Raw genomic sequence first — 288,358 nt, 5'->3', positions numbered from 1 at the left:
ATTTGGTCGTCTTATGATTCCCTTACCCCACCCCTCCAACAACATGTATCTCTGTACATTTTACAATCGGTTTAAAATTTTCAAAATGCCTTTAAATTGCCCCTGTAAATATAATATGTAGGAATGTATTTTTACCCTGCCACATCCGAGACAGTTAAATTTTCAAATTTTAAACGCGAGGCTGACCGAGCATTTTAAATATTTAAAATTTAACTGTCGAGAGTGGATAAAAATCACATTACACTCGATGCAGTGGTAGAATCTATATTTATTTCAAACAATACGCAGGCAAACTTATTCCTTCTTTGCGAATGATCTGCAAAAAGATGTGTTCTTTCTATTTGACTACATCACACATGGTCGCATTTTTTCATGCCGTCACAATAGAAAATTCAGAGAAAAGCAAGAAAATTCGACGTCATAATCGGATTTTAACCAATGAAGTACTGAGATCAAACAGGCCACACGTTGATTATTTTTTTTTATACAATGGGTGCAGAAAGGGATAAATTGACGGAGATTTAAAGAAACAATGTTTCAGGTGGGAACAATCAATCAATTTATAAACCTGTTGTTGTAAGGCATGATGCCAGTGAATAAATCATAATAGACAAATCTGTTTTATAAAAATAAAGGTTAAAACTAGTTTATTTACAAACGGGCATGCCTCATTCGAATACATGGACATGATGGAGACATTATTAAAGTCAGTAAGAAAAATGAACGTGTTAAATGTTATTTTAATCAAAACGAAAGCAAATATTACAGAAAGACTCATCTCTAAAACAGACAAAGAGAATGACAGGTAAACCATATAATTTTATTTCATATAAAAAAAACATTTCATTTTATCTTTAAGTTTTCTTTTCTTGCAGAGAACAAAACCACGAAAATGATAAACACATCATACATATGGAATACATTATACATCATTATTTCAACCAGTCATCTCTCTTTGATTGTGATATCAGCTAATAAGACTATACCCTCTAAACTTATACCCAAACTTGTATTAAAAAAATATCAACATAACGATTGGCACACGTGTAATATGTTCTACTTAGGCCGTGTGCACTCCAAACATCGTGTACAGTAAACATGTTTAAAATTAGTTTAATGTAATGTACACTAGTTCCACATTAAAGTTGTTCACATTTATACACCTTCTTGAATTACCTGTACATAAGATTTGTTCACACTTGTCAACTATATTTCCTTTAAATGCTCATTAAGTTGAACCGAATGCATATTTTTTTTAGCAGTTAGGTAATGACCATTTGAACTAAAAAAAAAGGTGTGTGTGGATTTTTCCATCGAATAAAAATGAATGAAAACGTTCGCCCCTTTTTTTGTTTTTGCTTCTTTATAAAGGCAATTTTGATGATTTACACTAGTTTCAAGATACCAAAGATGTCTCGATTACACATTAAAAAACGTAAGCTGTATCAGCGTGCTCACAGGAAGAAAAAGAATTGAAATGTTAAGGATCACTTTATTTCGATCTTTTGTATTTGTTTCAAATGGTATTTTTTTCTTTTCCAAGGAGTATTTGGCAAAGGAAGGGGTAATGCTGTTTTATTATTATTTCTAAGTGTATTTTAACGGATCTGAGATACAAGACAAACATGCATTTATGAGTGAATTGTTGTTTCATAAAAGACCAATGGCAAATATTTCTGTGTACATCCAGTCGATGATCATTCATTTCTAGCTTGTGCATGTGTTTGAAATAGGTTTTGTATTTTTTCAAATGTAGGTTTTTTTGCCGGGGAGTATTAGGCAAAGAGAGGGGGTAATGCTTTTTTTTTTTAATTATTTCTAAGTGTATTTTTAGGGATTTGAGATACTAGACACACAAAACAATTGTAGACAAAACATGATTTACACTGTAATGTATAGTAATGCATATATCAGTGAATCGTTGTTTGAGTAAAGACCAGTGGCAAATATTTCTGTCTAGTCCAGTTGATTCGGGAAAACCTTTTAAAATAAATTTTGTGTTCGGCAATGATGATGTTTATGTCTTGATAAGGGCCTAATAAAGCTACGTACATGTTAAGTGTTCTTAAAATAAATAAATATATCAAGTTTAGCCAAATATCATTGTAAAGAACTTTATCAATATGTGTTATAAATATCAATTTTAATTAAAAATCGTTTTTTTTTATCAATATACATGGTGAAATAAGTATTTCTAATGCCTAGTTTTGTGTACACTTAACCTACACAAGGGCTACATTGAGTATCGACTGCATGTAGACAAAACATGATTTACACTACATGTAAACATTGAGTTTTATCAATGGGAACGTAATTGTGTTTTGGAAGGGTTCGTGTCGATTTTCCAGTTTTGTCATTGCATTGTTGGTTCTTTCAAATTCATGAGTTTTGAACATGTTGAATGTATGGAATAATACACGATGGTTTCGAATTATACATTCTAGATACTGACATTGTTATCACCTCTTATTTGCCTTTGTGCATATCACTTTAACTGTTTAGTTATGTTTAGAAATATCCATGTAAGGTGGTTTGGTACTTATATATCCCGTCATTGTGTTATTCGATGTCGTTGTGCTACGGTAAATTTTTGTATTCTTGTTTTTCATTGTTGCTGATGTGCTTTATCTATATGGTTTTTTTTTTGTGTTTCTTTGATGACATGTTTGTTTGTTCTTAAAGTAATACAGATTATAATATAATGTTGATCGATGTACCCCTATTTCTGACATTTTCAGCTTATATATCTCTTTGTTTTGTTCACATTGTCATTTTGTGCAACTTTCATAAAAGTGACAAGTTTAGGTAGTTATAAAACTAGTTTTAATCCACCATTTTCTTCATAAGAAAATATCTGTACTAAGTCAGCAATATGCCTATTAATATCCATATGGTTGATTTTGCATTTTGATTATGGACTTTCCGTTTTTAATTTTCCTCGGAGTTCTAGATGGGTCTGTGAATGTATTATATGTACATGTAAGCATATTTTAACTATTTTTTTATTCACTTTCGAATGGTTTTGTATACAGAAAGCGTTGCGAACGGCTGCTTACGTTCAGATATTGTATATGGTACTTTAGATTTCATATAAAAGAGAACTCGTTTTTATATCCACAACTTTTCATGTTGAAGAATCATGTATTTAAACACAATAATTATTTAAATCTTGAGGTAGTTTGAAAAATACTCCATTTGCAATGTTTCTTGCCATTTATAACCAAAGTACAAAGTTAAAGTATATTGCGTATTTGGAATTATTAGTACGTCTGTTTAAAATAGGAACGAACATAAATTTTACAGAAAAAAAAGATATTGCACCTAATAAAAACAGGCTTCTGTGATTGTAATTAAGCAACAACTTTAATTTGTATATTCTTTCAAATGAGAATGAGCAACATTTTATTTTATACTATTCTGTGTTCACATAGAAAATATAATTTAAAGGAAATTACGTCACCATAGCTAACAAATGACTTATTTATAATGTAAACCAAAAACAAACAGGTTAGGCTATTTTGAGATATCTTAACTATAAATCACGATATTTGGTTGTATAATAGCATTACATAATAAGGTTTAGTTCTTTGCTTAAATCTGTAAATATTTTGACAGATTGGCAAACAATGTTTGACAAAGTTTTTTAAACAAGGAAACACAAGTGTTTTATGCAATATTTAAACTATACTAATCAACAAAAGAAACGATACACGACTTTGGAATAAATGTATTCTCTTGAACTGAATTTTATATGTGCGTATTGGTATGCGTTTATTTTTCTTCATTGGCTAGAGGTATAGGGGAGGGTTGAGATCTCATAAACATGCTTGATCCCGCCGCGTTTTTGCGCCTGTCCCAAGTCAGGAGCCTCTGGCCTTTGTTAGTTTTGTATTATTTTAATTTTAGTTTCTTGTGTACAATTTGGAAATTAATATGGCGTTCATTATCACTGAACTAGTATATATTTGTTTAGGGGCCAGCTGAAGGACGCCTCCGGGTGTGGGAATTTCTCGCTACATTGAAGACCTGTTGGTGACCGTCTGCTGCTGTTTTTTCTATGGTCGGGTTGTTGTCTCTTTGACACATTCCCCATTTCCATTCTCAATTTTAAATAAACGAAGAAACTGTATGTTTTAAAAAAAAAGAATAGATGGAAACATTGTCTTCACCTTTTAATGAGAGAATGGCATCATTAGTTGGAATTTCTGTTTTTAAAATTGTCGTTTTATGAAAATTTGTTAAAAAATTTAAAATATCCAAGTGACGTCATGAAAGCAAAAAAAAAGTTTTAAACAGATTTGTATTGCCATAGTCATTAAATATTTCTACCTTCAATATTGGTCCAATAAAAGGTAAAGTTAATCTTTGATTTGAAAAAATATTTCGTGTGCCGTTACTTTTTTTGACTAGTATATTTAAAAAAAAACAAGATATTTGTTTTTGTAAAAAAAAAAACTTTCCAACTTAGCCATTCAGAGAGAGATTATTTTAAAACAAAATATTATAAAAAAAAATTCAATCAAAGTAGGTAAATGTTGCTCGACTTAAAATAAAACCTTATTCCAAATATTAAAAACCTTATTCCAAATATTAATTCAACCGCCGTCAATCGAATTTCCCCTTCTAAATTTAGCAGTTTTTTATAATTGTGTTTTAAAGGTGGCAATGCTGCTGCAGCCAGATTTTTCAATAAAAATGCACGTGGATATCCACAAATATTTCCGTGCAATGCCAGAAAATGACAAACCTGTTCTAGATTATCTTCTGATAATACTATAAGGTCAACAGTGAACAGGAGAGCTTTTTCGCTTTCCCTTTTCTGTGACATAACATGAAAAATCCAAAACCTCATGTATCTGGTTACATGAACAAAGCCAAATTGTGGTATACAATATGTAGGACAAACAGGACGGGAGTTTTTTTTAACGAAAACCTAAGAAATTTAAAAGTATTATTTATCAACATTTAGGTAAACACAACCACAATATTAAATTTATTAGATTTCAACCGCTCGAAACGGTCCAGAAACAACAAGAGCAGTCGCATAAACAATTTGAAGATTCCCGTAAAATTATCGAACTTCAAACTTAAACGACTTCAAACAGCTAATCCCCTGGGTCTAAATGACAATATACTTGGACAAGGAAACATATATACTTCTTCTTCTATTGATATCATGAATATTATTGATAAAAAAACAACAAAATAAAAGGTCTCATGGGAAAAGTATCAATCGAAATCAACGAGTTGAAAATCGTATAAATTATATACTTGGTAATCTCCTATCTATATCTAAAAACAATGGTAGGCATCAATTATTATGTAAACTGGGTTAACTACCAATTAGTAAATTATACGATATTTTCAAAGAGTGTGCCACCATCTCATTCTTCAGCCCAATGTATGATTATTCTTGTATAATTACAGCTTGTTGCCACCATATGCTGTTCCCACGTATCGACAAACCTGAAGATCATAAACGTCATTTTCTGAAAATTAAATATATAAGCAGAGGCATTGATTTTATCAACTTATCTAGTATATTTAATGACTTTACCGTTCAAAACTTTATACCTTCCTATTTTGATAATATAGAACCACCTGTAATTGCATACATAAAAAAGAACCAGCAGAAGTTTAATTTTAAATTATACTTCGGTTACATCAGACGTCAATATAGATATTAATACTCCCTTAACTTGAAACTGTGAATCGTCGAAGTTTAGATATGTTCCCTATGGACATGTTATAAAAGGGGACCTCAATATCGTCCAGGACAGAGAGATTAAAAACATTTGGTAAAAAGGACGAAAATATCGTCCTCCATCTAAAATAGATTGAAAAGAGTGTCGTCAAGTCACCGAAGATGCTTTTTACTCGTTTTGTAAAAAATGGTGTAAACAGGAAAAATTTGCTTAAGAATCTCTTGATTCTTATTTAAATAAATGTATGAATGTGGAAGATGAGAGAATATCACATTTTGAAAATAATTTAAAAGTAAATAATAGAGTACATAATACACCTATTTCCAGAATAAGAAATAAACTTTAAGAACTTTCAACGCGGTTTGTGTTTGTACCGGCCGACAAAGCAGCCAACAATGGGGTGGTGTTATGCCGTAAATAGTACACGGACGTTTTTAAGAATGAAATTTTAAATACATCTACATTCAAGTCCATCCGCTCCACAGAGAGTCATATAGTAAACAAACATATCACAACAACATCAAAGCTTAAGGCTTCTTCTGAACATTTGAAGGATCCTACTATGTATTGGATACCTAAACTAAATAAAAAAAAACATTTAGATATCGTTTCATCTCGGCCTCTAGTAAGTGTTCTACAACTAATATTTCAGTGCTCTTTACTAGTTCATTAACTACTATTAAAGAGCTTATCATAAACTATTGTAATAAAATATATGAACATAGTGGTATTAACCATTTTTGGAGTGTAAAAAATTCATTGGAATGTTTTAGATAAATTACGTGATTTTGATTGTCTTTTTGATTCTGTGGACGGTTTGATTTTTCTACTCTTTACACTAAACTTCCACACTATCTTATAAAACAAAAGTTTTCCTATTTCATTAAGTGGTCGTTTGGTAAAGCTGAATGCAAATATATTTGCTGCAACTCATTTAAAGCCTTCTTTTCTAATGAGAAAGGTAAATACGCTAGATATACTTACTGAAAGTGTGATGAGATGATTAAAGCTGTTAATGTTCTTCTTGATAATATTTATGTACGTTTCAGCAACACAGTTTATCGACAGGTTGTAGGTATCCCCATGGGCACTTATTGTGGCCCTTTAATAGCAGACTTGTTATTGTACTGTTACGAATCACAGTTTATGACTAAACTCAGTAAAGACCCGTCGAAATTGCATTCAATTTATAAATTCAACAACACCGTTATCTTGATAATATTTTTTCGTTAAATAATCAAGAATTTTCTCAATATACTGCTGAAATTTACCCAAAGGAACTTACTTTAAACAAATCAACTTATTCGGTAATAACTGTCCTTTCCTTGATTTAGATATTTCGGTTTTAAACGGAAAACTCCACACTACAATTTACGACTATTGTTAATTTTTTCTGGCTGTTTATGACGTCTTTACATTAAATCAATTGGATGTCAGATGTGTACGGATTGATAGTTTAGTCTTAGATGCATGATTTTTTTATTAGTTGTTAGCGGCTTTGAACTAGCTGTAAGATAACTGCAAGTACTCTCAGATCTGTTCATTTTGTCTTTTTGTGTCGGGATGTATAAGTACTCGGTCACGTCCACTTGTATTTTTGTCCATCTGCTGAGTTAAGCCTTTTTCAACTGATTTTTATAGTTCGTTCTTATATTGTACTGTTATACCACTGTCAAAGATTAACTTTTTTTTCAAGTAGTCACTGAACTATTGAAATGAGGTCAAGGACATTGGTCATGTGACTGACAGAAACTTCGTAACATGAGGCATCTATATACAAAGTACCAAGGTTAGGGGAGGGTTGGGATATCGCTAACATGTTTAATCCCACCACATTATTTATATATGTGCCTGTCCCCAATTCAGGGGCCTGTAATTCAGTGGTTTTTGTTTGTTTATGTGTTACATATTTGCTTTTCGTTCATTTTTTTTATATAAATAAGGCCGTTAGTTTTCTCGTTTGAGTTGTTTTACATTGTCTTATCGGGGCCTTTTATAGCTGACTATGTGGTATGGGCTTTGCTCATTGTTGAAGGCTGTACGGTGACCTATAGTTGTTATTGTCTGTGTCATTTTGGTCTCTTGTGGACAGTTGTCTCATTGGCAATCATACCACATCTTCTTTTTTATATTTAAGTATGAAAAATAAAAGGGTCATAACTACTTTTAAAGGAGTTTTGAAAAAAAGAATGGTAAAATCAATATAAGAGAAAAGCATGAATCAAAAACGTTTTTTACTGTACGAAAGAATAAATACATTTTCAAACATTCCGTTTTATTCATGGCTCTAATTAATTCATGTCAATTAATTAGCCCTGTTATGTATTTAAGAGCTTTTCCTTGATCAATTTCAATTATTTTGAATTTTACTTTACTAATAAGTGTAATATAACACATCATCTGAATATTCAAAATTCGTTTGATTTAAGTTTAATGTTCAAAACAAATATACTGTGGAGAACATAACTGTCAGCAAAATTAGTGAAGACATCATAAATATAAAATTTTTGATGATATATACCTTGAACAATGTTCTTACCATGTTTGTTTTAATTTTCTAATTACAGATGTTAACACAATCAGATTAATGAACACGATGAGAAATAATTCCTCAAGTGACAAGTCACTTTCACGTATAACAAGTGGAAGCTATGGAGAAGGACTTGAAATGCGAGGAAGTGATTTAGATATAATGATAGTAATGAAATTTATTAAGGTGAATGCGGATAAACAACTCGACTTTGATACAGGTATAACTTATCTGTCTATGGATACAGACGATGTAAAACCTGGTTTTACTCAATTAAGGCTAGAATGTAGCAAAGATCAATTGATTTGGGAATGTTGTGAAGAACATAATGGTAAACATTATTTTTCGAGTGCATTACATAAGGAAAATATTTTATTGCTTGGGGATACAGTCAAACAAATTCATGGACCATGTATAACTGACAAAACAGGAGTTGTAGATTACGTCTTTTCTTTGCATTGTAAAACGTGGGTATCTTCTGCATTTAATTGGATAACAAGATCAGGTGGCTCATGGCCTAGTCATAATGTCAAACAAAGTATTATAAAACACGGGGTACTGTTTGTACCGATCGGAGTTCACGGATCATCAAAGGAGGATATAGAATGGCGAATATCTTTTTCAGTGGCTGAAAAACTTCTTATTAATACATTTACTCACACCCAATTAATGTGCTATGCTCTTATGAAAATAATTTTGAAAGATGTTATAGCAAATGATTCTGAATGTAAAGATTTACTCTGTTCGTATTTCCTTAAAACAATTATTTTCTGGATATCTGAAGAACTACCATCATCTGTATGGAAGCCTGATAATATGATAAATTGTTTTATGCGATGTTTCGGCAGGTTAGTCTATTGCGTCGAGTACTCAGTTTGTTTACATTACTTCATTCCAGAAAACAACATGTTCGAGAACAAAATCGAGGGACGGGCTCGTGATGTTCTTTTACAAACATTATATACGTTACACAGCTATCGTTGGCGATGCATTTTATTTTCAGATCAAATATCTAACTTTGATGTATCAATGTGGAATTTTCCAATCAAACCATTTACATTATATGTAAATGACGTTGAGAAAATATTGCAATCTAAGATTTTGTTTGCAAATAGTTCCTTAGAATCGTTCTCTAAGATAGATATATTTAATACAGGAATAATTCAAAACATATCGTGTCACCAATTTTCACTAAAACACTTGCATGCATACTTCATATCACTGACGTCCAGTAAACAAGCTCAGCGTGTACCATATACTGGTGCAACTGTCAAAAATAAGTACCAATACAAACAGTACAAATCCTGTTTAAGTACTCTGCTAACAAATGTCTATCATGACGCTGTATCTGGATGGCTTATGATAGCTTCACTTTTTTACAAAATAAAGCAATACAGGAAAGCTTTACACATCATAAGGTATTCTATATCGAAATGTACTTCCGACAAACTGTTCTTTGGATTGACTCTGTCAGATATCCATTACCAGTCATTTAAACTACTGTCATTCAACAAGAAAAGTGTTGCTTATCTTCTGAAAATACTATTCGTGGATTTTATTCGATTTAAAGTGAATTCAACGTTAACACCAGACGAACTTGTAATAGAGGGATGGAAACAACAATATTCCATTCCATCCACAGCGTATGCTTATTTCCTTAGTGTTCTTTGTCATTATCACCTCAATAATGTTAAACAGTGTCAGGATTCTATTCAAGGTTTAAAACCCGTTATAGGAGAAAGATATTTGATGCCATATTTGAAGTGTATAGCGGAGGCCTACACTTTATTGGGAATTGCTTTACAATTATTTGCCGACAAGGAATCCGCAACACAAGCTTTCTTACGGTCTTTGGCAATCTTCCCGGATGAAACGTACAATTCTGCCGCAAGGAGACTTTTGTAATACTGTGCAGATGATAATGGTGAACACTATTTTTCGAGTGCATTATGTAAAAATATATATATTCCTGGTTGGAAATGATATGCGAATGACAACTCATAGACCGGGTATAACTGACAAAATAACTTTTGATTTTGCTTGCTCTTTACGTTGTAAAATGTGGATATCGTCTGCAATACAGTGGATAAAACGATCATGTAACTCATGGCCAAGTCAAAATGTCAATCAAAGTACTATAAACAATTGGGTACTTTTTATACCGATCGGAGTTCACAGATCGTCTAAAGAATGTCTAGAATGGCGAGTATCTTTTTTCAGTGGCGGAGATGTTTCTTATTAATACATTTACTCACATCCAAAAACGGTACTATGAGGTCTTACAAATTATTTTGAAAGATGTTATAGCAAAGTTCTCTGAATGTTATTTACTATGTTCTTATTTCCTGAAAACAATAATTTTCTGGATATCTGAAGAACTACTGCTATCTGCATAAAGGTCTGCTAATATTATATCTGGTATTATGCGATGTTTCAACAGGCTAGGCTATTGTGTCGAGTACTTTATTTACATTATTCTATTCCAGAAAACAACATGTTACAGAATTAAACTAAAAACTAAAAACAAATATATATATATACCTTGCTTTGCTATGGTTTGCGATGCATCTTATTAAAACCAAAATATCTTACTTTGATGACCTACAGTGGAACTTTTCTACCGGACAATTTACTTCATATGTCAATGACGTTAAGAAAATAATGGTATCCGACAAGTTGTATAATGCAAATCTTTCTTAATATACTTATCCTCAGTTAGAAATATATATTAACTGGATTAATACACAAAGTATCTTGTCAGCAATCTCCATTAAAACACTTATGTGCATACTACATATCACAATGGTGCAGTAAACATGCTGAACTGTTTCCATTTGATAATTCAATTATCAATAACAAATACCAATACAAACAGTACAAATCTTGTCTATGTATTCTGCTTACAAATGTCTATCATAACGCTGTTTCCGGATGACATATGGTTGCTTCATTTTACATTGTTTTCTCATCACTTGGTGTCGCCTGGCGTTCGTCGGTCGTCGTCCGTCGTCGTTAACTTTTACAAAAATCTTCTCCTTTGAAACAACTTGGCCAAATTTAACAAAACTTGGCCACAATTATCAGTGACTCGGCCAACCAACCAAGATGTCCACCATGGCTAACATAGAGCATAGGGGTAAAATGTAGATTTTGTTTTATATCTCAGAAACCAAAGCATTTAGAGCAAATCTGACTCGGGTAAAGTTGACGTTGTTGTTAAGGTCAAGATCTATCTGCCATGAAATTTTAAGATGAATCGGACAACCCGTTATTGGGTTGTTGCCCCTAAATTGGTAATTGTAAGGAAATTTTGCCGTTTTTGGTTATTATCTTGAATATATTTATAGACATGATAGATAGAGATAAAATGTAAACAGCAATATGTTAAAAAAAAGTAAGATCTACAAACAATTCAACCTGACCAAAATAGTCAGTTGACCCCTTAAGAAGTTATTGCCCTTTATAGTCAATTTTTAACAATTTTCCGTACATTTGTGTAATCTTAATCTTTTACAAAAGTCTTCTCATCTGAAACTACTAGGAATATATTTGATCAAACTTGTCCACAATAATCATAAGGGTATATAGTTTTAAAAATGTTTCTGATGATCCAGCCTGCGAACCAAGATTGCCAACACGGCTAAAAATAGTACATAGTGTAAAATGCATTTGTCGCTCATATTTCAGAAACCAAAGCATTTAAAGCAAATCTGACGAGGAACATTTGTTTGGTAGGTCAAGGTCTGTTTGCCATGAAACCTGTTGTTGGGTTGCTGCTCCTTCATTAGTAATTTTCAGAAAAGTTTGCAGCTTTTGATTATTATCTTGAATATCATTATAGATAGAGATAAACTGTAAACAGCAATAATGTACAGCAAAGAGAGTCAACATGATCAAAATGATCAATTGACCCCTTAAGGTAAAGAAGTTATTACCCTTCATAGTCAATTTTTAACAATTTTCATAAATTTTGTATATTTTTCAAATTGTTAGAAAATAGTTTAACTACTGTTCCATGTTCATTATAGATAGAGATAATTGTAGGCAGCAAGAATGTTCAGTAAAGTAAGATCTACAAACACATCACCATGAAAAAAATGATTTCTTAATATTAAAATATGTTTTTCTAATATTAAAAAATCATTTATTAATATTAGAAATTCCTTTTTCAATATTAGAAATTCCTTTCTTAATATTAGAAATTCGAAATTAATTTCTTATATTATAAAATTCATTTTTAAATATTAATAAATGTTTTTTTAATATTAGAAATTCATTTTTCAATATTAAGAAATCATTTTTTAATATTACAAAATCATTTTTTAATATTAAGAAATCATTTTAAGAAATCATTTTTAATATTAAGAAATCATTTTAAGAAATCATTTTCTAATATTAGAAAATAATCTTTTAATATTGAGAATTAAAATCTTCATCATCAAAAAGTTTTGACTTGATGTTTCATATGCAATAACCACTCACTGTTTACAAACGGAATAAAACAAAAAATGTCCGAATGAGCTGAAACAGATTTTGCTAAATGATACAAATGACAATAATTTTAAATGTCAAATACCATTGATCTAACATAAGCTGTTCATCTTAAACGGATCTAATCACAAACTAATATGTAGATGTTAACTTATACAACAGCAAAACAAATACCATTGAACTTCAGATGTATCACTAATGATGTCGGACGCAGGACATTTTAGCGAAATTTTTTAAACTACTATGCGACATTTTATTGCCGACATTAAAGCCCATTTTAGCACTGGATTAATTCCTTCACCTGTTTTATTAGCCCATTTTAGCGAAAACTTACCTGGTTGAATATTACTCTATACCCATGAACAGCAATTTTTATCTGACCGAATACTATGCAACTGAAGATTCTATGTTCCCACTTAAGCTTTGGGCAGAAATTTCGTGTAATTCTTAGCGAACAATTAAGGGAAGATCATCGTTCCATGTCCATTATAATAATCAATTTTATAGTTGTCACCTAGCTATTCGCGTTTTCTTGATAATTATCAAATTCCAAACAATAGCATATATAAAGATACGAAGCATAATAAACGAATTTGCACCACAATCTAGACAAGATACGAAGAAAGAACCGTTCCTAATGCAATTATATGCACAGTATTATACAGGAGGTATATCCAGAGCCCATAAACCATACGTTCTCTAAGATACAAATTCTAGACTAGAACTTACTTTTAACATTTGATCCAACCTTTTAGACTTTTAGTGCTGTATTTTATCTGGTATATTAATTCGACTAGAGTGGACTTCTAACATTTGATTTAAGTTTTAAGTGCTCTATTTTTTAATGAACATGATGTGTTTTATATTGAGCTGTCTTGAAATAAACCTTTTTTTATGTTTACGCGTAAAGTTTTTAATGAAGTTGAAGTCCAATTGACTTGAAAATTAGTAAACATGTTCCCTATGATATGATCTTTCTACTTTAATGCCAAATTAAAGATTTTATCCCATTTTCACGGTTCATTTAACATAGACAATGATAGTGCGGATGGGACATCCATGTACTGGTCACACTCTGTTTTATATATTATTTGTTAGAATGGGTTAAAAAAAGTTTTTGACCAACGTGTTTGACCAAACAACCAACCAACTAATCAATCAATCAATCAATCAATCATTCATGATCATGATCAATCAATCAATCATGTATCCGTCTCATGTGTTTATTATACGGTCCAAGATCTTCTTTGTTTCTTTTTCGCTGTTTCAACTGACCCTATCCAACGTGTTTAACCAACCAACCAACCAATTAACCAACCAACCAACCAACCAACCAAATAATCAATCAATCAATCAAGCAATCAATCAATCAATCAATCATGATCATGATCAATCAATCATGTATCCGTCTCATGTGTTTAATATACGGTCCAAGATCTTCTTTGTTTCCTTTTCGCTGTTTCAATTGACCCTATCCAACGTGTTTAATCAACCAACCAACCAACCAACCAACTAATCAATCAATCAATCAATCAATAAATCAAGTAATCAATCAATCATGATCATGATCAATCAATCATGTTTCATGAAAAATTGAAATTTAATATTGTTCTTGCGTCACTTCTGAAAAAAAATCAACATGTACTCTGAAACTACAAGTACAATCGACCTCAAAATTTGCAGTCAGCAGGGCATACATGTACTTAAAGTTTATAAAAAAACTTGGTGCAGATATCTCTCAAAGCTTTTCCTAGAGAAAAGAAATGGCAATGCCGTAAAAATCGCTTGCAAGGTCCGTAAATCTCAGTAAAAACCTACAATAAAATATCCGCTCCGAGATTGAAATACTAATCTGTGTTACAAACAGGTGCTGAAAAATGTACAATATCAGAAAATAATCAATAAATGTGTTTTAAAGTTACACCGGATCAATTAAATCCAAAACATGCACTGCCCGTGAACTGTGATCCAAATGTCAATTTCCTACAATGACAAAAGAAATTACATTGTGTTTATTCCGTCTCTATACATGTTGTCTGTTCAAAGTCCCCACCTAAAAAGAAATAAAAAGACTAACTTTTCGTTATTATAAACCGTGTCACGTGATGTGGCGCGCGCGCTGTACCTAAAATAAAAGAAAAACTTTCCAAACTAAACATGAAACTTCTCCGGTAACAATAATATAGACCCCATACAGAAACAAACAAACAAACAAATCCCCCCCCCAAATTCAATTAATTTTAAAGGGGGAAAGACCGCCTACAATTGCTTTTTTAAAGCAATTGATTTATATTGTAAAAACCTTTTTTAACCATTCTGTTCCGTTAATGAAAAAAAAAATCTCCCCGAGACCCCCTTTTGCCCCCCCTTTTTTTAACCCTCCACTTACAACTGAATGTACGTTGTGTGCTATCTATCCTATCAACGTAAAACGAAAGACAACTCCAGTTTTTTTTCCATATTATTAGGTCTTTCCACTTTTCTGTGGAAAGCCTATTGTATTTGTTCTGATTATTAGGTCTTTCCACCTTTCCGTGGAAAGACCTATTGAATTTGTTCTGATTATTAGGTGTTTCAACCTTTCAGGTGAAAGACCTATTGTATTTGTTCTGATTATTATTAGGTCTTTCCACTTTTCTGTGGAAAGACCTATTGTTTTTCTTCTGATTATTTTTTTTTTTTTTCCGCCTAATTTTGTTCTTGCGATAAACATTTGTTTCGCAATATGTCGCTTAGATATTTTGTATATGATATCCAACCAACCAACCAACCAATCAATCAATCATGATCATGATCAATCAACCAATAATTATCATGATCAATCAATCAATCACGTTTCCGTCTCGTGTGTTTATCATAGGGTTCAAGATCTTCTTTGTTTCTTTTTCGCTGTTTCAACTGACCCTATCCAACGTGTTTGACCAAACAACCAACCAACTAATCAATCAATCAATCAATCAATCAATCAATCAATCATTCATGATCATGATCAATCAATCAATCATGTATCCGTCTCATGTGTTTATTATACGGTCCAAGATCTTCTTTGTTTCTTTTTCGCTGTTTCAACTGACCCTATCCAACGTGTTTAACCAACCAACCAACCAACCAACCAACCAACCAACCAACCAACCAACCAACTAATCAATCAATCAATCAATCAATCATGATCATGATCAATCAATCATGTATCCGTCTCATGTGTTTAATATACGGTCCAAGATCTTCTTTGTTTCCTTTTCGCTGTTTCAATTGACCCTATCCAACGTGTTTAATCAACCAACCAACTAATCAATCAATCAATCAATCAATAAATCAAGTAATCAATCAATCATGATCATGATCAATCAATCATGTTTCATGAAAAAAATTGAAATTTAATATTGTTCTTGCGTCACTTCTGAAAAAAAATCAACATGTACTCTGAAACTACAAGTACAATCGACCTCAAAATTTGCAGTCAGCAGGGATACATGTACTTAAAGTTTATAAAAAAACTTGGTGCAGATATCTCTCAAAGCTTTTCCTAGAGAAAAGAAATGGCAATGCCGTAAAAATCGCTTGCAAGGTTCGTAAATCTCAGTAAAAACCTACAATAAAATATCCGCTCCGAGATTGAAATACTAATCTGTGTTACAAACAGGTGCTGAAAAATGTACAATATCAGAAAATAATCAATAAATGTGTTTTAAAGTTACACCGGATCAATTAAATCCAAAACATGCACTGCCCGTGAACTGTGATCCAAATGTCAATTTCCTACAATGACAAAAGAAATTACATTGTGTTTATTCCGTCTCTATACATGTTGTCTGTTCAAAGTCCCCACCTAAAAAGAAATAAAAAGACTAACTTTTCGTTATTATAAACCCGTGTCACGTGATGTGGCGCGCGCGCTGTACCTAAAATAAAAGAAAAACTTTCCAAACTAAACATGAAACTTCTCCGGTAACAATAATATAGACCCCATACAGAAACAAACAAACAAACAAACAAACAAACAAACAAACAAACAACAAACAAACAAACAAATCCCCCCCCCCCAAATTCAATTAATTTTAAAGGGGGAAAGACCGCCTACAATTGCTTTTTTAAAGCAATTGATTTATATTTATATGTTTGAATTTGATGTTAAGTTGATATATGCATTCGTATGCTGATAGCTTTATACGAAAATTAATGAAATTGTTTCACTGACGTACTAAACCAAACATTTATTTACTTTAATACTTTAAAATTCATCTGCAATAAAACTTAAAAAAGAGATGGAATATTTTAAGGAAATATTCAAACTTTTCAGTGAAAAACAAACTGACAATGCCATAACAAAACATGTTAGTTTACTATCATGACAAACAATTGAACAGCAGTACAATGACTAACCGAAATCCAATGATGATCTTTGGTGCTCCAAAAGGTTAACAGAACCTGCTCCTTACGTGACATCTTTTACTCAGAAACGGTACCGAAGAATCGACCCTCCCCCACCCCTTTTCCATCTCCCGACCTGTTTTATTCCAAAAAGTAATAATAATTAAAGAGTAGCAGGGACTTTGATAGTCAGACGACAACATTACACTCAAGTATTTCACAGAAATTACTCAAATTAAAAAAAAGAGGAATGAAAGATACCAGAGGGATAGTCAAACTAATAGATTGAAAATAAACTGACAACGCCATGGTTAAAAATAAAAAGACAAACAGGCAAATAAAATTACAGAAGAATGATACAATATCGAAAACTAAATTATAAAAACTAAGCAACACGAACCTAACCAAAAACTGGAGGTGATCTCTGGTGCTCCGGAAGAATAGGCAGATTCTGCTTCACATGTGGTACCCGTCGTGTTGCTTATGTTATTACAAATCTGGTAAATAGTCTAGTCTGGTAGGTCACGTTCCTGAAAAGGTACGGGTAATGTAGTTGCAACGTAAGGAACATATCCGATATCATTTGTGAAACGGTTATTCCATAACTGTCAACCAACTCGTGATGGCGTACGTAAAACTTACGAAGTGATAATTTCAACTTCACCATTTGGAAGTTTATTTTATAGCTTCCTTGTGAGCAACCTCTATCAAGGAAATCATGATAACAGATAATATGTAAGAACTAACAACAATATCTTCGAAGCTCATTTTAAAACATTTGGTACTGCAACCCAAAACTTTCTGAACCACAATTACTTCTACGAATCAATCGTTCCTTTTCATTTTATTTGAGGAGACATATTACAGTAGATATAGGAAGATGTGGTGCGAGTGCCAATGAGACAACTCTCCATTCAAATAACAATTTAAAAAAAACTTAAACCATTATAGGTCAATGTACGGCCTTCAACACGGAGCCTTGGCTCATACCGAACAACAAACTATAAAGGGCCCCAAAATTACTAGTGTAAAACCATTCAAACAGGAAAACCAACGGTATAATCTATATAAAATAAAAAAAACGAGAAACGAGAAACACGTATACATAACATAAACAAGTTTGTTTTACATTGATATAAAGTATCAAATACATATAGAGCAACTCGGTAAACATTGTGTAAATCTTCACCCTGAAATGTAGGTGAATATCACACTGAACAGATTTTTTTTTAAGATGGATTCATTCAAAATGTCCTACATTTAAATGAAGTAATTGTATTTAGAACAGAAAATAAATGTCTTTTCTATATCGTATTTAAATTGTGTCTCTCAATCGTGTATTTTGATAACAGAGAGTTTTACGCTTGAGTAACGTTCATGCAAATTTAAAATCATTTTACTGAAGTGACCATTCATGATTAAGAAATGTTCACTTAATTTTACATTATGATTGGAATTATAGTTTTCGAACTGTTTTCGTTACAGTTTAAGAACACAAACAATGTTTAAACGGGATATTTTTCTTGTAACCAACGGAAATAATGAAGTGGCATCTATATAGAGAAATATATAGAGAAATTACAAATGAAATCAATCGTATTACTTTACTCAATACGTTAAACAATTTATTTGGTATGCAATAGTTAAAATAACTTCCATTTTACATGTGTCATGTTTATTAAAACAACAATGCCTTGAATTTAGCGCAATTGAATGAACTTGCACGTATACCATTTGGCATGCCTGTTTGGCAGCATAGTGTGATTTTGTCAAAATTACAAGTAGATAAACTCATCATAGATACCAGGACTTAATTTAGTATATACGCCAGACGCGCGTTTCATCTACAAAAAGACTCATCAGTGACGCTCGAATCCCAAAAAGTTAAAAATGCCAAATAAAGTTCGAAGTTGAAGAGCATTGAGGACTAAAATTCCTAAAAGTTTTGCCAAATACACCTAAGGTAATCTATGCCTGAGGTAGAAGAGCCTTAGTATTTCAAAAAATTCAAAAATGTGTAAACAGTAAATTTATAAATATAACTATATCAATGACAATTCATGTCAGCACAAAAAGTGCTGACTACTGGGCTTGTGATACCCTCGGGGAAATAAATCTCCACCAGCAGTGGCATCGACCCAATGGTTGTAAATAAACTCATCATAAGTAGGTGATGTTTGTTCCTGATATGTTTTACTTGCACATTTTCTTTCGCTGCAAAGCCTAGTGTTGGTTGTTGTGCGATCAATTTTACTATCCAAATTTACAGAAATTCACTACACGAAATCCCGGATTTAAAGAGGTATGCAAATGTTATGTAAATGTATTCAGAGACCGACATTTACATATATTTATAAACCGCTGCATTTAGTTTATCTTGTCTTTACATGTTGTAAATATTAATATTTCTTGTGCTATACCCTCCTATGGGCGGTTATGAGAGACCGCGGTTTATAAAATATATTAACACCTAATCAAACCATTTTGCAGTTAAGAATTTATATATATTTATGACCGCCGCAAAACTTTTGCAAACTTAGGTATTTGTATACCTCTGCAAATGGAAACCTTTGTCATGTATTTTTCTATGATTTAAATTTATCCGCAAATGTGTTTCTTTGTCTAGGTAGTAAAGCATCATCATTCAAATGATTTTATATGGGTTATAAAGTGTAAGGGGCATCTACATTTTCCTGGTATGTAAACCAATTCAAAACGAGAACTTTATAGGGGGTGTAAAGCAGCATTTCCTTTAATCTACAGAGACCTGTCAAATGTATTGTAAAGGAATAATTTTGTTAGTCTTTATTGTCGGCTGAAATGTATGTCAAATCAGAACATATCAAAAGCCTTTTAACATATTTCGAAATGTATGGTAAATACATGGATTTGCAGACAATTTGTTTAACTGAGAAATGTGGTCAAATGATAATTTCAATGACATGTGTAAATATATTGGGCATATGTAACTTTAAATACATATGCAAAGAAATGATAAAGAAAGATATTTCAGACAGCTAGAAATGTATGTGTAAATATATTGGGCATATGTAACTTTGAATACATATGCAAAGAAATGATAAAGAAAGATATTTCAGACAGCTAGAAATGTATGGTAAATAGATATATTTGCTTTTAATTTGCTACTATATTTGAAAGGTGCAGAATATATTGACAAATATTTCCATAGCTTTAGTGGTCAAGCTATGATATGACAAATATAGCTGCTTTGGGATTGGTTTTGGCATATTGGTAATATCATTTATTATACATGTATTTTAATAATTTCGTTTTATTAAAAAAAAAAAAAAGTCGGTTCTACATAATCGGTTATTGATCTCTTCTCGAGCTCTGTTTGGTGTACTGCGTAAATTTCTTTATCCATCAAAATCTTGTTTCTCGGTAAGTTATGATGGCTCATTCGCATAAAACGATCGTTTCCTTCGAGTATCGCTTTGAAACTTCTGGAATTGCACGAGTCATAATTCACTCTGTTTATAAAACATATAATTTTTTTGAAAGAGACATATACTACAATATGTATTATATATGTTACTGCAGAGACATATATACTATATATATATATATAAGTACGTCTGAAATTGCGAAAGCAAATTTACAGATCTAACATTGTTGAGTTGATGTTTAAGACGAGTTGTACTATATGTATATATATATATATATATATGTCTCTGGTTACTGGTAGTTATAATACATATATACAAATTAAGCCTGAACAATTTTAGATATGCGGCCTCATTTTAAATTTAAATCGGTACCATTCGGAAGGTTATCGATCGATTTATCAAGTTTTTATAAAAAGTCCAAGTTTCTGAAATAGAAATATTCCTTCATCAGTAGATTAGTTGTCACATAATATTTGACACAAAACACATCTTGAGAGAATGTTTTTTTAAGAATCAGCTAGTTTGCACACATACTTAAACGTTAAATCTATTGACGAATATTTCAGTTTTGTAATATGAGTTTTCCTTATCCGTTAAGTCCAGTCACGAGATGTTGAACTCCGTGTGCTTCATGAAGCTCTCTCTGCAAAAACTTTCTTGTGTGTGAGAATGAAAGTTAAACACTACAAACAAAGAACCAGTGAGTCACGTGTCATAATTGACACACAATTTACCAATGAAATCAAACAAAATCGATAGATAATATCATTCCATCGACGATATGTCACCCTTCCCCCGATCAACGGGGTTTATCAGCAGTTAAATGTGACAATTATCACCTTTTACAGAAAGATCTGGTCCGAAAAGATCAATAGAAGACCACCGCTAGTATCAATATCCATCAATATAAGGCACAAACAATTATCATTTCTTTATGATTAATAACATCATACATTGTCTTAAAACAATGCTCCCGTTGTCATTTGATTATGTTGTTTTTAAATACGCAAAACTAAAATAAGTTATCGAACTATCAGTCATTCGATATCTCATTTATCGCCTATTCCATCCTAAAATTTTACAGCTCCCATATGTACTTTGACAGGAATCGTATTTTTTCTGTCATGATCAAATAAGTTTTCATTTATTTTATTTTTTATTTTTTCTGCAATAATTACATTTAACATACTTTGCATACTTTTTAATTGAAATAACATTGAAACAAGAATCGATGTGACAAAGTCATTTTGTTTTACGACAAATACATATTACAATTACTCTTCAATCTTTTGAATCTCTCTCTGGCAAATTTCAAACAAAAGAAAAGTATATAAAACATCTTTTAGGCTTGGATCAGCATCTCAAAAACTTACAGGTCTACAGAACATAAACTGTACACACAACACAAAAAACAAATGACAGTCATAATACAAGTACATGTAACTTACTCAAACAGAAGGTACAAAAACCTATCTTACAAAAAAAAACATGGAAAACATATCTTTAAAAGATATAAGGCAATTGTACCCTGTACAACAAGACGAAGTCTAGACTTATAGTTTTAGCGGAAATGTATATGATTCGTGTTTGAACAAAGCAACATCTTGCACTTCTTTCTTAGACATATTTTACGCAAAGTCTTAAAATAACTACATGTCTTATTTGTCCTTTAACAGTGGAAACATATATCATTGTACTTGCTTTCCATACAGGCGGGAAAAAAGGAAAGAGGGGCAAAATACATAAACTATCGTTATAGTTAAATCGCATTGATAAATGTTTAAAACTTTAAATAAATTGATATATTAAAGAATATTTTCCAATAAAAAGATAAAACAAAAAAAGTGACAAGCCTCTGTGTCTATGAATATATCAAGGCACATTTCTGATTTTCAATCTTTAACTTGCATCATGCTTTGGTACCTGGCGGATATAAGTATTCGTCCCATTGGCTATCATACAACATCTTTTTTTTTTTTACGTACAACTCTTCCGTTCACGATGTTGTAATACCTAGTATGCAGGTTGAACTTCAATTTAGAGGTTTATCTATTGAAGCTGTAGTTCTTTGGGTACCAAGCGTGACCTTTAGAATTTAATTACTATAATTTTTAATAAGTTAATTATGCAAGTTGTAAATCTGGCAGAATCTATCGATGCCAATGCCTATATATATTCAAATAACTATTCAAAGTGTTCATAAATTAAAAGTCACTGTAAAGAATGCTACCAAAATATAGTATGTTCAATTGTAAAAAGAAATGTTAAAGTGAATTGCTTTTGGCAAAAGACGCACACTCATTTCACGATTGTAACTACTTATAATCAATGCACATAAGTTATGGACTAGTACTGCACCCGTGTTAACTAGCATTGGGGGTCGCATGTCATTGTCCAGATACATTTGTACTAGCAACAGTGTTTTTTTATTGTAATTTTGTGTGTGTGTGTTTTTTGTTTTTCTTTGAGGGGGGGGGGCTGTAAAATACTGCTTTCCTGTGATGCATCAGCTTGTTAAGTTTGGTGAACTTATGGTCTAGTTTGTTAGGACAACAGTTGTGCGCTCGAAAAAAAAAATGCAGTTGCTATTTTCATCAACTAAGATAAATATTGGGATGCCCCTGACCACTATTACAATTTTTCAGTAAAAAAAAGAATGTTGACACACATCATATGCTATGAGAATTCAAAGACGATTCAAGTAGATCAAATAAAAATTAACCGAGCGTTCCGAGAAGGATAAAGAGTACTCTAAGGGTTGCAAGCGCAACATGAGTTTAAGGGCTGTCAATCCTTCTAAGATTGCTACTAGATACACTCTTAGCAGATAAGAATAATCTTTAGCACTAAGATTGTGCCAAAACTAATTTATGACAGACTGAGTGCTTCGTTTTTATCAACCAAGTTTCATTAACCATTTACACAAATAAATAAGTTTGAATGTTAACAACACAAAGACAAAAGTACAGAAATGAAAAATGCTAGAGAAAATAATATATTCCCAATTTATTTGTTCCTATGAATTACGGCGCTTCTTTCTTTAAAGAGTCATAGGATAAAAGAGGGTTTAGAAAAGGAGCGAGGTGGGTGTTCTTTAATTCTTAATATTATTTACGCCATGTTTTCTTTATTCTATACAAATTTTGCACGTTATTCTCTATTCTTTATATTCTAGAAGCCCACTATTCTTTATTCTTAAATTGTTTACCTATCTTTTCTTTTCTATTCTTTATTTTTTTCATTTTCAATGCAGTTTCGTGTTCCCCTGCAAGTGGTCAATTTTTCTTTATATTCCACAGCTGTGTAGTAATATCAAGATAACACGATACTGAATGGCATATCTCCCGATTTCTAATTGTTTTTAACACACTTTTACTTTGAATCGAGTTACATCGGAATGAAACAGATATTTTGTCTAGTGCTGTAGACTACATGTATATATTTATAGTTAGGATCCCGCTAACATTTTAACCCCGCCACATTATTTATGTATGTGCCTGTCCCAAGTTAGGAGCCCGTAATTCAGTGGTTGTCTTTTGTTGATGTGTTACATATTTGTTTTTCATTCATTTTAAAATAAATACAGCTCTTAGTTTTCCCGTTTATTTTAAATTGTCTTTGCGGGGCCTTTTATAGCTGACTATGCGGTATGGGCTTTACTCATTGTTGAAGGCCGTACGGTGACCTATATAGTTGTTAATTTCTGTGTTATGTTGGTCTCTTGTGGAAAGTTAATTGTCTCATCGGCAATCATACCACATCTACTGCGGGACCCCAATTGCGGCTTCAGTTTTTCCCGACAACTGTGGGTATGGTTGCCTTATACTACAAAATGAATTATTTATGCAGTCTTTGTAAGAACCAACCAAATAGTTTTCACAAGAATAACATGACAGGTACCTAATTGTCAATTAAGCATCGTCCAAAGATGAAAATAACATGATACTAGAGACTTTTAATATTAGGAACGATTTTAAAGATATTGTGTCACGATCTATACTCTCATCATATCTAAATATTTGGCGCTTACAATACAGTAACTTAGTGTCGTTCAAATGTTTCCCGCAATATTTAAAAAGATCTGCCGCAGATTGTATTATTTCGTTCCCCCGAAAAAAAAATCTATGTCTACTTGATTCTTTAAAAAGCCCCCGGCTGCGTTCTAAGGTTCCATTCACGAAAATTTCATATCCGCGTTTGAAACAAATGTCGGTTTACTAATAACATTCAAAAACAATTTCGTGATAATACATGAAATATCCGGCAAACTTTCTACTCCGTCTACCTCTATGTCGAAAAATAACGGACACAAAAATACCTCGTTGCGCTGAAAATAAGTTTGTTGAAGTTCAAACTTTTCTTTACAAGTCTTTTTTGTAGTTTTCACTGTAATATATTCGTTCATTAATGAATTGGCAGCATCATCCGAAACATATTTTGTCCGTAAATTTTAAAGAAGCCTCTTCAGTGCTATAAGATGGAAAAGCAAAAGAAATGCTGGTACAATTACGCTCCGAAGTTTTACTCGTTTTAAAACCTTTGCAAGTTCTGCACTTAATTTAAAATTTGCGAATAGAAATAAAACATGCAATCTATATATATATAGATAAATCAAATCGTAGTTTAAAAAGTCTCTCTATATATATGTAGTTGAATAATACATGCACCGACAATCGACTATAGTTGTGCGCTTGTTCTGTGTGTTTTTATGGCACTGTGTTTCTGGTTGTTTTGGCTATTCGAAACAACGTCAGGTTGCCGCCGTAAGAAATTTGATGCGTGCGACATCTTTTTCACCAAGTTTCAAACATTTTTTTCTCGGAAAGTACGAATGCTATGGAGATCAATATAGATATTTTGAAAAGATTAGAAAAATAACATGTCTATATAAGAATTTCATTGTCGACAATCTAGTGCAAAACTAAACATAGTTTACTTTGATAACGACGGTTCACAACGTTTTTGCCAAAATTGAACGTGTGACATTTTATTCACCAAATTTTTAAAAAAATAGGATCTTTTTTGTTTTTGTGTTTGACCGATTTTGCGTTTGAAATTAATAGATTAATTAAAACAACATTATAATAGCTATATCATTTTCTCACCTGATGATATCATTTATCTGTATTTTTTAACTTTTTTTCTTTAAAGTAGTTTCGAAAATGGAAATGGGACACAATGAAACTTTGCAGATTTACCTGGCGTAACAAAATAGGACGCCATTAGCCGTCAAACAAATATATCATAATGGGTTGTTATTTCATGGCCATTCGCGGCCAAAACAAAATTATGAAAATCGGCAAAATAAAAGTCGATAAGAAGGCTTATACTTCAGTTTTCGTTGTGAAATGTTACCCGGGACAGCCCATTATTTTTCTAAAATCCATAATCAAATGCATAACAACTCGAACAGATGCGTTTTATAATGTTTTATTGAAGATAAATGAACAAGGAAATTTATATCCAGCACAATGATATCTTTGTTTTAATTGAAATACGTTTTTTTCTGCACCTGCAGCGCAGTTTTACCCACAAAACATACAAAAAACGTAAACGGTACGAACATCCCGCGTAACGTCAAAGCAATCTATGGAATTGCGAAAATAAGGTCCACATTGGTCAATTATATACTTATAATATAGAATAGAATAGGATAGAATAGAATAGAATATTTTTATTAATCAAATAAGGGCCCCAGGAGGGCATATAGCATACAGACAATATTATTATAAACAATAACATATGAAATACACAGACAATACAATATATATATAACAAGTGTTAACAAAATAATAAAGTAAAAGTAGCAATGTATTATTATTCAATGAATACTATGTTGAATTCAGTGACTCAAGTGCACCCGGTAAGTGTATTTTCACTTTGAAAAGACCAACAAGAGGCATTAGTAGTTTTTGGGGAGAAAATAAAAAAAAACAAAAAAAAAACAATTTAAGCACACACAGATTTGACCATGAGGTATACTGCAAATAACAAGTATTATTTGATAAAGGATATTTAGTATGACTTATCTGCAGAAAGCACCAAGAGTCGGTGCTTAAAGGGAAGTCCCTACTTGTACGTAATGCAGATGAGTCAAACTCCTAAATGTTTTTAAAAATATTTTAAAAACATATATTTAGGATTATAGATTCTGGTTCCACCCAGCAAGGATCATCAAGGAACGGTACCAGAGAATTTGAAATTCTTCTTATGATCTGTGCAGGCTTAACAGGGTATCCAAATTCATATTAAAGAGTTATATTAAAATTAGTTATTGTAGATTATGTTTTCCTTCAATTATTAGTATATATCTTCTATATATTTATAAAATGCAAATAGTACATTGGGATCCTCATTATTCATTATACAAATGAATTTGTTATTAATATTTAAATTTTGAAAGTTTGGACATGATTTTAATATATTTTGCATCAATTCCTCTCTTTTTAATAAATGCGTGTCACATTTAAATAAAAAATGAACTTCATCCTCAACCTCGCCTGAGGTGCACCTGAGACAAATTCGGTTTTGTTGAAGAGTACCCTGGTATCTACCAGATTCAATTTGCAATTTGTGAGCAGATATTATTAATCTAGTTATACATTTCCTTTGCTCAAAATGTCGCATTATTGACAAATAATTTTCAAAACCGACGTTGCACTTGAATGTTACATAAGTTCGTAGTTTACCATGTTTATGTATATCTAGCTGTTTTTTCCACAATGCAGTATAGTATCCCTTAACAATCTGACCACAGTGTAGTTTAAATGTTGAATATTTTTCAGGAATATGCTTTTCTATGCCTGACATTTTTTCCCTTAAAATATTAATTGATCCATACCAGGAGTTTTTTTTATATTTTTCAATAGATGGTTTTGTTCTTTTATACGGAGAAAGACTAAAAACTAACGTAATATCCAGGATTGTATACTGAATCCATGCATCTAAGAGGCATGCTTTTTGTATTAGTTGTTATTACTTTCAACTAATTGTCAGTAACTACGAGTAGTCCAATATCTGTACTTAAAGTCTTTTGGTTGTTTGGATGTATAAGTATCCTTCCATGTCCACTCTGTTTTTCTTAGATGTATTCAATGTGTATTCATCTGATGAGATAAGTGAACACAAAAGGGATCCAGTTTATGCCCAAGGTTAGGGTAGGATTGGCTAACGAGTTTTAACCTCGCCACATTGTGTATGTTCCGGTCCCGAGTCAAGTAGCCTGTAATTCAGTTTGTTGTTATGTAACATATTTGTTTTTCGTTCATTATTTTGGACATAAATTAGTTCGTAAGTTTTCTCGTTTGAATTGTTTTACATAAATATTATGTCATTTCGGGGCCTTTTATAGCTGACTTTATGCGATACGAGCTTTGCTCATTGATGAAGGCAGTTCAGTGACCTATTGATGTAAATTTCATTGTCATTTGGTCTCTTGTGGAGAGTTGGCGATCAAACCACATCCCCTTATTTTTATATATATATATAGAAACACATGTGTCATCGTCCTTGTTTTTTTTTATATACATTGCTTCAAAGTTGACCGATACGCTTAGAATTTGGCAGAAAACGTGTGACGTTACGGAATAACGTAATTTGGTAAACATTGATATTGAGGTACAATTTGAATTGATTGATAGATGGTTGCTCAAAGTCCGGTGGCAAATATTTCATGCATTTACAGGACGATACAGGGCAATTTGAATTGTTGTGTCTGACAAAAAATTGTGTGCAGCAGTCAAGAAAGATAAAACATTGTTAGTTGTGAAAATTAAAAAGAAAATCAACATCCGAATACAAAATACAGGATACTCTGTATGATGTAAACGTGTGGGTTGTGTGCGTAGTTAGTCGGAAAAACCTTGCAAACTGTATGCAAAATTTTACTCAAATACACCAGTTCAACATTCTGTCGTCCGTGAAATGTCATTAAAGAAAAAATGGTCCTGAGAATATACATATTATATGTATGTGCACCCTCAATATAGGTTTAACAAGAATGTGTCCAAAGTACACTATCATTTTCCATGTTCAATGGACCGTGAAATTGGGTAAAAAATCTAATTTGTCATTAAAATAAAAAAAATACCATACCATAGGGAACATGTGTACTAAGTTTCAAGTTGATTGGACTTCAACTTCATCAAAAACTACCTTAACCAAAAACTTTCACCTGAAACTCGCACTTTCATTTTATATGTTCAGTGGACCGTAAAATTGACGACAAAAGTTTAATTTGGCTTTGAAATTAAAAAGATCATATCATAAGGAACATGTGTACTAAGTTTCAAGTTGATTGGACTTCAGCTTCATCAAAAACTACCTTGATCAAAAACTTTAATCTGGAGCGGGACAGACGGACGAATGAACGGGCGGACGGACGGACGGACGGACGGACAGACGAACGAACGCACAGACCAGAACACAGAATGCCCCTCTACTATCGTAGGTGGGGCATAAAAATAAACCGGCGCAATATATTTCAAAATGTCAAATTTATCAATATGTCGAAAAAGAGAAAAAAATGACAAGATGCGAATTTTTTAGTGTATGTACTAACACCAGGTACATTGTTTAAAAGTTAAAGCTTAAAAACTGTACATAATCCGACGAAATAATCCGTATATTAACCTATGCTAGTGTACCAAGTGCGGGACGAACTGTCGAAGGACACCGGTAAAACAATATTATCCCAGTATTTAGAAATTTCAGAATCTTTACTAAAAATATACTGTAACAGATTAGCAGTAAAATATACTCTATGTTGTTGTCCATCCTGCATTAGTCACGTGTTATCTATATGTCTTTGGTTTTGATTGTCGTTAATTGGCCGGTTGCTGTGTATATCCCACATTTCTATTTATGTAAATAAAGAAATAGCAACCCTTTTGATTTACATAAACACTTGTATACTTGTAAGAAAACTCCTTATAAGAGATTGTGAATACTCTCTTGCTTTTTCTGACACCTATGTGACCAAAATGCCCCCCACAAAAAGGCAACTTTGCTAATCGTCCGTGACTCGTTTTGCCTCCCCACTTTGTGAAAAGGTGCGTTTTTAACCAGCTGTGCCAGGCCTGTTCATTATGTCTAACTCAAAACACCAAAAACACACACATCCCCGAAGACCAAAGTATAAATTAATATGAATCTAAATTCAAAATGATTTTAAGATGTCGTTGGATTTTTGTCACCCACGCGACGCGTCGATGGGAACATAGAAATACAGGGTGTCCGTCCTTCCGTCTAGTCTTGTTATATAAGCAGGCGCGGATCCAGCCATTTATCAGTGCCGACACACTTCTGATGACATTGAGTAAAAACAAAAAGAGACTCAAAGACAAACACCAGTTTTAAAACAAGTATACTACATATACATGAGGATGACAGTAAACCGGATGTATTTTACCTTTATTTATGACTTGCTATTTTTTTTCTTCGGGATTTCCAGTCCTGTTATTGATTTATTGATGTACTGCGGACGAGCGGGCGGGCTGCTCCAATCGTTCGATAATCTACGAACCTTTCATCCAAAGGTTTTCAAATTTTAATATGTTGTTACTTATGACAAAATGGAGGTAGATTTCGATATTGGCGATTAACATTTACATCATTCAGCAACAACATTATATAAGTTTGAAATAATTAAATGTTAATCTTGATAAGAAAATGTTTTAAAAATTTGGAGCCTTCGATTGGAACAAATACATGTACTGCATGGGAATATTTCTTTAGATCATTATATCTTTGAATAGGATAAAGTCAAGATTGGAAAACAAAAAGGACAAATATTTTCTATATCTATTCTGAATTGAATAAATATTTTCATATATAACTGTATAATCCGATTAATATAATAGAAGGAAGTTTATGGAAATTGATGTATTTTTTTCCATTAATGTTGGTCATTTTTATTCTTGTTGAAACACGAAATACAGAGATTATATTCAATTCAAAGGTTAAATTATTTGCTTTGCATTGAATTTATTAAATCTGCTATATATGAGAAGCGAGGAAACGAGAATGCTTGTTTTTATATACAAAAGATAATTGTTTTAAAATACTTTTACTGTATATAATTTCAACATATTTCTATATAATAAGTTTGTAAACGTGTACATTCTACTTTTAAATATGAAATGGTGTTTATCCTCAACAGCATTCAGATACAATGCTACTGTTCTAATTTCTTCTTTAATTTTTTAGCATGTAAACTTTTAAATTATTTGCCTTTTTCAAAGTATTAACACATTTTCATGAATACAAACTGCATGTTTAATTATAAAAATAATCCCGATGTCTTTATCTGCCATATTCTTGGCTTGCGTATAATTGGCATGATTTGTACATGTTTATATTATTCATCTCTTTAGAACGTCTGGATTTTATTATACCCAATTAGCGTTATTAGATCAATTTTGGTAATTAACACATACGGTTTTCCTTTTAAGGAACCCTGTAGTGCTAAAAGATGAACCATTTCACAGTCGGGAAAATCCATTCATTTACGTACAAGTGACATATTTACCACCTATTGAGGGATACTTGATTAATGCTCTTTCTTTTTTTATTGTATTATTAGGCATTTTCAATTGTTATCATTATCATTCTGATAAAATACATGTACATGTATGTGCATACTCGTGTATTTTCAAATTATACGATCATGCAAAACATTGAAAACACACGCCTTGGCTTAAGTTATATTGAAGAAAAAAAATATTCAATTATTCTCTTGATTAAAATGAGAAAAGATCACAAATAAGCAGAAACTAAACTAACTTTTTCCACACCAATATTGGTACTTTACCTTGGGTTGAGAAAACGTACCGCTTGTATCGATTTGATCATTATTTATTCTGGTTTAGAGTTTATTCTAATAATTATAATGTCATTGAATTACGTCGTCTTTTTTTCATATTTGAAGTACAAAAAGTAATAAAGTAATGCTGCTTATAATTTAATACAGTGTTATTATATTAGTGCATTTCTCCCTACACCTGAGATTCGTGTAGCATTTGCAGCTGGACGTTTACACAAATCAATCCATCAACCCATTCATTATGTGTCTTTAAGCTATAAAAAAAGTATCAATTTACTATTACAATTCGTCGTATGAGTTAAAGTTTCCGTTCTGATACAACAAGCATATCGAATTGTAAACCCTGATGTAAGGAAAGATAAATACATTTTAAAGCATTTGTGTTTTTATACCAGCAAGATCTTAAAAAATCCTCACTCAAGTTTTAAATAGTTTCCTTGGTTCTGGATAAAAGCTTTGAAGATTTTCTTAACCATCCAAATAGAAAAAAATATCATCGGTCCGACATTTAAAAAGCACCTTGCCATTTTTAATATCATAACTTCAAAAAGTTCTGGTTTGGATTGGGGAAGAACAATATCTACTTAATCAATTCAAATATTTTCACGGTCTCTGAAACCATCAATACGTAAAATTTCTTATAATATATAAGACACTTTCTAATTTTTTGGGAGTTGATAAAATACATTTCTTTACATATATGAACGATATCAACAAACGTTTGCAAATATTACACAAATAAAATCAACGGTACCAATTTTGTTGCACCAGATGCGCATTTCGACAATACATGTCTCTTCAGTGATGCTCGTGGCCAAAATATTTGAAATCCAAAGCTTATATAAAAGATGAAGAGCTATAATCCAAAAGGTCAAAAAAGTATAGCCAAATTCGTGAAAGGAATCAGAGCTTTGCATGACATTTGACAGCATTTACATTGGTTGTAAATGTTTTATAAACCATGGTCTCTCAAAACTTTGCATACGTCTGTAAAGATGTGTTGCAAATATCAATATTTATCAAAATAACTATAATGCTGGAAAGTATTAGTAAATAAAATACATTTCTTTACATACGTGAACGATATCGACAAACGTTTGCAAATATTACACAAACATTTGACAGCATTTACATTGGTTGTAAATGTTTTATAAACCGCGGTCTCTCAAAACTTTGCGTACGTCTGTAAAGATATGTTGCAAATATCAATATTTATCAAAATAACTATAATACTGGAAAGTATTAGTAAATAAAATACATTTCTTTACATACGTGAACGATATCGACAAACGTTTGCAAATATTACACAAACATTTGACAGCATTTACATTGGTTGTAAATGTTTTATAAACCGCGGTCTCTCAAAACTTTGCGTACGTCTGTAAAGATATGTTGCAAATATCAATATTTTTCAAAATAACTATAATACTGGAAAGTATTAGTAAATAAAATACATTTCTTTACATACGTGAACGATATCGACAAACGTTTGCAAATATTACACAAACATTTGACAGCATTTACATTGGTTGTAAATGTTTTATAAACCGCTGTCTCTCAAAACTTTGCGTACGTCTGTAAAAATATGTTGCAAATATCAATATTTATCAAAATAACTATAATACTGGAAAGTATTAGTAAATAAAATACATTTCTTTACATACGTGAACGATATCGACAAACGTTTGCAAATATTACACAAACATTTGACAGCATTTACATTGATTGTAAATGTTTTATAAACCGCGGTCTCTCAAAACTTTGCGTACGTCTGTAAAGATATGTTGCAAATATCAATATTTATCAAAATAACTATAATACTGGAAAGTATTAGTAAATAAAATACATTTCTTTACATACGTGAACGATATCAACAAACGATTGCAAATATTACACAAACATTTGACAGCATTTACATTGGTTGTAAATGTTTTATAAACCGCGGTCTCTCAAAACTTTGCATACGTCTGTAAAGATATGTTGCAAATAACAATATTTATCCAAATAACTATAATACTGGAAAGTATTAGTAAATAAAATACATTTCTTTACATACGTGAACGATATCGACAAACGTTTGCAAATATTACACAAACATTTGACAGCATTTACATTGATTGTAAATGTTTTATAAACCGCGGTCTCTCAAAACTTTGCGTACGTCTGTAAAGATATGTTGCAAATATCAATATTTATCAAAATAACTATAATACTGGAAAGTATTAGTAAATAAAATACATTTCTTTACATACGTGAACGATATCGACAAACGTTTACAAATATAACACAAACATGTGTCAGCATTTACATTGGTCGTAAATGTTTTATAAACCGCGGTCTCTCAAAACTGCCCACACCTCTGTAAATCAGTTATGCAAATTTTAAACTTTGCATATATCTCCTATCTTGGAAAGTGCATGCAAATCTATGGCATTTCTTTACATATCTTTGAAGAATGACTAAAGCTATGGAAATAAAATAATTATCTTTAGCATATCTTTGACGACCTCCTAAATAATGTCAAAGGAATAATTCATTTACATACACATTAGCAGGTCTGCAAATTTATCTTGCAGAAAAGTAGTTACATTTGTCAAACATTTACATGACTGTCCAAATTGTTGTAAATCTGCCTTTTCGTGTAGTGATTCTTTTCATACATTACACGTATTATCAAAAAACAAATAACCAAACAAATAATCACTTAAATGTAAAACCACCTTCGGCATTCGCATTGTTTCAACTTTTTTAAAACTGTCGTTACAAAGAGGAGAACGAAACTAAATCAGAAATAAAAACATTGTTGCTATATACCATACAAAAGGATAAGAAAAACAACTGAGGTGCTCAAGAATGTTTGCAGATCCTACTCTGCATGTGGAATATGTTGCTACATAGTACCACGGTACCTACATAATCATCAAGGGTGATCAGTCGTGCTCCAGAAGTGTGTGAATACTCTACTCAACATATGCCATTTGACATAGGTTGTGTTACTGCTAAGTACCATGTAACCTACAAAAAATCGAGGGCAATCACATGTCATCCAGAAGTGTGCTGCTCTATATGTGGCATGGATTGTGTTGCTCATGAAATTTCGAATTCAGTCATTTTACAGTCGAAGAAATAAAAAGGAGATTGTGGCTGTGATCTTTTAAATATGTCCTTTGTTATCCTTCATAGAGATACTTAGGGTGGGTAACCAACGCATGCTGGTATTCGTAAGTTTTTCGAGGTAATGACGAATTCTTTATTATTAAAAAATTATTTGTACCAATAGCTTCTATATCCTGTAGGTATTTTCCTCCTTGATAATAGTGTCGTCACAAATGTTTTAAAAGAAAGGTTTTTGGTATACGTCAATACGAGATTTTGGGTGGATTCAAGATATTTGAAAAGTGTCGTGATTCAGGTCAATGGGATATATATATATATATATCACGGAACATATTTTGAAGATTTCAGGCTAAACAATCAAATAACACATGAAATTGATGTTTTCGCCGATCAAATAATCTTCAGGCGAGAGAACATTTTGCAAAATATTAACGGATACAACTTATAAAAAATATGAAAATCATTTTAATTGAGAGAAAGATAACCACTCACCAATAAATAAAAGAATATATTACTGAAGGTAAAACATTTATAAATAAATTGTGTCCAAAGCAGTTTACCTGAGTTACAAATAAACTCATCATAGAAACCAGGATTAACATGTTATATTTACGCCACCGCACAAAAGACTCATCAGTGACGCTCGAATCAAAAGTAAAATAACAAAAATACTGAACTTAGAAGAAAATCAATTAGGAAAGTCCATAATCACATGGCAAAATCATATAACAATACGCATCAAAAACGTATAACAATACGCATCAAAAACGTATAACAAAATCATATAACAATGTTTAAAAGGCAATATAAAGTACGAAGTTGAAGAGCACTAAAAAAAAAATTTCCTAAGAGTTTTGCCAAATACAGCTAAAATAATCTATTCCTGAGGTAGAAAGCCTTAGTATTTAAAAAAATTAAAGTACAAATTCAAAATGTACCTTTATCAAGAATATTTATATGAAAAAAGGTAAAATGAGAGCATTATATTAGTCTCTGTTATAATAATAGTAAGGTTAATCAAGGCATTCAACATTATCACGGTAGTTATAGTGTTCGGCTAGGATCGTGGTTTTTTCGAGTGTCGTTAGTGTTTTTGGAATTAAAAAAAAACAATACGATAAGGCCAATTAACTGTTAATAAGTAACTATAACAGTTTTTTTTTATGATTACCCAACCTATTTTTGATACTTTTGATATTTTGATCAATAAAGAAGGACAATGTTCTTGTATCGAACAAGGATATCTATAGGATCCTTTACTATAGATAATTTATTTGATCTGTAAAAATAACATCTCTATGCCTTATATATCATTTACTGGAGTACGACGCTAGATTAAAACTGACGTAAAAAGGTAACACGAGGCGACCAAAAGCTTCATTTTTATGAAGCCCAGGTGGTCGTGTGGTCTAGCGGGACGGCTACAGTGCAACCGATTTGGTGTCACAATATCACAGTAGCATGGGTTCAAATCCCTGCGAGGGAAGAACAATAAAAAACTGCGAAAGCAAATTTACAGATCTTACATTGTGGGGTTGATGTTTAGACGAGGTATATATATATTTAATATATACAACTTGAAACATTAAAGTGAGTTAGTAAGTACGATAAAGTCTCCATCACCACTCGGGTCTAGGACATATAAACTGTAAACTATCATGAACATTCTCAGTTGATGTTTTAATTTATTTTTGTGTCATGTTTCATCATCTCCGAATGAAGGCCGTTGTAGTAAAATTTATCATATACCATGAAAAAGACATGCAGACACGGAGAGAAATAGGTAGAAAGAAGAAATCAATGACACCTAACCTGCCTCTAAAACTTAATTTGTCGAGGTGTAATTTAACGTTGGAATTCCTATAGTAGGCAGAGAAGTGATGCGAGAAAGAGTTTTTTTTATGATACATGTTACAGATTACAGGTGTTTTAGTGTTAAAGGAAGTTGTTGTTGTTTACTTGACGTGTACGTTTGTTTTAATTTGATTGGGGACTTTCCTTTCTTGAATTTTACTCGGAGTTCAACACTCTGTATTCTATACAAGTATCAAGCTAATTGTCATTTGTGTTATCTCTTTCACAAATTTCATAGATCAAGATTGAGATATTATATACACAGTTTTAAAGCAGAAAAGTAACCCAAAGTTTATTCTTTAACACAATGACACAAACAATCAAATATCTTCTTCTGGTTTGTACTGCAGATGCACGGATATGTTGTAAGTGTTATTACTACATTCTCGTCCTCATGTCCTGCAACGTGACGTACCGAATAAGAATGATCACCAGATTTGTACTAATGTGATAAATACAATAGATGCAACTTATGATGCAATTTGCAAACCCTTTAGGAGCCTCTTAGATAAGCACCAGATACCTATGAGGTTCGTGTTCTCAGTCTTTGGTTATCTTTGTTGTGTTTTGTGTACTTTTGTTGTTTATTTTTTTTTTTTTTTTTAATCATGTCGTTGTCAGTTTATTTTCGACTTATGATATAAAAAAAAGAAGTGGGATAAATTTCTCGCTGTGACAGATGTAAACAATTTAAAATAGAAATTTAACGGCCTGATTTACGTATACAGTTATAAACGAAAAGCAAATATGATATGCAGCAAATGATTAACATTTAATTACCTACACCTGACTTGTGACAAATATATAAGTTTGAAGGCAAAAACATTCCCTCTAACCTTGGACAATAGTGTCATAGTACAACATAAGAACAAATTATCAAAAAATCATTTAAAAAGATCATCAGATCGACGTAACAGAGCAGAAATACATCTTACGAAAACAAGGACAAGACGTTTCAGGATACTTATACATATAATAAATTAAAAAAAAACATTTCGTACAGAATATAGTTTTAATATCCTCTGCCTCTATTTTATAAGTATAAATTGACAAAAAATCTTTTAAATTATATTTGGTAGATCCCGGTACTTTTTGACTTTTTGCTATACATCATTTTGAAAAACATCATTCATTTGTTATAGTCAGAGGTTTTAACGGATACGTGGTTTAAGACTTAACCTGATTTCAAAATACCCACCTAAATCTTGTTGACTTAATTTTTTCTCAAATGTGACATCTTTGAATGAAATTTAAAACGAGATTGTCATCAGGAGAATGTAAGGTTTACATTTCCGAAGCATCTGCTATAATTGGAGTTCATTTTATTCTGCCTAAAGTTGTCCTTTTCGGGGATTTGTTCATGATATTGTCAGTTTTTATTGATGATTATGAATACATTTTCTGAAAACGACAATCATAACTTAGAATGTAAACTTTATTGCTTCCAATTTTGTATCATGAATAATCATCAAATGAAGCTTGAAAAAGGAAAAACGTCGCATTCTTATACATGAAGAAAGTTTGAACCATAATTCCTTGAACACGTGTTATGATTAATTGAATTGATTTCAGTTTATTTCTGAGATAACAGATCTGTGATCAAGAAAGTAGAGAAGAAATAGTTTTTTTAGGGTATTTTTTATAAAAAAGAATGATAATTTCTTTAAATAAACATTTTGAAGACTGATAGAGGCAGATAATGCATCCTATTACAATGATCATGTTGCTTCGTCAGCCTCTTTCTGTCGTAAGATTCCTCATCAAAAACCGAATTCTTACTTTTCTTGATAGTTAGGCTTACACACATATACATATATAAATTCATTGTTGAATGCACCATGTGAGATAATTTTTTTTGAATTCCGGTTGATTATATGTGAAATTACTTTTAAATATGTTAAAGAAACAGACGTTATAATAAGAATAGTTTGGTCAGGTAGAGGGGTGTTGCACTGTGTGAGTGATTTCTTTTAAATTTTGTTTAATGATTCTGTAATTACTTTTAAATATGTCAAAGAAACCGATGTTATAATAAGAATAATTGTGTCAGGTAGTAGGGTATTGCACTGTGTCACGTGACATGTTAAATTAACCGACTAAAGATGTATCAGGTAGTGGGAATTTCTATTTCATGTTATCACACGCACTTCCTGTTTACCTTCGTCAAACAATTATAATATAGTAATATAGCAACAATAAACTTTAGATATATATTTAATTATTCTGTTAATTGCTTGACTGGCCCCATTTTAAAATGCTTTATATAAATTTAGATATTTAAAAGTTGACGAAAGGAGAATATTGCTTAATACTGTGGTCACGTACTCGAAAATAGGGATATAAAAAGTTAAAGATTTACAATTGATTTGAAAAATGCTGTTAACACAACGTTTATTCTTTCTTTGTGTTAAATATATTCTTTCGTTTGCTTATTCTAGACATTGTGATATTACAATACGTGTGAATGACATAAGATGTGACTGTAGTTCAAGGAATGTAACATTCATACCGGCAGAATGTCCAAGAAATACAACAGATTTACTTCTGATGGAAAATAACTTAAACAGTCTAGTTAAGGAAACGTTTACTAGATATACACAGCTTAGATCTCTGGATATGAGCAGCTGTAACATAAGTGCAATAGATAAATCAGCTTTTGAACAATTGACACATTTAACCGAACTCAATTTATTCGATAATCCAATGAAAACCTTTCAAGGGAATATATTTGCACCACTAGTTGACCTACAAGTACTTCATATATCACATAACTTGTTGTCAACGTATCCAAGAGAGGCGTGGTCGGATGTTTTAAATTTAACAAAGGTGTTTACTTATGGTGGACCGTCAAATGGATCATTCGCGGAGATATTTTCTGTCATGAAAAATCTTCATTATTTCCATTGCGATTATGAAGGTTATGTTATACATAACTATACATTTGATTCATTTAAAAGGACGCCATTAAAGTATTTATGTATCAATGGCGGTATACGAGAAATAGAAATCGATACTTTTGCACCGTTAGAAGTACTTTCTAGTCTAAGTACGCTAGGTCAAAGATTCTCGAAATTATCAAATACTTTACAAGCTTTACGTGTGTTTGAAAATCGACAGATGGATGAATTGGATTTGAGCGATAATTTCAAAAGTTACGGCGAATACGTTATTTCTGCTGATCTATTTGCATATATCGGTAACATATGCGTAAAAAGATTATCTTTAAGAGACAACGATATCAGGCTTATAGATGCATCCGCCTTCCAGAAAATGAAATACAGAAACTAGACGATCGAGAGACCATAGTCTTAAAATTGATAAGCAAAAAGATTACTCAATAAGACTTCCTTCTTCTCTCGAATTCTTAAACGCCTCCTTTATAATTGGCCATTATTTTGGCATGATCAACAGTATAACATTCAAGGGTATCACACGATTGAAAATCATTGATTTTACATACACATCACTTGCGGACTGCAACTACACATTTAATGGACTTCAGAACGTGGTAATACTTAATGTTTCACATTTCAAATGCGGACATTTAAATCACAACCTTCTGCAATTTGCCGTTAACTTGGAGCAGTTAATAATGCAAAGTTCTTCAATGAGTGTTGGTCTTAAAGAGGATCACCAAGGTAAATTCCTTGACGGACTGAAACATTTGCAGTATATAGACTTTTCAAGAAATGCATTCGAAGACCAATTCAGAACTTCAACATTTAAAAGTCAATTAGACAGTTTACAATGTTTGATACTTGAAGGAATTTTTTTCACAAGTATTCCATTAGAATACTTGAACATTCTTTGTTTCCTTAACATTAAAAACAACAAAATAGCGTACTTAACAACTAAAGAAACTGACGCGATTGAAGTGCTATTTGAAAAATCAAATAGAACAATGACAGTCTTATTAGAGGGCAACCCTCTTGTTTGTACTTGTGCTTCATTAGATTTTGTAGACTGGTCATTTACTACGAAAGTGAAACTTTACAGCAATGGTAGTTATTCGTGTGTCGGAAGTGATGGAAATATTACAACAAATGTTGTCTACAATCAATTGCAAATTATGAGAATAAGATGTATTACGACAGTATGGTTAATTTTTTCTGCAACCTTATTCGGTGTACTTCTATTATTTATCCTACTTGGATATCGCTACAAATTGCACCTACAATACTTTTGCTTATTTATCGGAATGGCCGATCCACTTTTCCAGAAGTCAAAAGAAGAAACACTTGAATATGATGCATATATAGCTTATTGCGAAGGCAACTATAAATAGGTGTATGGACCGCTGCGTTCATTTCTTGAAGAGAGACGCAATTATAAACTTCTTTTGTCAGACACAGGAGATGGGGATGTACGACCTGGTCAAAATAGACTTGCCAAAAGTAATTCCATTTCAAAATGTAAAAAGATGATCTTAATTATTTCAATTGAGTTTGTGAACAATGAATGGGCAAGCTATGAAGCTACTGTGGGAATTGATCATTTTATTGGGTTACAAGCAAAAATAATTGTTATAAGCTTGGAGAGTATTACCAAATCAGAAATACCGCAATGTGTAATGCAAATGGTGTCACTGGACGCCAATGACCACATTCGTAAAACAGACACATTAAATGAAAATAATATTTTCTGGAAAACTTTGGATCTAGCCATGAAACGTTAGTGAAGACAACTTTGTCATTTATAAATGATAGATGATTAAATTACGATATTAAATAATTTTTGAATTCATACTTTTTTAATTTATACATGCTGAGATATCTAAATTAGTGGGCTTTGTATTAGTATAAAAAAAGAGAAAGACATCAATATATTACATTTATCATACTTTTTTTGTTAAATCGGGAACACTGCCCCTTAAGAAAAATAATTGTCGAATATTTTTTAAATCATGTAGAGTTAAAATTTTACATCTATTTGGAACGATAACTGTATTTATCAAAGTCTTCACACGAAAAAGGAAAGAGGAAGTACCAATATTCAACGTATCAATCACCAACATCCAAGTACCGAACGAAAAAGGAAAAGAGGAAGTACCAAATCTCAGCGCATCAATCACCAATATTGAAGTACCCAACGAAAAAAATAAACAAAGATCACGTGACTGTCATTGAAAAATGTGAAATTATTTTGTACAATATGTGTTTGATATAAGTTCCTTGTACCGTGACGCATACAAACCATGTGTATTTTGTTCAATGAAAATTAAATATTCTAAGGATGTGACAACGTTGCATGCAATAGTAAAGTTTAATGTTTTTAAACGATAACGTTTTTCTTTCATTTTAAATACCACTTCCTTATACCCAAACCTATTTCGTATAAAATTACATATCATTTGGATTATTTGAAGCAATATTCTAAATAGCCATTACTATTTTTACACTTATATTTGTAATGATACTGTATTGTTCTGTTTAAAGGGATGGGAAGGCAAATATTTGGCTCTGAGCGTTCCTGATAAAGGTAAATCAAGAAAAGCGCTTCGGACGCATTAAATTATTAAACGTGGTTTTTTTTTCATTTTGTAAAAAGTAAACATGCCAAGACGCGCTTTTCTATACTTTTAATGTAAAAAAGGGACGAAAGATACCAAGGGTACAGTCAAACTCATAAATCTAAAACAAACTATCAATGCCATGGCATAAAATGAAAAAGACAAACAGACAAACAATAGTACACATGACACAACATAGAAAACTAAAGAATAAACAACACGATACCACCAAAAAAACTAGGGGTGATTTCAGGTGCTCCGGAAGGGTAAGCAGATCCTGCTCCACATGTGGTACCCGTCGTGTTTATGAGTTTTGAACAGCGGTATACTACTGTTGCCTTTATGTATGTGATAACGTAATATATAACATGTATATTTAGATTTTTTTAATCAGTTTGCTTATACAAGATTAAGTAATTGTAGTTTAAAGAGTATACATTTGTACATCAATGAGACAATTTTCAATAAGAAATGAAATACACATTTTTGGTTTTTTTTCTGATATATAATGACTATCTGTTTAGTTGCATTTTAAAATTGAATGTTCAAAAATTAAGCTACCCTATACATCAACAGATGGCATTACATTAACACATATTATATATGAAGGACTTAGGTGCGATGGAAATATAAAGTGCGATTGTCACGCTAAAGTGCAATGGTCTACGCTAAAGTATGGTGTTGTCTCACGCTAAAGTACGATGGTTGTTTGGTTGCTAAAGTACGGTACTAAATCACGCGTAAGTGCGATGGACTTATAGGGTAAGGTTCGAGAGCTTTGAAAAAAGATAACGAACATTCAACATGTTCAATGTTAAAAAATGTATTTTTGCAAAATCACGTATTATAAGGTATACCATATGTGATAGGCATTACATTTTAACAGTAGTCTGATGTGAATGATACTAAATGACCAAGTAATAATTGCTTAAAAGGTAGTTTAGATGTCACAAAATATGATATTTCTTGTAAACGAAAAACAATTCAGGTGTGTTAAATATTGAGATATTGGGGTAGCTTGCCGATAACACGTTGTACATGTAGTCTATAACTTGTGGGAACATCTCTCTTATAATCGTCTTTGTAAACCACAAATACAAAATTCAATCATTGTCGGAATATGTAACATTAATTTGTTTACGCTTTAATTTAAATGAGAGAGAAAGGCGATGTTCGCAGAGCTTCATTTTCTCCTTTTGTAGCGACTTCACATCCATATTTACATGCAATGTACAAACTAATGTTTTAGCCGACAGTTTATAATTTACATATGAACACATGTACCTTTATTTGTTTTGCCGACGTTACTTTAAAATCAAATCGGCAATAATATAACGGGGACCGCAAAGAAAACAAAAAAACTGCTACAAAAAAAAAATGATTCAAATGTATTGTATGGTTCCAATAAAATCAGGATATAGGATATTAATGTGAATACCACTTGTATCTATAGAACCTTAAGTAAAACGATCGACTGCAGGATCTTAGTCCTTCTTCCAACTACCAAAATAATCCACCTTTGTTTTAGGCATCAAAGCAGGTAAGAGTTAATGTAATTAAGTCATTGACATTTGGTTTAAAAGTTCTTAAACAAATATTTGTAATTTGTCTTCCGGTGTATTCATGTTTAGTTTGTATAAACGACTGTTAAAGTCATAATTCAACTACGTTTTCACGCCTATACTTTCGCAGACCATCGGACTTTAGCGTATGGAGGAATCGCACTTTAGCGTGAACATCGCACTTTAGCGTCCGCATCGCACTTTAGAATCCTACATATACATGGATACATTTATGAAATACTTGAGTGTATAAAAAAGAAGATGTGGTATGATTGCCAATGAGACAACTATCCACAAAAGACCAAAATGACACAGACATTATCAACTATAGGTCACCGTACGGCCTTCAACAATGAGCAAAGCCCATACCGTATAGTCAGCTATAAAAGGCCCCGATAAGACAATGTAAAACAATCCAAACGAGAAAACTAACGGCCTTATTTATATAAAAAAAATGAACGAAAAACAAATATTTAACACATAAACAAACGACAACCACTGAATTACAGGCTCCTGACACGTGACAAACACATACATAAAGAATGTGGCGGGATTAAACATGTATGCGGGATCCCAACCCTCCCCCTAAGTAGTTTTGTTGTCCTACTGTTTCAACGCTATCAATTATTCGTGAAGTCAATTTTCCAACTTTAATTGAATGAGAAAAATTATACAATACAAACAGATAGCTATGCAACTCAGTATGAATTTCGTTTGCTCTTATATCACCTCTTTTATGAGTAAAACCCATATATTGAAATCAATTTGATTTTATCTATGAGGTACACAAATATTTCGGTAGTTCAACTGAATTAAAATATCTCGTCTTCAATCCAGTAACAACAGTCTCCTTGTGGCAGAATTGTACGCTTTATCCGGGATTCATTATACAGACTGTTGCCACAGTTGGAATACTTCTAGTGAGGAGTCCTTGCCGCCCAATAATTCAAAGCAATTCCAAATAAAGTGCACTGTATATCAAAATCTTTCTTCTGTAACCAGTTGTAGACCTTCACAAGAATCCTGATATTGTCTAACATTATTGACATGATAATGAGAAATACAAACAAGGAAATAAACATGCACGGTGTTAGGAAAGAAATCCGATTTATTCTATCCCTCCAAAGTTCGTCTTGTATTAACCGTATAAAATCTACGAACATTATTTTAGCAGATCAACAATTCTTCTCGTGGTAAGATGCAATTTAAGTGGTTAATAATGGAATTTTTGACATAGACATGTACCGGTACACTTTAACGGGAGTACATTTCGATATGATATAGAATAGCAGATGATGTGTAAAGCGTTATTGTAATGTTTTGACTTTTAAAAAAGAAGCTACTTTTTGTCTTAGATGCGTATTTTGATTTTACTTCATGTTATTGTAGCGTTTTAGAGTTCTGATTGATCTGTACTTAGTGTCAGTTTGTTCCATTCTCAATTTTATATTCATTTGTACTTTTGCTTAGGAGTGTACGTGCATCTTTACTTACTAACATGAACTTAGTCTATGGTAGTATTAAGAAGTTTTACTGTTAGTCATACCGCTTGTTTGTTAAAATAATAAAGTTAGCTCCACTTTATTATGTTTGTCATGTATATTATACATAGACCATCCCATGCACAAACTTGTTCTTTTGACTATTTTGTTTATTATTTGAAAAGAATAAGCAAAATCGAATTAAAACATTTTTCAGGAATTAATATATTGAAAAGCAATAACCAAAAGGGTGAGATGAAGTTTATTTGTGAATTTTCCTCTTCGAATCTGTGATTCGGGATACGACCGAGGACATTCATAATGTGAAGTAGTTGACTCATTTTAAATGCAGCAATAATTCAGTTAGTTTTCAATTACGAGACTATTTGTTAAGGTTTCCAACATTTTTCAGCGAGCGAGTCTGCAGAACTTAGAGTGCCTGTATGAACAGAATGTTCTACAAACGATTGTCATGTTTTTTTTTTATTCTCCTAGAGCATATGATATAATGATAGACTGTATAAACAAGTATAATATAACAGCCTTTAGTTATGGAAGAATATCAATTTAAATATACAAAATGATATTCAGGTTGTACATTAGAGATTTTGTATCTATCACACTGATCAAAAACAATCATACTGTTAAACTAATACAATTCAGATTCATTTTTGTAATACAAAAGAAGAAAAGAGGAGCTCTTATATCGGAAGGATTTCCGTTAATGCGTGTATCAAAATAGTGTCATTCATTTTACCCTATACTTCAAATTGTTCGTACTTGTTTACATGATATATAAGGTAATGTTCAACAACTAAGATCTAGATCTAAATATTGATATAAGGAAGTGGTATTTAAACGGGAAGGAAAACAAAGAACATCGCTTAACTTCACATACCTTCCTGACCTTGTATTGTTGCTACGTCCTGTTAAAATACAAAAATATTCAATCTTTAAATGACAAGCACATAATTAGCGTACAATCAAGCAAGTCTGTTTGACAAACTGATGTGCCTTTTTTTTATAATTACAAACAGTTGTAACCAGTTGTTCATACCTGTAAGCACATCTAGTCGGATTTTGATATTGATTTCTTGCCTATTTTCGTGAATATAGTGCTCATCAAATCTATATTATCACCGTGCAGGTTTTTAATGTTTACTTTATTTGCATACGCTTTAAATATGCTTTACATATGCGTTACATATGCTTTACATATGCATTATTCTGACAAAGCATGTGCGCAATGACAAAAAAAAATTTAAGAATAGTATCCATTGAAAAAAGCCATAACGACACTGTCCTCTATTAACGTTTCATTGCTTGATCTAAACATTTCCAGAAAATGTTATTTTCATTTAATGTGTCTGTTTTGCGAATGTGGTCATTGGCTTCCAGTGACATCATTTGAAGAACACATTGCGGTATTTCTGTTTTGGTTATATTTTCCAGGTTTAAAACAATTATTCTTGCTTGTAATCCCAGAAAATGTTCAATTCCAACAGTAGCTTCATAGTAAGCCCAATCATTGTTAACAAACTCTTTTGAAATCACTAAGATTATCTTTTTGCATTTAGAAATTGAATTGCTTAAAGCAAACAGTCTATGTTCTCCAGCAAGGACATCCCCTCTATCTAACAAAAGAAGTTTATAATTTCGTCTCTCTTCAAGAAATAGGCGCAAAGGTCCATACACCCATTTATAGTCTCCGTCGCAATAAGCTACATATGCATCATATTCAAGTTCTTCTACTTTTGACTTCCGGAAAAGAGGATTGGCCATTCCGATAAATAAACAAAAGTATTGTAAGTGCATTTTGTAACGATATCCAACTAGAATAAAGAAAAGAAGAACACCAAATAAAGTTGCAGAAAAAATTAACCATACTGTAGTAATACATCTTATTCTCCTAATTCGCAAGTGATTGTAAATTTCATTTGTTGTTGTAATATTTCCATCGTTTCCGGCACACGAATAACTACCATTGCTGTCAAGTTTCACTTTTGTAGTAAATAACCATTCTACAAAATCTAGTGAAGCACATGTACAAACAAGAGGGTTGCCATCTAATAAGATTGTCATTGTTCTATTTGATCTTCTAAATAGCACTTCAATGGCGTCAGTTTCATTTTTTGTCAAGTAGGCTATCTTGTTATTTTTTATGTTAAGGAAACTTAGACGGTTGAATTCTTCTAAATCTAAGGGAACACTTGATAGTAAATTTCCTTCAAGTATCAAAGATTGCATACTGCCCAATTGACTTTTAAATGTTGAACTTCTGAATCGGTCTTCAAATGCATTTCTTGAAAAGTCTACATACTGTAAACGTTTGAGTCTAGAAAGGAATTGACTGTGGTGGTCATATTTAAGGCCAATACTTAGTGATGAACTTTGCATTATCAACTGTTCCAAATTGACGGCAGATTGCAGAAAGTATGGATTTAAAAGACCACATTTGAAATGTGAAACATTAAGTATTATAACGTTCTGAAATCCCCTCACGGTGTAATTGCAGTCTGCAAGTGATGAGTATGACAGGTCAACGATTTCCAATCGTTTTATACCCTTGAAAGTTATACTGTTTATCGGATCATTTCGTCCGATTATAAATGATGCATTTAGAAATTCGAGTGAAGAAGGTAGTCTGATAGACCAATTTGATCGAGTATCGAATATAGCTCTGTGATCCAGCGTTCTTGTTCCATTGCTGTTTTGTTCTGGAATGTTTTCAATAGATCGACTTGTTATCGCAGAAATGTCTATTCTTTTAATATTAATAAAGAAATTAATATATAAGACAATAAGATCCTGGTGATAATCAAAGTCATTGTTATTTAAGTTTAAAGTCTCAAGACAATGTTTGTATTTCATTTTCTGAAAGGCTACAGCATCTATCCTTCTTATACCGTTCCAACCCAAAGATAGTTTTTTTATGCAAATGTTACCAATATATGCAAATAGATCAGCCGAAATCACATATTCACCATAATTTTTAAAATTATTTCTTAAATCCAATTCTTCCATTTGTCGATTTTCAAACACGTGCAAAGCTGGTAATGTTTTTGATAGTTTCAGAAAATTTTGATTTGGAATAATAAGACTAGAAAGTAATTCTAAAGGTGCAAAAGCATCGATTTCTATTTCTCGTAAATGACTATTGATATTTAAATGCTTTAATGGCGTCCTTTTAAATGAATGAAATGTAAAGTTATAAATAACATCACTCTGATAATCAACTTCAAAGACATTTAGACTTTTCATGGTAGAAAATATCTCAGAAAATGTTCCATTCGATGGGCCATCATCACAAATCAGTGTTGTAATTCTGAAAAAATCAGACCACGATTCTCTTCGATACGTTGACAGTAGAGTATGCGATATTGAAAGAACTCGGAGCTCAGTTAATGTTGCAAATACATTACTTTGAAATGTGTTCAGTGGATTATTGAAAAATTTCAGTTCTTTTAATTGGGTCAAAAAATCGAAAGCTGATTGGTCGATTGACGTTATATTACAGTTACTTATATCCAGATAGCTGAGTTGTTTGTATCTAGAAAATGTTTCCTTACCTAAAATGCCAAGGTCATTGTTAGCCAGATATAACTCTGATGTATTTTGTGGACATTCTGTAGGTATGTATGTGAAATTCCGCGAACTACAGTCACATCTTATTTCCTTTATACTTAATGAAATCTCACAATATCCTGAATAAACCAATGAAAAAGTACAATTTACACAAAGAAAGAAAACACATTGAGTTGTCAACATTGTGCTAAAGCTATTATGCATATCTTTACAATTCTAATCTGATTTCTGAATGTATCACCACGAAATGATATCTTTTGATCGGTTCACCATTCCCAATAAAGCCAGTCAGGCATTACGTTAACATTTAAATATATATATAGAAAACACATACCTTAAGTTCATTGTGCTTAATATCTTGTGTTACCGATGTTAAACTGTTTAACAAAAGGTTTACAATCAAAACAGGAAGTTTCACGCTGTTTTGTCCAATGTAAATCCCCACTACATATAACAATACATCCCTATAGTATCATCAATTGATTTATTAATATCTAATACATCATGAAATAGATAATAAAAAATCACTTACACAACTCAACAATACTAAGTCCAAATCAAAATGTCAAATTTTTCAACTGTAAGACTTAACATCGCAAAACGACGGCAGCACCTAAGATTAATCCCGTTGTTTGTAAGAATGTTGTTATGGTTTTTTTATGTTTTACTTGAAATGTATCTTTTTTTTTCATGATATTATTTTGGAATTATGAGTTCGAAAGTTTGGTAATTTTTGCCTCTCTGTTACAGACAGAGATATATGTTACAATAATTCTGATGAAATGAATGAATTATTTTTGACATGCGGGAAACGAACTGAAAAAAATCATCATTACCGACTACAATAGTAGAGCTTAAATCAATCGTTAGAGACTCCGGAGTTACAAGTATAACCAGCATCTAAATCAGTCTGATCTATAACAATAGTTGTCAAATAGAACACAATCAAAAGCCTCGCTCATCTTTTCATTATCACATCTTGTTGAATTATGTCTTTGTGTTTCTTTGATGTCGTTCACAATTTGGCAATACACATGAGTAGATTGCATGCATGTTTCATTTTAATACGTCATTTTGATTGGCTAACAGTCATTCGAAAATTAACCTTCATTTTAAAATCAATCTAATATCCATGACGACACGAGCAGGTAAATAAAGATGATGTACAACAAGAAGCGTTTGCTTCTTAAATATAGGGATGATTGTTAAGAAATTTGAAAGACAAACTCGCAAATGCTACTAAAATGTGAGCAATACCTGGCTCCCGTTGTGTTGTTTTACGTCAGAACAAATTAGGTTATTAATTTCATTTGATGATGCCACAGTCGACACTTTGGCAGGAAAGAGCATTGTTGATGTTGGGCCAGTCATAAATATAAAAAATGTGGATCATTCATTGTCTGGTCAGAAGACATTACATTACTCAAAATTTGTAAATAAGCGTGATTTACTTCATATAGTAAAAAAGATTGAAAGATTTACTCTAGTTGATCGTTATGAAATATCTCTGTCATAGATAACTTCAGATATATTAATTTTGAGTTGATCACCTACTTTTATGGAAAAAAACGTCTGGAAACACCAGAGGAGCAGAAACCTCTTATCTTGTGTAGTAAACACACGTAGTTACCCGGCTTTTCATCATATTCGTGTCGGTCAATCTTTAATGTTCAGTCTTATGTTGTGTTACTGTTGTCTGTCTTTTGTTGGTCATGGTTTTGTCTCTTGATGTGGTGAGCTTTTACTTATCTTATCTTTTCTTTTTTTATAGCACCAAAGAAAATTATAATTTCCTGATTAAAAAAATAGAAAAAATATTTTACGCATAAGATATTACAGTAACTGAAGTTTTGTTTGAGTGGCTCACATTATTTTCCCTTTGTTTTGAATGTTTTTTTTTCTTTATCATGTAGGTGTACACATTTTAATATTGCTTTATCAAACCTATATTAGTTCTACCCTACTTCTATACACACGTGTTGTTTAGATAGTAAATAGACATGAAAACTCTATATATTGCCCCCTAGATGTCATTTGGTTATATTTATTTTTGGAATTTTGTTCCGTTCTAACTTCCATATAATCCATTCCTCCTTTTATTCATATCAATCTGTAGAATGAAATTGAAAGCAAGAAAGTGCACAGTTCAGTGACGAAAGTGTCTAAACATGAAATGAGCATCCATTCATGGTACCGATCAAGACATTCAATAACAGAATTATTCCTTTTGTTCACGTATTAAAACAACTGTAAAAATACTCTTCAATGGTGTTTACTTATGGTGGACCGTCAAATGGATCATTCGCGATTTGGATATTTTCTGTTATGCAAAATCTAAAGTACTTCTACATTGATTATGAACATAATATTTTACATAACTCTTCTTTTAGCGCATTCAAAAGTACACCGTTGGAATATTTAAGTATAGTGGGCAGATTACGGGCGATAGAAATACATGCTTTTTCACCTTTAAAAGTGTTTTCTAGTTTTATTATTCCAAATCAAGATTATCTAATATTATCAAAAACATTACCAGCCTTGCGAGTGTTTGAGAATCAAAAAATGGATGAATTGGATTTGAGCAATAATTTTAGACATAACGGGGAATATGTTATAACAATAGAACTACTTGCATATATAGGTAGCATTTGCGTAAAGAAAATAGCATCAAAAACAAATGTTGTCTACAATGACTTGCGAATTATGAGAATTAGATGTATAACGACAATATGGTCAATAAAATTAAAAAGGTTCTAACAGGGACCGCAAAGACAACTGCAGTATAAAAAATGATTCTAATGTATCTGTTTGTTTCCAATAAAATCAGGATACAGGATATTAATGTGAATACTACTTGTATCAATAGAGCCTAAAGTAAAACGTCTGACTGCAAGATTCAAGCTCTTCTTTCAACTACCAACATAAATCACCTTTGTTTTAGCCATCAAAGCACGGTTAGGATTAATGTAATTTAGTCATAATTGACATCTGGTTTAAAAGTTCTTAATGCAATATTTGTGATTTTTCATCCGGTGTGTTAATTTTTAGTTTGTATAAACGACTGTTAACGTCAAAATCCAACTACGTTTCTTACGCCTATACTTTCGCAAACCATCGGACTTTAGCGTAAGGAGGAATCGCATTTAAGCGTATACCATCGCATTTTAGCGTGACCATCGTACTTTAGCGTCCCCATCGCACTTTAGAGTCCCACATATACATGGATCCATTTGTTAAATACTTGAGTGTAGTTTTGTTGTCCTACTGTTTAAACATTATTTGTTATTCGCAAAGTCAATTTTTCGACTTAAATTGATTTCACGTGTGTAACAGTATCGTTGGGGTTCGTTTTGTTGTATAGTTCTTTGTCTTTTGTTGATTTGTTGTTTTTCTATGCCACCATTGGATTATCAGTTTGTTTTCGACTTATTAGCCTTAATATGTTCTTGTTGTCTTGTTGACACATGGGAGTTTCAATGTGGAACACTTCTACATCAGAAAAATGGATATGTTCATAAGTGGAATCGTTGAATACACAAGCAATGTGTGTTGTTCTTTGGTTAATGTACAACTGATTTTGATATAATTTGACACATATAGTTACTCAAAATAAAATTATAAATTGGCGTTACGGTAACACCATTTTTATGTTGTAATGTTTTAATTAAGGGCATACGATACAGTTTTGAACCTGTATTTACAAGTTGATGAAAATTTGCATATAGGCTATTTTTTACCTGATTAAATCAAAAATGTAAGAAAAAATATACCTTCCTGTACTACTTTTTGAGTAAAATGAGGGCGAAATTTTGTATATTTGCTCAAAATTCAGATTTGTGTCCCTATTTTCTGTTTCGAAAGAAAGACATAACTTTTTTGTTTTAAAAGATAAACACAGATTGTTTTTTGTTAAATAATCGTTAATTTATGTATTTTATAAGTATCATTAAAAATTATGCAATTTTCATTCCGAAATAACTCTATATTTATAAAATGTTCATGAATAGAGGAAAAAACGTCATTTTTTGCTGCATGTTTATCAAAATTAAAAAAATTGCGCTATTTACAGTTTTATAAAATTTGGGTCACATAATCTCCTTGCAAAATGAAACAAATTGCTGTTTTCAAAAATAGGGGTCCGTGCACTCGTTTTCAAATTAAATCAGTTTGAATGATAAAAATCAGTCGAAAAATGCATCTTTTCCCGATATGTCATAGTTTGACGTCGCGAAAATAACATTTTACGTTAGCAACGTCATTCCCTTCCCTGTATTTGTATCGTATGCCCTTAAGGTAAGGTTTAGGTACACAGGGAGATAACTCGAATTCAAATAATTGAAAAAAGGAGGGACTCGCCATTTTGAATTGCTTTTATTAACCAATGTTCGATAACTACAATATTATCGAAAATATAACAACACCTACCTCAAAATCGTCGTTTTGATGTAACTTTATCAAAATTTGAATCGTGCAAGTAACGTTATGACCTTCAGTTTGTTAGTTTTCATTTATATGACGTCACATTTAGCCATAACGTCTTTGTGCAAATACAATACATGAAGTTTCGCGGAGTTTTATTTTATTTCATAAATAGATACATGTTTATGCCCCCGCCGTAGCAAAAAGGGCATTGAGTTATATCCTTGTCTGTTTGTATCTTGATCCGAATGTACGTATCATAGTGTACATCCGTTTTTACAAAATTAGTTTCCATTCTCTAACTTTAGTCTTCCTCAACCAACTGATATAAAACTTATGCACAATGCTCTTTGCCACAAAAACACAAAATAGATTTGAATGTTGGTGTCGTCACTTTTACAGTTCCAGATTTATGAATGGTCCATCCTCCCTTCCCCTCTCTTGTCTCCCACCATAAAACCTAAAATAAAACTTATGTGTGGGAAGCGAAGCTGATTTCAATAGAAATTGGTTAATATCTTGTGTTTTTATGGCTTGTCTCAGTCACAAGATAGAAGTGTTGTTTTTTTTCTGCTTCAAGAACCACGGTAACTTTTTCACTAACAGTAAAGCTATCTTTTTATTCAATTTGTAAGGCTGATGCACTGCGTTTCCGTTTTTTTTATACAGTATAAATACAAATTATAGAAACGTAGGATTGAATGAAAAACGGCACATTTTTGTTACACTTTCCGTCAATTTACTTTAAAAATTTACATAATGCGCAATGTGTTTTACTTATAGAGGATGCATATACATAATCTCAGATATTTTTATTGCATAATTTTTACGAATGACAGAATGTTGAACTTGGTCTTTTCCGCAAATACACACACAACCCACACGTTTACATCATTCGAAATGTATTTTATAATATGTTTATCAATCACTTGACGGAGTGTTCTAATAGTATTTTTTTATGGATGAATAAAGACACAACTATCGTATTCTGTCGTCCTAAACATGCCTGAAGTATTTGCCGCTGGACATTTTACAACTTCTACATGTTCTAATCAAACAAACTTATATAAAATTGAGAATGGAAATGGGGAATGTGTCAAAGAGACAACAACCCGACCAAAATAAAAAAAACAACAACAGAAGGTCAACTACAGGTCTTCAATGTAGCGAGAAATTCCCGCACCCGGAAGCGTCCTTCAGCTGGCCCCTAAACAAATATATACTAGTTCAGTGATAATGAACGCCATACTAATTTCCAAGTTGTACACAAGAAACTAAAATTAAAATAATACAAGACTAACAAAAGCCAGAGGCTCCTGGCTTGGGACAGGCGCAAAAATGCGGCGGGGTTAAACATGTTTGTGAGATCTCAACCCTCCCCCTATACCTCTTACCAATGTAGAAAAGTAAACGCATAACAATACGCACATTAAAATTCAGTTCAAGAGAAGTCCGAGTCTGATGTCAGAAGATGTAACCAAAGAAAATAAACAAAATGACAATAATACATAAATAACAACAGACTACTAGCAGTTAACTGACATGCCAGCTCCAGACTTCAATTAAACTGACTGAAAGATTATGATTTCATCATATGAACATCAGGCACAATCCTTCCCGTTAGGGGTTTAGTATCATACCATCATAACATATATGAGAAGAACATAACCCGTGTCATGCCAACAACTGTGTTTAGAATAAATGTGTTTAGTTCCGACGCAAAGACCTTATCAGTGACTCAATATTAACGCCAAAATATGCAATCTTTAATGACTTGACAACAGTATCGTAGTGATATCCCTTCTTAATAAGTCTATTCAAAGGTTTTGTAAGTTTCGGAGGAGAATACTGACACCTTTGTGCTTTATAAAGAATATTTCCATAAAAAAATGGATGTGAAATACCTGAACGTATAAGAAGTCTGCATGTTGAGCTATATTTACGAATGATGTCTTTATACCGATGATAAAATTTAGTAAATGTTTTGACTAGTTTGTGATATCGAAAACCCTGGTGTAATAATTTTTCAGTAATACATAAATTTCTCTCGTTAAAATCTAAAACATTGTTACATACACGAGCCAATCGTACAAGTTGAGATATATAAACACCGTAAGATGGTGACAAGGGAACGTCACCATCTAAAAACGGATAATTAACGATAGGAAATAAAAAATCATCCCTTTTATCATAAATTTTAGTATTCTGCTTTCCGTTAGTGATATAGATATCAAGATCGAGGAAAGGGCAGTGGTCATTGTTAGTATTAGCCTTATTTCAAGTAAGTTCAGCAGGATAAATTTCATTAATATACATATCATATCAGTCAACTTTGAATCAATTTATTTAAAAACAAGAATTGTAATATTTGTCTCTACACATGCACGGACTCACTATAAAATCCAGGAAATTGTTAGTTTTTAGTCTTTCTGCGTATATAAGAGATCATAATAAAGAATATGACGACGCTTGGAGTATTTTTATGAGGTCGTTTTCTGAATTTTTCGTTTCTGTTCTCCAACTTTAGTTTGCTTTTACCAAATGTTCTAAAATGTATACAATGCTTTATAATGTTCAAGTTTATGTAAAAGGGGGCATCATCAGTGTCCCATAGACAAATTATCCATTATCTATTCCAAGCTCTAAAGTATATTTTCTTTGCATTATAATCGGAATAACATAACTGGGATTGAAGAGTAGCCACAATCAATTTTGATTTGACGGTCGAAAATTTCCGTTTTACTGTCTCCCTTACGCGTAGACAGTACAACTGCATTTGCGAACATCAAATCGCCAATTGACGATGGGGATTCCTCAACTACAGTGCCGTTACTCCTGTGAACTTCATTGAACTGATTTTAATTTATTGAAATGTGGAAGATTTTCATATTACAGGTCTACATAACTGCATTTCTTATTTAAATATCAACAATACATATACGACTGGTCATTTGTATTCCAAGGCCATCGTCTGTTTCGTCTTTCATCATGTATAGGAGCATGTAGTTTATTTGTTTTGGTCAAAGCCCCCAAATCTGAACATCATGTGTAACAATTGGACAAATCATACCAGTAATCTATCTTTCTCCTGCAAAACCTTCCCCTGCTTAGTCGTAAATATATGATCATATTTGAATAACATTTGTTGATGTTCAGATTTATATGAATGGAATGAACACGGCTGCTGTACATGACTTTACTTAAATCAAAACTGATGTCTATTCATTCAATTGCTGCATACAAACAATTTACTAAACATGGGGTAATGAAGCAATTTTCATTACTTTAAATGGCAATTTGAATGCTTTTATAAAATCTAAAATATTACAGTTTGAAGCACTAAAAGAATATAAGTGTTTCCTTCAAAATCAGAGTTTTGTACATGTATTTATACACAAGTATGACCAAAATTAAACACTTCGCCTTCCGACTGATAGTTGTGTGCATAAAAGTTAAGAGACGACATCAAAAGTTTAATGTCGGATAAAAAAAAACCTCAAAACCTCAATTCACATAGTTTTTTCACTGACCCCCCCCCCCCCCCCCTCATAACTTAATTTGGGAAAATTGATTAACCGATATTATATAAAATCGATGTCAAATTATAAACAAAACATGCAGCATCTTTAATCCCCCACCCCAAACTGTTTGAATTACGTTTAAAGATAATGTAGGACAAAAAAAAAACGTAATTCAAACAGTTTGATTATGGTCAATTCCAAAGTGTTACAAAACAAAATGATTCTTTATAAAAAGATGCTATTAAAGAAGGCTTTCTTATTGAAGATCAACAAAAAAGATATTTTTGTGTTTTACAGAAATGACAAGATAAACACATATAACGGCGATTTCCGTAAAAACGAGTTCGGGGACATACCAATTTTATTAGCTCATTATAATGCAAATAGTTAATTCCTTAAGTTCACAGTTTTTTTACAAAAACGGTGGACCCGGAAAAGGGATATTTTTGGCTTTTTGTTGCCATGGCAACGAGTTTTTTTTTCAACCAAAAAATTAAAAAATCTTGCTTTTAGGATTTTTTTTATGATATTTTTTAATTGGAATTTATTATTAATGAATGGACCACAATTATTTATACATGTTTTATTTAGTTTTATTTTTTTATAGTCACTCGCATACATTATTATTTCAGAAGAAATCAAATACAATTTTCCCTAAAAATCGTAAAAAATCGGAATTTTAAGCTTTTCACCTGAAAAACGGGACGGGCGATGTTCGATTTTTTTTCATTAAGTGATTAGGTGGTCCTCCCTGAACAAAATTACGTGTCATATTGATATAATATCACTAAGAAAAAAATCCAGGTTTCATGCAAACCTTACCTTAAATTCGTCAGGACTAAATTTAGTATATACGCCAGACGCGCGTCTCGTCTACAAAAGTCTCATCAGTGACGCTCGAATCCAAAAGAGTGAAAAAAGGCCAAATAAAGAACGAAGTTGAAGAGCATTGAGGACCAAATGGCCTGAAAGTTTTAACAAAAACAGCTAAGGTAATCCATGCCTGAGGTAGAAAAGCCTTATTTTTATCAAAAAATTCAAAAATTTGTAAACATTAAATTTATAAATATAACCATATCAATGACAATTCATGCCAGCACAAAACGTGCTGACTACTGAGCATGTGATACCCTCAGGGAAATAAATCTCAACCAGCAGTGGCATCGACCTAATGGTTGTAAATAAACTCATCAAAGATGTGCAAACACTTCAACATAACAGAATTGGATGTTTATCGAAACAATCGTTGAAACTAAAGTAATTGTGTTTGCTCTTTGGTTAAGGTACAATTAATTTGAATATAATTTGAACTATAGTTACTCAAAATCAAATTATAACTTGGCGTTAAGATATCCACAGCATGTTATAATGTATTTCAATTTCCCTAATTTATCACATCTGATAGAAGTTCTCTATTGTTTTCGTTCATTGTCGCATATCGATTTTTTTTGCTAAATTGGTTTACATTTTTCTGTCAAGAATCTGATGTTGTAGTCGTCGTTCGTTGATGTAGTTCATAAGTGTTTCTTGTTTTTTGTTTTTTTTGAATAGATTAGACCGTTGGTTTTCCCGTTTGAATGGTTTTACACCTATCTAGTAACTTTTGTGACCATTTTTTTAGCATGTTGTTCAGTGTGATCCATGGCTTAGTGCTGAAGACCATACGTTGACCTACATTGGTTTACCTTTACTGTTTACAATACTTAATTGAAATAATAAGGTTTTTCTACCTCAGGAAAGGTAACCTTAGCTGTATTTCCCGAAACTGTTAAGACTTTTGGTTATCAATGCTCTCCAACTTCGTCCTCTAATTGGCCTTTTTAACTTTTGGATTTGAGCATCACAACTGAGTCTTTTGCAGACTAAACGTGCGTCTGGTGTAAACACAACATTTATACTGGTATCAATGATTAGTTTATTTTTATAAATTGTGACTTGGATGAAGAGTTGTCTCATTAGCACTCATACTACCAAATCTTTTTATTTACTTGGGGAAAACAATTTTCGATTTCGTGTATCGGGGTCAGTACAAATGAATGGACAACGACATATACAAAATGATATTCGGGTTGTACCTTCGAGATTTTATATCTATCACATTGCACAAAACATTTAAACTGTTAAAAGAAGACATTTCAGATCATTGTTGTAATACATAAAAGAGACAAGGAAGGGATCTTATAACGGAAGGATTTCAATGTATGCGTCTATTAAAATGGTGTTATTCATTTTAACCTATTTTTCGAATTGTACGTACTTGTTTACCTGAAATATAAAGTAATGTTCAACAACTAAGATATTGATCTGAATATTGATAAAAAGAAGTGGTATTTAAATGGGAAGAAAAGCAAAGAATATTGCTCTACTTCACATAATTTCCTGACTTCATATTGTATGTTATATAGCAACGTCCTGTTAAAATATAATCAAGCATGTCTGTTTGACAAAATGATGTGACATCTTTTTTTATAATTACAACCGGTGGTAAATAGTTATCTAGAATTACGTGCACCAATTTAAAAAAAAGACCGAAGATCAGAGCAATGAAATGGTCTTAAGTATTGCACAAATAGTAAGTATATTCAAGGATTTCAAAATTATGACTTTTGTGCTAATGTGAATGAACAGGTTAAAATAATCTCGACAATTTGTACATAAACTCTTGTGGGATGTCACCTCATGAAATGTCAAAATCATCTATTTGACCCTAAACGACATTTCAATTTCATAGTGTTTTTTTTTTTTATCAAAATGTATATAAGCGTTTACTGATAATGATATTTTACACATATGATCGTCTAGAGTCAGATTTCTAAATACATTTTTGTTAAGGTAAAAGTGTTGCTCATACCTGCAAGCACATCTAGTCGCATTTCAGTGTCGTTGGTTTCTTTTATTCCTTTCGTTAATATAGTTGTCATCATATCTATAGTACCACCGTGCAAGTTTTTACTGTTTACTTTATTTGCATATGCTTCTGACTGACAATGCATTTGTACAATGAAACAACAATTGTTTAATAGCATCAAGTGAAAAAAAGCCATAACGACACTGTTAACGTTGCATTGCTTGATCTAAACATTTCCAGAAAATGTTATTTTCATTTAATGTGGCTGTTTTGCGAATATGATCGTTGGCGTCCAATGACATCATTTGAAGAACACATTGCGGTATTTCTGTTCTGTTTTGGTTATATTTTCAAGGTTTATAACAATTATTCTCGCTTGTAATCCCAGAAAATGTTCAATTCCTACAGTAGCGTCATAGTATGCCCAATCATTGTTAACAAACTCTTTTGAAATCACTAACTTAAAAATTATCTTTTTGCATTTTGAAATTGAATTGTTTAAAGAAACAGTCTATGTTCTCCTGCAAGGACATCCCCTCAATCTAACAAAAGAAGTTAATAATATCGTCTCTCTTCGAGAAATATGCGCAAAGGTCCATATACCCATTTATAGTCTCCATCGCAATAAGCGACATATGCATCATATTCGAGTTGTTCTAATGTTGACTTCCGGAAAAGTGGATTGGCCATTCCGATAAATAAACAAAAGTATTGAAGGTGCAATTTGTAACGATATCCAACTAGAATGAATAAAAGAAGCACACCGAATAAACTTCCAGAAAAAAATTACCATACTGTAGTGACACATTTTATTCTCGAAATTCGTAAGTGATTGTAGACGATATTTGTTGTTGTAATATTTCCATCGTTTCCGACACACGAATAACTACCATTGCTGTCATATTTCATTTTGGTAGTAAGTAACCATTCTACAAAATCTAATGAAGCACAAGTACAAACAAGGGGGTTTCCCTTTAATAAGACCGTCATTGTTCTATTTGATTTTTCAAATAGCACTTCAATTGCGTCAATTTCTTTAGTTGTCAAGTAGGCTATCTTGTTATTTCTGATGTTAAGAAAACTTAGTCTTGTAAAGTCCTCCAGACATAATGGAATGCTTGTTAATAAATTACCTTCAAGTATCAAAGATTGTAAACTGTTTAATTGACTTTTAAATGTTTAAATTCTGAATCGGTTTGTAAATGCATTTCTTGAAAAGTCTATATACTGCAAACATTTGAGTCCAAGGAGGAATTTACTTTGGTGATCATATTTAAGGCCGATACTTAGTAAAGAGCTTTCTATTATCAACTGTTCCAAATTGACGGCAGATTGAAGAAGGTTGTGATTTAAATGTACGCATCTGAAATGTGAAATATTAAGTATTTTCACGTTCTGAAGTCCATTAACTGTGTAATTGCAGTCAAACAATGAAGAGTATGCTAAATCAATTATTTGCAGGTCTTTGATTCCCTTCAATATAAGGCTGTTGATTGGGTTTCCTACTATTTTGATACAAGATATATTCAGGATTTCAAGTGTCGACGGAAACCATAATACAATATCTTGAGGATAATATGAGGGAAAAATGTTAAAGGATTTGTTTTCAACTAGATCAGTATTATCACGTGTATGTTTTTTTCCATCCATCTTAACTTTATTTTGACTAAATTGATTGTTGTTATTCGACATGTCTAACCTCCTCAGATGTGTAAACAAATTGAAAAACCATATTGTTAAAAGCTGGTGAAAATCAAAGTCATTGCTACTTGAGTTTAAACTCTCCAAACAATGTTTGTATTTCATCTTCTGACCAGCGTTGGCATTGATCATTCTTATGCCATTGAAGGTCAAAGATAACTTCTTTACACAAATGTTACCGATATATGTAAATAAATCAGTTTTTATAATGATATCACCATGTACTCTAAAATTATTGTTTAAATTTAGTTCGTCCATTTGTCGATTTTCAAACACGTGCAACACTGGCAAAGTATTTGACAGTTTAAGGAAACGTGCATTTGGAACAACAAGACTAGACAAAAATCGTAATGGTGAAAAAGTATCTTTTTCTGTCGTCATTAATTTACCTTTTATCTCTAGATATTTTAATGGGGTTTTATCAAAGGCATGAGACATACAGTTACGCAGAACATGAATTGGTATATCCCTATGTAAATACTTCAGACTTTTTATCACAGAAAATATCTCTGCAAATGATCCATTTGACGATCCACCATAAGTAAACACCTTTGTTAAATGTAAAACATCCGACCACGATTCTCTTGGATACGTTGACAGCAAGTCATGTGATATCTGAAGTACTTGAAGTTCAACAAGTGGTGCGAATATATTCCATTGAAACGTGTTCATTGGATTATCGAATAAACTCAGTTTTTTTAAATGTGGTAAATTTTCAATCGCTGATTTGTCGATTGAATTCAAGTTACAATCACTTATATCCAGATATCTTAGCTGTGTATAATTAATGAAAGCTTTCTTAGATATACTTTCCAGATTATTGTTAGACAAATATAAATATAAATATGTGGTGTTTGATGGACAATCTGTTGGTACATTTTTTAAATTATTTGAGCTGCAATAACATCTTACTTCCTTTTTAGTAAATGCAATATCACAAGGTTTCGGTAACACATAAGAACTAACACAAACAATCCAAATAACCAATAGAAATGCAAATCATTTCGAAAAAACTCTTGTAAATAAGTTAGATAATACTTATATGTTAATTCACTGTTTTTTTTGGAAGAGGAGAGGTCCGTTGTATTACGCACACGCACTGAGTCCTGGAACAATATACAGATAAAAACGCCGAAAATAGTAAATCTTATTTTAAATTAAAAGTACTAATTTCACAAAGTTAAAACATGCTAAAAAATATACGTAGTAAGCTTGATTTTTGCCGGATGCCCAAATTATCAAGAAATCACCTATAATGAATATGCGAACATCTTTCCATGACTTTGGGAAGTTTGCAAGGCTAAAGATTACAGACATACATGTTCAACTATTATAGATAAAAAAAACATAAAGGTCTTGACAGTTGTTGTTCAGGTCTATCAATGTGAAAAGGGCAAATGTCATTCAGTGTTACAAGTATTTAAACATACACACGCATTGTCTTTCACGATCAATTTTAATGAACAATAAGCAACATTCAGTGTTTTTAAAAATAAAGTGAACGGTTTTAAGGGAAAAAACTTTACATTTATTGTTTTATCGGTCGCGCAAAAGATTCAGTTTAAAATTAGCAATTATATATTAGAATGCAGTCATTATACTGTAGGTAATAAACGTGTTCTATTTTGATAAATTTCATAGACTTGTGTTGCGCCTTTTGTGTTTTCTTTTACAGAACTGCATATTTTATTCAAATAAATGCACAGTGTTATTGCGAAAGGTTTTTTTGACACTTTTCAAACACCTAAGTGTCTTTTTCAATTGATTCAATGAGTTTACGTGAAAAATTTGAACTGACTTAGTCATTAAAAACGCCCTGATTCAGGCTTAGATATGAAAAATCTATCAAATATGCTAACAAAACGTCACTTTTCAGATGTGTTTGTCAAATATGAAAGAGGCCGCATTCGTGTTCATTCTCAACTTTTATATATGTTATTTATTATAATCAAATACAACTTACATGTCAATATAAAGAATGAACACAAATGCGACCTCTTTCATTTAAGACGTAAACCGTCTAAAGTTTAACCAAAATTCTAAAACTGTTAAGATTTCAGTAATTTAGCATCACCTAATGATGCTAGTACCGGATATATGCACATTGTATTTTCAAAAACAGCTTGTTCTAATGTAGCAGAAGGATTCTTCTTTCCAATAAATAGCTAAAAGTTTACATTTTAACTATTCTGTAAAACTGCTATATTTTGGGGCCACAAAGGGGTCTTACTGAACCTTCCCCTTTAAGAAGACGAAAATGCAGATTATGTTAAATGACTGTAGTAATTATTTTATTTATTGAAGAAGTAATAGATTCAACGTAAAATGTCGTATAAATACATGTTATACGAATGATATACAAAAAAGAGAGATTTAATTCAAATTCGTTTGACAAATGTTCTTTTGTCAAAATAGACAACGATAATCACAGATGTATATCATAGTATTCATATTTGGCCTTTAAAACTGTTTTGGATTCGAGCGTCACTCGTGAGTCTTTTTGTAGACAAAACGCGCGTCTGGCGTTTATACAAAATTTAGTCCTGGTATCTATGATGAGTTTAATTATATCTCAATATTCACACAATCTTAAAGGAGTAGGTCATTTTGGGACACCTAAGTGTCTATTTCAATTGATTCAATAAGTTTAAATTACTGTAGTAATTACTACAGTAGTTTGGCCTTTTTAACTTTTTTTGGATTCGAGCGTCACTGGTGAGTCTTTTTGTAGACAAAACGCGCGTCTGGCGTATATACAAAATAATTACTCTATTTTATATTTTATTTTATTAAGGTCTTTCCTTTTTCAAAAGGGAAAGACCTTACTGTATTTCTTCTGTTTATTAAGGTCTTTCCTTTTACAAAAGGGAAAGACCTTACTGTATTTCTTCTGTTTATTATTATTCTTTTTCCGCCAAACTTTGACGAAGTTAGCAGCCTTAACCGTAAGACGTGTCGCTTTCATGTTCACACTTTGTATCGGTGTCATATATACCTATCTAGAACTCACCCTGTTAGTCGAAATATTTTGTCGGTTCGGAGTAATTCCTCCGAAACCAAAAAACCTTGTTATCGTTCCAACACCGTAACCGTAATAGGTAGAAAATAAACGAAGGGTGAAATTTGTTCAGGACCAGACCCCGGTTCTTCGTTACATTTGGATCGAAAAGATTCAACGACTCATTGGTAGGGTTATGCCCCTATGAAAATTAACCGGTGTCGGTGGACAACCAAAACTCAAAAACCGTAAGTCGTAGAGACCTAGGATCTTCACCATTCATCATCAATTCATGTGACTTTGAAAAATACCTCAAGGTCAAATGTGTATGTTGACCTTGACCTTTGACCTAACACCTTGTTATCAGAACAACTCAGAAACCATTATACTTACAGAAGTTTTAAATAGTGGAAATTGTTTGGGTCATTACGGGGCAACTTTGTTACATTTTGACCGAAGAGATTTGACCTTTTTGTAAGGGGCATAACCCCTGTTTTAGGTTTCTGAAAAGACAAAATCAGCATTTACTATATAACCTAAGGTCCTAGACCCATGGGGTCTTCAGCAATGACATTGGGGACCAATGACCTTGACAAAGGTCAAAAGGTCAAAGGTCAAGGTCATGTACCAGATAGCGAATTTAGTGATTTTAACCTTATTTAAGGGATTTTCAATGTGTTTTAAAGATTTTCAGTGTGTTTTAAAGCTGTTTAAGGTTGACCTTGACCTTTGACCTTAAAACTTTTAAGTCGCAAAAACGATTGTACTTACAGAAATAGTAAATAGTGAAAAACGCGTTGAGGTGGATGAGGCGCAACTTTTTGACATTTGACCGAAGAGATTTGACCTTTCTATAAGGGGCATAACCCTTGTTTTAGATTTCTGAAAAGGCAAAATCAGCTTTTACTGTATAACCAAAGGTCCTAGACCCATGGGGTCTTCAGCAATGACATTGGGGACTAATGACCTTGACAAAGGTCAAAAGGTCAAAGGTCAAGGTCATGTCCCATATAGCAAATTATGTTTTTTTTACCTTATTTAAAAGATATTCAGTGTGTTTTAAAGCTTTTCAATACATTCGACGTCTATTGGAACATGTATTTTACATTACAAAAGGAAAGACCTCTCAATTGTTCAAGAACAATTGACATTTTAATTAAGGTCTTTCCTTTTTCAAAAGGGAAAGACCTTACTGTATTTCTTCTGTTTATTATTATTATTCTTCCGCCAAACTTTGACGAAGTTAGCAGCCTAAACCATAAGACGTGTCGCTTTCATGTTCTCACTTTGTATCGGTGTCATGAATACCTATCCGGAACTCACCCTGTTAGTCGAAATATTTTGTCGGTTCGGAGTGATCCCTCCGAAACCAAAAAACCTTGTTATCGTTCCAACAACGTAACCGTAATAGATAGAAAAAAACCGAAGGGTGAAATTTGTTCAGGACCAGACCCCGGTTCTTCGTTACATTTGAATCGAAAAGATTCAACGACTCATTGGTAGAGTTATGCCCCTATGAAAATTAACCGGTGTCGGTGGACCACCAAAACTCAGAAACCGTAAATCGTAGAGACCTAGGATCTTCACCATTCATCAACAATTCATGGGACTTTCAAAAATACCTCAAGGTCAAATGTGTATGTTGACCTTGACCTTTGACCTAACACCTTGTTATCAGAACAACTCAGAAACCATTATACTTACAGAAAGTTTAAATAGTGGAAAATGTTTGGGTCAGTACGGCGCAACTTTGTTACATTTTGACCAAAGAGATTTGACCTTTTTTAAGGGGCATAAAGCCTGTTTTAGGTTTCTAAAAAGACAAAATCAGCTTTTACTATATAACCAAAGGTCCTAGACCCGTGGGGTCTTCACCAATGACAATGGGGACTAATGACCTTGACAAAGGTCACAAGGTCAAAGGTCAAGGTCATGTCCCAGATAGCGAATTATGTGTTTTTGACCTTATTTTGAGGTTTTTCAGTGTGTTTTAAATGTTTTTAAGGTTGACCTTGACCTTTGACCTTTCAACTTTTTAGTCGATATCTCAGAAACGATTGTACTTACAGAAATAGTAAATAGTGAAAAACGTTGAGGTGGATGAGGCGCAACTTTTTTACATTTGACCGAAGAGATTTGACCTTTCTGTAAGGGGCATAACCTGTGTAAGAACTTTTCAATACATTCTACGTCTATAGGAACATGTATTTTACATTGCAAAAGGAAAGACCTCTCAATTGTTCAAGAACAATTGACATTTTAATTATTATTATTCTTTTTCCGCCAAACGTTGACGAAGTTAGCAGCCTTAACCGTAAGACGTGTCGCTTTCATGTTCACACTTTGTATCGGTGTCATGAATACCTATCCGGAACTCACCCTGTTAGTTGAAATATTTTGTCGGTTCGGAGTAATCCCTCCGAAACCAAAAAATCTTGTTATCGTTCCAACACCGTAACCGTAATAGGTAGAAAAAAAACAAAGGGTGAAATTTGTTCAGTATTAGACCCCGGTTCTTCGTTACATTTGGATCGAAAAGATTCAAAGACTCATTGGTAGGGTTATGCCCCTATTAAAATTAACCGGTGTCGGTTGACCACCAAAACTCAGAAACCGTAAGTCGTAGACACCTAGGATCTTCACCATTCATCATCAATTCATGTGACTTTGAAAAATATCTTAAGGTCAAATGTGTATGTTGACCTTGACCTTTGACCTAACACCTTGTTATCAGAACAACTCAGCAACCTTAATACTTTCAGAAGTGTTGAATAGTGGAAAATGTTTGGGTCATTTATGCGCAACTTTGTTACATTTTGACCGAAGAGATTTGACCTTTCTGTAAGGGGCATAACCCTTGTTTTAGGTTTCTGAAAAGAGAAAATCAGCTTTTACTATATAACCAAAGGTCCTAGACCCATGGGGTCTTCAGCAATGACATTGGGGACTAATGACCTTGACAAAAGTCAAAAGGTCAAAGGTCAAGGTCATGTCCCATATAGCGAATTATGTGCTTTTGACCTTATTTAAAGGATTTTCAGTGTGTTTTAAAGCTTTTCAATACATTCTACGTCTATTGGAACATGTATTTTACATTACAAAAGGAAAGACCTCTCAATTGTTCAAGAACAATTGACATTTTAATTTTATGAATGCATTTTTTTAATTTTGAGATAGCTGACAACATACTGGATATTTTTTTTTATTGTGAACAGCTTCCTATATATGTTATATATGAATGTTTGGTCAAGATTGTAAAAACCATCATAACAGAATAATAACTGTGTTGCGATGTGGCCATGAATTTATCTTATTTACATGATTAATACGACGGGTGCCACATGAAGAGCAGTATTTGATTTTCATTTCCGCTCTGCTTCACCAGAGATCCCTGATTTTGGTATGCCTTTTTGATTTTTTGTTTTGTTTTGCCACGGCGTTTATTTTCGGATTATGAGTTCCAACACTGTGAAGAATGGTAACGGTATAATGTTTTGTTCGGCTTTTCCGCCCCTATCGGGTTTTGCAACGGACTTACCTCGCTTTGAATCAAGACACCATAACACACAATGAGCCAAATACGTAGACAATACGAAATCGTAGGTGTTTATTATTTTTTATTACAGAAGGCACGCATGAACTAAGTTTGCAGTATACTTCTTTTTGCTTCAGTAGCACTTAGGACTTTATCAAACAGCTTCACACTAAACAGAACTGTTACAGTATTGTTATTAATATGTGAATTACAGTATGCAGATGGAGTGATTAAATTTGATAACACTCATATTGAAATATAAACCGTATTGCTAAAACATATTTGGTAATCATAAGATAGAATAACTCGTATAAAACAGTATATACACAGTATGATTTTCCTTGTATTGAAAAGAACATTGATACAGGTATCGGAAGCTGATAGTAATCTAATTTAACACATTCGTTTTTGATTTTGGTAAGAGTAATATCCAAAATCAGTGGACATATAAACCAAATGTCTTTTTCACGCAAGTCATGTTATGGAATTCCGGCAGATATTATACATGTACTTTTACCTCTCATTGTGTGGTGGTGCCTGGCATGATTTATATACCACAAGTATGATAAGGAATGTTTAACATGTTCTAGTTTGTGTTGATCATGTATATTTTGTAACTGTTTAGTGTGTTAATTTGAAAACTTACTTGAAACTGCATTGTTTTGCATTTGTGTGAATATTTTGGAACACTAACATTAAGATTCGTAAGGCTTATACTTAAGGAATAACAGTACTGTAGTTGAAGAGTTGCCACCACCAAGTGTCGATTTCCCGGTCGCAACTCTTTAGCTACAGTACTGTTATTCCGATTGTAATGCATTACAAAAAGAAATAATATCTTAGAGCTTGAAATAATGTATAATTCCGTTAAATCACATTAAAACGGCGAATTCGAGGTAGTTGCTGTTTTATTTTCGATAATATTGTAGTAATCGAACATTTGTTGATCCAATCAATTCAAAATGGCGGGTCCTTCCTTAGTTACGCCTGGTCAGCTGTGGATTTTAGCCAATGAAAAAAAATGTAACATAAAAATTGCATTATAATTACTCTATAACACATTATTATGAGACTTGGTGTGTGCATTTGAACACAACGGTAGCTACGTTTTAAGCAGAATCTGCTTTCCCTTCCGGAGCACCGGATATTACCCGGAATTTTGATGTGGTTCATGTTGCTTAGTCTTAAGCTTTCTATGTTGTGTCTTATGTACTATTGTTTGTCTTTTGTTTAAGGTATGGTGTTGCCGGTTTTTTTTATCTATAAGTTTTAATGACCCTCTGGTATCTTATGCCCCTCTTTTCAAATAGGATTAATACTTCCTTAAAATCGATAGTAGTTTTCCTTGAGGATTGAAGTATAAATTCAAAAACACGTTATTGTATATTTCAAATACTTAAAAATATAATAACTGACAATTATGACTTAAACGGTTGCTATTTTTAACTGCTTTTGATCATGGACCACCGTTTGTGTTTGTTAGGATGCACATCTGACCCATATACAATTTGTTTTTAATTATAAACTTACTTTTTAAAGAAGGGAGGTGCCAATCTTTATAAGAAGGAAAATGACCATGATAGATAGTTGTACATTGAACTTTTGAAGATTTGTTGCGTTGAATAAACGGCAATGCCTTCGGACGCGAGAAATTATAAAACGCGTTGTTTTCAATTTTTTGGAATTTTTATGAGAAATATAAGATATAAAACTGTTTACTTTGTGGACCAAACATTAGGCCTCATTTACCCTAATTCTTTATGATTAAGTAAAATATAATTGATAATGGAAATGGGAAATATGTCAAAGAGACAACAACCCACCAAAGAGCAGAAAACAGTCGAAGTTCACCAATTTGTCTTCAACACAGAGAGAAAATTCTGCAACTTGAGGCGGGATTCAGCTGGCTTCTAAATGAATAAGTGTTCTACTTCACTGAAAATGGACGAAATAAACTTCAAACATAAATGAACATAAATGAACTATAATTAAAGAACTAACAAGACTAACAAGAGATAGAGGATCCTGACTTTGGACAGGCGCAATAACTCGGAGGGATTAAACAGGTTTTGTGAGATCTAAACTCCCTATTCTTCTAGTCAATTTATAATAATCATACACACAGCAATACGCACAGTATAACTCAGTTTAAAGGGAGATAGAGTCCGATGTCAGAAAAGGTAACAAAAGAAGCTAAGCAAATTGATAATGATACATAAATACACAAAAACTACTAGCAGTTACTGACATGCCAGCTGCAGATTTCAAGTTTTCAATTTAAACGAATATAATTTTCGTTATTGTGCAATCAATCTTAACTTTTGTCAGTATCAATAATGTGTCTTCAGAAGTGATTGGACATGTAAAGTCAGATTTGAGTACCGAGTACCAAGTTCGTTCTGCTTCGTCCTTTTTGTTATTTTATGCTTTGAAGACTGTATTTACTTGGTCTTTTGTCAATTGTAACATGACGTTTTCAGTTTCTCCGTTCTCCAATATTGACATCCTTTATGTTGTATTCTACATATTTGATGTCGATTGTTACATGGTTATTTCTCCCTTTTTTGATATGTGACATCCTTTATATTGTGTTCAACATGTTTTTTTGCGTATATTAATCTGTAAAAATTATACACTGCCCAGACTCCTCTACCAGTGTGCGCTTTTGTTAAATGTTTTTCTTCATTGAAGTGATCTGATTAGTTGGGCACTTTTAAATCTTAAATCTTTGCAAACTTATTAATATTTAAATATCTTAACTGAGCATCCTAGACGAGACATTTATAGTCGAAATGCACATATTGTCGTCGTTTATCTTATTTTAGAGAATGTTAAAGTGATGTTTTGAAAAGTTCCATTTATCCCTCCCAAAAACATTATGTGTGCACCTATGTTTGACATTATCACTTACATATCTTGTCATGTTATCAATGGTTTGACAAAATAATTAATGATCTGTTCTAATTTACCTACTTCCTTCTCTAACCTGTAATTACTTATAAGGAATCAATATAAGGCAGATGTGTAAATCCAACTCTAAATGTATTTATTCACATTCTTAGGTAGGTTTTACCTCAGAAGTATTTGGCACAACTTTTTGGAATTTTAAATCCTCAATTCTCTTCAATTTTGTACTTGTTTGGCTATATAACTATTTTGATGTGAGCGTCACTGATGAGTCTTATGTAGACGAAACGCGCGTCTGGCGTACTAAATTTAAATCCTGGTACTTTTGATAACTATTAAGGCATTTCAATCTTTAATATACTATTAATAATTATGAACTGCTACCTATGTTACAAGATGTAACATAACTTATATATCAACAGTAACATAAATAAATAACAGTAGTATACCGCTGCCCGAAGTTCATAAATCGATTGAGAAAAACAAATCCAGGTTACAAACTAGAACTGAGGGAAACACATCAACTATAACACTGTATAAGAGGAGAACAACTACACAAACCCGATCTATTAACCCGATCTGTAAACATGATCTATATACAACCTAATTCACCCCGTGTGTACACATTTTTTATTGATATGTTAGTTTGTCACAATGTGTAATGTACCTGAGTTTTTAAATGCAAATTACAAAATAGTTTTGTCTACATACAGGTGTTATCAGTTGGTTTAAGTTAAATGGAAACGAAAGTTGGTATAACGGAAATACACATTTCATATACAATCTTATAACAGGTTGAAAGGATGGCAGGTAAACAATCTAACTTTAATTTATATCAACAAACTTAAACATAAAGTGAAAATGAAGTAACGGTCTGCTGTCTATGTAAAACATACATATATTAAAGTTTAATATGAAGATAAACAAACACACTAATATCTAATTTGTCACGTGTGTATCAAATTTTGTTTATTTTTATCTTAGTTTTCCTTTTCACCATATTGATATACCTGGGTTTTTAAATTCAAATTACAAAGTATTGCGTAGGTGCTATAACTAGATGGAATTTAAATGAAAACGAAAGTTGATATTACGGGAAAACATATTTCATATCAAATCCTATAACAAGCTGAGAGAATGGCAGGTAAACGATTTAACTTTAATAAGCACAGACAATCTTATTTATAATGAGATACAATAGTTACCAACTGCATTTTTTAAATGTAAATCTTGTCGTGTTGTATGTACATGTACATGTTTTTTAAATTGGAAACGAAAGCATACATTACGAAAATTCACTGTTCAGCCCCAAATGTATATAATAGACTAAGAGGATGAAAGGTAAACAATTTAAATGTATTTCATATAAAAAATTCATATTATCTTTTATCACAAAACGACGAATGAATTTATACACATAAACAATCTCGAATACATCATTATCACAACCCGTCATTTCCATTCTCAATTTTATCTTTCTTTGATTGTGATATCAGCTAACAAGACTTATCCCCGAACTAAAAATTATCAACATACCGACTGCAACTGGTGTAATATGTTCTACTTACCCTGAGGTAAACCAAGTTCTGGAAGAGTTCGTGTCAATTTTTCTGTTTTTACCTTGACCTTTATATTGAGAGGGTAGACTGTCGGTTATTTTGTAATCCAATGTAATTCAATTATTTTCCGTGATCGTACAAACTTTGAATGGGATTCACCAGGCTGTTTTTTTTTCTACTTCCAAAGGTTGAACTACTAAATATTTAATAGGATGATTGTGCTTCTTAAGGTGTTGATAAATTATACTTTTGAATTTTTTGGGTCTTTTTAAACGTTACAGATGTTCTTGAGTGCGTTTAACTAAATATCGTCTAGTTCCACATGTTTCACCTACGTACCGAATACCGCATCCCGGTTTGTTTCATGTGAGTAAATACATCATACTGTTTGTTTTTCAAGTTATATCAGTTTCAAATTTTAAAGAAAATGTGCGACCATTAAACGAGGACTTTGGCGTATTGTTGATGGAAAGACGGGGACATGTAAGTCATTTTTTGGCATGACACTTATCGATAGAAGGGTAACCACGATATTTATTGTTAAAAAATGTTAGCGATGGTACTTTTAGATAAGCGATATTGAAGATTGGGACGTGTAGATACCTTTTGAACGTGTTTAGTATTTAATAGTTTTCCATTTCTAAGCTTCATATTTGTTTTTTTGTTTGTGAATTATATTAGAATGGAGCAAAGACTGGCGTCCAGAATATGAACCAGCATACAATGAATTAAATTATGTAAAAATGAAAAATTTGTTCGGCTAAAGATGGTTCGGCTAAAAATGTCAAACGCTATCCGTATTAATTACCCGAAAAAGAAAGGGTATATCAGGGTAGCGACTGACGTCTGACTAAATAGTAGAATGGGGCTGAATATTGAAATACTACTTTTAGAAAACTATCCCTAAAGTCACGAACAAGAGAAGTTCTCGCTCGGACACACACTCCATAATATAGTATATTATAAGAGCATAAACCTGAAGCAGGGAGAGGCACAACAAGTTATCGATGCCTTGCTAAGACTGTTTTAAAAAAGAGTTACCAGATCCCTGGAATTTTGTTTAACAATAAAAAACTATCCAACCAATATATTCAGGGAGAGATTACTCTAATAGAAAATATATTTAAATTAATTCAAACAAAATAGGAAAATTTTGTTCGACTTTTACAGTTTGAGTATGAAAAATAGTACGGCCACTCATACTTTAATAGGCGTTTTGTAGAAAAAAAATCTATATTATGGAAGAGTTTGAATGAAATACTTCTTTGTTTTGATTTGTAAGTCCACTTATGTATGTAAGAGCTATTTTCTGACGCAAATTCATTTATTTTGAACTTTACTCTAGTAATATTTTTATAATGTCACATCATCTGCATATTCAAATCTCGTTTGATTTAAGTTTAATGTTGAAAACAAGTATACTGTGGAGAACGAAACTGTCAGCAAAATTAGTGGAGGCATCATACATGTACAGTTTTTTATGATATATACCTTGAACAATGTTCTTACCATGTTTGTTTTAATTTTCTAATTACAGATATTATAACACCAAACATATCACTAGCTCTTTATAACTATCTGTGTCATAACATCGTAGGAACAGAAGAGCATGTTAAAACAATCAGATTAATGAACACGGTGAGAGATATTTTTTCAAGTAACAAGTCATTTACATGTATAACAAGTGGAAGCTATGGAGAAGGACTTGTAATGCGAGGAAGTGATTTAGATTTAATGCGAGTAAGCAAATTTATCAAGGTGAATGCAGATAAACAACCCGACTTTGATCCAAGAATAACTTATCTGTCCATGGATACAGACGATATAAAACCTGGTTTTACTCAATTAAGACTAGAATATAGCAGAAGTCGGTATCTTTTGAAATTTTGTGAAGAACATAATGGTAAACATTATTTTTCGAGTGCATTATGGAAGGAAAATGTGTTATCGCGTTTGGAAAAAGGCGAAACAATTCATGGACCATGTATAACTGACAAAACAGGAGTTTTAGATTACGCCGTTTCTTTACATTGTAAAACGTGGATTTCTTCTGCATTTAATTGGATAACAAGATCAGGTAACCCATGGCCTAATCATCATGTCAAACACAGTATTATAAAACACGGAGTACTTTTTGTACCGATCGGAGTTCACGGATCACCAAAAGAAGATCTAGAATGGCGAGTATCTTTTTCAGTGGCCGAAAAACTTCTAATAAATACATTTACTCACACCCAATTAATGTGCTATGCTCTCTTGAAAATAATTTTGAAAGACGTTATAGCAAATGATTCTGAATGTAAAGATTTACTCTGTTCATATTTCCTTAAAACAATTGTTTTCTGGATATCTGAAGAACTACCATCATCTGTATGGAAGCCTGATAATCTTATACCTTGTTTTATGCGATGTTTCAGCAGGTTGGTCTATTGTGTCGAGTACTCTGTTTGTTTACATTACTTCATTCCAGATAACAATATGTTCGAGAACAAAATAGAGGGTCGTGCTCGTGATATACTATTAAACAAATTAAACACGTTACACAGCTATGGTTGGCGATGCATTTTATTTTCAGATCAAATATCTAACTTTGCTGTATCGATGTGGAATTTTCCAATTGAACCATTTGCATTATATGTAAATGACGTTCAGAAAGTAGTGCAATCCAGTCTGTTGTATATTGCAAATGGGACCTTAAAAACTAATTCTGAGTTAGATATATTCAACACAGGATTATTACACAACATTTGGTTTCACTATTTTTCACTAAAACACTTGTTTGCGTACTACATATCACAGATGTGCATAAGTCTAGCTCAGCGTTTACCACTTGATGGTGCAATTATCAATAATAAATACCAATACAAACAGTACAAATCCTGTTTAAGTACTCTGCTAACGAATGTCTATCATGACGCTATTTCTGGATGGCTTATGGTAGCTTCACTTTTTTACAAAACAAAGCAATACAGTAAAGCTTTACATATCATAAGGTATTCTATATCGAAATGTACTCCCGACAAACTATACCACGGAATGACTCTGTCAGATATCCATTACCAGTCACTTAAACTGCTGTCATTTAACAAGAAGGGTGTTGTTTATCTTCTGAAAATAATATTCGTAGATCTTATACGATTTAATGTGAATTCAACGTTAACACCAGAAGAACTTTTAATGGAGGAATGGAATAAACGATGTTTCTTTCCATCCACAGCGTATGCTTATTTCCTTAGTGTTCTTTGTCATTATCACCTCAATGATGTAAGACAGTGTCAGGATTCTATTCAACATTTAAAACTTGTTATAGGAGAAAGATATTTGATGACAGATGTGAGGAGTATTGCGGAGGCCTACACTTTATTGGGAGTTGCTTTACAATTAATTGGCGACACGGAATCCGCACGACAAGCGTTCTTACAGTCTTTGGAAATATCCCCGGATGAATCGTACAATTCTGCCTCAAGGAGACTTTTGTGATACTGTGAAGATGATAATGGTAAACACTATTTTTGAGTGCATTATATACAAAACATTATATTCTTGTTTGTAAATGATATGCGCATAATAATTTATAGACCGTGTATAACTGACGACAAAAAAACATTTGATTTTGCTTGCTCTTTACATTGTAAAACGTGGGTATCTCCTGCAGTACAGTGGATAACAGGATAAAGTAGCTCTTGGCAAAGTCATAACGTCAAACAAAGTATTATAAATCACGGGATACTTTTTGCACCGATCGGAGATAACGAATCGCATAAAGAGGGTCAAAATGGCGAGATATTTTTCGGTGGCTGAAAAACTTCTAATTAATACATTTACTCACATTCAAATACTCTGCTATGCTCTCATGAAAATTATTCTAAAAGATGTTATAGCCAACTACTCTGAATGTAAAGATTAACTCTGTTCTTATTTCCTTAATACAACAATTATTTTTTTGGATTTCGTAAGAACTACCACTATCCGTATGGAAACCTAATTATATTATACACTGTTTTATGCGTGGTTTCATCAGGTTGGTCTATTGTGTCGAGCATTCAGTTTGCTTGTAGTACTTCATTCCAGAAAACAATATGTACGAGAACAAAATAGAGAGCCGTTTTCGTGGATTACTTTTAAACAAAATATCTAACTTTGCTGCATCGATGTGGAATTTTCCAATTGAACCATTTACATTATATGTAAATGACGTTAAGAAAATAGTGCAATCCAGAACTTGGCATTTTGCTAATGGTCTCTTCGTAACTTATTCTGAGTTAGATATACATGTATTCAACACAGGATTATTACAAAACATATGATGTCATAAATTTTCATTAAAACACTTGTATGCATACTACATATCACAGAGGTGCAGTAAACAAGCTCAGAGTTAACCACTTGATGGTGCAACTATCAATAATAAATACTAATACAAACAGTACAAATCCTGTTTAAGTACTCTTCTAACAAATGTTTATCGTGACTCTGTTTCTGGATGGCTTATGGCAGCTTCATTGTTTTACAAAACAAAGCAATACAGGAAAGCTTTACACATCATTCGGTATTCTATATCGAAATGTTCTTCCGATAAACTGTTTTTGGGATTGACTCTGTCACACATCCATTACCAGTCACTTAAACTGCTGTCATTCAACAACCCGAGTGTGGCTTGTCTTCTGAAAATACTATTCGTAGATCTCATACAATTAACAAAGAATTCAACGTTAACACCAGAAGAACTTTTAATGGAGGGATGTAATAACAAACATTATATTCCATCCACAGCGTACATGTATGCTTATTTCCTTAGTGTTCTTTGTCATTATCACCTCAATGATGTTAGACATTGTTAGGATTCTATTCAAGATTTAAAACTTGTTATAGAAGAAAGATATTTGATGGCAGATGTGTGGAGTACAGCGGAGGCCTACACTTTATTGGGAGTTGCTTTACAATTATTTGGCGACACGGAATCCGCACGACAAGCTTTCTTAAAGTCGTTGGAAATCTACCCGGATGAATCGTACAATTCTGCCGCAATGCGACTTTTGTAAGATTGTGAAGATGAACACTTAATTTTCGAGTGCATTATATAAAAAAAATATATTCTTGTATGGAAATTATATGCGCATGGCAATTCATAGACCTTGTTTGAAAATATCCTCGGATGAATTGATAATTCTGCCGCAAAGAGACTTTTGTAATGATGTGAAGACGATAATGATAAACACTATTGTTCGAATGTATTATATACAAAAAATAATATTCTTGTTTGTAAATGATATGCGCATGACAATTCATAGACCGTGTATTCATGGTATTACTGACGACAAAAGAAATTTTGATTTGTCTGCTCTCTGCATTGTAAAACGTAGATATTTCCTTCAGTATATTGGATAACACGATCAAATAACTCATGGCCAAGTCATAATGTCAAAAAAAGTATAATAAAACACGGGGTACTTTTTGTACCGAATGCTAGCGCTCGTCACTTTCGTAATTTACGAAAGGGTTTTCGGATTGACGAAAGTATTTCAAATAAATTTCATCACTAAAATTTTGAAAGTGTAAAAATAATTTCGCATTAAAAAACAATCAATTTACCTGTCTTCATGTTTTTGACAAGTTTATGACCCCAGGTAATTAACATTTTCAACGTGTGTTACAAGCTGTGATTACAACCAATCCGGTTATCGCCATCAGATGGGTCACTTATCCGTTAATTATTAATAAAAAGTAAAATCACAAAAATACTGAACTTAGAGGAAGATCAATTGGGAAAGTCCATAATCACATGGCAAAATCAAATAACAAAACGCATCAAAAACGAATGGACAAGAACTGTCATATTCCTGACTTGGTACAGGCATCTTCAAACGCAGAAAATGGTGGATTAAACCTGGTATACCTCATAATTGACCATCATAATTAGTATTCCAGGAAAATCAATCAGTTGGAAATACAACAACCAGGACTATACTATAGTTTTCGTCATTTGATCGAAATTGTTACTCGGGACAGTTCACATTTGAATTTCAATATTTCTCAAACGATCACAATTTGAAGTTCGTTTGTCCTAGAGTCATTATTCGAATGCATTTGCGTCATAATTGATATAAATTGCCATCAAAAACTTTCCACAATTTCCATTTCAAATACAGAAATTTATTCAAACGTTTTTAGAAGTCTTCACGAGTTAAACATGTACTTCCTGTATTGAGCGCTACACATGCGTGTAAGTATTTATGACTATTTATAGACCCTGATTAAAATTGTAAAATACGAAATAATTTAAAATCAAATAAACGAGAGATACAAATATATATCTTTTACTAAAAGAACTTAAACCGAACAATGATAATTCCCTGATAAATCCGGACTCTTTTCGATTTTATCAACCACGTGTCACTTCCCGTTTCAGTCTCTTTTTAAAACCGAAAATAGTAAATGTGAACTATTCTTGATTTGTTTACACTCTCCTTTCAGTCTTAAACTCGTTCCAAAAAGGATTGTATACAGTTCCAACTTATTAGAAATGATTTCTAAATATCGATTTAAACATTTTATAAGAATACGGATTATGCAGTGATATAATCATTGCAAGTTAATTTCTGTTGTTATTCCTTGAATCCAACTTTTGTTGAACTGGAATGTCCTCTGGAACAAACTGAAGAGAAATTTTGAACTAAGTTTCCACATCGCATGTCAGAATCTTTCATAATAAGGGCCACAGAGGCGGATTAAGGGGGGACCTCTCCCCTTTTTGAGAAAAAAAATTGGTTGCTTTTATGAGGGTTTTGATTGGGTTAAATGATTGAAAAATAATGCCCTTAAAAAATGAAGATTAGAGAAATGAGTGGTCTAATTTTTTGAAGATTAGAGAAAAAAGGGCTTAAATTTTTGAAAATTAGAGAAAAAAAAAGGAGTGAAAATTAAATGTTTACAGAAAATCTTTACAACTTGTGACCTTACAACGCTGAAAATTTACTCAGGGACAATGCACCTTGGTGAACTTGTGTCTTATTCGCTCAGTCGTTGAATATGTGTCTATATTTAAATTTTTCGACTAGTTATTGTATAAAAAAAATTAAGTATAGTATGGATATCAGATTAAAATGGGAAGTACATGTACATTGTTTTGTATATGTAAAGTATGAACTTCTTCTTACATTCATAGAAATTAAACAGAAAATACTCCCAGATATATACATGTATGAACGGTCAATTGTTTGTTTGCTATTCATTTATGTTTCTTTGTATCCTACATCATGTACATGAGCATTTGACTTTTAATCAAATACTGATTAAATTATTAGATGTTTTTTAGATGGATATTATCCAATATATTACTATAGTCATGCTAGTATATACATGTATGAAATAATTAGTGTTGTGGCAGTGTCTGTGTCAATGTGACAAGTGTAACAGCCATTGATGGTTCATACCACATGATGAGCATACATGTACATTGTATGTGTACCATGGCAATTCAACGTTTGAACATGTTGAAGGGTAGCCTTGGCTTGAATCCTTCAATCATCTGATAGCATGCATGTTTTTCTATTTATTTCTACTGCACTTTTGTTTAATGCTTTCTTGCAATTGTTATCAATATGTTTGTATTTTTTTTTCGCCTTGACTTGGGTATTTGTTCCTAAATTATTACAAACATATAAACTGACCAACCTGGATTATTTTTTAAATAATCATTTTTTTCATACATGTATCTAGTTTAGATTACTATGACATCTAATGGCTGTTTTGCCAGACAAGCTGGTGTCGTGGGGCATAATTAACATGACAATGTTGTCCAACTCAAGTTTTAAAATGTTTAGATTTGTAAATGCAAATTACCTGGCACTTGCTCAAAGTTTTACACTAAAGCTTGGTATCAGCTTGGCCTTTGGTTTACTAGGTTCTCCATGTTAGGAACCATAAGGAAGTCGGTTCAAGTCCATCCAGATATACACTTAGCATATGAATATAGAACTTTAAAACATAAAAATGAACGATCCATTCAAATCGTCTCCCAGAGCAGATCGCCAGATGAAAAGGACAAGTGCGTGATGTGTTTACATTCCTTCTATCAACTAATCTTCCTATGCCGGTACAACATATTTGACAACCAGTTGCATCCAAATTGCACACATTATTTCCGTATCACGATAAGACAAAGAGACTTAAATCGGCGTACTTTTTTGATAAAACGCCTTCGTCTGTCTTGGCAGCCGACCGAGTCGTCCAAATTTGTTTACCATAACTTCTGTTTCTGGATTGTCAAAATTGGACAATTTATAGAAAAATGAGCGTTTACTCTATAGTTAATGAAAATATACTTCAATTAAGCCTTTCCGATATTTTAATCGTCATTTAAAAAAAAAATAACTATACTTTCGCTTACTAGGCGGAAAATACCGAGGTTTTGAAAAAAATGACATCTCGGTAAACTCCGGAAAATTTTCCGTAAATCTTTATTATGGGTCGGAGACCTTAAACTGATTGAAAGATTATGTCTTCATCATATGAATATCAGGCACAATCCTATCCGTCAGGGGTTTAGTATTATACCATCATAACATATATGAGAAGAACATAACCCGTGTCATGCCAACAACTGGTTTTTAAATAACTGTGTTTAGTTCCGATGCAAAGACCCTATAAGTGAATCAATATTAATGCCAAAATATGCAATCTTTAGTGACCTGACAACAGTATCGTAACTATATCCCTTCTTAATAAGTCTATTTAAAGGTTTTGTAAGCTTCTTGGGAGAATACTGACATTTTTGTGCTTTATACAGAATATTTCCATAAAATATTGGATGTGAAATACCTGAACGTAAAAGAAGTCTGCATGTTGAGCTATATTTACGAATGATGTCCTTATACCGATGATAAAATTTAGTAAATGTTTTGACTAGTTTGTGATATCAAAAATCCTGGCGTAATAATTTTTCAGTAATACATAAATTTCTCTCGTTAAAATCTAAAACATTGTTACAGACACGAGCGAATCGTACAAGTTGAGATATATAAACACCGTAAGATGGTGACAAGGGAACGTCACCATCTAAAAATGGATAATTAACGATAGGAAATGAAAAATCATCTCTTTTATGATAAATTTTAGTATTAAGCTTTCCGTTAATGGTATAGATAATAGATCGAGGAAAGGGCAGTAGTCATTGCTAGTATTAGCTTTATTTGAAGTAAGTTCAACAGAATAAATTTCGTTTGTATACATACCGAAGTCGTCATTATTGAGAGCCAAAATATCATCCAAATATCTAAAAGTACTATTAAATTTGTGTATCAGATGTTGTTCGATGGGTCTTTGCTGATTTTTGTCATAAATTGTAACTCATAGCAATACAAAAACAGATCCGCAATCAGTGGTGCACAGTTAGTCCCCATTGGAACTCCGATAACCTGGCGATATACGGAATCTCCTAAGCGAACACACATGTTATCTAGTAAAAATTCAAGTGCAGATATAGTATCAAAGCCTGTCCAATTGACATAGTTTTTTGGTTTATTGCTACCAAAAAATGACCTAATAGAGTTTGGATATATATCTTCACATTCTGACTTTTTAAATGCCATTAATTAGGTGTGTGAATTTTTGTGAGAATGTGAGGCAATTTGGTATATAGGGTAGAAACATTAAAACTTTGAACAGATTCAAAATCACCAATATAAACATGTAATTTATCAAGTACTTCCAACGAGTTTTAGACACTCCAAAAGTAATTAATTACACTTTTTTCGAAGGCCTTAGTTGCACATTTCATTATCAGGTTTTTGATTGTACCAAGTGTACTGGTAAGAAGAATAGATAATTTAGTAGTGGAACAATGGCTTGAAGACGAAATAAATCTATATTTGTAAGGTGTTTTATGTAGCTTCGGAAGCCATTACATAGTTGGGACTTTCATTGTTTTTGGTTCTGCTTGTACAGCGGTAGCTAAAAGTTTATAGATATAGGAAGATATGGTGTGAGTGCCAATGAGACAAATCTCCATCCAAATAACAATTTAAAAAAGGTAAACCATTATAGGTCAATGTACGGCCTTCAACACGGATCCTTGGCTCACATCGAACAACAAGCTATAAAGGGCCCCAAAATTACTAGTGTAAAACCATTCAAACGGGAAAACCAACGGTCTAATATATATAAAAAAAACGAGAAATGTTTGTTACAGATGTTGTTTTCTAAAAATGAAGTCAGTTGGAATGTTTGTGAATTGATGATTTCTTTTTGTAGAACCTCAATGTAAAATTTGCGTCAAACAATAATAATATTATTATCACTTTTATTGGCCGGGACTAAAACAAATTCCTTGGCTAGTTCTAAAAGTTTATGTTTGATACGCGAAATAAGTTTATTGTGGTTATTGTTAAGAGTAAAATGTTCTTTAAAATGTTGAATACGTATATCAACTATGTTCATTACTAAATAAAAAAAAAGAGTCCAAAAATTTTTTGTCAGCTTTTTCCCGTTTTATCCATTTCAAACAGTAAGTTCTGAGTGAGTCGTGGATAATATTACGCACTCATTTCAAATAATAATTGACGGGGGACGGTATTTAGGTCCTTTACTGAGGAATGATTTTAACTCTCGATCTTGAACGTATTTTAACATCTTTAAAAAGTTGGCTATTATTAAACAAAAATTTCCGAATAGATTTCTTGTAAATATATAACAAATGAGAGGGAGCTCAGTATTATCAAAATATTCAGGAATTTGTTCTTTAACAGAATGATCGTTTAAAATACAGGCTATATTTACAAAATCAAAACATTTATTAACATACTTTATTTTAATAAAATGTTTTTATGATCTTCAGGGCGATCAATTTTAGGTCAGTTTAGAGTAACAATATGCCATTATAATTTGAACGATTTCATACTTAGGACTGCTATATGAAATTGTGTTGCAATCCTCTAAAATTTTATTTAACCTGTTAATCGGTAATGAACAGACCTTTGTTAACAGATAATGTCTGCCGTTGTTTTTTGAAATAAAAATAAGGTCCGAAATATTGGTATGATTAGTCCGAAATTTTCTTTAATTGCAATTTAGTCTACACAGCTACTTTTGCAGAGGTACTATTTTTGTACTAAAAATATGCAGTACTGAGAATTTACTTTCAATATTCAGTACTATTTTGCTACTTTAAAATTATTGTAATATTTAGGTACCTGTATTTTACAGTACTTAATTTGTACTTGAAATTTATGTACTAACATTTTGGTTAACATCGTTACATTCTCAGTATTTTGAATGTTTTTTTTTAATTTCAAATCTCTTAAAATTATGATTTTCAAACATGGAATTTGTATTATTTTCGTACCAAAATATTTAGTACAAATGAAGTACTGTAAAATACAAGTACCTAAATGTTACAATATTTTTAAAGTAAAAAAATAGTACTAAATATTAAAAGTAAATTTCCAGTACTACATATTTTTAGTACAGAAATAGGACCTATGCAAAAGTAGCTGTGTACGACCATGAGAACAATTTTTTCGAACAGTTTTAGAAATTATATTCAAAATGTTAACCGTGAATCGGTTCCTGATATATTGCCAATTCCCATGATATTATCATTAAGACCGAGAGGGTAGACTGTCGGTAATTTAATCCAATTAAATTCAATTATTTTCCGTGATCGTACAAACTTTGAATGGGATTCACCAGGCTGCTTATTTACTACTTTCAAAGGTTGAACTACTAAATATTTAATAGGATGATTGTGCTTCTTAAGGTGTTGATAAATTATACTTTTAAACGTTACAGATGTTCTTGAGTGCGTTTAGATAAATATCGTCTAGTTTCATATGTTTCACCTACGTACCGAATACAGCATCCCGGTTTGTTTCATGTGAGTAAATACATCATACTGTTTGTTTTTCAAGTTATATCAGTTTCAAATTTTAAAGAAAATGTGCGACCATTAAACGCGGACTTTAGCGTATTGTTGATGGAAAGACGGGGACATGTAAGTCATTTTTTGGCATGACACTTATTGATAGAAGGGTAACCACGATTTCTAATGTTAAAATTTTTAGCGATGGTACTTTTAGATAAGCGATTTTGAAGATTGAGACGTGTAGATACCTTTTGAACGAGTTTAATATTGAATAGTTTTCCATTTCTAAGCTTCATATTTGTTTTTTGTTTGTGAATTATATTAGAAAGGAGCAAAGACTGGCGTCCAGAATATGAACCAGCATACAATGAATTAAATTATGCAAAAATGATAAATCTGTTCGGCTAAAGATGGTTCGGCTAAAAATATCAAACGCTATCCGTATTAATTACCCGAAAAAGATAGGGTATATCAGGGTAACGAATGACTACTGACTAAATAGTAGAATGGGGCTGAATATTGAAGTACTACTTTTAGAAAAATATCCCTAAAGTAACGAACTAGAGAAGTTTTCGCTCGGACACACACTCCATAATCTAGTATATTATAAGAGCATACACCTGAAGCACGGGGAGGCACTACAAGTAATCGATGCCTTGTTAAGACTGTTTAAAAAAGAAAACCAGATCCCTTGGATTGTATTTAACAATAAAAAACTATCCAACCAATATATTCAGGGAGAGATTACTCTAATAGAAAATATATTTAAATTAATTCAAACAAAATAGGAAAATTTTGTTCGACTTTTACAGTTTGAGTATGAAAAATAGTACGGTCACTCATACTTTAATTAGCGTTTTGTAGAAAAAAATCTATATTATGGAAGAGTTTGAAGGAAATACGTTTTCCCCAACGTTACGTTTAATTTGTGTCTCTTATTTCTTTGTTTTGATTTGTAAGTCCACTTATGTATTGAAGAGCTTTTTCCGGACGCAAATTCATTTATTTTGAACTTTACTCTACTAATATTTTTATTATATCACATCTTCTGCATATTCAAATCTCGTTTGATTTAAGTTTAATGTTCAAAACAAATGTACTGCGGAGAACTTAACTGTCAATAAAATTAGTGAAGACATTATAAATGTACAGTTTTGGATGATATACCTTATTCTTACCATGTTTGTTTTAATCTTCTAATTACAGATATTATAACACCAAACATATCACTAGCTCTTTATCGCTATCTATGTCACAACATCGTAGGAACAGAAGAACATGTTAAAACAATCAGATTAATGAACGCGATCAGAGATAGTTTGTCAATCAACATTGATAACAAGTGGAAGCTATGGAGAAGGACTTGAAATGCGAGGAAGTGATTTAGATATAATGCAAGTAATACAATCTATTAAGGTGAATGCGGATAAGCAACCCGACTTTGATACAAGTATAACTTATCTGTCCACGGATACAGACGATGTAAAACCTGGTTTTACTCAATTAAGGCTAGAATATAGCAGAGATCAGTCTATTTTGGAATATTGTGAAGAACATAATGGTAAACATTATTTTTCGAGTGCATTATATAAGGGAAAGATTTTTTTATTGTTTGGGGATAAAGGCAGACAAGTTCATGGACCATGTATAACTGACAAAACAGGAGATTTTGATTTGGCGTATACTTTACATTGTAGAACGTGGATATCTTCTGCTGTAAATTGGATAACAAGATCAAGTAGGTCATGGCCTAGTCATAACGTTAAACAAAGTATTATAAAACACGGAGTACTTTTTGTACCGATCGGAGTACATGGATCACCAAAAGAAGATCTAGAATGGCGAGTATCTTTTTCATTTGCCGAAAAACTTCTAATTAATACATTTACTCATACCCAATTAATGTGCTATGCTCTCTTGAAAATAATTTTGAAAGATGTTATAGCAAATGATTCTGAATGTAAAGATTTACTCTGTTCATATTTCCTTAAAACAATTGTTTTCTGGATATCTGAAGAACTACCATCATCTGTATGGACGCCTGATAATCTTATACCTTGTTTTATGCGATGTTTCAGCAGGTTGGTTTATTGTGTTGAGTACTCTGTTTGTTTACATTACTTCATTCCAGATAACAACATGTTCGAGAACAAAATAGAGGGCCGTGCTCGTGATGTACTTTTAAACAAATTAAACACGTTACACAGCTATGGATGGCGATGCATTTTATTTTCAGATCAAATATCTAACTTTGCTGTATCGATGTGGAATTTTCCAATTGAACCGTTCACATTATATGTAAATGACTTTAAGAAAATAGTGCAATCCAGAACTTTGCATTTTGCTAATGGTCTCTTCGAATTTTATTCTGAGTTAGATATAAATGCGTTCAATACAGGATTATTACACAACATATGGTGTCATAAATTTTCATTAAAACACTTGTATGCATTCTACATATCACAGAGGTGCAGTAGACTAGGTCAGTGTTTACCACTTGATGGTGCAACTATCAACAATAAATACCAATACAAACAGTACATATTCTATTTAAGTACTCTGCTAACAAATATATATCATGACGCTGTTTCTGGATGGCTTATGATAGCTTCATTTTTTTACAAAACAAAGCAATACAGAAAAGCTTTACACATCATTAGGTATTCTATATCGAAATGTACTTTCGACAAACTGTTCTTTGGAATGACTCTATCAGATAATCATTACCAGTCACTTAAACTGCTGTCATTCAACAAGAAGAGTGTTGTTTATCTTCTGAAAAAAATATTCGTAGATCTTATACATTTAACAGAGAATTCAACTTTAATACCAGAAGAACTTTTAATGGAGGGATGGAATAAACCATATATTATTCCATCCACAGCGTATGCTTATTTCCTAAGTGTTCTTTGTCATTATCACCTCAATAATGTTAGACAGTGTCGGGATTCTATGCAAGATTTAAAACTTGTTATAGGAGAAAGATATTTGATGCCAGATATGAGGTGTACAGCGAATGCCTACACTTTATTGGGAATTGCTTTACAATTATTTGGCGACAAGGAATCTTCACGACAAGCTTTCTTACAGTCTTTGGAAATCTCCCCTGATGAATCGCACAATTCTGCCGCAAGGAGACTTTTGTAATGCTGTTAAATGGATAAAAGTCACCACCATTTTGCGAGTGAATTATTAAAAAAAAAAAGATATATTTTTGTTTTGAAATGATATGCGCATGACAATTCATAGACAGTGTGCAAAGGATGACACAAGAACTTATGATTTTGCTTGCTTGCTACATTGTAAAATGTGGGTATCTCCTGCAGTACATTGGATAACACGATCAGGTAACCCATGTCAAAGGCAAAATGTCAAGCAAAGTATTATATACCACGGGGTAGTTTTTAATCTGATGGGAGTTCATGGATCACCTAAAGAAGATTTAGAATGGCGAATATCTTTTTTAAGAGGCGGAGATGTTTCTTATAAATACATTTACGCACCCCCAGTTACTGTGTTAAAAAATATTTCACAAGATGTTATTGCAAAATACTGTAAATGTAAAGATTTACTCTGTTTTTATTTCCTGAAAACAATTATTTTCTGAAGAACTACCATTATCTGTATGATAATTTTATTCATTGTTTTAGGCTAGTCTATTGTGTCGAGCACTCTGTTTGCGTACGTTACTTCATTTCAGAAAACAACATGTTCGGAAACAAAATTGAGGGTCGTCATCGTGAAATACTTATAGAAAAGTTGTATACATTGCTTAGCTATGGTTGGCGATGCATCTTATTTTCAGATCAAATATCTAACTTTGATGTGTCGATATGGAATTTCCCTATCGAACCATTAACCTCATATGTAAATGGTGTTTAGAAAATAGTAAAATTCGAAATGTTGTTTTATGCATATAATTTAGAACTTCATTTTAAATCTGATTTATTCAATATCTGATTATTAAACACAATATTGTGTCAACAATCTTCATTCAAACACATACCACAGTGGTGCAAAAATCAAGCTCAACGTTCACCCCTTGATGGTCCAATTATCAATAATATATACCAATACAAACAGTACAAATTGTGTCTAAGTAATCTGCTAAAAAATATCTATCATGACGCTGTATCTGGATGGCTATTGATAGCTTCGTTTTTTTACAAGAGAAAACAATACAGAAAAGCTTTACACATTATACGGTACTCTTTATTGAAATGTACTTCCGAAAAACTGTAGAGCGAGATGACCTTGTCGGAACTCAACCACCAATCACTTAAACTGCTATCATTCCACAAGAAGAGTGTTGTTAATCTATTGAAAATAATGCTTGTAGATTGTATACGATTCACCGGAGATTCAACATTAACACCATATGAATTTTACATGTCCATTTCCTCCCACAGCATATGCTTATTTCCTTAGTTTTCTATGTCACTTGCACCTCAACAATGTAATATCATTGATGGTCTACAACTTGTTACAGAATAAAAGTATTTGATACCAAATTGGAATGCACGCGAGGCCTTCAAAAATCCATGCGGAAAGAATTTCATTCGTTTGTTGAAATTTTTCAGAATGCATTGCGCAAGTTTGCTGCAAAGAGACTTTATTATTGAATTGAATATTTGTGCATTCTGTTGACCTAATATTTGTGCGTAGATACAATCAAAGTTATTAGAACTATGTTGGTGATTAAAGAGAGATGGAGCATACGAAATTCATATTGAGATTCGTAGATCGCTTATTGTATACACTATAACTTGCAACCTACGTGTAATTGCTGCTGTAGAATGAAAATAAGTTAGCTCATTGTTAAACATGGGTTGATTGTTGAGTTATTACTGGGTCCTATTTGCACATTTCTTGATCGGTGTAAGAAACAAATTTCTGTTCTCAGCAAATGTGTATTACGATATTTTTTCAAGTCTCAATAGTTAAATTTTAATTATGTAAAGGATATAAGCCGATAGCAGTCCATTCTGTAAAATATTGGACAGGTACTGGACCACCTGCCTCTTGTACTCCTATATTAGCAAGCGTGACTGCTGCATCTCCGCAATGTTTAAAGAAAGCGGTAATACATGTCGGTAAATGGACGTCCTTGCAAAGCCTTGATAAAAACTCTTCATAGATAATGTAGATACCATGATTAAATCTAGTATTTACGCCAAACGCGCGTTTCGTCTTCAAACGACTCTTCAGTGACGCTCGAATCCAAACAAATTAAAAAGTTTAAATAAAGTACAAAGTTGAGCATTGAAGACCAAAATTCTTAAAAGCTTTACAAAATACAGCTAAGGTTATCTATTCCTGGGGTAGAACAGCCTTAGTATTTCAACAATTTCGAAAGGGTTGTAAACAGTAAATTTATAAATATGACCAAATCAATGATAATTAAAGTCAGCACAGAAGTCTAAATTTGGATATAACTTTATTGTATTTGAGGATTTACGGGGGTTAACTGGGGTTTTACTGTCGCAATTGGAGTTTACCTGCCCACGCGGAGACAGGTAAACGAATATTTGCGACAGTAAAACCCCCGGTTAACCCCCGCAAATCCTAAAATTCAATACGGTTATCTCAGTTCTAGTGCAATCGTCTTTAAATATAGTTAATATCGGACTTATTTATAGAAGTCATGTGACTTCAATATGTTTCGACGCGTGATTATGATAACCCTCCGAGAAATTTAGTCTCAAGAACAAATTTTCTAAAATATTTTTTTAAATAAATAACGTGCTGGTAAAGATATATCAAACATGTTTTTCTCAATGAAATATCGGTTATAGAATAGTAAATAAAGTTCACGATTCAAACTTGAACAAATTAATAACAAGAAGTAAGATGGTGGCAACCACGGATGTTTTGGAAGTGCAGCTCTTCTAACCTCCTTATATATTCTTGAATAAGTCAACCATATTAAGTTTACAATGATCATTGCTGTGGTACATGGTAGATCTGAACGGAAGAATGGTTTATTTCGAACAGTTTGCTGTATGTAGGAACCGACATTCTGGTGTTGATGTCAGTGTTGTTGAGGCACACGTTCTGCAACATGTTCATGTTATACGGTACAGACGGAGGACAAGGTGGCGCTTGGAAAGGTACAGGTAATACATCGAAAGGGTTTTGAGATAGTTCAACAGCGTTAGATGTGGCAGTTTGATTACTTGGCGGTTTTCCTTGCAGGATTCCCGAGTATTTTCTCTTTTGGGCTCCAGAAGAGTCGGCATTGTACGAGTCGAGGCTGCTCTCACACTTATGCCCTGTAATTGTCATGATTTCCCTGTTGGAAACTCTAGCATGGAACTGGACAGTAACTATGGTATCGTGAACACAGTGGTGAGTGTAAATTTTACTGAGTTTGGCTTCTGTAGATATTTGTTTCATCATGTCATTCAGCATTTTTCTTCAACAGGCCTCGATGTAACCAAGTAATATCATATCCTTGTTTACTTTTGCCCGCGGTTGCCGGAAGAAATGAGTACTTGTTGTACACCTTTGACTGATGTATTTCTGAAATGACAGTCATTTCCTGTTGCATACAAACGTGGATTTTTCTCAAAGTCATCGTCTGTTTGATCCCTTTTACTATTTTTAGTTTTTTCTGACAGTTGAAATTTCTCATATTCTGCCCCGCAACTATCTTTTGGTTTTGGAATTCCAGACCACTTCTTCCAAAGTTTAGAATAATGTCAAGCCAAACTTTCCGTTGTAGACTTCTTGGGTTTTCAAGAGACAAATTTGAAATTCTTAATTTTTCAAGATCGCCTTTTGCGATTGAAGTGTGGTGTTTTGTCCCCCCCCCGTTGTATCTTCTTCAACATTGCAGTTTTCAGAAAAAATCAATGGTTAAATCAATATAAAAGAAGAAGATTACTTTTTCGAACTTAACGTTTTATTCATGTCTCATATCAATTTCTCTTGATTTATAAGACTTAGTCCAATTATGTAAGCCGATAACAGTCCATTTTGTAAAATATTGGACAGGTTTGAAGACCTGTTCAATATTTTTACAGAATGGACAGTTAGAGGCTTACATAAATAAACTATCAACTTCTTTTGTTAGACAGAGGAGATGGGGGATGTACGGCCTGGTCAAAATAGACTTGCCATTAGTAATTATATTTAAAAATGTAAAAAGATGATCTTAATTATTTCAAATGAGTTTGTGAACAATGAATGAGCAAGCTATGAAGCTACTGTTGAACTTGAGCATTTTATTGGGTTGCAGGCTATGTATTAGTAAACAAAAAAGAGAAAGACATCAACATATTACATTTATCATACTTTTTTGTTGAATGGGGAACACCAACCCATATAAAAATAATTGTCGAATATTTTTTAAATCATGTAGAGTTTAAATTTTACATTTATTTGGAAATATAACTGTTATTTATCAAAGTCTTATACGAAAAAGAAAAGAAAAAGAAAATAATGTCAGCATTCATTGAAAGTGAAACAGAGGTAAATATTTGATGTGTCTGATTCGATCAACTAAAAACCGTTCTAATACAGGTAAAATCGAAAATGTACATCCTTTTAACCTCAAAATTGAAATCACAATGACATAGAAATATCCATTTGTATTAGGTCCATATATCTAGTTATATTTATGTTTATATCGTGTTATATGACCGTCGGGTGTTTCATTAGTCATCTCGATAGTTATTTAGATGGCGCCTAGGCTAAAACACACGAAACGAAGCTACATATTATCAATCGCATGCCTTGTGAATTGCTTAATTTTGACTTTTTATAAATTGGATAAATATTTTATATGTTTTTTATATTATAAATCTAATATGAGAATTTGAGTGCAATCGATGAACATAAATTTGAGAGCTAATGCCCTTATAAAATGATGCTTAGCTTTCATAAAGTCATCTGCTAAAAAAAAGATTCCTAAATAAATTTGAAAAAAACAGGTTAAATAATCTAGATAATTTGTTCATAAATTCTTGTATAATGTCAAACTCATGTATTTGACCTAAAATGCAATTTCAATTTTATAGATTTTTTTATAAAAATACATGTTTATATAAGCGTTTACCGATAATGATATTTTACTTTTACAGTCATATGATCGTCTGTAATAATATTTTTATATACATTTGTGTTAAGATAAATTGTTGCTCATACCTGCAAGCACATCTAGACGTATTTTGATGTCATTTGTTTCTTTCATTCCTTTCGTTCATATAGTGGTCATCATATCTATATTACCACCGTGCAGGTTTTAAATGTTTACTTTATTTGTATACGTTTAAGACTGACAATGCATTTGTACAATGAAACAACAATTGTTGAATAGCATGAATTGAAAAAGCCATCACGACACTGTTCTTCATTAACGTCTCATTGCTTGATCTAAACATTTCCAGAAAATGTTATTTTCATTTAATATGTCTATTTTGCGGATATGATCGTTGGCGTCCAATGACATCATTTGAAGAACACATTGCGGTATTTCTGTTTTGGTTATATGTTCCAGGTTTATAACAATTATTCTCGCTTGTAATCCTAGGAAATGTTCAATTCCTACAGTAGCTTCATAGTATGCCCAATCATTGTTTACAAACTCTTTTGAAATCACTAAGATTATCTTTTTGCATTTTGGAATTGAATTGTTTAAAGCAAAAAGTCTATGTTCTCCAGCAAGGACATCTCCTCTATCTAACAAAAGAAGTTTGTAATTCCGTCTTTCTTCGAGAAATATGCGCAGATGTTCATATACCCATTTATAGTCTCCATCGCAATAAGCTACATATGCATCATATTCAAGTGTCTCTCCTTTTGACTTCCGGAAAAGTGGATTGGCCATTCCAATGAATAAACAGAAGTATTGTAGGTGCAATTTGTAACGATATCCTACTAGAATGAATAAAAGAAGCATACCAAATAAAGTTGCAGAAAAAATTAACCATACTGTAGTAATGCATCGTATTCTCATAATTCGCAAGTGATTGTAGACGACATTTGTTGTTGTAATATTTCCATCGTTTTCGACACACGAATAACTACCATTGCCGTCAAGTTTCACTTTTGTAGTAAATAACCATTCTACAAAATCTAACGAAGCACAAGTACAAACAAGAGGGTTGCCATCTAATAACACTGTCATTGTTTTATTTGATCTTCTAAATAGCACTTCAATGGCGTCAGTTTCTTTTGTTGTCAAGTAGACTATCTTATTATTTTTGATGTTAAGGAAACTTAGACGGTTGAATTCTTCTAAATTTAAGGGAACACTTGTGAATAAATTTCCTTCAAGAATCAAAGATTGCATACTGTCTAATTGACCTTTAAATGTTGATATTCTGAATCGGTCTTCAAATGCGTTTCCTGAAAAGTCTATATACTGCAAACGTTCGAGCCCAGAGAGGAATTGGCTATGGTTATCATATTTAAGGCCAATACTTAGTAAAGAACTTTGCATTATCAACTGTTCCAAATTGACTGCAGATTGCAGAAAGTATGGATTTAAAAGACCACATTTGAAATGTGATACATTAAGTATCAGCACGTTCTGAAGTCCCCTCACTGTGTAATTGCAGTCGTCTGCAAGTGATGAGTATGAAAGGTCAAAGATTTCCAATCGCTTTATACCCTTGAAAGTTATACGTTTATCGGATCATTTCGTCCGATTATAAATGATGCATTTAGAAATTGGAGTGAAGAAGGTAGTCTTATAGACCAATCTGATCGTGTATCGAATATAGCTCTGTGATCCAGGATTCCTGTGCAATTACTGTTTTGTTCGCGAATGTTTTCAATAGATCGACTTGTTATCGAAGAAATGTCTATTCTTTTAATGTGAATAAAGAAATTAAGATAAAAGATAATAAGATCCTGGTGATAGTCAAAGTCATTGTTATTTAAGTTTAAAATCTCAAGACAATGTTTGTATTTCATCTTCTGAACGGCGATAGCATCTATCCTCCTAATGCCATTCCAACTCAAAGATAATTTTTTGACGCAAATGTTACCGATATATGCAAATAGATCAGACGAAATTACATAATCACCATAATTTCTAAAATCCAATTCTTCCATTTTTCTATTTTCAAACACGTGCAAAGCTGGTAATGTTTTTGATAATTTCAGAAAATTTTGATTTGGAATAATAAGACTAGAAAGTAATTCTAACGGTGCAAAAGCATCGATTTCTATTTCTCGTAAATGACTATTAATATTTAAATGCTTTAATGGCGTCCTTTTAAATGAATGAAATGTAAAGTTATAAATAACATCACTCTGATAATCAACTGCGAAGAAATCTAGACTTTTCATGGTAGAATATATCTCAGAAAATGTTCCATTCGATGGGCCATCATCACAAATCAGTGTTGTAATTCTGAAAAAATCAGACCACGATTCTCTTTGATACGTTGACAGTAATGTATGCGATATGGACAGAACTCGTAGCTCAGTTAATGGTGCAAATACATTACTTTGAAATGTGTTCAGTAGATTATTGAAAATTTTCAGTTCTTTTAATTGGGTCAAATTATCGAAAGCTGATTGGTCGATTGACGCTATATTACAGTAACTTATATCTAGATAGCTGAGTTGTTTATATCGAGTTAATATTTCCTTACCTAAAGTGCCAAGGTCATTGTTAGCCATATATAATTTGGATGTATTTCATGGACATTCTGTTGGTATGAATGTTAGTTTCTTCGAACTACAGTCACATCTCATTGACTTCATAATTAATGAAATATCACAATGTCCAGAATACATTAAAGAATAAGTACAATTTACACAATAAAAGAATAAACATTGACTTTTAGAATATCAAGCCACGACACATACCACTACATCAGGACGATTGGATACGAACCAGTTATTTAACATACTTAAAGTAAGCAAGATCTTTTTATAAACGGGACGAGTTCAACTGTTGGCAAACCTTTATTCAGTGGGGTTTAAACCTTTTTCGTTAATAAGTGAGTTGCCAGACTGATTGTTCAATTTGATTTGACACTTTTTCAAAAGTGGGGCGAGTCGGTAAACAAGAGTGGGGCGATTTTCTTATAAAGTGGCGACAAAGTGTTGGCGGATTGGCAAGTGGGGCGAGTTGACATTGTTTGATATCTACTCATCGTGTTCGGGGGTCATAAAGGGTATACATCATAAAGTAATATGTAAAGTATATTATAATGGTTGTGTGGCGTTCTACACTAGATTTTATGAATTGTAAATGGTTTTTCGTCTAAACTAAAACAGCTGGGATGTAAAATAGTTATCCCACTCTGACTCGGTCATCGGGTTGATCTTACACTGACACACCGCGTCCTTGTGAAATAACTATTAATTATATCATAAAACAGATGATAGAGAATTATCTAGTAATACATTATAGAGTCAAAACAAAATTAACATTATTTCATTTTTAGACTAATAACCGGGGTTTTACATGAGCAACATGTTGGGTGCCACACGAGGACCAGGATCTACTTACTTTTCCGAATCATCTGGGATCAACCCCTGTATTTACGTGGATCTGAATCATCTGGCATCAACTCTGGTATTTATGTGGTTCCGAAGCATCTGGGATCAACTCCGGTATTTATGTGGATCCAAATCATCTGGGATCAACTCCGGTATTTATGTGGATCCGAATCATCTGGGATCAACTCCGGTATTTATGTGGATCCGAATCATCTGGGATCAACTCCGGTATTTATGTGGGTCCGAATCATCTGGGATCAACTCCGGTATTTATGTGGATCCGAATCATCTGGGATCAACTCCGATATTAATCTGGATCTTGTTGCTCAGTCTTTTGTCTCTACGTTGCGTTTCTGTGTTACTTGTATCTTTTTTTTGCCAAGATTTGTCAGTTTATTATAAACTTATGAGTTTGAATCTAACTTAAGTTACCGGATATGTTCCTTACGTCGTAACTTCAATACCCTTTCCTTTCGTGAATATGAATTACATAATTAGACTATTTTATAACATGAGCAACACGACGGGTACCACATTAATTAATAGCCATGACGTTTTCATTTTTTTCTTTCGATTTATGAGTTTGACTGTCTCTCTGGTATCTTTCTTCCATTTTTTATTTATTTTGTTTCTCTTTCACAAATAGAGATATCTATACCGATTAGTCTGATGAAACGAATGAATTATTTTTACATGCGGACTGACAACCATCATCATCACTGACTACAGTAGTTGAGGTAAAGTCAATCTGTAGAGACTTAGGAAATAACAAGTATAACCCGCATATAAAAATATAAAACAACATGTTTAATAATTTATTGCGTCCGAAGCGCTTTTCTGGATTTACCTTCATCAGGAACGCTCAAAGCCAAACATTTGAAATCCGAAGATGTATAAGTACCGAAAATCGTTGAAGAGCTATATGTTAAAAATACCTAAAATAAATAGCCAAATTCATCTAAAGCCAACTTTGCCTGAGGGAGTTGAAACCTTTGTTTCATAATAATTTCAAAATTTATAAACGGACAATTTTAGTAAAGTTTGTTTAATCATGTCAGTACCGAAGCACTGACTACTGAGCTGATGATACCCTCGGGGACTGATAGATGTATACATAAATAAGGCTGTTATTTTCTTGTTTGAGTAGTTTTGCATTTGGGGGGGGGGGCTATTATAGATGACTATGCAGTATGGGTTTTAGTCATGGTTGAAGGCCGCACAGTGATCTATAGTTGTTATTATGTGTGTCATTTTTGTCTCTGGTGGAGAGTTATCTTATTTGCAACCATACCACATCTTCCTTTTTTATATGATCAATAACTTTATGACCGATATTTGTGTCACAGATGAAAAGGGTATATTTTTTTGGTTCTTTTCACCGCACTTGCAAGAGAAACACGTCTGACAACACCAGTTGTGATACCTTACATGTCACCACCCTTTTGTGACACCTATATCATTATATCATCACCCTTCAACAGCACAAGTATTCACCCCGGCAGTTTATCATATTCGTGTCGCCCAATCTTTAATCTTAATCTGTCTAAAAGGTAGAATCACAAAAATACTAAACTCCAAAGAAAATTCAAAACGGAAAGTCCCTAATCAAATGGTAAAATCAAATGATAAAACACACATCAAAAGAATGGACAAAAACTGTCATGTTCTGTTATTGGTGTTGGACTTATATTGGTTATGTCCCTTGTATCATCGATAACACATCAAAGAAAATCATTATTTACTGATAAAAAAAAAACCGGAAAACAAAATTGTGTACATAGAATATTACTGAAGTTCCGTTTGTTGGTGAAAGAAAAAACCACATGTAAACCGATTTTTATTTGTTACATATTTTAAGATTGACTTAACTTAAATATGTAAGTTCTACAGCACTACTAAACACACAACACGTCATTTAAATATTGAAAATAGATATATTGCCCTATAGATGTAATTTGGTTAATAATTCATGTTATTGTTATGTTTGTTTTGCACAGTTTATTGTTTCTGTGTAATGTTTTTTAACGCCATTTCTTGATCATTGCGTTGTCTGTTTTTTCTTTTACTTAATTCAAAACGAGTACGTTTGTTCTTAACATTAATCATTAATAATATTTTTTTCTTGACTTACCCAAGTCGTAACCCAGGAAACATCTTTCTTTTCTGAAGCAGCTTTTTCTTAAAAATACTCATGTAAAAATGTGAATCAGATGTGGATACTTAAAAATTCAAAAGATCTTTTGGAGTACATACTATCTAACTCTCTTTCATCTTGTAAATGTATTAAAACATTTGACTTTTCTACACTTTATACAAGTTTTCCACATTACAAGCTAAAAAACAAATTAAAATAGTTGGTATTGCTTTGTTTCGTTAAAAAGAATGGCCAACGAATATACAAGTGTCTTGTCGTAGGAAGTGATAAATCCTACGTTGTAAAGGATCACTCTGATTCAAACAAAAAATTCTCTGAAACTGACATTATCAAGATGCTTAACTTCTTGATTGACAACATATTTGATACGTTCGGGAGACGAGTTGGTTGACCGTTATGGAATAACCGTTTCACATATGATATCGGATATGTTTCTTACGTCGTAACTACAGTCCCCTACCCTCTCATAAACGTGACCTAACGAATTATAAAATTTAGAATGGAAATGGGGAATGTGTCAAAGAGACAACAACCCGCCCAAATAAAAAACAACAGCAGAGGGTCACCAACAGGTCTTCAATGTAGCGAGAAATTCCCGCACCCGGAGGCGTCCTTCAGCTGGCCCCTAAACAAATATATACTAGTCCAGTGATAATGAACGCCATACTAATTTCCAAATTGTACACAAGAAACTAAAATTAAAATAATACAAGACTAACAAAGGCCAGAGGCTCCTGACTTGGGACAGGCGCAAAAATGCGGCGGGGTTAAACATGTCTGTGAGATCTCAACCCTCCCCCTATACCTCTAACCAATGTAGTAAAGTAAACGCATAACAATACGCACATTAAAATTCAGTTCAAGAGAAATCCGAGTCTGATGTCAGAAGATGTAACCAAAGAAAATAAACAAAATGACAATAATACATAAATAACAACAGACTACTAGCAGTTAACTGACATGCCAGCTCCAGACTTCAACTAAACTGACTGAAAGATTATGATTTCATCATATGAACATCAGGCACAATCCTTCCCGTTAGGGGTTTAGTATCATACCATCATAACATATATGAGAAGAACATAGCCCGTGTCATGCCAACAACTGTTTTTAGAATAAATGTGTTTAGTTCCGATGCAAAGACCTTATCAGTGACTCAATATTAACGCCAAAATATGCAATCTTTAATGACTTGACAACAGTATCGTAATTATATCCCTTCTTAATAAGTCTATTCAAAGGTTTTGTAAGTTTCTGAGGTGAATACTGACACCTTTGTGCTTTATAAAGAATATTACCATAAAAAATTGGATGTGAAATACCTGAACGTATTAAAAGTCTGCATGTTGAGCTATATTTACGAATAATGTCTTTATACCGATGATAAAATTTAGTAAATGTTTTGACTAGTTTGTGATATCGAAAACCCTGGTGTTATAATTTTTCAGTAATACATAAATTTCTCTCGTTAAAATCTAAAACATTGTTACATACACGAGCGAATCGTACAAGTTGAGATATATAAACACCGTAAGATGGTGACAAGGGAACGTCACCATCTAAAAACGGATAATTAACGATAGGAAATGAAAAATCATCCCCTTTATCATAAATTTTAGTATTCAGCTTTTCATTAGTGATATAGACATCAAGATCGAGAAAAGGGCAGTGGTAATTGTTAGTATTAGCTTTATTTAAAGTAAGTTCAACAGGATAAATTTCATTAATATACATACTGAAGTCGTCATTATTGAGAGCCAAAATATCATCCAAATATCTAAAAGTATTATTAAATTTGTTTATCAGATGTTGTTTCGATGGGTCTTTGCTTATTTTTGTCATAAATTGTAACTCATAACAATACAAAAACAGGTCCGCAATAAGTGGTGCACAGTTAGTCCCCATTGGAATTCCGATAATCTGACGATATACGGAATCCCCAAAGCGAACAAAAATGTTATCTAGTAAAAATTCAAGGGCATATATAGTATCAAAGCATGTTCAATTAACATAGTTTTTTTGTTTATTGCTACTTAAAAATGACCTAAAAGAGTTTGAACATATATATTCACATTCTGATTTTTTGAATGCCCATTTAATTAGGTGTGTGAATTTTTTCTTAATGAGAATGTGAGGTAATGTGGTATACAGGGTAGAAAAATCAAAACTTTGAACAGATTCAAAATCACCAATATAAGCATGCAATTTATCAAGTACTTCCAACGAGTTCTTAACACTCCAAAAGTAATTTATTCCACTATTTTCGAAGGCCTTATTTGAACAATTTATTATCCGGTTTTTAATTGTACCAAGTGTGCTGGTAAGAAGAATAGACAAATTAGTAGTTGAGCAATGGCTTGAAGACGAAATAAATCTATATTTGTAAGGGGTTTTGTGTAGCTTCGGAAGCCAATACATAGTTGGGACTTTCATTGTATTTGGCTCTGCTTGTAAAGCGGTGCCTAAAAGTTTATGTTTGTTACAGATTTCGTTTTCTGAAAATGGAGTCAGTTGGAATATTGGTGAATTGGTGATTTCCTTTTTCAGAACCTCAATGTAAAATTTACGTCAAATAATAATAATATTATTAGCAGCTTTATCTGCCGGGACAAAAACAAATTCCTTGGCTAGTTCTTTTAGTTTATGTTTGATACGAGAAATAGGTTTATTGTTGTAATGGTTTATAGTAAAATGTTCTTTAAAATGTTGAATACGTATATCAACTATCTTCATTACTGAATTAAAAAAAGAGTCCAAAGATTTTTTGTCAGCTTTTTCCCGTTTTATCCATTTCATACAGTAAGTATGGAGTGAGTCGTGGATGATATTACGACACTCATTCCAATTAATAATTGACGGGGGACGATATTTAGGTCCTTTACTGAGGAATGACTTTAACTCTCGGTCTTGAACGATGTTAAGATCTCCTGTTATAACCGGATAGACTATTTATCGGATTTGTAAATCTCATAAGCAAAACGACGAATGCCACATAAGGAGCAGGATCTGTTTACACTTCCGAAGCACCTGAGATCATCTTTAGTTTTTGGTTGTGTTTGAGTTGTTTATTCTTTGGTTTTCTATGTTGTGTTATGTGTTCTATTGTTTGTCTGTTTGACATTTTCATTTTCAGCCATGACGTTGTTAGTTTATTGTCGATTTATGAGTTTGACTGTCAGGTATCTTTCGTCCCTCTTGCATAAAATTCCATCATATTGATAACGACGTGTCAACAAAACAAACAAAACTGATAGATGCAAAATGTAAACAAATATGGGGTAGAGCATTAGGTAATAATGTTAATCATTATGAACAGAAATAATATAGACATGAAAATAACAAAACGGAAAAGGATATGGACAGATTACATACATAAGTAAACACAAAAGAATAAATAATTTGACAATAACCACTTCTTTTGTTTTTATCCAAACTCTAAGGTAGTTTTATTGATTGAAATCAATATTTCACAGCGAATTGTTATAAACTACTGGCCATGTTAAAACATTTATATAGTATTAAAGTTTTATTTGAAACAAAGACAAGATCTTATTACAACCTTCTTCGCCTCGTTTATACACATTTTTCTATTGTTCCTTTGTTTTAATTTTCACCAAGTTTATTGTACCTTGAATTTTAAATGCATTTTACAAGGCAGTGTGTAGGTGTTATATGAATGTTTAATAACATGGACACGATAGAACGGAAAAATCTGATTCAGACCAAACCCTAATACAGGCTCAGAATATGGCAGGTAAACAATTTATTTTTAGATAAAAATAATTTGATCAAACGTTGTAAACTGCCATCTATGTTAAAAATAATTGAATGGTTTATGATTTTAACTTTAAAATTATCAATCCCCCCAACTTAGTAGCAATATAGCAATTTTACCTGCATATTGGAATTTCATTTCTCAACTTAATCGGTGTTCCAGAGCTTGCAGCTCCTACCCAGACTCTGTAAAATGTCACAAGTATGTAAGTAGAAAGTTTACAAACCAAGGGTTTGTCAATGAACTTCTCGTTCTTTTAAAAAAAAAAATAATTTATCGGAAGGTATCTAATTATTCTCTATCAACTTCACAAATAATACACGATGGTCTTGATGTATAGATTCTAGGTAATACAGCTGTTTATGATCTTACATGTAATAACGTGTTACAGAATTTTTTTATTTGTCTTGATTAGTATGAATTTCACTGGTTTGTCTGTTTCGATGATATCCACTTGGCATGGCTCTGTACTTGTACGTCACTTCATTGTGTTACTGTTATATGATAATTTTTATATTCTTGTCTTTCATTTTCGCTAACGTACTGCGTTTATATGTCTTTTTCTGTTTCTTTAAAACATATGACGTGGCTCTGTACTTTTACATTCCGTCATTGTGATATTGTGCTGTTGTAAATTTGGTATTCTTGTTTTTCATTTTTGCTAATGTACTTTGTATATATGCCTGTTTGTGTTATATATTTGTTTGATTCATAGTGATAAATAGTATTACCTTATCCTGAGATCCTGACTCATTGCTCGACTGAACAACCAAGCGGGATACAACAACATGGTTTTGTTAAACGGATATTAGAATGATGCATAGTAGGATAGCGTGATTTTGTTTACATATGGTGGGAAATATTTAAATTGTTGCGAATTTATTGCGAATTATTGTTAATTTTATATGTAATGTAAATTTCCAAAAAAATACGCTTAGATTTTATACAATTTTATTGTATTTATGCGTTTCCCTCAGTTTAAGTTTGTTACCCCGATTTTGTTTTTTGTCCATGGATTTATGAGTTTGAACAGCGGTATACTACTGTTGCCTTTATTTATTGGTTAACATCGTGAATTACTGTAAAGTAACAGTCTGATCGAAGAAGTATGAGAATGAATCACGGGTTGCCAGGCTAAGGGGATAGAAAGGGGGAGTATAGGGTCGTTAAGCAGAAGTTGAAAGGGAGGGTATGAGTCTGAAATGTTTTCGTCTTATGGTTTGTAATTTTCTATAGAACGTAAATTCAGGAATCGGTAATTCTTAATTAAGCTTCTTGACCAGGAAAAATAAGTAGGCATAAGAAAAGGTATCACTCGGCCACCAAAAGCTTTTTGATAAGAGCCTAGGATACCATACGGTCTAGCGAGACTGGCAAAGTGCGGGCGGTTTCGTGCCACAATATCAATGAATATCTCGGAAGCATGTGATCGAGTCCCGGCGAGGGAAGAACAAAAAAAAGTGTGAAAGCAAATTTACAGATCTAACACTGATGGGGTGTTGTTAAAATCATAAGAAACCTCAAATAAAAAAATAATGCAGATGTTTTTTATAACTCAATGGATAGTTTTCAGTATAAAACGTATGTACATATACTTGTTTCTGAAGAAAATTCTTTGATTTATTCATATTAAGAAGAAGTTTACTTTATGTTTATTGCTTCCTTCCCCCGACATATTTTCCGTATGCAAAAAGACCTCAGTGTGACCCATCTCGTAAAAATAAGGTGATCACAATACGCATGGATGTCCTTAAAATAAACTATTATCTGAATTTACATCTTAAACACGTGCTCTATTTCCTTGCTTTTTGTTGATTTTTTGTCGATTGTTAAAAAAACAGGTGAAAATCGTTTAACTTCGTCTTCAAAACACGAACTTTAATTACCTGCCATATTTTTACAACAACACTGACCGATTGAAAAAAAATTGACGATTATACAAAATTTACACGAAAAAAATGATAGAAGCATAAGTTAATGATGTTTGTATGCATTGGTTCAAGATTTAGAAGAACATTATTTTTCACCGGTCACTCGTTTCTTATGAATTTAAGACGAATAAAACATATATTTATATATTGTTTATATCTATAAATGTATATATAATTATATGTAAACGAGTTGTAAATACATAACATTGTTTGGCTGATGTTTTGACGAGTTGAATAAGTAAATATTATAAAAAAGAAGATGTGGTATGATTGCCAATGAGACAACTATCCACAAAAGACCAAAATGACACAGACATTAACAACTATAGGTCACCGTACGGCCTTCAACAATGAGCAAAGCCCATACCGCATAGTCAGCTATAAAAGGCCCCGATAAGACAATGTAAAACAATTCAAACGAAAAAACTTATGGCCTTATTTATGTAAAAAAAATGAACGAAAAACAATAATGTAACACCACTAGTAACCCGAATTTAACTTGATCGGACAAAAACGCATTAACGCTGTTTAAATGAGATTAATCGTCATTTGATAAAGATTGACAAAAATAAAAAAATATTTTTAATTTATTTCAATGCATATCAAATCATTTTAATGCCAGTCAAATAGATTCGCTTGCAGTCGTTCAATTTAATTCAAGTGGGCGTTACGTTACGTCAAACAAATAGGCCACGCCCCCGTTAAACTATTTCAAACTGGTATTAATTTGTTTTAAACCGTGTTGAGACCCGAGCTTTTAACAGGTTAATCACTCAAGCAAAACAACATCGATGTATCTTTCGTTTATTTGTTTCAAACTTTATCGACTTACATATATAAATGCGTGTATTCTTATTAAAGTCATATACTTCACAATTTAAACAAATGAATGATCAATACACGTAACATATAAGGAATTTAAATACAAAAATTAAATATTGATGTACGGTTTAAAAAATTTAAAACTTGTGAATCTGTTAAAAATAAAATAGTTAGATGTTTAACATATTTTTAATTTGCCCAAATGCAGTAGATCTTTATCTCACATATTCGTTTCAAAACTTGCTGAGTGGTATGAAAACTTGTGACATGTCAGTAATGTATGGTCCATTGCAATGACTTACGAAACTTTAGATATTCCTGTATATTTCTGTTTCTCTTTTTCTGTCTTACTATAGTGTACTTGTAAATTAAATATAGACACGGAAATTAAAGTTACTTACAAAAATTATTTATTTTTCACATAGTTTAAATCGATGTATCTTATATTTTCGGTCAACAACAAATATTCCCTAGCTGTATATTGATATATGAAATAGCTTGTAATAAAAGCAATTTTGTGTTAAATAATAAAATTAATGAAGATAATGTTGACATTTGTTGAATTTAATAAACAGTTAAGTCTTGCACAACTTTGTAAATGGAGGAACAGCTCAATAAACTTTTAAAACTGTGTTTCAAATTGAAATATCGGTCACTGACGCGAAACGGGCGGTAATTGTGGAAAAGCAGCACACTACGAAAATTGTGAATTGTGGTTCCGATTCTGAAAAGGGATTATTGTGCTGTCATGCACCGTGACGTACAAAAAGTCTTGCTATAAATGAACATATATTCTGTTTATATGAGATAAATTTTAGTCTGCGATAACGATGGGTTGGTTGATTAAGTTTTACGACCTTGACTTGCTCTTAGTCGACATTATCTTACGTCTAATGCATTTAAAAAAAAAACGTATATTTACGTTTAGGGCATTTAATATAAGTCTACCTACCAAATTAAAATCAACATAAACATTATTAAAATAAACAAGAAAGGAAAAGAAACAATTATGCATTGTTGCTCTGATATAATTTTTATTAACTATATTTGAGCGGTAATGTCTTAATAAAAACTGATTGTCGTATATATAAAATATTTCATCTAGATGCTTTCGTTGAAGTTCGCGTTACATATCAAAATGAATTTCATTGGTTGAAACGTTTGCAAACTTTCAATCCAGGTGTTCTCATCGAGGTCCGCGTTCATGTTTCAATACTATACACAATATTTCATCTAGGTGCTTTCGTTGAAGTTCGCGTTACATTGTAAAATGAATTTCATTGGTCGGAATATTTGCAAACTTTCAATCCAGGTGTTCTCATCGAGGTTCGCGTTCGTGTTTCAATTCAATACACAATATGAAGTCCAATATGGTAGAAAAATAGAATTTTAAACTCTACGATGTCCGAGTAAATAAATAGAATTTAGAAAATTAAACACTTTTACGATTCTTCCAACACAATAAACTTCCAACACAATAAATATACTATCCTTTTCGCCGATGAATAATTATTACTATAATATAAGAACTAGGATTTGTATACTATTCAATCTGGGAACAGTATACCTAACAATATATATGTTCCTGATTTGATTTATTCCTCGAGAAAATAAATTTCATTTATTCACTTAAATCAATAATTGATCAACTTGAACTTTGAAAAAGTTACATTAATATATCGTTTCGCATCCTTTAATTTAAGGTAATTAAATCCGAAAAACTAAATAAAATTAATTGTATTATTTAATTTAGATTCTTTATTTCTTATAAAACCAAGTGAACGGTAAAAAGAAAGATATTTTTACATATATATATAATATTAACATACAGATTTTGCTTATGACAAGTTTGCACAAAGCGAGCAACAAGAATGAGAGATTGGTGATCAGCCTGGAGAACATACTTTTATGTATATGTAATTCAAATTAATTTACACAAATTTTTCAAAACACAATATTTTTTGAAATAAATAAAGTGCCCAATTTCGAAACATTTACTCGGCTTTCATAGTTAGGTTTAAGAAAAGGCCTTCTACTTTCTGTTAGAGTTGTGCAGTTTAGAATATAGTGAAATACATCAACCTATCTCCAACGACAACCACTGAATTACAGGCTCCTAATAAGTTTAAATTGCAAATAACGTTCAAACCTATGATTGCGTTGGATAAAAACCGCAATTTGTATACGTGTGCGTGCATCAAATTTCGTTGTAGAAATGTCTAAATACAGCACAAGCAACATTTTCGAAAAGACTTAAAAAGTTAAAAAAAAAAGCATATTTTAACAAGGGGGACGAAAGATACCAAAGGGACAGTCAAACCCATAAATCTAAAACAAACAGACAACGCCATGGCTAACAATAAAAAAAAGACATACAGATAAACAATAGTACACATGACACAATATAGAAAACTAAAGAATAAACAACACGAACCACACCAAAAACTAGGGATGATCTCAGGTGCTCCGGAAGGGTAAGCAGATCCTGCTCCACATGTGGCACCCGTCGTGTTCCTAATGTGATAACAAATCCGGTAAATAGTCTAATTCGGTAGGTCACATTTATGAAAGGCAAAGGGATTGTAGTTAACAAAACGCATTTGATATATATTCAAGTTTAAATTGAAAACAACGTTCAAACTTATGATTGCGTTGGATGAAAACTGCTATTTGTATACATGTGCTATCAAAATTTCACTGCAGAGGGGTCTGAATACTACACAAACAACATTGTTCAAAAGACCGAAAGAGTTGGAAAATATATTTTAACAAAACGCAGTTGACTAACTGGTCACAGAAGTGAAGTTTTAAAACCCTGCTTGCTGTCATTGACGATTGCCAAATCAATTGATCACAAAATGTACTAAACTGGATCTTTATATTTATTTTATACCAAGTAGAAAACAATGAACATGCGGAAAAGATGGTAAACCACAACATGAGGTGTTTAATTGTTGACATTATATCCGGATTTTGACTACTAATGTCATTTCAGTGATCTTAGGGATCGAAAATTAGTTAGAAAGCTATTTAATTTACCCCAATTTAGGATAGACTCTTGAACTTAAAAGAGTCAAAATAGAATTAACGGATTATATAAACCGGAGGGAAAATATAATACAAGACGTAATGTCGGAAATTAAAATTCAATTTAAATACGTGTACATGTAAACAAATCCGTTGAAGACGGGTCTAAATACAACACAAACAACAATTTATAAAAGACCAAAAAGAGTGAAAAAATATATTTTAACAAAACGCCTTTGACTAAAAGAGGGATACAAGATACCAGAGGGACAGTCAAAGTCATAAATCGAAAATGAACTGACAGCGCCTGGCTAAAAATAAAATAAAACAAACAAACAAACAAACAAAAGAGCACATGACACAACATAGAAAAACTAAAGAATAAGCAACACGGGGTGATCTCAGATCCTCCTGAAGGGTAAACAGATCCTGTTCCACATGTGGCACCCGTCGTGTTGCTTATGTTATGGCAAATCTGGCATATAATCTAATTCGATAGGTCACATTCATGAAAGGGAGGGGGATTGTAGTTACAACCTAAGAAGCATATCCGATATCACTTGTGAAACGGTTATTCCATAACGGTCAACCAACTCGTGATGGCGTCCATAAAATTTACGAAGGGATGATTTCAACTTCACCTTTTGGAACTCTCGGTTCTTGTGAGCAGCAACCCTCTATCAAGAAAATCATCATAGGACATGCAACCACGGGAAGATCGTAACAGTTGGGAGATATATACCCCATATGCAGGTGCTGCACATCAGTAGCAACGTTTAAAGCAGAATATTTTTTCCCGTCCGGAGCACCGGATTCAATCCCTAATTTTGATGGGGTTCGTTTTGCTTAGTCGTAAATTTTCTATGTTGTGTCTTGTGTACTATTAGTTGTCTGTTTGTCTTCTGTTGAAGACTTGGTGTTGTCATTTTTCTTTCGGTCTATAAGTTTGAATGACCCTCTGGTAACGTTTGCCCCTCCTTTCACATAGGAATAATACTGCCTTAAAATCAATAGTAGTTTTTATTGTTTTTTTTTAATTTTGCCATGTGATTATGGACTTTTTGATTAAATTTTCCTCTAAGTTCAGTATTTTTGTGATTTTATTTTTTCCTTAAGGATAGTATTATTAATTCAAAAACACGTTATTGTATATTTCAAATACTTTAAAATAACTGACAATTATGACTTAAACTGTTGGTATTTGTTACTGCTTTTGATCATGGACCCCCGTTTTTTTTGTTTTTTAATTCTTAACCTATTTTGATAGAAGGGAAGTGCCAATATTTTTAAGAAGGAAATGGACCATGATAAATAATTGTATATTGAACTTTTAAAGATTTGTTGCGTTGAATAAACGACATTGTCTTCGGACGCAAGAAATTATTAAACGTGTAAGTTTCAGTTTTTTGCACATTTTTATGTGAAACATAAGATATAAAATTGTTTAATTTGTGGACCAAACTTAAGGTTTTATTTACCCTAATTATGTATGATTAAGTAAAATATAATTGATAATGGAAAGGGGGAATGTGTCAAAGAGACAACAACCCGACCAAAGATCAGAAAACACCAATGGGTCTTGAACACAGCGAAAAAATTCTGCACCTTGAGGCGGGATTTAGCTGCCTTCTAAATAATAAAAATGTTCTACTTCAGTGAAAATGGACGTCATACTAAACTCCAAACATAAATGAACTATAACTTGAGAACATACAAGACTAACAAGAGATGGAGGATCCTGACTTTCGACAGTCGCAATAACGCGGCGGGATTAAACATGTTTTGTAAGATCTAAACTCCCTATTCCTCTAGTCAATTTATAATAATCATGCACACAACAATACGCAAAGTATAACTTAGTTTTAAGGGAGATCCAGTCCTATGTCAGAAAAGGTAACAAAAGAAGCTAAGCAAATTGATAAAAATACATAAATCAACAAAAACTATTAGCTGAAAACTGAAATGCCAGCTGCAGATTTCAAGTATTCAATTTAAACAAACACGTTTTTCGTTATTGTGCAACATGTGCAATCAAACATAACTTTTGTCAATATCAAGTATGTGTCTTCAGAAGTGATTGGACATGTAAAGTCAGATTTGAGTACCGAGTACCAAGTCCGTTTTGCTTCATCTCTTTTACTATTGTATGCTTTGAAGACTGCATTTGCTTGTTTTTTTGTCAATGTTCATATGAGGTTGTCAAGTGACATTAACTTCAGTGTGTTGAAGGTGGTCACTGCTGAAAAAAGTAGAAGGTTTTCAGTTTTTCCGTTCTTCGATATATACATCCTTTATGTTGTATTATACATATTTTGTGTCGATTGTTACATGGGGTTTATATTTTCTCCCTTTTTGATATGTGTCACCACTAATGTTGTGTTCAACATGTTTATTTGTGCGTATATTAATCGATAAAAATCATTAAACTGCCCGGACCTTTACCAGTGTGCGCTTTTGTTAAATGTTTTTCTTCATTGAAGTGATCTGATGAGTTGGGCACTTTTAAATCTGAAATCTTTGCAAACTTAGTAATATTTAAATATTTTAACTGAGCATCCTAGACGAGACATTTATAGTCGAAATGCACATATTGTCATCGTTTATCTTATTTTAGAGAATATTAACGAAGTGATGTTTTAAAAAAGTTCCATTTATCCCTCCCAGAAACAATATGTGTGCACCTATGTTTGACATTATCACTTACATATCTTGTCATGTTATCAATGGTTTGACAAAATAATTAATGATCTATTCTAATTTACCTACTTCCTTCTCTAAACTGTAATTACTTATAAGGAACCTATCTAGAATCAATATAAGACAGATGTGTAAATCCAACTCTAAATGTATTTATTCACATTCTTAGGTCGGTTTTACCTTAGACGTATTTGACACAACAACTTTTTAGAATTTTAGATCCTCAATGCTCTTCAATTTTGTACTTGTTTGGCTTTATAACTATTTTGATATGAGCGTCACTGATGAGTCTTATGTAGACGAAACGCGCGTCTGGTGTACTAATTTATAATCCTGGTACTTTTGATAAATATTAAGGCATTTCAATCTTTGAAATACTATTAATAATTATGAACTGCTGCCTATGTTACAAAATATTGCATAACTTATATATCAACAGTAACATAAATAAATAACAGTAGTATACCGCTGCCCAAAGTTCATAAATCGATTGAGAAAAACTAATCCGGGTTACAAACTAGAACTGAGGGAAACACATCAACTATAAGAGGAGAACAACGACACAAACCAGATCATAAACCAGATCTGTAAACAAGATCTATATACAACCTAATTCACCCCGTGTGTACACATTTTTTATTGATATGTTAGTTTGTCACAATGTGTAATGTACCTGAGTTTTTAAATGCAAATTACAAAATTGTTTTGTCTACATACAGGTGTTATCAGTTGGTTTAAGTTAAATGGAAACGAAAGTTGGTATAACGGAAATACACATTTCATATAGAATCTTGTAACAGGCTGAAAGGATGGCAGGTATACAATCTAACATTTATTTTATATCAACAAATTTAAACATAAAGTGATAATGTAGTAACGGTCTGCTGTGTATGTAAAACATACATATATTAAAGTTTAATATGAAGATAAACAAACACACTAATATCTAATTTGTCACGTGTGTATCCAATTTTGTTTATTTTTATCTTAGTTTTCCTTTTCACCATATTGATATACCTGGGTTTTTAAATTCAAATTACAAAGTATTGCGTAGGTGCTATAACTAGATGGAATTTAAATGAAAACGAAAGTTGATATTACGGGAAAACATATTTCATATCAAATCCTATAACAAGCTGAGAGAATGGCAGGTAAACGATTTAACTTTAATAAGCATAGACAATCTTGTTTATTATGTGATAGAATAGTAACTAACTGCTGTTTTTAAATTTAAATCGTGTCGTGTTGTATGTACATGTACATGTCTTTTAAATTGGAAACGAAAGCAAATATTACGAACATTCACGGTTCAGCCACACATGTATATAACAGACTAAGAGGATGAAAGGTAAACAATTTAGATTTATTTCATATTATCTTTAGTATCTTTAATCACAAAACCACGAATAAATTTATACACATAAACAATCTTGAATACATCAATATTTCAACCCGACATCTTTCTTTGATTGTGATATCAGCTAATAAGACTTATCCCCGAACTAAAAATTATCAAAAAACCAATTGCAACTGGTGTTATATGTTCTACTTACCCTGAGATAAACCAAGTTCTGGAAGGGTTCGTGTCAATTTTTCTGTTTTTATCTTGAGGTATTTCGAAAAATACCCCAATTTCAATGTTTCTTGCCATTTATAACCGAATTACAAAGTAAAAAGTATATTGCGTAGTGGGTAATTTTAGTACGTCAGTAAACTGCAGGCTTACGAGACTGTAGGTAAGCAACAACCTTAATTTGTATATCCTTCAATTTGTTAAATGAGTACGAGCAAAGATCATTCTAAATTATTCTGTTTTCACATTGAAAATGCAATTTTAATGAAATCGCATCAACTTAGCTGAAAATGAATTAATATTTATATTGAAAACAAAAAATCATAGATTAACAGGTTATTTTGAGATAGATAAAGACGAAGGAAATTTTCAACGACCTTGACTCTCTATACAGTTCTTGCAGGGGCTGCTTGCGAATATTTTTTATTGGGTTGAAAGGTAGGATTACACAATAAGGTCTGGGGTTTTGTCTAAATCTGCAATTTTGAAAACTGTCAATTTGTTTACAAACAATAAAATTGAGAATGGAAATGGGGAATGTATCAAAGAGACAACAACCCGAACATAAAGAAGACAACAGCAGAAGGTCACCAACAGGTCTTCAATGTAGCGATAAATTCCCGGACCCGGAGGCGTCCTTCAGCTGGCCCCTAAACAAATATATATACTAGTTCAGTGATAATGAACACCATACAAAACTCCAAATTGTACACAAGAAACTAAAATTAAAAATAATACAAGACTAACAAAGGCCAGAGGCTCCTGACTTGGGACAGGCGCAAATATGCGGCGGGGTTAAACATGTTTGTAAGATCTCAACCCTCCCCCTATACCTCTAGCCAATGCAGAAAAGTAAACGCATAACAATACGCACATTACAATTCAGTTCAAGAGAAGTCCGAGTCTGATGTCAGAAGATGTAAGCAAAGAAAATAAACAAAATGACAATAATACATAAATAACATCAGACTACTAGCAGTTAACTGACATACCAGCTCCAGACTTCAATTAAACTAATTGAAAGATTATGTTTTCTTCATATGAATATCAGGCACAATCTTTCCCGTGAGGAGTTTAGTATTATACCATCATAACATATACGAGAAGAACATAACCCGTGTCAATGCAAAGACCCTATAAGTGAATCAATATTAACGCCAAAATATGCAATCTTTAATGACCTTCTTAATAAGTCTATTTAAAGGTTGTGTACGCTTTTGAGGTGAATACTGACATTTTTGTTCTTTGTAAAGAATATTTCCATAAAATATTGAATGTGATATACCTGAACGTAAAAGAAGTCTGCATGTTAAGCTATCTTTACGAATGATGTCCTTATACCGATGATACAATTTAGTAAATGTTTTGACTAGTTTGTGATATCGAAAATCCTGGTGTAAAAAATTTCAGTTATACATAAATTTCTCTCGTTAAAATCTAAAACATTATTCCATACACGAGCGAATCGTACAAGTTGAGATATATAAACACCGTAAGATGGTGACAAGGGAACGTCACCTTCTAAAAATGGATAATTAACGATATGAAATGAGAAATCATCTCTTTTTTATCATAAATTTTAGTATTAAGCTTTCCGTTAATGATATAGATATCAAGATCGAGGAAAGGGCAGTGGTCATTGTTAGTATTAGTTTTTTTTTAAGTTGGTTCAACAGGATACATTTCTTTAGTATACATACTGAAGTCATCATTATTGAGAGCCAAAATATCATCCAAATATCTAAAAGTATTATTAAATTTGTGTATCAGATGTTGTTTCGATGGGTCTTTGCTGAGTTTTATCATAAATTGTAACTAATAGCAATACAAAAACAGGTTTGCAATCAGTGGTGCACAGGTAATCCCCATTGGAACTCCGATAACCTGGCGATATACGGAATCTCCAAAGCGAACAAAAAAATTATCTAGTAAAAATTCAAGTGCAACTATAGTATAAAAGCATGTCCAATTGACACAGGTTTTTTTTATTGCTACTAAAAATGATATAATTATAATAGAGTTTGAACATATATATTCACATTCTGACTTTTTAAATGCCCATTTAATTAGGTGCGTGAATTTTTTCTCAATGAGAATGTGAGGCAATGTGGTATATAGGGTAGAAAAATCAAAACTTTGAACAGATTCAAAATCACCAATATAAGCATGCAATTTATCAAGTACTTCCAACGAGTTTTTGACACTCCAAAAGTAATTAATTCCTACTAGTGTAAAACCATTCAAACGGGAAAACCAACGGTCTAATCTATATTAAAAAAAACGAGAAATGTTTGTTACAGATGTAGTATTTTGAAAATGGAGTCAGTTGGAATGTTGGTGACTTGGTGATTTTGTAGAACCTCAATGTAAAATTTACGCCAAACAATATAATATTATTAGCAGCTTTATCGGCCGGGACAAAAACAAATTCCTTGACTAGTTCTTTTAGTTTATGTTTGATACGCGAAATAGGTTTATTGTGAATAGAAATACTTTCGAAATGCTGAAAATGTAGTACATCAATTTCTAGTACAAATCAAGTACTGTAAAATACATGTACCTTAATGTTACAATAATTTTAAAGTAAAGAAATAGTACTAAATATTAAAAGTAAATTTCCAGTACTACATATGTTTAGTACAGAAATAGTACCTATGCAAAAGTAGCTGTGTACGACCATGAGAACAGTTTTTTCAAACAGTTTTAGAAACTTTATCCAAAATGTTAATAGAATCGGTACTTGATATATTGCCAATTCCCATGATATTATCATTAAGACCGAGAGGGTAGACTGTCTGTAATTTTTTAATTCAATTTAATTCAATTATTTTCCGTGATCGTACAAACTTTGAATGAGATTCACCAGGCTGCTTATTAACTACTTCCAAAGGTTAAACTACTAAATATTGAATAGGATGAGTGTGCTTCTTAAGGTGTTGATAAATGATACTTTTGAATTTTTTGGGTCTTTTTAAACGATACAGATGTTCTTTGGTGCGTTAAGATAAATATCGTCCAATTTCACCTTCGTACTGAATACCGCATCCCGATTTGTTGCATGTGAGTAAATACATTATTCTGTTGTTTTTCAAGTTATATCAGTTTCAAATTTTAAAGAAAATGTGCGACCATTAAACGCGGACTTTACCGTATTGTTGGTGGAAAGACGGGGACATGTAAGTCATTTTTTGGCATGACACTTATCGAAAGAAGGGTAACCACGATTTTTATTGTTAAAAATGTTAGCGATGGTAGTATTTTTAGATAAGCGATTTGAAGATTGAGACGTGTAGATACCCTTTGAACGAGTTTAGTATTTAATATTTTCCCATTTCTAAGCTTCATATATTTTGTTTGTTTGTGAATTATATTAGAAAGAAGCAACGATTGGCGTCCAGAATATGAACCAGCATACAATGAATTAAATTATGTAAAAATGATAAATCTGTTCGGCTAAAGATGGTTCGGCTAAAAATGTCAATCGCTATCCGTATTAATTACCCAAAAAAGATAGGGTATATCAGAGTATCGTCTGACGTCTGATTAAATAGTAGAATGGGGCTGAATATTAGGGTACTACGTTTAGAAAATGTTTCCTAAAGTAATGAACTAGAGAAGTTCTCGCTCGGACACACACTCAATAATCTAATATATTATAAGAGCATAAACCTGAAGCACGGAGAGGCACTACAAGTAATCGATGTCTTGTTAAGACTTTTTAAAAAAAAATACCAGATACTTTGGACTTTATTTAACAATAAAAAACTATCCAACAAATATATTCAGGGAGAGATTACTCTTAATAGAACATATAATTCAAGTAATTCAAACAAAATAGGAAAATTTTGCGCGACTTTTACAGTTGGGTATGAAAAATAGTACGGTACTTTAATAGGTTTCTGAAGAAAAAGAAAATCTATATTATGGAAGAGTTTGAAGGAAATACATTTACCCCAACGTCACGTTTTATTTGTGTCTCTTATTTGTTTGTTTTGATTTGTAAGTCCACTTATGTATTTAAGAGCTTTTTCTGACGCAAATTCATTTATTTGAACTTTACTCTACTTATATTTTTATTATATCACATCATCTACATATTCAAATCTTGTTTGATTTAAGTTTAATTAATGTTCAAAACAAATGTACTGCGGAGAACTTAACTGTTTACAAAATTAGTGAAGGCATCATAAATGAACAGTTTTTGATATATACCTTGAACCATGTTTTTACCATGTTTGTTTTCTTTTTCTAATTACAGACACTTTTATACCAAACATATCACTAGCTCTGTATAACTATCTGTGTCATAACATCGTAGGAACAGAAGAACATGTTAAAATAATCAGATTAATGAACACGGTAAGAGATAATTTTTCAAGTAGCAAGTTATATACATGTATAACAAGTGGAAGCTTTGGAGAAGGACTTGAAATGCGAGGAAGTGATTTAGACATAATGCAAGTATTAAAATATATTAAGGTGAATGCGGATAAACAACCCGACTTTGATCCAAATATAACGTATCTGTCCATGGATACAGACGATGTAAAACCTGGTTTTACTCAATTAAGACTAGAATATAGCAGAAGTCAGAATGTTTTGGAAGGTTGTGAAGAACATAATGGTAAACATTATTTTTCGAGTGCATTATATAAGGGAAAACTATTATCGTTTGGGAATAAAGACCAACAAATTCATGGACCGTGTATAACTGACAAAAAAGAATTTTATGATTATGCCTTTTCTTTACATTGTAAAACGTGGATATCTTCTGCTGTAAATTGGTTAACAAGATCAAGTTGCTCATGGCCTAATCATAACGTCAAACAAAGTATTATAAAACACGGAGTACTTTTTGTACCGATAGGAGTTCACGGATCACCAAAGGAGGATCTAGAATGGCGAGTATCTTTTTCAGTGGCTGAAAAACTTCTAATTAATACATTTACTCACACCCAATTAATGTGCTATGCTCTCTTAAAAATAATTTTGAAAGATGTTATAGCAAATGATTCTGAATGTAAAGATTTACTCTGTTCGTATTTCCTTAAAACAATTATTTTCTGGATATCTGAAGAACTACCATCATCTGTATGGAAGCCTGATAATCTTATACCTTGTTTTCTGCGATGTTTCAGCAGGTTAGTCTATTGTGTCGAGCATTCAGTTTGTTTACATTACTTCATTCCAGATAACAATATGTTCGAGAACAAAATAGAGGGCCGTGCTCGTGGTGTACTTTTAAACAAATTAAACATGTTACACAGCTATGGTTGGCAATGCATTTTATTTTCAGATCAAATATCTAACTTTGATGTATCGATGTGGAATTGTCCAGTTGAACCATTTACATTATATGTAAATGACGTTAAAAAAATAGTGCAATCCAGTATGTTGTTTATTGCAAATGTTTTCTTAGAAATTTATTCTGAGTTAGATATATTCAACACAGAACTATTACACAACATATGGTGTCACCATTTTTCACTAAAGCAATTATATGCATACTACATGTCACAGAAGTGCAGAAGACTAGCTCAGCGTTTACCACTTGATGGTGCAATTATCAACAATAAATACCAATACAAACAGTACAAATCCTGTTTAAGTACTCTTTTAACAAATGTCTATCATGACGCTGTTTCTGGATGGCTTATGATAGCTTCCGTGTTTTACAAAACAAAGCAATACAGAAAAGCTTTACACATTATTAGGTATTCTATATCGAAATGTACTCCCGATAAATTATACGAAGGAATGACAATGACAGATATCAACTACCAATCACTAAAACTGCAAATAATTGTCAAGAAAAGTGTTGCTTATCTGTTGAAATTTATGTTCGTAGATTCAATGCGGTTAACGGTAGATTCAACTTTAACACCAGATGAACTTTCAATGGAGGGAAGGAATAAAACTTATTATTTTCCATCCACAGCGTATGCATACTTCCTTAGTTTTCTTTGTCATCATCACCTCAATAATGTAAGACAGTGTCAGGATTCCTTAGAAGGTCTAGAACTTGTTATAGCAGAAAGTTATTTGATACCAAATTGGAATACGAAAGATGCCTACACTTTATTGGGGATTGCTTAAGAATTACATTGCGACATGGAATCCGCACGACACGCATTTTTACAATCTGTCGAATTATCCGAGGATGAATCTCATAGTTTTGCCGCATGGAGACTTTTGTCTTTCAATTGAATAATTCATTTGTGCATTTGTTGATCTGTCAAACTGATGTTTGTTTAGTTGTTTGTACCTACAATATATATACTAGACAAAACCACATTAGTGATAATATGCTAAAGATATGCATGTTGCTGATACATTTATGCAAATGCTCAGCTCCTTTTGCTGATGAACCATGAAATAGCTGCTGTAAATTGAAAATAAAAGCACATTTTTTTACATAGATTTAATTGTAAAATTATTTCTGTCTCAGTAATTTTAAAACATGTAATATGAAAAGAAAACAATCAATATCTCTATCTATCATTCTCTCTTATTTATATTTCAGTTTTATTGATATCTTTTTCTAGACAAAAGAAAATTAAAGCAAATCGTATTCATCGAAGGAATTCAACAGTCCGTGTCATTGTATTGCATGCAAATGAATCAGTCTTGTATATAGATCTCGATATAAAATGCATCAAAATATTAAAACACTTTTTTCATTTGTCTGATAATTGCTATTATCTGGCGCAAACGGGACTTCTTCGTCAGTGAATTGAAGAATATTTACGATGATGAAGTCGGGGAATTAAAACATACAATCAACAATGTTGTCCTGTTAATGATTGGCATGAATTTGATTCTAAATTAATAAACAAAGTCCGTTTCATTAATGTAATATCAAACCAGTTTTTAAGACGTTCGGACCTTTGCTTCTTCAGTTCCTTTATAAAAAAAAATTAAAACTACATAGCAGACATTTTTCTCCTTTTTCAATTATTAAGATGTTATGTCCCTTTTCGTTGGGATATAAATGTTTGGCACTCTAAATCAGATCAAAAACGTCGAAAAAATACATACATATATGTAACTCTTCAAGTGATAGAGTTTGCCAATAAAGGGATTCAGCGATGATAAAAGAGGGACGAAGTAAAGATAATAAAAGGAAAAAACATAATGAAATGACTTCAACTTACAAGACAGATGAAACACAAAGAGGATATTGAGACGTTTAAGTGGAAAACAACCATCATCACTGAACTAGTATACATATTTGTTTAGGGGCCAACTGAAGGATTTTTGCTACATTGAAGACTTATTGGTGGCCGTCGGCTGTTCTCTGCATTATGATCGGGATGTTATCGCTATGAACATTCTTAATTTTTTTTCTCAATTTTATTAATGCCAAGACATTGCAAAACAACCAATGGCCAAAAAAAAATACAACAGAACAAGCCCCACCAAAACCCGGGGATTATCTCAGATGCTCTGGGAGAATATCTAGATCCTGCTTCATACTTGACTTCAAATAAACACATTAAAAAAGAACTTCACAAATAATCAATTGCTAAGTGCGTTCAAACATTCTGAGGACAAAACCACACCAAAGTATTTCACAAAATTTTACCATAGATACAATTTGATAACGCGTGTACTTTTGGGTCTATATTCGTAATTGTTTCGATGGGTAACATTTTCTTCTCAGTCAATATCGTAAACTTAGATTTGTATGATAACTCGTTTCGAAGCTGCGAAATTCCCACGTATGTGTTTGAAATTTCGGGGTACGAAGTGGGATTACTTTTACCGTAAATTACCCCGAAATAATCTTGTAATGCAGCTCCTCGTTGAAAACAAATTCCTTTCATCACACAATAAGTTCTTTGAAAATGTAATACTTTGAATACTTTTAATAAATCAGTAGTTTTTACAAATTTTTAATATGGTTCAAATTAACACAAATGGTTAAGTTCATTAAAATTGTCCGTTTATAAATTTTAAATTATTACGAATCCATGTATTTTTGACAAATAGCTCTTCAACGGTTTCTGTACGTTTACATCTTCGGATTTCAAATGTTTGGCTTTGAGCGTTCTGAGGAAGGTAAATCTAGAAAAGTGTTGCGGACGCCAGAAATTATCAAACACGTTGTTTTCAATTGTTTTTAGGAACTTGTTAAGAATAAAAACATGATCAATATCACTACACAGAATTTGTTTGTTTACACAATTATAGGTGTATTGCGATACGTGCATGTAGAGGGTAGCCCAGAGGGACATAACACAGCTTGAAATGCCATCAAATAGAGAGTTAAAACATATCACAGATGAAAACAACATTTAAACTCTCAGAATTTCGGAGAGACAATTAAAAACACATTATTTTATGACATAATTTAACAATAACTAGACTGAAACAGATTGCGAAAAATAACTTAAGCAATATGTCAATATGCAATAATTGATTTGTAACGGGTTTTTTTTCAAAACTATTTTAAATTAGTACCAGAAACATCCGGTAACTCAGCCTCTGGAAAAAATAGAAAACTTATGTCGAGTTCAATCGGTTCGACATTGTGACCTTTGGGAGACAATCGATTATAACTATAGATAACGAAACGTATTTTTTTTATATATATTTATTATAAACAAATTAAGAATGGAAATGGGGAATGTGTCAACAACAACAACACGACCTTGGAACAGACAGCAGCAGAAGAACACCAACAGGTCTGCAATGCAGCGAAAAATTGTTTCAGACTAGCATACGTCATGATATTATTATGTAGCCAGTTACTAAAAGGTATCAATACTTAACCAATTCAAATATAAAAGTAATCGAAAAGAAGATAACACAAAAAATAATTAAAAAAAATATTGTTATGGAGAAAACTTGACCAATCAGTGTAACAACCTTTTGACATAATATATCATGTTTATTCAAGCCCCCTTCACTGAACTCAACTTAAGTATTTTGAAATAAATAACGAGCGCTGTACTCGGTATTTGTTCCATCCACACGAGCACAGGAAACTGAACAACTGTGTGATGATAAAAAAAAAATCATTATGTTGACACTGATATTGCCGGTTTTGATTGTTACAATTCAGACAAAGTGTATAAGATGGAAGAAAGATACCACAGGAACAGTCAAATTCGTAGCGTTACCTTACAGTAGAATGTCAATTCTTTTTTGTGCTTATTGATTATCAACTGATTGAATATCTTTTATATCTAATAAAATTTAGAATTGAAAACGGGAAATCTTTTTGTTATCGAATTAATCATAAATAAAACCAAATTATTGTAAAATATTTAAATCCTCGTACATCAATTTCTAAAGCTCTACACATAGAAATGTTACAACTACAAATTGAATCAACATCTTCGAGCAGCCAAGGTATGAGATGAGTAGACCTTGTGTTTCAACTTTCTTGCTTTTAGTAAACCATATAAACATAAATTTGAATTTAAATTGTTTGGAATTGCAAATTAGTCTAGAAGAATCGAGACTATTCTTTGAAACAATTTGACAAATAAGGTCTATCTTAGAACCTCAAGTTTTGAAAGCAGTGCAAATACAATAATACCAACACAAAGTATAGATCTTTAAGAAACTCCAATTACTTAAAGGAGGTTTAAAGTCAAACATCTAATAATAAACAATGCATCCTAGCCCAAAATACCAATCAGCCCATAAGTAATAAATAAAGTTAAAGTCTTTTTATTGTTACATCTGAAAAAAAAAACATAATTTTATGCAATTTCAAGTATATTAGGACAAAACAAATGTAGAATCATTTGAATGCTCATAGCTGTACATCGAAATTTTATTATTTTTGAATCCATTAATAACAATTTCTATCTTTTTACCAAAATAAAACAATTTCAAAGTTCCACCTACAGAGTTGCAAAACAAAACTATTAAAAGTATCGATAGCTTCGAACATCTCGATAAAGCCTAAGGTGTATATCTTGTTCGTAATAAGTCTTCTAAAGGAAAAAGCAATCTTCCAAACCACAATTTCGATCAATGAAAGCTTTTATCAAGGTTCTAATTCAATTGTGATAACAAATTGAAATCGGTGAAAGGATATTTAATCAGTAGAATCTATAACGTAATCAAAGACACGGACAGTTGAATTTATTTGTTAATTACGCATCTCCACTAAAAATAAGTCCAGAAGTTTCGGGTTTTTTTGTTTTGTTTAAGAACAGGTTGCCAGAGACTTTTTTAATAACAAGCTTTTATTATATTCTCTATGGAAGAATTAGCAATGTGATGGTAGAATCTTACAGAAGAGGAGCAAAATGTAACGAATTGTACCAAAAACATCCTCAACTCATAAGTCATGTAATTTGAAAACGAATTTAAAGTTAAATGCCAATGGAACAAATTAAAATAACAAAGCACAAAGCCCACATAGAAAACTATAGACCGAGCGAGAAAACTAACACAAAAATCGAGAATGATGTTATGAGATTTTGATAGGTGATCCGATCCTGCACTATATCTGCCAACCTTTGTTTTGCTCCGATAGAAAACGTTTGTATTTTGGCAGTTCAATATGAACCACGTCTGTCTTGATTAATATTGTTAAATCTGTAAACAGTACTGACATGAGAAATCAAAAAGTAGCATCAAAAACACGAAAATCTTAAGCAAAGAATGACACGATCCCCTTTAGAAAATACTTGAGTTAATATTAGGTGCTACTCAAATAGAGGTTTCAGTGTCAACATTATCATTGGATTACTAGTAGTTATTGAAATGCCAGCTTCAGACGACATCATTTCATCTGAATTATTATATCATTATTTTCAAAATCAACCTTAATCCTTCCCCATACAGGTCGTGTATAATGCCATCATACATCATTCGAGAAGCACATGCAAAAAAACTTGATAAAAAAAATTTGGGTTTTTTATATTCGATGCAAAAACCATATGAAGGAATACATTAAGTCTTCAAATTCTGTGGTTGATATAGAATCTATCAATAGAAGAAAGGTTATTAAGTACATGAACGAATAAGATGTTTGCATGTTAATTTATATTTACAAATGATGTTATAAAATAGAAACGTTGTCATATTAAAACAATGTCAACCTTTTGTTTTTGCTTATTGTTTTAGCATATTTATGGCAATATAATGAATTTTTTGAATATCATTTAACATTTGATCATGTCTGTAATATCGGACTTTTTCCTAGCGAATTCTTTGTATGATATGTTTTCGTTATATACGTTTAATTGTCTTAATATGACATTTAAGTAATTACTAGTCGTCCCAAGTCTGTTTATGTTGATCTTTGTCGTTCGACTTAGTTTTTTCTGTTAGCTATTGGAACATGGAGCTTACATTTCTGATAAACTTCTGTCTGCCATTACTGTTTTGACATACAGTTTGAGCATATTTTAAACAATAGAGTAAACGGATACATGACAAAAATACAGAGCCGTGTTGACCAAAGCCAGTGCTACGCACAAAGTACACAGTGAGGTCACATTTGAATTTCTAAAACGAGTTCCCAAAATTAAAAAAGAATTTGGATGAATTTCAAGATTAGATTTGTATGACTTATCTGACTATAATTAGTGAAAATTACAATTCTATTCAATATCTAATTGTAGTTCTGTAGTAATTAGCTATGTCGGTGTTTTTTATAAACAATTGAGATATAATGCGAGATTATGTAGATACATGTTTTAAATACAGAAAATATCTTAAAATGGAAAGAATTCCATGTATGCGTGTTTAAAAATGGTGGCATTCATTTTAACCTGTTGTTAGTATTTTATAACCTGATATATAAAGTAATGATTTACAAGTTAGATATGGATATATGTAAGTAGTATTTAAATGGTATAAATACAAAGACACGCGTTTAACTTCACCTATTCTATTGAGCTTATATTGTATGCAATGTAGTTACGTCCTTTTAAAATGTTTAATCTATATATAAACAGAAGCATATGTTTTGTATTTTACAATAAAGCATGTCTGTCGTGAAATTGATCTGATAAATTTTTCCATAATATTAACATTAACAACAAATTAATTAAGAGATTTATAGATAAAAGTATATCTTTTCAAATAGGTTGTGTTCTAAGTATTTTTATAAAGATACCTTAATTAGAAACACCTAATTTTCAAAACGAAAAATATAAGATAAGGGCAAAAAAATAGACCTTGCATCAATAGTAAGTTTATTCAAGGTGTTCAAAACTATGACAATTTCATTGTACTGGTTAATAGGATCTCTACATCTTTGAACAGAAAATAATGTGTTATATTGGTGATATCACCTTATAAATATCGAAATTAATCTTTTTGAATATTTTCTGCTAAAATTGTACATAAGCACTTTATAGATATTTCTTTTTCTCTGTAATTATCTGATGAGGTAAACACTTTTTAATCTTAAATATTTGCAAACTTAGTGATATTTAGATATTTGGAACTCAACATTAATTTTCGAAATGTGCATCTTCCAAATCGGTATTGTTTTTTCTTATTTCAGAGAATAAATAAAGGAAGTTCATTTTATCCCTATCTAAGACAAAATATTTGTACCTACACTTGATTTTATCAGTAAAATAACTTATGTGCAATCAATGTTTGAAAATATTGTACTGATAAGAAACCTAGCTAGTTCTTATTTACGGCAAATGTTTACAGCCAACTCTTAATGTTTTTATTCTCCCTTTTTATGTAGTTTTTATGCATATCAATCATAAGTACACCACAAAACAAATCTAACTATTAAAGAATTGTTTTAATTTACCTACTTCACACTCTTAACAAATTAAATATTAGAAAAATAGCTAGTACCAAATAAAGGAAAATGTTCAAAGCATACTTTTAATGTTTTTGTCCGTATGCTTCGTAGTTTTTTGTTTCTTTAAATAATATACTACGAATAGTTACAAAACGTGCTGCCTATGTTACAAAACAAATAAGAATATGAAAAGAAACAAAAACAAAATAAATTTACAACCAAATTCATTACTTGTGTACACATTTTGTATGGTACTTTTTAACTTTGTACCTTGGTTTTTAAAGGCAAATTATCAAATAGTGTGTCAATGATATAAGAACGTGTAATTTAATTGAAAAAGAAATTTATTATTCCGGAATACAAGTTTCATATCAAAGGCAAAGAGGAGGACCTTTAATTGATTTATTTAATCTTTAATATATTGTGATGTAATATTTGTAGTTAAACAAATTAATTGGAGGAAACACACACTATATCGATTGACTATTTACATGATCTAATTGGCCCTCTGAATACATATTTTGTTATTAAACCTTAGTTTTAATTTTCACCATGTTTAATTTACCTAGGTTTTTAAATGCAAATGACCAAGTATTGCGTAGGTGTTATAACTACGAGTAATCCAAGTAAAAACGAAAGTTGATATTACGGAAATACACAGTTCATATCAAATCCTATAACAGGAAGATGGCAGGTAAACAATTTAATGTTAATTTACATAGAAAATCTTATTAATATTGTCATAGAATAGTTACCAACTGTTGTTTTTCAAATGTAAAACATTGCAAATGTGTGAAATGTTATTTTAATTAAAACGAAAGCAAATATTAAGAAGACATCATACACATGAACAATCTGGAATACATCATCATTTCAACCAGTCATCTTTCTTTGATTGTGAATTCAGCTAATTAGACTATACTATCTAAGCTTGTACCCGAACTTGTCCTAAAAAAACCATAACGATTTGCACACGTGTAATATATGTTCTACTTAGGCCGTGAGCACACCAAACATCGTGTCAGGGTAAACGTGTTTACAATTAGTTTCATCCAAGTACACTAGTTTCCAGTTAAAGTTGTTCATATCTATACACCTTGTTTAAAGTCATATGAAACCAGTAAGTGGTAAAAAATAAGGTTTGTCCAATTCTTGAACCAATGCATGTATATATCATAAACTTAGTCCTCTGTGCACGATTTTATCATTTTTTAACCTAAATATATCGTATAATCGTCATTTTTTTTTCTCTCTGTCTGTTATGATTTAACAAATATGGCTGCTCATTAAATGCCGTGGTTTGAAACCGAAGTTAACCGATTATCCCTTTATAGTAAATAAATAACAATAAACATGGGTATTAAGCACGTGTTTGACATGTACAATCAGATAATTGTTTATTTTAATGACAGATTCATACGTATTGCGATCACCGGATTGTCAAGAAGAGGGTTACGCTCAGGTCACTATGCATACGGAAAATATGTCGGCGAATTGCAAGCAATTAAAAATAAGTAAATTTCTTCTAAATGTGGACAGATTAAAGAACTTAAAGAAAAAAGTATATGTACAGGAATCTGATGTACAGTAGTTGTCGTTTGTTTATGTAATATACAAATGTTTCTCGTTTCTCGTTTTGTTGATATAGATTAGACTGTTGATTTTCCCGTTTGAATGGTTTTACACTAGTAATTTTGGGGCCTATTATAGCTTGTTGTTTGGTGTGAGCCAAGGCTCCGTGTTGAAGGCCGTACTTTAACCTATAATGGTTTACTTTTTAAATTGTTATTTGGTTGGAGAGTTGTCTCATTGGCACTCACACCACATCTTCCTATATCTATAAGTTGTATAATGAAAACTATCCATCTAGTTATAAAAAAACATATGCATATTTTTTTTTAATTTGAGGTTTCTTATGAATTTAATTACCTGTACATAAGATTCCCTTTAATTGCTCAATACGTTGATATATATTTTTTGCACAACTTTTTGAGCAGTTAGGTAACGACCATTTGAACAAAAAATGGGTGTGTGGATTTTTCCAATTTGTTTGCTATCATCGAATAAAAATGATAAAAACGTTCGCGCGAAAAATAATCTGACTCAGACCCGCCCTCCACCTTTTTTGTTTTTGCTCCTTTATAAAGGCATTTTTGATGAATTAGTTTAAAGATACTAAAGATGTCTCGATTACACATTTAAAAACGTACTAAGCTGTATCAGCGTGCTTACAGGAAGAAAAAGAATTGAGATGTTAAGGATAACTTAATTTCGATCTTTTGTATTTGTTTCAAAGGGTATTTTTTCTTCTCTAAGGAGTATTAGGCAAAGGAGGGAGTAATATTGTTATATTATTATTAAAGTGTATTTTAACGGATATGAGATACTAGACAAACAAAACAATTTACCTCTTTTTTTGTCATGCATTTATGATTGAATTGCTGTTTGAGAAAAGACCAGTGGCAAATATTACTGTGAACATCCAGTCGATGATCATACATTTATATCTTTTGTATTTGAGTCAAATGTTGTTGTTTTTTGCCGAGGAGTATTTGTCAAAAAGAGAGGTAATCCTTTCTTAATTATTTCTAAGTGTATTTTAACGGATCTGAGATGCTAGACAGACAAAACAATTTGCTTTACTTTTTAAAGTAATGCATATCAGAGTGAATCGTTGTTTGAGTAAAGACCAGTTGCAAATATTTCTGTCTACGTCCAGTCGATTCGGGAAGACTTTTTAAAATAAATTATGTGTTCGTCAATGATGATGTTTATATCTTGATAATGTGTTAATAAAGCTACGTACATATAAAGTGTTTTTAAAACAAATAAATATATCAAGTTTAGCAAAATATTATTGTAGAGAACTTTATCAATATTTTTTTATAAATATCATGTTTAATCAAAAATCGTTTCTTTTATAAATATACATGGTGAAATAAGTACTTTTGATGCCTTGTTGTGTGCACTCTTCACCTAAATAAGGCCTACATTTAGTATCGACTGCATGTAGACAAAACAGGATTTACACTACATGTAAACATTGAGTGTTATCAACGGTAACGTAATTGTGTTTTGTTTACGTGTGAGTTACACTAACACAACACCGGGTGTAGGTCAATGTGAGCACGGCCTTACTCTGAGAAAAGTTAGTTTTGGAAGGGTTCGTGTCGATTTTCAAGTTTTGTCATTACATTGTTGTTTCTTTCAAATTCATGAGTTTTGAACATGTTGAATGTATTGAATAATACACGATGGTTTCGAACAATCAATTATACATTCTAGATACTGACATTGTTATCACCTCTTATTTGTCTTTGTGAATATCACTTTAACTGTATAGTCTTTTTTTTGAAATTTCCATGTAAGGTGGTTTGGTACCTGTACATCCCGTCATTGTGTTATTCGATGTCGTTGTGCTATGGTTCATTTTTATATTCTTGTTTTTCATTGTTGCTGATGTGTTTTATCTATATGCCTTTTTGTGTTTCTTTGATGACATGTTTATTTGTTCTTACAGCAATACAGATTATAACATAATGTTGATTGATGTACCCCTATTTCTGACATTTCCAGCTTATATATCTCTTTGATTTGTTCACACATCGTTGACAATATATTGTCATTTTGTGCAACTTTCATAAAAGTTACAAGTTTAGGTAGTTATAAAACTAGTTTTAATCCAACATTTTCTACAAAAGAAAATATCTGTACCAAGTCTGGAATATGACAATTAATATCCGTATGTTTGATGTGTTTGCGGTTTTGATTTTGTATTTTGATTATGGCCGTTCCGTTTTGAATTTTCTCGGAATTCTAGATGGGTCTGTGAATGTATTATATGTTCACGTAAGCACATTTAAACTACTTTTTAAAAAAGAACCAACATATCGTTCTCCATCTAAAATAGATTGAAAAGAGTGTCGTGAAGTTACCAAAAATTATATTTCCTCGTTTTGTAAAAAATGGTGTAAGCAGAACAAATCTGATAAAAATCTCTTGATTCATATTTGAATAAATGTATAAATGTGGAAGATAAGAGAATATCACATTTTGAAAATAATTTAGAAGTAAATAATAATATAGATAATGCACTTATTTCAAGAATAAGAAATAAACTCCAAGAACTGCACGCCAAAGCGGATTGTGTGTGTTACGGCCGACAAAGCAGCCAACAATGGGGTGGTGGTATGCCGTAAATATATCACGGACGTTCTTAAGAGGAAATTTTAAATTAACCTACATTCAAGTCCATGCGCTCCACAGAAAGTCATATAGTAAACAACCATACCACAACCACATCAAAGCTTAAGGCTTCTTCTGAACATTTGAAGGTCCCTACTCAGTTCTCTTAACTAGTTCATCAACTATTATTAAAGGGCTAATCATAAACGTATGAAATAAACCATTTTTGGAGTGTAAAAAAATCTTTGGATGATTTAGATAAGTTATGTGTTTTTGATGGTCCTTTTGATTCAGTTGACAGTTTTGATTTTTCTACTCTTTACACTACACCTCCACACTATCTTGTTAAACAAAAGTTTTCCTATTTAATTAAATGGTCGTTAGGTAAAGCTGAATGCAAATATGTTTGCTGCAACTTATTTGAAGCCTTAATTCTTTTTAATGAGAAAGGTAAATATGCTAAATATACTACCTGGAAGTGTGATGAGATGATTGAAGCTGTTAATTTTCTCCTTGATAATATTTATGTACGTTTCGGCAACAAAAGTTTATCGACAGGTTGTGGTTATCCCCATGGGCACTAATTGTGTCCCTTTAATAGCAGACTTGTTTTTTTTACTGTTACGAATCACAGTTTATGACTAAACTCGGTAAAGACATGTCGAAGTGAAATTGCATTCAATTGATAAATTCAACACCACTTACCGTTATCTTGATGATATATAAGAATTTCTCAATATACTGCTAAAATTTACCGTTATCTTGATGATTTTTTTTTTCGTTAAATAATCAATAATTTTCTCAATATACTGCTGAAATTTACCCCAAGAAACTTACTTAAAACAAATCAAATTTATTCGGTATGGACTGTCCTTTGCTGGATTTAGATATTTCGGTTTTTAAAGGGAAATCCACGGTAAAATTTTCGACTATTGTTAATTTTCAATTTTTAGATGGTGATGTTCCTTTGGCACCATCTTAAGGTGTTTGTATTTCAAAGCTCGTTCGCTATACCCTTGTCTGGTGTGACATTTTTTATTTTAACGAACGCAATCTATGTATTACTGGTAAATAATTAAACGAGGAATATCGTTACCATAAATCACTTAAAACCTTTACTAAATTTTTCCATAGATATAAAGATTTGTTTTTGAAGTCTGGTTGTACCTGTAATTGTTTCAAACGGGATAGCACATCCTCATTTTTACGGAAATGTTGTTAACCGTTCCCGGAAATTTAGAATTGATCCATGTAAACTTGTCGCTCCTTTAAATAAACTTATTCTAAAAGGTAACCTATTCAACACTGTATTAAGATCATTGAATTTTGTTTTTATTGGTATAAATTTTGATTTTTTTATCAGTAAATTAAAAGCTAACTCAATATTACTAGTATGTTATATACATATTCATTGAACTACAATCTGTCGATGCCTGTAATTTGGCATTGCACATGGTCATGTTTTTCTCTGGCTATTTATGACTTCTTTACACCAAATCCATTGGATGTTGGATGTGTACGGATTGATAGTTTAGTCTTAGATGCATATTCTTATTTTATTAGTTGTTAGCGGCTTTGAACTAGCTGTCAGATAACTGCGAGTACTCTCAGATCTGTTCATTGTGTCTTTTTGTGTCGGGATGTATAAGTAACCGGCCACGTCCACTTTTTTTGTCCATCTGTTAAGTTAAGCCTTTTCAACTGATTTTTATAGTTCGTTCTTATGTTGTACTGTTATATCACTGTCCCAGGTTAGTTGGACGATTGGGATCCTGCTAACATTATTAACCCCGTCACATTATTTAAGGATGTGCCTCTCCCATGTCAGGAGCCTGTAATTCAGTGTTTTTTGTTTGTTTATGTGTTACATATTTGTTTTTAGTTAATTTTTTATATAAACAAGGTCGTTAGTTTTCTAGTTTGAATTGTTTTACATTGTCTAATTAGGGCATGTTATAGCTGTCTATGCTGTACGAAAGAATAAATAAATTTTCAACATGTCTCTAATAGATTCATGTCAATGTATTAGCCCTGGTATGCATTTAAGAGCTTTTCCATGCTCAATTTCAATTATTGTAGACTTTACTTTACTAATAAGTGTAATATAACACATCATCTGAATATTCTAATCTCGTTTGATTTAAGTTCAAAGGGCAAAACAAATATACTTGGGATAACTTAAATGTCTACAAAATTAGTGAAGGCATCATGCATGTAGTTTTTGATGATTAATTACACCTTATATAAGAATGCCAGCTTTTGATTGGCTGATAGCCAGTGTATTTTTCGCATATTCTAACATTTTTTGCTCATTTCAAACGAATCTGACTGTTTTTCAAAACTGCCGGTGAATATGCCTCAAATACCATGGTATTTGCCATTTTGGATATTCCTTTATTATCCTCGCGAGTACTTCCCGCCAATTGTTTTCGGATATGACGTTACATAAAGACAGCGCGAACGCGTATAAGTACAGGTACAGTTCCCGCGGTATATTTTATGATAGAACTTGTCCTCAAAGAAATATTTCCTTTTCCTAGTACAGAGAGTTTAAATAAAAATGTATTCGGTGTAATTAAACAAATCTATCATGTTATGGAGGGGTATTTGCAAAAAAATACAAGTCTTGGGACAAAATTTCCCTTGCCTAGCGGCTCGGGAAATTTAAGTCCCTCGACTTGTATTTTTTCGCAAATACCCCTCCATAACATGATATATCTGTTCAATATACCTTGAACATTGATCTTACCATGCTTGTTTTAATTTTCTAATTACAGATATTATAACACCAAACATATCACTAGCTCTTTATCGCTATTTGTGTCAAAATATCATAGGAACAGAAGAACATGTCAAAACAATCAGACTGATGAACACTGTGAGAGATCATCTTTCAAGTTGCAAGTCGAAAACAGTTATAACAAGTGGAAGCTATGGAGAAGGACTTGAAATGCGAGGAAGTGATTTAGATATAATGCGAGTAAACAACTATATTAGGGTGAATGAGGATGAACGACACGACTTTGATCCAAGTATAACTTATCTGTCCATGGATACAGACGATGTAAAACCTGGTTTTACTCAATTAAGGCTAGAATATAGCAGATATCAGTATAATTTAGAATGCTGTGAAGAACATAATGGTAAAAGTTATTTTTCGAGTGCATTACATAAGGGGAAAATGTTATTGTTTGGGGGTAAAGGCGACACAATTCATGGACCGTGTATAACTGACAAAACAGGAGATTTAGATTTTGCCTTATCTTTACATTGTAAAACGTGGATATCTTCTGCTGTAAATTGGATAACAAGATCAAGAAGGTCATGGCCTAGTCATAATGTCACACAAAGTATTATAAATCTCGGAGTACTTTTTGTACCGATCGGAGTTCACGGATCACCAAAGGAAGATCTAGAATGGCGAGTATCTTTTTCGGTGGCGGAAAAACTTCTAATTAATACATTTACTCACACCCAATCAATGTGCTATGCTCTCTTTAAAATAATTTTGAAAGATGTTATAGCAAATGACTTTGAATGTAAAGATTTACTCTGTTCGTATTTTCTTAAAACAATTATTTTCTGGATATCTGAAGAACTACCATCATCTGTATGGAAACCTGATAATCTAATACCTTGTTTAATGCGATGTTTAAGCAGGTTATTATATTGTGTTGAGCATTCAGTTTGCTTGCATTACTTCATTCCAGAAAACAACATGTTCGAAAACAAAATAGAGGGACGTGCTCGTGATGTACTTTTAAAAAAATTAAACACGTTACACAGCTATGGTTGGCGATGCATTTTATTTTCAGATCAAATCTCTAACTTTGATGTAGCGATGTGGAATTTTCCAATTGAACCTTTTACATTATATGTGAATGACGTTGACAAAATAGTGCAATCCAGTAATTTGTTTACTGCAAATTGTTACTTCGAATCTTATTCTGAGTTAGATATATTCAACACAGGATTATTACACAACATATGGTATCACCAATTTTCACTAAAGAAATTATATGCATACTACATATCACAAAGGTGCAGTTTTCTAGCTCAGCGTTTACCATTTGATGGTGCAATTATCAATAATAAATACCAATACAAACAGTACAAATCCTGTTTAAGTACTCTTCTAACAAATGTCTATCATGACGCTGTGTCTGGATGGCTTATGGTAGCTTCATTTTTTTACAAAACAAAGCAATACAGGAAAGCTTTACACATCATTAGGTATTCTATATCGAAATGTACTCCCGATAAAATGTACAAAGGAATGACAATGTCAGATATCCATTACCAGTCATTTAAACTGCTGTCATTCGACAAGAAGAGTGTTGTTTATCTTCTGAAAATAATGTTCGTAGATCTTATACGATTTTTTGTGAATTCAACGTTAATACCAGACGAACTTGTAATAGAGGGAGGGAATATACCATATTTCTTCCCATCCGCAGGGTATGCATACTTCCTTCGTTTTCTTTGTCATCATCACCTCAATAATGTTAGACAGTGTCAGGATTCCTTAGAAGGTCTAGAACTTGTTATAGGAGAGAAATATTTGATGTCAGATTTCAGGGGTACAGCGCTAGCGGAGGTCTACACTTTATTGGGAATTGCTTTACAATTATTTGGTGACAAGGAATCCGCGCGACAAGCGTTCTTACAGTCTTTGGAAATCTTCCCGGATGAATCGTTCAATTCTGCCTCAAGGAGACTATAGTTTTAGTTTTAGTTTTAGTTTGTTATCGATAGATTTACGAGCGGCATACTACTGTTGCCGTTATTTGAAACATTGTGAAGATGATAATAATAAACACTATTTTTAAGTGCGTTATATAAAATAATTTATATTGTTGGGAAATGATTTGCGCATGACATTTCATAGACCATGTATAACTGACGACAAAACAAACTTTAGATTTTTCTTGCAATTACATTGTCAAACGTAAATATATCCTGCAGTACAGTGGTAACACAATCACGTAACTCATGGCAAAAACAAAATGTCATGCAAAGCATCAAAACCTATGGGGTATCTTTTTAACGACGGGAGTTCAGGACTCACATAAAGAATGTTAAGAATGACGAGTATCATTTTCAGTTTCTGAAAAACTTCTGAATAATACATTTACTCACAAACAATTACTGTGCTACGCTCTCTTAAAAATAATTTTGAAAGATGTTATAGCGATAACTCCGAATGTCAAGATTCATTCTGTTCCTATTTCCTGAATACATTTTTTTCTAGATATCTGAAGAACTACCTTTATCCGCATGGAGGCCTGAGTATCTAATACCTTGTTTTATGCAATGTTTCAGCAGGCTAGTCTAATGCGTCGAGTTCTCAGCAAAAATCTCATTTTTGGTATAGATATTGATTACAAATGCGTATCTGCTTTTTTTCAATTGATTGTACTTGCAAGTCTTCTAATTAAACAAACATAAATTACATGCCCACTCCTATGGGTGGGCAGAGTAGAGAAACTAGAAATGTTGCCCACAAGGTGCCAACTCCCACTGTTGACGGGTAAAATACACCTGACCTGTAGTGTAAATCGATAGAGAAAAACAAATCAGAGTTAAAACTAAAACGCATCAAGTATAATAGAACTTCGACACAACAGAAACACAACATCAAAATGTAATACGGACAGAAACGAATTATAATATAACAATGATCATTTCCCTCACTTGGTTCAAAATTCACATATAATCCTGCTGGCCACCTTATTACCGGTGACATTAACATTGTTAATAACACTTCTCTACGAAATGTGTTATGGTAAGGTCCAAAATATCTTGAGCCTAAATTCATCAATTGGAAATACAACTTTAAAATTTTGATGAATTCAGTCGAGGATTATGCCAGGTAATGGGCTAAGCGCGAGAAGGAAGACGTAGACACTCTTTTCGATGGATTGAGGCAGTGAGGTCGTTGATTCAAATCAGGATTAAGAAACTGAATGGGTCCAATGCCCATGCTACGTCAATCTTTAAAGACCCAAATGGATAACTCCTACTTTGCAAAGAATCACTCTATTCAAACAACAAATTCTCTGAAACTGATATTATCAAGATCCTTGATTTCTTTATTGACAACATATTTGTTACGTTCGGAGGAAGTGTTTTTCAACAGACTGTCGGCATTCCAATGGGAACAAACTGTGCTCCTCTACTTGCCGACATGTTTCTTTATTATTATGAGGCTGACTTCATGCAGAAACTTCTTAGGAAGAAAGATAAAAATGTAGAACACTTCTATCCCATCGAACTAGAGATAAAGGATACTACAGATACAGTTAATTCGGCTTTATATCTTGACTTACATCTAGAAATTGATAATGAGGGTCCGCTGAAAACAAATCTTTACGACAAAAGAGATGAGTTCAGCTTTCCATTTGTGAACATTCCATTTCTAAGTAGCAACATTCCAGCAGCACCTGCATACGGGGTATATATCTCCCAATTGATACGATATTGCAATTCCTATCATGATTTTCTTGATAGAGGGTTGCTGCTTTCTAGGAAGTTTTTAAACCAAGAGTTCGAAATGGTGAAGTTGAAATCATCCCTTCGTAAATTTAACGGACGCCATCACGAGTTGGTTGACCGTTATGGAATAATCGTTTCACAAATGATATCAGATATGTTTCTTACGTCGTAACTACGATCCCCTTCTATTTCATGAATGTGACCTACCGAATTATACTATTTACCGGATTTGTAATCACATAAGCAACATGACGGGTGCCACATGTGGATCAGGATCTGCTTACCCTTCCGGTGCACCTGAGATCACCCCTAGTTTTTGGTGGGGATCATGTTGTTTATTCTTTAGTTTTCTATGTTGTGTCATGTGTACTATTGTTTTTCTGTTTGTCTTTTTATTTTAAGCCATGGTGTTGTCAGTTTGTTTTATATTTATGAGTTTGACTGTCCTTAAGGTATCTTTCGTCCCTCTTTTGGTACAAAGCATTTTGAGATAAAATTGGTGGTTGAACCTGGTAATAGTTAAATCATACACGCATGTATACGCATAGATAGTTGTAGTTGTAAGAAATAATTGATTTTATGATGTTCTTGCATCTAGGGTTCGGTTTAGGTTTTATATTACTTGAAATTATCCTCATTAGGAACCCTAGCCTTACACATGTTACAGCAACATGATGAAAATAAACGAAAACTCTGGGGCACGACACTTAGTGAATCATCTTTCTGTTTTCTTTAAATTGAATTGCGAATATTGTGACATACATGTACCTTAATCTCCTATATTCTATTTTAGTTTAGAAGATGTTAAATATTCTTTTGTTTCTGATGAGGATAATGAAGGAATAATAAAATATATACCTGTCTACATAGTTTGGTTCAAAACGAAACAAATAGTAATATTGACCGACTTTTTTAAAGATTTAAATATATGAAAATAAACTAAATATGTATTTATTTGAAAAGATATATAGATTCTTACACTGCAACAAGTGTATTACGATATTTCTCCACTCGAGACAGTTAAATTTTATTATTTAAAGCGCGAGGCTTGCCGAGCCCTTTTATTAATAAAATTTAACTGTCGAGAGTGGATAAATATCGTAATACACGAGTTATAGTGTCGGAATCTGTTTCTCTTAAGCTTTTTATCGTTCTTTTTCAAAGATTTTCAGAAAATTGTGCTCATTCATATGCCACGTCATCAGGCAAGGTCGCCTTTTTTCATGACGTCACAATAGGAAAATTGAGAAGAAAACAAAACATTTTGACGTCATAATCAAACTTCGACTAATCATTTGCCGAGAACAGATTATTCACTAGTGAGGAGAAATATTTTTCTCACACCGGTCAGGAAATGTGAAAATAGCACAAAAATTTGAGAAAATGAGATCTTACATTGTACTCTTTAGCTATATATACTGTAACAAAAATAGAAGATTTTGTTTTAGTGAGATGTTTGGATTAATTAAGAACTCGTTTTAACATCTCTGTGGATTTATGCTGTTAAAAGTTAATTGTGTCTTAGGAATTGTATTGATATATTTGGCTTGGTTAAAGACTCGTTTTTATTTAAACATTTCAAGCAGGGGTTGAAATTACACAGTTATACATTTTGGGTCCAGCATTTTAAAAAAAAGTAGAGATTTTGGTCCAGCTGAAAAAGGTTGCAAAAAAGCACTTCGGAAGCTGTCAGAAGATTTCAAGGCGCCCTTAACTTAAAATTGTACATATTTTGAATTAGAACCGATGACGTATTTTTATAAGTTTGATACCATTTGTCCAAAAAATATTACAATAAATATCAAAAGTACCAGGATTATAATTTAATACGCCAGACGCGTGTTTCGTCTACATATGACTCATCAGAGACGCTAGGATCAAAACAGTTAAAAATCCAAACAAATACAAAGTTAATGAGTTAAGCTTTTTTCAACTGATTTTTATAGTTCGTTCTTATGTTGTACTGTTATACCACTGTCCCAGTTATAGAGGGAGGGTTGGGATCCCGCTAACATGTTTAACCCCGCCACATTATTTATGTATGTGCCTGTCTAAAGTCAGAAGCCTGTATATTCAGTGGTTATCGTTTGTTTACGTGTATTATATTTGTTTTTCGTTCTTTTTTTTTTACATAAATAAGGCCGTTAGTTTTTTCGTTTGAATTGTTTTATATTGTTTTATCGGGGCATGTTATAGCTGACTATGCGGTATGTGCTTTGCTCATTGTTGAAATGGGGGCGGGGGGGGGGGGGGGGGGTCTCGACCCTTATTAAGAATAAAACATACTTTTGCAAATTTTATAAAATGACTATATAATAGATATACATGATTAAACTGAAGTGGTGACTAGCTTCAGAACAAAGACAATAACAATCAAAACCAAGGAGTAAATAAAGTAGTTATCAAAAGTACCAGGATTATAATTTTATACGCCAGACGCGCGTTTCGTCTACTTAAGACTCATCAGTGACGCTCAGATCAAAATAGTTAAAAAGCCAAACAAATACAAAGTTGAAGAGCATTGATGACCCAAAATTCCAAAACGTTGTGCCAAATACGGCTAAGGTAATCTACTCCTGGGGTAAGAAAATCCTTAGTTTTTCGAAAAATTCAAAGTTTTATAAACAGAAAATCTATAATGTGACCATATAATTGATATTCATGTCAACACCGAAGTGCTGACTACTGGGCTGGTGATACCCTCGGGGACGAAACGTCCACCAGCAGTGGCATCGACCCAGTGGTGTAAATAGTTATCAAAAGTACCAGGATTATAATTTTATACGCCAGACGCGCGTTTCGTCTACTTAAGACTCATCAGTGACGCTCAGATCAAAATAGTTAAAAAGCCAAACAAATACAAAGTTGAAGAGCATTGATGACCCAAAATTCCAAAACGTTGTGCCAAATACGGCTAAGGTAATCTACTCCTGGGGTAAGAAAATCCTTAGTTTTTCGAAAAATTCAAAGTTTTATAAACAGAAAATCTATAATGTGACCATATAATTGATAATCATGTCAACACCGAAGTGCTGACTACTGGGCTGGTGATACCCTCGGGGACGAAACGTCCACCAGCAGTGGCATCGACCCAGTGGTGTAAATAGTTATCAAAAGTACCAGGATTATAATTTTATACGCCAGACGCGCGTTTCGTCTACTTAAGACTCATCAGTGACGCTCAGATCAAATAGTTAAAAAGCCAAACAAATACAAAGTTGAAGAGCATTGATGACCCAAAATTCCAAAACGTTGTGCCAAATACGGCTAAGGTAATCTACTCCTGGGGTAAGAAAATCCTTAGTTTTTCGAAAAATTCAAAGTTTTATAAACAGAAAATCTATAATGTGACCATATAATTGATATTCATGTCAACACCGAAGTGCTGACTACTGGGCTGGTGATACCCTCGGGGACGAAACGTCCACCAGCAGTGGCATCGACCCAGTGGTGTAAATAGTTATCAAAAGTACCAGGATTATAATTTTATACGCCAGACGCGCGTTTCGTCTACTTAAGACTCATCAGTGACGCTCAGATCAAAATAGTTAAAAAGCCAAACAAATACAAAGTTGAAGAGCATTGATGACCCAAAATTCCAAAACGTTGTGCCAAATACGGCTAAGGTAATCTACTCCTGGGGTAAGAAAATCCTTAGTTTTTCGAAAAATTCAAAGTTTTATAAACAGAAAATCTATAATGTGACCATATAATTGATATTCATGTCAACACCGAAGTGCTGACTACTGGGCTGGTGATACCCTCGGGGACGAAACGTCCACCAGCAGTGGCATCGACCCAGTGGTGTAAATAGTTATCAAAAGTACCAGGATTATAATTTTATACGCCAGACGCGCGTTTCGTCTACTTAAGACTCATCAGTGACGCTCAGATCAAATAGTAAAAAAGCCAAACAAATACAAAGTTGAAGAGCATTGATGACCCAAAATTCCAAAACGTTGTGCCAAATACGGCTAAGGTAATCTACTCCTGGGGTAAGAAAATCCTTAGTTTTTCGAAAAATTCAAAGTTTTATTAACAGAAAATTTATAATGTGACCATATAATTGATATTCATGTCAACACCGAAGTGCTGACTACTGGGCTGGTGATACCCTCGGGGACGAAACGTCCACCAGCAGTGGCATCGACCCAGTGGTGTAAATAGTTATCAAAAGTACCAGGATTATAATTTTATACGCCAAACGCGCGTTTCGTCTACTTAAGACTCATCAGTGACGCTCAGATCAAAATAGTTCAAAAGCCAAACAAATACAAAGTTGAAGAGCATTGATGACCCAAAATTCCAAAACGTTGTGCCAAATACGGCTAAGGTAATCTACTCCTGGGGTAAGAAAATCCTTAGTTTTTCGAAAAATTCAAAGTTTTATAAACAGAAAATCTATAATGTGACCATATAATTGATATTCATGTCAACACCGAAGTGCTGACTACTGGGCTGGTGATACCCTCGGGGACGAAACGTCCACCAGCAGTGGCATCGACCCAGTGGTGTAAATAGTTATCAAAAGTACCAGGATTATAATTTTATACGCCAGACGCGCGTTTCGTCTACTTAAGATTCATCAGTGACGCTCAGATCAAAATAGTTAAAAAGCCAAACAAATACAAAGTTGATGAGCATTGATGACCTAAAATTCCAAAACGTTGTGCCAAATACGGCTAAGGTAATCTACTCCTGGGGTAAGAAAATCCTTAGTTTTTCGAGAATTCAAAGTTTTATAAACAGAAAATCTATAATGTGACCATATAATTGATATTCATGTCAACACCGAAGTGCTGACTACTGGGCTGGTGATACCCTCGGGGACGAAACGTCCACCAGCAGTGGCATCGACCCAGTGGTGTAAATAGTTATCAAAAGTACCAGGATTATAATTTTATACGCCAGACGCGCGTTTCGTCTACTTAAGACTCATCAGTGACGCTCAGATCAAAATAGTTCAAAAGCCAAACAAATACAAAGTTGAAGAGCATTGATGACCCAAAATTCCAAAACGTTGTGCCAAATACGGCTAAGGTAATCTACTCCTGGGGTAAGAAAATCCTTAGTTTTTCGAAAAATTCAAAGTTTTATAAACAGAAAATCTATAATGTGACCATATAATTGATATTCATGTCAACACCGAAGTGCTGACTACTGGGCTGGTGATACCCTCGGGGACGAAACGTCCACCAGCAGTGGCATCGACCCAGTGGTGTAAATAGTTATCAAAAGTACCAGGATTATAATTTTATACGCCAGACGCGCGTTTCGTCTACTTAAGACTCATCAGTGACGCTCAGATCAAAATAGTTCAAAAGCCAAACAAATACAAAGTTGAAGAGCATTGATGACCCAAAATTCCAAAACGTTGTGCCAAATACGGCTAAGGTAATCTACTCCTGGGGTAAGAAAATCCTTAGTTTTTCGAAAAATTCAAAGTTTTATAAACAGAAAATCTATAATGTGACCATATAATTGATATCCATGTCAACACCGAAGTGCTGACTACTGGGCTGGTGATACCCTCGGGGACGAAACGTCCACCAGCAGTGGCATCGACCCAGTGGTGTAAATAGTTATCAAAAGTACCAGGATTATAATTTTATACGCCAGACGCGCGTTTCGTCTACTTAAGATTCATCAGTGACGCTCAGATCAAAATAGTTAAAAAGCCAAACAAATACAAAGTTGAAGAGCATTGATGACCTAAAATTCCAAAACGTTGTGCCAAATACGGCTAAGGTAATCTACTCCTGGGGTAAGAAAATCCTTAGTTTTTCGAGAATTCAAAGTTTTATAAACAGAAAATCTATAATGTGACCATATAATTGATATTCATGTCAACACCGAAGTGCTGACTACTGGGCTGGTGATACCCTCGGGGACGAAACGTCCACCAGCAGTGGCATCGACCCAGTGGTGTAAATAGTTATCAAAAGTACCAGGATTATAATTTTATACGCCAGACGCGCGTTTCGTCTACTTAAGACTCATCAGTGACGCTCAGATCAAAATAGTTAAAAAGCCAAACAAATACAAAGTTGAAGAGCATTGATGACCCAAAATTCCAAAACGTTGTGCCAAATACGGCTAAGGTAATCTACTCCTGGGGTAAGAAAATCCTTAGTTTTTCGAAAAATTCAAAGTTTTATAAACAGAAAATCTATAATGTGACCATATAATTGATATTCATGTCAACACCGAAGTGCTGACTACTGGGCTGGTGATACCCTCGGGGACGAAACGTCCATCAGCAGTGGCATCGACCCAGTGGTGTAAATAGTTATCAAAAGTACCAGAATTATAATTTTATACGCCAGACGCGCGTTTCGTCTACTTAAGACTCATCAGTGACGCTCAGATCAAATAGTTAAAAAGCCAAACAAATACAAAGTTGAAGAGCATTGATGACCCAAAATTCCAAAACGTTGTGCCAAATACGGCTAAGGTAATCTACTCCTGGGGTAAGAAAATCCTTAGTTTTTCGAAAAATTCAAAGTTTTATAAACAGAAAATCTATAATGTGACCATATAATTGATATTCATGTCAACACCGAAGTGCTGACTACTGGGCTGGTGATACCCTCGGGGACGAAACGTCCACCAGCAGTGGCATCGACCCAGTGGTGTAAATAGTTATCAAAAGTACCAGGATTATAATTGTATACGCCAGACGCGCGTTTCGTCTACTTAAGACTCATCAGTGACGCTCAGATCAAAATAGTTCAAAAGCCAAACAAATACAAAGTTGAAGAGCATTGATGACCCAAAATTCCAAAACGTTGTGCCAAATACGGCTAAGGTAATCTACTCCTGGGGTAAGAAAATCCTTAGTTTTTCGAAAAATTCAAAGTTTTATAAACAGAAAATCTATAATGTGACCATATAATTGATATTCATGTCAACACCGAAGTGCTGACTACTGGGCTGGTGATACCCTCGGGGACGAAACGTCCACCAGCAGTGGCATCGACCCAGTGGTGTAAATAGTTATCAAAAGTACCAGGATTATAATTTTATACGCCAGACGCGCGTTTCGTCTACTTAAGATTCATCAGTGACGCTCAGATCAAAATAGTTAAAAAGCCAAACAAATACAAAGTTGAAGAGCATTGATGACCTAAAATTCCAAAACGTTGTGCCAAATACGGCTAAGGTAATCTACTCCTGGGGTAAGAAAATCCTTAGTTTTTCGAGAATTCAAAGTTTTATAAACAGAAAATCTATAATGTGACCATATAATTGATATTCATGTCAACACCGAAGTGCTGACTACTGGGCTGGTGATACCCTCGGGGACGAAACGTCCACCAGCAGTGGCATCGACCCAGTGGTGTAAATAGTTATCAAAAGTACCAGGATTATAATTTTATACGCCAGACGCGCGTTTCGTCTACTTAAGACTCATCAGTGACGCTCAGATCAAAATAGTTCAAAAGCCAAACAAATACAAAGTTGAAGAGCATTGATGACCCAAAATTCCAAAACGTTGTGCCAAATACGGCTAAGGTAATCTACTCCTGGGGTAAGAAAATCCTTAGTTTTTCGAAAAATTCAAAGTTTTATAAACAGAAAATCTATAATGTGACCATATAATTGATGTTCATGTCAACACCGAAGTGCTGACTACTGGGCTGGTGATACCCTCGGGGACGAAACGTCCACCAGCAGTGGCATCGACCCAGTGGTGTAAATAGTTATCAAAAGTACCAGGATTATAATTTTATACGCCAGACGCGCGTTTCGTCTACTTAAGACTCATCAGTGACGCTCAGATCAAAATAGTTCAAAAGCCAAACAAATACAAAGTTGAAGAGCATTGATGACCCAAAATTCCAAAACGTTGTGCCAAATACGGCTAAGGTAATCTACTCCTGGGGTAAGAAAATCCTTAGTTTTTCGAAAAATTCAAAGTTTTATAAACAGAAAATCTATAATGTGACCATATGATTGATATTCATGTCAACACCGAAGTGCTGACTACTGGGCTGGTGATACCCTCGGGGACAAAACGTCCACCAGCAGTGGCATCGACCCAGTGGTGTAAATAGTTATCAAAAGTACCAGGATTATAATTTTATACGCCAGACGCGCGTTTCGTCTACTTAAGACTCATCAGTGACGCTCAGATCAAAATAGTTCAAAAGCCAAACAAATACAAAGTTGAAGAGCATTGATGACCCAAAATTGAAAAACGTTGTGCCAAATACGGCTAAGGTTATCTACTCCTGGGGTAAGAAAATCCTTAGTTTTTCGAAAAATTCAAAGTTTTATAAACAGAAAATCTATAATGTGACCATATAATTGATATTCATGTCAACACCGAAGTGCTGACTACTGGGCTGGTGATACCCTCGGGGACGAAACGTCCACCAGCAGTGGCATCGACCCAGTGGTGTAAATAGTTATCAAAAGTACCAGGATTATAATTTTATACGCCAGACGCGCGTTTCGTCTACTTAAGACTCATCAGTGACGCTCAGATCAAAATAGTTCAAAAGCCAAACAAATACAAAGTTGAAGAGCATTGATGACCCAAAATTCCAAAACGTTGTGCCAAATACGGCTAAGGTAATCTACTCCTGGGGTAAATAAATCCTTAGTTTTTCGAAAAATTCAAAGTTTTATAAACAGAAAATCTATAATGTGACCATATAATTGATATTCATGTCAACACCGAAGTGCTGACTACTGGGCTGGTGATACCCTCGGGGACGAAACGTCCACCAGCAGTGGCATCGACCCAGTGGTGTAAATATTTATCAAAAGTACCAGGATTATAATTTTATACGCCAGACGCGCGTTTCGTCTACTTAAGACTCATCAGTGACGCTCAGATCAAAATAGTTCAAAAGCCAAACAAATACAAAGTTGAAGAGCATTGATGACCCAAAATTCCAAAACGTTGTGCCAAATACGGCTAAGGTAATCTACTCCTGGGGTAAGAAAATCCTTAGTTTTTCGAAAAAATTCAAAGTTTTATAAAAAGAAAATCTATAATGTGACCATATAATTGATATACATGTCAACACCGAAGTGCTGACTACTGGGCTGGTGATACCCTCGGGGACGAAACGTCCACCAGCAGTGGCATCGACCCAGTGGTGTAAATAGTTATCAAAAGTACCAGGATTATAATTTTATACGCCAGACGCGCGTTTCGTCTACTTAAGACTCATCAGTGACGCTCAGATCAAACTAGTTAAAAAGCCAAACAAATACAAAGTTGAAGAGCATTGATGACCCAAAATTCCAAAACGTTGTGCCAAATACGGCTAAGGTAATTTACTCCTGGGGTAAGAAAATCCTTAGTTTTTCGAAAAATTCAAAGTTTTATAAACAGAAAATCTATAATGTGACCATATAATTGATATTCATGTCAACACCGAAGTGCTGACTACTGGGCTGGTGATACCCTCGGGGACGAAACGTCCACCAGCAGTGGCATCGACCCAGTGGTGTAAATAGTTATCAAAAGTACCAGGATTATAATTTTATACGCCAGACGCGCGTTTCGTCTACTTAAGACTCATCAGTGACGCTCAGATCAAATAGTAAAAAAGCCAAACAAATACAAAGTTGAAGAGCATTGATGACCCAAAATTCCAAAACGTTGTGCCAAATACGGCTAAGGTAATCTACTCCTGGGGTAAGAAAATCCTTAGTTTTTCGAAAAATTCAAAGTTTTATTAACAGAAAATTTATAATGTGACCATATAATTGATATTCATGTCAACACCGAAGTGCTGACTACTGGGCTGGTGATACCCTCGGGGACGAAACGTCCACCAGCAGTGGCATCGACCCAGTGGTGTAAATAGTTATCAAAAGTACCAGGATTATAATTTTATACGCCAGACGCGCGTTTCGTCTACTTAAGACTCATCAGTGACGCTCAGATCAAAATAGTTAAAAACAAAGCCAAACAAATACAAAGTTGAAGAGCATTGATGACCCAAAATTGAAAAACGTTGTGCCAAATACGGCTAAGGTTATCTACTCCTGGGGTAAGAAAATCCTTAGTTTTTCGAAAAATTCAAAGTTTTATAAACAGAAAATCTATAATGTGACCATATAATTGATATTCATGTCAACACCGAAGTGCTGACTACTGGGCTGGTGAAGACTCACAAAACCAAAAGACATTTACATCAACAGTTATCAATAATAAATAAGAAATAATACGAGCTCCACTAAAAACCGGGAGTGAAATAAGGTCCTCCGGAAGAGTAAACATTTCCTGTACAATATAAGGCACCCGTCGTGTTATTTCTTTGATCAGTTTGGTAATGATTGCAGGTTATCATGATTGATGAAGAATATCATATATGATTTTTGACATACTTTTGTCATAATGGCCAATCAGCTCATGATGGCAACCGTACAATTTCTTAAGTGATGACCTTAATTTGATTGATTCATAGCCCTGTCTGAGCAACTTATGAGAAAGCAGTATTCCTCGTTCAACAAAATCAACGTACTTTGAGCTAGCTCTAGAGTTACGTATCAATTGATACACATATATTCCACATTCTGGTGCCGCTGGGATGTTGCTACACAGAAAGGGAATGTTGAATACAGAACAATTAAAATCATCGTGTTTGTCATAAATTTTGGTATTTAACCTCCATCAGTAGTCACTTCGAAGGAGAGTCAGATTAATCCGTGTCGGTAGTATCTTTACTTTCAAGTTACTTGGTTATATTAAATGTAAGGGATCAATGAATCTATTATTTTTATGACACGGTATATCATCAATATACCGAAAGGTGAAATTAAAAGAATGGGCTAATTTCTTTTCTCCTCTTTGTACAAGCCCTAAGGTTAAATTCTCCTTCATAGAAATACATAAAGAAATCTGCAAGTAGAGGATCCGTTGGGATTCCAATAGTCTATTGGAAGTCCAAACCTCAAAATTCAACAAATACGTTGTCAATTAAAAAATCCAACCTGACAGTGATATCCTCTTCAGTGTATGTTCTGCTTGACTGTATGATTTTTCACAAAATAAACTGAAATATTGCCAAAACTAGGTATTCAGAACGTCTAGTGCGCTTTTTGTTAAAAAAAGATAAGCTGGTGAGTTTTTTTCAGTCTAGCTTAAGTTTAGAATGTTGAATAGTTAAAACAGATAAATTACAAAAATGCACACCCTTGCAATAACCAGTGTAAAGCTTAAAATGACGTCACATTTGAATATCTAAAATGAAGGACTAGAATAATGCACACATTTTTTCCATCCACATCTGATGCCTATTTCCTTAGCTTTCTATGTCTATCAGCTCAATAATGTTAGACAATGTCAGGATAGCAGTGTTACATCTTGTTTTTGAGGAAAATATTTGATACCAATTTAAAATACAGCGGATGCCTACAATTTTATTTGGCATTGCTTAAGAAATATTTTGCAACAAGGAATCCGCAAGTAAAGCATTCTTACTCTCTGTTGAAATATTCCCGGATGAGGAGCACGATTTTGCAGCAAAGAGAGTTGTGTTTATATTGCATTCAATAAATATAAATTGTGTTGTAATGATGTTTGTGCATTTTCGCTTATACCAGATAAAATCTCATTAATTGCAATATGCTAAATATATGTATGATAGTAACAAAAGAGATGATAGATGGATTTAAAATTGATATTAAGGCTAACTTATTTAACATGAAAATATGAGAATAGATAAAATATGAGAATGGACAAGTACATATGTACATGCCTGTACCAAAATCATTTATACGATAGTTGTTAACCATCCTGTTGGCGTGTTTGAGCTTTTGAATATGCAATGATATTAGACTTTCCGTTTTGAATTGTCCTCGAAGTTCAGTATTTTGGTTATTTTACTTTTTAATCGCACAATATTTTTTTCTCTCTCTAACTCATACCTCGATATAAAATATACAAAATACAATCAACAGTTTTGCCCTAAGGATTATAATGTTTGAATTTGATGTTAAGTTAATGCTGGTACCGTTATACGAAAATGTATAACATTGTTTCAATATCGTACTAAACCAAAAATTCATTAACTTTAAAACTTTAAAATTCATCTGCAATATACATCTGAACTTAAAAGAGAGATGTAATATTTAGAAAATATTCCAACTTTTCAGTGAAGAACAAACTTATGCAATAACAAAACATGTTAATTTACTAACATGACAAACAATTGAACAGCAGTACAATGACTAACTTAAATCCAAGGATGATCGTTGGTGCTCCAAAAGGTTAGCAGATCCTGCTCATCACGTGACATTGACTACTCGGAAACGGTACAGAAGAATCGACCCTCCCCAACCCCTCTTCCATCTTCCTTACTATGTTACTCCAAATATTAATACCAATTGAAGAGTAACAAGGACTTTGATAGTCAGACGACAAAACTGCATTCAAGTATTCAACAGAAATTAAACTCAATCGAAGAAATAAAATGGAGAATGTGGTTATGATATTTTAAACATGTCCTTTGTCATTTTATATAGAGATACCAATAGTAGGCAACCAACGCATGCGAGTGTTCATATATTTGTTCAGGCAACGACGAACTCCTCTTAAACATTTATCTTTTGATATTTCTCTCCTATGTAACAGTGTCGCAACAGATGATTTGAATAAAAGATGTGTGGTATATGTCAATAAGAGATTTGGGGCGAATCATGGATATTTGAAAAGTGTCGTAAATCGAGTCCTGTATTAATAATAGTAAGGTTAATTAATAAATTCAACATCAAGTCATGTTGGTATAATCTCCACACATAAGTGTTGAAATTCCTGTGTCTTATCTTTTATACAAATACCCATATTTAAATATTTGACCGAAAATTAGCATTTTATAAATAGTTTAAGGTTAAAATAAAACATCAGCAACAGCTTTCTGACAATAATATTTTGCATTTTCTATCATCTTTTTAAAATTAATTGTTGAGCAGGCACATCTTAGTTTAAACAGTATTTATTATTGAAAAATGACAAGACAAATATTACAATGTTACATAAAGTTTAAACTATTTATGAAATGCTAATTTTCGGTCAAACATATACATATGGGTATTTGTATAAAAGATAAGAAACAATAAAAGATGAAATGCCAACATTTTGTAAAATTATTTTGTCAATTTTAGAAATGCACATTTCACATTTTTAAACCGTAAAAAAACATGATAAAACGTTGATGACGTAACGGTTAAATGACTAGATTATGTCTATGGTCTGATAACAAAATAACGTCAGCCAATCAGAAGACGCGTTTCATCCAAAATTTAAATTATTATCAAATAAATGGTAAAACTAATATCTTCGGATATATCATGTAGGGTCTTTAAACATTGAAGCCAGTTAGATATATTTGATTTCATGACACGTTGACCACACTTTCCACATTAAACTATTCGTTGCAAATGGACTGTGTTCACAACGAGATTATTGATTATCTGGCTGGTTGTTTTTGTAATACAGAATACAGGAAACCACGAGAAGAGCAAAGGGACAAAAACACCTAAGAATAGTGAAAAATGCGCAAAATGATAAAAAAAAAAAGGATAACGGGTCCTATTATAATTATATTGAATAGAGAGTAAATATAGTGCTAAAGAGACAATGTCTGAATTAAAGTCTGTAGCAGAGTTATCTGAATAGTAACTGGATTTTCTGTGACAAACCTATAAAAAAATATGCAGAAAATTAAATGTGATTTGGATTGTTCAGTAGAATCTTTTGACCCGTCAGAATAAAATCCTTTCTCCACTTTCTTTAACATGGTTAGCTTGCTTCATTAATATATATATACGAGACGATTTATCTTTACAAACTTCCTCTACAAATTTATCTTATATCATGTAAATCTCTAACAAATAAAATATTTTACTACATCTGTTAGAATTGGTAAGTCATGCATGGCCTTTGATGATTTCTAATAGCTAGTTTTCGACTTTCTGCTCTACAACCATTTATTTTTCAATTAGGGAATTTAACGGATACGTAAGACTTTCAACCGAACATAAAAAATACCAACCCTTTAAATCTTCTTGACCTTCCCTTTTCTCAAATGTGACATATTCCGAAGAAATTTAAAAACAAGTTTGTCATCAGTAATGCACAACGATACGTTCTCCATGAGCAGTATGATATCTACATTTCCAAAGCATCTGCAGTAACATGAGTTCAATTCAATCTGCCTTAAGTTGTCCTTTTCCTGAGTTTTTTTAATTACATTGTCAGTTTTTATTGATGATTATGAATATATTTTCTGAAAGCGACGATCATAACTTAAAATAGAAGCGTTATTGCTGTCAATTTTGTATCATGAGTAATCATCAAATGTAACTGGAAAAAGCAAAAAAAATCGTCGCATTGTGATACATGAAGTAAGTGTGTACCTTTATTCCTGTACATGTGTTATGATAAATTTAATGGTTTCAGTTTATTTCTGATATAAAAGATCTTTGATGAAGGCAGAAGAACTGTCTCGTCTTCTGTGTCTTTTTTTATAATTGATATTTTTTCAAACACACATTTTAAAAACAGAAAGCGGTCGATAATGTTTCGGTAGCCTCTTTCTGTCTTTAGATTCCATTTCAAAAACTGATTTCTTAATTTTCTTGACGTTTAGGTTTACACACAAATATTTAATATTCTAATGTAGTTTGTATATTTTTAAAACTGTTAAAGAAATTGACATTATAATAACAAGTATAATTGTGTCATGTAGTAGGGTGTTGCACCGTGTGAGTGAATCTTTTAAAATATTGTCACGTGATTTGATTAAAATCCATTTCATGATATGTTAATGACTTTTAAAAATGTTAAATGAACCGACAATAAAATGAGGATGTATCAGGTAGTTGGAATTTCTATTTCATGTAATCGTCCGTACTTCCTGTGTATCTTCCGCCAAACAATTATCACCTTAGTAACATATCAACAATAAACTTCATGTATTTAACATTATATATTTAATTGTGTTGATTTTTGCTTGGTTGGATCCGTCTTGGAAATCTGTATTATATATTATAATGTTTAATGATAGGAGCGCTTAATTTTGTGGTTATGTACTCAAAAATAGGGATATAAAATGTAAACGATTTACTGTTGATTTGAAAATGGTGATACTACAACGTTTATTCTTTCTTTGTGTTAACTGTATTCTTTCGTTTGTGTATTCAAGACATTGTGATATTAAAATACGTTTTAATGAAATACGATGTGATTGTAGTTCAAGGAATGTAACATTCATACCGGCAGAATGTCCAAGAAACACAACTGATTTGCTTCTGATGAAAAATAACCTTAATAGTCTAGGTAAGGACACGTTTACTAGATATACACAGCTTAGATATCTAGATATGAGCAGCTGTAATATAAGTGCAATAGACAAATCAGCTTTTGAGAAATTGACACATTTAATCGAACTGAATTTATTCGATAATCCAATGAAAACGTTTCGAGGGAATATATTTGCACCACTAGATGAACTTCAAGTACTTCATATATCACACGAATTACTGTCAACCTATCCAAGAGAGTCTTGGTCGGATGTTTTAAATTTAACAAAGGTGTTTACTTATGGTGGACCGTCAAATGGATCATTCGCGGAGATATTTTCTGCCATGAAAAATCTTCATTATTTCCATTGCTATTATGAAGGTTATGTTATGCATAACTATACATTTGATTCATTTAAAAGGACGCCATTAAATTATCTAAGTATCAATGGCAGTATACGGGAAATAGAAATCGATACTTTCGCACCGTTAGAAGAACTTTGTAGTATTATTACGCTTGGTAAAAGATTCTCGAAATTATCAAATACATTACAAGCTTTACACGTGTTTGAAAATCGACAGAGGGATGAATTGGATTTGGACGATAATTTCAAAAGTTATGGTGAATACGTTATTTCGGCTGATCTATTTGCATATATCGGTAACATATGCGTAAAACGATTATCTTTAAGAGACAACGGTATCAGGCTTATAGATGCATCCGCCTTCCAGAAAATGAAATACAGACATTGTCTTGAGAATTTAAATTTAAGTGACAATAAATTGTATTTTCACCAGGAATATATTTTTCTATATTTCAATTTCTTTATCAATATCAAGAGAATAGACATATTTTCAATTACTGGTAAATTTATTCAAAATATTCAAAAACAAAAGAGTGATAGTTCTAGACGAACGAGATACCATGGTCTTAAAATTGACACGCCAACAGATTACTCAATAAGACTTCCTTCTTCTCTCGAATTCTTTAACGCCTCCTTTATAATTGCCCATGGTTTTGGCATGACAAACAGTATAACTTTTAAGGGTATCCCACATTTAAAAATAATAGACTTGACGTACACATCACTTGCAGACTGCAATTACACATTTAATGGACTTCAGAACGTGGTAGTACTTAATGTTTCACATTTCAAATGCGGACTTTTAAATCACAACCTTCTGCAATCTGCCGTCAATTTGGAACAGTTAATAATGCAAAGTTCTTCACTAAGTGTTGGTCTTAAAGAGGATCACCAAGGTAAATTCCTCGACGGACTCAAACATTTGCAGTATATAGACTTTTCAAGAAATGCATTTGAAGATCAATTCAGAACTTCAACATTTAAAATTCAATTAGACAGTTGACAATATTTGTTACTTGAAGGAATTTTTTTCACAAGTATTCCATTAAATCTACAAGACTTGAACAATCTTAGTTTCCTAAACATCAGAAACAACAAATTAGCGTATTTGACAACCAAAGAAACTGACGCGATTGAAGTGATATTTGAAAAATCAAATAGAACAATGACAGTCTTATTAGATGACAATCCTCTTGTTTGTAATTGCGCTTCGTTATATTTTGTAGAATGGTTATTAACGACTAAAGTGAAACTTGACAGCAATGGTGGTTATTCGTATGTCGGAAACGATGGAAATATGACATCAACAAATGCTGTCTACAATCACTTGCGAATTACGAGAATAAGATGCATTACGACAGTATGGGTTATCTTTTCTGCAACTTTATTCTGTGTGCTTCTTTTATTTATTCTAGTTGGATATCGTTACAAAATGCACTTACAATACTTTTGTTTATTTATCGGAATGACCAATCCTCTTTTCCGGAAGTCAAAAGAAGAAGCACTTGAATATGATGCATATGTAGCTTATTGCGATGGCGACTATCAATGGGTATATGGAGCTTTGCGCATATTTCTCGAAGAGAGACGGAATTATAAACTTCTTTTGTTAGATAGAGGGGATGTCCTTGCTGCAGAAAATAGACTTTTTGCTTTAAACAATTCAATTCCAAAATGCAAAAAGATAATCTTAGTGATTTCAAAAGAGTTTGTAAACAATAATTGGGCATACTATGAAGTTACTGTTGGAATTGAACATTTCCTGGGATTACAAGCAAGAATAATTGTTATACACCTGGAAAATATAAACAAAACAGAAATACCTCAATGTGTTCTTCACATGATGTCTCTAAATGCCAATGACCACATTCGTGAAACAGACACATTAAATGAAAATAACATTTTCTGGAAATGTTTGGATAAAGCCATGGAACGTTAAGGATGTAATCTTCTGACGTGCAGTCTCGTTGAAATCTCGTTCTGGAATTATCATGATTATTTCCAAAATATTTAATACAAGTGGAAATTATCAATGAATTTTAAAAATGTTATAATCAATCTAACTTTGTGAAAAATTGGGTATTTTCAATGAGAATTTTTTGAGTAATCAAGTTTTCAAATTTTATTACCAATCAAGTCAGTCTTTTTAGCCAAAATTGTGAGAAAACGGGTGATGGATACACAAAATAATTTTACCAGAAACATGTACATCCCACATCCCGTTTTTTCTTTTCAAATATCCCTGATATGCATTTTTTCAATCATTTTAACAAAGAAGTTGAAAAAATGCAATTTGTACCTAAAATGGCGAAAAATCAGAAATTTACAAAATTGACAGCATGGTAAATTTGACACAAAAAAAGCATCAAAATATGATAACACTTTCTTATATTCACACCTACATATAGTTTTGTTAATTTAAATTTATTCAGATTGGTCCCCTTTATCTTCATTAAAAATAAAACAAAACGTTTAATTGTGGAATTGTGAAAAATAAAAGCTGAAACAATGTTAAATATTATTTAAAATCATATAAACTTAAACATTTTTCATTTATTAGGAAGTTAATTTGTTATTTATAAAAGTCCTAACACGAACAATGATAATAGTAAGTACCAAAATTCAACGCATTAATCACCAACATCCAAGTACCCAACGAAAAAGGAAAATAGGAAGTACCAAAATTCAACGCATCAATCACCAACATCCCAATATCAGGCGGAAATAAATGATCCATATATCACGTGATCATGTATCAATCACCAGCATCCCAATATCCTGCGGAAATAAACGAACCAAATATCACATGATCATGACGATAGTTATTGAAAAATATTACATTATTTGTTGTAAAATTTGTGTCTGCTATACATTCATTGTACCGTGATGCATGCAAAACCACATGCATTTTGTTAAATCAAAATTAAATATTCTACATTCTAACAGGATGTAACTACGCTGCATGCAATAGGAAAGTGTCATGAGAACTTAAACGATAACTGTTTTCTTTTATTTAAAATAACACTTCCTTATACCCTCAATCTAATTCGAATAAAATTATTTTTTTATAACAGGTAAAAGTATTCGAACGTATCGATAATATAGAATGAATAATACAAAAAATAAATGAAATTCCTTATCAATGATCAAATTATCTGCATCGTCTTCCTATTACATTTTTTCTTTTTGTCCAGTTTAATAAGTTAACATACTTTAAATCTAAAAACCAAATATCATTTTGAATATTTCATGCAATATCAGTAAATAATCATTACTATTTTTTTTTTAATTTGTTTATAGTATAATACTGTATTATACAATTTACAATAATGCTAAACTATAATTATACCTTATGCTAAAGAAAGAATCTTTAAAACCTGGCAATGTTTCTGTCCATACGCCCACGGCAAATAATTCGGATTTGCTTGCTTAAAAATGTTGGCAAGTCAAAAATGTTTCTTCATTAAAACTTTATCAAGGTTGCTCCATATGAAATAAATCCGCTATTTTATATTGAAAATGTATTTGCTTGCACCCAAAACTGACGGACAAAACATGTTTTTGATGTTTGAAATAATTTCTTAGTCTTGAAAATTCAAGTTACGAAGAAGAACTTTTAAAGTTTGAATGCATACTTATTTGTTCATTCCGAAAAATGTATTACTAAAGATTCACTTGTGCTCGTTAACGTATGTACAGAAAGTACAAATGACTAGCTTTTAACATGGCCTTAATTTAATACGCATAATCAACAAAGTGGACCTTACTTTTTGACGTTTAAAAAAACATACTTGTTTTAAACTCTATGCAATAAAAATCAAACAAAATGTAGTAGTATTGCAAATACTTAAGACCACTACAGACCATATGAAATGCAAGTACCTAGAGATGTCTTTTACTTTAATCGACGTTTGAATGTTTGTTTGATTCGAGCGTCGCTACTGAGTCTTTGAAGGAGAAACGCGCGTCTGGCACAAATGCAAAATATATATCCTGGTATGTATGATGAGGGTTATCACGCCTATGAGAAGTGGTTCTAGTTCATTCATATATTTTCGAGGACTAGTATGACGTCTATTATCACTGAACTAATACATGCTTTTGTTTAGGGGCAAGCTGAAGGGCACCTCTTGGTGTGAGGGTTTATCGCTGTATTGTAGACACATTGGTGGTCTTCGGATGTTTTCTGCTCTTTGGTTTGTTTTTTTTCCCTTTGTCACATACCCCATTTCCATTCTTGCTTTAAAATCAATATAGTGTACATATAGTTTACTATAAAAGAAGACGACGAAAAAGGAATGATTAAATGTTAAGCATTCATACCTGGAATTACAACTATAAATTGACAATGAGGATCGATTGCGGACAAAACTTTAAACAAAAGAGATTATTTCAGCTTCCTAATTCAATTTTACATGTAGCAACATCAAGTAGCGCCTGCATATGAAGTATATATATCCCACATGAAACGATATTTCCAGGTTTGTATTTTCTATCATGAGTTTCTTGATAGAGAGCTGTTGCTCACAAAGATTACCCCTAGTTCCAAATTGTGAAGTTGAAATCATCCCTTCCGTTCTACGGACGCCATCTAGAGTTGGTTGCTAGCTATAGAATATCCGTTTCATTGTTGACATCAGATATGTTTTTAATGTCGTAACAACCGTCCCTTTCATTTTCACGAATGTGATCTACCGAATTTGACTATTTATCGGGTTTGTACTAATATTAGCAAATTACACTAGTACCTAATGTGAAGTAGAAATTGCTCATCCGTCCGAAGCATCGTATTTTATCAATGTTCGAATAACGTCTTCAACGCGATTAACAGTTATACAATATTACTCTGTTATAATGCCAACTTACAAAGAGCATAGTCAATGTTATAATTATTGATTTAAATATTCACAGATCTTATAACTGTATTTCTCTATTTCTATGGAAATTTATACCTTTCCGAACCCATTGTGTAAACAAAAATTTAATCAACGTGTGGTTGTCAGTGATCTCAGAAGATGATTGGAAGAATGTAAGGGTCATAACCTTTTTTCAGCTCATCGCATGAATCAAAATATGCTAACAGGTGTTAATGAAATTGACAACTGATGCTTTAGTTTTTAGAAAGCGGTAGGCACTCGAAGGGGATTTTAGTTTAACAAAAAATGAAAATTTATTTTGTTCATCATTAGAGAAACAGATTCTTACAAAGTTACTCGTGGATTATCATATTTATCCAATCGAGATAGTTAAATTATCAAATTTAAAGTGCGAGCCTTGGCGAGGACTTTAAAATTTATAATTTAACTATCGAGATTGGATAAATCCGATAATCTACTGTTATCAATGTAAGAATATAATTTTTATAGTTCGTTCTTATGTTGCACTGTTATACCACTGTCCCAGGTTAGGGGGAGGGTTGGGATCCGGCTAACATGTTTAACCCCGCCACATTATTTATTTATGTGCCTGTCCCAAGTCAGGAGCCTGTAATTCAGTGGTTGTCGTTTGTTTATGTGTTACGTATTTGTTTTTCGTTATTTTTTTTACATAAATAAGGCCGTTAGTTTTCTCGTTTGAATTGTTTTACATTGTCTTATCGGGGCCTTTTATAGCTGACTATGCGGTATGGGCTTTGCTCATTGTTGAAGGCCGTACGGTGACCTATAGTTGTTAATGTCTGTGTCATTTTGGTCTTTTTTGGATAGTTGTCTCATTGGCAATCATACCACATCTTCTTTTTTATATAACATTCATATTAGTAATTTATCCAACTGATATTCTCCGGGAATCTTTATTCTGATTTTCTTTTGTAGGAAAATGCATACTTTCAACATGTTTAATTACTTCTTCTACCAGGTCATTTATAGAAAAAAATATGAAAATCTCATATATCACATGGTTATGGCACTCTGCCTGGTTCGTACAAAGAGCTGTACTTAAATATATATCTGAATTGCGATAGTTGCTAAGCAAAACATTCTATATCATGGATAAGTTCCTGTGTAACCATGGAAAATTTTTTTGTAAAACTGCTATATTTTTGGACCAAAAAGGGTTATTACTGGACCTACTGCTCAACTACAGATAAACATACGTGAATGAAACCACAATAATAGTCTATTGACCGTGTTCAATATTATTTACCGTGCTTTTTAGACTTGACGTAAGAAGACGAAATTATTTGAAATATAGCTAAAAAGAATAGTATCGATGATTCAAGATGAATTCTCAATTTTACACGACATTTGAAATATGTTGCATAGCAGCAAACTACAACCACTGAATTACAGACTCATGACTTGCGAAAGACACACAGACTATTGCCAGGTTTAATCCGATTGAAGGTGACAATGCTCCTCTTATTAACCTGGGATAAGTTTCGTATAGAATAGAAAAAAAACACCAGATATATTCAATAATAGCCATTTTCTCGATATCTGTTCTATTAAAAGTAGTATATTTTCGTTCAATCGATTATGTATATGAAATATTATACAGGAACCTCTTCATTCTCTCTGTAAAAGAGGGACGAAAGATACCAAAGGGACAGTCAAACTCATAAATCTAAAACAAACTGACAACGCCATGGCTAAAAATAAAAAAGACAAACAGAAAAACAATAGTACACACGACACAACATAGAAAACTAAAGAATAAACAACACGAACCCCACCAAAAACTAGGGGTGATCTCAGGTGCTCCGGAAGGGTAAGCAGATCCTGCTCCACATGTGGCACCCGTCGTGTTGCTTAAGTGATTACAAATCCGGTAAATAGTCTAATTCGGTAGGTCATATTCATGAAAGGGAAGGGGATTGTAGTTACGACGTAAGGAACATATCCGATATCATTTGTGAAACGGTTATTCCATAACGGTCAACCAACTCGTGATGGCGTCCGTAAAATTTACGAAGGGATGATTTCAACTTCACCATTTGGAACTCTTGGTTTAATAGCTTCCTTGTGAGCAGCAAACCTCTATCAAGAAAATCATGATAGGAAATGCAAGCACGGGAATATCGTATCAATTGGGAGATATATACCCCGTATGCAGGTGCTGCTGGAATGTTGCTACTTAGAAATGGAAAGTTCACAATTGGAAAGCTGAAATCATCTCTTTTGTCGTAAAGTTTTGTTTTCAACCGACCCTCATTGTCAATTTCTAGATGTAAGTCAAGATATGAAGCCGACTTAACTGTATCTGTAGTATCCTTTATCTCTAGTTCGATTGGATAGATGCGTTCCACATAGTCACCAAATTTTGAATTGTTTAGTGAAAGAACATCATCTATATAGCGGAAAGTAGAGTTAAAGGATATTGCTAACTTCTTATCTTTCTTCCTAAGAAGTTCCTGCATGAAGTCAGCCTCATAATAATAAAGAAACAAGTCGGCGAGTAGAGGGGCACAGTTTGTTCCCATTGGAATGCCGACAGTCTGTTGAAAAACACGTCCTCCGAACGTAACAAATATGTTGTCAATCAAGAAATCAAGCATCTTGATAATATCAGTTTCAGAGAATTTTTTGTTTGAATCAGAGTGATTCTTTACAAAGTAGGATTTATCCCATAGCAACTAATTGTAAACTGCAATTAGTTGCTATCGAGAGAAATCGTCTTCAGGTATAATACCAACAACAATTTATCAGTACAGTTATAAATACCTGACTAACACTAAAAAAATCGTGAAACGACCGGTTATTTGCGAATTTTTTGAATAGAAAGTCATTTTATTTTTCGCCCAAATACATTTAAAATGTAACCCAATAAGCCTCATGGATTCGGAATGTTTAAATGCCTATGAATGAATTTATGTTTAAATTTTCCTTGTATTAAATTGTTTAGGTAGATTTCGAAACGGGATTGCTACCGATAAAATGTTTTAACAAAATGTTGGCGATTGCCGTTTTGGTTTTCCTTTTGTTCAGTTCTTCTGTTTATTCAAGGCAATGTGAAGTAATATTTAGTGAAAAGGTTTCAAGATTTGACTGCTGTTCAAGACGGTTAACATTTATACCGACAGAATGTCCAAGAAACACAAAAGATTTACTTCTGGTTAGAAATAACCTTAACAGTCTAGGTAAGGAAATATTTACTAGATAACCACAACTTAAATGTCTGGATATCAGCAGCTGTAATATAAGAGCAATAGATAAATCAGCTTTTGAAAAATTGACACATTTAACCGAACTGAATTTATTCGATAATCCAATGAAAACGTTTCGGGGGAATATATTTGCACCACTAGATGACCTACAAGTACTTCATATATCACATGATTTGTTGTCAACGTATCCACGAGAGGCGTGGTCAGATGTTTTACGTTTAACAAAGGTGTTTACTTATGGTGGACCGTCAAAAGGATCATTCGCAGAGATATTTTTTGGCATGAAAAATCTTCATTATTTCCAAGGCGATTCTGAAAGTTATGCTATACATAACTTTACATTTGATTCATTTAAAAGGACGCCATTAAAGTATTTAAGTATCAATGGCGGTATACGAGAAATAGAAATCGATACTTTTGCACCGTATAAAGTACTTTCTAGTCTTAGTACTCTAGGTCAAAGATTCCCGAAACTATCAAATACTTTACAAGCTTTACACGTGTTTAAAAATCGACAGATGGATGAATTAAATTTGGGCGATAATTTCAAAAGTTATGGGGAATACGTTATTTCGGCTGATCTATTTGCATATATCGGTAACATATGCGTAAAAAGATTATCCTTAAGAGACAACAGTATCAGGCTTATAGATGCATCCGCCTTCCAGAAAATGAAATACAGAAACTGTCTTGAGACTTTAGACTTAAGTAAGAATACATTTGATTTTCACCAGGAATATATCTTTTTATATTTCAATTTCTTTATCAATATCAAGAGAATAGACATGTCTTTAATTAGTGGTAACTTTATACTAAATTCTTAAAAACAAAAGAGTGATAGCTCTAGACGAACGAGAGACCATAGTCTTAAAACTGATACGCAAAAAGATTACTCAATAAGACTTCCTTCTTCTCTCGAATTCTTAAACGCCTCCTTTATAATTGACCATGATTTTGGCATGATCAACAGTATAACATTTAAGGGTATCACACGATTGAAAATAATTGATTTTACATACACATCACTTGCAGACTGCAATTACACATTAAATGGACTTCAGAACGTGGTAGTACTTAACGTTTCACATTTCAAATGCGGACTTTTAAATCACAACTTTCTGCGATCTGCCATCAATTTGGAACAGTTAATAATGCAAAGTTCTTCACTAAGTGTTGGTCTCAAATATTCCCTTAAATCTAGAAGACTTGAACATTCTTAGTTTCCTAAACATCAGAAACAACAAAATAGCGTATATGACAACTAAAGAAACTGACGCGATTGAAGTGCTATTTAAAAAATCAAATAGAACAATAACAGTCTTATTAGAGGGCAACCCTCTTGTTTGTACTTGTGCTTCATTAGATTTTGTAGAATGGTTATTTACTACTAAAATGAAACTTGACAGCAATGGTAGTTATTCGTGTGTCGGAAACGATGGAAATATCACAAAAACAAATGTTGTTTTCAATGATTTGCAAATTATGAGAATAAGATGTATAACGACAGTATGGTTAATTTTCTCTGCAACTTTATTCGGTGTTCTTCTATTATTTATTCTAATTGGATATCGTTACAAATTGCACCTACAATATTTTTGTTTATTTATCGGAATGGCCAATCCACTTTTCCGGAAGTCAAAAGAAGAAGTACTTGAATATGATGCATATGTAGCTTATTGCGAAGGCGACTATAAATGGGTGTATGGACATTTGTGTTCATTTCTTGAAGAGAGACGAAATTATAAACTTCTTTTGTCAGATAGAAGAGATGAGGATGTCCGGCCTGGTCAAATAGACTTGCCATAAGTAATTCCATTTCAAAATGTAAAAAGATGATCTTAATTATTTCAACTGAGTTTGTTAACAATGAATGGGCAAGCTATGAAGCTACTGTTGAAATTGAGCATTTTATTGGGTTGCAAGCAAAAATAATTGTTATAAGCTTGGAGAGTATTACAAAAACAGAAATACCGCAATGTGTAATGCAAATGGTGTCACTGGACGCCAATGACCACATTCGTGAAACTGACACATTTATTGAAAATAACATTTTCTGGAAATGTTTGGATCTAGCCATGAAGCGTTAATGAAGACAACTTTGTCATTTATAAATGATAAATGATTAGATTATGATATCAAGCAATTTTCCAATTTATACTTTTTATGCATGGATATTTAAATTAGTGGGCTTTGTATTAAAAAAAAAAAAGAAGAGAAAGACATCAATATACTACATTTATCATACTTTGTTTAATGGGGAAGTACCAAAATTCAGCGCGCCAATCACCAATTTTGAAGTACCCAACGAAAAAAATAAACAAACATCACGTGACTGTCATTGAAAAATGTGAAACTACTTTGTAAAATATTTGTTTGATATAAGTTCCTTGTACCGTAACGCATGCAAACCATGTGTATTTTGTTCATTGAAAATTAAACATTCTAACAGGATGTTGCATGTAATAGTAAAGTTTATGTGAATTTAAACGATAACGGTTTTCTTTCATTTTAAATACCACTTCCTTATACCCAAATCTATTTCGTATAAAATTACATATTTTAACAGGTAAAATAATTCGAACAAATCGAAATAAAGGTTAAAAATAGTGACACCATTTAAATGCGTAGATAAATGAAATTTCTTCTATTTAAAAATGTAACTGCTTGTGTCTTCTTATTAGACTCATGAGAACATACTTTACATTACCACCAAATATCATTTAGATTATTTCATGCAATATCTTTAAATGATCACTACTGTTTTTTATACGTATACATATAATGATACTGTATTGTTCTGTTTAAAGGGACACAGGCTTCGAGATACACAAACAACTTTAGTTAAAATTATTTTTGTTCAACCATTTTTGGAACTGAAATAAAAATTCGCTATAAGCAGCCATTATGCTTTAATTTTATCAAAATAAGCTAAGAAACATTGATATGAATTATTCACACGCAAGTGAATAATAAGACCTCAACGAATTTGTATTCATGTGAACTTCAATTTAACCCCTTAGCAAGAGATGGATTATACATGATTAATGATTGTTAGGATATATAAGGAAAATAATGTCAACATTCATTGATAGTGAAACAGAGGTGAATCATTTGATTTGTCTGATTCGATCACCTAAAAATCATTCTTATACAGGTAAGATCGAAAATGTACATCCTTTTAACCTCAAAATTAAAATCACAATGACATAGAAATATCCATTTGCATTAGGTCCATATATCTAGTTATATTTATGTTTATATCGTGTTATGTGACCGTCGGTTGTTTTATTAGTCATCTCGATAGTTATTTAGATGGCGCCTGGACTAAAATGCACACGAAACGAAGCTACATATTATCAATCGCATGCCTTGTGAATTGCTTAATTTTGACTTTTAATAAATTGGATAGATATTTTATATGTTTTTTATATTATAAATCTAATATGAGAATTTGAGTCAAATCGATGGACATGAATTTGAGAGCCAATGCCCTTATAAAATGATGCTCAGCTATCATTAAGTCATTTGCTAAAGAAAAGATACCTAAAAGACTGGCAATACTTCTGTTCGAATGGCTACACATGATACTTCGAATTCCCTCGATATCAAAAAATTGAAAGCTAACAAAATATATTTACATTAAAACTTTATCAATTATCGAAGTAAATCAACAAATTTATATTTCAGATGTCATATCAACACTCAAACTCAATGACTCTAGAATTGTGTTCGCTGTTGAAGATAATTTCTCACTCTTGAAAACTAGAGTTTGGAAAAAAAATTAAAGACAGGTGTGCATACTATTTTTTTCATTCCGAAAAAAAAGTATTGAAATAACGTTTCGCGTACTCGCTCCAATTTATGGATCTCAATACATCGAGTATAAATGAATAGTTTTAGCAAGGCCTTAGTTCAATACACATGATAAACAGGATTATTATAGAAGAACTTACTTTTTGGCGATGAATGAGCCGCATCTTTAAAAATTATATGCACTAACAATTAAACAAAGGGAAGTATGATTGCCATTAAAACCACTGAAGACCACTAGAGACCATATGAAATGCATATAAGTAACTAAAGATGCCCGTATGCACTTGCATTGCGCTTATCTTTGGTTACAAGAATATACAAAAGTAACAACAGAGATGCTATAAGAAGAAAGTGAATTGTTACTAAAGTCTTCGCTAATATTTGAAATTAATATCTTAAATACAAAATTGAACAGATTTTAAAGAGATCGGTTATTGACTTTATTTCTATAAAAGACACAGATAAGAAAATGTGGTATGAGTGCTAATAAAACAACTCTTTATCCTGTTCACAATTGAAGATGAACCCAGAAAAGCGCATCGGACGCACTAAATTATTAAATGTGTTGGGTTTTTTTTATAAAAAATAACAGCACTGGGTCGATACCTCTGCTGGGTGACAATCAGTCCCCGAGAGTAGCATCAGCTCAGTAGTCAGTACTACGTACGGTACTGACATGATTATAACAAACCTTTCTAAAATTGGCCGTTGATAAATTTTGAAATAATAAAGAAACTAAGGTTTCAACTCTCTCCGGTTTACCTTAGATGGATTAGGCTTTATTTAGGTATTTTTTGTTATATACTTCTTCAACTGGTTTGGTATTTATACATCATCGGCTTTCTAATATTTGGCTCTAAACGTCACTGATAAAAGTAAATCTAGAAATGCGCTTAGGACTCATTAAATAATTAAACATGTTGTTTTCAGTTTTTGTTTTTTCGTAAAAAGTAAGCCATTAAAGGCCAAGACCCGAATTCTGTTACTGTGATGTTTGACATGTATATGTAAAAAATAAATCACATTGCTTGATACTTATACAAGATTGAGAAATTATATAATAAAGAGTATACATCAATAAGACAGTTTTCACCAAGAAATGAAATACACATAATTTTCGTTTTTCTAATACTAGTATATAATGACTATCTGTTTTGTGGTATTTTAAGAATTTTTTCAATGTTCCAAAACTAAGCTATCCTATACAGTTACAGATGGCATTACATTAACACATATTATATACATGGTTACGTGTGTGAAATACTTGAGTGTAGTTTTGTTGTCCTACTGTTTAAACGTTATTGGTTATTCGTGAAATTTTCTACTTGATAACTATCTCCCACTTTAATTGATGTTGTGTGTGTAGCCTGGCCATTTGGGTTCGTACTGTTGTACGTTGTGTGTGTAGCCTGGCCATTTGGGTTCGTACTGTTGTACGTTGTGTGTGTAGCCTGGCCATTTGGGTTCGTACTGTTGTACGTTGTGTGTGTAGCCTGGCCATTTGGGTTCGTACTGTTGTACGTTGTGTGTGTAGCCTGGCCATTTGGGTTCGTACTGTTGTACGTTGTGTGTGTAGCCTGGCCATTGGGGTTCGTACTGTTGTACGTTGTGTGTGTAGCCTGGCCATTGGGGTTCGTACTGTTGTACGTTGTGTGTGTAGCCTGGCCATTTGGGTTCGTACTGTTGTACGTTGTGTGTGTAGCCTGGCCATTTGGGTTCGTACTGTTGTACGTTGTGTGTGTAGCCTGACCATTTGGGTTCGTACTGTTGTACGTTGTGTGTGTAGCCTGGCCATTTAGGTTCGTACTGTTGTACGTTGTGTGTGTAGCCTGGCCATTTGGGTTCGTACTGTTGTACGTTGTGTGTGTAGCAGGGCCATTGGGGTTCGTACTGTTATACGTTGTGTGTGTAGCCTGGCCATTGGGTTTCGTACTGTTGTACGTTGTGTGTGTAGCCTGGCCACTGGGGTTCGTACTGTTGTACGTTGTGTGTGTAGCAGGGCCATTGGGGTTCGTACTGTTGTACGTTGTGTGTGTAGCAGGGCCATTGGGGTTCGTACTGTTGTACGTTGTGTGTGTAGCAGGGCCATTTGGGTTCGTACTGTTGTACGTTATGTGTGTAGCAGGGCCATTGGGGTTCGTACTGTTGTACGTTGTGTGTGTAGCAGGGCCATTGGGGTTCGTACTGTTGTACGTTATGTGTGTAGCAGGGCCATTGGGGTTCGTACTGTTGTACGTTATGTGTGTAGCAGGGCCATTGGGGTTCGTACTGTTGTACGTTGTGTGTGTAGCAGGGCCATTGTGGTTCGTACTGTTGTACGTTATGTGTGTAGCAGGGCCATTGGGGTTCGTACTGTTGTACGTTGTGTGTGTAGCCTGGCCATTTGGGTTCGTACTGTTGTACAGTTCCTTGTTTTTGGTGATTTGTCGTTTTTCTATGCCATTAGATTATCAGTATGTTTTTGACTAATGAGCCTCAATATGTTCTTGGTGTCTTTCGTCTCTCTGGTTAGTTTAAGATCAAATAATCCTTGAGATACTATTTTTTAAGTGACTATCTTTCTGACAATAAACTCATCATAGATACAAGGATTACATTTTGTATTAACGCAAGACGCACATTTCGTCTGCCAAAGACTCATCAGTGACGCTCGATATCCAAAAAGTAAAAAAGGTCAAATAAAATACGAAGTTGAACATTGTTGAAGAGCATTGAAACCAAAATTCCTAAAAGTTGTGCCAAATACAGCTCAGGTAATCTATTCCCGAGGTAGAAAAGACTTAGTTTTTCAAAAATTCAAACGACAAATGAGAGTTCTAATAAGCAAATAGTTCTACATCAGAAAGTTTGATATGTTTATCAAATGGATCGTTCGTTGAATACACAAGCAATGGTGTTTCTTCCCTGTTTAAGGTACAATTAATTTGGATATAACTTGAACTATAATTACTCAAAATCAAATTGTAACTTGGCGTTAAGATATCCACAACCTGCTGTAATATATTTCTATTTCCCTAATCTATCACACCTAGAGAAGGTTTCTATTTTTTTCATTCATTGTCGCATATCGAGCTTTTTTGCTAAGTTGGTTTACATTTTCCTGTCATGAGTCTGATGTTGTAGTTGTCGTTTGTTGACGTGGTTCATAAGTGTTTCTCGTTTCTTGGTTTTTTTTTAATAGATTAGACTGTTGGTTTTCCCGTTTGAATAGTTTTACACTTATCTAGTAACTTTTGGGATCTCTTTTTAGCGTGTGCTTCGGTGTGAGCTAAGGCTTCGTGTTACTGAGATTTCCGTCAGTGACATTTTATTCTTAGATATTTTGATTTTTTCTTCTTTGGATGATTTCCCATATTACATTCAATGTGAAAAGGGGTCTGTGCAGTCAGTAAATGACCTTATTAATCGTGAAAATATGATTTTCTTTATAAATTTGAGCAATTTCAAGAAAAAAAAACTACAAATCAACAATTTTATTAAATATTATGGTCTGATATCCCTAACACCATGAAAAAATGCCTTAAAGAAAACTGTCTAAATCAAGATTTAGATAAGTCTAATTAGTTATCAAAAGCACCAGGATCATAATTTTACACGTCAGACGCGCGTTTCGTCTACATAAGACTCATCAGTGACGCTCAGATCAAAATAGTTAAAAAGCCAAAAAAATACAAAGTTGAAGAGCATTGAGAACCCAAAATTCCCAAAAGTTGTGCCAAATACGGCTAAGGTAATCTACTCCTGGGGTAAGAAAATCTTTAGTTTTTCGAAAAATTCAAAAGTTTTGTAAACAGAAAATTTATAAAAATGACCATATAATTGATATTCATGTCAACACCGAAGTGCTGCCTACTGGGCTAGTGATACCCTCGGGGACGAAACGTCCACCAGCAGTGGCACCGACCCAGTGGTGTAACACTGGTGATACTTTCTTTAAAAAAAATCAGGTGTAATGTGAAAGCCAAATTTGTAAATGAAAACTGAGTAGATGAAGTTATCAACTACCAACAATCAAATTTTTGAAATAGGAAGAACTGTACTTATTGATACTACAGAATGGTCAGAATATTTCATGATAACAAAAAAGTCTTGTAGAGATGCTTATCTAAGAACCTTTTAATATAAATGTTTGCATAGGATTATAGCAACTTATACCTTTTTGTTCAAAATCAAATTAAAAGATACCAGGTTATGTACATTTTGTAAACTTGGAGAAGAAACCATTGAACACCTGTTTTTTGAATGCCCAATAACATTTCAATTGTGGCAGTCTTTCTCCAATATTGTGAAACTTTTTTTTGTAAACTTTGATCTCAACAAAGAGAATGTGTATCTTGGTTGCAAACATGAAAGTTTATTATGGAATCTGCTAATCATAATAACAAAGAATTATTTATATAAATGTAAATTAAATGAAACAAAACCAAATATGATTGAAATAAAGAATTAAATAAAGAAATATCAATTTCTTGAAAATATCATGTTCGTCATGCATTTAGTACTAAGACCAACCCATACTGATAACTTGTCTTGTTCTTAGGGCTTCTATGTACATTTATTGACGAGAACAAGCAAAATCGAAATGCATATTATAAAGCAATAACTGAAAGGTGAGATGAAATTTATTGATGATTTTTCCTCTTCCAATCTTGAATATTTTTTTTTTATAGTCTGTGAGATTGAGTGCAACCGAGGACACTTAACATCTTAAGTGGTTGACTCAGTTTAAATGCAGCAATAATTGAGTAAATTTTGAATTAACTTTTTGTTAAGGTTTCCAACAATTTTCAACAAGCGAGTTAGAAGAATTTGGAGGGCTTATACATGCTATATGAACAGAAAGACTGTTTGTGGTGTTCTACAAAAGATTGTCAGTTTTTTTTTATTCTTCTATAGCATATGATATAATTTGAGTCTGTATCTATAAGTATGAAATAACAACCTTTGGCTATGGAAGAATATTGGTTTAAATAAACAAAATGATATTCGAGTCGTACTTTCGAGATTTTGTATCTATCGCACTGCACAAAAACAATTATACTGTTAAAATAAGACATTTCAGATACATTTTTGTTATACAGAAATGATAAAAATAGGAGCTCTTATAACGGTAGGATTTCCTTTTATGCGTGTATTAGAATGGTGTCATTCATTTTAACTTATACTTCAAATAGTTCGTACTTGTTTACATGATATATAAGGTAAAGTTCAACAACTTAGATATTGATCTGAATATTGATATAAGGAAGTGGTATTTAAATGGGAAGAAAAACAAAGAACATCGCTCTAGTTCACATAATTTCCTGACCTTGTATTTAATGCAATATAGCTACGTCCTTTTAAAATGTAAAACTATTAAATCTTGAAATAAACAGATATGTTTTGTATCATACACAAATATGCATACAATCAAGCATTTTTGTTTGAAAAAATGATGTGACATCTTTTTATTCATAACTACAACCAGTTGTAACTAGTAATCTAGAATTTGTATAAATGAAAGTAGAACTTTAAAAATTGTATACGTCTGAAACACTCTTCTGGAGTTACTTGCATTATAAACACCAAATTCCAAAAAGAAAGACATGAGATAAGATCAATGAATTGGTCTTTGCATAAATAGTCAGTTTATTCAATGATTTCACAATTATTACTTTTGTGTTAATTTAAATAAACATGTTAAAATAGTCTCGATACATTTGTACAGAAAGTCACATGTGATGTCATCTTATAAAATATTGAAATTTACGTATATTGACCAAAAGATGTAATTTCAAGCATAGTTTAAAATTAAAAAATAACAACCCTGTCTTCATTAACGTTGCATGGCTTGATCTAGACATTTCCAGAAAATGTCATTTTCATTTAATGTGTCTGTTTTACGAATGTGATCGTTGGCGTCCAATGACATCATTTGAAGAACACATTGCGGTATTTCTGTTTTGGTTATATTTTCCAGGTTTATAACAATTATTCTTGCTTGTAATCCCAGGAAATGTTCAATGCCAACAGTTGCTTCGTAGTATGCCCAGTCATTGTTAACAAACTCTTTTGAAATCACTAAGATTATCTTTTTGCATTTTGGAATTGAATTGTTTAAAGCAAAAAGTCTATGTTCTCTAGCAAGGACATCTCCTCTATCTAACAAAAGAAGTTTATAATTTCGTTTCTCTTCGAGAAATAAGCGCAAAGGTCCATAAACCCATTTATAGTCGCCATCGCAATAAGCTACATATGCATCATATTCAAGTCCTTCTTCTTTTGGCTTCCGGAAAAGAGGATTGGCCATTCCGATAAATAAACAAAAGTATTGTAGGTGCATTTTGTAACGATACCCAACTAGAATGAATAAAAGAAGCACACCAAATAAAGTTGCAGAAAAAATTAACCATACTATAGTAATACATCTTATTCTCATAGTTCGCAAGTGATTGTAGACGATATTTGTTGTTGTAATATTTCCATCTTTTTCGAAACACAAATAACTACCATTGCTGGCAAGTTTCACTTTAGTAGTAAATAATCATTCTACAAAATCTAACGAAGCACAAGTACAAACAAGAGGGTTGCCCTCTAATAAGACTGTCATTGTTCTATTTGATTTTTTAAAGATCACTTCAATGGCGTCAATTTCTTTAGTTGTCAAGTAGGCTATCTTGTTGTTTCTGATATTAAGAAAACTTAGTCTAGTTAAGTCCTCCAGACATAATGGAATGCTTGTGAATAAATTTCCTTCAAGTATCAAAGATTGTAAACTGTTTAATTGACTTTTAAATGTTTAAATTCTGAATCGGTTTGTAAATGCATTTCTTGAAAAGTCTATATACTGCAAACATTTGAGTCCAAGGAGGAATTTACTTTGGTGATCATATTTAAGGCCGATACTTAGTAAAGAGCTTTCTATTATCAACTGTTCCAAATTGACGGCAGATTGAAGAAGGTTGTGATTTAAATGTACGCATCTGAAATGTGAAATATTAAGTATTTTCACGTTCTGAAGTCCATTAACTGTGTAATTGCAGTCAAACAATGAAGAGTATGCTAAATCAATTATTTGCAGGTCTTTGATTCCCTTTAATATAAGGCTGTTGATTGGGTTTCCTACTATTTTGATACAAGATATATTCAGGATTTCAAGTGTCGACGGAAACCATAATACAATATCTTGAGGATAATATGAGGGAACAATGTTAAAGGATTTGTTATCAAATAGATCAGTATTATCACGTGTATGTTTTTTTCCATCCATCTTAACTTTATTTTGACTAAATTGATTGTTGTTATCCGACATGTCTAACCTCCTCAGAGGTGTAAACAAATTGAAAAACCATATTGTTAAAAGCTGGTGAAAATCAAAGTCATTGTTACTTAAGTTTAAACTCTCCAAACAATGTTTGTATTTCATCTTCTGAACAGCGTTGGCATTGATCATTCTTATGCCATTGAAGATCAAAGATAACTTCTTTTAAATTACACAAATGTTACCGATATATGTAAATAAATCAGTTTTTATAATGATATCACCATGTAAAAATTATTGTTTAAATTTAGTTCGTCCATTTGTCGATTTTCAAACACGTGCAACGCTGGCAAAGTATTTGACAGTTTAAGGAAACGTGCATTTGGAACAACAAGACTAGACAAAAATCGTAATGGTGAAAAAGTATCTTTTTCTGTCGTCATTAATTTACCTTTTATATCTAGATATTTTAATGGGGTTTTATCAAAGGCATGTGACATACAGTTACGCAGAACATGAATTGGTATATCACTATGTAAATACTTCAGACTTTTCATCACAGAAAATATCACTGCAAATGATCCATTTGACGTTCCACCATAAGTAAACACCTTTGTTAAATGTAAAACATCCGACCACGATTCTCTTGGATACGTTGACAGCAAGTCATGTGATATCTGAAGTACTTGTAGTTCAACAAGTGGTGCGAATATATTCCATTGAAACGTTTTCATTGGATTATCGAATAAACTCAGTTCTTTTAAATGTGGTAAATTTTCAATCGCTGATTTGTCGATTGAATTCAAGTTACAATCACTTATATCCAGATATCTTAGCTGTGTATAATTAATGAAAGCTTTCTTGGATATACTTTCCAGATTATTGTTAGAAAAATATAAATCTGTTGTGTTTGATGGACAATCTGTTGGTACATTTGTTAAATTATTTGAGCTGCAATAACATCTTACTTCCTTTTTAGTAAATGCAATATCACAAGGTTTCGGTAACACATAAGAACTAACACAAACAATCCAAATAACCAATAGAAATGCAAATCATTTCGAAAAAATCTTCTACTAAACTGCTAAGTATCACTGTTAGATTATAAAAATGATAATGTTTTTTCAAAAGTTTAAAGTTGTATTTTAACACAAATATAACGAGTTATACAAAACAATATAAAACAAATATTAACAAATATTAACCCTATGACATTACCCATGTAACTCAAGTTTCTTATTGATGAAGTAAACAATAAAACAATTGTACAAAAAATACACTTAAAAAAAACATGAAAAACAAGGTAAAGATAACAATTACAATTACAATTTGAGCTATTTGTTCTATTTACATTTCACAAAATTTTAAGATTACGAAAAACAAGCACGTAATACTTCCTGTCGATACGAGCTTTGTTAATATAAACGACAAATGACTTCTTTTTAACCTTTATAACATATGTGTAGTAAACTCTTGTAAGTAAGTTAGATAATACTTATATGTTAATTATTTTCAAGCAGGAGAGGTCCGTTGTATTACGCACACACACTGAGTCCTGGAACAATATACATATAAAAATGCTGAAAATAGTAAATCTTTAGATTAAAAGTACTAATTTCCTAAGTTAAAACATGCTAAAAAATATACGTAGTAAGCTTGATTTTTGCCAGATGCCCAAAAACTCCAGAAAAATTAATACCTTTGCAGTTTTTTACTATGCATCTTTTTGAAATATCCCCTGACCTTATTGTTTTGTCTTTACGGGGATTAATTCAATCGTCAACAAATGACCCTTCCCCTGGCTGATTTGTTTATGCGTTTGTCCTGGTGTAATTTTACAAACGGAATACAGTTATTCATGAAATTGTAATTTTTTCTAATAATGGAACACAGTGATATTTACTCTGAAATATAAGCAAAGGCGGCGCTCAAACAGAAACATATCCCATAATGCGCTCACATCTAATGCGCCCTAAGAAACGTACACTATATTCTTTATAATAAGTCTGATTTACTAGATGTTTTTTTCTGAATTTCTCGTTGATCGGATACACCTTCAATGAATATGCGAATATCTTTCCATGACTTTGGTAAGTTTGCAAGGCTAAAGATTACAGACATACATGTTCAACTATTATAGATAAAAAAAAAACATAAAGGTCTTGACAGTTGTTGTTCAGGTCTATCAATGTTAAAAGGGCAAATGTTATTCAGTGTTACAAGTATTTAAACACACATAAACTTCCTGCGTCTTTCTGGTCACGCATTGTCTTTCACGATCAATTTTAATGAACAATAAGCAAAATTCAGTGTTTTTAAAAATAAAGTGAACGGTTTTAAGGGAAAAAACTTTACTTTTATTGTTTTATCGGTCGAGCAAAAGATTCAGTTTCAAATTAGCAATTATATATTAGAATGCAGTCATTATACTGTAGGTAATAAACGTGTTCTTTTTTGATAAATTTCATAGACTTGTGTTGCGCCTTTTGTGTTTTCTTTTAAAGAACTGCATATTTTTTTCAAATAAATGCACAGTGTTATTGCGAAAGGTTTTTTTCCGGATTTGTTCTTGGTTTTGAAAATAAAACATATTCTCACAGATTTAAAATAAAACTTCAATAAATTTCATTCACGATCCGATACCAGATCTTTCAAGATCGTATCACAATGCTTGGCCAGCGTTAGGTATTTTTTCACGATCATTTCTCTCGATGAACCGATTGACAGTCGTGGACTCGCTTATGGTCATCAATGCTCTTCAACTTTGTACTTTATTTGGCCTTTTTAACTTTTTGTTATTGAGCGTCACTGGTGAGTCTTTTTGTAGACAAAACGCGCGTCTGGCGTATATACAAAATTTAGTCATGGTATCTATGATGAGTTTAATTATATCTCAATATTCACACAATCTTAAAGGAGTAGGTCACTTTGGTACACTTTTCAAACACCTAAGTGTCTATTTCAATTGATTCAATGAGTTTACGTGAAAAAATTGAACTGACTTAGTCTTTACAGATGTTTTTTGTCAAATATGAAAAAGGCCGCAATCGTGTTCATCCTATATGCTATTCATTATTATCAAATACAACTTGCATGTCAATATAAAGAATGAACACAAATGCGGCCTCTTTCATTTAAGACGTAAACCGTCTAAAGTTTAACCAAAATTCTAAAACTGTTAAGATTTCAGTAATTTAGCATCACTTAATGATGCTAGTACCGGATATATGCACATTGTATTTTCAAAAACAGCTTGTTCTAATGTAGCAGAAGGATTCTACTTTCCAATAAATAGCTAAATGTTTACATTTTAACTATTCCGTAAAACTGCTATATTTTGGAGCCGCAAAGGGGTCTTACTGAATCGTCTCCTTTAAGAAGACGAAAATGCAGATTATGTTAAATGACTGTAGTAATATTTTCTTTATTGAAGAAGTCATATATTCAACGTAAAATGTCGTAAAAATACATGTTATACGAATGTTATACAAAAAAGAGAGATTTAATTCAAATTCGTTTGACAAATGTTCTTTCGTCAAAGTAGACAACGATAATCACAGATGTATTAAATTTGAAAATTTACTTGAAACTGCATTGTTTAGCATTTGTGTGAATATTTTGGAACACTAACATTAAGATTCGTAAGGCTTATACTTAAGGAGTAACAGTACTGTAGTTGAAGAGTTCCCAGCACCAAGTGTCGATTTCCCGGTGGCACCTCTTCAGCTACAGTACTGTTATTCCGATTGTAATGCATTACAAAAAGAAATAATATCTTAGAGCTTGAAATAATGTATAATTCCGTTAAATCACATTAAAACGGCGAATTCGAGGTAGTTTTATTTCCGATAATCTTGTAGTAATCGAACATTTGTTGATCCAATCAATTCAAAATGGCGGGTCCTTCCTTAGTTACGCCTGGTCAACTGTGGATTTTAGCCAATGAAAAAATATGTAACATAAAAATTGCATTATAATTTACGTTTTACTCTATAACACATTACTATGCGACTTGGTGTGTGCATTTGAACACAACGGTAGCTACGTTTTAAGCAGAATCTGCTTTCCCTTCCGGAGCACCGGATATTACCCGGAATTTTGATGTGGTTCGTGTTGCTTAGTCTTAAGTTTTCTATGTTGTGTCTTGTGTACTATTGTTTGTCTTTTGTTTAAGGTATGGTGTTGTCGGTTTTTTTTATCTATAAGTTTTAATGACCCTCTAGTATCTTATGCCCCTCTTTTCAAATAGGATTAATACTTCCTTAAAATCGATAGTAGTTTTCCTTAAGGATTGAAGTATAAATTCAAAAACACGTTATTGTATATTTCAAATACTTAAAAATATAATGGGAGATATTATGGAGTCCGACATAATTGTGCAAATCGTGATACAAGCATGAAATTTGGTATAAAGGTTTACTAAATGATACTTAGTAAAAATCCGCTGCTGGCCAGAAAAAAAAATCATTTTTTCAAAATGGCCACCACACATTTCGTAAATGACGTCATTACAAATTGGCAATAATTCGATAATCCTTTGAAAGGTGTGTTATATGTAAAATCCAATTTTAGATTTGATAAAAAGTAAATGACAGTTCTGAAATTACGACTAGATAATACATTAATGAAACTAAAGGTGACTTCCGGTTTCAAAATGCCGGTCAAAAAAGTAAAAAAAAATCATTTTTTATAATTTCAAGCAACTTCACAAGGGATGTAAATCCTTGAAAGATGTGTGATAGGTATAATAAAATGTAAGTAATGATTAAACGTTAAAAACTACATATAAATGAAAAAAAAATGTGACTTCCGGTTAAAAAATAGCGGCAAATACGTAGAAAATATTTTTATTATTTCCATCAAATTAACAAGTGATAACACTCTTTGTTAATATTAAATGCCTAGTTTGGTTAGAAAGACAGGTTGCTTATCTTTTTAATTATCTGATAGTTGCCTATACAACAACCCGTGCAAGGAAGGCCAGAACGGTAGCATCTACAGTTACCAACACAACTGTATTTTCGCTTCTGCATTTCAAAATTTCATGACACGAGGATGTAACGGCAGTCAAAGAAGTCCATTTAGGTTTCCAAATGTCATTTTTTCTTTCATCCAACCCCAGTGTTCATGAATTGGTACATATACCTGTAGAATACATGAATCAGGCTGAGCTCAAACAACTCCTCCTTGATATACTTATCTTTTGATGTTCTCTGGAAAAGAACCTTTTGTAGGCGGAATTGCATCACAATGCCGCTGCTTCCTGACAAACAATTCACATCGTGCCTCACTTCATACTTCAGCCGAAAAAAAAACGTCCTTTACATCTGGAAAACTTTCCATTGTAAGCCAAGCTGACATCTTTCCTTTCTCACGACAATTCGACAAAGTGCCACATCCACTGAATGCATGGACGAAAGTAGGAGAAACTACACAAGGACCAAACGCATTTGATATGTCACGTACAGGAAGCCATCAAAAGACGTTATTCCTTCCATAACCTATCACAATTTGTTCTATCTAATTTTGCGATTGCTGCAATTCCTGAAACTTTTCATCAGTGCCAGGACTACATAAAATTACATTTTACAACACTTTTCATAAACATGCCGAACATGGACAAACATTCGTGTATCTGCTTCTTCATGATAACAAGAAGGTAGATAGGAAGTATCTTTATTGAAATTGCAAAGAATATTTTCACCATGAGTAACATACACATTTTTATTAGTTTCATAAGAAGCAATTTTGTCAGCAAGAAACTTGAACAATTTCGTTTCGTTGTCATCTTCACAGAGAAAACTACTACAAACCCTTGGTGTTCTACCAGAATCAACACCTTTCCATCTGGCACAAGAACCTTGCATTTGTCTGGTCACAGTCGTCAAATTATTCATTTAGTAAACATCAAATACAATGTCTACTTTTGAATACTTATTGATGCACGATTTTATATAAGACAGTATGACATCATTAGCATAATCATGAAATATTTTTGCCCAACTTTGTGCCCTGGTATTAACCATTGCTGCCCCACCAACGATAAATGCGTCCGAATTTGGATCAGCAAATCGCAGAATGTTTCAGGTAAACCCATTTGCAGCGATTTAATACCACTATTTCAAGTAACATCCTAAGATAAAGACGGAGTAGCAGTTTAGTTTTTATGGATAAAAAAATATTCCAAGTAAAACTGTCTACTGTGATAAGAAATGAAAAGCCTAGAAAAGATATCGAAATCACTTTTAAGGTTCTCTAGCTTTGTTTTTGACAAAGACATTTCCAGTTTAATTTTGTGGCCAAAATAGGAAGTTGTTCTTTTTTATTTGGTTATAAAAAGCAGGTTCTCCTTCGATTTGCATTTTCTTCAAAGATCTTCGTTTTGTTTGAACCAATAACTTGAAGTTTATTTACATATCTTACCTGTATCCGAATCAATAATTTCCTAAATGGAGTATTTATTTTTACAAATCTGACGACTCTTCTAGAAATGAATTTCCAAACTCGTTCATCACTTTACAATGCCTTTAAAGCTGTTTAAAGAAATCTTTTTGTGTTTTCGTAGAGTCTTCATTATTTTGTTCGTCTGTTGTGGAATGACCCAAACCACTAGATCTTTCAAATTCATCGCGTAGTATACTGACTCCTGATCCAGCTACCATCCATTTGTCTAAAAGGGATCTTCGGTTAATCCTATGGCACCAACATCGCCCTTCACAATTGCATTATTCTGTTTTTATGTCTGATCAATTGTGTTATAAGAAAGACATTTGCTGGTCTTACGGACAGTGAAATTTTCATTTTCAAATTCCATTGCCACCTGTGGATGATGTTCGAGATGGAAAGTCAAATCTCGGAGACGGTCGGTAACGATCTAGCATTATTTACACGATCAAGACCTAAAACAATACGCTTTAGTGCTTTATATGGACTTTTTGGAAAGTACGAAATCTCACTCATGAAATGAGCATAATACCAAAATCAGAAGAAGCTCTTAATTCATAATTGAACGCCAGGCATTAAACTGTGATCGAGATGACTCTATTTCCTTACACCAGTCTTTTAAATCATTGAACGCCACAGAGTCAAGACATAATTAAATATTCTGAGTTGAGATTTCATAATCCGAAATAAACAATTCAAGCAAAATACACGCGGTTGTCTGATACGCCTGTCCAGTTCTAGGTACATTTGAAAATACATAAAAAGAATCTGCTGTTCTTGGTGTTGCAATATTGGCTTCAGTAAGACGAAATGTCCATCCCCTATCACGCAATATATCACCCAGAGTTTTATAACAAGTCATTGCAATGTGCAATCCACCAAACATGACGATACACTTATCTTTTACTTACAAATCATGCCATTCCCACTGAATCTGATTAGGCATTTCCAAAAGTGGCTGATCTGCAGTTACAATTGATGTTTCTCCGGGATTAACAACATTTTCGCCTTAACCATCGAATACCTGAGAAATGTTTGGTAGTGCATACACATCGCTCTTAATGTCTATAAATAGTTTGGACATGCGCAAACGTGTTAAACACATGTGTATCATAACCTTGAAAAATGTTATGAAACCAATTCAAAACATCATTAGAAATCCAAAAACACTAAATATATGTTAAATAGTTCAAATGTTTTTGAAAGAATTTTGTTACATTTTCGAGCATGCGCAAATACTGGATATGTCAAATATTAATTTTTAATAAATATGTGATGTAAGGAAGGTATTTACCAAACCGGGTAATTGGTTTTTACTAAAAGAAGTGCAAAGAAAAGTTTTCAAGAAAAATCAGTATTTTCAAACTAAAGAAAACAGCCATTTTAGAAAATGGCCGTGGCCATCTTGAATTTTTTTTTTTTTTAATGGCCAGCAGTTATTTCTTAAAAAGTATATAATAATGAGGCTTTGTTGGAATTTTCATGCTTGTATCATCATTTGCACAATTCCCTCGATTTTGCTTGCTAATATGTTCCACTAATAACTGACAATTATGACTTAAACAGTTGCTATTTTTAACTGCTTTTGATCATGGACCACCGTTTGTGTTTGTTAGGATGCACATCTGATCCATATACAATTTGTTTTTAATTATAAACTAACTCTTTAAAGAAGTGAGGTGCCAATCTTTATAAGAAGGAAAAGGACCATGATAGATAGTTGTATATTGAACTTTTGAAGATTTGTAGCTTAAATAAACGGCAATGCCTTCGGACGCAAGAAATAATAAAACGTGTTGTTTTCAATTTTTTTTCACATTTTTATGTGAGATATAAGATATAAAACTGTTTACTTTATGGACCAAACATTAGGACTCATTTTACCTAATTCTTTTTGATTAAGTAAAATTTAATTGATAATGGAAAATTGGAAATATGTCAAAGAGACAACAACCCACCAAAGAGCAGAAAACAGTCGAAGTTCACTAATTTGTCTTCAACACAGCGAGAAAATTCTGCAACTTGAGGCGGGATTCAGCTGGCTTCTAAATTAATAAGTGTTCTACTTCACTGGAAATGGACGTCATACTAAACTCCAAACATAAATGAACATAAATGAACTATAATTAAAAAACTAACAAGACTAACAAGAGATAGAGGATCCTGACTTTGGACATGCGCAATAACGCCGCGGGATTAAACATGTTTTGTAAGATCTAAACTCCCTATTCTTCTAGTCAATTTATAATAATCATACACACAGCAATACGCACAGTATAACTCAGTTTAAAGGGAGATCGAGTCCGATGTCAGAAAAGGTAACAAAAGAAGCTTAGCAAATTGATAATGTTACATAAATCAACAAAAACTACTTGTAGCTAGTGACATGCCAGCTGCATATTTCAAGTATTCAATTTAAACGATTATTATTTTCGTTATTGCGCAATCAGTCTTAACGTTTGTCAGTATCAACATGCGTTTTCAGAAGTGATTTGACATGTAAAGTCAGAATTGAGTACCGAGTACCGAGTACCTAGTCCATTTTGCTTCGTCTTTATATGCTATTTTATGCCTTGAAGACTTTATTTATTTGGTCTTTTGTTATTTGTAACGTGAGGTTTTCAGTTTCTCCATTCTTCGATATTGACATCCTTTAGCATGTTTAGGTTGTATGTTTTGTGTCGATTGATACATGGGGTTTTGTTATTTTCCCCACTGTTTAATATGTGTCACCCTTTATGTTGTGTTCAACAAGTTCATTTTTGCGTACATTAATCTATAAAAATCATAAACTGCCCGGACTCCTCAACCAGTGTGCGCTTTTGTTTTATTTTTTTTTTCCTTCATTGTAGTGACCTGGTGATTTGGGCACTAATAAACGTTTGACATTATCACTTAGATATATTGTCATGCTATCAATGGTTTGACAAAAGAATAAATAATCTGTTCTAGTTTACCTACTTCCTTCTCTAAACTGTAATTATTTATAAGGAACCTATCTAGAATCAATATTAGGCAAATGTTTAAATCCAACTGTAAATGTTTTTTATTCACATTCTTAGGTGGGTTTTAAGGCATTTCAATCTTTAAAAAACTATGAAAAATTATGAACTGCTGCTTATGTTACAAAATATTGAATAGCTTAAATATCAAAAGAAACATAAATAAAGCCAACAGTAGTTTACCGCTGTCCGAAATTCATAAATCGACTGAGAAAAAACAAATCCGGGTTACAAGCTAAAACTGAGGGAAAAACATCAACTATACGAAAAGAACAACGACACAAACCAGCTCTATAAACCAAATATATATCCAACCCATTGGGTACACATTTTTATGAATATGTTATTTTGTTACCATGTTTAATGTGCCTGAGTTTTAAAATGCAAATTGAAAAATAGTTCATCTACATACAGGTGTTATAAGTTTGTTCAAGTTAAATGGAAACAAAAGTTATAACGGAAATACACATTTCATATAAAATTCTGTAACAAGCTGAAAGGATGGCAGGTAAACAATTTAACTTTAATGTATATCAACAAATTAAAACATACAGTGATAAAGTATTAACGTTCTACTGTCCATGTAAACACATATTTGAATAGTATTAAAGTGTAATATGAAGATAAACAAACACACTAATACCTCATTTGTCACGTGTGTACACATTTTTTTAATTATATCTTAGTTTTCCTTTTCACCATGTTTGATATACCTGGGTTTTTAAATTCAAATAAGAAAGTATTGCGTAGGTGTTATAACTACGTGGAATTCAAATAAAAACGAAAGTTGATATTACGGGAAAACACATTTCTATAACAAGCTGAGAGAATGACAGGTAAACAATTTAACTTAACTTAACATAGACAATCTTATCAATAATGTGATAGAATAGTTACCAACGGCTGTTGTTTTATTTTAATGTAAAATCTTGTGTACGTGTTGTACATGTACATGTTATTAAAATTGGAAACGAAAGCAAATATTACGATCATTCACCATGTTTACGGTTCAGCCCCATATGTATATAACAAAATAAGAGAATCAAAGGTAAACAACTTAAATTTATTTCATAAAAAAAAATCATATTATCTTTACGTTCTTTTATCACCTTATTGGCTACTAAAAAGGAATTCTTATTTCATTATTGTTTGGGCAAAAAAAAATAATATATATTTGGTTTTTCATATATATCTCGTAACTAGTGCCCCTTTAAGGAAGCGATGTTTTAAAAAGTTCCATTTATCCCTCCCAGAAACATTATGTGTGCACCTATGTTTGACATTATCACTTACATATCTTGTCATGACAAAATAATTAATGATCTGTTCTAATTTGCCTACTTCCTTCTCTAAACTGTAATTACTTATAAGGAACCTATCTAGAATCAATACAAGGCAGATGTGTAAATCCAACTCTAAATGTATTTATTCACATTCTTAGGTAGGTTTCACCTTAGATGTATTTGGTACAACAACTTTTTGGAATTTTAGATCCTCAATGCTCTTCAATTTTGTACTTATTTGGCTTTATAACTATTTTGATATGAGCGTCACTGATGAGTCTTATGTAAACGAAACGCGCGTCTGGCGTACTAATTTATAATCCTGGTACTTTTGATAACTATTAAGGCATTTCAATCTTTAATATACTATTAATAATTATGAACTGCTGCCTATGTTACAAAATATTGCATAACTTAAATATCAACAGTAACATAAATAAATAACAGTAGTATACCGCTGCCTGAAGTTCATAAATCGATTGAGAAAAACAAATCCGGGTTACAAACTAGAACTGAGGGAAAACAAGATCTATATACAACCTAATTCATCCCGTGTGTACACATTTTTTATTGATATGTTAGTTTGTCACAATGTGTAATGTACCTGAGTTTTAAATGCAAATTACAAAATAGTTTTGTCTACATACAGGTGTCATCAGTTGGTTTAAGTTAAATGGAAACAAAAGTTGGTATAACGGAAATACACATTTCATATAAAATCTTAAAACAGGTTGAAAGGATGGCAGGTAAACAATCTAACTTTAATTTATATCAACAAACTTAAACATAATGTGATAAAATAGTAACGGTCTGATGTTCATGTAAAACAGACATATATTAAGGTTTAATATGAAGATAAACAAACTTAAACATAAAGTGAAAATGAAGTAACGGTCTGCTGTCTATGTATAACATACATATATTAAAGTTCAATATGAAGAAAAACAAACACACTAATATATAATTTGTCACGTGTGTATACAATTTCTGTTTATTATATCTTAGTTGTCCTTTTCGCCATATTGATATACCTGGGTTTTAAAATTCAAATTACAAAGTATTGTGTCGGTGCTATATCTACGTGGAATTCAAATGAAAACGAAAGTTGATATTACGGGAAAACATATTTCATATCAAATCCTATAACAAGCTGAGAGAATGGCAGGTAAACGATTTAACTTTAATAAGCATAGATAATCTTATTTATAATGTGATAGAATGGTAACCAACTGCTTTTTTTTAAATGTAAATGTTGTCGTGTTGTATGTACATATACATGTTTTTTAAATTGGAAACGAAAGCAAATATTACGAAAATTCACGGTTCAGCCCCAAATGTATATAACAGACTAAGAAAGGTAAACAATTTAAATTTATTTCATATAAAAAAAATCATATTTAATTTATCTTTTATCACAAAACCACGAATACATTTATACACATAAACAATCTCGAATATATCATTATCACAACCCGTCATTTCAATTCTCAATTTTATCTTTCTTTGATTGTGATGTCAGCTAATAAGACTTATCCCCGAACTAAAAATTATCAACATACCGATTGCAACTGGTGTAATATGTTCTACTTACCCTGAGATAAACCAAGTTCTGGAAGGGTTCGTGTCATTTTTTTCTGTGTTTATCTTGAGGTAGTAGGAAAAATACCCCAATTGCAATGTTTCTTGCCATTTATAACTGAATTACAAAGTAAAAAGTATATTGCGTAGTGGGTAATTTTAGTACGTCAGTAAACTGTAGGCTTACGAGACTGTAGGTAAGCAACAACCTTAATTTGTATATCCTTCAATTTGTTAAATGAGTATGATCAAAGATCATCTTAAATTATTCTGATTTCACATGGAAAATACAATTTTAATGAAATCGCATCAACATAGCTGAAAAATGACTTATTTATATTGAAAACAAAAAATCATAGATTAACAGGTTATTTTGAGATAGATAACGATGAAGGAAATTTTCAACGACCTTGACTCTCTATACAGTTATTGCAAGGGCTACTTGCGAATTTTTTTTTTATTGGGTTGAAAGGTAATATTATACAATAAAGTCTAGGGTTTTGCCGAAATCTGCAATTTTGAAAACTGTTAATTTTTTAACAAACAATAAAATTGAGAATGGAAATGGGGAATGTATCAAAGAGACAACAACCCGACCATAAAGAAGACAACAACAGAAGGTCACCAACAGGTCTTCAATGCAGCGAGAAATTCTTGCACCCCGAGGGGTCCTTCAGCTGGACCCTAAACAAATACATATACTAGTTCAGAGATAAGGAACGCCATACTAAACTCCAAATTGTACACAAGAAACTAAAATTAAAAAAATACAAGACTAACAAAGGCCAGAGGCTCCTGACTAGGGACAGGCGCAAAAATGCGGCGGGGTTAAACATGTTTATGAGATCTCAACCCTCCCCCTATACCTCTAACCAATTCAGAAAAGTAAACGCATAACAATACGCACATTAAATTTCAGTTCAAGAGAAGTCCGAGTCTGATGTCAGAAGATGTAACTAAAGAAAATAAACAAAATGACAATAATACATAAATAACATCAGATTACTAGCAGTTAAAAAAGGGGGACGAAAGATAACTGACATACCAGCTCCAGACTTCAATTAAACTGATTGAAAGATTATGTTTTCATCATATGAATATTAGGCACAATCCTTCCCGTGAGGGGTTTAGTATTATACCATCACAACATATATGAGAAGAACATCACCCGTGTCATGTCAACAACTGGTTTTTAAATAACTGTGTTTAGTTCCGATGCAAACACCCTATAAGTGAATCAATATTAACGCCAAAATATGCAATCTTTAATGACCTGACAACAGTATCGTAACTATATCCCTTCTTAATAAGTCTATTCAAAGTTTGTGTAAGCTTCTGGGGAGAATACTGACATTTTTTTGCTTTATAAAGAATATTTCCATAAAAAATTGGATGTGAAATACCTGAACGTAAAAAAAGTCTGCATGTTGAGCTATATTTACGAATGATTTCCTTATACCGATGATAAAATTTAGTAAATTTTTTGACTAGTTTGTGATATCGAAAATCCTGGTGTAATAATTTTTCAGTAATACATAAATTTCTCTCATAAAATCTAAAACATTGTTACATACACGAGCGAGTCGTACAAGTTGAGATATATAAACACCGTAAGATGGTGACACGGGAACGTCACCATCTAAAAATGGGTAATTAACGATAGGAATCAAGAAATCATCTCTTTTATCATAAAGGTTTCCGTTAATGATATAGATATCAAGATCGAGGAAAGGGCAGTGGTCATTGTTAGTATTAGCATTATTTGAAGTAAGTTCAACAGAATAAATGTCTTTAGTATACATACTGAAGTCGTCATTATTGAGAGCCAAAATATCATCCAAATATCTAAAAGTACTATTAAATTTGTGTATCAGATGTTGTTCGATTGGTCTTTTCTGATTTTTGTCATAAATTGTAACTCATAGCAATACAAAAACAGATCCGCAATCAGTGGTGGACAGTTAGTCCCCATTGGAACTCCGTTAACCTAGCGATATACGGAATCTCCAAAGCGAACAAACATGTTATCTAGTAAAAATTCAAGTGCAGATATAATATCAAAGCATGTCCAGTTGACATAGTTTTTTGGTTTATTACTACTAAAAAATGACCTAATAGAGTTTGAATATATATATTCACATTCTGACTTTTCAAATGCCCATTTAATTAGGTGTGTGCATTTTTTCTTAATGAGAATATGAGGCAATGTGGTATCTAGGGTAGAAAAATTAAAACTTTGAACAGATTCAAAATCACCAATATAAGCATGCAATTTATCAAGTACTTCCAACGAGTTTTAGACACTCCAAAAGTAATTAATTCCACTTTTTTCGAAGGCCTTATTTGCACAATTCATTATCAGGTTTCTGATTGTACCAAGTGTACTGGTAAGAAGCATAGATAATTTAGTAGTGGAACAATGGCTTGCAGACGAAATAAATCTATATTTTAAGGTGTTTTATGTAGCTTCGAATGCCATTACATTGTTGGGACTTTCATTGTTTTTGGTTCTGCTTGTACAGCGGTAGCTAACAATTTATAGATTTAGGAAGATGTGGTGGTGATTGCCAATGAGACAACTCTCCATACAAATAACAATTTAAAAAAAGGTAAACCATTATAGGTCAATGTACGGCCTTCAACACGTTGGCTCACATCTAACTACAAGCTATTACTAGTGTAAAACTATTTAAACGGGAAAACCAACGGTCTAATCTATATAAGAAATCGAGAATGTTTGTTACATATGTTGTTTTCTGAAAATGAAGTCAGTTGGAATGTTGGTGAATTGGTGTTTTCTTTTTGTAGAACCTCAATCTAAAATTTACGTCAAACAATTATAATATTATTAGCAGCTTTATCGACCAGGACAAAAACAAATTCCTTGGCTAGTTCTTTAAGTTTATGTTTGATACGCGAAATAAGTTTATTGTGGTTATTGTTAAGAGTAAAATGTTCTTTAAAATGTTGAATACGTATATCAACTATGTTCATTACTAAATAAAAAAAGTCCAAAGATTTTTTGTCAGCTTTTTCCCGTTTTATCCATTTCAAACAGTAAGTTATGAGTGAGTCGTGGATGATATTACGACACTCATTCCAATTAATAATTGACGTTGGACGGTATTTAGGTCCTTTACTGAGGAATGATTTTAACTCTCGGTCTTGAACGTATATTAACATCTTTAAAAAATTGGCTATTATGAAACACAAATTTCCGAATAGATTTCTTGTAAATATATAACAAATGAGAGGGAGCTCAGTATTATCAAAATATTCAGGAATTTGTTCTTTAACAGAATGATCGTTTAAAATACAGGCTATATTTACAAAATCAAAACCTTTATTAACATACTTTATTTTAATCAAATGTTTTTATGATCTTCAGGGCGATCAATTTTGGGAAACAGTTTAGCAGAACCAAACACAATGAAAGTCCCAAGTATGTACTGGCTTCCGAAGCTGCACAAAAAACCTTACAAATATAGATTTATTTCATCTTCCAGCCATTGTTCAACTACTAAATTGTCTGTTTTACTTACTAGTACACTTGGTACAATAAAAAACCTGATAATAAATTGTTCAAATAAGGCCTTTGAAAATAGTGGAATTAATTACTTTTGGAGTGTCAAAAACTCGTTGGAAGTACTTGATAAATTGCATGCATATATTGGTGATTTTGAATCTGTTCAAAGTTTTGATTTTTCTACCCTATATACCACTTTGCCTCATATTCTTATTAAGAAAAAATTCACATCCCTAATTAACTGGGCATTTAAAAAGTCGGAATGCGAGTACATATGTTCAAACTCTTTTAGATCATTTTTTAGTAGCAATAAACAAAAGAACTATGTCAATTGGACATGCTTTGATACTATTTATGCACTTGAATTTTTACTTGATAACATTTTTGTTCGCTTTGGAGATTCCGTATATCGTCAAGTTATTGGAATTCCAATGGGGACTAACTGTGCACCACTTATTGCAGACCTGTTTTTGTATTGTTATGAGTTACAATTTATGACTAAAATTAGCAAAGACCCATCAAAACAACATTTGATACAAAAATTTAACAATACTTTTAGATATTTGGATGATATATTGGCTCTAAATAATGACGACTTCAGCATGTATACTAAAGAAATTTATCCTGTAGAACTTACTTTAAATAAAGCTAATGATAACAATGACCACTGCCCTTTCCTCGATCTTGATATCTATATCATAAACGGGAAGCTTAATACAAAAATTTATGATAAAAGAGATGATTTTTCATTTCCTATTGTTAATTATCCATTTTTAGATGGTGACGTTCCCTTGTCACCATCTTATGGTGTTTATATATCTCAACTTGTACGATTCGCTCGTGTATGTAACAATGTATTAGATTTTAGCGAGAGAAATTTATGTATTACTGAAAAATTTTTACACCAGGGTTTTCGATATCACAAACTGGTCAAAACATTTACTAAATTTTATCACCGGTATAAGGAAATAATTCGTAAATATAACTCAACATGCAGACATCTTATACGTTCAGGTATTTCACATCCAAAATTTTATGGAAATATTCTTTATAAAGCACAAAAATGTCAGTATTCTCCTCAGAAACTAACAAAACCTTTAAATAGACTTATTAAAAGGGGATATAGTTACGATACTGTTGTCAGGTCATTAAAGATTGCATATTTTGGCTTTAACATTGATTCACTGATAGGGTCTTTGCATCGGAACTAAACACATTTATTTCTAAAAAAACAGTTGTTGGCATGACACGGGTTATGTTCTTCTCATATATTTTATGATAGTATGATACTAAACCCCTAACGGGAGGGATTGTACCTGATATTCATATGATGAAGACATAATCTTTCAATCAGTTTAATTGAGGTCTGGAGCTGGCATGTCAGTTAACTGCTAGTAGTCTGTTGTTATTTATGTATTATTGTCATTTTATTTATTTTCTTTTGTTACATCTTTTGATATCAGACTCGGACTTCTCTTGAACTGAATTTTAATGTGCGTATTGTTATTCTTTTACTTTTCTACATTGGCTAGAGGTATAGGGGGAGGGTTGAGATCTCATAAACATGTTTAACCCCGCCGCAATTTTGCGCCTGTCCCAAGTCAGGAGCCTCTGGCCTTTGTTAGTCTTGTATGATTTTAAATTTTAGTTTCTTGTGTATAATTCGGAGTTTAGTATGACGTCCATTATCACTGTACTATTATGCATATTTTAGGGGCCAGCTGAAGGACACCTACGGGTGCGGGAATTCTCGCTACATTGAAGACCCATTGGTTGCCTTCGGCTGTTGTTTGCTCTATGGTCGGGTGGTTGTCGCTTTGACATATTCACCATTTCCTTTCTCAATTTTAGAGTAACAATATGCCATTATAATTTGAACGATTTCATACTTAGGACTGCTATATGAAATTGTGTTGCAATCCTCTAAAATTTTATTTAACCTGTTAATCGGTAATGAACAGACCTTTGTTAACAGACAACGTCTGTCGTTGTTTTTTGAAATAGAAATTAGGTCCGAAATATTGGTATGATTAGTCCCAAATTTTCTTTAATTGCAATTTAGTCTACACAGCTAATTTTGCATAGGTACTATTTCTGTACTAAAAGTATGCAGTACTGAAAATTTACTTTTAATATTCAGTACTATTTTGTTACTTTAAAATTATTGTAATATTTAGGTACCTGTATTTTACAGTACTTAATTTGTACTTGAAATGTATGTACTTTAAATTTTTGGTTAACACCGTTACATTCTCAGTATTTTGAAAGTTTTTCTATTTCAAATCTCTTAAAATTATGATTTTCAAACATGGAATATTGTATTATTTCTGTACCAAAATATTTAGTACAAATTAAGTGCTAAAAAATACAATTACCTAAATGTTACAATAATTTTAAAGTAAAAGAAATAGTACTAAATATTAAAAGTAAATTTCCAGTACTATATATTTTTAGTACATAAATAGTACCTATGCAAAACACTACTGGACGAAAAAACGTCTGTCCATACCAGTAACAGTCGTTATAAGACTGATAATGTCTGTTAAAGTTGTAACAGTGGTAAAATTTCACTGCTGCAGTTATTTTTTAACTGTCCCAACTTTAAAAGTGTTTGTCTACAACATAAATCGACTGCAACAACGCAAGAAATAACTGTCACAGTCATTGAAGGACTGATACAACTATTTCAAAGTTGTAACAGTTGATTTACAACTGTCCCAACTCGAAAAACGTTGCAACAGTCTTAAATAAACTGAGTAAACGCCTTAAGAGTTGTCACAGTCGTTATAAAACTGATGCAACCATTTGAAAGTTGCAACAGTTAATTTATAACTGTCCCAACACGGAAAACGTTGAAACAGTCATAATTAAACTGTTTAAACGCAGAAAAAGTTGTAACAGTTAAAATATGATAGCTACAACCATTGTAGTCATAAATAATTTATAAGCGTAGCAACTTCCAAACATTGATCTTCATGTACACTTAAAAGTCACGGATACAAAATGTCTGACAGTCTGGGATATAGGTTAAATTATTTGTAAAACAATTTTACCGTGTGAAATATAAGGTTGTGACAAAGAGAAACAACTATCACTCCCGTTTCTACATTAATTTTAGATAGATATTGATTTAAAAAAAATAATATTTTGAAATACTTGCCGCTGAACACATTTTTGTATTCCTCGGTTATTTAGTGAATGTGCTGAATTTATATATTTTTTTAACACTTCCTCGCCCTTATCTTTTCGAACAAATAAAATCGGAAGTTCCGAACTAGCACTAGATACCTGCAATTTCACTAAATAAAATATAATTACTAACAGAAAAATCGAAAAACGATACCCAATTTATTTGTAACCAAATGTTTCTTTATAACTGAATTAACAGTTGACAATTTTTAATATTATCTAAATAACAAATTTAATTATTTTTTTATTAAATTAGTTAGGTGTGAAATCATTCATGCATACACAACTGTTTTCACTACCCGTAGTTTTACGAATAACATTACTTCATAATAACGCTCAATATACATGATACTAAACCTAGCGGGGAACTCCTAATACACACACTTGTCAAACTGATCCCCATATAAAACTGCTTTATATTTTCTTGAGGGCTTATTTCAGACACTTATTCTGAGATTTTATTTGGGGCTACATTTTTCTCTTGTAAAATTATAAATATTGCCGTATTAATCATTTTGATTTCTTTACATGTAAAACAAAAATAATTAAAGCTATCATGGACATTTAACAAAAACAAATCTTAAATCTATCTAAATTTAATTTATTTTATTTTACCGTATTTTATTTTTGAATGGTTCAATATTAACTCGACTTTGTACTGTATATTGTACGGAATGGTCTATTAGAAGTTCAATTGTAATTGATACACATGATACATGTAAATAGCACGTCAGCATTCATGATTAAGGTAAACAAATATTATCACTCGCAAGAAAAATTCAAATTTTCACCAGATTTTTCGGATTTTACTAGAAGATGGACGTACTGTACAAGACCCGACAAAATAACTAGCACCAGTGAAAGTTCAAATACTCAAAACAAGAAAACGCCCATTGTTTCAGACAGTGAAATCAAATCTTCTTTTAGTTTTTTCGCATCACGGTTTAGAACTTTTTTAGATAATCTTTAGACGCCGGTCTTATTATATTCTAAAGACTGACCTCGGATTCTCTTATGTGGTTTCAGTTGATCAGCTATCGTACTAACATTTATCCAAAATATTTTCAATTGTTCAAATTCAAATTAATCCTGTAAATGCTCCTACAATAATGACATAAAATATTTGCAATCAATAAAGAAAACTAACAAAGTTACTAGATGTACAGACAATATTTTGGGTCCCTTTATATTTTTTTTGTTCGGTGTGAGCCGAGGCTCCGTGTTGAAGGCCGTACATTGACCTATAATGGTTTACTTTTATAAATTGTTATTTGAATGGAGAGTTGTCTCATTGGCAAACAAATCTTAAATCTATCTGAATTTAATCTATTTTATTTTACCGTATTTTATTTTGAATAGTTCAATATTAAGTATTGTATTTTGTACGGAATGGTCTATTTGAAGTTCAATTGTAATTGATACATGTAAATAGCATGTCAGCATTCATGATTGAGGTAAAACAATATTATCACTCGCGAAAAAAATCATATTTTCACCGGATTTTTCGCAAACAATTTTATACCCTACATATGTAAATACTAGTAGATGGACGTACTGTACAAGACCCGACAAAATAACTAGCGCCAGTGAAAGTTCAAATGTTCAAAACAAGAAAACTCGCATTGTTTCAGACAGGGAAATCAAATCTTCTTTTATTTTTTTCACATCATGGTTTAGAACTTGATGTATTCTTTAGACTCCGGTCTTGTTAAATTCTAAAGACTGACATCGGATTCTCTTATGTGGTTTCAGTTGATCAGATGTACTAAAGTTTATCCAAAATATTTTCCCATTTCAATTATTCAAATTCAAATTATTTAATCCTATAAATGCTTGTACAATAATGAAATATTATTCAATCAATAAAGAAAACTAACAATGTCACTAGATGTACAGACAATATTTTGGGTCCCTTTGTATTTTTTTGTTCTGTGTGAGCCAAGGCCCAAGAGCGGATCCAGCCATTTTAAAAAGGGGGTGTTCCTAACCCATTCAAATGCCTTGATCGTCCAAAAAAAAGGGGGGTTTAAACCCCCCACCCCCCTGGCTACGCGCCTGAGGCCGTACATTGACCTATAATGGTTTAGTGCGTTATACATGTATGACTTTGTAATGCTTATTGTGTTTATGGAAAATCTTAGGATATATATTTAGAAGGCATTTATTCAAAAGCAAATACAAGATTTGTAGGAAAAAACATGAATACGGGCAGATGATTGTCTTTTATAGTACAAGTCTTTGGTTAACCACAATATATTTGTCATCACTGACGTACCAATGTTGCTTTTGTATACATTGTATTCAAATCAAACTTGGGTTTCTCATCTAAACATGCTAAACTTGTTTACATCGTGTTACGTCATCCAATATGGCTAGGCCTGTTATAGGTTTTTCATTATCACACTTATGCGGAACTGATTTTGCTCATTGTTGAAGGATGTACAGTTACTTACAATTACATCACTTGGTTCACGGTTGATGGTTGTCTTATTGAAATTCACACCACAACTCCTTATTCTGGTTATCATACAGTATACATGTTATACCACTGTCCCAGGTTAGGGGAGGGTTGGGATCCCGCTAACATGTTTAACCCCGCCACATTATTTATGTATGTGCCTGTCCCAAGTCAGGAGCCTGTAATTCAGTGGTTGTCGTTTGTTTATGTGTTACATATTTGTTTTTCGTTCATTTTTTTACGTAAATAAGGCCATTAGTTTTCTCGTTTGAATTGTTTTACATTGTATTATCGGGGCCTTTTATAGCTATGTGGTATGGGCTTTGCTCATTGTTGAAGGCCGTACGGTTACCTATAATTGTTAATGTTTGTGTCATTTTGGTCTTTTGTGGATAGTTGTTTCATTGGCAATCATACCACATCTTCTTTTTTATAAGTAATACAAGACTACAATACCTAGTACAAATGTATTATCAAATGAATGTAAATAAGAGTGACTGCATGTGCAAATGCTGAAATGTCATGTCCGATTTGCCTACATGTATGAAGGTTTTACTACATGTACAAGTATCACACAAAATTTCAATTTTCATTAACCTTTGAAAATGAAGTTGCAGTCAAATTAACCATGCCAGACAGATGATTTACACCCTACAAACTGACATTCCATACCCAAAATTTAGTGATTTATACTGTCTGTGAAATAGACTTAACATTCTTTAAAACATCCAAACCATGAAAACTAACTTATGCATATCCAATAATATGCCAAAAATAGTGATCATATACATGTCATGCATGTACATGTAGTTTATACTGTACATAGCCATGATAGCATCTGAGAAACATTTGGAAATAGATCAAATCACAAAAACTTAGCATTGTTCAATGAACCATGACATTTTCATTGAGGTCAAAGTCTGATGTAAGTCTTGCAATTAGACATACACTCATTTCATACACCAAATATGGTTGACCTACTTTTCCTACTGCTTGTAGTATTTGACATGTGTGAGAAACAAACTTGACAAATTACATGTAACTGAAGTAACCTTAATCACTGATCCTTGAAATGAGGTCAGGATCAGGCCAACCCTGCCTGACATACAATGAGACATGTACACCTTTCAAGATACCATAAAATTAATCCAATAACTCAATTAATATACATATGTTATACATTTAAGACTTGGAGTGTATTTCACTGTGACTGTCATCATGGTCATGACTGTTCAAACAGTAATAATTTTTTTTCAAGCAGTTACATGTACATGTAGTGTACCATGAAAACTAGGTAAAGTGCAATGGACAAATCACTAATAGAATTTTCATAACATAAGGAAGTATCCAGGCCTTTCAGCATCTAAAATGTATCTGGTGAAGCTTAAATACAAAACGGTACGCTTTAGCCACTGCCAGATTGTAATACATATTTCTTGCATGCATGTACTTCAACTTTTGTTGCAGGAGGGATAATAAAATCATACTTTAAAGTACATGCATGGTTTATTTGTTTCAAATACTTGGCCAATAACATGACTAATTATGCTAATTAAGATTTGTATTTAATTCTAAAATTCAGACTTTAATAATTTAAGTACAGCAAGCAGTCATTTGACACTAAACAATTGACCATGTTGACAGGGACTGCACGAGACCCTCATAGTTGATTAAGATCTTTTTATACATCCTGGATATGCTGGAGGTAGTGAACAGTTGCAATGCCAACATAAACTTCAGATGTGATATACATGTACTGTTTTGTAAATTTCACTGGAACTAGAAATTCACATTATCCATATTGTTATTATATTAAAATGACTGATTATCCACTAATTAAAAGTATTCATGAATTCAGATATGATGCACTATTTTTAGTAGTATTCACTGAAACTATGCATTTTCATTATTCCAAATTGCTTTTTTAAATGAATAATTATCCTGGGTAATCATGGAATTCAGAAACAATGTACATGTATGATTGCACTATTAATATTCACTGCAACTACAAAATTTTGTTATTCCAAATTCACAATTGATCATGATAATCCAAGTTAATTAGTCCTCCAGTAATGTGGTCCTTCTTTTATACAATTTGTAAGTTTCCTATTTGTACAACATTGTACAAGGCACAATTTTCTTCTTGTCCAATTTAATCAGAACATCACATCATCATCATGGAATAATGTGGCACGCCATATTTATAATTTCCAAAATCAATAGATAACTAGCATTAACTAATGAATTAATCCATTGTTTCACAATTTGCTGCTATACGAGCGACTCAGTGACATCTATATTTCCTATGCATTAAAGTGCACATGTACTAGCAGGCGTCATATTCTAAGTGGGAATCATGGTCAAACCAATACACATGATACATACACAGTATTCAGTATAATTCTACAAAATAAAATAAACATTTAGACTCAAGAACAGTAAATGTTAAACTAATAATAAATACATGGAATTTATAATACCACATGTATATACATTGTGCAATAATAAGAAAGTTAATTACAATAACTGTATTTACCTCGATAAAACTAGCAATTCTCATTCGATAACCGAAAAATTCTAGCACTAATACAATTCTATTTTCAAGTCCCTATTTACAAGAAAAATAAATCTTTTAAGGGGGGAATGTTACATAGTGTTGTCTTTTTTCCTGCATTAATGATTTTTTACGTGTGATTGTGTACTTTCATTGAAGGGTTACTGTCTTACTGAGGCTCACACCATACTTTATTTCATTAATTCTTTAAAGTCAGACATCATGGACATAGTTATTTCCCTCTAAAACACAACAGGTTATTTCTTTTGTTCATTTTAATTATGTTTATCATTTATAATAATATGAAATATATTCAATTTGATACTACAACCATGACAAAGAAAAGTTTAAGGAATGAAAAAATAAAATAAATAAATAAATGCACTGTTACCATGGTTACTTTATACATGTAGATGATATTGACTTTACCTTTGTCCAGTGCATATATAATGAATAAACCTTTGTAATGTAAATATATTGTTCCCAGACTTAACCATCCCAGGCCTGAGGTAAAGTTTTAAATCCTTGAGTTTAATAATTAGGTCTTTCAACTTTTCGGATGAAAGACCTATTGTTTTTGTTCTGATTATTATTATTATTATTATTATTATTTTTTTTTTTTTTTTTCTTCCGCCAAATTTTTTTTCCTTCGCTGTTTTTTTGTTTCATAAGATGTCGCTTAGATATTTGGTATATGATATCGAACAGTTAATGCGCTTCTGAAACTGACACCGCGTAACAAAAACCTTAACCTTGTAAGAGTTATCTCCCCGAACACTGTTTATCTTGTGGCCACTAAGGCTTCGCAACCGTATAAGAAACTGACAAATTTATTTTTCCAAATTGCTCGTTATATCCTCAGGATGTTCTGTTTCATTTTGACCGAAGCTATCCGGAGACTCTATATGAGAGTTATCCCCCCTTTTATATAGGATATAAGTGATATGCATTTCTAACTGATAAACCATAAGTGATAGAGACCTAAGGTCTTTTGATTTAACATCCTTGGTCCAAAAAAATGAAAATTAGGTCAAGGTCAAAGGTCAAGGTCAAATTCTAAATTTTTATTTTGGCTTATTTTCACTTATTTTCATTAACCTTATAAGCTATTGACAAATTATTTTTACTAAATTGTTAGTTGCGACATGTCGTAACTTATCAAATTTGGTTGCAAGGGTGCGCAACAATAGATGGGAGTTTTCGCCCCTCTTGTATTTAGAATAATGCGTAAAGTGATATTACTCATGAACCATACATAATAAGGAACTGTGTCTTTTGATTGGAGATGTTTAGTCTATGACCTTGAAATTGAGGTCAAGGTCAAAGGTTAATTGGACGTTCTAGATTTTGACCTTTGCTTTAAATTCATATTTATGCATCATAAAGCCATAGGAACTGACATTTTCAACTGAAGTTTAATATTTTCATATCAAAATAGATCTTTATTAGTTGAAAGACCTTCAATTGTTCTTTGAACAATTGGTTTTTAATTTTTACATTTTTTGTGTTACCCTGAATACTTTTTACTTATTCATTTGTTATTACAGCTTGCATTAAATAATGCTTTGCAGATCAGACAACACTTTTTTTTTAATAAATCAATAACTAGATTACTTTTAAAATTTGCATTTTTATATCCAAAATAATAGTATATCCTGCTGTTTCATAAATACTTAAATCATAATTTGTTTTGTAAAAGTTATTAAAATTTTGAAGAGGACAATTTTGATAATCATGATAATTTGTGAACATTACTATAAAATCATATCATTATACCAATGGCAGATTAAATGTTATCCCCCAGGGCAATAAGCTATTGGGTCTTAATTTGTACATTTGTATATTATATAGTTACATCATTTCTGATTATTACCTATGGATATCCAGTGTTAACATCCTGATTATTACCTATTTTAATGTCACATTTGCATGGTCATATGCAGTAAATACAAATATTTGAATTTGAATAAAAATAAATTTATAGACTAAATTAGTAGATACAACATGTACAATGCAGTTAACACATTAAATTTTATGACAACTTACTGGATAATACTATATCTATAAAAAATATTTTGAGCTTCATAAAATACTTTGCAAAAAATCTGCAGTGGTATGTGAATGCACATGATCAAAGGAGATGTGGGATATATATCAATGATGCATCAACCCAACAGTTATGCAACAATAAATTAACCAAAACACAATTGAATGTGTGTCAAAAAATTTGACTCATGATTAGAAGGGTCTTAATCATTGCGGAATACATAAAATGACCATTGAATGTTACTACTTGTAAGTGAGATAACATATATGGCACAAATGTATTTTGAAAAAACAATGCTTACAGGGCACAATTTATATGAAAATTTCACATAAAATAATTATATATAGTTTAGGTTCAAAGTATTAACAAATTATAGTGATTTAATATAAATTCTATGTTAAATCTAAAATGAATAACTTTATGATGCTAGCTTTGCTCTTTTAATATGTGTTTTTTAAACAATGTAGTACATCAATGTACATGATAAAACAATTACTAATTGAATTAGCACAATTCGTTTCATCAAGTGTGTTTAAATGGCAACTGTTTATGACTCTGTGTCTTGTTTGAGGAACATTAATTTAATAATATTGTTTTATTTTGAAGATTATTGCTATTTTAAAATACCTATTCACTTTCAATAGATATAGGAAGATGTGGTGTGAGTGCCAATGAGACAACTCTCCATCCAAATAACAATTTAAAAAGTAAACCATTATAGGTTAAAGTACGGCCTTCAACACGGAGCCTTGGCTCGAACCGAACAACAAGCTATAAAGGGCCCCAATGCCTGCTATTATCAAATTGATAATGTTTTGTTGTCCATGATTTGAGAATTATTTAAAATCTAAATGAAAGTGGACACTTGCTAAATAAGTCACTATTTAATCTTAAAGTTAATACTTTCATAACATTTTATGATCAAATCATATGTGTTTGTACTACATGTACTATGACTATGCATGATTTTTTTTATGGAAATTGTGACGTCACAATGCATTCTTAATAGAACAAAAACTATCAGGTGATAAAGCAAAACCAAGGAAATACTAGTAATCCAGCATAAGCATGATAAGAAACACATTACGTACATGTAAAGATCAGTTGGTTGTTGGTTATATAAAATGTCCAGTGACAAGTATTTCATGCAAATTTAGGACACAACTCATGAGTTAGTAATTCATTAACATACAATATGTACACTACATGATATATAAGTCAGTGGCAGATCCAGAACTTTTCATAAGGGACAGGGCTGCTGACTGTCCTTAGGGGCAGGATCCAGTCATGCATGAGTGATTCCCTATATAATCCACCAAATTTTTTCTACAAAAAAGGAGAGGATAGCTAGAGTAACCTTTTTTGTATTCCACTCAGGTTGATGTATGCAAAATAGTTAAGGGAATAAATGACATACACATGATAATAGGGGGAGGGGAATGGTGTCATTTTTAACTTTCAGTGATTTCATTTATTATGACGCACAACTTTAACATTGAAGCTTAAAGCCTATATTTTCCCAGGAATATGCAACTATGCACGAGTGTGTTAATATAGATCGTCGATTCATAGCTATATAGCCTATCGGGGTATCTCAATATAGATTCCGTAGGATCAGTGGCGGATCCAGCAATTTAAAAAAGGGGGGGGGGGTCAAACCCAGGACAAAAAAGGGGGGTCCCACTATATGTCCCCATTCAAATGCATTGAGCGGGCCCGGCAAAAAACAGGGGGGGGGGGTCGAAACCTCGGAACCCTCCCCTTGGATCCGCCAATGAGAACAAATATTGTAAGGTCTGTAAGTCGACAAATGTGCACATTTCCCCTTCAAAATTATGAATCCATGATTATTCGATAGACATGCTTTAAAATATTGATAATTTCTACTCACCGATTGTAATTTCCAGCTCAGATTATTGAACATGTGGTCTAACATCTGTAGTTTATACCTGTGTAAAAATATAGTTTGCCGACCTGAGGTCCTGTTTTTTTTTTTTTTTTGCCGACAAAAAATTAAAGAGGGTAAAACGTTTACGGTGAAGAATTGTTTTCCGTTTTTAATGAAACTTGACAGTCAGATTTTACTAATTATTTTTTTAATCATCGGAAATGTCCCTCTTGGTGTAATTCGAATTAAAACTGTTTTATTATGATGTACAATATTGGTAACTTAGTCATAATCTTTAAATTTATTTCAGGTACACCCTTGTACATTTTTCTATTGCGCAGAATTTATCAAAACCTTTTCGATCTCTTTTTCAAGTATAAATTTGAATGAATCCATTATCATCTTCTCATTCTTCTGCAATAATCAGATAATATTAAAACTCTATTTTAAACGAAAGCTTCTGGTTTTAAAACCAGTTATAAACGAAAATGTTATATAACAGATATTATAAAATAAAAAGTAAGGATATCAAAAGGATTATTTAAAGTCAAACGCACATGACTGTCAAAAATGAACGGACAATGCCACGGCAATAAATGGAAAACGGCAAAAGACAAACAACGATCGCAAAATAAATGAATAAACAGCAAAACATGTTTACAATCTCACAAAAAGACAAGTAGTATAAGTAATGAGGGAGGATAGGAGGGGTCCTGATCCCGAAATCCCGAGCTTAAAAACACGAAATCCCGGGCTTAAAAAACACGAAATCCCGAGGTCCCGAAATTCGAAAAAAGAATTCCCGGATCCCGAAAGGGTCAATCCCGAAATCCCGGATTTAAAAACAACCAATACCGGAGCCCCGATAAAGGTCCTATCCCCCCTCAGTAATGGACTATTTCACAACAAAATAAAATCTTGAGAGCCGGGTGAGACGTAACTTTTTTTTACACTGATGGGCTACCGTTACGCTAAAATATTTGTATTAAAACATTTACCGACTGTATCAACCTATGAAGTGTTTGTTTTAAACATTTAACGACTGTGTCAACCTTTTATAAGTTGTAATAAACATTTAATGACTGTGCCAACCTTTAGAAAGTTGTAACAAACATTTATCGACTGTCACAACTCTTAAAACGTTGTGACAAACATTTTTTGACTGCATCAACGTCTGAAATGTTGACACAAACAAATTTTAACTGTCCCAACTATTAAAAGGTTGGGACGGACATTATGCAACTGCCACAACTATTAGAAAGACTGTAATCAATAAATTTTGACTGTGACAACGCCGAAAACCACTGCAACAGTTCTGAAATGACTGATGGTAGCATTATTTGACTTTCACAACCCGTAGAAACGTTGGGACAGACATAAATGAACTGTTGCAACGAAATATGACAGATTTGACAGTCATTACTTGTCTTTTACAGACTAAGACAGTCGTACAACGACTGTTACTGGTATGGACAGTTGTTTTTTCGTCCAGTAGTGAAAGTAGCTGTGTACGACCATGAGAACAGTTTTTTCGAACAGTTTTAGAAACTATATCCAAAATGTTAACAGAATCGGTTCCTGATATATTGCCAATTCCCATGATATTATCATTAAGACCGAGAGGGTAGACTGTCGGTAATCTTTTAATCCAATTTAATTCAATTAGTTTTGAATGAGATTCACCAGGCTGCTTATTTACTACTTCCAAAGGTTGAACTAATAGATATTTAATAGGATGATTGTGCTTCTTAAGGTGTTGATAAATTATACTTTTGAATTTTTTGGGTCTTTTTAAACGTTACAGATGTTCTTGAGTGCGTTTAGATAAATATCGTCTAGTTTCACATGTTTCACCTACGTACCGAATACCGCATCCCGGTTTGTTTCATGTGAGTAAATACATCATACTGTTTGTTTTTCAAGTTATATCAGTTTCAAATTTTAAAGAAAATGTGCGACCATTAAACGCGGACTTTAGCGTATTGTTGATGGAAAGACGGGGACATGTAAGTAATTTTTTGGCATGACAGTTGTCGATAGAAGGGTAACCACGATTTTTATTGTTAAAAATGTTAGCGATGGAGCTTTTAGATAAGCGATTTTGAAGATTGAGACGTGTAGATACCTTTTGAACAATGTTGAACGAGTTTAGTATTTAATAGTTTTCCATTTCTAAGCTTCATATTTGTTTTTTGTTTGTAAATCATATTAGAAAGGAGCAAAGACTGGCGTCCAGAATATGAACCAGCATACAATGATTCAAATTATGTAAAAATGATAAATCTGTTCGGCTAAAGATGGTTCGGCTAAAAATGTCAAACGCTATTCGTATTAATTACCCGAAAAAAAGGTAGGGTATATCAGGGTAGCGACTGCCGTCTGACTAAATAGTAGAATGGGGCTGAATATTGAAGCACTACTTTTAGAAAAATATCCCTAAAGTAACGAACTAGAGAAGTTCTCGCTCGGACACGCACTCCATAATCTAGTATATTATAAGAGCATAAACCTGAAGCACGGGGAGGCACTACAAGTAATCGATGCCTTGTTAAGAATGTTAAAAATAAAAATACTAGATCCCTAGGACTTTTTTTAACAATAAAAAAACTATCCAATCAATATATTCAGGGAGAGATTACTCTAAAAGAAAATATATATAAATTAATTCAAACAAAATAGGAAAATTTTGCGCGACTTTTACAGTTTGAGTATGAAAAATAGTACGGTCACACATACTTTAATAGGCGTTTTGTAGAAAAAAATCTATATTATGGAAGAGTTTGAAGGAAATACGTTTTCCCCAACATTACGTTTAATTTGTATCTCTTATTTCTTTGTTTTGATTTCTAAGTCCATTTATGTATTTAAGAGCTTTTTCCTGACGCAAATTCATTTATTTTGAACTTTACTCTACTAATATTTTTATTATATCACATCATCTGCATATTCAAATTTCGTTTGATTTAAGTTAAATGTTCAAAACAAATGTACTGCCGAGAACTTAACTGTCAATAAAATTAGTGAAGACATTATAAATGTACAGTTTTGGATGATATACCTTATTCTTACCATGTTTGTTTTAAACTTCTAATTACAGATATTATAACACCAAACATATCACTAGCTCTTTATCGCTATCTATGTCACAACATCGTAGGAACAGAAGATCATGTTAAAACAATCAGACTGATGAACGCGATGAGAGATAATTTGTCAAGTGACAAGTCATTTACGTGGATAACAAGTGGAAGCTATGGAGAAGGACTTGAAATGCGAGGAAGTGATTTAGATATAATGCTAGTAGTAAAATCTATTAAGGTGAATGTGGATACACAACCCTACTTTGATCCAAGTATAACTTATCTGTCCATGGATACAGACGATGTAAAACCTGGTTTTACTCAATTAATACTAGAATATAGCAGATATCAGTATAATTTGAAATGTTGTGAAGAACATAATGGTAAACATTATTTTTCGAGTGCATTATGTAAGGGAAATTTGTTATTGTTTGGGGATGATAAAAGCGATACAATTCATGGACCGTGTATAACTGACAAAAAAGGAGTTTTTGATTATGCCTTTTCTTTACATTGTAAAACGTGGATATCTTCTGCTGTTAATTGGATAACAAGATCAAGTAGGTCATGGCCGAGTCATGACGTCACACAAAGTATTATAAATCACGGGGTACTTTTTGTACCGATCGGCGTTCACGGATCACAAAAAGAAGATCTAGAATGGCGAATATCTTTTTCAGTGGCTGAAAAACTTCTAATTAATACATTTACTCACACCCAATTAATGTGCTATGCTCTCTTAAAAATAATTTTGAAAGATGTAATAGCAGAAGATTCTGAATGTAAAGATTTACTCTGTTCTTATTTCCTTAAAACAATTATTTTCTGGATATCTGAAGAACTGCCACCATCTGTATGGAAGCCTGATAATATTATACCTTGTTTTATGCGATGTTACCGCAGGTTAGTCTATTGTGTCGAGCATTCAGTTTGTTCACATTACTTCATTCCTGAAAACAATATGTTTGAGAACAAAATAGAGGGCCGTGCTCGTGATGTTCTTTTAAAACAAATAAACACGTTTTACAGCTATGGTTGGCGATGCATTTTACTTTCAGATCAAATATCTAACTTTGATGTAGCGATGTGGAGTTTTCCAATTGAACCATTTGATTTATATATAAATGACGTTCGGAAAGTAGTGCAATCGATTATGTTGTTTTGTGCAAATAGTTTCTTAGAATCTTATTCTGAGTTAGATATATTCAACACAGGATTATTACACAACATACAATGTCACCATTTTTCACTAAAGCAACTATATGCATACTTCATATCACATAGGTGCAGTAATCTAGCTCAGCGTTTACCATTTGCTGGTGCAACTATTAATAATAAATACCAATACAAACAGTACAAATCCTGTTTAAGTACTCTTCTAACAAATGTCTATCATGACGCTGTTTCTGGATGGCTTCTGGTAGCATCATTGTTCTACAAAACAAGGCAATACAGAAAAGCTTTACACACCATTAGGTATTCTATATCGAAATGTACTTTCGACAAACTGTTCTTTGGAATTACTCTATCAGAAATCCACTACAAGTCAATTAAACTGCTGTCATTCAACAAGAAGAGTGTGGCTTATCTTCTGAAAATACTATTCGTAGATCTAATATATTTAAAAGAGAATTCAACGTTAACACCAGAAGAACTTTTAATGGAGGGATGGAACAAAACATATATAATTCCATCCACAGCGTATGTCTATTTCCTTAGTGCTCTTTGTCATTATCACCTCAATAATGTAAGTCATTTTCAGGATTCTATTCAAGATTTAAAACTTGTTATCAGAGAAAGATATTTGATGTCAAATGTGAGGAGTACAGCGGAGGCCTACACCTTATTGGGAATTGTTTTACAATTAGTTGGCGACAAGGAATCAGCAAGACAAGCTTTCTTACAGTCTTTTAAAATCTGCCCGGATGAATCGCACAATTCTGCCGTAAGGAGACTTTTGTAATGATGTGAAGATGATAAAGGCAAACAATATTGTTTGAGTGCATTAAATACACACAATTATATTCTTGTTTAGAAATGATTTGCGCATGACAATTCATAGACCGTGTATAACTGACAACATTACGAACTTTTGACTTGCCTGCTCTCTACATTGTAAAACATTGATATCTCCTGCAGTGCTGTGGATAATACGATCAAGTAACTCATGGCAAAAGCAAAATGTCAAGCAAAGTATCATAAACTATGGGGTACTTTTTGTAACCGATGGGAGTTCAGGACTCACCAATAGAATGTTTAGAGTGACGAGTATCATTTTCAGTTGCTGAAAAAGTTCTGAATAATACATTTACTAACACACAATGACTGTGCTACGCTCTCTTAAAAATAGTTTTGAAAGATATTATAGCGAATAACTCCGAATGTCAAGATTTATTCTATTCCTATTTCTTGAATACATTATTTTCTGGATATCTGAAGAACTATCTTTATTCGCATACATGTCTTGTTTTATGCGATGTTTCAACATGCTAGTCTAATGCGTCGAGTACTCAACTATATAATCTCTTATTTTGTAAAAATATTGATTACAAATGCTTATCTGCTTATTTAATTGATTGTACTTGGAAGTCTTTTGATTACACATAAAAAATCACATGTCAACTCCTATGGGTGGGCAGAGTGGTCAAGCTCGACATTTTGCCCACCCGGTGCCCTCTCAAAAAAAAAAACAACAAACGAATCCGAGTTAAAAACTAAAACTGAGGGAAACTTATCAAATAAAAGCATGTGATAAGAGAACTTCGACAAAACAGATGCACAACATTAAAATGTGACACACACAGAAACTAACTATAATATAGCAATGGCTATTTCCTAGAATTGATACAGGGCATTTTGAGATAAAATGGTGCGTTGAATCTGGTTTTGTGGCATGTCAAACCCCCAACTTTAATGGCAATGGTTATCATAATATTAAAATGACAACATTCCATGACTACAATACAAATAAATGGGAGAAAATATAAGACAGAGAAACAAAAAATTAATAGTTAATAACAGGTACATGTTTGAAAATTTAATAAGCCAGACGCGCGCCACGTCCATACGAGACTAGCTTGTGACGCCTCGATAAAAAAGTTTAAAAACCAAAACAAGATCAAAGCTGTAAAGCTCTGAAGACCAAAAGTTCCAAAAATTTGTGCCTAAATACGACCCGGATTATCCATCCTTATTATTTAGAATAATACATACTTTTGCAAACTGAAAATTTTATAAAATGACTATATACTACATATACAGGATTAAACTGAAGTGGTGACTAGCTACAGAACAAATACAATAACAATCAACACCCCAGAGTAAACAAAAGACTCATAAAACAAAAAGACATTTAAATCAACAGTTATAAGTAATAATTAAGAAACAACAGGAACTCAACTTTAAACCGGGAGTGAAATCAAGTTATCCGGAAGGGTAAGCATTTCCTGCACCACATACGGCACCCGTCGTGTTATTTCCTTGTTTAGTTGGGTAATGATGGAACGTTATCATGACTGAGGAAGAATATAAGATATTGTTTTTGACACACTTTTGTCATAATGGTCAATCAGCTCATGATGGCGAACGTAAAATTTCTTGAGTGATGACCTCAATTTGATCGATTCATAGCCCTGTCTTAGCACCGTATGAGAAAACAGTATACCTCGTTCAACAAAATTAACGTATTTTGAGCTAGCTCTAGAGTGAAGTATCAATGGAGACACATATACTCCATATGATGGTGCCACTGGGGTGTTGCTACACAGAAATGGAATGTTGACTAAAGGAAAATTAAAATTATCGCGTGTTTCATAAATTTTGGTATTTAACCTACCATCAGTAGTCACTTCGAGAAAAAGGTCTAATTATGAAGCAGATTTATCTGTGTCGGTAGTATCTTTAATTTCAAGTTCACTTGGATAAATTTAATGTAAGAGGGCTATTTTTTTCATTTCTGTACAAGCTCTTGGATACATTTTGCTTCATATGAATACAAAAACAAATCTGCAAGTAGAGGAGCGCAACATGTACCTATTGGGATAACAATAGTCTATTGGAAGACCAAACCTCTAAATTCAACAAATATGTTGTCTATTAAAAAGTCCACCTTGGCAGTGATATCCTCTTCGGTGTATTTCTTTGCTTGACTCTGTATGATTTTTCACAAAGTAGGCTGAAAACTTGGAATTTAAAACGTCTAGTGTTCTTTTTGACCAAAAAAAAACACAAGCTGACGAGTTCTTTCAGTACAGCTTGTGGAATAGTGAAAACGAATAAACTACAAAAATTCACAGGCGTGTTAGCCATAACCAGTATTAATCTCAAAATGACGTCAAAATTGATTTTCTAAAACGAGATAGATTTCTTAAACAAAATACATGGACGTGCTTGTGACGTTCTTTTACAAAAAATTAAATACGTTGCACAGCTATGGTTGGCGATCCATCTTATTTTCAAAGCGAACCTCTAACTTTGATGTATGAATTTAGAATTTTCCTACTTAACCTTTTACTTTATATGTCAATGATTGACGTTAAGGAATAGTTGTCTCCGAGGTTTTGTCTTATGCAAATCGGTCTTCAGAATCCTATCAAGAGTAAGATATATATAATGCAGAATTTGTACACAAATTATCGTGTCAGCAATCTTCACTAAAATACTCATATACATAATACATATCACAATGATGCAGTAAACAAGCTCAACTTTTACCACTTGATAGTGTTGTTATTAATAACAAATTCCTTCGAGTTTTTTAATAAGTCAAATATCCATTATCCATCACTAAAACATCAATAATTTCAAAAGAAGTGTTGTTTATCTGCTTAAAATAATGAAAGTAGAGAGTATATGAATTAAACACTGACAAGAGATGAAATTTTGATGGAGGGCTGGATTAATGCACATATTTTTCCATCCACAGCGTATACCTATTCCCTTAGCTTTCTCTTTTACCTTATGATCATGATGATAGTTTAAAATTCATCTGCAATATAACTTTAAAGAAAGGCGTAACTATACTTAGATAATATTTAAACTTTTAAGTCGAAAACAAACTGGCTATGACATAACATGAAACGTAAAATTACTAATATGACAAACAATTGAACAGCAGTACAATGACTCACCAAAATCCAAGGATGATTTTTGATGCTCCAAAAGGTTAGCGAATCCTGCTCAGCATGTGACATCAGTTAGTCAGAAACGAAACTGAAGAATCAACCACCCCCTCCCTCTCCCGAACTATGTAACTTCAAATAGTAATATCATGTAAGAGTAGTGTCTTTGATAGTCAGACGACACGTTTACACTGAAGTATTCTACAGAAATTAAACTTCATTGAATTGTAAATACATTTGATAATGTGCGAACATTTAACTCGATCTATTTTCGTTTTTTTTAGGTTCTGTTGTAAAAGAGTATATGTAAGAACTAACAAAATAGCATCAAAGCTCAATGTAAAACATTTGGTACTGCAACCCGAAGCTCAATGTAAAACATTTGGTACTGCAACCCGAAGCTTTTATGAACCACAATCATTTCTACAGCTCAATCGTTTCTTTCAATTTTATTTGAGGAGACATATCAAGTGTGTTTTACATTGATATGAAGTATCACATACATATAGACTTCGATTTTCCTTCAGCAGATATGGCATCCCCTATATTGTATTGAGGTCAGAGCTAAACTCTATATTTCATATCCCTTGGCCCCACTGTTTCTGATGTGTAAGGTGTCACAATATCTTGTTACTTCTGGAGTTTGGCAGTTTGGTAAGCATCAAAGACAATCATGGGTAAAAGTGATAGGTATATGTAGAGGATGTGCTACATGAGCATGATGAGAAAGGCTTTTTCTTAAGGAAGAACAGATCATCACCAACAATTGTTATCAATGAACTGACAGCAAGTTCAAATTCTATTTTTTCAGTAACTGCTTACCTAATTGCACAGGTGTTGACTTCAATAAGTACTTGGTAATGCATAGATAAATGCTTACTCGCATTAATTATCACAACTTAAAAGACTGTCAACACGTTTAGAAGACTCAGTTTTGTGTAGTTTTTGATTTTTTAAAACGTTTTTCTTTTACACAAAAAATCTGCTTTCATATCCAAACTATAAGGAAGAAACTGAGCGCGAGATCGTATAAAAGTGTCAGGTTGTAAGGATACATGTCGATCATTTTAATCTCATGTATGGATTTCTGTTGTTCCTAATTTAAAGAGTTCCCCAAGGTTGACTGGGGCTACGAAATATTTTCAAATATGGTCTTCTCCCGACCAGCAGTAAAACGAAGTGGGGCGTCCGTTTGACTGTGCGGGATGTATCAAGTTCGCAGTCACGTCCGGTCAGAATGAGGACGTTAAATCCGATGCATCGTGTAAAGAGAGTGCAACGTTCTTTGCACGTTAAGAATCCTTGCAACAACTCTTTGAGGGTTCTGTGAGTGGCCTGTTGCATTGGAAAATTTCTGTCCCAATCCAATATACCATCATTTTTCCAGTGGCAGTCAAAATTTTCCCGACCATCATCCCAAATGGCCTCTATTATGACAAGACCTACCTATTGATTTTTATTGTTAACTTGTTCTCGTCCTGAACATGCATGACATATTTGCTACTGCACGTTAAGCAAACAACAATCAATCAATCAATCAATCTAATTTAATCCTGAATACTTTTCAACTTTGTACTTTTTTGGCTTTATAAATATTTCGATTTGAGCGTCACTGATGAGTCTTATGTAGACGAAACGCGCGTCTGGCGTACTAAATTATAATCCTGGTACTTTTGTTAACTATTGAAGACGCAACAATGTTTCCTTCTGGTGCAAGTCTCATAACATCACTGATGATTCGCTCAAGGAAAGCAGAATATCAAGAGAAGTTGTTTGTAGCATAAACTTGTCACACAACAAATCTCTTCGAAACTTCAATTATTATAGTACTTTTTCCCCGACCACTTGCATGCATATTAAATGCTCTTAGGTTAAAAACTGACATGCAAATTATTTTCACACAATATCAACTATAGTCATTATCCGGAAAACCTTTTATCGAAGGATTTGACAAACTTTTACAAAAAAGTCAAAATTTTATTAACAAAAATATAACTCATTTGGGCGTTTTTCAATAAAAACGTACTTGCTTGTCCCAGCCACTTAAAAAAAATTGTTTGATCTTTGCAAGTTATTTTCAGTGCAGTCAGTACATTGAATTAGATTTAACATTTTAAAGCAAAGCACAGTTTATTTTTTAGAGGGATTGATAAGATATTGATTCCTGAATGGTCCAAAACTACCAAAATGGCATGTCCCTAGACCGCCTGTTCAAGATTTATACTCTAAAATATCGTTAAAAAAATGTAGAAATAAATGTTATTTTTACTTAATATAAGTTCTTTAATAATTCAAAAGTACGTTTAGATTCAACATATTTTAATAAACTGCTTTTAACATAGGATTGTTTAATTTCAGAAGGTGTGTCCCTGACAAAATGTCCACTACGAAACGAAGTCATTAAAATTTGCTAATAAACAGTTTTATAAAACCAATGTAATTTTTCTTTGCAAGAAATAAACACATTATGGTCTTACAAAAGAAGTGATGCTTGTATAACGGCAATTAAATTGTTGGTAAGAAAAATTGAGTACAATAAATGAACCAGAGTGATTCCGTATTTTTGTTATGTCCACTACGAAACGGGTTAAATCTCCTTCAGTATCTGGTTTTAAAATTATGAAAAAAATATCAGGGTACAGCTTAAGGCGAAGTGTACGTAATTAAACTACACAATGGATTTTTTTAAAATTTCACATATTAATTCCGCTTGTTAAATTACACCAGAAAATAAGATGAAAAAGGTGGGTAACCGTTTTCGTTTTTGAGATACGAGCCATTGAAATTAATAGCATAATACGACAAAAATTAAAGGATATAAAAGGAAAATTATCAAAGTTATCAGATATTTTTACATTATCAAGATTTTCTATGATGTTGGTCAACAGATTTTTTTTTGAAATTGATATACGATTCAAAAAGGAAAGACGAATCAATCGGTGCAAAGAAAGTCCTTAGCAACCGTGCTAGTTTTTACGCTACTCCTTGTTGAAGTTTGTTTTTTTGGCCAGAACATTAAAATTATTCGGGGACGTCATGGGCCACATTAACGTCGCCACAACTTCTACGTCGTAACTATATTATACCGTACAATGTCGTAGCAATGTCGTGCGTGTGTATCACCCATCTTCCTATATAATACAAATGATCTAACGTTGTAAATTGATAAGAAAATAAATTGACTAGTTCTAAAGACTATTTCTCGGTCGCCAAAAAATTGCAAGTTTGTAATTAAATTTACCGCAGATGAAATAAAGTTACAGTAGATTTTATTCTTTTCTGTGTATTAGAGTGGTTTCATGCTTGCATGGATTGTAAAAATTTTTATGAATCAAATATCGAGTTTGAATTTGTCCCGGTTAACACAGTGTTTTCAGAATCAATTGATCGGTTTTAATATTTAGATCGGGTAAACACTTCGTTTTCCATCTTACTTCTGCATGTTTGTATTTAAAAAAGTAGACCTATTTTCTGCATATATTCATGTTCGTCATTTCTGCATTGTGTTATAATCTACATTATAAACCTATTTCATTAGTCATGTTAACACACATGCTCGTGGCGCCACTCTGCAAAAAATATTTGCTTTTACAAAATTTCCCGTCGCAATCACTTTCTCTTTTCTTTAACTAATGACAAAGAATGATATAATGTTTGCTGAATGGAGTTTCAGAAACATAACAAAATATTGATTTGTGTCATGCATTATTTGTTAAAAATCCACATACACGGATTTAAATAATAAGCATAATGCATACTATGGTTCTTCAACTATTTCCGATCGGTTTTTATACATCCATGGCTTTCAAATGTTCGGCCTTTAGTGTTCTATATCAAGGTTTATCCAGAAAAGCGCTTCGGACGCTTGAAATTCAAAACGTGTTAATTTCATTTAATTTTCAGAATTGTTTAGGCCGTTATGAGGTGAAAAAGAAGTAGTCCTTAATACATTTGAACAAAATAGAATAAATCAGAGTATTTGGCATAACTTTCCGTCGCAGATATTTCATACATATTAAAGATGAAAACATACACCAAATATGGTACTTTTGAGATCGACTTACCTAGTTACGACAGGAGCATACCCAGTACTGTTATACAATAACATTTTGATAGGGAAATACTTTAGCAATGTAGTTAGTGTAATGCTTTTAATTAATTTTGGTAAAATTAATGATATAGAAGAAAGTACCAAAGGCGACCTTATGAGGAATTTTAATGCGGAAACTTAGTGCCAAATTGCGGAAACGTAAAACGCCGCTTAGGAGAATGTATTATGTTCGATGCTGTAAAAAACTACCTATTAAAATTTTATAAGAATTTACTCAGTGTAATGCACGTCGATTATTCATAATATATTGATACACGGGTTTACCTACAGCGTAGTGCCGACAGAATATTGTCTCTGCATAATGCAAATGCATTGCTTTCCTACTTATATAAAATTTAAAAAATCAAGGAGATGTGGGATACCTCTAATGAGACAACTATCCGCCACTGGTTAAATCAAGTCGATGTAAGCAAACAATATAAACAACCATACTGTTTACAACAATTGAAGGAAAAACATGTGTAGGCCACAAAAGACTCAGCTGACAAAATCAACCGCCTTATACAAAAATATTTACAGAAAACAAATACCATGTTTTGAAGTAACAGAATTAAACCAAAGTGAATTACAACCAGCTCTATGCTTTCATTTATTTCATGATCATACAATTATTGAAAAGCCGGTGGTTTACTAGTCTTATAATATAAGACTTTGGAGTTTATATCATTTACATTCAACGTTTTTTTTTTATCGAATATTTTTATTTTATTTATTTTATTTTATTTCATTGGGAGGAGGGGGATTCAACATTGATATTAAACAAAAAATATTCGATAAAAAAACGCAGGCTTCTCAATTCTTGTAATAGTCACTGAGGTCGTTAAACATCCCTTGCAGTGAACTTTGGTTAAATTTTAGAATATATATACAATTGCTGTTACAAGTGGCACAAAAATTTCCTGACCTCTTTTCTGAAACCGTGATAGAATGAGGGGTCCAGGTCTCAAGATCCCGGGCCCAAAAACAAGAAATTCCGAGGTCCCGAATTAAAATTAATTTAAATCCCGACATCCCGAAATTCGGAAATAAAATTCTCGGATCCCAAAAGGGTCAATCCCGAAATCCCAAGCTTAAAAGCACCCTATCCCTAAAGTCCCAAATAAAGGTCCTATCCCCCTCGTAATACTATATATTCTATTCATTCATTATCTTGAATTGAGACTTGTTACTTCATATTTACATTCTCTAATGTTGAATGATGCACACAGGCACAGTAAAAAGAAAACAGATTTCGCTATACATCTTTTCGAAATTGGAATTTGATAAAGAAGAAATGACATGATATATTTTATCTTACATGTGTACTTTCAATTTCAATTTGGTTCTAAATTAAGATTTAGTTTTCCCATAAATTGCGGACGGAATAGAAGGCATCTGTTTATTTTCTGCACATGTAGAAAAGTTGAAAACTGGGAGTTGAATGACATAGTTTTAAGTTTACTTATTCTAAGATAAATGTTAGAGTTAGACAACTTTTAAGTTACTGAGTAATTGTTTGGGCCTAATTGTTTATTTTTTGTTTGTTTTCGGTCTTTGTTCCTCCGACTTATAAGTGTTGCACTAGTGGTTAAATTATTCTCTTGGTATTGTCTTATTTCTTATATGAATATAAATCATGTCCTAAAATTTTCAATTGCCCAAATTACGAACATGTCAACGTCTTTTTGATTCAACAATTAAATTCAAACGTCTTTCATTAATTATATCTAACCTATTATAAAGCTTTACGTAGCGTTCAAGACTACGGCTTTTTAAAACGATATTGTTGGGTCAAATCAGGTTTCATTTTAATTAATAGTAAAATTGTTACATGTTAATTTGTTTATAATTTTGTTGTGAGGCGTTTTTGTTCTTTCTGTTGATATCATAAACACGAAATGTCTTCTCCTTCGCGTCTAAAACCAAAAAAAAAAACAGTGTTTTAAAGTCAGGCTGCACACAGAACAACGTACAGAATGCTTTGATTTTTAATTGGAGTAATTCAGATAATTTCTATGAGGTTTTAAGACTGCACAGGCGTGCTTGTTGGATTCATGATAGACCGCAAATAGTTGTTTCTCCTACGTGTGTCCTTTCCTGGAGTAAGGGAGATAACTTGCGTAACTAACGACGAACGTTTTTAATCCCGTATTCCGCTAGAGGCGTGCAATAACGTACACTTCGCCTTAATACATGCTTTGATGAATACAATCAGTCGTGTAACTATTGCAATATAGGGAGTGTGGGGAAAAAATAAAACATGTGAATATGTCCCCTACGAATCGGTCACCTACGAAACAAGTATGGGAGAAAAACGTTCCGTAGTGGACACTACAACTACCATGCAGTCTTTTTTTAATCTTTTTTCAATTATATTCGTGCAAAACAAATAACAAGGGTTAGTTTCATGTAATTTTTATTATGTTTTTTTAACATAGAATAGGGTTGATGTCAATTACGAAACTTTTTGTCCACTACGAAACGGTTTTGTCAACTACGAAACGCATCAAAATGTCGACTACGTAACATGAGTTGTACCTTCATATGTGAAGTACTGTCTAATCTATATCGATAAAAAATGGTTCTTCAATTCAGAAAAAAACATGAGATTTTTCTAGTATATAAAGTAAAAAAACTGGAATGTCTATAGGAAACATTTAAAATTGCAAAAATAGGTGTGTTTAAAAGCAGTTTCGTAGGAGACAAAAGTCCCCTACGAAACAACATACAAAGTATGAAAATAATATAATATAAAAGAATATTTAATATAATAGCACATTTTGTTAACAAACAGGTCTATAATAGAGGTTTTCAAAATAAATTTTAAAACTAAATTTTAGACAAGTTTATGTTCCATTTTTTTAGGTCTGAAAGTTACGCTTTTATTGAAAAACGCTCATTTACAGAAAATACACGAAAGAACTACTTTATATATTCAAATCACTCAAAAATAAATTAACTTCTCCTACAAAATCCTCCTAATCACATCGAAACTATCAAATTCATTGTGAAGGAAAAATTAAATGGTGGAGTTGATTGAGGGATAGGAAAGTTCCGTAATAAAAAAAGGTAAAAGTGATGTTTTTATTTTTGAGTTTTTGACAAAATTATTTGGAATTTGCCCAACAAAATTTGCATGCAGTATCGCAATACTATGTTTTGTCCTCTCAAATGTCAAATACTGTTTTCCAATCACATGTTTTCTCGTTTTCAAAGAAAAACGCGATAATTTCTATTTAAAAAACAGCCAACTTTAAGTTTAAAAGTTTTACTTGGAAATGGTATTATGTTTATGTCTTCATCATTCCGATGATCCTTGATGATAGGTGCATAGAAAATATTAACGAATATAGCGGGAAATTTAACCCAAAAAATTATTTTTGGATCGGTTGCTACCCAAAACCGTAAATTGAGGGGTACACTCCTTAAAAGGATTAAATACAAAAATGTGACCATAAAAACTTTTTACGTTCAAACAGAAATTAAAATATAGATAGTATTCTATCATTTAAAACAACTTGCAGCCGTGTGTTATTACGGACCATTAAAATCTAAGTGTCTTGTTTATGTCAGTTGCAGTACTACTTGTTCTGCAATGTGACGAACCGAATAAGACGGATCACCAGTTGTGTACTGATGTGAGAAATATAATGGATGCAACTTATGGTGCAATTTTTGCAAACTCTTCAGGAGCCCTTTAGAAAAGCACCAGATAAATATGAGGTTCGTGTTTATTGCTCAGTCTTTGGTCATCTATATTGTGTTTTGTGTACTGTTGTTGTTTATTTGTTTTTTATCCATGTCGTTTTCAGTTTATATTCGTCTTATGATATAAAGGAGAAGAAGTGGGTTAAATTCATCCACATGACAAATGTTAACAATTTAAACCAGAAATTTAACGGCCTGATTTATGTAAAAAAATGATAGACGAAAATCAAAAATGTTTAGCAGCAACAAGTGATCAACACTGAATTACCTGACTTGGGACACAAATATAGAATGTTGCAGGATATAACTAGATTGAAGGCACAAACGCCTCAGTCTAACCTTCGACAATGGTGTCAGAGTACAACATAAGAACAAACTATAAAAAGAATATTAAAAAAAAAATTGTTAACTCATCAGATTGATACAAAGCAGAAAAATGTCCAACGAAAAACAAGACCAAGTAGTGTTAGGACACTTATAATAAAATAAGTTTAAACAAACACCTAATACAGAAAAGAGTTTTAGTATTCTTCGTCTCCATTTATAAGTACAAATTGACAAAAAATCTTTTAAATTAGATGAAATAGATTCCGCTAGTTTTGCTATACATCATTTTAAAAAATCACAAATGTTAAAGTCATGGTTTGCAACGGATACGTAGTTAAATAATTTTAACATGAAATCGAAATACCCAAGCCTTAAATCTTCTTGACCTACTCTTTCTGAAATATGACAATGTAAAATGCATATAGTTAACGAGTTCGTCCTCAAGAGAGTAGAACGACACGTGCCACATGAGGAGTATAATGATTACATTTCCGAAGCGTCTGCTACAACTTGAGTCTGTATAAATTACATTGTCAGTCTTTATTGATGATTATGAATAAATTTTCTGAAAGCGACGATCATAACTTAAAATATAAGCTTTATTGCTAACTATTTTTTATCATGAGTAATCATGAGCTAGGAAAAGCCAAAACAAAAACAATTGTAATACATGAGGTAAATTTAAACCATTATTCAAGATCCTCAACACGTGTTATGATTAATTGAATTGATTCAGATTTATTTCTGAGATAAAAGATCTGTGATCAAGAAAGTGGAAAAGAAACGTCTTTCGGGTATTTTTAATAAACAAAAAATGATAATTCCTTTAAAAAACATTTTAAAAACAGATAGAGGCAGATAATGAATCGTGTTACAATAACGCTTTTTGCGTCGTCAGCCTCTTTCTGTCTTAAGATTCCTTTTCAACAACCGAGTTCTTACTTTTCATGACAGTTAGGCTTACACACACACATATATATAAGTTCATAAGTTAAATGCACCATGTGAGAGATTTCTTTTAAATTCCGTTTTATAATATGTAAAATTACTTTTAAATATGTTTAAGAATCCGACGTTATAATAAGAATAATTTTGTCAGGTAGTAAGTTATTGTACCGTGTCACGTGACATGTTAAATGAACCGATGAAAGGTTGAGGATGTAATGTACCAGGTAGTGGGAATTTCTATTTCATGTAATTCCGCGCTCTTCCTGTTTACCTTCTGTCAAATAATTATCACCTTGGTAACATATCCATAATAAACTTCAGGTATAAAATTAACCGTTACTAGTATATATTTAATTATTTTGATTAATGCTTGATTGGTCCCGCTATATATATGTATTTAGATATATAAATATTTAATGAAAGGAGAATATTACTAAATTTTGTGGTTATGTACTCAGCAATAAGGATGTTAAAAGTAAAAGACTAACAATTGATTTGATAAAATGATGATACTACAGCGTTTACTATTTCTGTGTTAACTGTATTCTTTCGTTTGTTTATTCAAGACATTGTAATATTACAATACGTGTGAATGAAAAACGATGTGACTGTAGTTCAAGGAATGTAACATTCATACCAGTAGAATGTCAATCAAACACAAAAGATTTACTTTTAATGAATAATAATCTTAACAGTCTACATGTAGGTAAGGACATATTTACTAGATATACACAGCTGAGATATCTGGATATAAGCAGCTGTAATAAAAGTGCAATATATAAATCAGCTTTTGAAAAATTGACACTTTTAACCGATCTCAATTTATTCGATAATCCAATGAAAACGTTTCGTTGGATTATATTTGCACCACTAGATGACCTACACGTATTTCATATATCACATGACTTGTTGTCAATGTATCCAAGAGAGGCGTGGTCGGATTTTCAAAATATAACAAAAGTGTTTACTTATGGTTGACCGTCATATGGATCATTCGCGGATATATTTTCTGTCATGAAAAATCTTTATTATTTCCAAGGCGATTATGAAGGTTATGTTATACATAACTATACATTTGATTCCTGTAAAAAGACGTCATTAAAGTATTTAAGTATCAATGGCAGTATACAGGAAATAGAAATCGATACTTTCGCACCGTTAGAAGTAAATGTAATTTCTAGTCTTATTACGATTGGTCAAAGATTTTCGAAACTATCAAATACATTACAAGCTTTACACGTGTTTGAAAATCGATAGATGGATGAATTAGATTTGGCGATAATTTCAAAAGTTATGAGGAATACGTTATTTCGGACGATCTATTTGCATATATCGGTAACATACGCGTAAAAAGATTATCTTTTAGAGACAACGATATCAGGCTTATAGATGCATCCGCTTTCCAGAAAATGAAATACAGAAATTGTCTTGAGAATTTAAATTTAAGTCAGAATAAATTTGATTTACATCAGGAATATATCTTTCTTTATTTCAATTTATTTATCAATATCAAGAGAATAGACATGTCTTCAATTACTGGTTATTCAAAAACGAAAGAGTGATAGTTGTAGACGAACGAGAGACCATGGTTTTAAAACTGACACGCCAAAAGATTACTCAATAAAACTTCCTTCTTCTCTCGAATTCTTAAACGCCTCCTTTTTAATTGTCCATGGTTTTGGCATGATAAGCAGTATAACTTTCAAGGGTATCCCACATTTAAAATAATAGATTTGACGTACACATCACTTGCAGAATGCAATTACACATTTAATGGACTTCAGAACGTGTACTTAATGTTTCACATTTCAAATGCGGACTTTTAAATCACAACCTTCTGCAATCTGCCGTCAATTTGGAACAGTTAATAATGCAAAGTTCTTCCCTAAGTGTTGGTCTTAAAAAGGATCACCAAGGTAAATTCCTCGACGGACTCAAACATTTGCAGAATATAGACTTTTCAAGAAATGCATTTGAAGATCTATTCAGAACTTCAACATTTTAAAGTCAATTAGGCAGTTTACAATGTTTGATACTGTAAACCAACTTATTTTTCGCGGATACTTTGTTTCGCGTTTAGCTTTTTCGGGTCCAATTCGCGGCGATTTAATTTCGCGATTTTCTATTTAGTTAATGTAGTTGAATAAGGAAAGAACCAAGTTATACATATTCGCGACGATTTAAATTAGCGTTATTTTTTTACTCGCGAAAGTCACGAAAATAAATCGCTCGCGAAATTAAGTTGGTTTACAGTACTTGAAGGAAATTGTTCCACAAGTATTCCCTTTCATCTAGAAGACTTACACATTTTTAGTTTCCTTAACAAAAGAAACAACAAGCTAGCGTATTTGACAACCAAAGAAACTGAGGCGATTGAAGTGCTATTCAAAAAATCAAATAGAACAATGACCGTTTTATTAGATGGCAATCCTCTTGTTTGTAATTGCGCTTCGTTAGATTTTGTAGAATGGTTATTAACGGCTAGAGTGAAACTTGACAACAATGGTAGTTATTCGTGTGTCGGAAACGATGGAAATATTACATCAACAAATGCTGTCTACAATCACTTGCGAATTACGAGAATAAGATGTATTACTACAGTATGGTTTTTTTTTCTGCAAATTTATTCGGTTTGCTTCTTTTATTTATCCTTTTTGGATATCGCTACAAATTGCACCTACAATACTTTTGCTTATTTATCGGAATGGCCAATCCACTTTTCCAAAAGTCAAAAGAAGAAGCACTTGAGTATGATGCATATATAGCTTATTGCGATGGCGACTATAAATGGGTTTATGGACCGTTGCGTTCATTTCTTGAAGAGACGAAATTATAAACTTCTTTTGTCAGACAGAGGAGATTGGGACGTACGGCCTGGTCCACATATATTTGCCATAAGTAATTCCATTTCAAAATGTAAAAAGATGATCTTAATTATTTCAAATGAGTTTGTGAACAATGAATGTGCTAGCTATGAAGCTACTGTTGGGATTGAGCATTTGATAGGGTTGCAAGCAAAATAATTGTTATAAGCTTGGAGAGTATTACAAAATCAGAAATATCGCAATGTGTAATGCAAATTGTGTCACTGGATGCCAACGATCACATTCGCAAAACAGACACATTTTAAAAATGAATATAACATTTTCATGAAATGCTTGGATCTAGCCATGGAGCGTTAATGAAGACAATGTTGTCATTTATAAATGATAAATGATTAGATTATGATATCAAACAAATTTCGAATTCATACTTTTTTACTTTATTGATGCTTGGATATTTAAATTAGTGGGCTTTGTATTAGAAAAAAAGACGAGAAAGACATCAATATACTACATTTATTATACTTTTTTAAATGGGGAAGTACCAAAATTCAGCGCACCAATCACCAATTTTTAAGTAGCCAACGAAAAACATCACGTGACTGTCAATGACAAATGTGAAACTATTTTGTAAAATATGTGTTTGATATAAGTTCCTTGTACCGTGGTGATGTATGCAAACCATGTGTATTTTGTTCATTGAAAATTAATCATTCTCTCAGGATGTTGCATGTAATAGTAAAGTCAATGTGAATTTAAACGATAACGGTTTTCTTTCATTTTAAATACCACTTCCTTATACCCAAATCTAGTTCGTTTAAAAATATCTATTATAACAGGTAAAAGAATCGAACAAATCGAAATGAAGGTTAGAAATAGTGACACCATTAAAATGCATAGATAAATGAAATGTCTTCTATTTAAAAATGTAACTGCTTGTGTCTTCTTATTATATTCATGAGAACATACTTTACATTACCACCCAGATATCATTTGGATAATTTAAAGCAATATATATATATTTAAAGGATCATTATTGTTTTTATACCTATATATAATTATTATACTGTATTTTTCTGTTTGAAGGGACACAGGCTTCGAGATACACAAACAACTTTAATTAATATTATTTTTGTTCAACCATTTATGGAACTGAAAAAAAATTCGCTATAAGCAGCCGGTATGCTTAAATTTTATCAAAATAAGCTAAGAAACGTTGATTTGAATTATTCACACCTCAACAAATTCGTATTCAAGTGAACTTTAATTTAACCCCTTAGCAAGAGATGGATTATACATGACTAATGATTGTTATGATATATAAAGGAAAAGAATGTCAGCATTCATTGAAAGTGAAACAGAGGTAAATAATTTGATTTGTCTGATTCAATCAACTAAAAACCGTTCTAATACAGGTAAAATCAAAAATGTACATCCTTTTAACCTCAAAATTGAAATCACAATCACATAGAAATATCCATCTGCATTAGGTCCATATATCTAGTTATATTTATGTTTAACAGGTAAAAGAATTCGAACAAATTGAAATAAAGGTTTGAAATAGTCAAATTTCTTTTATTTAAAAATGTAACTGCTTGTGTCCTTTTATTAGATTCAAGATAACATACTTAACACTTCCACCAAATATCATTTGGAAAATCTAAAGTGATATTTTTAAATAGCCATTACTGTTTTTATACGTATATATATATAATAATAGTGCAGTGTTCTGGGGACACAAGCTACGAGATACATACAAACTTTTGTTCAATCATTTATTAAACTGAAATAAATACAATTCGCTATAAGCAGTCAGAATGCTTATATTTTGTCAAAATAAGCTAGAAAAACATCGATGATGAATTATTCACTTGCAAGAGAATAATAAGACCTCATTGAATTCGTATCCAATTGAACTTCAATTTAACCCTTTAGCTAGAGATGGATTATACATGACTAATGATTGTTATGATATATAAAGGAAAATAATGTCAGCATTCATTGAAAGTGAAACAGAGGTAAATGATTTGATGTGTCTGATTCAATCAACTAAAAACCGTTCTAATACAGGTAAAATCGAAAATGTACATCCTTTTAACCTCAAAATTGAAATCACAATGACATAGAAATATCCATTTGCATTAGGTCCATATATCTAGTTATATTGGCGCCTAGACTAAAATACACACAAAACCAAGCTACATATTATTAATCGCATGCCTTGTGAATTGCTTAATTTTCATTCCGAAAAAAAAGTATTGAAATAACGTTTTGCGTACTCGCTCCAATTTATCGATCTCAATACATCGAGTATAAATAAATAGTTTTAGCATGGCCTTAGTTCAATACACATGATACACATGATTATTATAGAAGAACTTACTTTTTGGCGATGAATGAGCCGCATCTTTAAAAATTATATGCACTAACAATTAAACAAAGGGAAGTATGATTGCCATTAAAACCACTGAAGACCACTAGAGACCAAATGAAATGCATATAAGTAACCAAAGATGCCCGTATGCACTTGCATTGCGCTTATCTTTAGTTACAAGAGTATACACAAGTAACAACAGAGATGCTATAAGAAGAAAGTGATTTGTTACTAAAGTGTTCACTAATATTTGAAATTAATATCTTAAATACAAAATTGAACAGATTTTAAAGAGATCGGTTATTGACTTTATTTCTATAAAAGTCACAGACAAGAAAATGTGGTATGATTGCTAATGAAACTATTCTTTATCCAGTTCACAATTGAAGATGAACCCAGAAAAGCGCCTCGGACGCACTAAATTATTAAACATGTTTTTTTTTAAATTACAGCACTGGGTCGATACCTCTGCTGGTGGACAATCAGTCCCCGAGGGTAGCATCAACTCAGTAGTCAGTACTACGTACAGTACTGACATGAATATAACAAACCTTTCTAAAATTGGCCGTTGATAAACTTTGAAATAATAAAGAAACTAAGGTTGCAACTCTCTCCGGCAAAGTTTACCTTAGAGGGATTTGGCTTTATTTAGGTATTTTTTGTTTTATACTTCTTCAACTGTTTTGGTATTTATACATCATCGGCTTTCTAATATTTGGCTCTAAACGTCACTGATAAAAGTAAATCTAGAAATGCGCTTAGGACTCATTAAATAATTAAACATGTTGTTTTCAGTTTTTGTTTTTTGTAAAAAGTAAACCATTAAAGGCCAAGACCCGAATTATGTTACTGTGATGTATGACATGTATATATAGAAAAAAAATTAAATCAGTTTGCTTGATACTTATACAAGATTGAGTAATTGTATAATAAGGAGTATACATCAATGAGACAGTTTTCACCAAGAAATGAAATACACATAATTTTCGTTTTCCAATATATAATGACTATCTGTTTAGTGGTATTTTAAGATTTTTTTTTAATGTTCCAAAACTAAGCTATTCTATACAGTTACAGATGGCATTACATTAACACATATTATATACATGGTTACGTTTGTGAAATACTTGAGTGTAGTTTTGTTGTCCTACTGTTTAAACGTTATTGGTTATTCGTCAAATTTTCCAGTTGATAACTATTTCCCACTTTAACTGATGTTGTATGTGTAGCCTGGCCATCGGGGTTCGTACTGTTGTACAGTTCTTTGTTTTTTGGTGAATTGTCGTTTTACTATGCCATTAGATTATCAGTATGTTTTTGACTTTTGAGCCTCAATATGTTCTTGGTGTCTTTCGCCTCTCTGGTTAGTTTAAGATCAAATTATGCTTGAGATACTATCTTTTAAGTGACTATCTTTCTGACAATAAACTCATTATAGATACAAGGATTAAATTCTGTATTAACGCAAGACGCACATTTCGTCTACCAAAGACTCATCAGTGACGCTCGATTCCCAAAAAGTTAAAAAGGTCAAATAAAATACGAAGATGAACATTGTTGAAACCATTGAAACCAAAAGTCCTTAAAGTTGTGCCAAATACAGCTAAGGTAAACTATTTCCGAGGTAGAAAAGACTTAGTATTTCAAAAATTCAAAAGACAAATGAGAGTTCTAATAAGCAAACAGTTCTACATCTGAAAATTGGGTATGTTTATCAAAAGGATCGTACGTTGCATACACAAGCAATGATGTGTGTTCCCTGTTTAAAGTACAATTAATTTGAATATAACTTGAAATACTCAAAATCAAATTATAACTTGGCGTTAAGATATCCACAACCTGTTATAATATATTTCAATTTCCCTAAGTTATCACACCTGATAGAAAATCTCAATTTTTTTCATTCATTGTCGCATATCGAGCTTTTTTGCTAAGTTGGTTTAATTTTTCTGTCATGAGTCTGATGTTGTAGTTGTCGTTTGTTGATGTGGTTCATAAGTGTTTCTCGTTTCTTGTATTTTTTAAATAGATAAGACCGTTGGTTTTCCCGTTTGAATAGTTTTACACTTATCTAGTAACTTTTGGGATCTTTTTGTAGCGTGTAGTTCAGTGTGAGCCAAGGCTTCGTGTTACTGAGATTTCTGTCGGTGACATTTTATTCTTAGATATTTTGAACTTTTCTTCTTTGGATGATTTCCCATATTACATTCAATGGGAAAAGGGGTCCGTGCAGTCAGTAAGTGACCTTATAAATCGTGAAAATATGATTTTTTATAAATAGCAATTTCAAGAAAAAGTACAAACCAACAATTTTATTAAATATTATGGTCTTATCAAAAATCTCTAACACTATGAAAAATGCCCGAAAGAAAACTGTCTAAATCAAGATTTTGATAAGTCTAACACTGGTGATACTTTCTTTTAAAAAAAGCAGATGACATGTGTAATGTGAAAGCCAAATTTGTATATGAAAACTGAGTAGTTGCAGTTATTCAACTACCAACAATCAAATTTTTGAAATAGGAAGAACTGTTAGTTATTGATACTACAGAATGGTCAGAATATTTCATGATAACAAAAAAGTCTTGTAGAGATGCTTATTTAAGAACCTTCCAATAAAAAAATTTGCATAGGATTATAGCAACTTATACCTTTTTGTTCAAAATCAAATTAAAAAATACCAGGTTATGTACATTTTGTAAACTTGGAGAAGAAACCATTGAACACCGGTTTTTTTAATGCCCAATAACATTTCAATTGTGGCAGTCTTTTTCCAATATTGTGAAACGTTTTTTTGTAAACTTTGATCTCAACAAAGAGAATGTGTTTCTTGGTTGCAAACATGAAAGTTTATTATATATTCTGCTAATCATAATTACAAAGAATTATTTTATATAAGTGTTGTTTTCATTTTATCTATGTTTAGTTAAGAGAAAAGAAATAATTTATAAACTATGAGCAAAGAGAGAGAGAGAGAGAGAGAGAGAGAGAGAGAGAGAAATCAGATACAATTGATATGTAACCTAAAATATTCTTATTGTTAAAATTAATAAGTCAGAGATACATTTTGTATATTGCTTTTTTTCATCTTCTGTATTTACACTTTTGCTCGGGAGTGTACGGGCATCTTTACTTACTAATATGAACTTGGTCTATGACAATATGAAGAAATTTTACTGGCAATCATACTCCTTTTTTGTTAAAATAAAAATGAACGTCTTTTTTTATCGTGTTCCTCATGTATTTAGTACTAAGACCAACCCATGCTGATAACTTGTCTTGTTCTTAGGACTATTTCGTACATTTATTGACGAGAACAAGCACAATCGAAATTCATATTACAAAGCAATAACTGAAAGTTGAGATGAAATTTATTTATGATTTTTCCTCTTCGAATCTTGATTTTTTTTTTTTTTTAAGTCTGTAAGATTGAGTGCAACCGAGGACACATGTCAGCACTCTTTGTGCTGACATGAATTATCATTGATATTGGTAGCAGCAGCAGTCCTAAAAAAGCAGACCGTAGGTCTGGTCCACCAACGACGAAGTTAACTTGCTTGACTGCTTAAAAATTCTCAAGTTAACTTAGAAAGCAGTCAACAAGTTAACTCTTAGTTAACTTTTGTCAAGGTTAGGACCGCACCCATCTGTATTTATAAATTAACCGCTTACAAAATTTTGAATTTGTTGAAATACTAAGGCGTTTCTACCTCAGGCATAGATTACTTTAGCTGTTTTTGGCAACAATTTTAGGAATTTTGGATCTCAATGCTCTTCAACTTCGTACTTTATTTGGCTATTTATAACTTTTTTGGATTCGAGCGTCACTGATGAGTCTTTTTTAGACGAAACGCGCGTCTGTCGTATAGTTAAAATTTAGTCCTGGTGTCTATGATGAGTTTATTTAAAATCTTAAGTGGTTGACTCAGTTTAAATGCAGCAATAATTGAGTAAATTTTTAAATGACGAAACTTTTTGTTAAGGTTTCGAACAATTTTCAACATGCGAGTAAGAAGAATTTGGAGGGCCTATACATGCTATATGAACAGAAAAACTTGTTGTGGTGTTCTACAAAAGATTGTCAGGTTTTTATTCTTCTATGGCATATGATATAATTCTAGTCAGTATCTATAAGTATGAAATAACAACCTTTGGCTATGGAAAAACATTGGTTTAAATAAACAAAATGATATTCGAGTCGTACTTTCCAGATTTTGTATCTATCGCACTGCACAAAAACAATTATACTGTTAAAATAAGACATTTCAGATACGTTTTTGTAATACAGAAAAGATGAAAATAGGAGGTCTGATAACGGAAGGATTTCCTTTTATGCGTGTATTAAAATGGTGTCATTCATATTAACCTATACTTCAAATAGTTCGTTCTTGTTTACCTGATATATAAGGTAATGTTTAAAGAGTAAGATATTGATCTGAATATTGATATAAGAAAATGGTATTTAAATGGGAAGAAAACAAAGAACATCGTTTTACTTCACATAATTTCCTGACCTTGTATTGTATGCAATATAGCTTCGTCCCGTTAAAATATAAAAATATTAAAACTTTAAATAAACAGATATGGGTTGTTTAAAACACATTATTAGCATACAATCAAGCATGTCTGTTTGACAAAATGATGTGACATTGTTTTTTAATAACAACCGGTGGTAACTTGTAATCTAGAATTTGTATAAATGAAAGTAAAACTTCAAAAATGGGTTTCGACCGAAGCACTTTTCTGGAGTTACCTGCACCATAAACACCAAATTCAAAAAAGAAAGACAAAAGATTAGAGCAATGGTCTTTTGTATTGAACAAATAGTAAGTGTTTTCAAGGATGTGGTAATTTTTATAAATTTCCTGTATACAAAACTTTGAATTTTTCGAAAAACTAAGGATTTTCTTATCCCATGCATAGATTACCTTACCCGTATTTGGCACAACTTTTGGGAATTTTGGATCCTCAGTGCTCTTCAACTTTGTACTTGTTTGGCTTTATAAATATTTTGATATGTGCGTCACTGATGAGTCTTTTGTAGACGAAACGCGCGTCTGGTATACTAAATTATAATCCTGGTACCTTTGATAACTATTTCAAAATTATGACTTTTGTGCTAATTTGAATAAACAGGTTAAATAATCTCGATAATTTGTTCATAAACTCTTGTGGGATGTCACCTCATAAAATGTCAAACTCATGTATTTGACCTAAAACGCCATTTCAATTTTATAGTTTTTTTCATCAAAATACATGTATATATATAAGCGTTTACCGATAATGATATTTTACACAGTCATATGATCGTCTGTAATAAGATTTTTAAATACATCTTTGTTAAGGTAAAAATTTTTGCTCATACCTGCAAGCACATCTAGTCGTATTTTAATGTCATTGGTTTCTTTTATTCCTTTCGTTTATATAGTGGTCATCATATCTATAGTACCACCGTGCAGGTTTTTAATGTTTACTTTATTTGCATACGCTTTTGACTGACAATGCATTTGTACAATGAAACAACAATTCTTGAATAGCATCAATTGAAAAAGCCATAACGACACTGTCCTTCATTAACGTTTCATTGCTTGATCTAAACATTTCCAGAAAATGTTATTTTCATTTAATATGTCTGTTTTGCGAATATGATTGTTGGCGTCCAATGACATCATTTGAAGAACACATTGCGGTATTTCTGTTTTGGTTATATTTTCCAGGTTTGTAACAATTATTCTCGCTTGTAATCCCAGGAAATGTTCAATTCCTACAGTTGCTTCGTAGTATGCCCAATCATTGTTAACAAACTCTTTTGAAATCACTAAGATTATCTTTTTGCATTTTGGAATAGAATTGTTTAAAGCAAAAAGTCTATGTTCTCCAGCAAGGACATCTCCTCTATTTAACAAAAGAAGTTTGAAATTTCGTCTCTCTTCGAGAAATATGCGCAAAGGTCCATATACCAATTCATAGTCCCCATCGCAATAAGCTACATATGCATCATATTCAAGTTTTTCTTCTTTTGACTTCAGGAAAAGTGGATTGGCCATTCCGATAAATAAACAAAAGTATTGTAGGTGCAATTTGTAACGATATCTAACTAGAATGAATAAAAGAAGCACACCGAACAATGTTACTGAAAAAATTACCCATACTGTCGTTATACATCTTATTCTGAAAATTCGCAAGTGATTGTAGACAGCATTTGTTGTTGTAATATTTCCATCGTTTCCGACACACGAATAACTACCATATTGCTGTCAAGTTTCACTTTAGTAGTAAATAACCACTCTACAAAAAAAAATGTGAATATATGTCAATAAGACCTTACCCTTACGACGAACATAATCAAAAGATGTGGAATATACGGCAATGAAACTATACCTTTACGACGCAGATAATACAAAAATGTGGAATAGACGGCAATGAAACCTTACGACACAGATATTAAAAGAGATATGGAATATACGTCAATAAGACTAATGAAGCACAAGTACAAACAAGAGGGTTGCCTTCTAATAAGACTGTCATCGTTCTATTTGATTTTCGGAATAGCACTTCAATGGCGTTAATTTCTTTAGTTATCAAGTAGGCTATCTTGTTATTTCTGATGTTAAGGAAACTTAGACGGTTGAAGTCTTCTAAATTTAAGGGAACACTTGTGAATAAGTTTCCTTCAAATATCAAAGATTGCACACTGTCTAATTGACTTTTAAATGTTGAAAATCTGAATCGGTCTTCAAATGCATTTCTTGAAAAGTCTATATACTGTAAACGTTTGAGTCCACGGAGGAATTTACTGTGGTGATCAAATTTTAGGCCAATACTTAATGAAGAGCTTTCCATTATCAACTGTTCCAAATTGACGGCAGATTGTAGAAGGTTTTGATTTAAAAGACTACATTTGAAATGTGAAACATTAAGTATTAATACGTTCTGAATTCCATTCACTGTGTAATTGCAGTCGTCAAGTGATGAGTATGTAAAATCAATGATCTTCAATCTTGTAATACCCTTGATGGTTATACTGTTTATCACATTATTTCATCCGATTATAAATGATGCATTTAGAAATTCGAGTGTAGAAGGTAATCTGATAGACCAATCTGATCGAGTTCTGTGATCCAGCATTAGTGTGCCATTACTGTTTTGTTCTCGAATGTTTTCAATGGATCTACTATTGATCGAAGAAATGTCTATTCTTTTAATATTAGTAAAGAAATTGAAATATAAAACAATAAGACCCTGATGATAGTCAAAGTCATTGTTATTCAAGTTTAAAGTCTCAAGACAATGTTTGTATTTCATTTTCTGAAAGGCTACAGCGTCTATCCTCCTAATGCCATTCCAACCCAAAGATAATCTTTTTACGCAAATGTTACCGATATATGCAAATAGATCAGCCGAAATAACATATTCACCATAATTTTTAAAATTATTGCTCAAATCTAATTCATTCATTTGTCGATTTTGAAACACGTGCAAAGCTGGTAATGTTTTTTGATAATTTAAGAAAATTTTGATTTGGAATAATAAGACTAGAAAGTAATTCTAACGGTGCAAAAGCATCGATTTCTATCACTCGTAAATGACCATTGATATGTAATTGCTTTAAAGGCGTCCTTTTGAATGATTGAAATGTAAAGTTATGTATAACAACACTCTGATAATCAACTTCGAAGTAGTTTAGATTTTTCATGGCAGAAAATATCTCAAAAAATGTTCCATTTGATGGGCCATCATCACAAACCAATGCAGTAATTCTGCAAACATCAGACCAGGACTCTCTTGGATACGTTGACTGCAAACTATGTGAAATTGAAAGAACTCTTAGCTCAGTTAATGGTGCAAGAACGTTACTTTGAAATTTTTTCAATGGATTATTTAAAAATTTCAGGTTTTTTAATTGTGTCAAATTATTGAAAGCTGATCGGTCGATTGACGTTATATTACAGTCACTTATATCTAGAAAGCTGAGTTGTGTATATCTAGTAAATATTTCCTTACCTAAAAGGCCAAGGTCATTGTTAGCCAGATATAACTCTGATGTATTTCGTGGACATTCTGTTGGTATAAATGTTAGATTCCTCGAACTACAATCACATCTCATTCCCTTCATACTTAATGAAATATTGCAATGTCCAGAATAAATTAACGAAAAAGTACAATTTACACAAAAAAAGAATAGACATAGAATTGGCAACATTTTGGTAAAATTATTGTGCAGATCTTTAAAATTTAATCTGATTCCTGAATATATCACCACGAGATGAATAAAACACAGTATAATTAAATATCTTTTGATCGGTTTTTCATTATTTCAAATCAAGCCAGTCAGGCAATATGTAAACATTTAAATATAGATCTGTGAAACTTATACCTTAAGTTCATTGTGCTAAAGAGCTATTGTTACCAATATTTTTATTGTTTAATTGTTAAACAAAAGGTTTTCAATCAAAACAGGAAGTTTCGCACTACTGCGTCCAAATTGAATGTAACTCCCCACTACATATAACAATACATCCATATGATGTCGTCAGTTGCTTAATTATTATCTATACCTATGATGAAATAGATAAAAATAGATTCAAATTATTGTTTTTAATCATCACTGGGTTTTTACTTACATGAGCCACACGACGGAAGCACTTAAGATCCACCCTGTTTTTATAAGGATGTTGTGTGTTTTTTGGTTGGATTTTATTTTTTGGTTATATCACTATGTAAATATTTCAGATCATTCATCACAGAAAATATCTTCGCAAATGATCCATTTGACAGTCCACCATAAGTAAACACCTTTGTTAAATGTAAAACAACCGACCATGACTCTCTTGGATAAGTTGACAGCAAATCATGTGACATATAAAGAACTTGGAGTTCATCTAGTGGTGCGAAAATATTCCCTTGAAAAGTTTTTATTTGATTATCAAATAAACTCAGTTATTTTAAATGTGGTAAATTATCAAACGCTGATTGGTCAATTGCTGTCACATGACAATCACTGATATCTAGATATCTGAGCTGTGTATGTTTAATGAAAGCTTTCTTAGATATAATTTCTATATTATTATTATACACATATAAATCTATTGTGTTTGATGGACAATCTGTTGGTATATGGGCTAAGTTCTTTGAGCTGCAGTTACATCTTACATCTTTTTTTGTTAATGTAATATCACAATGATTCAATAACACGTAAGCACTGACAAACGTAAGCCAAAGAAACACTGACAATTGATAAAAAATCATTTCGCAAAAATCTTTGATGGGAAATGCTGAATATCAATGTTAGATTATAAAGATGATAATGTTTTTTCAAAAGTTTAAAGTTGTATAGATGCGAACATAAAAATAACGAGTCATACAAAACATTACAAAACAAATAGATTCCTTTAACATATCCGTAGTACTCAAGTTTCGTATTGATGAAGAAAACAATAAAACAACTACTGTACAAAAAATTAATACACTTAAAAGAAACAATTTCCCGAGCTACTTGTTTTATTTACATTTCACAAAATTTAAGATTACGAAAAACAAGCATGAAATACTTCCTGTTCATACGAGACTTGATAACATAACGACAAATTACTTCGTTTTAACCTTTACAACAATTGTGTACACTTAACGGTCAGAACGAATACAACAGGTGAGAAAAAAATAGAATAAAAAAAATAGTCTTGATCGCATATGAATATTTTGATTGCCAATGAAACATTTTTCTACAATGTCTGTTAATTTAAACCTCAGCGACAATTTGATTTAAAATTCTCCTATCTTTTATTAAATGTCCGGTTTATTAAGCCATCGCTGGACAGGATCTGAAAATACGATGTCTTATCTGACCAGAAAGATGAAGAAGCTGGTGAATGGCCTCGCCCTATTTGTTGCACTGCTAAAACAAACTGGAAGCAAATTAGTGCAAACAAGTAGGCACTTGGTGTCTCTTCTGATTCAGATATAGATTAAATCTTATGTTTGCTTTTCATGTTGTTGCTAAACAATATAACACAATGCAACATATAAAACAGACATTCAGGGTCATTGCATGGTCTCATTCTGGTTGAAGACCACAATACCAAACCCTAAAAAAGGAAATAAAAGGAAATAAATGTACTGTCTTTGATCGAATAAAAAGGTAAAAATTGAGAGAGCGAATCATAGTGTCAAATATTAATAAGTAAACTAAAAGTTATATTTGGACAGAAACATACGAATTGCAATGACCAACTTGTGTAGGAATTGTTTCAGGCGCATAAAACATACGTCGGGGTTTTACAAGTATAATTGGATCTAAAACCTCTACTTTCTATAGTTAGAGATGAAATTATAAACCATTATGCATGGAAAATATAAAAATGGGAGAAAAAAAAAATGCGCATGCGGCGCAGAAAAAAAAATGGTGCCGTTAATGTTTCTAGTTCATTAAGGATGCATATCAATTTTAACATGATATCTTAAATCGGATTATCCCCTCATAACTACATTACCGATGTGACCTTTGCTTTTTACCTTAAATTTATTTGGATTTTACCCCTCCAATCATTTAATGGTTACAACAAGTGACGTGAGAAACGCAAACTCTAGAGGACGAACGACAGTCCTGTTATAACGTTCCATCGCAAATTCCATAAAAGCATAACAAAAACAAATTAATCGCTATTGGTATGTGGAACAATCTGGGTTGACAGACTTGCTTAAATCTAAATACTCAAACAATCATCAAATTTAAAAAGAAAATAAGGCAGAATACTGTCTGAATATATTGCATTAATTATAAACTTAATTGAAGGTTTGATAAATTCAACGTAACATGTCGTATAGATACATGTTATAAGAATGCTATACAAAAGAGAGATGTTATTCAAATTCGTTTGAAATATGGTCTTTCTTCAAAATAGTGAACAACGATAAATTGAAGGTGTCAAAAATAAAATCACATAAATACTGAAGTATCACCTGAGATTCCTGTTTTTGATATGCTCGGTTGGTCAGTGTTTTTGCATTTAATTGTGTTGCCATGGTGTTTATTTTAGAATTATGAGTTTCAATATGTTGTAAAATGGTTACGAACTAATCGGGTTCTCTCTGCCTTTCCGGTTTCGCAACAGACTTGCAGTATTTAATTCAAGACAGTTTGACACATAATGAACCACATTGACGATAAGAAGTCGAACGTGTTTTTATGATTACGGAAGGCTTCAATGATCCAAGTTTTAAAAATTCTTCATTTTGCTTCGGTACTACTTTTTCAAACAACTCAACACTAAAGAGTATTGTTACTAACCTGTATTAAGGTATGCAGAGGAAGTGATTCAATTAATAATAATAATTGCATATTCATATATAAATCTAATTATGAGTTTGACTGTCCCTTTGGTATCTTTCGTCCCTCTTTTATTGCTAAAACATATTTGGTTATCGTCAGATAGTATAACTCATAAAAACAGTATATACACATTATGATTTTCCTTGTATCGAAAAGAACATAAATACAGAAATCTGAAGCTGATAATAATCTTATTGAACATATTGTCTTTTAATTTTTGTAAGAGTAATCTCCAAAATCAGTGGACATATAAACCAAATGCTATGGAATTCCAGTAGACCTTATACATGTCCTGCTACCTATCATTGTGTAATAGTTTTTGGCATGACCTATATACCACAAACATGATGAGGAATGTTTTACATGTTCTATTTTGTGATCATCATTCATATTTTGTAAATGTTTAGTGTGTTTATTTGAAAATTTACTTGATACTGCATTGTTTGCACTTGTGTGAATATTTTGGAACACTAACATTAAGATGCGTTAGGCTTATATTTAAGGAATAAAAGAACTGTAGTTGAAGAGTTGCCACCATCAATTGTCGATTTGCAGATGGCGACAATTCAGCTACAGTACTGTTATTCCGATTCTAATGCATAACAAAAAGAAATAATAAATTAGAGCTTGAAAAAGTGTATAAATTTGACAAACAAAATAATTCTGCAAAACATTATGAACGATTTTGGCGCCAAGACTTCATAGCTAAACGTGACATCATGCAAATGAAAACTTACAAACCGGAGGTTATTAAGTTACCTCTACGGTTCAAATTCGGTTAAATCACATTAAAACGGTTATTTCGAGGTAGGTGTTGTTTTTTTCTCGATAATATTGTAGTAATCGAACAGTTGTTGTTTCAATCAATTCAAAATGATGGGTCCCTCCTTAGTAACGCCTGGTCAACTGTCGATTCGACGGCAACTTGTAGCCAATGAAACCAATTGTTACATAAAAATTGCATTATAATTTATGTTTTACTCTATAACACATTATAATGAAACTTAATGTGTGCATTTGAACACAACAGTAGCAACGTTTAAAGCAGAATCTGCTTTCTCGTCCGGAGCACCGGATTCTACCCCTAATTTTGATGGGGTTCGTTTTGCTTAGTCGTAGCTTTTCTATATTGTGTCTTGTGAACTATTATTTATAAAAAAAAAGAAGATGTGGTATGATTGCCAATGAGACAACTATCCACAAAAGACCAAAATAACACAGACATTAACAACTATAGGTCACCTTACGGCCTTCAACTATGAGCAAAGCCCATACCGCATAGTCAGCCATAAAAGGCCCCGATAAGACAATGTAAAACAATTCAAACGAGAAAACTAACGGCCTTATTTATGTCAAAAAATGAACGAAAAACAAATATGTGACACATTAACAAACGACAACCACTGAATTACAGGCTCCTGACTTGGAACAGGCACATACATACATAATGTGGCGGGGTTAAACATGTTAGCGGGATCCTAACCCTCCCCCTAACCTGGGACAGTGGTATAACAATAAGACATACGTTGTCTGTTTGTCTTTTGTTTAAGGCTTGGTGTTGTCATTTTTCTTTCGGTCTATAAGTTTGAATGACCCTCTGGTAACTTTTGCCCCTCCTTTCACATAGGAATAATACTGCCTTAAAATCAATAGTAGTTTTTTCTTTTTTTTAATTTTGCCATGTGATTATGGACTTTCCGATTATATTTTCCTCTAAGTTCAGTATTTTTGTGATTTTACTTTTTCCTTAAGGATAGTATTATTAATTCAAAAACACAGTATTGTATATTTCAAATACTTTAAAATAACTGACAATTATGACTTAAACTGATGGTATTTGTTACTGCTTTTGATCATGGACCCCCGTTTTTTTTTGTTAGGATGCTCATCTGACCTATATACATTTTGTTTTTTTAATTCTTAACCTATTTTGATAGAAAGGAAGTGCCAATATCTTTAAGACGGACATGAACCATGATAGATAATTGCATATTGAACTTTTGAAGATTTGTTGCGTTGAATAAACGACAGTGTCTTCGGACGCAAGAAATTATTGAACGTGTAAGTTTCAGTTTTTTGCACATTTTTATGTGAAACATAAGATATAAAATTATTTAATTTGTGGACCAACTTTAGGTTTCATTTACCCTAATTCTGTATGATTAAGTAAAATATAATTGATAATGGAAAGGGGGAATGTGTCAAAGAGACAACAACCCGACCAAAGATAAAAAAGCATCCGAAGTCCACCAATGGGTCTTCAACACAGCGAAAAAAATTCTGCACCTTGAGGCGGGATTAAGCTGCCTTCTAAATAAGAAAAATGTTCTACTTCAGTGAAAATGGACGTCGTACTAAACTCCAAACATAAATGAACTATAACTAAAGAACATACAAGACTAACAAGAGATAGAGGATCCTGACTTTGGACAGGCGCAATAACGCGGCGGGATTAGACATGTTTTGTAAGATCTAAACTCCCTATTCCTCTAGTCAATTTATATAAATCATACACACAACAATATGCACAGTATAACTCAGTTTTAAGGGAGATCGAGTCCGATGTCAGAAAAAGGTAACAAAAGAAGCTAAGTAAATTGATAATAATACATAAATCAACAAAAACTACTAGCAATTACTGAAATGCCAGCTGCAGATTTCAAGTATTCAATTTAAACAAACATGTTTTTCGTTATTCAGAAGTGATTGGACATGTAAAGTCAGATTTGAGTACCGAGTACCAAGTCCGTTTTGCTCCATCGCTTTTACTTTTTTATGCTTTGAAGACTGTATTTGTTTTGTTTTTTTTGTCAATTTTCATATGAGGTTGTCAAGTGACATAAACTTCAACGTGTTGAAGGTGGTCACTGCTGAAAAAAGTAGAAGGTTTTCAGTTTTTCCGTTCTTCGATATTAACATCCTTTATGTTGTATATACATATTTTGTGTCGATTGTTACATGGGGTTTATATTTTCTCCCTGTTTGATATGTGTCACCATTAATATTGTGTTCAACATGTTTATTTTTGCGTATATTAATCTATAAAAATCATTAAACTGCCCCGACCTCTACCAGTGTGCGCTTTTGTTAAATGGTTTTCTTCATTGAAGTGATCTGATGAGTTGGGCACTATTAAATCTTAAATCTTTGCAAACTTAGTAATATTTAAATATTTTAACTAAGCATCCTAGACGAGACATTTATAGTCGAAATGCACATATTGTCATCGTTTATCTTTTTTTAGAGAATATGAACGAAGTGATGTTTTAAAAAAGTTCCATTTATCCCTCTCAGAAACATTATGTGTGCACCTATGTTTGACATTATCACTTACATATCTTGTCATGATCTTCAATTTTGTACTTGTTTGGCTTTATAACTATTTTGATACGTGCGTCTGGCGTACTTATTTATAATCCTGGTACTTTTGATAAATATTAAGGCATTTCAATCTTTGAAATACTATTAATAATTATAAACTGCTGCCTATGTTACAAAATATTGCATAACTTAAATATCAACAGTAACACAAATAAATAACAGTAGTATACCGCTGCCCGAAGTTCATAAGTCGATTGAGAAAAACAAATCCGGGTTACAAACTAGAACTGAGGGAAACACATCAACTATAAGAGGAGAACAACGACACAAACCCGATCTATCAACCCGATCTGTAAACATGATCTATATACAACCCAATTCACCCCGTGTGTACACATTTTTTATTGATATGTTAGTTTGTCACAATGTGTAATGTACCTGAGTTTTTAAATGCAAATTACAAAATAGTTTTGTCTACATACAGGTGTTATCAGTTGGTTTAAGTTAAATGGAAACGAACTTTGGTATAACGGAAATACAAAAATATAAGATCTTATAACAGGTTGAAAGGATGGCAGGTAAACAATCTTACTTTAATTTATATCAACAAACTTAAACATAAAGTGATAAAGTAGTAACGTTCTACTGTTCATGTAAAACAGACATATATTAAAGTGTAATATGAAGATAAACAAACACACTAATACCTAATTTGCCACGTGTGTACACATTTTTTTATTTTTTTCTTAGCTTTCCTTTTCACCATGTTTGATATACCTTGGGTTTTAAATGCAAATTACAAAGTATTGCGTAGGTGTTATAACTACGTGTAATTCAAATACAAAACGAAAGTTGATATTACGGGAAAACACATTTCTATAACAAGCTGAGACAATGGCAGGTAAACATTTCAACTTTAATTTACATACTAGACAATCTTATTAATAATGTGATAGAATAGTTACAAACGGCTGTTTTTTTTTTTTTAATGTAAAATCTTGTGTACGTGTTGTACATGTATATGTTATTAAAATTCGAAACGAAAGCAAATATTACGAATATTCACGGATCAGCCCCATATGTATATAACAGAATAAGAGAATAAAAGGTAAACAATTTAAATTTATTCCATATAAAAAAAAATCATATAATATTTTTAAGTTATAATATCTTAAAACCACGAATAGTTTAAAACACATGAATAATCTCGAATACATCACAACCCGTCATCTTCCTTTGATTGTTTTTCAGTGTTGCTGATGTGCTTTGTCTATATGCCTTTTTGTGTTTCTTTGTTGACATATTTGTTTGTTACTGATGTACCCCTATTTCTGACATTTTCAGCTTATATGTCTCTTTGTTTTGTTCACACATTGTTGACAAAATATGGTCATTTTATGCAACTGTCATAAAAGTGACACGTTTAGCTAGTAATAAAACTAGTTGTAATCCACCATTTTCTACATTCTACATAAGATAATAACTGTACTAAGTCAGGAATATGACAATTAATATCCATATGTTTGATGTGTTTGAGGTTTTGATTTTGCATTTTGATTATATACTTTCCGTTTTGAATTTCCCTCGGAGTTCTTGATAGGTCTGTAAATGTATTACATGTACATGTAAGCACATCTAAATAGTTTTGTATACAGACACGTTGTGAACGGCTGATTAGGTTCAGATATTGTGTATGGTACTTTAGATTTCATATAAAAGAGAACTCGTTTTTATATCCACAACTTTACATGTTAATAAACCATGTATTTAAACACAATAATTAGTTATATCTTGAGGTAGTTTGAAAAATACTCCATTTGCAATGTTTCTTGCCATTAATAACCAAAGTACAAATTTAAAGTACATTGCGTATTCGAAATAATTTGTATGTCTTTCTAAAATAGGAACGAACATAGATTTTACAGAAAAACACATATCGCACCTAAATCAAAACAGGCTTTTAAGATTGTAGTTAAGCAGCAACTTTAATTTGTATATTCTTTCAAACTTTCAAATGATTATGAGCAAAAAATGGTTACATCAGACGTGAATATGATATAAATACTCCCTAAACTTGAAACTGTGAATCGTCGAAGTTTAGATATGTTCCCTATTGACATGTTATAAAAGGGGTCATCAATATCGTCCAGGACATAGAAATTAAAAACGTTTTGAAAAAAGTAACAAAATGTTGTCCTCCATCTAAAATAGATTGGAAAGAGTGTCGTCAAGTCACCAAAGATTATATTACTTTGTTTTGTAAAAAAAATGGTGTAAACGGCAAAAATCTGATAAAAAATATTAGACGGTCCTTGCTATGCATGACTTATGTATTGGCTATTTAAACTAAACATGAAACCATTTAAATATCGTTTCATATCGGCCTCTGGTAAGTGTTCTACAACTAATATTTCAGTGCTCTTAACTAGTGAATTAACTTCTATTAAAGAGCTTATCATGAACTATTGTAATAACATATATGAACATAGTGGTATAAACCATATTTGGAGTGTAAAAAAATCTTTGGATGTTTTAGATAAATTACGTTATTTTGATGGTCCTTTTGATTCTGTTGAAAGTTTTGATTTTTCTACTCTTTACACTACACTTCCATACTATCTTATTAGACAAAAGTTTTCCTATTTAATCAAATGGTCGTTTGGTAAAGCTGAATGCAAATGTATTTGCTGCAACTCATCTAAAGTCTTCTTCTATAATGAGAAAGGTAAATTTACTAGATATACTTACTGGAGATGTGATGAGATGATTGAAGCTGTTAACCTTCTCCTTTATAATATTTATGTACGTTTCGGCAACAAAGTTTATCGACAGGTTGTAGGTATCCACATGGGCACTAGTTATGTCCCTTTAATTTCAGGCTTGTTTTTGCACAGTTTATGACTAAACTCAGTAAAGACCCGTCGAAATTGAATTCAATTGATAAATTCAATAACACTAACCGTTATCTTGATGATATGTTTTCGTAAAATAATCAATAATTTTCTCAATATACTGCTGAAATTTAACCCAAGGAACTTACTTTAAAGAAATCAAGTGTATTCGATAATAACTGTCCTTTCCTGGATTTAGCTATTTCGTTTTAAACGAGAAACTCCACACTAAAATTTAAGACTATTGTTAATTTTCCATTTTTAGATGGTGATGTTCCTTTAGCACCATCTTACGGTGTTTATATTTCACAGCTCGTTCGCTATGACCGTGTCTGTTGTGACGTTTTTGATTTTAAAGAACGAAATCTATGTATTACTGGTAAATTATTTAATCAGGAATATCGTTACCATAAATGACTTAAAACCGTTACTAAATTTTTCCATAGATATAAAGATTTGGTTTTGAAGTTTGGTTGTATCTGTACTTGTTTCAAACGGGATAGCACATCCTCATTTTTACGGAAAAGTTGTTAACCGTACCCTAATATTTAGAAATGATCTATGTAAACTTGTCCTCCTTTAAATAAACTTATTCTAAAAGGTAATATATTCAACACTGTAAAAATATCATTGAATATTGTTTTTATTGGTATAAATATTGATTTTGTTATCAGTTAATTGAAAGCTAACTAAAAATTACTAGTATGTTATATACATATACATATTCATGGTTCTACAATCTGTCTAAACCTGTAACTTGGCATTGCACAAGGTCATGTTTTTCTCTGGCTGTTTATGACGTCTTTACACTAAATCCATTGGATGTTGGATGTGTACAGATTGATTGTATAGTCTTGGATGCATGATTTTTTTATTAGTTGTTAGCAGCTTTGAATTAGCTGTACTCTCAGACTTGTTCATTGAGTCTTTTTGTGTCGGGATGTATAAGTACCCGGCCACGTCCACTTGTATGTTTGTCCATCTGATGAGTTAAGCCTTTTTCAACTAATTTGTATATTTCGTTCTTATGTTGTACTGTTATACCACTGTCCCAGGTTAGGGGGAGGGTTTGGATCCCGCTAACATGTTTAACCCCGTCACATTATTTATGTATGTGCCTGTCCCAAGCCAGGAGCCTGTAATTCAGTGGTTGTAGTTTGTTTATGTGTTACATATTTGTTTTCCGTTCATTTTTATTATATAAATAAGGCCGTTAGTTTTCTCGCTTGATTTGTTTTACATTGTCTTATCGGGGCCTTTTATAGCTGACTGCGGCATGGGATTTGCTCATTGTTGAAGGCCGTACGGTGATTATAGTTGTTAATGTCTGTGTCATTTTGGTCTCTTGTGGACAGTGTCTCATTGGCAATCATACCACATCTTCTTTTTTATATTTAAGTATGAAAAATAAAAGGGTTATAAAAACTTTTATAGGAGTTTTGAAAAAAAGAATGGTTAAATCAATATAAGAGAAAAGCATGAATCAAAAACGTTTTTTAATGTACGAAAGAATAAATAAATTTTCAAATATTCCGTTTTATTCATGTCTCTAATTAATTCATGTCAATTAATTAGTCCTCTTATGTATTTAAGAGCTTTTCCCTAATCAATTTCAATTGTTTGAACTTGACTTTACTAATAAGTGTAATATAACACATCATCTGAATATTCAAATCTCGTTTGATTTAAGGTTAATGTTCAAAACAAATATACGGTGGAGAACAAAACTGTCAGCAAAATTAGTGAAGGCATCATAAATGTAAGTTTTTGATGATATATACCTTGAACAATGTTCTTAACATGTTTGTTTTAATTTTCTAATTACAGACACTACAAAACCAGACATATCACTAGCTCTTTATCGTTATTTGTGTCATAATATCGTAGGAACAGAAGATCATGTTAACACAATCAGATTAATGAACACGGTGAGAGATAATTTTTCAAGTAGCAAGTCATTTACATGGATAACAAGTGGAAGCTTTGGAGAAGGACTTGAAATGCGAGGAAGTGATTTAGATATAATGCAATTAATAAAATCTATTAAGGTGAATGCGGATCAACAACCCGACTTTGGTACAAGTATTACTTATCTGTCCATGGATACAGACGATGTAAAACCTGGTTTTACTCAATTAAGGCTAGAATATAGCAGAAGTCAGTTTATTTTGGAATGCTGTGAAGAACATAATGGTAAACATTATTTTTCGAGTGCATTATATAAGAGAAGTATGTTGATTGGGGATAAAAGCAACCAAATTCATGGACCGTGTATAACTGACAAAACAGGAGTTGTTGATTTGGCGCATACTTTACATTGTAGAACGTGGATATCTTCTGCTGTAAATTGGATAACAAGATCAAGTAGCTCATGGCCTAGTCATAACGTCACACAAAGTATTTTAAAACACGGAGTACTTTTTGTACCGATCGGAGTTCACGGATCACCGAAAGAAAATCTAGAATGGCGAGTATCTTTTTCAGTAGCTGAAAAACTTCTAATCAATACATTTACTCACACCCAATTAATGTGCTATGCTCTCTTGAAATTAATATTGAAAGATGTTATAGCAAATGATTCTGAATGTAAAGATTTACTCTGTTCGTATTTCCTTAAAACAATTATTTTCTGGATATCTGAAGAACTACTATCATCTGTATGGAAACCTGATAATCTTATAACTTGTTTTATGCGATGTTTCAGCAGGTTAGTCTATTGTGTTGAGCATTCGGTTTGTTCACATTACTTCATTCCAGAAAACAACATGTTCGAAAACAAAATAGAGGGCCGTGGTCGTGATGTACTTTTAAAAAAATTAAATACGTTACACAGCTATGGTTGGCGATGCATTTTATTTTCTGATCAAATATCTAACTTTGATGTAGCGATGTGGAGTTTTCCAATTGAACCATTTACATTATATATAAATGACGTTCAGAAAGTAGTGCAATCCAGAATTTTGTATTTTGCAAATGCTTTCGTAAAAACTTGTTCTGATTTAGATATATTCAACACAGGATTAGTACATAACATATGGTGTCACAATTTTTCATTAAAGCAATTATATGCATACTACATATCACATAGGTGCAGATATCAAGCTCAACGTTTACCACTTGATGGTGCAATTATCAATAATAAATACCAATACAAACAGTACAACTCCTGTTTAAGTACTCTGCTAACAAATGTCTATCATGACGCTGTTTCTGGATGGCTTATGATAGCTTCATTGTTTTACAAAACAAAGCAATACAGAAAAGCTTTACACATCATTAGGTATTCTATATCGAAATGTTCTTTCGACAAACTGTTCTTTGGAATGACTCTATCGGATAATCATTACCAGTCACTTAAACTGCTGTCATGCAACAAGAAGAGTGTTGTTTATCTTCTGAAAATAATATTCGTAGATCTTATAAAATTAGAAGTGAATTCAACGTTAACACCAAACGAACTTTTAATGGAGGGATGGCAAACAGAATATGCAATTCCATCCACAGCTTATGTTTATTTCCTTAGTGTTCTTTGTCATTATCACCTCAATAATCTTAGACATTGTCAGGATTCTATTCAAGATTTAAAACTTGTTATAGAGGAAAGATATTTGATGCCAGATGTGAGGTGCACAGCGAATGCCTACACTTTATTGGGAATTGCTTTACAATTATTTGGCGACAAGGAATCCGCACGACAAGCTTTTTTACAGTCTTTGGAAATCTATCCGGATGAATCGAACAATTCTGCCGCAATGAGACTTTTGTAATATTGTGAAGATGAACACATAATGTTCTAGTGCATTATATAAAAAAATATTCTTGTTTGGAAATGGTATGCGCATGACAATTCATAGACCTTGTTTGGAAATATCCTCGGATGAATTGACAATTCTGCCGCAAAGAGACTTTTGTAATAATGTGAAGACGATCATGATAAACACTATTGTTCGAATGCATTATATACACAAATAATATTTTTGTTTGTAAATGATATGCGCATGACAATTCATAGACCGTGTATAACTGACGACAAAGGAAATTTTGATTTGCCTGCTCTCTGCATTGTAAAACGTAGATATTTCCTTCAATATATTGGATAACACGATCAAATAACTCATGGCCAAGTCATAATGTCAAACAAAGTATAATAAAGCACGGGGTACTTTTTGTACCGAATGCTAGCGCTCGTCACTTTCGTAATTTACGAAAGTGTTTTCGGATTGACGAAAGTATTTCAAATAAATTTCGTCACTAAAATTTTAAAAGTGTAAAACTATTTTCGCATTAAAAAACTATAAATTTACCTGTCTTTATGTTTTTGACAAGTTTATGACCCCAGGTAATTAACATTTCCAACAGGGTTACAAGTTGTGATTACAACTAATCCGATTATCGACATCAGATGGGTCACTAATCCGTTAATTATTAATAAACCTCATAATTGACCATCATAATTATTATTCCAGGAAAATCAGTCAGTTGGAATTTCAACAACCAGGAGTATACTATAGTTTTCGTCATTTGATCGAAATTGTTACCCGGGACAGTTCGCATTTGAGTTTCAATATTTCTCAAACGATCACAATTTGAAGTTCGTTTGTCGTAGATTCTTCATTCGAATGCATCTGCGTCATAATTGATATAAATTGCCATCAAAAACTTTCGACAATTTCCATTTCAAATATAGAAATTTATTCAAACTTTTTTTAGGGAAGTCTTCACGAGTTAAACATGTACTTCCTGTACTGAGTGCTACGCATGCGTGAAAGTATTTATGACTATTTATAGACCCTGATTAAAATTGTAAAATACGAAATCATTTAAAATCAATTAAACGAGGATACAAATATATATATCTTACTAAAAGAACTTAAACCGAACAATGATAATTTCCTGATAAATCCGGACTCGTTTCGATTTTATCAACCACGTGTCACTTCCCGTTTTCGTCTCTTTTTAAAACCGAAAATAGTAAATGTGATCTATTCTTGATTTGTTTATTACCTCATTTCAGTCGTTATACTCGTTCCAAAAAGGATTGTATACAGTTCCAACTTATTAGAAATGATTTCTAAATGACGATTTAAAAGTTTTATAAGAATACGGATTATACAGTGATATAATCATTGCAAGTTAATTTCTGTTGTTATTCCTTGAATCAAACTTTTGTTGATCAGGAATGTCCTCTGGAACAAACTGAAGAGAAATTGTGAACTAAGTTTCCACATCGCATGTCAGAATCTTTCATAATAAGGGCCACAGAGGCGGATTAAGGGGGGACCTCCCCCCTTTTTGGGAGAAAAAAAAATGGTTGCTTATATGAGGGTTTTGATTGGGTTAAATGATTAAAAAAATAATGCACTTAAAAAAAGAAGATAAGAGAAAGGAGTGGAATTTTTTGAAGATTAGAGAAAAAAGGTCTTAAATTTTTAAAAATTAGAGAAAAAAAGGAATGAAAATTAAATGTTTACAGATAACAGAAAATCCAGACCCTCTTAAATAGCGGGCCCCCTCTTAGGCAGTTAGTGATCCCCCACTTATGAACATTTCTGGATCCGCCACTCGGCCAGTACAGTCAAATCATGCCTAAGTCCTTTAAAATCTGACAAAGTCAAAGATGAGGCTAGTAATATATATCCTTGGTCCCTTGCTGTTACACAAAAACAAGGGTTGATTTTCATAGCGTGCAAAAGGGAGTAAAGCCCTCAAAATCCTAGCTTCAATGGAGTTAACGGATCGCCTAAACAAGGTTAAGAATGGCGAATATCTGTATCAGTGGCTGAGAAATTTCTAATTAATACATTTACTCACACTCAATTACTCTTTTATTCTCTCTTAAAAATTATTCTAAAAGATGTTATAGAAAATTTCTCTGAATGTTATGATTTACTATGCTCTTTTTTCCTGAAAACTATTATTTTCTGGATATCTGAAGAACTACCACTAACTCTATGGATGCCTGATAATCTTATACCTTGTTTTATGCGATGTTTCAGCAGGTAACAAATCCGAATTAGACTATTTACCGCCTTTGTTATCACATGAACAACACGACGGGTGCCATATGTGGAGCAGGATCTTCTTACCCTTCTGAAGCACTTGGAACCGCCCCTAGTTTTTGGTGGGGTTCGTGTTGTTTATTCTTTAGTTTTCTATGTTGTGTCATGTGTACTATTGTTTGTCTGTTTGTCTTTTTCATTTTTAGCCTTAGCGTTGTCAGTTTGTTTTAGATATATGAGTTTGACTGTCGCTTTGGTATCTTTCGTCCTTCTTTTATTACCACTGGGTCGATGTCTCTGCTGGTGGACATTTTGTTCCGAGGACATCATCCGTCCAGTAGAAAAACTACAATTGCATGAATTTACGAAGATCAAACAGGAAACTGGCTCGGACATCGGCCAGTATAAAAAGGTCCGAAACAGACGTCATCATGGAGAAGGTGTCGTCTGATACGGCAGGTGTCCCCTCATCACCAGACATGACAAATATCGCAAACATGACTCATTCAGATCATCGTCCTAGTGACAATAGCAATATTACACATATACAGCCATGTTCAGTTCTCCTTGAAGACATTTTGGTTTTTGATGACACAGTACAACACTGTCGCATCTCGAAATGTTGGACCAAAGGCTACAAAACTTGTTTAATTATCATTACAGATGCTGAATTCACTAGCAATTTGACCAAGAACTCATATTTTATCAGAAGTTACGGTGATCTGAATTGTAAATCGATAAATGTCGTCTCTGGATTAGAGTTCAACCTTTGCGGATTGGTATACGTCGGTGAAAAGAAAGGAAGGTTGAACAAACGTATGTGCGGTCATAGATCAGACATTAACCTCAATGCTAACGACATTCTATACCAGCATTTCAATCAGCCCATTCTAGAAAAGATATACCATAGCTTTAACAATCCTAATCTTTCGACGACTTTCCGTAGACAAAAAGAGGACTACTGGATTAGACAATTGGGAACTGCGACACCTTATGGTTGCAATGACAAAATTGAGGGTACAAGTATTCTATCAAGTCCTTCGTGTAACTCGATGAATGTGATGAATATTTTCAACTCGACTCATCAACGAAGACGCAGTCATAGTCCTCGTCATTATACATCACCTTCTCTGCATGATGTCTCTATTAATGACTTGTTGCCATTTATACAAAAGCCGTTAGGTATTCATCACATTCGCACCAAACCTAATTCATTACTTCTTTCAAAACTTCATTCTCTGTTCAATTTATGTTTTGATTCCACTGTTAAAAACCCTCATTCAAACCAATACAAACGTAAAGCTATAATTTCGGATATTGCAAGTCACAGACTTTTCAAACCAGTCCGCATTGGAAAAGATGAAAAAGAGAAAAGATTTTTCCTTAATCGTTCATTTGCCAACAAAGGTTTCGATGGCGTCAACTTAGGCAATATCCTTCATCATAAATTAGTTCAATCGAAAATACAATGTAGCTCCTTATTTCAAAGACCAATCTGTACCAATCATTTCTGATACCTATACCAAACCTATTGCAACTAAAATTTTCAATTACAAACACGTTTTGCATGATCTCGATATTGACGACTTCAAGTCTAAAGCTCCTGATTGCACTTGTGCTAGTTCCCAATTCATATATAATCCTGCTGGCCACGTTATTACCGGTGACTTCAACATATTGTTAATAACACTTCTCTACGAAATGTGTTATCGAAAGGTTCGAAATATCGTGAGCCTAAATCCATCAATTGAAAATACAACTTTAAAATTGTGATGGATTCAGTCGAGGATTATGCCAGGCAATAGGTTAAGCGCGAGAAGGAAGACGTAGACACCCTTTCCGAATGGATTAAGGCAGTGAGGTCGTTGATACAAATCAGAATTAAGAAACTGAATGGGTCTATCAATGCTCATGCTACGTCAATCTTTAAAGACCCAAATATTGCAAAACACCTATCCTACCTCCATGACAACTATGTTGTTGTCCCCGCTAATATAGCCCCAAACAACATCGTTGTTGTGTGTAAAACTCATTACATTAACTGCTTGATAAACGAATTAGGTATTGACAATTCACTTGGAAACTCAACATATACACTCACGACACTTACCAAAGAGGAAATCCTTGATAATCATAGGTCTGTTTTATGTTCCTTTGGAATTTCAGCCAAAGATGAAGAACTGGATCTTCCATCACTGTATTGAATACCTAAACTACATGTGCCCCTACAAACAACGGTATATTGCTGGGTCTTCCAAGTGCTCCATTAAACCTCTTTCTAGATTATTAACATATATTTTATCAGCAATCAAAGACGGGCTTCAAAGTTACTGTGAAACTGCCTATTCTAGAGGTGGCGTGAATCAGATGTGGATACTTAAAAAATCCAAATTTCTTTTAGAGTACATACAATCTAACTCTCTTTCATCTTGTAACAGTACTAGAATATTTGACTTTTCTACTTTTTACACAAGTATTCCCCATTCCAAATACAAGAAAAATTGAAAGAGTTGGTATTGCTTTGCTTCATAAAAAAGGAATGGTCAACGTTGATACAAGTATCTGTCTTTGGGAGGGATAAATCCTACTTTGTAAAGGATCACTCTGATTAAAACAAAAAATTCTCTGACACTGATATTATCAAGATGCTTGATTTTTTGATTGACAACATATTTGTTACGTTCGGAGGACGTGTCGGCATTCCATTGGGAACAAACTGTGCCTCTCTACTTGCCAACTTGTTTCTTTATTATTATGAGGTAGACTTCATGCAGTAAATTCTTAGGAAGAAAGACAAGAAGTTAGCAATATCCTTTAATTCTACTTTCCGCTATATAGATGATGTTCTTTCACTAAATAATTCAAAATTTGGTGACTATGTGGAACGCATCCATTCCATCGAACTAGAGATAAAGGATAATACAGATACAGATAAGTCGGCCTCGTATCAATTGTGAACTTTTCATTTCCAAGTAGCAACATTCTAGCAGCACCTACATACCGGGTATATATCTTCCAATTGATACGATATTCCCTTGCTTGCATTTCCTATCATGATTTTCTTGATAAAGGGTTGCTGCTCACAAGGAAGCTATTAAACCAAGAGTTCCAAATGGTGAAGTTGAAATCATCCCTTCGTAAATTTTACGGACGCCATCACGAGTTGGTTGACCGTTATGGAATAACCGTTTCACAAATGATATCGGATATGTTCCTTACGTCGTAACTACAATCCCCTTCCCTTTCATGAATGTGACCTACCGATTTAGACTATTTACCTTCCGAAGCACCTGAGATCACCCCTAGTTTTTGGTGGGGTTCGTGTTGTTTATTCTTAAGTTTTCTATGATGTGTCATGTGTACTATTGTTTGTTTGTTTGTTTGTATTTTCAGCCTGGGCGTTGTCAGTTTATTTAAGGTTTATGAGTTTGACTGTCCCTTTGGTATCTTTCGTCACGCTTTTAGTCTATTGTGTCGATCATTCAGTTTGTTTCCATTTCTTCATTCCAGAGAAGGACATGTTCGAGAACAAAAAAGAGGGATGTGCTCGTGACGTACTTTTAGATAAATTATATATGTTACAAAACTATGGTTGGCGATGCATCTTGTTTTCAATTCAAATATCTAACTTTGATGTGTTGATGTGGAATTTTCCTATCGAACCATTAACCTCATATGTAAATGATGTTTAGAAAATAGTTCAATCCGAAATGTTGTGTTATGCATATAATTGAGAACTTTATTCTGAATCTAATATATTCAATACAGGATTAACAAGCACAATATTATGTCAACAATCTTTATTACAACACTTAAATACATATTGCATATCACAGTGGACTGGTGCAAAAATCAAACTCAGCGTTTACCACTTGATGGTCCAATTGTCAATAATATATACCAATACAAACAGTACAAATCGTGTCTAAGTAATCTGCTAACAAATATCTATCATGACACTGTATCTGGATGGCTATTGATAGCTTCGTTTTTTTACAAGAGAAAACAATACAGTTAAGCTTCACACATCATACGGTACTATTTATTGAAATGTACAGCGAGATGTACCTTGTCGGATCTCCACCACCAATCACTTAAACTGCTATCATTCCACAAGAAGAGTGTTGTTAATCTGTTGAAAATAATACTTGTCATTGTATACGATTTACCGGATATTCAACATTACACCAGATGAACTTTTAATGGAGGGATGGAATTTTACATGTCTATTCCCCCCCCCCCCCCTCACAGCATATGCTTATTTCCTTAGTTGTCTATGGCATGTTCACCTCAACAATGTTAGGCTGTGTCAGGATATCATTGATGGTCTACAACTTGTTACAAAAGAAAAGTATTTGATACCAAATTGGAATGCATGGGAGGCCTTCACTTTATTGGAAATAGCTATAAAATTATTTAGCGACAAGAAAATTCATGCGGTTTGCATCGGTCTGTTGAAAATTTTCAAAATGCATTGCGCAAATTTGCTGCAAAGAGACTTTTATTATTGAATTGAATATTTGTGCATTCTGTTGAACTTGTATTTGTGCATTTTTGTACCTATAAGTTAAAATAAAAGTTATTACAACTATGTTGGTGATAAAAGAGATGAGAGATGGAGCATACGAAATTCATATTATACATATACACTATACCTCGCAACCTACATGTACTAGCTGCTGTAGGATGAAAATAAATAAGCTCATTCTTAGACATGGATTGATTTTTGAGTTATTACTGGGTGCTATTATCACATGTCTTGATCTGTGTAAGAAACAAATTTCTCATCAATACTGAAATATCTGGTCTGTGTATTACGATATTTTTCAACTCTAAATAGTTAAATTTTAATTATGTATGTCAGGAGCTTTTCTTAACTCAAATTCAAATATTTTGAACTTAGTTTTATCAATATTTTTGATTTATCACATAATTTGCATATTCAAATTTCGTTTGATTTAAGTAAAATGTACAAAGAATATATATTGTGAGGTACTTAAAATGCATTTTAAATGTACAGTGTTTGTAATCATGTATATGTTATGTGCAATGTTCTGACGATGTTTGTTTAACTTTTATAATTGCACTGTAACCGGCGCGCTAGAGCATGGGTTCGAATCCCGGCGAGGGAAGAACAAAACATTTGCGAAAGAAAATTTACAGATCTAACATTGTTGGGTTGGTGTTTCGACAAGTTGTATACAGAATTACACAGCCATGTATCGCCATCATTGCTGGTGATCCGATGGATAAATCTGTTGTAGAGTTGTCACTGGTTCAGACGTACTTATAAATATAATTATTTTCTGTGACTGTATCTTGCATTAATTTGTAGGATCCTTTACTATAGATAATTGAGCTGATCTGTAACATTAACACCTTCATGTCTTATATATCATGTACTGTATTACGACGCTAGATTAAAACTGACGAGAAAAGGTAACACCCGGCCCGGAAAGATTTATTATTGTGAAGTCACGGTGGTCGTGTTGTCTAGCGCACCGGATACAGTGCAAGCGAGTTGGTGTCACGATATTGCAGTAGCATGGATTCGAATTCCGGCGATGGAAGAACACAAAATTGCCTTTTGTTGGGGGAGGGGGGACTGCTATCAATGCAGTTGTAACATCTCAAATGTCACCGTCTTTGAAAATTTAGAGTTGTGCCAGTACACATCGCAAAACACTTTTTTTTATTTTGGCATATCTTTGTAGTCTTTGCGCCGTATTTGAAAATTTAAAAATTGTACCAGCGTCTGTGATGTTCGCTTAAATTAGATAAACTTAAAGATTTTGATAGTGTTTTAATTTGAACATATTGACATGATTCATTTTAAATCGGGATATTACCGAAGAAGAGTATATGTTATCCGAAATATCTAATATTTGTTCATTCTAAAGTTATTTTTATGGTGATGTGTACCCTTTTAGACTTAATATTTATTATATTTTGTAGTATACTGTATCATAATTTTTAATCTATCGCCCCGTAAGATTTATCGTCGAACAAAAATATTCTCACGAATTTGACAGTGTAATTAATCCTACATTTTATTGCATTAAAAACATTTCTGTGTCATAAACATATGTCTTAGGTATTTCAAAACACCATTATTTTTTATTTAGGATTTCTATAGAAGATTTTGTAACTTGAGGTTTCATAGTGACTAAACCTTGATGGCTATATGCAATGAAATGTTATGTGAATTATTTCTTTAGAACTGGACAGGATAAAACTTTACTCATGCCAAATAAAGGCAACAGTAGTATACCGCTGTTCAAAACTCATAAATCCATGGACAAAAAAAAAAAAAAAATCGGGGTAACAAAATAAAACTGAGGGAAACGCATTAATATAAGAGGAGAACAACGACACAACATTAAAATGTAACACACACAGAAACGGACTTAGCATTAGACAAAATCCTATGAGAATAACAAATATAACATCAAACTCAAATACATGAATTTGGGATAGATAAGTACCGTGACACGTCTTATAGTAATGTGAATTCACACTCAATAATAAGAGAAAACAAACGACACAACGGAAACACAACGTTAAAATTTAACACACCTACAGAAACGAACTATAATATAACCATGACCATATTCCTGACTTGGTACAGGAATTTTTAAAGGAAAAAATGGTGGGTTGAACCTGGTTTTGTGGCATGCCAAACCTCCCTTTTTTATGGCCATGTGAAATATAATATTAAAATGTATGCCAATTATTTCTTTATTTGAAACAAAGATAAATTCTGCACATTTTTGTGAAAAGTGCAAATTTAAAAAGACAAATAGGGGAAAATCAATGGTGGTATTACATCTAATACGGGAAGCTGAACATGCACCTTTGACCTTGTGAGTAATTTCATGTGTTAAAATTTCTTGCTATTTAAGTGAAATACTACCAAAAAAAAAAATTATTCTGAGTGGATTAAGTCTCCAATAATATGCACCACGTAAGTTTTTGAAAATCCGTTTCTTGGTCTGTTAATTTAATTTTAAACATGTTAAAGAAACCGACGTTATGATAAGAATAATTGTGTCAGGTAAAGGGGTTTTGAACCGTCTGAGTGAATCTTTAAAAATCGTGTCACGTGATTTGATTAAAATCCGTTTTAAGATATATTAATTTCTTTTAAGCTTGTTAAATAGACCGACGATAAAATGGGGATGTATCAGGAAATCGGTTTCTATTTCATGTATTTGCCCGCACTTCATGTTTACCTTCCGTCAAACAATTATCACCTTAGTAACATATCAACAATAAACTTGAGATATGAAATTTACCGTTGTATATATATTTAATTATTTTGATTATTGCTTGAGTGTCTCCGTTTTTTTTATATTATATATATATCTAGATATTTAAATGTTTAATGAAAGGAGAATATTACTAAATTTTGTGGTTATGTACTCAAAAATAAGGATATTAAAAGTAAAAAAGTAAAAGATTTACAATTGATTTGAAAAATGGTGATATTAAACCGTTTATTCTTTATTTGTGTTAACTGTATTCTTTCATTTGTTTATTCAAAACATTGTGATATTACAATACGTGTGAAAGACTTACGATGTGACTGCAGTTCAAGGAATGTAACATTCATACCGGCAGAATGTCCATCAAACACAACAGATTTACTTCTGATGAAAAATAACCTTAATAGTCTAGGTAAGAAAATATTTACTAGATATACACAGCTGAGATATCTGGATATAAGCAGCTGTAACATAAGTGCAATAGATAAATCAGCTTTTGAAAAATTGACACTTTTAACCGAACTCAATTTATTCGATAATCCAATGAAAACGTTTCAAGGGAATGTATTTGCACCACTAGATGACCTACAAGTACTTCATATATCATATGACTTGTTGTCAACGTATCCAAGAGAGGCGTGGTCGGATGTTTTAAATTTAACAAAGGTGTATACTTATGGTGGACCGTCAAATGGATCATTCGCGGAGATATTTTCTGTCATGAAAAATCTTCATTATTGTATATATATATATACACACACATAGATTAAAAGGGGGGTCTAGATAAAATGTAAGTGTACTTGTATTGTTTAAATCTGTATTCTCATTGTTTGACCTCATGATGTAATTAATGAATCCAACGAATAAACTATAAATCAAAATCACTAAAGAAATTATGTTTTATTTGGCTGTAAATTTGTCATGGCATTTATTGCAAGAAAGAAACACAATCAACTTGTCAATCAAAACTTGATGACGATTGAATTACTGAAGGGCGATCCAGCAGTAACAAAGTTATATCAGGAGCCACTGGGTAGTCCATAGCAGCTTAAAGTAAATTCCGCCTGTCCATTCACAATACAAAAAAGCTCCAAACTCAGTCTGTTATATATGCCATGACGCTGGTTCTATAATCATTCTTCCAAAACTGAAACGATAAATGAAAAGCAGCAGAAAATATTCATAATAGGGAAAAGGGAGGGCGGGTAAATTCTATAGCTTTGGTCAAGCTCCGTGTAAGGTTTGAATTCAAATGACCAAAACCACACGAGGTAAATTGCACGGACTAACATTTCGCGGGCTAAACTAATTAGCATATTAAAGTGACCAGTATAAAATGAATCGAACACACCGTCAATTTAAATCAATAATAGGCATACCAAGTTATATAATTACAATAACTGAATTTAATTATTATTGAATTAAATTCTATTATTGTATATATATATATACACACACATAGATTAAAAGGGGGGTCTAGATAAAATGTAAGTGTACTTGTATTGTTTAAATCTGTATTCTCATTGTTTGACCTCATGATGTAATTAATGAATCCAACGAATAAACTACAAATCAAAATCACTAAAGAAATTATGTTTTATTTGGCTGTAAATTTGTCATGGCATTTATTGCAAGAAAGAAACACAATCAACTTGTCAATCAAAACTTGATGACGATTGAATTACTGAAGGGCGATCCAGCAGTAACAAAGTTATATCAGGAGCCACTGGGTAGTCCATAGCAGCTTAAAGTAAATTCCGCCAAAAATTACAAGTTGAGTAACTAGTTGCACAACTTGTAATCCGCCATAAAATTTACCGCATGACAAATTTAACAGCAAGAATCAACATCAATCAACTTCAACATCATTATCAACTTCGATGTCATTATCAACTTCAACATCATAATCAATTTCAACATCAACAATATTAACAACATCATTATCAACTCAACATCATTATCAACTTCAACATTATTATCAACTTCAATATTATCAACTTCAATATTATCAACTTCAATATTGTCAACTTCAATATTATTATCAACTTCAATATTATTATCAACTTCAATATTATCAACTACAACATTATTATCAACTTCAATATTATCAACTTCAACATTATTATCAACTTCAACACAAACATCAAAAACTTCAACATCAACTTAAATTCAATACTTTGAACTTCATTAAATTGATATTCATGTGGCAACATCAACATAAACTTCAGCTAAAAGCAATACTGTCAACATCTAAGCTATGTTATTCATTGTAAGGGAAAACCAAACAATGAAGAAATTTAAAGAAAATATATACATAACATTTTCAGAGCTCCTTGAATCTGATTTAGGAATACACCCAACTATCTCTAATCCGAACGATGCACCTATAAGCTTAATATGACAGCTCCTATGACAATAAAAGAGCAAATACCCAAATATCTTTCAGGTACCCTGAATTTAAGTGTTTCAAATATACAAGGTTTGTTCTTACATAACCTTTTTTTTTTTTAAAGTGTATGAAAATGTCCATCGTCTTTGTGTCTTAGCAATGTAGTCCGACATCAACCGGACAGGACAAATTGAAGTAGTTTATTCTTTTCCAGAATTGTCGTTACTGAATTACCAGCTGATCTGTTTTCTAAGACGGAACTTTTATAATAAGTGACCCTGAATAAGCATCAAATTATATCTTGGATCGTTTTACAATAAGATTTTCATTAAAACTTGAATTTGCAATTTCTCCAAAACTAAGAAACCCAAAACTCTAGCTGAAAATGAAGCTTTAAATAAACATGTTTCATATACTGAATAACAAACTAAATTAAGCGCATCTAAAAGTCTAGTTAATATACCAATAGTAATAGGCTTACGACAGACTTGTCGCTTATGTCACTGAGCATCTTTTGAACAATAAAAGAATGAGTGTTGTCCAATAAACCATTGATCTTATGATTAAACCCAATGCCTGAAAGGTACGCATTCCCAGTGGAATAAGAATATTCATCCTTAAACATGTCGGCTACTATTACCTAAATGTGAAACGGGGCATGGCCATACGTGATACAGGTTTAGTTGTTTAAAGTTTTGAAATTAATTAAGTCCATTTGATACGTAAGCCAAGTATTTGAATAACTCTTGCACTACCGATAAAGAGATTTAAAACAGAACTCGACAACCACTTGTCACCCAAAATATAAGAAATGCCATTATAATTAATTATATATTAAATAAATTATTTTCCAAACACGTAGATTAGAAATTGGTCAATAATAAAAAGGCCCCGCAATTCTACCATTTCAATTCACTCATGATTTTTCCAAGCTAAATTTGGATCTTGTAAAACAGACTTTAATGTTTTGCTTGTATGATGTGCTCGAAAACCATATTTAAAACCATTATATAATAAATTTGCCAATATTTTAACGGGGTAGTCGGTCAACATATTCCCTTAAACCGTAGTATTAACAGGGGAACAACCAAAAATACCAAATATCATACGGTGATTGCAAGCTGTAAACAAAATTATAAAATTTGAAATGATTAAATTGCATCCGTGGAACATTTGCCTGCTGACAGGGAAATCTTTAATTATTTATCGAAAAACGAGTATTTGGGTTAAAATTTCCATGTGTATTCAAAAACCTGTTTGACTGCTCTAGCACTGGACTGATACCTTGGTGCAAAATTGTTTGCATCAGGTGCCCTAGGGTAGTTTTGATACCTAGGAGCAGAATAGTCCGAAGTTACAGAACTTCGAGGATTATTCTTGTTATATGAATAATTTGTACAGTACATCGAAGGATGGAACTGGCTACATCTTATACATGAATTCATGGCTGTATACACAATTCATACGAGTACAAACGGCCTTAAAATTATAATCGTAGCAAGGACTAATAACTGTGTGAGAAGTATAAGAATATGTCTGTGGAACATGATTTATGCCTACTGCAATAAACTGAAGCCATAGCTGCCCATCAATGACGTCCCATGCACGCATATGATCACGAGCTTTTCTAAGTCGAAATTGCATGTCAAATTTATAAACGTTCTCAAAAGGTACACCCCTTATAAACGTCATGTAGCTAATCAATTCATTTGCCAATTCCGGGAATCTTTGCAATAAAATTTTCATATAATTTAAAAACCCTTCAGTCCACTCACCTAAGTTAGATAATGATTTACTTTTGAATATTTGTTTCTGTCAATTAAAATGTCTCCATATTCATCAAAACCGAGCACTTTTTTCGGTTGATCAATATTTGAAACAAAATGTTTTTGTAAAGTGATTGTGCCAAATCAACATATTCTAAATTCCATATTTGGTTTATAATTTTTTGTGGTACAAACACATCAACATCATTACTAGTAGGTATAACTAAAATCTCACCGTTTTGTACAGAATTACGAGCTGTGGGCTGCCCTGGGTGTACACAGCCCTGATCAGGAACTTGTTGTTCAGCAGGCTGCAGAGGAAGTTTGAAGTTCAAATGAGTTGTGGTTGTAGAATTGGCTGTAGTGGTACAAACGGCTGTTGTGGTAATAACTGCTGTTGTGGTTATAACTGATGTGGTGGCATTAATGGCTGTTGTGGTGGCATTAATGGCTGTTGTGGTGGCATTAATGGCTGTTGTGGTGGCATTAACGGCTGTTGTGGTGGTATTAACGGCTGTTGTGGTGGTATTAACGGCTGTTGTGGAATGGCTATATTTTGTCTTACAATTTCAGCTCTCTTTGGGCGAAGCCTTCTGTTTACCGGTAGCTGTATTTGATTTTGCCTACGTACAGCACGGTTTGGCAGCACCCTCTCCCCTTTTCCTCTCGGCATACTGGCTTAAACAAATAATTACAATGTTAGTCAATGCATTAGTAAAATAGTATATCATTTGTCAATGTTACATCCCTTAATCAAACAATTGAATCAATATTGAAACACAAATATTTCAATTTTTACCATTGACTAATTAGTATTAAGATACAATGGCAATAACCAAAGTAGAAAAAACCGCAAATGCTTGATTGTGGCTGTCAATGTCCAGTGGCAGATATTTCAAGTATATTCATAATGATAATATCATATTGATAACGAAAGTCATAAAAGAAAATAATTATTGTATCTACCGAATATCAATTGAAGTGGCATTCGTTAATGAGAAATATTCCTATCCTATAATCGACTATAATACATGAAAACTATGAAACAATTAAATCGAAAAGTATATGTATTTAAATAGTCAACTAACATCCTTGATGGCTCGCAAAAGTTTACAAAAAGAAATGATTCATTAGGTACGGAAAGTGATTTTTTTTAATTTTTTTTTTTTTTTTTTTTAAATCAACTGATCTAAGAAAACTTGACCTCATTTTAAAGGCATTGTGAAGACATTTTCAAAACAGTTTCACTTTTATCAATACACATAATAACAACGAAGAAATAGCAAATTTTCAAAATGGTAATTTTTTACTACACTGGAAAAACTGTTGCCTCTCTTTAAAAATTAATAAAATATATATATATATATTTATTTTTTATCATTTGGGTTATAGCTTTTGTTTATTTTGCTTCTTTTACATCTTGTTAGTCAATTTCAATCCTCCATATTAAGTTTTTTGGTCAAAAAAGAAGCTTAAAGCATGAAAGTGTCACCCACTATCATGAAATTCTATCGTCCAAAGTCACCTAACATGACGATTTTTGTTTATTCCTTTTTTCAGAGCATCAGTTGGTATATTGAAAATGTAAAGTAAAACTTTATTAACATTTGAATGTAAAGAAACAAAATATGAAATATTACTCTTTATATACAAATGTATGTGTTTGTGTGTGTGTATAAAAAGATGAGGTATGATTGCCAATGAGACAACTCTCCACAAGAGACCAAATGATACAGAAATTAACAACTATAGGTCACCGTATAGCCTTCAACAATGGGCAAAGCCCATACCGCATAGTCAGCTATAAAAGGCCCCGAAATGACAAATGTAAAACAATTCAAACGAGAAAACTAACGGCCTAATTTATGTACAAAAAATGAACGAAAAACAAATATTTAACACATCTACAAACGAAACGCACTGAATTACAGGCTCCTGACTTTGGACAGGCACATACATACAGAATGTGGTGGAGTTAAACATGTTAGCAGGCGCCCAATCATCCCCCCCTGACCTGTGACAGTACAACATAAGAACAAACTATAAAAATCAGTTGTACCATGAGAGACAAGAAAAGATTTGAAATATGTCATCTGTCTTTGTATTGTCATGATAGTTTTAGAATGTTCCCTTTTCATTAACATTTAATGAAATATTCTTATTCTTATATAGCATGTATAGTGAATGCTAATAAATAAAGATAAACAACAACCTTTTAACAATTATTCTACTGGACTAAAATACCTGTTGCACTGAAAAACAATGAAAATAATATAACATTATTCTTATTCCAGAAATTTCAAACAAATAATTATGTCAGATAACTGTATTAAAATACTTGTATGTATAAAAGTAAAGTAAACTCATATCTGTATATCTGTTACAATATTTATACGGTGAAATCTGTTACCCAATCTCATTCAGGACTGAAGTTCAAAATGCATTGAATGTGAATAGCATTCGTTGCCATACCTAGATTCATAGATTGTTTTCTTTATGTCCAGTGGCACCTATTTCATGCATATTTAGGACTAAAAAGAATTTATATATACATTTATGTTGAAATTAATATGTGGCTTACTCACCGGCTACTTCGCGCTGCAAGATTTGGATTTGGATTAAGAATAAATAACATGGTAAATGTTCATTAGCGTATTAAGACAGTTAAACAATTAGATATATTAACAACTCGCACAATAAGTATAACCATCTTCTCAATTTACAAATATAAATATAAAATAATATCCAAGAAAAGATTGACAATTTACGCAATGATAGAATTTAAATTCATTTATAACACCAAAGAAAAAGTTCACGACTATTTAAAGCATTTAACAAAGTTAAAATTATTTAAGAAAGAAAAACCAAATTAACAGTTTAAATTGTTGAGCTATTATTTTTTATAAAAATGTTGCTTAATTCTAAAACTAAAAAGAATACTCATCTTTTCTTCTGTGTTTTAAATTCTATAGCTTTGGTCAAGCTCCGTGTAAGGTTTGAATTCAAATGACCAAAACCACACGAGGTAAATTGCACGGACTAACATTTCGCGGGCTAAACTAATTAGCATATTAAAGTGACCAGTATAAAATGAATCGAACACACCGTCAATTTAAATCAATAATAGGCATACCAAGTTATATAATTACAATAACTGAATTTAATTATTATTGAATTAAATTCTATTATTTCCATTGCGATTATGAAGGTTATGTTATACATAACTATACATTTGAAAGGACGCCATTAAAGTATTTATGTATCAATGGCGGTATACGAGAAATAGAAATCGATACTTTTGCACCGTTAGAAGTACTTTCTAGTCTTAGTATTCCAGGTCAAGAGTTCCTAAAACTATCAAATACTTTACAAGCTTTACGTGTGTTTGAAAATCGACAGATGGATGAATTGGATTTGAGCGATAATTTCAAAAGTTACGGCGAATACGTTATTTCTGCTGATCTATTTGCATATATCGGTAACATATGCGTAAAAAGATTATCTTTAAGAGACAACGATATCAGGCTTATAGATTCATCCGCCTTCCAGAAAATGAAATACAGAAACTGTCTTGAGACTTTAGACTTAAGTAAGAATAAATTAGATTTTCACCAGGAATATATCTTTTTATATTTCAAATTCTTTATCAATATCAAGAGAATAGACATGTCTTTAATTAGTGGTAACTTTATACAAAATTCTTAAAAACAAAAGAGTGATAGTTCTAGACAAACGAGAGACCATAGTCTTAAAACTGATACGCAAAAAGATTACTCAATAAGACTTCCTTCCTCTTTCGAATTCTTAAACGCCTCCTTTATAATTGGCCATGATTTTGGCATGATCAACAGTATAACATTTAAGGGTATCACACGATTGAAAATAATAGATTTGACGTACACATCACTAGCAGACTGCAATTACACATTTAATGGACTTCAGAACGTGGTAACACTTAACGTTTCACATTTCAAATGCGGACTTTTAAATCACAACTTTCTGCAATCTGCCATCAATTTGGAACAGTTAATAATGCAAAGTTTTTCACTAAGTGTTGGTCTTAAAGAGGATCACCAAGGTAAATTTCTTGAAGGACTCAAACATTAGCAATATATAGACTTTTCAAAAAATGCATTCGAAGACCAATTCAGAACTTCAACATTTAAAAGTCATTTAGACAGTTAACAATGTTTGATACTTGAAGGAAATTTTTTCACAAATATTCCCTTAAATCTAGAAGACTTGAACATTCTTAGTTTCCTAAACATCAGAAACAACAAAATAGCATATATGACAACTAAAGAAACTGACGCGATTGAAGTGCTATTTAAAAAATCAAATAGAACAATAAAAGTCTTATTAGAGGGCAACCCTCTTGTTTGTACTTGTGCTTCATTAGATTTTCTAGAATGGTTATTTACTACTAAAATGAAACTTGACAGCAATGGTAGTTATTCGTGTGTCGGAAACGATGGAAATATCACAAAAACAAATGTTGTTTTGAATGATTTGCAAATTATGAGAATAAGATGTATAACGACAGTATGGTTAATTTTCTCTGCAACTTTATTTGGTGTTCTTCTATTATTTATTCTAATTGGATATCGTTTCAAATTGCACCTACAATATTTTTGTTTATTTATCGGAATGGCCAATCCACTTTTCCGGAAGTCAAAAGAAGAAGTACTTGAATATGATGCATATGTAGCTTAATGCGAAGGCGACTATAAATGGGTGTATGGACATTTGTGTTCATTTCTTGAAGAGAGACGAAATTATAAACTTCTTTTGTCAGATAGAAGAGATGAGGATGTACGGCCTGGTCAAATAGACTTGCCATAAGTAATTCCACTTCAAAATGTATAAAGATGATCTTAATTATTTCAACTGAGTTTGTTAACAATGAATGGACAAGCTATAAAGCTACTGTTGAAATTGAGCATTTTATTGGGTTGCAAGCAAAAATAATTGTTATAAGCTTGGAGAGTATTACAAAATCAGAAATACCGCAATGTGTAATGACCACATTCGTAAAACTGACACATTTATTGAAAATAACATTTTCTGGAAATGTTTGGATCTAGCCACGAAGCGTTAAAGAAGACAACTTTGTCATTTATAAATGATAAATGATTAGATTATGATATCAAACAATTTTCCAATTTATACTTTTTATGCTTGGATATTTAAATTAGTGGGCTTTGTATTAAAAAAAAAAAAGAAGAGAAAGACATCAATATACTACATTTATCATACTTTGTTAAATGGGGAAGTACCAAAATTCAGCGCGCCAATCATCAATTTTGAAGTACCCAACGAAAAAAATAAACAAACCTCACGTGACTGTCATTGAAAAATGTGAAACTACTTTGTAAAATATTTGTTTGATATAAGTTCCTTGTACCGTAGCGCATGCAAACCATGTGTATTTTGTTCATTGAAAATTAAATATTCTAACAGGATGTTGCATGTAATAGTAAAGTTTATGTGAATTTAAACGATAACGGTTTTCTTTCATTTTAAATACCACTTCCTTATACCCAAATCTATTTCGTATAAAATTACATATTTTAACAGGTAAAATAATTCGAACAAATCGAAATATAGGTTAAAAATAGTGACACCATTTAAATGCGTAGATAAATGAAATTTCTTCTATTTAAAAATGTAACTGCTTGTGTCTTCTTATTAGACTCATGAGAACATACTTTACATTACCACCAAATATCATTTAGATTATTTCATGCAATATCTTTCAATGATAACTACTGTTTTTTATACGTATATATATAATGATACTGTATTGTTCTGTTTAAAGGGACACAGGCTTCGAGATACACAAACAACTTTAGTTAATATTATTTTTGTTCAACCATTTATGGAACTGAAATAAAAATTCGCTATAAGCAGCCATTATGCTTAAATTTTATCAAAATAAGCTAAGAAACATTGATATGAATTATTCACACGCAAGTGAATAATAAGACCTCAACGAATTTGTATTCATGTGAATTTCAATTTAACCCCTTAGCAAGAGATGGATTATACATGATTAATGATTGTTAGGATATATAAAGAAAATAATGTCAATATTCATTGATAGTGAAACAGAGGTGAATCATTTGATTTGTCTGATTCGATCACCTAAAAATCATTCTTATACAGGTAAGATCGAAAATGTACATCCTTTTAACCTCAAAATTAAAATCACAATGACATAAAAAATATCCATTTGCATTAGGTCCATATATCTAGTTATATTTATGTTTATATCGTGTTATGTGACAGTCGATTGTTTTATTAGTCATCTCGATAGTTATTTAGATGGCGCCTGGACTAAAATGCACACGAAACGAAGCTACATATTATCAATCGCATGCCTTGTGAATTGCTTAATTTTGACTTTTAATAAATTGGATAGATATTTTATATGTTTTCTATATTATAAATCTAATATGAGAATTTGAGTCAAATCGATGAACATGAATTTGAGAGATAATGCCCTTATGAAATGATGCTTAGCTATCATTAAGTCATCTGCTAAAGAAAAGATACCTAAAAGACTGACAATACTTCTGTTCGAATGGCTACACATGATACTTCGAATTCCCTCGATATCAAAAAATTGAAAGCTAACAAAATATATTTACATTAAAAATTTATCAATTATCGAAGTAAATCAACAAATTTATATTTAAGATGTCATATCAACACTCAAACTCATTGACTCTAGAATTGGGTTCGCTGTTGAAGATAATTTCTCACTCTAAAAAAACTAGAGTTTGGAAAAAAAATTAAAGACAGGTGTGCATACTATTTTTTTCATTCCGAAAAAAAAGTATTGAAATAACGTTTCGCGTACTCGCTCCAATTTATGGATCTCATAATATAGAAGAACTTACTTTTTGGCGATGAATGAGCCGCATCTTCAAAAATTATATGCACTAACAATTAAACAAAGGGAAGTATGATTGCCATTAAAACCACTGAAGACCACTAGAGACCATATGAAATGCATATAAGTAACTAAAGATGTCCGTATGCACTTGCATTGCGCTTATCTTTGGTTACAAGAATATACACAAGTAACAACAGAGATGCTATAAGAAGAAAGTGAATTGTTACTAAAGTATTCTCTAATATTTGAAATTAATATCTTAAAAACAAAATTGAACAGATTTTAAAGAGATCGGTTATTGACTTTATTTCTATAAAAGACACAGATAAGAAAATGTGTGCTAATGAAACAACTCTTTATCCTGTTCACAATTGAAGATGAACCCAGAAAAGCGCCTCGGACGCACTAAATTATTAAACGTGTTTTTTTTTATAAAAAATAACAGCACTGGGTCGATACCTCTGCTGGGTGACAATCAGTCCCCGAGAGTAGCATCAGCTCAGTAGTCAGTACTACTTACGGTACAGGCATGATTATAACAAACCTTTCTAAAATTGGCCGTTGATAAATTTTGAAATAATAAAGAAACTAAGGTTTCAACTCTCTCCGGCAAAGTTTACCTTAGAGGGATTAGGCTTTATTTAGGTATTTTTTGTTATATACCTCTTCAACTGTTTCGGTATTTATACATCATCGGCTTTCTAATATTTGGCTCTGAACGTCACTGATAAAAGTAAATCTAGAAATGCGCTTAGGACTCATTAAATAATTAAACGTGTTGTTTTCAGTTTTTGTTTTTTGTAAAAAGTAAACCATTAAAGGCCAAGACCCGAATTCTGTTACTGTGATGTATAACATGTATATGTAGAAAAAAAAATCAGTTCGATTGATACTTATACAAGATTGATTAATTGTATAATAAGGAGTATATATCAATGAGACAGTTTTCACCAAGAAATGAAATTAATAATTTTCGTTTTTCTTATATATATAATGACTATCTGTTTAGTAGTATTTTAAGATTTTTTTTAATGTTCCAAAATTAAGCTACCCTATACAGTTACAGATGGCATTACATTAACACATTTTATATACATGGTTACGTTTGTGAAATACTTGAGTGTAGTTTTGTTGTCCTACTGTTTAAACGTTATTGGTTATTCGTGAAATTTTCCACTTGATAACCATTTCCCATTTTATCTGATGTTGTGTGTGTAGCATGGCCATTGGGGTTCGTACTGTTGTACAGTTCTTTGTTTTTGGTGATTTGTCGTTTTACTTTGCCATTAGATTATCAGTATGTTTTTGACTTATGAATCTCAACATGTTCTTGGTGTCTTTCGCCTCTCTGGTTAGTTTAAGATCAAATTATGCTTGAGATACTATTTTTAAGTGACTATCTTTCTGACAATAAACTCATCATAGATTATAGGATTAAATTTTGTATTAACGCAAGACGCACATTTCGTCTACCAAAGACTATTAGTGACGGTCGATATCCAAAAAGTTTAAAAGGTCAAATAAGATACGAAGTTGAACATTGTTGAAGAGCATCGAAACCAAAATTCCTAAAAGTTGTGCCAAATACAGCTAAGGTAATCTATTCCCGAGGTAGAAAAGACTTAGTTTTTCAAAAATTCAAAAGACAAATGAGAGTTTTGATAAGCAAATAGTTCTACATCAGAAAGTTTGATATGTTTATCAAATGTATCGTTCGTTGAATACAAAAACAATGTTGTTTGTTCCCTGTTTAAGGTACAATTCATTTGGATATAACTTGAACTATAGTGACTCAAAATCAAATTATAACGTGGCGTTAAGATATCCACAACCTGCTATAATATCTTTCTATTTCCCTAATCTATCACACCTAGAGAAGTTTTCTATTTTTTTCATTCCTTGTCGCATATCGAGCTTTTTTGCTAAGTTGGTTTACATTTTCCTGTCATGAGTCTGATGTTGTAGTTGTCGTTTGTTGACGTGGTTCATACGTGTTTCTCGTTTCTTGGTTTTTTTTAAAGATTAGACTGTTGGTTTTCCCGTTTGAATAGTTTTACACTTATCTAGTAACTTTTGGGATCTCTTTTTAGCGTGTGGTTTGGTGTGAGCCAAGGCTTCGTGTTACTGAGATTTCTGTCAGTGACATTTTATTCTTAGATATTTTGAACTTTTCTTCTTTGGATGATTTCCCATATTACATTCAATGTCAAAAGGGGTCTGTGCAGTCAGTAAATGACCTGATCAATCGTGAAAATAGGATTTTTTTTATAAATTTGAGCAATTTCAAGAAAAAGTACAAATCAACAATTTTATTAAATATTATGGTCTGATATCCCTAACACCATGAACAAAAAATGCCTTACAGAAAACTGTCTTAATCAAGATTTAGATAAGTCTAACACTGGTGATACTTTCTTTAAAAAAAAAATCAGGTGTAATGTGAAAGCCAAATTTGTAAATGAAAACTGAGTAGATGAAGTTATCAACTACAAACAATCAAATTTTTGAAATGGGAAGAACTGTACTTATTGATACTACAGAATGGTCAGAATAGTTCATGATAACAAAAAAGTCTTGTAGAGATGCTTATTTAAGAACCTTTCAATATAAGTGTTTGCAAAAGATTATAGCAACTAATAATGCAACTAATAATGTTCAAAATCAAATTAAAAGATACCAGGTTATGTACATTTTGTAAACTTGGATAAGAAACCATTGAACACCTGTTTTTTGAATGCCCAATAACATTTCAATTGTGGCAGTCTTTTTCCAATATTAATTGTGAAACTTTTTTTTGTAAACTTTGATCTCAACAAAGAGAATATGTTTCTTGGTTGCCAACATGAAAGTCTATTATTGAATCTGCTAATCATAGTAACAAAGAATTATTCATATAAATGTAAATTAAATGAAACAAAACCAAATATGATTGAAATAAAGAATAAAAAAAAGAAATATTAATTTCTTGAAAATATCATGTTCGTCATGCATTTAGTTTTTTTTTTTAAGTCTGTAAGATTGAGTGCAACCGAGAAAACTTAAAATCTGAAGTGGTTGACTCAGTTTAAATGCAGCAATAATTGAGTAAATTTTGAATGACGAAACTTTTTGTTAAGGTTTCCAACAATTTTCAACAAGCGAGTTAGAAGAATTTGGAGAGCCTATACATGCTATATGAACAGATAAACTGTTTGTGGTGTTCTACAAAAAATTGTCAGTTCTTTTTATTCATCTTTAGCATATGATATAATTTGAGTCTGTATCTATAAGTATGAAATAACAACCTTTGGCTATGGAAGAATATTGGTTTAAATAAACAAAATTATATTCGAGTCGTACTTTCGAGATTTTGTATCTATCGCACTGAACAAAAACAATTATACTGTTAGAATAAGACATGTCAGATACATTTTTGTAATACAGAAATGATAAAAATAGGAGTTCTTATAACGGTAGGATTTCCTTTTATGCGTGTATTAGAATATGGTGTCACTCATTTTAACCTATACTTCAAATAGTTTGTACTTGTTTACATGATATATAAGGTAATGTTCAACAACCTAGATATTGATCTGAATATTGATATAAGGAAGGGGTATTTAAATGGGAAGAAAAACAAAGAACATCGCTCTACTTCACATTATTTCCCGACCTTGTATTTAATGCAATATAGCTACGTCCTTTTAAAATGTAAAACTATTAACTCTTTAAATAAACAGATATGTTTTGTATCATACACACATATGCATACAATCAAGCATTTTTGTTTGAAAAAATGATGTGATATATTTTTTTTTCATAACTACAACCAGTTGTAACTAGTAATCTAGAATTTGTATAAATGAAAGTAGAACTTTAAAAATTGTATGCGTCTGAAACACTCTTCTGGAGTTACTTGCATTATAAACACCAAATTCCAAAAAAGAAAGACATGAGATAAGATCAATGAATTGGTCTTTGCATAAATAGTCAGTTTATTCAAGGATTTCACAATTATTACTTTTGTGTTAATTTTAATAAACATGTTAAAATAGTCTAGATACATTTGTACAGAAAGTCACATGTGATGTCATCTTATAAAATATTGAAATTTACGTATATTGACCAAAAGATGTCATTTCAAGCATAGTTTAAAATTAAAAAAATAACAACCCTGTCTTCATTAACGTTGCATGGCTTGATCTAGACATTTCCAGAAAATGTTATTTTCATTTAATGTGTCTGTTTTACGAATGTGATCGTTGGCGTCCAATGACATAATTTGAAGAACACATTGCGGTATTTCTGTTTTGGTTATATTTTCCAGGTTTATAACAATTATTCTTGCTTGTAATCCCAGGAAATGTTCAATTCCAACAGTTGCTTCATAGTATGCCCAGTCATTGTTCACAAATTCTTTTGAAATCACTAAGATTATCTTTTTGCATTTTGGAATTGAATTGTTTAAAGCAAAAAGTCTATGTTCTCCAGCAGGGACATCCCCTCTATCTAACAAAAGAAGTTTATAATTTCGTCTCTCTTCGAGAAATAAGCGCAAAGGTCCATATACCCATTTGTAGTCGCCATCGCAATAAGCTACATAAGCATCATATTCAAGTGCTTCTTCTTTTGGCTTCCGGAAAAGAGGATTGGCCATTCCGATAAATAAACAAAAGTATTGTAGGTGCATTTTGTAACGATACCCAACTAGAATGAATAAAAGAAGCACACCAAATAAAGTTGCAGAAAAAATTAACCATACTATAGTAATACATCTTATTCTCATAATTCGCAAGTGATTGTAAACGAAATTGGTTGTTGTAATATTTCCATCTTTTTCGACACACAAATAACTACCATTGCTGTCAAGTTTCACTTTAGTAGTAAATAACCATTCTACAAAATCTAACGAAGCACAAGTACACACAAGAGGGTTGCCCTCCAAAAAGACTGTCATTGTTCTATTTGATTTTTCAAATAGCACTTCAATGGCGTCAATTTCTTCAGTTGTCAAGTAGGCTATCTTGTTGTTTCTAATATTTAGAAAACGTAATATGTTAAAGTCTTCCAGACATAATGGAATACTTGTGAATAAATTTCCTTCAAGTATCAAAGATTGCAAACTATCAAATTGACTTTTAAATGTTGAAATTCTGAATCGGTCTTCAAATTCATTTCTTGAAAAGTCTATATACTGTAAATCTTTAAGTCCTTGGAGGAATTGACTGTGGTGATCATCCTTTAGGCCGATACTAAGTGAAGAGCTTTGCATTATCAACTGTTCCAAATTGGCAGCAGATTGTAGAAGGTTGTGATTTAAAAGTCCGCATTTGAAATGTGAAACATTAAGTATAAACACGTTCTGAAGTCCATATATTGTGTAATTGCAGTCAAACAATGAAGAGTATGCTGAATCAATTATTTGCAGGTTTTTTATTCCTTTCAATGTAAAGCTGTTGATTGGGTTCCCTACTACGTTGATACAAGATATGTTCAAGATTTCAAGTGTCGAAGGAAACCATAATACAATATCTGGAGGATAATATGAGGGACTGATTTTAAAGGATTTATTATCAGATCGATCATTATTATCACGTGTATGTTTAATCCAATCTATCTTAACTTTATTTTGACTAAACTGATTGTTGTTATCCGACATGTCTAATGTCCTCAGATGTGTAAACAAATTGAAAAACCATATTGTTAACAGCTGGTGAAAATCAAAGTCATTGTTACTTAAGTTTAAACTCTCCAGACAATGTTTGTATTTCATCTTCTGAACTGCGTCGGCATTTATCATTAGTATGCCATTGAAGGTCAAGGATAATTTCTTTACACAAATGTTACCGATATATGTAAATAAATCAGTTGTTATAATGAATTCACCGTGTACTCTAAAATTATTGTTTAAATTTAGTTCGTCCATTTGTCTATTTTGAAACACGTGCAAAGCTGGCAAAGCATTTGACATTTTAAGGAAACGTGCATTTGGAATAACAAGACTAGACAGAAATCGTAAAGGTGAAAAAGTATCTTTTTCTATTGTCATTAATTTACCTTTTATCTCTAGATATTTTAATGGCGTTTTATCAAAGACATGAAACATACTGTCACACAGAACATGCATTTGAATTTCACTATGTAAATACTTCAGACTCTTCATGGCAGAAAATATCTCCGCAAATGATCCATTTGACGGTCCACCATAAGTCAACACGTTCGTTAAATGTAAAACATCCGCCCACGATTCTCTTGGATACGTTGACAGTAAGTCATGTGATATATGAAGTACTTGCAGTTTATCTAGTGGTGCAAATACATTCCGTACGAAAGTTTTCATTGGATTATTAAATAAACTCAGTTCTTTTAAATGTGTTAAATTATCAAACGCTGATTTGTCGATTGATGTCACATGACCATCACTTAAATCCAGATATCTAAGCTGTGGATATTTAGTGAAAGCTTTCCTTGATATAAAGTCAAGATTATTATTAGACAAATATAAATGTGTTGTGTTAGATGGACAATCTGTTGGTATATATGTTAAATTCATTGAGCTGCAGTCACATCTTACTTCCTTTTTAGTTAGTGAAATATCACAATGATTTAGTAACAAATCAGAACTGACAACAATAATCCAAATAAACAATAAAAACTGATAAAACAACATTTTGCAAAAGAATATAAAAATAATAATGTTATTTCAAAAGTTTAAAGTTGTATTTAAACCAAAATTTAACGAGTCATGCAAAACATTACAAAACAAATAGTAACATATGTATTTTCCATATAACTCAAGTTTCTTATTGAGGAAGTTTACAACAAAACAATTGTTGTAGAAAATATGAACACACTAAAGAGAAATTTGGTTAAGATAACGATTAAAATTTCCCAAGCTACTTATTTACAGTTCACAAAAGTTAAGGCTAAGAAAATAACAAATATGTAATACTTCCTGTCGATACCGGCCTTGATAACAAAACGAAAAATGACTTTTATCTAACCTTTGCAACAGTGGTCTGCACCTATAGTTCAGAACAACAAGAACAGGTGAGAAATGAGGGGTCGTCTAAAAAATAAATTGAAAAAAAATTAATATTGATCGCATATGCTAATGTTGATGCCAATGATACTATCCAACAGGACGTACATGTTTCTTTAATATATTTCTGTAATAACATATTGAAAAAAAATGGAACGAATGAGTTGAATGAGAGTATGCAGATGTAGTGAATAAATTTGATGACACGCATATTTAAATATAAACCTTATAAGTAGATGATTGGTAATCCTCAAATAGAATAATTCATATAAAACAGTTTACACGTTATGATTTTTTAATATATTGAAAAGAACAATTTAGTACTTAGATCTGAAACTGATAGTCATATTATTGAACACATCGTGGTTTGATTTTTGTATGAGTAATATCAAATTCAGTGAACATATGTATACATATTAATGTTTTTATTACTCAGGTCATGATATAGATTTCCATTGAAATTATAGTGCAACCTTTTATTTTGAATGACCCATACACCACACATATGATGAAAAATGTGTTATATGTTTTGTTTGTGATTGTCATTTCTAACTGTTTATTGTGTTGATGTAAATTTTACTAGGAACTGCAACAGTTTGCGTTCCCCTTAAGAACACGGGCATTCATAAGATTGTTAAAATTTGATATAAGTTTACCAACATAATCAGTCAATCGATTGGAAAAGGCAAGATCAACTAAACATGTGTATGATGATTGATGAGTTTAGATTCACAGATTTCCCTAGATGATATCAAATATGTTGGTAATGTCGTAACTGCAATTCTGTTCACTTTCACGAATTTGATTTACAGAATTAGACTATTTACAGGGTTTGTAAAAACATCAGCAACACAACGATAGCCACATGTGGAGCAGGATCTGCTCACCCTCCCAGAGAATGCCCCACATTTGCAAGGGGTTGGTTTTGCTTCGTAATTAGTTTTCTATGTTGTGTCTTGTGTACTATTATTTGTCTGTATATCCTTTTTTATGCATAGCGATATCAGCTTATTTTCCAACTATGAGTTTAAATGTTATTCTGGTATCTATTGGACCTCTTTCACAAAGGTTTACTTTTGTCTTAAAATCGATAGTAATTTTCCTTTAGGATAAAATTATTGGTTCAAAAACACGTAAACGTATATTTCGAATACTTAAAAAATATTTGACAATTATTACGTAAACACTTACTTCATTTTAATTGTTTGATAATGAACCACCTTAACTTTTGTTGGGATGAGCGTCTGACCTTATATATGATTTATTTTAGTTATACACTTTTTTTGATCGAAGAGGGGGGGGGGGGATGGTCCATATTTTTAAGAAGGAAATTGACCATGATAGATAACTGTATATTAAACTTTTGAAGTTTTGTTGCGTTAAACAAACGACAATGTCTTCGGACGCAAGAAATTATTTCACGTGTTGTTTTCATTTTTTGCACATTTTTATGTGAAACATGCGATATAAAATTGTTTGATTTGTCGACTAAACATTAAGCCTCATTTACTCAAATCCTTAATGATAAAGTAAATGTGTCAAAGAGACAACAACCTAACCAAAGATCCGAAAACAGCGGAAGTCCACCAATGGGTCTTGAACACAGCAAGGAAATTCTGCACCTTGAGGCGGGATTAAGCTGGCTTCTTAATAAACAAGTGTTCTACTTCAGTGAAAATGGATGTCATACTCCAAAAATAAATGAACTATTAGTAAAGGACATAAAAACTAACAAGAGATAGAGGATCCTGACTTTGGACAGGCGCAATAACGCAGCGGGATTAAACTTGTTTTGTGAGATCTAAACCCCCTTTTCCTCTAGTTATTTTATAACAATCATACACACAGCAATACGCACAGTAAAACTTAGTTTAAAGGTAGATCAAGACCAATGTCAGAAAAAGTAACAAAAGAACCTTAGCATATTGATAATGATACATAACTCAACAAAAACTACTTGCAGTTAGTGACATGCTGGCTGCTTATTTCAAGTACCGTAAACGAACTTTTTTTCGCGGATACTTTATTTCGAGTTTTATCCTTACAAGGCCACTTCGCCAAATTTGATTACTCGATTTTTTAATTTTCATGACGTAGTTGAATAAGGAAAATTTACATTTTCGCGACGATTTTTAATCGCGTTATTTTTCAACTCTCGAAAGTCGCGAAAATAAATCTCTTGCGAAAATATGTGAGTTAACAGTATTCAGTTTAAACAATTATTATTTTCTTTATTCAATCAATCTTAATAACATTAACGGTACAAATTGTTCTGCACTAGATTCGCATTCCGACAATACATGTCTCTTCAGTGATGCTCGTAGCCGAAATATTTGAAATCTAAAATTTATAAAAAAGATGAAGAGCTATAATCCAAAAGTTCCAAAAAGTATATCCAAAATTGTAACTTTTGTCAGTATCAACAATGTGTCTTCAGAAGTGATGGGACATGTAAAGTTAGATTTGAGTACCGAGTACAAAAAAATTTAGAATGGAAATGGGGAATATGTCAAAGAGACAACAACCCAACAATAGAAAAAAAAACAACAGCCGAAGGTCACCAACAGGTCTTCAATGTAGCGAGAAATTCCCGCACCCGGAGGTGTGCTTCGTTTAGTTTGCTATTTTATGCTTTGAAGACTGTATTTATTTGGTCTTTTGTCAATTGTAATATGAGGTTCTCCGTTGTTCGATATTGACGTCCTTTATGATGTATCTTTTGTGTCGATTGTTACATGGGGTTTTTATTTTCTCCCTTTTTTATATGTGACATCCTTTATATGGTGTTCAACTTGTTTTTGTTTTTTTAGTACATTAATCTATAAAATGTTAAAATGCCCGGACTCCCCATCCAGTGTGCGCTTTTGTGAAACGGATTTTTTCTTCATTGTAGTGACCTGACGAGTTGAGCACTCTTAAATCATAAATCTCTGCAAACTTAGTATTATTCAGATATTTTGAATTGAGCATCCTAGACGAGACATTATTAGTCGAAATGCATATATTGTCATCGTTTATCTTATTTAAGAGAATATTTTTTTGATGTTTTAAAAAGTTCCATTTATCCCAACCCAAGACAAAACAAGTGTACCTACGTTTGACATTATCACTTAGTTAAATTGTCGTGTTATCAATAGTTTGACAAAAAAGTTAATGATCTGTTCTTATTTACCTACTTAGTTCTCTAAACTGTAATTACTTATAAGGAATCTATCTGGAATCAATATAAGGAAAATGTTTAAATCCAACTCTTAATGTTTTTATTCACATTCGTAAATAGGTTTTAAGGCATTTCAACCTGTAATAAACTATTACATATTTATAAACTGCTGCATATGTTTCAAAATATTGAATAACATAAATATCAACAGAAGCATAAATAAAGGCAACAGTAGTTTACTGCTGTCCGAAGTTCATAAATCGATTGAAAAAAATCAAATCTGAGTTACAAACTAAAACTGAAGGACTCCTATCAACTATAAAGGCAACAGGAGTATACTGCTGCTCATAACTCGTAAATCGATCGGAAAAAACAAAATAGGGGTAACAAACTAAAACTGGGGGAACGTATGAAATATAAGAAAACAACGACATAACAGAGACATAACATCAAAAGGTAACACACAAGGTATATTTTATAAATATTTTGATATGAGCGTCACTGATGAGTCTGATGTAGACGATACGCGCGTCTGGCGTACTCAATTATTATCCTGGTACCTTTGATAACTAATTACACGATGCCACTGCTGGTGAACGTTTTCTCCCTGCGGGTATCACCATCCTAGTAGTCAACCCTTCGGTGTTGACATTAATATCAATAATGTGGTTATTTGTTTAAATTTCCAGTTTACAAAACATTGAATTTTTCGAAAAACTCAGGATTTTTTTTATCCTAGAATTTACTTTACTTTAACCGTATTTGGCACAACTTTTTGGAATTTTGGATCCTCAATGCTCTTCTGCTTGGTACTTGTTTGGCTTTATAAATAGTTTGATATGAGCGTCACTGATGAGTCTTATGAAGACGAAACGCGGGTCTGGCGTACTAAATTATAATCCTGGTACCTTTGATAACTACATACAGAAACGAACTATAATATAAAATTGAGGAAAACAAATCAACTATAAGAGTAGAACAAAGACACAAACCCGATCTATAAACCGGATCTATATACAACCTTATTAATTAACCCCGTGTGTACACATATTTTATGGATATGTTAGTTTGTTTAATGTTTTAAAATGCAAATTACAAAACAGTTTCGTCTACATACATGTACAGGTGATATATATTATATAAGTTAAATGGAAACGAAAGTTGGTATAACGGAATTCACATTTCATATAAAATATTATAACAGGTTGAAAGGATGGCAGGTTAACAATTTAACTTTAATTTTTATCAATAAATTTAAACATAAAGTGATAAAGTAGTAACGTTCTACTGTCCATGTAAAACATGTATATTTTAAAGTGTAATATGAATTTAAACAAACACACGAATACCTAATTTGCTGCGTGTGTACACAGTTTTTGTTTATTATATCAAAGTTTTCCTTTTGACCTAGTCTCGATCATCCGGCCGCTTTATTTTTCCAAAGTAGAGCGTCTTGATGACAAGTGATATAAAAATGGTATGACATTCGGAATAGTATCGGATTTTTTAGCTTGTATTTAAAGATAATGTCGAAGAAGAATAACCAAGAAGTTGGTTATTGAATACGGAAGAAATTATATAACGACAACACTATTGAAAAGCCCGACTGTAGCGATTGTTGTTTTAAGCTATTTCTATTTTTTTTGTGATGACATACAAGTTTTGGAAAACACCAGACAGCATGGCTGCCATCCCCGCGAAGGAAAATAACAGCACATCAAACTTTGGTAAGATGATATAACAACACTAACTGTTACATAAATTTTAATACAACCTGAAACATCAAGTAGTTATATTCTGTCATGAATGTCGGTGCTACGCAAGAAAGTTAATAATTACACAATAAATGGCAATTTTTGTATTGACTGGGACCACTCGAACAGTCGTGTGTACGCTATAAATACATTTTGTGGTTGATCTTTAACTTTATAAATACTTGATTGAAAGAGATATGAAATATGAACTTCATCCAGGATAAGTTTGTCGTATCTGTATGTAGTGTATAATGGAGTTCGCATTTTGATATGTGTATAAAAGGGGGGTAGGATGCGCAATATTGTACACATTTAAAGGAGGGAATTCAATCCAAAACCATTAGCAGAAGAAAACCAAACAAAGTAAATCTAAAAGATGCCAATTTGAACATACACCAAACGGTCAAAACGATTTATGCTCGATTAAAAAAAAACAACAAATGCATTAAGCTTATACATATATATATATATATATATAAGAAGTGGGACACGTTGTTGATCCATCATCCATGAAAGGAGGTATCAATGAGGCTACACCCAGTGATCCCAGTGCTATACATACCAAAAGTAGACATCAACATGATTAAGAGGTCACACTATAGACTAAAACAAAAAAATGAGAATAAAAGTACCAAAAGGTAAACATTATACAAATAAGAAGAATAAGTATGAATACCAATGAGACAGTTATCCACCTCAAGTTCAAACGAGGTGGATGGGAGCAATTATAGGCAACTGTATGGCCTTCAACAATGATAAAAATTCATCCATGAATTCGATAGAGAATTCAAACAGGGAATGTGTCAAAGAGACGTCTCATCAACCCAACAAAAGAACAGGAAACAACCCAATGACACCAATGGGTTGTGTCATCAACACAGCGAGATAATCTCGCATGCCGTAGCGGGATTCAGCTTGCACCAAGACATTTTAAAATGTATATTTATATATGATGTTTTTTTCCAAACAATTTGTTTTTCATATATGCCATGCTGGTGACCAAAAATTAATATGATTTTTAACATTTACTTTCTTTTGTAGACAAACCAATGAAGATATCTGGACACAGATATTATGTGTAATTAAAAAGTGAAGAATTAAAAAAAAAAATCTAATTTCATTTTATGATAAACAGCTCAAATTTAATAAGAAAAAAGATTCAAAGATTTGTTTTTAATTAATGAAGCTGCCAGCAATCATTATAATCACAGTATAAACCTTATTCTGACAGCAACCATAAAGCGAAAAAAGGTGACATTTATTAAGTTAATAAATCAAAAATCAAGAATCACATTGTTGTCAGATATGTCGGAGAATTAAACAAATTAAAAATCATATAAGAAATTTAACAGTTTTCACGTTTGAATTGTATCTCATGTATGGCCCTTCTCAGTTATTTATATGGTATGGAGTTTTCTTAATATTGAAGGCCGAGCAGTGATTATATTTGAGAACATCCATGTCATTTGAACTCTGCTAGGTTTTTGCCTTATCATCAATCATACCAATCTCCGTATTTTATATAAAGGTCCACATGTACAGGAGAATTTTTGTGAAGCTGCCCTTTAATACATGATGGATATTGGAATCGAATTCGTATTACTTGTGAACTCAGCATAATAGTTTGTAGTAGGGAAATACACTTTTCAGTTATTTTTTTTAACCAGTTATCATGCAGTATGGAATAAATCCCATTCCATCTTTTCCATGTGATTGATTCAAACATGTATTCAAAGAGTATTGGGTTTCATGAATGACTGGTTAACTTATGTATTTCTTCATGGACACGGAGACTGGCAAAGTGGTATTGTGTGAAGATTGGTCCCTAAATGTTTTCTTCCCAATAGGATTAGGCGATATAGATTATTGTGAAACATTCAGACTATTCTGTCGTTTGCAATTTTAAGATAAGTTAATTTTGTAAATTAAAATTGAGTTTGCTCTTTGTATGATCTCACTGATCTGCCAGTAATAAGTTGTTATGGAAGATTTTCTTCATTGACGAAATCTTAGTATTTGTATGAGGTGTTTTTTCTTTCCAGAAACGTAACTTGATGTGTGCTTTTCGAGTAAGGTAAGTGCCTCAGATATCTGAAAGATTATATAAAAAGGAAAGCATAAATTATAACAATAATTTACAGAAATAAGAATAACGAAACAAAAAAAAAGAAGAAGGGAAAAATAAAGAATACAGACTAATGTGGATACAATCAAGATCAATATACCGACTGCCGGCCGTTGCTTAACGTCAAGTGGCAAATATTTCAAAGAATAGAGAGTGTATGCTTTAATACAAAAATATAGAAAAACGGTATTTTTTAGTATAAAGATAAGAGATTATTAAACGAAGTGTGTTATAATATACAAATAGATTGATTTTGGGTTGCTTGGTTATCGTCTTGTGGAATATAATGGTAATGTTCAGGACGGAAAAAATGACAATTAAAGATAAAGATGAGGTCCTAGATTAGAGGCCGTTCGGGATACATGTCGGAAAAACTATTACTCACCAGAAAATAAGGGTAAATTGAATGGCTTTATGTACAACGGTCCACCTATACGGATCCCGCTCTCTTAGCGCACAGCAGCGGAGCGTGGTATAATCTATACACAAACAGTGGCTGATCCAGACCTTGTTATAAGGAGGGCACTCTACAGCCATGCATGCAACATTGTTTCCCTATATAATATACCAAATTTTTCCCACGAAAACAAATCATGCCTTAATTCTTTATTTTGTTTTTACATGTGTCACAAAATTCTGGTAAAAAGACTAATTACAGTTTTTGATCGTTCTTTTATAATTGCCCATCTTCAAGTTGGGCAAAATAGGGTCAACTACAAAATGTCAGCTTTTATAATCACATAATTTTTATACATGTAAATTACACTGTTAACCGTTTGTATTAATTGTTTTAAATAGAATGGGGATAACGGAAGTGCTATTTATAGATATGTTCCATATTTAATTTTTTGTTACGCCCCCTATAAATATTTGACCAGTCCGGTTAATCACCCCAGACGCTATATTTAAATATGCGTCTGGGTAATCGAGACTACTTTTGACCATGTTTAATTTACCTGGGTATTTAAATTCAAATTATCAAGTATTGCGTATGTGCTATAACTATGTGTAATTCAAACAAAAACGAAAGTTGATATAACTGGAAACACATTTCTATAACAAGCTGAGAGAATGGCAGGTAAACAATTTAACTTTAATTAACATAGACAATCTTCACCCTGTATAACCCCGATACAGATGAAACCGGACGTTGACGCGTTCGAGTCGAGCACACCGTATAGCACTGAGTTCAGACAGTAAGAATTTCATACTTTTAAAGACAATTCAATATCTATTCTTCGTATAATTTGCGCAAATATATTCTTTGCCATAATACTCATGAGTTACTAAAAGGTTTTTCAAAAATGTGACATTTTTTTATACAAACATTAAAAAACGCACGACGATATCAATGATAAAACGTGCTTGGTATTTTTAAACATTCAAAACTTAATGTTTCTCGTACCTCATAGCTTTTAAAACATACATTTTTGAAAACTTCATAGTATAAATTAACAAAGTTATAAAGATCGTTTGTTTATGTTGTATCTAGAAACAAAAAAATACACATTTTAATATGTCTCTATGTTCATGATGTGTACGCTTCGTTGTCATTACACCTTTTTGACGCTTCGTTGACAAAATATTGCGTTTGTCAATGAATTTTGCATGTATTAGATTATGCTTTGATATGATTATAACCAATATGCATGTTTGAAAATAATAATTTACCATCATAACATGAAGACAGCAACCCATAATGTCAGTTGTATTGTCGAAAAACACTTGGAGGAATTTTTTACATTTAAAAAAATCCTCATGTATACAAAAGTGTGAATTGGTAGGAAAATACAATATTTCAACAGATGCAACTATGACAAGGCATTATTTCCGTGTGCTTAATAGCGATGTGGGCTTTTACATTGTTAAAGGCCGTACGGTGACGTGTAGTTGTTCATTTTTGTTTCGTTTGGTCTCTTGCGAAGAGTAGTTTCAATACCGCATCTTCTATTTGATATAGAAAGTAATCAAATTCAATCAATGGATTATAGGTTAAGCCTTTTGGCCTGAATCTCAGAGGCGGGTCCAAGGGGGTCATAGATTACCATAGAGTTACATTAAGGCTCAAGAATAGGTGTATGCAAGGAACATGTAACCGATAGCCATCAATAGTAATACAGTTACTTTAATGTGAAGATATAAAGATGAAGAGACAACACTCAATATATATTAACTGGTTTGCTTTCTTTAATTATGTTTTTGTGTTTGTTTAATTTTTATGGTATAAAGATTATGCTTAAATTCCTCGAACATTACAGTCTTTCCACTGTGGTGCAAAAATCTAAATGATTGGTCAGGTCATTCTGGTTATTATAAACACCTTTAAAGTCTATACTCACCCATATGCATTTAATTCAAATTTTGATTTATTTCACAGAAGACCACAGGGACCATATTTATATTCCCCAGTTACCCTTGGCGTCATTGGTAAATTATGAGTTAGCAAAGCATCAATCACCAACCTAACCTTAGACATTTGCTGTGTTTCTTCTTTACTGTTGGTACTTAACAATATATGGACCCTTTTATTTGTTTATGACACGCGTACGTAATGGCTGATTGTTGGTTGCTTTATGATCACTTGCAAATATGCCATGCATGTTTAGGATAAGCACAAAGTAGCAACACATATATGTAAGTCCTGTGAGGAGACCCTCCGGAATTACGTCAGGGACGTTTTGATTGCCACTGGATAAAATGATGTATATAGGTAATTTTGTAAGGACACAAATGGTGCCTTTCAACAGGCTATTTATAGACCTCTCTTGAAGTTTTTGCAGGGGTTCGTACTGTGTAGTTTGCGCGGTACTATCTTTACACGAGACATTGGATTTTATATTCCCATTCGGACACAGGACGTGACTGTGTACTGTTACATCCCACACAACTAAATGGGTGGCCAACTTCAGTCAGTGTTTACTGACGATCGGAAAAAGACCAAAGTGATCATAACTTATAGTATATCTTCCAGTCACCCTTCACCAAATTCTTTCAGAAATAAAAAAAACAATTGGCCACAATATAGAAAGTTTTGCTCTACCTGTTAAATCAAAATATCACTTAACATTATTACAATTTATGCACACTTATGAGAACTCATAGTACCGTACATCCTCTCGATACTGTTCATATTTGGCATTGCACAAGTTCTTGCGTTTTATTACGTCTTTACCTAAAAGCGTAGGATATACTGATTAAAACACTTTGGATACACGATTTACTTCTTAGTTGTAATTCGCTTTGAAATAACTATCAGTTACTACAATTACTCCTTTGTCGATATTTTATGTATATGGTTTTTGTGCCTTGTACCGACATTTTGAGTTTAGCCAATTGCAACTGAACTTGTTTATCATGTTGTGCTGTTACACCAGTGTTCTATGTTAATGCTCACATGTTTAAACCTGCCGCACTTTGTTTTGTCGGTCCAACGTCAGAATCCTGCAGTACATTGGTTATATAGATCTGTCATTTCATAAGTTATAAATTATTAACCGTTAGTTTAATCGTTTTTTTTTTCATATTTTTTTTTCATATCGGGGCCTTTTTTAGGCGACTGTATGGTATAGGTTTTCCTCATTGTTAAATATTGTACATTGGACTATAATAGTTTATACGCCAACTTCATTTAAACTTTGATGGACAGTTGTCTCACTGGCCATCACACCACATCTACAAAGCTCCGCATGTAAAAAAAAAGTAATGAAAAAATTAAAGTAGTTGGAATGCCAGTTCAACGAGCTCCTTCATGTATGTCTGCTTTCGTCTAGGCGAATTTGGACCAACATCGGCATTTGGAAGAGCCTCAAATTGTTAAAAGGAAGTCATTAAAGTTTTAATGACTGTACTATATATACTTTTTGAAACTTTCTTTCCTCTGGAATATATTTATTCACTGTTCATTTCATCTGGAAAAACATTGAAAGTCTCAATTTTCAATAGAAACATTCCAAGCAGATGTACGCGAGTTACATATTTCAATCATTGGCTTTGTATGACAGATATTTTAAGTTCAACTACTTTGACTAAGTTAACAGATAAACATTTACAATAAAATACAGAAAAAGGGTCGCCGACACCATCTCGAAAACCTTGACAAGAAATTGTTTGTCACGGTTTTTGTCAACGAACTGTACAGTGATTATTTCAAAACGCACAACGAACGCGACACATTTGGTGGAACGAACAATACAGTCAGAGAAAATTTATTTTGTATGATATTGCGTTTATTCTAAGTTCTAGGGCACATTTGAAGGCACGTAGTAATTCAATGTATAGTTATTTAGTATTGCTTAAGGTATTAATACTCAAAGGTGTATGCACGTAAAGATATTCAGCATTGTTTACATCGTAAACCGTATGAAATTGCACCATGTCTGTGCGTTTTGCATCTAGCAGTTTAATCAAACGTTTTATACAATATCTAAAACTTACAACAACTGTATAATTGAATAAAGATACTAACATGCTCATTGACATATTTATATATACTCAAATAAGTTCTAGAGAGGCATTCAAAGTTATTGTCATCCCAAATGTTGTCCTGATTATCGCTTCGAACGCGTCAACGTCCGGATTCATTTGTATCGGGGTTATACGGGGTGATCTTATCAATAATGTGATAGAATAATTACCATCTGCTGTGTTTTAAATGTAAAATCTTGTGTCCGTGTTGTATGTACATGTACATGGTATTCAAATTGGTAACAAAAGCAAATATTACAAAAATGTTTATATCAGACTAAGAGGATTAAAGGTAAACAATTTAGAGTTATTTCATATAAAAACATCATATTATCTTTAGTTTCTTTTATCACAAAACTACGGATAGATTTATCCACATGAACAATCTCGAATACATCATTATCACAACCAGTCATCTTCCTTTAAAGGCATACGATATAGTTACAGGGGAGGTAATGACGTTGTTTACGTAAACTGTTATTTTATTGACGTCAAACGGTGACTTTTCGTGTAAAGATGCAATTTGCGGCTGATTTATATCATCCAAACTGATATAACTTGAAGACTTGTTGATGGACCCCCTTTTTTAAAATGACATTTGGATTAATTACGTAAGAAGATAAGGTGTACCAATTTTCATGAAATCGTAATCAATGCATTTGTTTTTAAATTTGATTAGTAGACATCAAATTTTTTTTTTCTACATTCATGAACCTTTGATAAATTTAAGTTACGTGATAACATGATATGTACAAAGGACAAGGTACAATAAGGGCAATTTTGGCCCCCTCTCCAAATAAATTGAACTTTATAATTTCAATAAATAAGACTAAATATAAGTGCCTAAAAGTACGGCAATATTGTTTTTTGTAATAATCATTTGTTCTTAAGGTTGCCTAGCAAAATATTTAAAATCTGCTTATTATGCATTATTTCCAACCATATTCATAAAAAAAATCTTTTTGTCGATTTTTGATCCGTCAAAAAACATGGCCGCCGTTACTTAAAAGAAAACATAGGGGTCAAATGCAGTTTTTGGCTTATATCTCAAAAACTAAAACATTTAGAGCAAATCTGACCGGCAGTAAAAATGTTCATTAGGTCAATATCTATCAGCCCTGAAATTTGCAGATGAATCCAACAACCCATAGTTGGGTTGCTGCCACTTAATTGGTAATTTTATGGATTTTGGCAGTTTTTGGTCATTATCTTGAATATTATTATAGATAAAGATAAACTGTCAACAGCAAAAATGATCAGCAAAGTAAGATCTTTAAATAGGTTAAGATGACCAAAATTTTCAATTGACCCCTTAAGGGGTTATTGTCCTTTAATGACAATTTTTCACAATTTGTTCGTCATATTTGCTAACTTTAAAAATTCTTCTCCTCTAAAACGTCAGAATGGATTTGGATGAAACTTAGCATGATTGTTTCTTAGACTATTCTGCACAACGTGTGTGCTTTGATTTTTGATCCGTCAAAAAACATGGACGCCGTTACTTAAAATGTAACATAGGGGTCAAATGCAGTTTTTGGCTTATATCTCAAAAACTAAAACATTAAGGGCAAATCTGACAGGGGGCAAAAATGTTCATAAGGTCAATATCTATCAGCACTGAAATTTTCAGATGAATCAAACAACCCATTGTTGGGTTGCTGCCACTTATTTGGTAATTTTAAAGAAATTTTGCAGTTTTTTGTCATTATCTTGAATATTATTATAGATAAAGATAAACTGTAAACAGCAAAAATGATCTGCAAAGTAAGATCTACAAATAAGTTTATATGACCAAAATTGTCGTTATTGTCCTTTAATGACAATTTTTCACAATTTGTTCATCATATTTGCTTACTTTAAAAATTCTTCTCCTCTAAAACGTCAGAATGGATTTGGATGAAACTTAGCATGATTGTTCCTTAGACTATCCTGCACAACGTGTGTGCTTCGATTTTTGATCCGTCAAAAAACATGGACGTCGTTACTTAAAATGTAACATAGGGGTCAAATGCAGTTTTTGGCTTATATCTCAAAAACTAAAACATTAAGGGCAAATCTGACAGGGGGTAAAAATGTTCATAAGGTCAATATCTATCAGCACTGAAACTTTCAGATGAATCAAACAACCCATTGTTGGGTTGCTGCCACTTATTTGGTAATTTTAAAGAAATTTTGCAGTTTTTTGTCATTATCTTTAATATTATTATAGATAAAGATAAACTGTAAACAGCAAAAATGATCTGCAAAGTAAGATCTACAAATAAGTTAATATGACCAAAATTGTCGTTATTGTCCTAATGACAATTTTTCACAATTTGTTCATCATATTTGCTAACTTTAAAAAATCTTCTCCTCTAAAACTACTCAACCAAATTCAACCAAACTTCAACTGAATGATCAGTAGGGTGTATAAAATAAAGTTTGTGCTTTATTTTTTATTTCGACAAAAAACTTGGCCGTCATGGCTAAAAATAGAACACAGGGTAAAATAGGGTTTTTGGCTTATATCTAAAAAAATCCAGCATTTAGAGCAAATAAGACAAGAAGTTAAAGTATTTATTAGGTCAAGGTCTACCTGTCCTGAAATTTTCAGCCGAATTGGGTAACTGGTTTTTTAAGGTATAATGCCCCTGAATTGATGATTTTAAAGACATTTTGCAGTTTTTGGTTATTATCTTGAATATATTTATAGATACAGATAAACTGTTAATAGCAAAAATGTTAAGCAAAGAAAGATCTACAAATAAGTCTATTGACCAACATTGTCAATTGACCCCTTAAGGAGTTATTGCCCTTTAAAGACTTTTTTTCACAATTGTTCATCATGTTGACTTACTTTAAAAAAATCTTCTCCTTTGAAACTGCTGTATCAATTTCAGCCAAACTTCGGCTAAATGAGTTTCAGAGTATCTAGTATAAATTTTATATTTCATGTCTTTGTATGTCAAGAAACATAGCTCCTATGGCTAAAATAGAACATAGGAGAACATTTTTTTTTTTGCTTTTGAAGAAAATAGGACGTTTCAAAGAACATTTAAATAAATTCAAAAGCCAAAATAGTCATTGATGAGAGATTTAACCACAAAAATTAAGGTGAGCGATTCAGGGTCTTGAGAGCCTCTTGTTAATGCTTAGAAACTACCTAGCAACCGTATACATTGCATAGCAACGACCTTTCTATATATGATTTACGTTGATATTGTACTTTTCTTATGTTAATTTGTCTATAATATGTCATTATGATATATTTCTATTATGAATTACTTTATACGTTGAACCACAAACGTCAAAATCAATCAATGGCGTAGTGGAATTGACAATTTTTGGATTCTCATAAATTCTATGTATAACTTTTGAACTAGTTTGAATCTCGGTCTATTTCTGTAATTTATTCTTACATACTTTTGATTTTTTAACTCTGTATGCGTACATTGCCTATGAAAAAATTTTAAAATTGTTTGTATGCACATTGAACATCAAATTTATGTGACGTATATAATTTTTCTAACGTCAGACACTCAAATCAATCCATGTGTTCTTAGACAGTAGACTGATGTTATTGTGTCCTGTTAAATTGTTCCCTTTAAAAAGTTTTGGATTTTCATATATTCTATGTATAATTTTTGGACTAGTTTGAATCTCGGTCTATTTCTGTAATTTATTCTTACATACTTTTGATTTTTTAACCCTGTATGCGTACATTGCCTATGTAAATTTTAAAATTGTTTGTATGCACATTGAACGACAAATTTATGTGACGTATATAATTTTTCTGACGTCGGACACTCAAGTAGATCCATGTGTTCGTGGATAGGTTTTTGTGTCCTGTTAAATTGTTCCTTTTAAAAGTTTTGGATTCTTATAAATTCTATGTATAACTTTTGGACTAGTTTGATTTCTGTAATTTATTCTTACATACTTTTGATTTTTTAACCCTGTCTGCGCTCATTGCCTATGTAAAATTTAAAATTGTTTATAATCCAGGTACTTTGGATAACTATTGTATGCACATTGAACGACAAATTTATGTGACGTATATAATTTTTCTGACGTCAGACACTCAAATCAATCCATGTGTTCGTAGAAAGTAGATGTTGTTGTGTCCTGTTAAATTGTTATACGATGATGACTGATGTTCCCATATTTTGACTATTTTATTGATTGTGACTGTTTATTTAACGCATCATGTAAATGTAACGGGATTTGATGAGACTGTTATTAAAGTGAGAGGGTTAGCGCTATAGAACCAGGTTTAATCCACCATTTTCTACATTTGAAAATGCCTGTACCAAGTCAGGAATATGACAGTTCTTGTCCATTCGTTTTTGATGCGTTTTGTTTTTTAATTTTGCCATGTGATTATGGACTTTCCAAATTGATTTTCCTCTGAGTTCAGTATTTTTGTGATTTTACTTTTTGTTATCTATACGGTATTGATATTTTGTATATTTTATTTATATTTTGATTTATTCAGTGATCAACCAACAATCATATAAACAATGAAATAAAAGGCAGTTTTCTTTGACACGATGGTCTTTGAATGTTTGTGGAACCAATGAAAATCATCCTTTGTAAAATGTTTCACTGTAGGAATAAAACTTCACCTTAATTATATCATAAAAATAAAGTTGTAATCATGGTAATTGTGCATGTCATAGAGACAAAAATCTGACTATAGAGTATAAACCGCCAAACAGGTATAGCTTACTACTAAATAGGTTAAGTATATATTAAGCAGAAACGTGTAAAAACATCTTAAGATATAGTCTAGTATGGCCAAAAAAATGTACGCCATTGTTCTGTATCAAAACTGTCGGATGTCTGTATTAAAAGTGAAGGAAACTAGATAAACCTATCATAGTGCAAAATCATATTTCTACCACATTCCTTATAGTTTATATGTATGTTATACCACATAAACTTGTAATCTTCAAAGTGACCAACGTCTAGTTAATTAAAGACACATAACATCACACGTCAATCAGTTCCAAGGAGAAAAAACTTTATTCAGATTTGTTGACAAGGTGGCCTAAATATTTTTTTTTATTTCAGAATAATTGTAGTTCATTATTTAGATTTATATACTGTTTTATGTAGAGTATGTTCAGTAAGAGCAACACAACTGATACCTAAGCTATGACTGAAACTCACCTGGATCTAACCTCATTGGCAATCATGCCACATCTTTTTGTATAGATCTGCCTTATTATGTGACTTATAAACATGTGTACAAACGTATTCTTATTCTTAATTAGTGAGCAGATAATTAACAGTAAAGTATATACGATCTGCGAGAAACAAATTTATGCAACTTTAAAATCTAAAGAATTTCGCAAGAACGGAACAATAATCGGATGCTGATCTCCGAAAAAAATAGTTTTTTTAGACAACAATGAAAAGTTTTCGGCGGTCGTCACTTTCTCAAACTCGTCTGCAACCAGATCGAGATTTTGTGCCATATTTTCACATATTCTTAGTATTGTTTGTACTTGAATCCAAAATTTTTTTAAATCATTCAAATTCTTTGTAGCTTTAATCTATATCATGACTCAACTGGAGGTACAAATGAAAATTACTGTTTATTGTGTGTGCCAAATGCATGTAAGTGTTCGCCATTTGTTGTTGATCCAAATTGATTTAAAGAAAATCTAGATTGATAAAAAAATACCATTTGAAGAATGATTGCCAAATCTTAAATAAAAAAACCTCACTTTTAGACATATTCTTGATGTAGTTGATGGTGTCTGGTAATCACAGCCAAATGCGGTGTTTTTCATCCCTTTCTCCGAATTCGCTCCAATTTCACTATTAAGGCAAAATTGTTGTCTTTTAGGAAAGAGTTTTATTTATATTTTCCTCCGCCAACAAGAGCCAAAAGTTTCTTTTCATTATCATAAAATTCCGTTGGAGGCTAACCTTATCACCATTTTTTTATGTACCTTAACTCGTATTTTAAGGAAATACCTGAGATTTAAACCTCAATTTACTCAAAAAGTAGCAAGTGAAGGTACATTTCTTTTTATTAAATATTTGATTGAATCAGGTAAAAATAGCAATTTTTCATCAAAGTTTAAATACGGGATCAAAGCTGTATCGTATGCCCTTAATTGTGATACCAGGTAATATGACTTATCCCCGAACTTAGAATTCTCAACATAACGCTTGTAACTGGTTTTAACTTACCTTAATGTTAACCAAGTTCAGGAAGGGTTTGTGTCAATTTTCTTGTTTTTATCTTCAAGTTGTTCGAAAAATACCCCATTTGCAATGTTTCTTGTCATTTATAACCAAATTACAAAGAGAAAAATGTATTGCGTAGTGAGTATTTTTAGTACGTCTGTTTTGTTTAGGAACAAAATACATTTTACAGAAAAAACACCTAAACTGCAGGCTTTTGAGATTGTAGGTAAGCAACAGCTTTAAGTTGTATATTCTTATAATTTGTTAAATGAGTACGAGTAAAGCTTTATTTTTAATATTCTGTTTTCACATGGAAAATGCAACATGTGCAATTTTAATGAAAGTGCATCACCATAGCTTAGAAGTGACATAATTGTTGAATTCTTCACAGATGTACATTTTTTGTTTACATATCATGTACAATGTTCTTACCATGTTTGTTTTGATTTTCTAATTATAGACACTATTATACCCAACATATCACTAGCTCTGTATAACTATATATGTCAAAATATCGTAGGAACAGAAGAACATGTCAAAACTATCAGATTAATGAACACGGTGAGAGATAATTTTTCAAGTAACAAGTCATTTACAAATATAACAAGGGGAAGCTATGGAGAAGGACTTGAAATGCGAGGAAGTAATTTAGATATAATGCGAGTAGGCAAATCTATTGAGGTGAATGCGGATAAACAACCCGACTTTGATACAAGTATTACTTATCTGTCCATGGATACAGACGATGTAAAGCCTGGTTTTACTATATTAAGACTAGAGTATACCAGAGATCTGTTTTATTTGGAATGCTGTGAAGAACATAATGGTAAACATTATTTTTCGAGTGCATTATGGAAGGGAAATATGTTATTGTTGTTTGAAAAAGGCAAAACAATTCATGGACCTTGTATATCTGACAAAGATGTAGTTTTTGATTATGCCTTTTCTTTATATGATAAAACGTGGATATCTTCTGCTGTAAATTGGATAAGAAGATCAAGAAGCTCCAGGCCTAGTCATGACGTCATACAAAGTATTATAAAACACGGAGTTCTTTTTGTACCGATCGGAGTTCACGGATCACCAAAAGAAGGGTTGGAATGGCGAGTATCTTTTTCAGTAGCTGAAAAACTTCTAATTAATACATTTACTCACACCCAATTAATATGCTATGCTCTCTTAAAAAAAATTCTGAAAGATGTTATAGCCAATAATTCTGAATGTTGACATTTACTCTGCGTATTTCCTTAAAACAATTATTTTCTGGATATCTGAAGAACTACCATCATCTGTATGGAAGCCTGATAATCTTATTCCTTGTGTTATGCGATGTTTCACTAGATTAGTCTATTGTGTCGATCATTCATTTAGTTCACATTACATCATTCCAGAAAACAACATGTTCGAGAACAAAATAGAGGGACGTGCTCGTGATGTACTTTTAAACAAATTAAACACGTTACATAGCTATGGTTGGCGGTGCATTTTACTTTCAGATCAAATATCTAACTTTAATGTTGCGATGTGGAGTTTTTCAATCGAACCATTTACATTATATGTAAATGACGTTAAGAAAATAGTGCAATCCAGTATTTTGTATTTTGCAAATGCTTTCTTAGAAATGTATTCTGAGTTAGATGTATTTAATACAATATTATTTCACAACATTTCGTGTCACCAATTTTCACTAAAACACTTGTATGCGTACTACATATCACATAGGTGCAGTAATCTAGCTCAGAGTTTACCACTTGATGGTGCAATTATCAATAATAAACACAAATACAAACAGAACAATTCCTGTTTAAGTACTCTTCTAACAAATGTCTATCATGACGCTGTTTCTGGATGGCTTATGGTAGCTTCACTTTTTTACAAAACAAAGCAATACAGGAAAGCTTTACATATTATTAGGCATTCTATTT

General features: G+C 32.3%; 6 protein-coding genes across 7 annotated transcripts; 3 read left to right on the top strand and 3 right to left on the bottom strand.

The window, feature by feature from the left end:
- Positions 1 to 46,157: 46,157 nt before the first annotated feature.
- LOC139501919 (single Ig IL-1-related receptor-like) lies at positions 46,158 to 46,631 on the bottom strand. Its single transcript, XM_071291221.1, has one exon. The coding sequence runs from the start codon at positions 46,629 to 46,631 to the stop codon at positions 46,158 to 46,160; it is 474 nt and encodes a 157-aa protein (XP_071147322.1).
- A 24,869-nt stretch (positions 46,632 to 71,500) lies between these two features.
- LOC139501917 (uncharacterized) lies at positions 71,501 to 75,402 on the top strand. The gene is made up of 2 exons (XM_071291220.1): positions 71,501 to 71,507; positions 73,460 to 75,402. Exons 1-2 carry the CDS (start codon positions 71,501 to 71,503, stop codon positions 75,400 to 75,402), a joined length of 1,950 nt encoding a protein of 649 aa, XP_071147321.1.
- Positions 75,403 to 92,138: 16,736 nt separating this feature from the next.
- Positions 92,139 to 92,612, bottom strand: LOC139501916 (single Ig IL-1-related receptor-like). Its single transcript, XM_071291219.1, has one exon. The coding sequence runs from the start codon at positions 92,610 to 92,612 to the stop codon at positions 92,139 to 92,141; it is 474 nt and encodes a 157-aa protein (XP_071147320.1).
- A 17,759-nt stretch (positions 92,613 to 110,371) lies between these two features.
- LOC139502335 (uncharacterized) lies at positions 110,372 to 241,715 on the top strand. Of its 2 annotated transcripts, XM_071291782.1 has the most exons (3): positions 110,372 to 110,468; positions 115,484 to 116,939; positions 240,693 to 241,715. In XM_071291782.1, exons 1-3 carry the CDS (start codon positions 110,462 to 110,464, stop codon positions 241,177 to 241,179), a joined length of 1,950 nt encoding a protein of 649 aa, XP_071147883.1. In that variant the 5' UTR covers positions 110,372 to 110,461; the 3' UTR covers positions 241,180 to 241,715. The 2 variants fall into 2 exon arrangements, with proteins under 2 accessions (XP_071147883.1, XP_071147884.1); XM_071291783.1 differs by lacking the exons at positions 110,372 to 110,468; positions 240,693 to 241,715 and adding an exon at positions 110,707 to 110,803 and having other exon boundaries at positions 115,484 to 117,719.
- LOC139501808 (cyclic GMP-AMP synthase-like receptor 2) lies at positions 235,416 to 240,443 on the top strand. The gene is made up of 3 exons (XM_071291025.1): positions 235,416 to 235,422; positions 239,240 to 240,119; positions 240,431 to 240,443. Exons 1-3 carry the CDS (start codon positions 235,416 to 235,418, stop codon positions 240,441 to 240,443), a joined length of 900 nt encoding a protein of 299 aa, XP_071147126.1.
- Positions 241,716 to 265,891: 24,176 nt separating the features above from the next.
- On the bottom strand, positions 265,892 to 268,378 carry LOC139501913 (toll-like receptor 4). Its single transcript, XM_071291216.1, has one exon. The coding sequence runs from the start codon at positions 268,376 to 268,378 to the stop codon at positions 265,892 to 265,894; it is 2,487 nt and encodes an 828-aa protein (XP_071147317.1).
- Positions 268,379 to 288,358: the final 19,980 nt, after the last annotated feature.

Source organism: Mytilus edulis, chromosome 13 (assembly GCF_963676685.1).
Source record: "Mytilus edulis chromosome 13, xbMytEdul2.2, whole genome shotgun sequence".
Classification (NCBI taxonomy): domain Eukaryota; kingdom Metazoa; phylum Mollusca; class Bivalvia; order Mytilida; family Mytilidae; genus Mytilus; species Mytilus edulis.
The sequence above is the reverse complement of the archived record's forward strand: the minus strand, read 5'-3'. Positions and strand labels throughout refer to the sequence as shown.

Excerpts from the sequence above, each read along its gene's own strand:
- LOC139501919 (XM_071291221.1), bottom strand. The coding sequence starts at position 46,631 with ATGGCCAATCCTCTTTTCCGGAAGTCAAAAGTAGAAGAACTTGAATAT.
- LOC139502335 (XM_071291782.1), top strand. Across the intron at positions 116,940-240,692 it reads AAAGCTTTACACATTATTAG|GTATTCTATATCGAAATGTT; the intron begins GTATTCTATATC and ends ACACATCATTAG.
- LOC139501916 (XM_071291219.1), bottom strand. The coding sequence starts at position 92,612 with ATGGCCAATCCACTTTTCCGGAAGTCAAAAGGAGAGACACTTGAATAT.
- LOC139501913 (XM_071291216.1), bottom strand. The coding sequence starts at position 268,378 with ATGTTGTTTTATCAGTTTTTATTGTTTATTTGGATTATTGTTGTCAGT.